Genomic DNA, 243658 nt, shown 5'->3' with positions numbered 1-243658 from the left:
TTTCTAGCGGTCTCTCCTATTTGTATTCTACTTTGTCCAATCTTTTTTTCAATTTATTTTACCTTTATTTCCTACATGTATTGACCTTATTGCTGTATGTGTGTTATCCAGTAAATTATTAAACCATTAGTTTTTAAATATCGTATATGATAGAATGCCATATATTCATTGGGGCACAATTCAAAAATTGTACCCAAGATTCTTGGTATTATGGTCAAATATTTGGCACTGGAAAGGCACAGCAGGTCAGGCAGCATCTGAGAAGCAACAGAGTCGATGTTTTGAGTATAAGCTCTTCATCAGGGATATGGAGGGAGCCCAAGGGAGCGGAGAGATAAATGGGAGGAGGGTTGTGCTGGTGATAAGGTGGCTAGGAATGCGATATGTAGATGGGAAGGGTGATGGTGATAGGTTGGAGCGGAAGATGGAGCAGATAGGTGTGAAGGAAGATGGACAGGGAGGTCAGTTCTAGGGGGTGGTGCTGAATTGGAGAGTTGGATCTGGGATAAGGTGAGGCGGGGGGAGATGAGGAAACTGGTGAAATCAATATTGACTCCATGAGGTCCCAAGGCAGAAGATGAGGTGTACGTCCTCCGGTCATCAGGTGGCTGGGATTTGGAGGTGGAGGCAACCCAGGACTTGCATGTCCTTGCGGAGTGAGAGGAGGAGTTGAAGTGGTCAGTCACAGGATGGTAGGGTGGTTTAATGCGTGTGTTCCAGAAATGTCCTCTGAAATGTTCCGCAAGTTGGCATCCTGTCTCCTGAATGTAAAGCAGACCTGACCAGATTCTTGATATTATTCTGACTCATTTCAAGTGATCACTAAAATTTATTTGCATAATCACAAATCTTTCTTGAATTGCACCTCACTGGATCAGTGTGGTCAGCTGAGGAGGGGAATGTCAATATGAGTGCAAGATGCAAAATGAAAATAAAAGGCCCCCTGAAGTTTGGGATCATGTTTTTAGACAGCACAGAGGTGTTCTGCAAATGACTCAGTCTGTGTTTTGTCTCCCCAGTGCAGTTTAGGCCACGTTACTACATTGATAATAGTATAATTGTTTCTGCTTCACCTAGAAGGTGCATTTTGGGTCTTGGTCAGCAAAAAGGTAAAAAGCAAGAATTAAATCTCTTACATTTGCATGGAAAATGGGAAAGGGGTGTTGGAAGTAATAGAGGAGTAAACCAGTGTGAGAGGGGAGACAACAGGCAGATGTATTTGGTGGTCGGATTATGCTGGAGGTGTGGGAGATGCTGGAAAATGTCCCATTAAATATGGAGCTTTGTGGGATGGAAGGTGAGAAACAGAAAACCTGATCATGATTGTGGGAGAAAAAGGAAGGGATGGCTGTAGTAATATGGGAAATGTAGCAGACACAGTTACAATGTGACAGAGGCTGCATTGGGATAATGCAGAATCCTCATTTGACATAAATAGATGCAATAGAAACAGTGGAAATGAAAATGTGGAATGAATGCCTTCAAGGATATAGGGCATCAGCAAGTGTAGGCAAGGTAGCTACGGGAGTCAGCAGGTTATAGCTATTGCTAGCTGATGGCTACTGGCTAAGTGTATCCTGCTTGTTTGGACACATGACGGTCATTACATGACAAGTTTTATGGTTTCTAAAAGGTTTTCCATAAGAGATTATGAATAGCAGTCTAGTTTTGGATATCAACTTTTCTTAGTATATTTTACACACACCCTTCGTCTGTGAAGGCTTCAGCCACAAAGCAGTGAGCCATCCCTGGACTCTGAGTGCTTAGCAGCCAAAGGTAAACCCTCCAACTCTTGGGAGATAAGCAGCCTCACAGCGAATGAGGGACAAGGAGACCCTTGTGACAAGTGATCTCACACCAGGGCAAGGTCAGTGGCCAGAGCTCTGGAATCAATCCCAAATGAGTCTAAATGAAGCAGAGAGTCATACTCATTTGATCTACCATGCCCTCCCTTCCCGCCCTGAGCTACTTGAGGCTGCTTGCCTTTGCAAAGTTATCACGCTTCCTGTCCCTATCCCTGCAATCCAATGATAAAAGCCTGTTTCTGGAACATGCATACATCTCTTCTTTCTCTGACTTTTCTCATCATGGCACTATTGTTACAAAGATACCAGTTCTAATAATCAACCACTTCCTGATTTCCATCTGAACACTTAACAGTTTATTTTTTGTCTTTCCACATATTAGTGGTTTTGCTCCTGCTCCTTGGTCCTTAAAAGCAGTTAATCTGGAATATCCTCATGTTGTGAAGAAAGCCAGCTAATGCTTACAATTGTAGTTGTCTTTTCTTTATAACTGGCAGCAGACTTGCTGATTGTTTCTAGTATTTTCTATTCATGTTTGTTGTTCCAGGATTGTCAATATTCTGTTTTATCTGTTATCAGGATGACACAGGCTGGTGGGAAACAGTTGGAATTCCTACTCTAAAGAGATTTCCTAGTCATCCGATGGGGTGGAATCAGCTGTTAGGTGGTCCCAGACAGTGGTCATTAAAGTAAGACAATGGCGACTGTATAGCAGGGTATCCCAAAGTAGGAATTGGGACCCCCATGAGAACCCCCTGATACTCTGGAGCCACAAACTCTGAGCCAGCAATGGCTACCAAGGAACTATAACTAATTTCTAATAGCTTGCTCCTTTGCCAACAGGCACCTGTACTCAGTGTCCTTTCCCACACCCTCCCATCCTGCCCCCTCAGTTTCATATTTAGAGTCATAGAGAAGATATATAGCACAGAAACAGACCTTTCAATCCAACTTGTTAATGCCAACCAGATATCTTAAATTAATCTAGTTCCATTTGCCAGCATTTGGTCCCTATCCCTCTAAAACCTTTCTATTCATATACTCATTAGATGCCTTTTCAATGTTGTAACTGTGCCGGCCTCTACCACTTCTTCTGACAGTTCATTCCATGCACGCATTACCCTCTGCGTGAAAATGTCCCTTAAGTCCTTTTAAACCTTTCTCCTCTCACTTTCAACTTATTTCTGTGAGGGGTCATGACAAGTTTCAAAGTGGAAATGGGGTCACAGTGGGAGAAGGTTGGGAAGCACTGCTGTAAAGCTTTAGGTAGCATGGAGGCAGATGAGGTGGCTGGGGCATTGGTGAGAGGGAAGTGATGGGGAGAATGGGACAGAAGTCAAAGAATAGAAATGTGAACTAAGTGCAATTATCTTGCCTGATTAACAGTATAAATCCTCAATTCCTCTTATTCCTGGCTATTCTGTTTGAGCTGAAGCCATAACTATTGGTGGAGAGAAAAATCACAATTTCTGACAGACTTACAAATTCCACTCCACCGTTCTTTTCCTTCAAAAAGATTATCTCCATTGATGAGCAAAATACTCTGGATGCTGGAAATTTGAAACAAATGCAAAAAGCTGAGAATTTTGGAAACATTCAGCCTGACAAACCCATGAAGATAGAAAGAGTTCATGTTCCAATTGTGAACTTCCATCAGAAGTGGAAAATATTAAACAGTTGGTTAGCTTTAAGCTGGTACAATGGCAGGTAAAGAGGCAATGGTCATGTGGTAAGCAGGAGGGATTAAATGATACTGCCACCTTGGAATATCATATCATGATTTAACAATCATGAATGTAGCTTTGTTCCTAAATTGCTGACATTTTTTGTATTACTTCATTATGTTTAAAATATCTACAGACTGTAAATAAACAGAAAATTGCAGAAGGTTACATCAGTTAAGCATTATTTAAAACTATTCAAATATTCCACTGTATCCACCACCACATAACTATCTATGCCCTTTCAATTCTGTGGTATCTTGAGCAGCTCTTATTTTAATCGCTCAATGTCTGATTCTGGAATTGCGTCCTTAAACCTCTTGTTCTCTTTTAAGCTGGTCCTTAAAACCTACGTTTTCGATGGAGCTGTCCATCATCTGTCCTAATTTCTCCTTATATGGCACTGTTTTGTTTAACAGCATTCCTGTCATGTTGTCCTCGTCGTGGATCTGCTTTCTTTGAGACCAGGAGCCTTGAAATGGACTTTGTTGAACTTTGTCTTGTATTTGCTTGATTTTGTAGCTTGTGATATTATCATGACTTCTGTCATTATAGGTGCCATGGTAGAGCGACTTAGAACGCTTTTCATTGTATTTTTATTGTAAAAATACATATGACAATAAATAAATTCTAATTCTTTTCAAGGGCATTGGAATGCTTTTCTATACTAAAAATGCCATATAAATGCAAGTTGCTGTTAGCAATTCTTCAATGCGAAAGAACACGGTGGCACGGGCGGCACAGTGGTTAGCACTGCTGCCTCACAGCGCCTGTAGACCCGGGTTCAATTCCCGACTCAGGCGACTGACTGTGTGGAGTTTGCACGTTCTCCCCGTGTCTGCGTGGGTTTCCTCCGGGTGCTCCGGTTTCCTCCCACAGTCACAAAGATGTGCGGGTCAGGTGAATTGGCCGAGCTAAATTGCCCATAGTGTTAGGTAAGGGGTAAATGTAGGGGTATGGGTGGGTTGCGCTTCGGCGGGTCGGTGTGGACTTGTTGGGCCGAAGGGCCTGTTTCCACACTGTAAGTCTAATCTAATCTAAAAGTCTAATCTAATCTAACACTTACCAAGAGGATTCCTTAGACTTCTATCACCTCATTGTGTAATTTACTGTTTATGTTCACCTGATAGTTGCATACTGCTGGCAGAAAGACAGAGCTTTGAAATTTTCAGAAAACAGAATGAGGAATTTTTACTGTTTCATGTCTTAATTTCACAAAAAGTGCAGTAAACTGCATTTCAGATAAGTTTTATGATGATAGGGTGGGATACACTGAGAGAATTTCACAATGTTTTTAACGCAATAAGCAGGTCGGCTGGTGAAGTCTGGCAATACAAAGATAGACAGTGGAGGCGTGCAGTTGCATGCAATACCATGCAGTGTATTTCTCTCCTTGGCTGCTATATCAGCAGAGAATGCCCAGTCAATCTGGGAGTGTTGGCAATTTTAATTGAAATGCCACCAGAAGCCAGGACTAAAAAGGAACCATTTTGTAGATTTTGGACAACGTCCAATTGGCCTTTCATAGAGAGTTACTGCAAAAGTAAAAGTTAAGTTGCATTGAGTGTACAAAATTAAATATAATTGCTCGGATATCATCTAATAAGCAATTGTCATGTGTAAAGGAATACGTCAAAATAAAAAAAATTATGTTGGCTAATCACAAAAATCTTTGTATTTTGGTTAGTCACAGGGCAGACCATCAACGATAGTTTGTTCCTTTCCTTTGTTGGATGATGAACTGGCAACAAACACAACACAATCCAACAATGTAATCCCTTGTAAATGTTCAATTAGTTTTAGATCAATGATTTGGTGATGTCCATGAGATTTAACTTGCAGTTTCATAGTCACCTTTACAAAGCACATTATGTGTTTTTGGTTACAAGTAAAGAGTCCTTTTGGAAGAGAAGGTTGTACAATACATTGAATACCTCATTCTCTTTCAGCATTATGATGTCTACATTTTACCATTTAATAAATGCTAAGTATTAAATTTGTATTGTTATATATGTAATCATTACTGTAAATACAAGGCAAAACTTGGTGCCTGTGTGTTCCTGGTTACAGTGTATTTTCTACTATTTTTACAGTTAAGTAATAACACTTAGTCTGTGATAGTGTTTGAAAATTATTTACCAGTGGCAGATGGAATTTAGTTTAGATAAATGCGAGGTGCTATATTTTGGAAAAGTAAATCAGGGCGGGACTTATACAGTTAATCGTAAGGTCCTGAGGAATGTTGCTGAACAAAGAGATCTTGGAGTGCAGGTTCATAGTTCCTTGAAAGTGGACATGCATGCAGATAGGATCATGAAGACGGCGTTTGATATGTTTGCCTTTATTAGTCAGTGCACTGAGTTTAGGAGTTGGGAGGTCATGTTTCGACTGTACAGTACGTTAGCAAGTTTTGAGAAGATTTGTCTTTCACTGGTTCGGCCACATTTGGAATACTGTGTGCAATTCTGGTCTCCTTGCTACAGAAAGGATGTTGTGAAACTTGAATGAGTTTTAGAAAAGATTTACAAGGATGTTGCCAGGGTTAGTGAGTTTGCGCTATACGGAGAGACTGAATAGGCCAATTTCCCTGGAGTGTCGGAGGCTGAGGTTTATAAAATCATGAGGGGCATGGATAGGTTAAATAGACAAGCTCTTTTCACTGGAGTGGGAAAGTCCAAAACTAGGCAGCATAGGTTTAAGGTGAGAGGGGAAAGATTTAGAGGGGACCTAAGGGGTAACTTTTTCACGCAGGGGTTCGTACATGTATGGAATGAGCTGTCAGAGGACATGGTGGAGGCAGGTACAATTACAACATTTAAACAACATCTGAATGATTATGATTAGAAAGGGTTTAGAGTGATATGAGCCAAATGCTAGCAAAGGAACTAGATTAATTTATGGAATCTGGTTGGTCTGGACTATTTCTGTGCTGTATATCTCTATGGCTCTTAAGTATTTTTCAATGCTCTGCAGATGCATTGTGAACTTGCTTAATGTTAACCAAGCAAAGTGAGAAATTCAACAGAGTTAGAGATCGTGCTAAAACCTCTGTATCCTATGGAACCTATTACCTTCTTTTATGATAAATTTTAAGCTATTGGATTTTATATCGGAGTTAACCTGTACACAGTGAAGCTGTTGTTCTTGGTGAAGAAAATATAGATCTTGTTGACAACTGTGCTCCATGGTTGGCCATTTTTCTTTATAAGAACAACTCAAAATATTCAATCTACCAGAGATAGTGTAATTTTAAAAATATTACTTCCACCATTGAGTGGAACTCAAACTTTACTATGTTATCTATTATGGAGCAGATGTGCAATTTTCACATATGCTTGCTGTTAACTACTGAAGCTTTAATGGGGTCTTTGACTAAGCTTTTGATCACCCTTTCCTTGTGTGAAATTTTCATTGATAATATTTTTAAAATATAAACCTTTAAAATATAATACTACCTCAAAGGTGCTAATAAAAGTCAAGTTTTTTTTTGTTACACTTCGTAGAAACAGTGAAATAGCACACTCAAAGGCTTTGGCTCACTCATCACAAATGTGACGATGTTAGTAAGATGTTTCTCCAGTGTGATGAAGAAGCCGACATGCATGTTGTGTACTGGGATTGACTTTGGTGGTGATGATGTGTTATTCATTAGTTGTTGGTAGCTGTGAATTGCTTTAAATGGAGAGCTGATTAGCATTGTAACACCTGCCAGAGTTCAGGTTTTCTTTGTCTCTTGATTGTGATGATAATCACTATTCAAAGCAGCATTGTAATCGTTAAATTCATTTACCACAGTTGTCCTTTAATATATATCCCAGTGCCTGGGATTATCACGCTCATTGAATTGCTGTACATGCAGCTAGTATTATTAATAGTAAGGAAGCGGATAGTTATTAGATTTGTATTCAGCAGCTAGTGGTTGATGGGACTGAGGTTTACAAAGCAAATTTCTAACATGTTGTTCTGGCAAATTATATTCAGAACAATTGTGTTTCTCATTTGACTATGTGGCCAACCTGATTAACAACTTAACAATATGGTTAAGATTTCTGACATTTATTCATCTTGAATTTACTTTTACATAAGTTATTCTACATTCAAGAGAACAAATTTAAATATACACAGAAGCAGAAGAATGTGGGACAGACTTCTAACAAAAGGAGTTGATGATTTGTCCTGTTGGTTAATACATGTAATAAAAAAATGGAGTGTTGATTCACTAAAGAATTAGTTTCAAAGCTATAAAAAGTGGACATTATAATTAAATGATGTAAATAGCATCAATCCTAGGCTGCTGAGATGATGATCCCAGCAATTAGTTATGTCTCAGGTGTAAATGTTAAAGGTATGGAGACTATTTTACTACGTCTCTGCTTCTTTTCCATCAATGTTTAATTTCTGTGGTTTGAGGAGTGTGTTGGAGTTAGGCAGATAATGGAATTGCGATTGCAGTAGATGCAACTTCCTTGTTGTTTTGTTAATGGTTGAAGACATTCATAACTCCTCAACTCATTGCCCTTTTTGGATGGAGGATTGAAAGTCCATAACAGCATTTTTATTTATTGCTTCCAGACCTCCAGGTGATAGGAGGGATTATAGGCAGCATCTGGAAAGTGTGTTTTTGTTAACTTTTACTCCAGAAGGTCCTGTTTATAGAGACCTGCAAACCTCTCATATCTCTAACAGTATTTAAAACACCCCCACTATCGTTTTACTCTCCCTATATACTGCTAGAAGGTAGGATGCATCCATATCACAGTAACAGACCTGGACAGGAAATCCCAATACTCCTGGATCTGTACCACACTGTTTCTATTTTACATTCTTTGGGGAAAGAATATCAGTTTTCACACATCCAAGAAAATAGACAACATTTTTACTGGAATGACATAGGGTGAAAGGCTAGATGAATTGTCAAGTTTTATTTTGAATTTGTAGTATGGTGCTGGGGGGAATGGACTACACAGTTGACTGTGTCTTCAAGATAGAGCATTCTACATGCTCTGCAGAAATGGTGGTCCCCAGCAATGTAAATGCAGTATAGAGTATGCTGATCCATGCTGCCAAGCAATTGAGCTCTAAGGCTCAGGTGGAATTAATTAGGCTGAACGAAGGTACCTGAGAGAGGCCTAAAAAAAACATAAGATGGAAAATGATACAGAAAAGCTAAATCTGGTGGAACAGGTGCTGCATTCACTTTTAATTTCTGGGACCTGGGAAAATCCAACCCAGATTGATAGGATTAAAATCTTCTTACTATTGATTCATAGAGTCATAGAGATGTACAGCATGGAAACAGACCCATGCCGACCAGATATCCCAACCCAATCTACTCCCACCTACCAGCACCCAGCCCATATCCCTACAAACCCTTCCTATTCATATACCCATCCAAATGCCTCTTAAATATTGCAATTGTACCAGCTTCCACCTCATCCTCTGGCAGCTCATTCCATACACGTACCACCCTCTGCGTGAAAATGTTGCCCCTTAGGTCTCTTTTATATCTTTCTCCTCTCACCTATGCCCACTAGTTCTGGACTCACTGACCCCAGGGAAAAGACTGTCTATTTATCCTATCCATGCCCCTCATAATTTTATAAACCTCTATAAGGTCACCCCTCAGCCTCCAACGCTCCAGGGAAAACAGCCCCAGCCTATCAGCCTCTCCCTGTAGCTCAAATCCTCCAACCCTGGCAACATCCTTGTAAATCTTTTCTGAACCCTTTCAAGTTTCACAACATCTTTCTGATAGGAAGGAGACCAGAATTGCATGCAATACTCCAACAGTGGCCTAACCAATGTCCTGTACAGCCGCAACATGACCTTCCAACTCCTGTACTCAATACTCTAATTAAGGAAAGCATACCAAACGCCTTCTTCACTATCGTATCTACCTGTGACTCCACTTTCGAGGAGCTATGAACCTGCACTCCAAGGTCTCTTTGTTCAGCAACACTCCCTCAGACCTTATCACTAAGTGTATAAGTCCTGCTAAGATTTGCTTTCCCAAAACGCAGCACCTCGCATTTATCTGAATTAAACTCCATCTGCCACTTCTCAGCCCATTGGCCCATCTGGCCCAGATCCTGTTGTAATCTGAGGTAACCCTCTTCGCTGTCCACTACACCTCCAATTTTGGTGTCATCTGCAAACTTACTAACTGTACCTCTTATGCTCGCATCCAAATCATTTATGTAAATGACAAAAAGTAGAGGACCCAGTATCGATCCTTGTGGCACTCCACTGGTCACAGACCTCCAGTCTGAAAAACAACCCTCCACCATCACCCTCTGTCTTCTCCCTTTGAGGCAGTTCTGTATCCAAGTGGCTAGTTCTCTGTATTCCATGAGATCTAACCTTGCTAATCAGTGTCCCATGGGGAATCTTGTCGAACGCCTTACTGAAGTCCATATAGATCACATCTACTGCTCTGCCCTCATCAATCTTCTTTGTTACTTCTTCAAAAAATTCAATCAAGTTTGTGAGACATGATTTCCCACGTCCAAAGCAATGTTGACTATCCCTAATCAGTCCTTGCCTTTCCAAATACATGCACATCCTGTCCCTCAGGAATACCTCCATCAACTCGCCCATCACTGAAGTCAGGCTCACTGGCCTATAGTTTAATGATATAATTTAGGGTAGTCTCGGCAGTTATTAATTAAGCTGGACATTAAAAAAAATGCTAAAGAGTGTGGTACTGGAAAAGCACAGCCAGTCAGGCAGCATCTGAGCAGCAGGAGAGTCGATATTTTGAGCATAAGCTCTTCATTAGGAATGAGAGGGTGGTCCAAGGGAGCTGAGAGATAAATGAGAGGGGGCTGGGGCCATGGGGAAGGTAGCTGGGAATGTGATGGTTAGATGAAGGTAGGGGTGAAGATGATGGGTTGAAGAGAAGGGTCGAGTAGATAGATGGGAAGGAAGATGGACAGGTAGGACAGTTTAAGAGGGCGGTGTCTGTTAGAGGGTTGGATCTGGGATAAGGTGGGGGAGGGGAGATGACACTGGTAAATTCCACTTTGATTCCATGTGGTTGGAGTTTCCCAAGGTGGAAGATGAGGTGTTCTTCCTCCAAGCATCAGATGGTTAGGGTTTGGTGGTGCAGGAGGCCCAGGACTTGCATGTCCTTGGTGAAGTGGGAAGGGGAGTTAAGGTATTCAGCCACAGGGCGGTGAGGTTGTTTAGTGCTCGTGTCCCAGAGATGTTCTCTGAAATGTTCCGCAAGTTGGTGTCCTGTCTTCCCAGTGTAGAGGAGACCATATCAGGAGCAACGGACACAGTAGATAATGTATGTGGAAGTGCAGGTGAATCTCTGTCAGATATGGAAGGATCCTTTGGGGCCTTGGATGAAGGTGAGGGGGGAGTTTTGGGTACATGTTTTGCAGTCTTTGCAATGGCAGGGGAAAGTGCTGGGAGTGGAGGGTGGGTTGATGGGGGGCGTGGGCCTAACAAGGAAGGGAATAGTCTCTCTGGAATGCAGGTAGAGGTGTGGGGGGAAATAGATCCCTGATCTGTTTGTAAGTGGTAGGAATGGCGGAGAATGATGCAGTTTATCCTGAGGTTGGTAGAGTGGAAGGTGAGGACTGGTTGGGGGGTCGGGCACTTCTCTCCTTGTTGCGATTGGAGGGGTGGGGTTCAAGACGGAGGAGGAGGAAGTGGATGAGATGCACTGGAGGGCATTGTCGACCACGTGGAAGGGGATTATGCAATCTTTGAAGAAGGTGGTCGCCTGGGATGTTCTATAGTGGAACTGGTCCTCCTGGGCACAGATGTAGTGGGAATAATGGATAGCATTTTTACAGAAGGCAGGTTGGGAGGAAGTGCAGTCCAGGTAGCTGTGGAGTCGGTAGGTTTGTAGTAAATGTCTGTGTCTAGTTGGTCACTGGAGATGGAGAGGTCCAGGAAGGGGAGGGAGGTGTCCGAGATGGTCCATGTGAATTGGAGGTCAGGGTGGAAGGTATTCGTGAAGTTGATAAACTGTGCAGCCTCCTCTTGGGAGCACGAGGTGACACTGATACAGTCATCGAAGTAGTGGAGGAAAAGTATAGAATGGTGCTGATGTAGCTGCGGAAAATCGACTGTTCCACAAATCTGATGAAGAGGCAGGCATAGCTAGGAACCATGAAAGTGCCCATGGCTGCCCCTTTGGTCTGGAGGAAGTGGGAGGATTTGAAGGAAACATTGTTGAGTGTGAATTCCAGTTCAGCCAATCGGATGAGTGGTCATTGGAAGGGTACTGGTTGGGTCAGCAGGAGAGGAAGAAATGGAGGGCTTGGAGACCTTCATCATTGCGGACGGGCGTGTAGAGTGGCTGGATGTCCATGGTGAAGATGATGCATTGGGGACCGGGGAAACAAAAGTCATGGAGGAGATAGAGGGCATGGGTGGTGTCCCGAATGTATGTTTCTGGACCAAGGGGGACAGGACGGTGTCACGATATGCAGAGATCAGTTCGGTGGGCCAGGAAGAGGCTGAGACGATGGGTTGACTGAGGCAGTCAGGTTTGTGGATTTGGGTAGGATGTAGAACTGGGTGGTACAGGGTTCCCAGACTATGAGATTGGAGGCTATTGGTGGGAGCTCCGCTGAGGTGATGAGGTTGTGGATGGTCTGGGAGATGATGGTTTGGTGATGGCAGGTGAGGTCGTAGTTGAGGGGACAGTAGGAGGTGGTGTCCGCGAGTTGGCACCTGACTTCAGTGGTGTAGAGATCGGTGCACCAAACTACCACTGCACCCCCCCCCCCCCCCCCCCTTGTCTGCTGGTTTGGTGAGGTTGGTGTTGGAGTGGAGGGAATAGAGGGCTGTACATTGCAAGGGAGAGAGGTTGGACAGGTTGAGGTGGTCACTGTCATGGTGGCAGTTGGAAATAAAGAGATCAAGGGCAGGTAACAGACCAGCACGAAATGTCCAGGTGGATGAGTGTGTTGGGGGTGGGAGAAGGGGTCCTCAGAGGGTGGGCAGGGGTCTTGGTGGGAAAATAAAGCATGGAGGAGGAAGCTGCTGAAGAAAAATTTGATGTCACTGCTTCTTAGTCAGGTACGTGGAATAGTCCATTTTCCGCAGCTACACCGGTACTATTCCCCCACCTTTTCCTCCACTATATTGATGACTGTATTGGTGCCATTTTGTGCTCCAATGAGGAGGTTGAGCAGTTCATCAACTTCATGAGCACCTTCCCCCTGACCTCAAATTCACCTGGGCCATCTCAGTCACCTCCCTCCCCTTCCTGGACCTCTCTATCTCCATTTTTGGCAACTGACTCAACAGGGACATTCACTGCAAACCCACCAACTCCCACAGCTACCTGGACTACACCTCTTCCAACCCTTTCTCCTGTTAAAAATGCCATCCCTTATTCCCAATTCCTCCACTTCCATTACATCTGCTCCCAGGAAGACCAATTCCACCAGTGAACATCGCAGATGGCCTCCTTCTTCAAAGACCACAATTTTCCTTCCCATATGGTTAATGATGCCCTCCAGCACATCTCATCCACTTCCCATATCTCTGCCCTTGAACCCCACCTACCCAATTACAACAAGGACAGAACACCCTGGTCCTCACCATCCACTCCACCAACCTCTTGATAAATTGCATCACCTCTGAATGGTGCAAATGGCAATCAGACCCCACCACCAGGGATATATTTCCCTCCCCACCCTTATATGCATTCTGGAGACACCATTCCCTCCGTAACTCCCTTGTTAGGCCCACAACCCCACCCCCACCAACCCATCCTCCACTCCTGGCACCATCCCCTGCCACCACAAGAAGTGCAAAACCTGCACCAACACTCCCTACCTCACCTTCATCCAAGGCCCCAAAGAAGCCTTCCACATATGACAGAGATTTACCACTACTGCCACACGTCATCTCCTGTGTCCATTGCTTTTGATTTGGTCTCCACTACATCGGAGAGAATGGAAGCCAACTTGTGGAATATTTCAGAGAACATCTTTGGGACACATGCACTAAACAACCTCACCACCCTGTGGATGAATACTTTAACTCCCCTTCCCAAACCGCCAAGGGCATGCATGTCCTGGGCCTCCTCCACCACCAAATCCTAACCATCTTACGCCTGGAGAAAGAATGCCTCATCTTCCATCTCTGGTCCCTTCAACTGCACCGAATCAATGTGGATTTCACCAGTTTCCTCATCTCCCCTCCCCCCACCTTTTCCAACTTCCAACTCAGCACTGTCCTCCCTGTCCATCTTCCTTCCCACTTATCCGCTCGACCCTCCTCTGCGACCTATGACCTTCACCCTCACCTGCATTTATCTATCACATTCCCACCTACCTTCCACCCACCCCACCCCTCTCCCATTTATGTCTCAGCCCTCTTGGACCACCCCCTCATTCCTGACAAACAACTTATGTTTGAAACATTAACTCTTCCGCTCCTCGAATGCTACCTGACCGGCAGTGCTTTCCCAGCACCACACTTTTTGCAATGTCAGTTAAGGATCTAGTGATAGTTGGGGGATGTAAAAGGAAAAAAGTTACATTGCAAGGGGAGAGTGCTATTTTAAGGACTGGATTTGAAGCCTGGTGTTGCCTTTACTCTGTATCATATATGAGGAGTATTGAACCTGTTGAAGTATTTGAAGTTCACAAACCAGTTGCAACTTTATAGAGCATTTATTCCACAGGCATTTATTTTCATGAGCTACATAATTAATATCCATCCTTTGACAACCAAAGTGACAAAAAAAGTCATTGGATGAGAGAAGCAAACTAACTTGAATTAAGTTTTTTTAAAAAAAGTTGTGAGTTTGCAATTGTGGTAGCAATTCCTGCAAGGCATCAAAATTTACCCTGCTTCATTTTACTGACCTCGGAAAAGAATGCACTGTTCAGAAAAGCAGCCACAGAATTTCAATATATTTAGAATGGTCATAGCCTACCTGAATTACTCCCAATGCCCATTGCTCAGTTGTGCAAGTCATACTGTAGGTTTAATCAGATTGGAGAACATTTTAGCACTTAGAATGAAACAGATGTGTAATAATTGTCTTATTCGTGAGTCGTGTCAATGCTTACTGTATTCAAACTTCTAAATGGTTGAACATAACATTTTACTTTGCAGCTTTCAAACTGCATATACATTTTCTGTTTGGACTTTCTGCAACTTATTATTAATACAGAGTCACTGTATGTTTGTCAATTCTTTCAGTAAAATCTTGTTTGAGGTTTATTTTGGTACATAGTGTTACAATAGTCAGCAGCAGTGTTACCCCTTCGAATACAGTAGCATTTGTACCTTATGTTAAATACTGTATAAGATTATAATTTTCCATTTACTTACATTTTATATAAAAAAAACTTCCATTCTTGTTCTATGTTCAGTAACATCCTGTATTACATTTCACAGATCATTTAGAAACTGTGTGATAGTAACTTCATACTGAAAGCTGTTTTATCATATGAGTTTAAAGATGTGATCTAAAAACTGTTACAACAAAACCACTATAACTTATAAATGCACAAAGGCCCACATAGTCTCATTTTAAATCTGACTCTTTGTATTATTGTAGTCTTATTTCTTTGAAATATTTCTACTGCAGTCAATTTATATCAGGTCCCACTTTGCAATACTATACTTTGCAAATGACAATAGATTTTCTAGTTACATTTGTTAATATTGATTTAGGGTATCTATTAAAGCTGCTATCCAATCTTAATGTACAAACAATATAATATCTAGCAACATCCATCTTGAGGTGTTTAAATTTTAGCATTGGTTATATCACATTCAAGAACATTTAGAATTTTAACGGATCTGTTGAAATTCAGCTTCACTAAAATTTTAAATATCTTTTTGAATGCGAGTGATTACACCTGAGGAAGAACTGCCCATTTCCTAACAGGATATTGGTCTTGTAAGCCTGGCTTCGTTATGTTCAGAAAAGTAATTATGTGGTCCTGAAAACCAATACCTGTAGTGTTACACTGATCAAAATTTACAAAGTTGTCATATCACATGCTTCGTCATTCTTTTTAAGACTTTTTGAAATGTTTTTATGGATAAGTTTCCAACGATAGGCACTTCTGTTTTTCCTCGGATGGGTTACATTTTCTTTCTCCTCATTTTCAGACTTCTTCCTTGCCTTTTGATAGTCACTTCTCTCTTCAACTCTTTAAAATAAAATTGAATAATCTACATTAAGGTACAGATTATGAAAGAGAAATGTATGATGCAGCTTTATTATTACTAAAATATCCAAAGTGTTTCTGATCCTTTCCATTTGAAAGTCAGCACTTCAGAATGTGTGAGATGGCTTAAGCTTTTTTTTAATTAGAATGCTTTTGTCTCAAATAGCTTTTTCATTCATAACAAATATTGAGTATTTAAGACCTGGTTGAGAAAATTATTTGAATAGACATGTGACACTTGAGGAAAAGATGATAATTTCCTCAATGTTATCTCCAATTGAAGTGCAAAACAGTCTGACACATTGTACAGCCTGTTAAGCTTGCTGCACCACTTACCACACTTATTGTTGATCTATGGATTCAACTTCACCTTCCCACCCTCTTGTCTGGTAAATCCCCATATTCTTTGATTCTTTGAGAGACGAAAGATGTGTATCATAGGCTTAACTATATTTATTGCGTATTCACATCTCCTTACAGTAGAGAATTCAAACAATTTACAATCTTTTCAGTGCAGGAATTTCTCCTGATCTAAGTCCTAAATGTTAGGGCTCTTAGTTGTCATATGTTCCTTTTGTATTTATGAAGTTTACCATTTTAAGACATTAAGGGTATTATTTTGATGTGATTATGGTCCAATGGTGTTAGCTCAAATTTACAGCAAAATGTGCAATACCCTGAAACAGACCAGAAACTGAAACTTGAACCCTTAGATTAGTCAGGAACATATCAGATCTGCAGTGAACTTTTCCTTTGATTGAGTGTAATGTGGGAGGCATGAGGAGCTGATCCTTTCTTTCTCGATAGTTTTTAGCCTTGTGTGGTTGGCTCTTAATATAGTATGGGATAAAAAGTTAATTGTTGATAAGTTATTCTACCGTTTGTATTATTAAAAAATGTTTAAAGTCAGGCAGGTAGTACAAGACTCCCCTGATTCTATCTTACTTGCTAGGCCTTAAAGCTTTTTTGAATAGATGGCTGCTGTGGGGGCTGGGGTGATTCATTTCCTCCTTCCAACATTTGCCGGATTTAGTACTCTCTTAGTTTCTCCCTTTTAGTTTTTTTTGTTTTGGATATTGTTTTACGGGCAGTTTTCACTGTTTGTTTCTTCTAATTAAAAAAAATGCCAAGCTGTTCCCCAAAAGGGTTTGGCTTCTGGACAAGAAAAGAATCCAGAAGGGAAAGGTGGAAACTGATGTTTGTACTATACTGTAAATTTACAACGAATGCCTTGGAATCTCAGATTCTTTTGCCGCCTAATTAAACATATGGATATCAATGTGTGAAACTTGGATTGAATTCAAACTAAAAGTAACTAGGTGAATTTCTGAGTGCAAAAACGATAAGGCAATCATAGTTAGGAATGTCTCCTGTCCAAATATCAACCGGGATACAAACAGCGTGAAGGGCACAGAAGCACTGGTTCTTGAGCCACATTCAGGAGAACATTTTTTTTAAACCAGCATGTAATAAGCCCAGTGAGTGAGGGAGCAACTCTGGAGATAGTGTTGGGTAATGAGGCTGGGCAGGTGGATGAAGTCAAAGTCAATCACCATTTTGAGATAATGATCATAACAAAGTTATGTTTAGCCTTATTGTGAAAAGGAACAGAGATAGAACAGAAGTAAAGGTTTTAAATTGTGGGAAGGTAAACTTTGCAAAGCTGAGAGATGATCTGACAAAGATGGACTGGTTGCAGTTACCTGAATGAAAGTCAGTGGGAGACCGTCAAAAGTGAGATTCTAAGAGATTGTGTAAACATGTCCTCACAAGGAGTAAAAGTGGTACTGCCAAATCTCAAAACGGGGAAGCGTTGTTACTTTTAAGATTTATGGAGTGATACAAAAAAGAGCAATTGGAATGGATAGCTATTCATTCAGCTACCCCAGACATAATGAGCCACACATCTTCATTCTCTGCTGTAGCACTTCTCTGGCTGTATGGTTTCATACCACAAAACTACGAATGACCTTTTCTCCCTGCTGCTAACACCCTGGAAACTTGAGACATTCCTTTCTACAGCAAAACACAGTGATAACTATACTGTCAAGCCATTGTGTTAAAAACAACATTATGGTAAATAAATGCTTAGTTCACAACTACTTCAGGATAACTCAATAAATGTTCTCATTTCCCCCATTTCCATCTTTTCTTTCTTACCATCTTCTTTTCCTTTTCCCTTTCTACATGTTTCTCACAACCTCCCATAATATTGTCTTACTCCATTTCTCTCACATTCATTTCTCACTCTCCTTTCATCTATCCATCTCTCATTTCATCTGCCCTCTTCTTTCATTGACTCTCACGTTGATGCTGTCCCACATGATTTATTTCTTCTTACATCAGTTATCCTTTCTTCTCCTTTATCATTCATTTCCTTTTCCCCTATTTTTCTTACTGTCTCTCTGTCCTTTTCTCAATCTCTCTCCTCCTCCATCATATTTCATTTCTAGTCACACCCCTCGATCACTCAGACTGTTACCAGCAGGAGTTCTTTATTTCTCAACATCCAAACAATGCTTATATCCCTTGTAGCTTATTTTCTGCTCCGAAAACAACAACATGCTAAAAGTCTGTATTTGTGGTAGTAACAATGTTGCTCTGGCCTCATTTTCTTCATTACCATTTTTCTAGTGTGGACAACTATTTAAGAGTCAAGTCTGTGAATCATGTTCAGTGCTGAATATTACTGTGCGCATTGGCTGAATTTAGAAGAATTGATATGATTCCGCAAACTATTATATGCATGTTGGCATACAAAAAGGGGCCAACAGGCTCATTGTGATAGGTTATCCATCACATAAGCAAATAGTTCAACTCATACTTATCTGCATCATTCCCATATCCTAATGAGTCTCTCCCGATCACACACCTTTCTTGCCTAATCTTAAACATTTAAGATAATTCTGCCTTAGACACCAACTCAAAGTAAATTCCACAGCTTGACAACTTCATTTCTCCTGCCCTCTATTCTAAATCAAGTATTCAAGCCTTTGTTTTCATCATAATGAAGATTTCCAACATAATCAAAATAGCATCAGTGGCATGAATGTGGAAGTGTCATTCCCAACCCACTCTTGTTAAGAGAAGGCGTAAATGTGTGTACGAAGTGGATATACTCTTTGGAACTGTCAAGTTGTAAAAGCATCTGACAATCTGCCAAGCGATCCATCAGTTTATCAAGGCATCTGTCAAACTTTCATAGCGTTTCATGTTTTGAAAGAGCTGTTTGCAGCCTATAAAAGCGATTTGTTTGCTACTTCACCCTGACTATTGACAGAAGTCTCAGGGCTATTGTTAAATGACTTTTACTGCATGACTAAGACACAACCTATCCTTATTTTTATAGAGTGCATGTCTGCTCACTGTTTAATAACCACCAATCACTTGTTTTGGCTTTCAAGTAGGTCTGTGAAGTCAGGTGTTTGATTTGTAAGGGATCAAGTTGTGGGAGTACATAAATTGAAGTGAATGCACTTTTAAATCAAGGAACATACTTTTAACTGGTAAATTCCTCAATAGACATTTAGAACCTCATAGTATTTCATCTCAGCATGCGTTCTGAGGTCTTCTCTCAGGTGGATGAGTTAGTATTCAGGTGTAAGGGCAAAAGATTTGTCCCTGGGATACATTGCCAGAACACCAAGATGTCTTCTCCCACAGCCTGCCTCTGCAGTCAACAGCCCCTCTGTCACTATGATATTCTCCTTAGCATTGTATCCTATTGTATCCTGGCTGATTTATAGTCTCAAAGAATCTGTCCACTTTCACATCGACACCTTGGGGTTTAAACTTTCACTTTTGGGAGAGACAGAGACCTGGTCAGCTACATGTGCACACCCTTTCTGATTCTCTTTCCTACTGTCTCTTAGTTAGACATTCAAACGATACAGTTAATCCAGATCATTTTAAATTGGAACAAGGTATCGAAAGCTGTACAAAAAAGATCAAAACAAATTTCCTTATATAGTTTATGATTAAGCTCTGATGCCAATATAGAGATGTTATTTGTATTTTTGATTATACAGTGAAATTTCTGAAAATTAATAGCAGGAATGAAGCATTACAAAGTTAGCCTACAGAACTAATTTAGTAGACTGGGTAGTGAAGAAGGTGTTTGGTACTTGCCTTTATGGTCAGTGCATTGAGTATCGGAGTTGGGATATCAAGTTGCAGTTGTATTGGATTGGTTAAGTCACTTTTGAAATACTGCATTCAATTCTGGTCTCCTTTCTGTCGGAAAATGTTGTTAAACTTGAAATGGTTTAGAAAAGACTTAAAAAGATGTTGCCAGAGGGTTTGAACTTTAGGGAGAGGCTGAATAGGCTGGGGCTATTTTCCCTGGAATGTCAGAGACTGAGGGGTGACATTTTAGAGGTTTATAAAATAATGAAGGGCATGGATAGGGTGAACAGTTAAGGTCTTTTCCCCAGGGTAAGCAAGTCCAAAACTAGAGAGCATAATTTTAAGGTGAAAGGAGAAAGATTTAAAAGGGACCTAAGGGGTAACTTTTTCAAGCAGAGGATGGTGCATGTATGGAAAGAATTGACATGTTAAATGGTGGAATCTGGAACAAGTACAATGGGTAGATGAGTAGGAAGGGTATCGTGAGGTCTGGGTCAAATGCTGGCAAGTGAGACCAGATTGATTTAGGATATCTGTTTGACACAATGAGTTGGACTGAACGGTCTGTTTCTGTGCTATACAGCTCCATGATTCTATGACTATAATTAGTTTTCTACTCATCATAATAACTTGTCATAGATTATTGTGTTTCAGAATATTACAAAGTAAATTAAAATTCATAGAATCCCTAGTCAGGAAACAGGCCATTAGGCCCAACAAGTCCACACCGAACCTCCAAAGAGTGACCCACCCAGGCCCATTCGCCTACCCTATTACTCTACATATATTCCTGACTAATGCACCTAACATAAACATCCCTGAACACTATGAACAATCTAGCATGGCCAATTCACCTAACCTGCACATCTTTGGATTGTGGGAGGAAACTGGGGTGCCCAGAAGAAACCCATGCAGACAGGGGGAGAATGTGCAAACTCCACTTAGTCACCCACAGCTGAGATTGAACTTGGGTCTCTGGTGCTGTGAGGGCAGCAGAGCTAACCACTGCAACAAATTCAACCTGTAAAGCAAGCGAGCAATTGGAAATAGTATTTTTTTTCAGCAAATATATAACTCAATTACTTCCCCAGGAAAGATTTTGGAATGTGAAAGAAATAAATAGAAAGATATGAAAATGTAGAAGGAATAAATGGAAACATCAAATCATGAGCTCAACGAATAGTTAGAAATTGAAAGCCAAGACTGGGTAGGTTAATGAATCCATTTTAAGCATTTGCAGCTAAGTCTAATTGCAAATACCTGAGTATCTACAGCCACAACTGACAGACAGTTGAGGTTAAAGGTCAGTTAGTGTTCATGAATATTCTTCTCTCTCCAGAGTTTTATTCAAGCTTTACATATCATGAAGCTCCTATGTCCTGATGATGTGTTCTCCATATTTCTCCATATACCCGATTATTCTTTAATTACAACATAACCATCCCCGTACCCTCGATCCATTTGGCCTCAGGTATTCCTGTCAGACCCTACTAGGTAATAACAAGGAAAGTTTAAATTGCCAGTCACAAACTATTGCTGCCTTTTAATAAATGTGACTAACCTGCCCTCCAAATTTGCACTGTGGTAAGTTTTTACTAGCACTATAAACTATGAAGTGTTTCTGGGCATTACGCACTACCTGAAAGTTTCTTTATGCAAGCAATAGCAATAAAAGTAAATTTAAAAATAATGTAGTTAAGTAAATGATAAAATACCATTTAATTTATAGTAATTTGTATTTTCTTAATTTAATAATGATGCATTACAAATTCTGAAATTCCTTTGCCAAAATATAACCAGAACCTGTATTAGTTTGTTTAAAAATCCTTTGTTTAAATATCTCAAGATATCAAATGAGTTACACCTATTGACACAACTGCATTATATTGTTTAATGGTGGCAAAACTATTTGCCATAAAAGAGGCACGTTCATGATTAGTAACTGCTGGTTTAATATGTCAAATTGTTAAACGTTGGGCAGAAAAATGATAATAAAAAAGAGCTTCCCAAAGCATACTGTAACATGTGAAGGCTGATCCATTTATTGCAAATTTTAAGAATTTAAACGAATAATTCTTCACAAGCAGCAAATATCTGGAAGTCATTTCTTCACACAGCTGTACATTTTTACCTTAAATACCACTTTTCTACGTTTAGACCCAACAGATCTCCTGGTATTCCTGCTCTGGGCCAGAGCCAGGCTGGTAGTCTCCGCTCAAGTAGAAGTGTTGTTGCAGCAATCTGAAAAATATTAATCTTTTCAGTACTGTAATTACATTAGTTTGAATTTAAATCTGATAATACATGAGAAAGAGAATTCAAATTATTTCAATAATAATCCAAATCACTCACAACACCAACCCTGCCTTGAAACAAGCATCAACTAATCCAAATATTCTTTTGTGCTTCAGTTCTTGTGTAATACAAAAGGCAAGGTGCAGGAAGAATGATCAGAAGTATTTAATACAATGAAATGGTCGACAATTTCCTGGTGGATGAGAACAGGAGTAGTAGGGAACTTTATTCCTGATTACGAGAGTTATGAGATCCTGACCTAATAACTATTCACCCAAAAAGGATGTTCAACTGATCAACATAGCTTCATGACAACTCTATGATCGGTGTCTTAAGAACATTCTGCAACAGGACAACCAAGGTTCTTGTCTATTGCTTTCATGAATCTGGAAAACATAGAGGATTGTCTCCGTATCAGATATTAGAAGAACATGTGGGATAATTAAGCTGAAATCAGGGTCTCTCACTGTGTAATGGAACAGGACCTACCTGTTTCTCTTGGGAATATATAAACGCTGCATTGTTGGCAATTGCAGAGAAAGAAGACACCATTTTGGGTATTAGTTATCAACTGTCATTGAAGGCCATGAGGAAGTGATAATAGCTGTCAGGCTATCCATCTCATTTAACAGTGGACAACCAAACCATAAAGCCAAGTGAAATGTTTTGATCTGTTGTTTGACAAGTAGTATCAGTGCTGAAGCTTTCTGCACTAATGCACAGAAATTCTTCACCTTCAGATTCTTTCCCAACAGAGCCACTAAAATCTGTAGAGTGTCAATGTTAGAACCGGTGCTTGCGGGAGACTGATGAAGTGATTGTGCTTCTTTATAGGGACATTGTGTTCTGCTGGCTGAGGGGTGGGGACAATCTTGGCAGGTAAAATGAAAGAAAAGGTCTAGGATTGCTTGTGGTGTGAGAGAACGTAGGGAAAGGAGATGCTGCCAAAATCATCTGCAGCTTTTCATGTGATGGAGAACTAGATGAAAATGATTATGTATAAAGAATTCACACATGATATCTCCTCCAGTGTCGCCAGTGGCCATGAACTCTGGTCTGCTGCTTCCAGGACCAGATTGCACCCATCTGTTAGGAAAAGAGTGAGTAAATTAGCTTGTTGCCTTGAATTGTGCATGACTTCCTTCTGGAAGGAAGAGGGAGCTAGTGAGGTTGTTGTGAGGTGTTTGGAGAATACAGCTGCCACAGTGGAATTGCTGTCCCTATGTCTGTGTGTTTGCACACATGTGCATGTAGTAATGTGTAAGTGTGGGTAGCAATAATAGTAGGAGTGTAAGTTCTCCCCACAGGGTTTAAAACCAGCTATTGTGATCAAATGCGGGGGGGGCAAGGGGATGGGGGATGAAATTAGAAGACCACAGTTTGTGGAAAAGAGCCATTCAACTGTGAGTTTCTCCAAATTGTCACATTAATGACCAGGGGGTAGGTTTCGCACTCTTAAGTATGGATGGGATGAAGCTAGGGGGTGTTAGGAGACTCTCCAGCTCAGAAGCAGCAGGATGCCATTCAACTAAGAGAGATGCTGGCCCAAGAAGAAAGTACCTTCTTTTCAAATTTCTTACCTTAAATTTAAAGATTTCTGTGCAAGTTCAGCCAACAGAACCCCACTGCAGACTGGCCTGTAGCTGCAGCCACAGCCTCCAGAAATTCTACCTCCAGATTTGGGGACCTATAGGCCTCCTGGAAAATTCCAGAATGCAGGTCTTTAAGGGGCATTAACAGGCTGAATTGGCTGCCTGCTGTCTACCCACACACTGCCTCCATGGAAATGACTCAGGGATGAGACAGGCACACTGGCTGGCATTGCAAATTCATGTACTAATTGTACTCTCCTCCACTAAGGTGTCGACATTCAGTATATGGAAAATGATGCTCAGTGAGATGTGGTGCAGTGAATCCAAGATAACGTAGAATTGTGTGTGGAGTTGGGGGGGCAGGAGGATGCAGTGTCTCAAGTTTTGTCATTTCATAAGGCAGCGAGTGACACTGGACAGATCAGTTAATATTTTATCAGATTCTAGTTTAGCAACTCAAATTAACACTTGTTTCTTTCTTGCTGTACTGCAGCCTTTTTCTTGGGCAAAGCTTCTATAACATCTACCTAGTTCTCCCCAATAGAAATCTGAAGAGATTCCTAATCAATGGAGGAAGAAGGATGTCTTCATGCTCTCCACTGCTTGCTCCAGTATGTCCAGAGCAACATCACAGAAAAACTTGCTGCTTATTCTTTCTGATCCTCAAGTTGTTGAATAATTTTTTTTGCATCTCTGCAGCCAGAATGCTCCCACACATTTAAGAGACATTGAACCCGACATTAATAGCATGGATCCACAAACAAATCTTTCTATGGAGCAGGCAACACAAATAGCGTATGAGTAATCATTGCTGTGGTGATCAGTGCCTTGAATGTCTGATTCAGGAAAATGCTGAAGGCAGCTGTTTCATATCTTTTCATGAACGCTTCGCTTTTGCTCCACACATTTCAACAGAAATGAAACAATGAAGCAAATGAATATTTGTTTGCAGTTATCATAGGAATTTGGAACTGAAGTGACCATATCAATAATAAAAGAATCTTGTTATTTGTGCTACAGCTTGGAAACTTCAATAAGAAGTAATACACTAACGCATAAGGTCCAGCCATTATTTCACGAAGTATTAGAAAATGTTATTAAAGGCAGAGCTATAACCCCACCAGTGTATTTGCAGAGAGGGGTCCATAACCTTTTCTGGGTGGCCTTTCCACTTCCCTCCCACCTGCCTCTGAATTGCCCAAAATATTATTTGGGAGGCAATGTCGAGGGTGCCCTGACATTCAATCATCCATTAACTCATTGCATGTGCATATCGCTGTCTAGTCTAACATTTATTGCCTATTTCTAAATACCTTTAAGGGAATGGTGGTGAGCTGCCTTCTTTAATCACTGCAGTTCTTGGGTTTAGGGCTACCATAGTGCTGTTAGTAAGCAAATTCAAATATTTTGACCTAGTGACAAAGTAGTAATGACAATAAAATTCCACGTCAGAATGCTCTTTCACTCTTAGGGGAACTAATATGTGGTGATGTGTCCATGCATCTGCTACCCTTGTCTTTCTAGGCAGTTGAGGCTGAAAGTTTAGAAGTTGCTATCCAAGAAGTTTTGGTAAATTACTACACTGCATCTTGTAGATTGCTGCTATTGTGTGTTGGTGGTGAAGGAAGTGAATGTGGAAGGTGGGGATAGGGTGCCAATCAAGCAGGTTACTTAATTCTGGATGGCCTCCTAGCCATTGTTGCCACAGGTTGATGGGACAATAGAACTGCCAACCAATCTGTTTGGTCAGCGAGTTTTTCATCCAAGTGATGGGACAGAATAGGAGCAGAGAACGGGAGGTGATGGCCGGTAGTATTATTGTTGAGCTGTTAATCCAGAGACTAAAGTAATGTTCTGGGGATCCATGTTCGAATTCCACCATGGCAGAGTGAATTCAATAAATGTCTGGAATTAAGAGTCTAATGACGATCATGATTGTCAGGAAAAACCCATCTAGTTCACTACTGTCCTTTCAGAAAGGAAACTGCCATATCTACCTAGTCTGGCCTAATATAACCCCTGACCCACAGCAATGTCGTGAACTCTTAACTGTTCTCTGAGCAATTTGGGATGGTTAATAAATACTGCCTAACCAGCAATGCCCTCATTTCTTGAATGAATATAAAAACAAAGTAGGTCATACATCCCCTGGAACCTAGTCCACCATTCAGTAAGATCATGGTTGATCTATTTGCTTTTCAATTCCACATTCTCATTTGCCCCTGACACCCTTTGATTCACACATCTAACAAGAACATATCCACCTTGTCCAGTTAATTAAATTAAACATCTTTGAGACTAATATAATTCCATTGATTCTTAGGAGGCATGGCAAGGGGTAGACAGAACATCCCACCATCTGAACAATCTTGCCTGGAGAGGCAATGTATTCATTCGACATGAGTGTGGTTGTAATTCTATCTTAATAGGGAGGCTTGATGAATTTCTGATTGTAATTTATATGAAACCTTTAACGATTTTTTGAAATGTACTTGTCAAATGTTTAGGTAATTGGATTGATAAGCTCATATAATAATAATGGTGAGCATCCATTCAGCAGATCCAAGTTTTACTTCTCCCAATGCTGCATCCAGTTCTTTCTTGAAAGATAGAAGATTGATCCCCAACTTGCTTGTAGTCTATTCCATATATTAATCATTCATTTTGAGAAGGAGAATTTTCCATCAGTAATCCTAAACTTATTTGCCATTGTTAATCCTATTCTCAATGGATGTGATTACAAACATAATTTTTCAATCTGCTTTACGAAAAACTAACAGAAAAATAACATAATTTACAAAAGATAATGAAAGTATTCACTACCTGAGCTTTCCACAGTGACTTTCGTTCACTGACGACTCGATAATGAGTATCTCCCATTAAAGCAATGAAAAGATTCAGGAGAAGAACAAAGCCAAAACACATGTACACCATATAAAGGACAATGATAATGTCAGGGATCTTGATGTCAGGTGGACCTGGGAGTTCAGTGAGACCCATCATCAGCTGAAACAATGTGAAAATAGTGATGGTAAAATCCCTGAAGTACAAATAAGTATTTGGATCCAAGGCTTGAAAGTGAACATCGAAACCTGTGATATTTCAAAAATAAACAAATCATTAAGATATTGTAAAAACAATAGAATTAATGAAATAAATACAGAAAATGCTAGAAATACACAGTGGGGCAGAAAATCCACGAATCTGTCACTGAGTGCTGTGATATGCCTATTGGGGAGTTTTGCTGCTGGACTTGCCAAGTTAAGGGAAGAGATTTCCTCATGTACTTTTATAGCAGGTACTGATTTGACCCAATGGTCAGAACACTTCTGGCTGAAAGCCACTTTGACGGTTGCTAGAAAACCATTTTCTTGGCCTTCTAACCAAGGAGACTTCAGGAGCTTTTTCAGGTGGTTTCACCACCCACGGGTTATGGGAGGCAAATTGTGCTTGCGTTTCCAATTACTACCATTTTTACTGCCATTAATCTTGCTTGGAGCCACACCTTTCTAGGTTAAATTATTTCTAGTAGCTACATAGTATACTCCATTGTTTTTTTTTCAAACTGTTAGTGTGTTTTGTCTGACCGACTTCAGACTTTACGTGTATGCATAAAAGATTTTCAACTGATCCAAAATGATACCAAAACCCATTATCAGAGGTCATCCTCCTCAAACTTGTTACACACCATTTTCACTGGGGTGTAAATAGCAGTAGGTTGAAGGTTCATGGAAGCCACACCTCCATATTAATGAGTGCAGTTGCCTTAAGAACAACTTTTGGTTCCCCTGTGTGAATATACAAAAGCAAATAATTTGAATCTTCAAGCCTACTCTGCCACTAATAATATTATAGCTGATCTCATCGTGTTTTGAATTCCACCATCCCATCCACTCCCAATAACATTTGGCTTCCCCACCTAACAAAAACTTTTACATCTCTGTCTTAAAAATATTCAATGTCCTAAGTTCCAAGGTCGCACATCCCTTAGGCTGCCATAATGGTTTGAGTGGGTTGTGGGGGGCTAAGTGGAGGGCGTGTGATGTGTTGGCATGGATGGGATTAGGGACTGTGTGGAATGAGGGCTATAGGGAATTGTGTTGATTTTCTGTTGTTACAAGTCCGAAGTTGAGATTAATCTTTCACACAGTCTACCTGTGTAAGCTACAGCTCATGCCTGCCTCTATACTGTACTGGGGACAGTGAGTTTGACTCCCATTAATGTCTAAGCACTTAGACAAAAATTTTAAGAAAAAGGAGAGGAAGTGAATTGAATAGCTCATCTTGTCAATCGGGGGTGGGGGGGGTCAAACATAGTGACATGAATTGTGAAAATGACTTACAAGGAATAGATTGCAGAGTGGAGAGGAAATAAAGTGGAGACAATTCAGATCGCCAACAAATTAATTATTGTCTGACTTTTTAATCTGTCTTTTTCTTGCCTCACTAAAATGATCATTCTGTCGACATTAGTTTTCAGCGTTATAATAAAACATATTCAATCCAAGATTTCTCTCCCCCCATTCTGGTTTTATTTTGATAGGCATTATTTCTCATTGTCAATTTTTGAGAAACATTGGCTTCCAAAATGTTACTATAATTTTTCTCTTTTTAACCATTGCTGAGCCTGCTGTATATTCCCAGCATTTCCTTTTCATTACAATTTGCCATGTTCTATTTCTATCATTGTATGTTTTACCTACCTGCACCAAATCCTATAATGACAATTATCAGAACGTAACAAAACCTCATAAGATCACCAAAAATCATCTGATAAAGAGAAAAGGAAAAATAATTTATTAGTTACATAACAGACAATTGGATTATGATAACACTGAGCTGACTATCGTAAGTAGTACAAAATTTAAATCAATTCTACTGCAAAGAAGCTCTGAGAAAATCAACTCCATTTTTTTGTTTAAGGAAAGACTGATCTTACCATAGATTTTACTATTTTAGTGATTTTGACTCCATTTTACTTATATCAACTATTTGCCATTTGCATTTAAAGTATCATGCATTGTTAAACCTACTGGACTGTCCCTCATATTCTGCAGGGCTGTTATCTACAAACTCCACAACTTGAGTTTGTGTTCAAAAACTAGGTGAAACCAGTCAAATTCATTTCATGCAGGAACCTTAGGCCCAACAGAGAGAAATTTTCATTTCATCAGGTGAGTCTTTGTTGAGCTTAGCTCCTAATGGATCCCCAGCTTTTGCTTTAGAATACACATTTCCTTCATGCAGCATTATTTTAAGGAGGTAGAGGAATAAAGATGAAAGTAGGAGTGTTTTAGTATAAAAATGTTTAGATCAAAACATTAGTTTTTGGCCCTATGGAAAGCTTCCCCAGCCCCCAAACCCCGCCACCCCTAATAATATTGGTGTCCAGTGTAAATTTATAAAAACAGATTATGAAATCACTAGATTGCTGGAAAAAAGTTAAGAAAATTGGGCACAGATAACAAATGTCAAAGCCAAAAAACTAACTTGTAAATGAGTAAGTCAGTGTTTCCTTCTGGAGTGACAGATGATCAACCACACGAATATTCATGCAATCTTCAAATAAAAAGAAACACAGGACCCTTAAAAAGGGACACCATGCTTATAATTAGAATCTTCAAGGTGATTTTTTGGCTGAATGACATATTAAAAAAATAAACTACCAACCTTTTGTATCATGATACAGAGGGGACCAAGCAACTTGAATCCACGTGCAAAGTAAAGGACATTACACCAGGCACTTATCAAAGCATACGCCATTATAACGGTTTCCCATTCATGGTTCAAAACTCTTAGTATCATGGTGATTAGAACAAAGCAAGCATAAACAATCCTAAAAATCAAAATTAGAAAAAAAGTTTCTTAGGTTAGGAGGTAGAGAAACAGTCCTATGTTGTGAAGTTGTTGATACTTGAAGGAACATTTTGCTAATTTTTTTTAAAACCAGACATACCAACTCAAGTAAGGTGGATGTGCAGCGGATTGACTGCATAAAACAAAATTTCCATGATCTGCTCACTTAAAATAAAGACCTGGCTTGTGCTTTGGGTTTGAACAGAGAGCAGAAAATGCCTGATTGGAGTTACTGAAAATGTGGCAGCAATTGTAAATTAACATTATGTTGATACTTCAAGGCAAGGACAAGTACTGCCTCTACTTTTACGAAGGTTCAAAATTAATTTTACAATTTTATCAGACTTTTAAAAGTCAGGGTAGGGGAGAAATGTTAAGTATTCGTTGAGTGAATTGAATGTCAACAGGTAGGCAGCAAAAAGGTTATTTGCAGAAGTGATAGAGCATACAGCCCCCGATGTTCTTGTTTGTTGGCTAGAAAAAAATAACTTAGAGCTATATGAAGTGGTCGTCCTGCTTTTCTTCAGAATAACCTTCCTCAGAAGACAATACATTTTTAATTTATATGATGAACAGCCTCAGCTCTGGGAGCATTACATGTAGGGTATGTAAAAAGACACACCAGACATCAATAGATTTGAATAAAATTTCATAAGGGAAGTCTACCCAGTCATTACATATAGTGGGGATAAAATATGCCACAAATTATTTTCAGTAAACATTTTTATTGCCATTATAAACATATGTCATGCAGTTTTAAATTCAATAATATGTCTTCACCTCACACAGATACAATACAAAGCCTCAACAATCATGTCTTTCAAGGGCACCACATCCCCTTATTTTGGAGAGAAAATGGCATAGTGGTAATGTCAGAAACAAAAACAGTAATTGCTGGAATAGCTCAGCAGGTCTGGCAGCAACTGTGGAGAGAAAGCAGAGTTAACTTTTCAGGTCGAGTGACCCTTTCTCAGAACTGATAGGATAGTGGTGATGTCACTGGGCTAGACTAAAACCCCAGGTTCTCTCTTGGAGATATGCATATAACCCCATCATGGCAGACCGTGAAATTTGAAATCAATGAACACTTGGAATAATGAAACTAGCTTACTAGCAACCACTGTCAACGGTACATTTAAAAAACCCAACTGGTTCACAAATACTCTTTAGGAAAGGAAACCTGCCTTCTTTACCTAGTCTGGCCTGTATGTGACTTCAGACCCACAGCAATTTTAAATGTTCTCTTGGCAACTATGATTGGGTAATAAATGCCGGCCTAGAAAGCAATCCCATGTTACAGGTTGCACCTAAACTGGAGGGGTACCAATATCCTTGTAGGAATGATGACCAGTATCATAGGGGAGGTTTTAAACTGATGTGGCAGAGGGTGGGAAGCAGAACACCAGGTTAATATGTGGAGTGATTGAGGAAAAGATCAATGTTAAGTCAAGTAAGTCAAATAGGAGGAACAGGCAAGGCCAGGTTAATAAACATGGCAGTCTGAAATGTATTTACTTTAACGCGAGGAATATAACAAGTAAAGAGATGAGCTTAGAGCCTGGACTAGTATATGAAACTACAATGTGGCAGCCATTACAAAACTTAGTTGAGAGAAGGACAAGACTGGCAGAAATGTTCCAGAGTTTAGATGTTTCAGATGTGATAGATAGGGATGTAAAAGGGGTGGGGGAGTTGCATTACTGATTAAGGAGAAAGTCTGTACTGAGAGAGGACATCTTGGAGGACTCATCCAGCAAGCCCATATGGATACAGCTTCAGAATAAAAAAGATGCAATCACAATGATGGGGTTTTAAATGGCTCATTAATTAACACGATCACAGTAGTGAGCAGATATTTTGCATCCAGACCCTTCCTGCCCGTCACTAAATATGGGCGGTTTTCATACCATCTGGAGCCATTTGGAGATCTCTTGCATGGGTTTTCTGCATTGCCTCTGCTGTCTCCAGTTGACATTACTAAATTCTGCCAGGCATATCTCTGCAAATGACATCAGATAGAAGCAGACTATCTTCTAGTTTTTCTTTTTCTGTGCATTTCTCTTTATCTTTCAGCTTTCCAAGAGAAATTACCATCGGAATAGCCATCCCATTCAACATTGATTTTTGTCAGAGACCAATTCCCTTAAATGGTAGGAAAGTGGAGAAAAATGCAAACGAATTTGTGGCCATTTGCAAAATACCAAAAAAAATACGTAGAAAAGGCTAGGGGGTTGGAAGTTCATCTGTTCTCAACAGGTCACACAACAAGGACAGTACACTATGTGTGCAGCTATTTGAAAAATGCAATGTATGGAACAACCTATATCCTTTTCAGAATATTAATGAGCATCTGCACTCCAGAAGCACATATCTGAGAGCCCAGCTCTGCCCTCTCAATGAATTTGCACTCCTGACACACATTCTCTCTGCATCAAACCTTCCATATCTCAAAGGCCTAGGCATACCTGAGCTGCTGGCCGCATCAGAGCAAAACATCTCCCCTCATCTTTCTTATTACATGGTGTTATATAGTAAAGAGAAAGTGCATATAGCCTAATTGAGAGATTTTAGGAAACCTTGTTCAGAAGACAAGCAATGGGAAATTCTTTCTCTTTTGGAATTCAGCTCTTTAAGCACAAACACATTGATATAATTATGACTATACTATTGTAGCCTTTATTCTGTAAACATCAATACCACCCTTCAAAACATTATGTAACATGTATATTATGTATCAACTGTATCAGCAGTGAACATCATACCATCATAGCATTATATATTAGCCAATATAATGCTTAAAGGATATAATGGAGTATTACAATTGCAAATTTAAAAACTGCAGTTTTATTGCTATTTTCCAATCTGATCATTTTAAAACCTCTCAGATCTCACACACACACAATTTGGGGGAGAGAAAGGAACATACAGATTAATATAATATCTGGATTAATTCCCTCCCATCCTTTATCAAATGCCCTTTACGGTCAGTTTATTTCTTTTTACTGGAGCTGACTGCTTACCCTCGCACAGTTCATCCTGTAATGACACAACGAACAATAGACTACAAGTTTAGGATTTTTGTTGCTAAATCCACGAAATCCTGAACTTTCAACAGATTCAAGGAAGCTGTAAATTCTAAGCCATCCTGTAGGAATGTATCACAGTCATTCAATATGAAGAACCCCTTCACCAGTCATTGTCAAATAGAATACCACCTCATTCTGGGATTTTTTTGGTGCTATTTGCCAATTGAATAATGTTGACTAGAACACTTTCATTTCTTTAAAGGAATCTTTAATGGTTATGTGAATCCGGAGTATAATCAGTTGAGAAGTTGATTCCATAAATAATTAAACAAGTGGTCCCTCCAAATAGTGCAGAACTCCTTCAATATTACACTATGCAGTCAACCTAGGTTATAAAGTCCACATGAATAATTTAGCCCATACTGATTCAACTTCGCCCATAGGAATTCAACTTTCCCTTCCTCCAATACTAGAAAGAAACTCAGAATTCCTGAAAAATACTTTGGGCTGCATCTTCCTGTCCTGACACAAGCCCATTCTGGCGGACTCTTAAAAAAGATGAATTATATTCTAGGATTTCAGTGTCCAATTCCATCATTAGCAAATTTCAACATTGTGGGATAAACATGCTGATCCAGTGCACACATCCAACTGTCCCACATTACCAGCTGAGGTAAGTCTTGCAGGCACCCCACAATTTTCATGGAGTCAGGCTGGCTTTTGAAAGCAATGTGGTTCACACTAGCTCAGAGATCTCGTAAACCATACGTTTCTTTGTTTTGGTGTCAAGAATATTTTGACAGCAGGTTTAAAAGCTATTGTCAGCTTCACACATCATATTTAAATACTAATCATTTAAATTTGCCTTTAAGGCAATTATTTTATTAAATATTATTTGTTCTTAAAGAGGAAATTTATCATTAAATTGAAGAGTGACAATGGCAAGTATTTGACTATATAGACCAGTAATGAAATTCAGATTGGCCTATGTCAATTTTTTTCTCTCTGAGTAAGAGGTCAGACATCTTCAGCTAAACTTCAAAGCTTGAACAATTTGCTGAGTTCTTTGAATGTCCTTGAAGGTTTTAATGACATAGTGGGCAATGGAATCTCATTATCAATGCTTGACTGAAGCCCAAACTCCACTGCTTCAGCTATACATGGGCTGTTGCCACAATTGAGAAAGAGACTGAAATTTGTTTATCTTAACTGTTCGCTGAGCCTGCAAGTGGATTTGAATTGTTGATTGTATCGATAGATTTTAATTAGCATAATGATTTTAAAAATTATTTTCCTTATTTAACAATTTCCAAAGTCTTCCCATTGTTGTTCCTGTGCTTATGAGTTCTACACCTCGTGGATACTGGCTGAATGGGCATGGGGGTTGAGGAGGCAAGGGAGTGGGGTATATGGGAGGGTAGGTGATGAGAGCATGGGATTATGGGTGGGAAGTAAGAATCAAAGTCCTCACAATCACTGACAAACTGAGCCAATGCCCTAATAAATGGAAACTCACTGCCACAACATTCAATCTGTTTCGGATCTGCTTCTGGGAATAGCAGGCCTGACTTCAGTTAACTCCATTGTGAAAGTAGCATGGGATAAGCATTGTTGGAAAGGAAGCAAGATTATGATATCAGGAAATTCTCTGGACTTCTCATTCTCACCTCAAAGGGGAAAATCTTTTGTTTTCCCTTGAAAACTTAAAAAAAACGATAAACAATTCATTACCAAGTGGACTATTCTCTATGCATGCTACAACCATTACGAATTTCAATTATTGCTAAATTAAAATTCCCATGTTTTCTATGTTGATCAGATGCAATTGACAACAATAGAATTTGTTCAGTCTCAAGTAAATTGATACATATTAAGTCTTCTATTTGAGAACATAATTTGATTTTTTTAAAGTAAATCAATATTTTCTACCTTTTTAAATACAACTTAATTAACAATAAAAGATTCAACTTTTTTTTAGTCTATGCAGGTCTGGCTCCACTTTAAGATAACATGAAAACAGACATTTGCAATCACTTTCTTCCTTGAGGAAGTACTGTGAATAGGAATTTCTTAATTGAATTAGAGCAGATTTTGATTAGCGCAAACAAAGTATTCTCAGATGTAGGACTGCTTTCTTGTATAAAATTCTTAACAAGTTGCTGTTAAATTATAGAATAAATTATTATAATAGCATAGTAATCAGAATGCAATACAAAATTTGTACATTGAATCAGAAAGGACGTAAATAAATATGAAATTTAATTGTCTTACATTGTAATATGAAATGGACCTCCAGTTACGGTGTTCCCAAAATATTTTGCAGGCCCTATGTGAATCAATCGTGGTATCTGAAAAGATAATGAGTTGATATATCTTAATAAATTTTGTGAACCACCTTTACGTATTTACTTGCACTTTAGACAATGCAGGGTAAATAGTATGGATGACTTATTTTTGTATGGAACAAAACCTTAATTGCAAGGAAGTGAATTTTATGTTAGTTTCTCCCAAAGTCTACGTATCCATCTAAGATATATTCAATAAGTCCAACATGTGGTGCACATAGTCTGTTTGACAGTTTTGTTACCACAATTTCTAATCAGCTCAAAGTAAAATGGTTGAAATCAGAACTGACTGGTTGTTAAGGTATGTATCAAAATCAATAAAAATGGCTAAAAATGACAAAAAGAAATTCCTAAAATCTGAAGACCACTCAGAAGAAACTATGATTAAAGAGGAGCCAACATCAAAACAGGCACATTGAATAGGGGGGGGGGAAAAAAATTGTCCCACGTGTTTGCACTGACAAATTTTATAAATCCAAAATAGAGTTCAAAACTAAAAGAGAGAAATCATACATACTTCACAGTAATATAGTTATAATTACTCTTATCTGTGATGTTTTAGTTAAAGGGCTCAACTTTTCTCCAAAGCAGGAGCTTCACCTTGATATTTTTCTTCCATGTTGTGAATTTGAATATACCCTTAAGCACATTCTGTAGATGTGATCTAAGCTGATATCATCTTTGCCTGTTAAGGTGAATTGGAACCCTCCCATTATACTACTTCAACGCAAAAGTGATTTCTCTGCTTTTGGGGTTGGGGGGGGGGGGGGGAGGTGGCGGCGGTGCAAAGGTCTGGGATTGAGGGAGACAGAGTGGGGGAGAAAGTTGGGAGGATGGAGGGCTTTCAGCATCCTCTCTCACTGCCTAGTCCAGTTCCTTACCCATGCACAAACAAATTAATTGATCATTAATTAATCTTTTAGGGGCCTTCATTTGTGACTGGACAGGAAGGTGGAGCTTGGACCTTCCTATCTGGAAGTAAATTCAGGTGGAAATGGGACAGTGTCAGAGTTGCCCCTTCATCAATATGTTACCATCCCATCTCTACATTCACCAAGTCTGGGACAGGGTCATTGTGCCAAAATGTTAAAGGTTTGTCCTAAATAATGGACCTGAAAAAAGATTGCTGTGTTTAAATTATTTAATCAGCAACAAGAAAGGTTTGGAAATTAAAGCAGGAAATTGTGGAAATATTCAGCATGTCTGGATGTACCTGTGGAAAGAGAAACAGAGTTAATGCATTGGATTTTCCTAGGGTAATCGGGGCTTTGATGTCAAGGCTATAAAAGAACCCTGAATCTGCCCATGTTACCAATGTGCCCACCAGCAGCACTTTTCTGCAGGCAGCCTGTTAACTTGCCACTGCCATACTGGCATCCTATTAAGGATGGTGGGTGGACGTCCAAGGCTGCCATGCCCATGCAGATAGCAAGACTGGCAACTTCACCAGAATACAGCCTCCATGTCTGAGAGCATGTCATCTGAGTAGAATCCTTGAAATCATGACAAAGTCCTTCAGCATGAGGCATGTCACTCATTCATTCTGACAAACCTAGAGTTTTTGAGGATATAATTGGGAGAACAGATGAGGGAGAACTAGTGGATGAGTTATTGTTGGTTTTTCAGAAATCTTTTGATACACTCCCACATAAGAGGTCAGTATGCAAAATTAAAACACATGGGACTGTGGTTAATATAGAGTCAGAGTCATTGAGATGTACAGCATGGAAACTTCGGACTAACTCGTCCATACCGATCAGATGTCCTAATCTAATCCAGTCCCATTTGCCAGCATTTGCCTCTACCCCTCCAGATGCCTTTTAAATACTGCAATTGTACCAGTCTCTACCCTTCCTCTGGCAGCTCATTCCATACATGCACCATCCTCTGTGTGAAAAGGTTGCCCCTCAGGTCCCTTTTAAATCTTTCCCCTCTTACCCTAAACCTATGTCCTCTAGTTCTGGATTCCCCACCACAGAGAAAACTCTATCTATTTACTCTATCCTTGCCCCTCTTGATTTTACAAACCTCTATATGGTCACCTTTCAGCCCCTATGCTCCAAGGAAAACAGCCTCAGCCTCAGCCTCTCCCTATAGCTCAAACCCTCCAACCCTGGCAACATCCTTGTAAATTTATTCTGAACCTTTTCAAGTTTCACAACAACCTTCTGATAGGAAGGAGACCAGAATTGCATGCAATACTCTAAAAGTGGCCTAACCAATGTCCTGTACAGCCACAACATGACCTCCCAACTCCTATACTCAATGCTCTGACCAATAAAGGAAAGCATATCAAATGCCTTCTTCAGTATCCTATCTACCTGCAATGCTGATATGGAGTGAGAATTGATTAGCAGACAGAAAGAGAGAAGCCAAGTTGGATTGAAAGGCACTGACTAGTGGGGTACTGAAGCGATCAGTGCTTTAGCTCCAGCTATTCACAAATGCATCAATGATTTGGATGACAGAATCAAATGTTATATTTCCATGTTCGCTGATGACACATGATGGGATTGTAAGTTATACATAGAATTTAAAGAAACTTCAAGGCAATTTAGATAAGTTAAGTAGGCAAATGCATAGTAGTATTAATTAAATGGAGATAAGTTGATTTACAAGGGGTCCTGGATGTCCTTGTACACCAGTCATTGAAAGCAGCCACATAGTTAGGAAGCACAAAGCAAGTAATTAGGAAGGCAAACAGTACATTGACCTCAATTACAAGAGGATTTGAGTACAGTGAGACTCTACAGTGCTTTGCTAAGGCCACACCCGAGTCCCGTTTTGGTTCCTTACCTAACAACAGATATATGTGCCATAGACGCAGTACAGAGAAGGTTCACCAGAGTAATTCCTGGAAAAGCAGAGTTGTCATATGTGGAAAGGTTGAGCGAACTAGATCTGTATTCAATGAGGTTTAGAAGAATGTGGGAAAATCTCAGTGAACCAGATCAAATTCTGACAGAGCTTGATGCAGGGACTGTCAGGTACATTTAGAACAAATAGCCATTGTCTCAAAATATAGGATCAGCCTTTAGGACTGAGATGAGTCGAGACTCCTGCGGTCAGATGGTGGTGAACCGTTGGAGTTCTCCACCACAGATGGTGATGGATGTCAAGTCATGGAATATATTTAAGAAAGAAATAGATAAATTTCCAGACAACAAAAACAACATCCGATCTGCAAAGAGAGCTAGAGTGTGGCATTGAGATGGAGAGTCAGCCATGATCATGTTTAATTTCTTCACGCTCCTGACTCCATATTTAGCTATGCAAGGTTAAGGGACACTTTCAGATGGAATGCAGAACTCCAAAACTTCAATACTGGCATCAAATTGGCATTACATACTGATTGTTATCACTGTCTGTCCACGCTGCGTACTCTACAGACATTGTGTGCCCATACTAACACTCTAATCAGGATGTTTTCAATAAAGCTCTCACCAGAAATGTATGAATCCGAAGTGGCAACTATTGTGCCACAAGTATGGGTGCTACAGAACCAATTTTTGCAGCCTTAATTTTTTGGGGGGGAAGAGAAGGCAAATGAGAACATCCAGCAGTCTGCGTAGTACACATAGTTATATAACACACATTTCATCAGCATGAATTGGCTATAACATGATTAGTAAATTGTGGACATTGTTTGCATGACATAAACTTTCTGCTGAATGGGTATATTGAGTTTTCCATACCGCTAGCTTCTACAGCACAATTTCTATAGCAGTTCGAACAATTTTATATAGCGCAAGGTTGCAGATGAACACCACTGTCATGTTATAACAGAATGACCTGTATAATCCTTAAGGTTATCCAGAAGAGAGACAGCACAAAGCCAAGTCCAAAAAACTTACTAAACTGCAAGTCTATATTCAATAGACGAATAGGTATGATTTTTTAAAAAATGACCCTAGAATCTTATATTTGTAGTTTGCTTAAATCAGGAGAAACATTGTTGACAAAGAAAAATAGCAAGGTATGAGTTAGAAGATTATCTAAAAATTACTCCACAGTGGTTCAAGTCAGTTATAAAAATTTGTGCTCAGCTTCCACTTGAGATGCTAATACAGAAATTTAGAATGAAAATAAGATAATACAAAAATGTAACAATAGCAGATTCATGTTTATAACTAGCACACGGAGTCAATGTAAGATTTTTTAAAATATGACATGAGACAGCTCCTATGGTATTGCACAGGAGTTCAAATTTAGAGTTCAAATAATGTGTGGTTAGAGATAGATAGCTCAGTGTCAGACTGCAGCTTTTTTATTAGTATATCTGTGTAACAGTCAAAATTCAACATTGTGGTTGACAATCCATTAAAAAGCTTCAGCTGATGGAATGCAAGTGTTCTGATTTTACCAGTAATGGGTTCAGTAGCAAGGTTTCAGTATATGGGCAATAGTCTGACATGGATGACCACAGTCACAATTTGAGCTGTTCCTCATGTCCCAAGACCACATCTTCTCATGACCTGTGTTTAAACAGTTGAGGCCAATCCAGACTTTCCATAGGGAATGTTAAAACTTGGGCATGCACCACTCACCACTCAGAATCCACCACTTAGCAGTTTGTGGTTGGTAATGGTGCAATTAACCCAGAAGCATGCCATCAAAAGGTAATGCTATTGTCAGTTTCTACGGTTTGGAGTATTTTTTTAATCATTCATACTACGTGGGTGTTGCTAGCTAGGCATCATTTTTACCCAAATGTAGTTATCCAAGAGAAACTGGCTTCAACTGGCAACAAGGCGAACTGGCTTCTTGAATTGCTGCAGCACATTTGGTATAGGTAGATCCACAATGATGTTGGGGAGGGAGCTCCAGGATTTTGACCCAGCAACACTGAATGAACAGCAATATATTTCCAAGTTTGATTGGTGAGTGGCTTGAAGGGAGACCTGCAGATGGTGTTCCCATGTATCTTAAATCCCTGTCCTTCCAGTTAGTAGTGGTCATGAATTTGGAAGGTGCCACATATGAAGCTTTAGTGAATTTCTGCAGTGCACCTTGTAGATGGTACATACTGGTGCCGCTGGGTGTTGGTGCTGGAGAGAGTGAATGTTTATGGACTTGGTGCAATCAAGCGGGCTGCTGTGTCCTGGATTGTGCCAAGCTTACTGAGTGATGTTGGAGCTGCACTCATCCAGGTAAGTGGGGAGTAATCCATCATACCCGTGACTTGTGTTTTGGAGATAGTGGGCAGGCTTTGGGAGTTAGGAGATAAGTTATTCACTGCAGGATTCCTAGCTTCCAATCTGCTCTTACAGCCATGCATTTTTGTGGCTCATCCAGTGTGTTATAGTTGGGTCCATGGATTTCAGGCAGTGTATGGAGTTTTGTTTAATTTCCTGTCTTAATGGGTGGTGATTCATTACCCTCAAGGACGCTCCTGTCTAACAGCTAATGTATGTCCATATGGTTCAATATGATGCTAGCACAGAAAGCCACTTGAGCCATATTTGTCTCAACTTCCCAGAAATAACCCTCATGACTTCCCAGTAGTTTAGATTACTTACAGTGTGGAAACAGGCCCTTCGGCCCAACAAGTCCACACTGACCCGCCGAAGCGCAACCCACCCATACCCCTACATTTACCCCTTACCTAACACTACGGGCAATTTAGCATGACCAATTCACCTGACCCGCACATCTTTGGACTGTGGGAGGAAACCGGAGCACCCGGAGGAAACCCATGCAGACACGTGGAGAACGTGCAAACTCCACACAGTCAGTCGCCTGACCACTAGTAAGGGAGACAGCAACCTTCATGCAGTCCTGCATTTTAAGTAATTTTCCTAATCTGAAAACTTGTGATCTAATCCTGTGAAGAAGACAACTGAATCCCAGCCAGCGAGCCCTCAGTCTGAGCAAAAAAATCACTGATAATTCCGCAATAAGTACATCAGGTTCATCCCCTCTGCACTACATTGCTGTAGAATTTAAACACAAAAAAATGAAGCATGGGGATAATCATCAAACTATGTCTGGAAGCCAGCACAGTCATTTACATACCTCAGTAACTAGGATCAGAACAGCACCCACAACGGTCAGAATTTCTCCTGCTAATCGAGCAAAGTCTTCAGCAGAAGCATAGGCTTCCTGCAATAATAAGAGTTCACAGTCAGAATTATAATCTTTAATGCTTCACCAGAAGTAATTGTTCATTTTTTATTTAGTTAAGTAATATTCAAAGTAAGAGTTGTCCTTCTTCCATTTTTGCTTTTTCTAGCCCATGTTTACAAGTTTCCACATAGAAATTTCAAAGCAATTAATTAAACTGAAAACCAAAAGCAGAAGGAAGAACAATGATAGTTAAACGTAACATTTTAAATGTAGCAAATTCCATACTTATGAGATCAAAAAATAATAGCATCTATAGACTTTTCCCATAAAATTTATTTCTGTAGTGCTTGACGTAATGGTGATGGGAATGCAGGGGTGGGGAGTTAACTTATTGATCTTTGATAATTTTGGTTAAAAACATTGATTTTTAGTTGGAGTTAAATTTGTGAATTCCTAACTGTAATTCTATCAAACCCATCTCCTCCACTCAAAATTGATTAATGACATTATCAACATGTCAGGAGAGAGGCCATTTTGGTCTGTTAAGATCATTAATGAACAGCTTGCCGTAGATAATAGAAAAATGAGCAGATAATTGAAGTCAATGAAAATTAGTGAGCTTATTGAGGGAACGATAGTCATAATAATAAGTAATAGACAGTACAGTGTATATTATGCTTGACAGCTAGTATTAGCTGTCAATGTGAGAATCTCGTAATGAAACAGGAGAGGATAGTACTAAAGTACGGGAAGGCATTTCAGGAAGTATTAACCAGACAGTGGCTTCACTGCAGCATGCTAGTAAAGCAGAGAACAAGATGACCAGGCATGGACAGGTGAGAGTATAATCCTCTGAAAGACTTACCTTTGATGTCCTGCTCCTTCCACCAATCGTCAATTTTAACTGGTTATTCTGAGCATACGGCAAAAACATCCAGAATCTACTGAAGTCCTTCTTTAAATATGTAGATTAGCCAAACCTGCAATGTTATTCTGTTTCTCACCCCACAGATGCTGTCTAACCTTCTGAGTTTCTCCACTATTTTCTGTTTGTACTTCAGATTTGTACTGCAGTATTTGGCCTCAGGTTGAGTGTGTTAGCTGTCCACTGAAATTGCCTTGTAATTCACTGAGCTATTTTCGAGAAGGCAACTCATCACTACTTTCTCATGGATTAAGCTGGATAAGAAATGCTGGCTTACTGGGGACATGGACATCCCATGAAGAAAGAAAATGACAGCAGGGGTTTCAAAGTAGAGCTACAAGTTCAGAATACATTATAAAAGTTGTGGCGCTGTAGTAGTGTCCCCACCTCTGTACTGGGAAAGCCAGATTCGAACCCAACCTACTCCAGAGGTGTGTAATAACATCTCTGAACAAGTTGATGTGAAAATAAGTAATAATAAAAATTAAAAGTTCAATGATTGCATGCAAAGTTTAATACCATTATAGACCCCTTGGGGTGGGGCAGTCCAGAACAAGAGGGCATAGGTTTAGGGTGAGAGGGGAAAGATATAGGAGACCTAAGGGGCAACATTTTCACGCAGAGGGTTGTACATCTATGGAATGAGCTATCAGAGGAATTACAACATTTAAAAGGCATTTGGATGGGTATATGAATAGGAAGGGTTTGAAGGGATATGGGCTGGGTTCTGGAAGGTGGGACTAGATTGGGTTGGGATATCTGGTCGGCATGGACGGGTTGGACCGAAGGGTTTGTTTTCGTGCTATACATCTCTATGACTCTATGGTGCATTTACACTCTGAGGCATAAAATAACATCATGCTGGAGGAGATTACCAAATTCTGCCACCTCAGTGCCACAACATCAGACAACCTTTCCTTGATACAGAACTTAACACACTGACAAAGATCAACAATCACCTTTGACCAGCTCAAGAACATCAAACTGACCCTTAGGATGGAACTGCTTCTCTATCAGACCTGTGTTCTCAGCAAAAAAAACTGTGGATTTTGTAAATCAGGAACCAAAACAGAAATTTCTTGAAAAAGCTCAGCAGGACTGGTATCCGAAATCAGAGATAACATTTCAGATAGTGACACCTCCACAAGATCCTTCTGAAGAAGGGCCACTCGACCCGAAACATTAATTCTTATTTCTCTCCACAGATGCTGCCCGACCTGCTGAGCTTTTCCAGCAATTTCTGTTTTGGTTTCTGTGTTTTCGGGGCCTTGTTATCAGGTTGTGAAACACAGACAAGCCTCAATTGTCAAAGGAAGAAACTCAAGAGTTTCCATCTTTGTTGTTAATCCAGCAGGACAAAATGGTAAAATTGGCAGTTATGCCAAAGGCAGGGCTCCAAAATTTATGACCAATCATCAAACAGACAAGGCTTTATTAGCTTGGACACATCCACAGAATGCAAGAGGTTACACACATAAGATTTCCACTATAGCAAAGAAGCCAGAGTCACATAACCAGTGGGTTGCCCGAATCTCTGTTTTAAGGATTCTTGCATATATGACACAAGGCCCTAAATATTGTTTAGGGAACCTGCAAGTCAATGGCTGATGAGAAAGGTGAAAAGTGAAAGGCCACTGCTTTGGCAACAGATACAAGCACCATCTCACAGTGGCATTTGGAAACTTTATGTGTAGCATGGGCTTGCTCCTCAAAGATTAACATCAGCCATCAGCAACTGTGTGCAACATGAAGACTCCCGTCTGAAATGGATTATTTGCTGCATGCCCATCAACATCCCTTGATGGAACATCACCAGATTTATAGGCCAGTGCAGCAGAATTCCAGTAAATATTTTCAGCTGAAGATGCAGACCCAAATAGCTGATTGTGGTGAAACACAGTTAACACAACTTAGAGGGATACATTATAACAATGAGGAATGAAATGTTATAAACAAGACAGAAAGGCAAATACAGCACAAAAACGTCAACTGAGAAGAAGAGCCCTGAGAAAAAGAAATCTAACGTCATGATTAAAAATAGAAATAAATGTTATCAAATGAGCAAAGAAAAACAGGACCAAGAAGCAAAAGGACAGATGGAGGATCGTGAATAAAATTGGCAACTGCAAATCAGCAGCTTTTTTAATATCTTCCCTGATCTCTGTTTCAGAAGAGATATAAAACAAATGATCAGTATACTACCATCTGTTTTCCCCATTGCACAGTTAAAATCTACAAAATCTACATCAAGACAGACAGACAATAAGAAATTAGGAAATTCAAAAGGAGACAGAAAGGAGAGGTATTTTTGACAGGCATAATCTCTGACTGGCTAATCATGACTCCAGAGCAGAAATGCTAGAGAAATGTTTCTAGATAGATATAATTACAGAAGAAAACACAAAATGGAACACATCAGTTGGGAACCTGTAATGAGTAATATCTACACAAGTTATTTTAGGAGCTTTGTCACAAATGAAGACTCAATACCTTCTATTCCCTGAATGAAATATCCTAACAGTAATCTTATAAAACCGTGTCCACAGAAAAAAACAGTTAGAACCACAATTTTGTGAAATTAACCAACTTGCCATCTAAATTTTACAAGATCTTCAATGAATCTAAGAGGGATACCTCAGATTGCAACAGGATCTGGAACAGATGGACCAATGAGCTAAGAAGTGGCAGATGGAGTTTAATTCAGATAAATGCGAGATGCTGCATTTTGGGAAAGCAAATCTTAGCAGAACTTATACACTTAATGGTGAGGTCCAAGGGAATGTTGCGGAACAAAGAGACCTTGGAGTGCAGGTTCATAGCTCCTTGAAAGTGGAGTCACAGGTAGATAAGATAGTGAAGAAGGCGTTTGGTATGCTTTCCTTTATTGGTCAGAGTATTGAGTGCAGGAGTTGGGAGGTCATGTTGTGGCTGTACTGGACATTGGTTAGGCCACTGTTGGAATATTGCATGCAATTCTGGTCTCCTTCCTATCGGAAAGATATTGTGAAACTTGAAAGGGTTCAAAAAAGATTTACAAGGATATTGCCAGTGTTGGAGGATTTGAGCTACAGGGAGAGGCTGAACAGGCTGGGGCTGTTTTCCCTGGAGCATTGGAGACTGAGGGGTGACCTTATAGTGGTTTACAAAATTATGAGGAGCATGGATAGGATAAATAGGCAAAGTCTTTTCCCTGGAGTCGGGGAGTCCAGAATGAGAGGACATAGGTTTAGGGTGAGAGGGGAAAGATATAAAAGAGACCTAAGGGGCAACATTTTCACACAGAGGGTGGTACGTGTATGGAATGAGCTGCCGGAGGAAGTGGTGGAGGCTGGTACAATTGCAACATTTAAGAGGCATTTGGATGGGTATATGAATAGGAAGGGTTTGGAGAGATATGGGCTGGGTGCTGGCAGGTGGGACTAGATTGGGTTGGGATATCTGGTCAGCATGGACAAGTTGGACCGAAGGGTCTGTTTACATGCTATACACCTCTATGATTCTGTGACTCTATAACAATACAAATGTTTAATTACTTTGACATCTCCAATTTCTGAATTGTACGATATTTAATTTAACTTTGTTAATGTAGTTCATGACAACTGTTCTAACAGTATCAACAGTTGACCTGTTTAATTTTATTAATTTTGGAAGTTAAAAAATGTCATTTACACATGAATTCTAATATTTGTGCTTACATTTAGTGGTTTTGGAATCATGATAGTGATGTTGTCCCCATCAGGGCCAGCTGGTGTAAGAGGACGGTACACACAGCAAACCGTAAAAATGATTGTGTATAAAAAGTAAAGTGCAGTCCACAGCAAGAAATACTTGAAGCCATAATTAGTCCACTTATGATGAAGCACTTCTTTCACTGGAGTAATCTTTAATAGTTTCCGAGCCTACAATAACAAAAAAAATGTTACTATTACCATTTGCAACTTTGCAAGGAACATTACACCAAACACTGGTTGGTTTCATATTGAACACCTGAAATATCAAAACACCCAATAACAATTTTGCTATTGTATATGACTTAGAATGTAGCAAAACATTCTACTGTGTTTCTCAAAGCAGAAAAATAAGTACTGAAGTAGACGGGTTTGGAGAGGGATGGAATGTCAACTATTAGGTCATAGAACTCCTCTGGGGCTAAGCAACTGAATGTATAAATGATAAAAACATTATTGAAGTTGGCATCTTGAGGATGAGGAGCCAGTGTTCACCAGCAGGGATTGAAGTAGGGCAGGTAGAATAAATAGGATATTGACAGCAAATTTCAAATGGTTTGAAATTTGTAGGAGGAGGAGCTTGGTATACCAGCAAGAAGAACATTCGAAAATCAAGTCTACAAGAGATAAGGAAATGTGATTTGATGTTGGTAAGAGTGAGTGAAGTGGGAGGAGGGAATGACTCCATGTTGTGGAAATGAAAGTAATAGTCGTGTAATTGTGGTGCTTATTAACATACATATTTGGAACTCAGCATGAATGCACAAGTGAGAATTTACTTTATTGGCGCCCTGCTGTGTTCCACTCCGAATTTTACAAGTCAGATCTTAAAAAGGGCATTTTACACTGCAAGTATTTGCACAAGAGAAAGATGCAGTGGGATAACTGGAAGCACATGGATATCACATTAGTAATTGCCTTTGAAGGTACAAATTTATTATTTTCTAACAAAGAAGACAACGTTGCAGGAATAAAAGCTTTCACCAGCAGCATATGTTATGCAAAACTTGACAAGCTGCATTGCTTTCATTAGCTACACATCTCTGCTTCACATTAAAAGTTCATCGTTGTTCTGGCAGCTGTGTAATTTCAGGAAGTGGGCCATTGTAAGTCCCAGATCAGAGATTGACACCACATGTGCATTGTAGGAGTGGTTCACCAAATAAAATCACCCAAAAGTAAATGTGTAGGTGAAGGAAAGGGGATGCAATGTTGCAAATGTCAGCTTACTGGAGAGGGGATATCACATATTAACACTGCTGTAATGAATTAACATTCATAAATTAAAGGTCCGGGCCACCAAAGAAGGTTGTTAAACCTTAGTTACATTAGACCTGTTAGTTACATGGAGCAGAAAGTATGTGCTCAATGTGTTAGAATATGGAGTAATCCATTCTTCTTCAGCCAGGACTTGAGACTATTCTGACCAGTGTGGAACAAGTATTCCATCACATAAACAGGACTTTGGCACTGACCAGTATGAAGCTTCTGTTGACAGTTTCCTTCAAAACACACATTATTATGGAAGTGAGGGAGTGGAAGGACTGGAGGATGGTAGGGAATAGCACTGACAGGAGTTTTCAGATTGTCACCAATTTTGGCATATTGCACTCTTACACAGCCATTGAAATGTAACTTTTCAGATTGACTACGCTGGAGAAACCAATGGCTCTCAGGTAACTACATAGCACCACATATCACTACATCATGTTAGACAGGCTTTGGATCCAGGAAGACAAAATTCCACTCTGGTTCGATAGGTTGTGAGAAGGCTGATAGGTCCAATCCAATTTGCAATTCCTGCCACTTGTGGGGCAGGTTTGAATGGATGAGGTGTTTGGAGATTTGTACATTCTCTGACACCTTAAACTCATCTCTGTATGATTTCAATAAAGCATCTCAATGTGTTCTGTGCCTTCCCAAATAAATTATTTCTATTTTGGTTTATCACAAGCCAGAATCTTCCATGAGTTGGCAGAGATGTTTGATCTCTTCAGAGAGTTTTGATGACATTCCTAAAGTGCTTCCATTGTCTTCTTAGGAGTTTCCTGTGCTGACTGGGTTCCATGTATGAGTGTTTTTCCTTCTGGAATCTGGTGTCATGCATATGAATGACATGATTAGTTAGTGCTTTTGTGCTGGGTAACTTAGCTTGACAGAGGATACTGCTATTGACAAACTTTCATGCAGCTGGATTTGGAAGATCTTGCAAAGGTACCAGTAGTGGTATTTCTCCGGTGCTTTGAGGTGCCTACCTATCTTTGCTGCTGGATTCCTGAATACATTTGTAACAGAACACCTCTTCCAGGAATCTCCAGCACAGAAGCCTGCTAAAGGTGAATGGGTAATTTTTAATCTGAAAATTTAGAAATGTTGTTTCCTGGTCAAAATATCTGACCCATGACTTATTAATGTTCAACCCACCTGAAAGGCTGCCTGCTATTGCTCACTTTACTGTCTCATGGACCCTTTGTATGATACCCTTGCTGAAACCTAAGTGTATCAATTCTAAAATTCAGGTGCCTGGGAGAATCATCCATTCATTTCTAATGTTAAAGGCTATATATTTTTCATACCAATCCTGTCATGGGCAGGAGTTGAATAAACAATATGGAGCTGAGGTCACCTTAGCCTCAGTGCAGAGGTCTGATGGTTTTCCAATCCACCTCAGACCCCCTGTCCCAGTGCTACCAGTGGTCAAAATCTCTCCAATAGCTCATTGGCAGATTGAATTGTGAGATGAAAGTTCACTGTCCCATGTACCTCATCTGAAATTTCTGGATTATACTTTTCACAAAATGTCCATTGTCAGTAGGTCTGTTTTGTCGTTGAAGAGCTTAGTAAATTTGTTAGGTAAGACCTTTCAATAAATGCTGCATAAATCCATGTTAACTCACTCTCACTATCAACATGTTTTATCAATGCATTTCACTCAATTGCCTGAATAAAACTACTGGTGACTCTGCTTCCAACACCATTTCAGATCGTAACAATTTGCTCTGTAAAAATATTTATCCTAATTTCTTTTGCCCACCACCAGAAATCTGAATCCACTGTTCAACAACCTGCCTGCTATTAGAAAAAAATGCTCCTTATTAAAACTTCATTATTTCCTGCTTCCTTGGGTTATGCTTCCTGGGTTTTAAGTGATTTCTTTTAAAAAAAAGACTTAAATTGCTTAAAATGCTCAGCCAGTGTTCTGATTTATAGTTTCAAGTACTCGGTTCCATGAAATTGAATTGAGACTTACTCTTGAGCAAGTTGCAATGCTTGGCTGCCTGTTCCTTTACAATCATCTGAGCTAAAGGGACTCTCTATACACATAAAAGGCAATATTCCCTCAAGATTTCTATTTGTGGTTCGGCTGTGTTCTTAAGTGCAGGCCTTTCAGATTTTTTTAGTATGGTAACTTAAAGTGGCGGCACACAGCTTAGAGGGAATATTATTGACAAGCATCCCTGCATGTGAACACCACCAAAATAAAAATATGGTGGGAGGCCTGCTGAAATCACTCCTGGGTTCTGGACAAAAAAGTCAACACACCTTTGGGGAAACCTGGAATTCATGAGCATTGCTCTGAGCAGCTTTTTTATGATGATCAGTTTTTGACCTTTCTTTCTTTCTGCTTAAGATCGCAATATTTCCACATCCAAAGTGTGGGCATCAGCCCTCATGGCCTCCCGCTTCTCGAAAGTCATAATGTACACACAGAAGTTAGAGAGATCCGTTTCTCCTATAATCTGGAGGGGTTTTTTTTGTTTACTTCATTATGCTTCTGTATATATTATTATAGTTGACATATTTACTTGTTGTATCAGTGTTAACATTTGAACCATAAACCACCAATCATTGTTCTATAACATGATACCAAGTTTCTGTACTTTAAAAAAAGCAACTGTCAATCACATTTTATTTTCTCTCTTTTTGGTACTGCTCATGTTGTTTCATCCTCCTTTCTAATTCATTTCTTCTTACCTATTACAATATCTTCTGTCTCTAAAAACACATTGTTATCTAGTTGATTCATGTGATGCCAATTCTTTCTATTTAGCTGTGTTGTATATATTGCTATTTCTACCAGCAAGTTAGTATTTCGAAATAACTGACCTCCTTCTTCTTGCTAGAGCATAAAATGTCAAGGACGGAGAGTTCATCACCCCACGTATCAATTCCTGTCAGATCATACAAGGTGGATGATACAGGTCCAAAGGCCCAATAAATCTGTTTTCTCTTCTTCATGAAATGACTGAACATCTGCAACAAAAGCACACAAAATGTATCTTGAGTCAGGTAAATATAAAATGTGCTACAGTTCTAATGCACAAAGAGAAAGAAAAACAAAGGAATTCTTCAACTTGGAACAAATTACTAATTCAAATTGACATGAACAGACAAATTAGCATTTTCTTTTAATTACTAAACATTCCTAATTTGAAAATTGATGTCAATTTTAACCAGGAGTTTGTTTTGAGTAGGTAGAAAAGTGGAGTCGGCATTAAAGATCCCATATACTTTAATTTGATGCAAAGTTTTATGGATATTTACTAAGTTCTCAAGATTGAGAAGAAATTATGCTTGGGGCAGCAAAGGCTCAGACTTTTCAACTCCTCCTAGCCCTACAAGGGTCAGTTTTAAACTTATGTTTCAGGGAGTCTGCTTCTTTCTTGGCAGGTCTGGTGGTGTGGGCCAGCTTTTGCTTGTTGCATCCTGCTTAAGCCAATGGTTACTAGGTCTATGGAATGCCAGTGACAACATGGAAGCCTGACTTACATTAATTAGCTGGACTCAGGTCCCTTAAAAGTAACAGTGTTTACAGACCATTTTAAATGCATGGCCAGCCTATTTATTCTAGTCCAGGTGAGTAAACGCAGACTCCTATAAAGTGAACTAGAGTTCAAAATTAATCTTAAAATTCAAATAGAATGTTAATCATAGAATGTTATGGAGCAAGAGTATGACTGTCAGTTCGTTGTCCTTGCAGCAGCTCATCGAATGAGCATCATTACCTTTTGCCAATCTCCTGCTTTCTCCCCATAACCTTTGTACAATATTTTTATCCAACTAATCATCCATTACTCTCCTGATTGCCTCAATTTGTCGAAATAAAAGTGTCAAGGTACAGGAATCTGTAACTCAGCAGCATCCTTGAAATTCAGTCAACAATCAACATAACCTTCTCTTCTATAGCAGATAGATTGCTATTGTATCCATATAAAAATAGGACATTTATTGTACAATGAAGGGGATCAAGATTTGTTGTGAAGTACTTAATTGATCAATACTACCTGCAATGAAACAAAATTTAAAACACTGTAGATGCTGTAAATTTGAAAGAAGATCAGAAGATGCAAGAAACATTCACCAGAGTGATAACATCTCTAGAAAGAGAGAGAAGCAGTATTATTGTTTCATGTTGATAACCTTTCACCAGAACATCTGATCAAATGCCATCAACCTGAAACTTCAACTTGCTTTTTCTCTCTACAGGTCTCATCTCACTCACTGAAGTCAATCTGTAATACAGAAGTTAACATCATTCTGACTCCAAGGTATACTTCCTAAATTCTGTAAGCATAACTCAAAACTTATGAGGGTGCAATTCAATCTGACAGGTTTCCACTACAAAATAGGTTGAGTATCCAGCCTCAAACCTGACATAGCTTGGCAGTCATGTCCCTGGGCAAATATTACCAGCTCTGATGCTGAGATGGCCAAAAACAGGATTGGAGTGGCAGGGGGCAAAGTAAAGGGAGCTGAGCACAGGCTGGTGAATGCTTATCGTATTTTGATATAGCCAGGAAGATGAAGATCTGGAATAACTCAAAACTATGTGTTGTACAAGTTCCATCTATTTGCTGATCAATTACAATCATGGTCCTATAACTCTAATTTGGCAGGCATTACATATACAGGGAACATCAGGGGTAGAAATTCTCCACCTGTCCCTAGAACAATGACAATTTACACCAAAAATAAATCAGTGCACCAAGTGTTCAATTTCTCTCCATACAACTGGACTACAACACAACAAAACCTATAATTTATATATCAGTACATGTACACCCAGTTCCTATCACACTGGTACAGGAAAGACATATTTGTCTCAGTTAATCAAGGCAAATACATTTCTTTCAAGATATTGGCTCACATACAAATATTTGTTTGAATAATCTTTAAAAGAGGAAATTCCACTATTCTGAAATGTACTGGCAAACACTTCATAAATATTAAATACCTTATTAACAGCAGAATCAAAATTTTAATAGCCTAGGAATCAAAAGTAATGTTAACAATCTCATTTTAAAAAACACAATTAAGTATTAATTGATTAGTTTCTGTTCACTTAACCACAATTGGATTTTGAAACCTTAAAGAGATGCAATCACTATCTTAACCTCAAAATATATTTACTTTAAAAATCTGCATCCTTCATGGCATTTCTAGCTTATCTGCTGGCTATTTTGCAGACAGAGCTGAAAACAAATCCGGATCTGGATCTGCCAATTTCTGACAGATTCACTTTGAGATCAAACCAGTGCACACCACAAATAATGACCAGTTAAACCAGGGAATGTTTATTTACACTAAGATCCTTCTCTTCCCCAGTTTGCTTATGCTAGTTTATAGCCATGATTAACTAAGGGTGTTACACTGAAGGGCATAAGTGTCACTCAGCTTTCAGGCTACAAAACCTGTAGACCAGTCCTCTTGTAGAGAGAGCCAGTGAGGGCAAATCTTAGTCATAGAGTCATAGAGATGTACAGCATGGAAACAGACCCTTCAGTCCAACCTGTCCATGCCGACTAGATATCCCAACCCAATCTAGTCCTACCTGCCAGCACCCAGTCCATATCCCTCCAAACCATTCCTATTCACATACCCATCCAAATGCCTCTTAAATGGTGCAATTGTACCAGCCTCCACCACATCCTCTGGCAGCTCATTTTATACATGTACCACCCACTGCGTGAAAAGGTTGCCCCTTAGGTCTCTTTTATATCTTTCCCCTCTCACCTTAAACATATGCCCTCTAGTCCTGGACTCCCTGACCCCAGGAAAAAGACTTTGTCTATTTATCCTATCCATGCCCCTCATAATTTTGTAAACCTCTATAAGGTCACCCCTCAGCCTCCAACGCTGTAGAGAAAACAGCCCCAGTCTGTTCAGCTTTTCCCTGTAGCTCAAATCCTCCAACCCTGGCAACATCCTTGTAAATCTTTTCTGAACCCATAGGACTAATAACAGTTGGACAAGGTCAAATTTTCTGTTTCATATTGCTATTACTTGCTGTTTCAGATGTGTTCATAATTTCTTATTTTCTTATAACTAGATGACACATCCCTGGCAGTTTGGGAGGGTCTTAAGAAGATTGGTACATGTAATTCAGTATTTACAGTTGTGCATAATCCCAGAGATCTTTGAAGCTATTTTGAGTAACTACAATAGTATTGTCTTCAAAAAGGAGACTATCAACCTAATCAATTGAACAATGCCATAAAAGATACAGCAATGTACATTGCATCTAACACTCTTCTGTCCATCAGGTTGCACTTCTGTTCATCAGACTTCAGCATCACTCCTGTTGAGATGCAACTTTCTTGCAGCTAATTAGCTCAGACTTCATAGAAAGGAGCAAGAAATCACAACTAATGAATTATTGAACATATTTATCAAACTTATGTAATCTAGCTAGAAAATAATAATGAAGTTTTAACAACAAAATATAAATGCAATGAAAGAATGATACTCCTTTCATAAAACAAAAACAAGTTGTCCAAATTTCTATGCCATTATAGAAATATTTGTTGAAAGCAAGTTTCTAATAAAAGTAATACATTAAAATGATACTTTCCACAATACTTCAGCTAAATGGATTTGGGAATTTTTTTTGTAACTCTGAAACTTATTTATATTTTTGAAGAAAAAGTCTATTTATTTCAATTCATTGCATCAATTTTCTTGTTTGAGTTTTTGTTTTTGTATACATGACACAATCATATATGCACAGGCCATACAAGAGCAGTCAGGTATGATTTGGTTAATGATTGAAATTAGTCTTTGTGCAGGTATTTTGAGAATGATACATAATCATTTTCTTTTCCAACCTTTTGCAAACATTCATGTTGTATATGCATGTTTGGTATTCGTTTGCAGCCTAATGTGACCAAGACATTGCTTCCCATTCAAGATTACACAAATTTATTTGAGGATCTTTTCATATAAAAGCTTTGTAAATTAGATTGGTACTATAGATCTTGAGTATTGCTGAAAACAGGCACATTTTGTCAAACATTCATTAAAACTATTCACAAGAAATATGACTGTAAAGGGAAAACAATATTTTATGCTGTTTGAGAAGAGAGTGCTGATTGCTTGAAAGGTTGACTTGGATATGTAGAGGCATTGCCAGGGAGAACGCACCAGTTAGGTGATCACTGACAGTCAACTGTCAAGTTTGTTTAAATTTTAAGTGTTTGACTTGAACTAGTCCTGATGAATACAAGGCAATAAAGTTTCAAAACATTGTGTCTTTTTTCAGAAACATGAAGACTTTTTAGTTTACTGGAATGGTTTTCATTTTTGTGTTTTTTTTCCCTAGTGGTTGAAGACTGATTAATCTTTATGCAGCAAGTCATTACACATCCAAAGATCAGTGACCCTGATGTGTGTGCTTTACCAAAATTATGGGCTTGAACTGGGCAAGAGTGGAGTTGCAGAAGACAATCATATTGTGGAACAACCCATTTTAAAGCTTATATTTCACCAGAGTCAAAAAACCCTCCAATGGCCATGAAAATGGAAAAGATTTTGCCTGTTTTAGATATTATAGATTTTCCAGGCTCACCACTGAGGGACAGTCATTTTATTATACTATGCAATCGAGGAAAAAAAAGCTGCTGCAACACCACCTCATCTCTGTTCCCAGCACTCACCCCCACCTACTCCATGTACTTCACTTTCCCGAATATCACTGTAAATATTAATAACATGGGTTTTCCCCACACTCTCCCAGCCCCATGATAAGCACACTATATGTCAGGACTTCTAGTGTTGCTATATTTCAATATACATTTATGTCCCTATTCTCAATTATCTGGAATACCATGACTTTCTCACCCCTAGCTGTAGCCCCTACAACAGCTTCTGTTTTTCTCCAAACTGTTTCCAACTGCTTATACTAAGAAGCTACCCAGTTTCCTTTTCCAGCACTGCAGGACTCCTTTGTTCATTAGATTACACGTCCACTTGTCATACTTTAACATCTCTCCTGTTGAGATGGATGGAGACACATAGTGACAGGTCTTAGACAGATGGAGAAAGATAACAATCGAGCTGCCTAAAAATGTACATATAGCATTCTACTCCAAGCTTTCATGTTGCACATACCGAGAAGAGCTACGTCAGGCTCATTTACAATTAACTGCATTGTAAACTAAACAACTTACTCCTGCCCCTATGCTCCTAGCTTCCCTTCCTAGTGTGCTTAGATCATTGGACACCAACACAGACAGCTTTTAAATTGAACATTTAATCGCAGCAGCCACTTGGAAATATGACAGATTATGGTTTCCTCACTGGCATTCAAACACTCATACATGGCCAAGTACAGCACCAAGCTGACCAACCTCAAAAGAATGTGGGCGATTGGAAATCAGAGATACAGGCAAGGGATGTCCATCTCCAAATAGTTTTTCATACCATTTAACTAAATTTGCCATAAATCATTGATGGATTTATTTAATGGCGGCCAATTTATTTAATTGGCGGATTTATTTAATGGAATTCAATTGTTTTTAAAAAAAGAAATAATGTTATCTACATTGTACAGTAACACAAATTGTCAGATCAAAACTTAAGTATGCATTTTACAGTCCTCCTCAAAACATATCAACTTCGATTTTTCATGTGTTGAATAGATTCAAGATCTGTCTCAACTCTGTGTTCGAAATTCAGAAATATTCATTTTAAATCTTTCACACACTACTATCTCTTTCCAGCTGCATTGTGCACCTGATATATGAAGTATTGCATGGAGTGATTGAAGTGGAATTTTTCATGTGATGTGGGATGGTTGACAATTGGGCAGCTAACTGAGATGCAGAATTGCCTGACAACTAATGTGGTGTGAACAGTATTACTTATTTATGACACGATCTACAGCTACTTCCCATTTTGTAACATAACCTGTACACAAGCATGAATTGACTTCCTTGGTTTAAACTTAAATATAATAGCATAAAATGAACAGAATTCAACAAGGAATAAATATTTTAAAGGAAGTTGACAGCCACTTTTGTGTTGAGATTCCTGGTTTTTGGAATGACTACTATTGCTCCAGTTACAATATCTAAAGGTCGACAGTTCTGGAAAAACTGAGTCTGAGATTCATAGATGGGTTGAACCTTGCATAGTCTATGGCTCCATGGGTGATGGAAGTGAAAATCGGCTACTGTTACATCTTGACTTATTTGTGGTCAGTGCCAGTGGTCCAAGAGCGCTTCAGTGGGTCCCATAAACAATATCTGGCCTACTGACATGTTGGACCCCTCCCTCCACAATCACAATGTTACCCCATCCACAACCTACCTTGCTGGCAGCAACTCCGGCTCAATTTTCAGACTTCAATCTGGTGGGTTGCGTCCAAATCCAGAACAAAAGGACTCAATCTTAAACATAGAGCTAGTCCATTCAGGCGTGAAATGAGGAAGCATGTTTTCACGCAAAGGGTAGTGGAAATCTGGAACTTGCTCCTCCAATAGGCTGTGGATTCTGAGTCAATTGAAATTTTCAAGATTTAGATTGATAAATTTGTTTTTCTTTACTAAGGGTATCAAGGGATATGGAACAAAGGCGGATAAATGGAGTTGACATACAGATCGAACGTGATCTGGTTGTACTGTAGAACAGACTCAAGAGGCTGAATGGCCCACTCTTGTTCCTATGTTCTTGCATTCTGTTTGCTCAACAGAAACTTGTTTTTGTTGCCTTAAAAAGACGTAGATCCACTTTAGCAGTAAAAATACATTATCACATAAAATGCATAATGTTTCTGCCTTTCTCAATTAGCCCAAACAGTGTTGCCTCTGATGTACTGAGAGGAAACTGAAGGATTGCATTACCTATCAAATATTGAGCTTCAGAATAATTCATTTGATACTGAATTAGCTAATAACGTATGGAATATGCAATTCACCAACTAAAACTAAATCTAAACTCGGCGGATATGGAACATGTCAAATTTGGGCACCAACTGGACTGTCCTTTGCTCTATGTATAAAGTTGAAGAAAAATAATTTTACTCGATGAATGATGTTTATAGACATAAGATAATGCATTTTCTTTAACTCTAACACAGGAGAAACATCCAAGCTGGTTACATACATGTGGACAGTATTGTACAAGGTAGAAGAGATGTATTGGAATATTATTTGTATTTTTCCTATATTACTGAATGATTACCATTTCAAAAATGGTTTCTACCTGCTATGAAGCTTTATGAGGACTAGTTGCCAATCTAAATGATAAGGTCTATTATTTTTGCAATATCTTCTGTATAAAAATCATGACAAAAGCTTACATTTTATGGCATCTGTAATTACTCTAAATATTATGTCAAAAAACTATCACCGTCTGAAACTAAATGAAGTAGAGTTGTGTTATCTTACTGCTACATCTCCTTCAAATGCTGACAGTTTCATGGGAGTGAGTCCATCTTTGTTGGTGATATTCTCCAAATACTCAATCTTTTCCTTGGATATAAGCGATGAAATAAAATTGTACATTCTGCAGGCCATGCTCTTATTTGGATGCAGCACAAGCATGTGGAAAACGGTGTTACCTGTAAAACAAAATGTTAAACAGATTTAGATTTAAAACACCTATTGAATCACCATGTATATCTACAGGTCCAATATTGTAGGAATATTTGATATACATTCAGGGCCAATGCTGTACGGAACATAACAGTATTTTACTGGAAGGATCATGTTCGTTTCATGACTACCTCCTGCTCTTCAATTTTGTATTATATTTATTTCAACAATTATGACTTATGAAATAAGTTTTCAAAATATTTTGTTCATTTACCAACAATTTTAGGTACACTCAGCAACCAGCTGTGGAGGATTATGATTCCATTATAGAGCTGGAACTGGGAAGGCAACACTACAGAGCATAGAGAAATCAGGATTTTGTGTCTGGGATTTTTTTTTGTATCAAATCGTATCATTTTTGTTGGGCTGTTTTTCAAGACATTTAGGTCTTAGAAGAGAGTTTAATGTACTGAATATTTTGCTACCTTTAAGTAGTTCACACCTTGGTCTGTCGTCATTGGATATTCTGGTTTTAAGGTTATGGTTGCCTCCAGAACAACCAACTTAACATTCAGGGTAGACACACGCAATTGAAGGAGTGACATCGTTCAATGATTTTGTGCTGCTTCTATAGCAACTAAATTTTGTTTCTTTTGATTTGTGACAGTTTCTGTTCAGTTGCATGTTCATGCTCATTTTATTTTGTCCTTATGTTCTTCCATATGCAACACTATAATTTCATGATATCTTGCATATCTAAGTATAACATGGCATTAAGCCACATTCGGCCACACAGTTTCAGGTACTAACCAAGATGTCAATAATATATAAACATGTAAAATATGGCAGTTTTAATTGAATAGGATGAAGATATCTGCCATCTTGAAGTTAATCAGTGCAATCATCAATCTTTAGCAACATAAAAGATGGCTATCAAATTAAATGTAAAAATGTTCTAACCCAGATTAGAAGTCTCAGCATTATAGTTTAAGTATTGCAAAAGGTACATTTCAGGAATATTGTACTAAACTTTGTGTACCAGCATCATGCTGGAGGGTTTGAATCACAAAGATAGACTGGGACTTTTTCCCAGAACATTTGATGTAGAGAGGTGACCTTATAGAGGTTTATAAAATCATGAGTGGCATAGATAAGATGAATAGCAAAGGTCTTTTCTCTATAATGGATGAATTCAAAATTAGGGGGCATGTTTTTAAGCTGAGAGGAGAAAGATTTAAAAGGGACCTGAGAGGCAACCTTTTCACATGGAGATAGTTCGTATTTGGAATGAACTGCCGGAGGAAGTGGTAGATGCAGATACAGTTATAACATTTACAATACGTTTTACTAGGTACATGAATAGGAAAGGTTTAGAGGGATCTGTGCAAAACACAGGAAAATGGGATTTATTTAGTTTGGGAACATGGTCAGCATGGACTGGTTGAACCGAAGGTCTGTCTTTGTGCTGTATGACTCTATGACTCTATGACTAAATTGCTTTTGGAAGCTTAAGATCAGATTGCAGTACAAAATAGCAGATGCCTATGTGCTCATTCTAGCTGGTGTGCCAAGTATACACACCTTATTGAGACAGTTACAACTGAACTGAGCTGGTCATGCAGCCAGAAAGTCTAACATTCACTTACCAAAGTGAATCTGCTATGGAGAGCTTGAGTCTGAGGTGCACTCTCATGGTAGTCAATGTAAGCACCACAAGGGCATACTGAAGGCTTCACCTAGGAATTGTGAAATCGACTTCGGTCCTGGAACAATCTCACCCAGGATCAGCGCCTAGCGCAACCAAATAAAAAACAGTGCGGCCTCCTTTGAAAGCAAGCAAATATCAGAGGCAGAGAGAAAACCCCGAGCCAGCAACTCATCTAAAACTCAACCCAGTTCTGCCCTATAGAGCATTTGCAGTACTGAAACCCAGCCAAATACCCCAGATGATGATCTCAGCTACCTTCACTTTGAAGGATGAACACAATGACTATACCTCCATACCTCATCTAAATGTCATTGCCAGAAGGTAATACTATTTGCTTTAATTTCATATTATATAATTGACACACCATGAAGATGACTTAGGTAAAGACCACAGAAGTGGTAAGAGCTGATTCTGGTATGGTTAGGAAAATTCTCATGAGCTCACAGAAAGTTCCGTTTTCCAACAATGTGTTGAGTGGTGAAATATTCTCACTAATGAACTGACAAGAGACCTATTTGTACATATTAACATGCATTAACATCCTCATTATGATGCCATTTTGCCTCAATGATATGCAGTTTCCTTTGCTACCACCCACTGGATAGAAACTAGATGGCAACAATTTCCAGCATGGAAGTCAGAGCTGGCAGCTCTAATCACCAACATGTCAGAGCCTGCTCCATGGCTTCTAAGGAAGTAGAAACTAAATAAATGCATTTTGGTATACTTTAAAACAACAAACAACTATGAATTTTAATTTTCTTCATTCAGAAAGAGGAAGGCTAAGTACAAAATGAAATTAAAGAACCTAACTATACTATTTAGAGTCATAAAGGTGTACAGCACAGAAGAAGGCCCTTTAACCCGTTGGATCATTACTGGTCAAAAACAAACACCTAGCTATTCTAAACCCATTTTCCAGCACTTGACCTTTTACGTCTTGGCGTCACAAGTGTACATCTAAATACTTCTTAAATGTTATGAGGGTTTCTGCCTCTACCACCCTTACAGGCAGAGAGTTCCAGATTTCCACCCCACTCTGAATTAAAAAAAAATCTTTTCTCCTATCCCTTTCTCAGAATGGATGACAGAGTGGCTTAGTGGTTAGCACTGCTATCTCACCGCACCAGGGACCTGACGTTGATTGCACCCTTGGGGATTATCTGTGTGGGGTTTGCATGTTCTACCTGTGTCTACGTGGGTTTCTGCAGGTGCACGTTTCCTCGTTTCCTCCCACAGTCCAAGCATGTGCAAGTTAGGTGGATTGGTCATGCTAAATTGTCCATAGTATCCAGGGATGTTTAGGCTAGGTGGATTAGCCATGGTAAATGTGAGGTTATGGGGGTAGGGTGGAGTTGGGCTGGGTCAGGGTGGGATGCTCTTTGGAGGGCTGGTACACATTTGATGGGCTAAATGGTCTCTTTCCACACTGTAGGGATTCTATGATTCGATACCCTCTCAGCAGCCTGTCCCTTACCTTAAATCTATGCCACCGGTAATTGATTCCTTCAGCAAGCGGAAAGATTCTTTTCTGTCTATCCTATCTATGTCCCCTCAATTTTATACATCTTAATCATATCCCTCCTTAATCTCCTCTATTCCAAAGAAAACAATTCCAGGCTATCCAATCTCTCTTCTGGACTAAGACTCACCAGCCCAGGCAACATCCCAGAAAACCTTCTCTGCATCCTCTCTAGTATGATCACATCCATCCCACAACTTGGATTTCAGAACTGAGCACAATACTCTAGCTTTGGCGTAACCAAAATTTTATACAGTTCCAGCATAACCTCATTCCCATTAAATTCAATGCCTTCTTAGCCATTTTATCTACCTGTCCCACTATCTCAAGAGACCAGTAAACATGCACACCAAAGTCCTTCTGATCCTTGGTGCTTCCCATGGTCCTATCATTCATCACGTATTCATCCTTGACTTGTTTGACCTGCTCAATTCCATCACCTCACACGTATCCAGATTGAATTTTATTTACCACTGATAGCCCATCTGACCAACCTGTCTCCATCTCCCTGAAATTTAAGGCTATCCTCCTTATTAGTTACCAGTCCACCAATTTACAAATCATTCACAAAATTACAGTTGAATCCTCTTACATTCAAGTCCAAACTGTTTATATACGCCACAAACATTGATGCCAGTGGAACCTACTGGACAAAGACATTCAGCTGCAAAACACTTTCAACCATCACTCTCTACATCTTGCCACTAAGCGAATTCTGTATCCAATTAAACAAACTTCCTTGGATTCCAAATTAATTCTGTTCCTCAGAATTGTGTCTAATAGTTACCCTGCTGCTGAAGGTAGACTGACTGGCCTGATTTATTCCCTGCTTTTCTTGAATAATGATGCCCACATTGGTTGTTCTCCAGTCCCTCTGGCACTTCTCCTGTGGCTAGAGAGGAATTGACAATTATTGCCAGCACACCTGCTATTTCCTCTTTTGCCTCACTCAACAATCTGGGATATGTTTCATCCAGCCCTGGAGATTTATCTACTTTAAGCCTGCAGACCAACCAATCTCCTTCTCTTGCTATGCAAATTTCTTTAAGTATATCACAGAGGCCTTCTCTCTGATTTCTATCTTCACATTGTCCCTCAAATTAATGAACACCAAAGTATTCATTTCAAACTCTATCTATATTCCCTGGCTTCAGACACGAACTATCCCTGTGTAACTTAATGGGCCCTACGTTTTCCTTAGTTATCCTTTTAACTTTAATGTACTTGTAAAATGGTTGAGGATTTTTCTTTACTTTATCTGCCATTATTCTTTTGTGGCCCTTCTTTGCTCTCCAAACTTCCATTTTAAGTTTCCCCTTGCACATTTTGTCCTTTAGGACTTCTGCTGTTTTGATCGATGGGTATTTGCCATAAACCTTGCTTTTTCTCTGTTATTTTTGTTGTGTTAGGAAAGTTTGCAATTGCATTTAAGATAAGATGTTTACTTGTAATATGCAAAAATAATGAATGACATAAAACAGGAAAACAGCTTGAACAAGATAATGAAATAATTTTTAAAAATCCTACCTTGTTTATCTTGTGCATTTAAAGGTGCCCCATGTGCCACAATCATTTTAACTATTTGTTCATTTCCTATGCAGGCTGCAAAGGATAAAACATATTCCCCTGACATATAAAAAGAAACAAAAACAAGTACTAGTTATCACAGTTTTGAAGAAAGAATGGAAGCGATTTTTCAAAAACCTCCAGTTTTGCAGAAAAATACCATAGATTATTATTCTTCAAGACTGCCCATTGTAGAATGCAAAAATAACAAAAATATACAAATCATAAACTGTATGGAATTTGTAGTTTCACACATTAAATGTGGCATAAGGTGAGATTATAACAATTAAACGCAAATTCAAAGACAGGTATATGTACGCAATTGAAGCTGTCTGTTACCATCAGTATTGTGGAATCCACCATTTCATTGCCCTAAAATGTACATACAGCAAGATATGACCGGTTCTGAAACCAGGTGAACAGCCTGTTTTCTGTGTGTTCATATAAACAGCTTTTGTTTGTACTGCAAATGCATTCTTTATTCAATCCAAACGTAGAAGAATTGACAAAGGAGTTGGTTATAGTGAACACAATACTAATATTCACCAAAAACTTGCTCTGTTGATCAGAAGGAGCTTCCACCAACTCACGGTGCTTCTTATTCAATTATTAAAATATAACATTACAAATCCAAAACAAATTTGAACTAAAGGTGGTTGTGAATTGTGTAGCAATTGAGTAGTTATATTGTAATAGTTTTCTGAACAGCTGACATATTGGACATTGCAGAACATTTGCACTGTAGCATGTGATAATTGCTATAGTGATGCAAGCGTTTGATAGAGTAATCAGACTCTGAATGGTCTTTGATTTTATCTAAATATGAAATATTAATTAGAACTCTTATTTTTTAAGAGAATCCATACAGTGTGGAAACAGGTCCTTCGGCCCAACAAGTCCACACCAATTCTCCAAAGAGTAACCCATCCCCCATATTTACTCCTGATTAATGCACCTAACCTAGGCATCCCTGAACACTATGGGCAATTTAGCATGGCCAATTCATCTAACCTGCACACCTTTGGATTGTGGGAGGAAACCGAAGCATCCAGAGGAAACTCACGCAGACACAGGGAGAATGTGCAATTCCAGACAGATAGTCACCCAAGGGCGGAATCTAACCCAGGTCCCTGGCACTGTGAAGCAGCAGTGCTAACCACTGAGCCACCATGCCTTATTGTATCCTGCCATCTGAATTTGATGATTCACTTTGCAAAAGGAATGGGACATCCAGACATTAATGTCCATCTAGAAAGTAATGATACAGTCAGCCAAGGTTGAAGTCCTGGTTTGTTTCAGGAGCTACGAAGGAAATGAACAAGCAGGATCTCAAATGCAGTAATCTCTACTTGCTAATGAATGTAGAAGCAGAAGACATGTGATTGAAAGCCAGACTTTTCTCAAGCAAAGGGAAGAAATAGGCATTCTTAACAATGCTTCCAGGAAAGATAGAGATGGAAAAATAAAGAGGGGGTTTTGTTTTAAGTTACTGTTACATCACAGGAAAGGAATGATGTATTTGAGGGTTTAAAGACAGATTTGGAATTGAGAAACATTAGAAGGAACTATTAAGCGGCAACTTGCCACCCACCACTAGGGATATCTTTCCCTCCCCACCCCTATCGGCATTCTGGAGAAACCACTCCTTACATGACTCCCTTGTCAGATCCATGCCTCCACCAACCCACCCCCAACCCCAAGCACCTTCGTCTACCACCACAGTAATTGCAAAACCTGCGACCACCCTCCCCGCTCACCTCCATCCAAGGCCCCAAAGGATCTTTCCACATCCTACAGAAGTTTACCTGTACTTCACACATGATATATACTGCATCCATTGCACCCAATGTGGTCTCCTCTACACCAGGGAGACGGGATGCCAGTTTGCAGATCGTTTCAGAGAACATCTCTGGGATACCCACACCAACGAACCCCATTGTCCCACGGCTGAACTCTTTAAACCTCCCTCTCACTCCACCAAGGACATGCAGGTCCTGGGCCTCCTCCATCATCAAATCCTAACCATCCAATGCCTGGAAGAAGAACGCCTCATCTTCCACCTTGGGACCCTGCAACCACACGGAATTAATGTGCATTTCACCAGTTTCCTCATTTCCCTTCCCCCAACCTTATTCGAGTCCCAAGTCTCCAACTTGGCACTGCCCCTTTGACCAGTCCTACCCGTCCATCTTCCTTCCCACCTATCTGCTCCACCCTCCCCTCTGATCTCTCACTTCCACCCCACCTTCATCTACTTATCACATTCCCAGCTACCTTTCCCCCAGCTCCACCCTCCTCCCATTTATCTTTCATGCCCACGGCCCAAATGCTTCATTCCTGATAAATAGCTTATACCCGAAATGTTGACTCTCCTGCTCCCTAGATGCTCCCTGACCTGCTGTGCTTTTCCAGCACCAGAGTCTCGGCTCCTGTAGTCAAAGGATTGAGTAATAAAGGCAAGCATGCAAAACACCTTCTTAACCACCCTGTCTACATGTGACACAATTTTCAAAGGCCTCTGTACCTGAACCCTTGGGCTCTTTGTTCTACAACACTCAAAGGGCCCTACTATTAATTCCATAAGTCTAACCCTTGTTTGCTTTACCAAAATGCGATGCCTTATATTTATCCAAATTAAACTCTATCTGCCACTCCTCGGCCCAATGACCCAATTATTCAAGATCTCTTCGTAATCTTAGATAACCTTCTTCACTGTCCACTATTCCACCAATTCTGGTGTCATTTGCAATCTTACTAACCATGTCTCCTGTCTTCTCATCAAAATTGTTTATATAAATGCCAGACAAAAGTGGATCCAGCACTGATCCCTGTGGAACACTGCTGGTCATGGGCCTCCAGTCCAAAAAAACAACCTGCCACCGCCATCCTCTGTCTTGCATTGTCAAGCCAATTTTGTATCCAAATCGCAAGCTCATCCTGAATCTCATGTGATCTAACTTTACTAACTAGTCTATCGTGCAGAACCTTGACAACGGCTTTACTGAAGTCCGTGTAAACAACGCCTATGGTTCTGCCCTCATCAGTCTTCTTGGTTGCTTCCTCAAAAAACTCAGACAAGTTTGTGAGACACGATTTCCCTCACACAAAACCATGCTGACTATCCCTAGTCATTCTTTGCCACTTCAAATGCATATAAGTCCTATCTTTCAGAATCACCAACAACTTACCCACCACTGATGTCAGACTCACCAATCTATTGTTTCCAAACTTCTCCTTACAGCCTTTCTTAAGTAAGGACAGAACGTTAGCCATCCTCCAATCCCCTGGCACCTCACCTATAGTTATGAATGATATAAATACTTCTGCTAGGGGCTCCACAATTTCTTTCCTAACTTTCCACAAAGCCCTGGGATACAGTTAATCAGGTCCTGAAGATTTATCCATCTTTATGTTTTCTAAGACCTCCGGCACTTCCTCTTCTGTAATGTGAGCTGTTTTCAAAACATCAGTAAACATTAGATGCATTCTCACAAATGTAAGAAGGACATTCAATGCTCAAGCTTCTTGGATAACTAAAGATATAGAGATGAAAATGAAACAGGAATAGGATGCTAATGGTAACTAGGAGAAAGTGAGGCCTGGAGATGCTGGAGGTCAGAGTCGAAGAGTGTGGTGCTGGAAAAGCACAGCCAGTCAGGCAGCATCCGAGGAGCAGGAGAGCTGACGTTTCGAGCATACGCTCTTCAACAACCTGATGAAGAGCTTATGCTCGAAATGTCGACTCTCCAGCTCCTTGGATGCTGCCTGACTGGCTGTGCTTTTCCAGCACCAATTCTTGGACTGCTAATGGTAACTGTTGAGTTCATAATTTGGTGGTGAACAAAGCTGGATACAAAAATTACAAAGGAGAACTGCAGAAGAACAGAAGGGACAAAGACAGCATGGGAATAGATTAGCAGGGAAATATAAAATGGAACCCAAAAATGTTATATGAACACATAAATAGCAAAAAGGCAATCAAAACAAGGGATAATTGATTATGAACCAAAAAAGGCCTTGCTGTAAAAGTAGAGGCACTAATTCAGTTCTCTGCATCTTCAAATAATGTAGAAGAGGATGCCATTGATGTCACAGTAAAGAAGGAAACAGATAATACAACTTTAAGAGGCTGCGGAAACCTGGAGATGCATGTGCGTTTTCTTTAAAAGTGGTGGGACAAGCTGAAGAAGCATCCAGAATCCTTGGTTTTATAAACAGAGGCGTAGAATGCAAAAACAAAAGTTATGCCTAACCTTTGTAAAATATATGTTGGATGCATTGATAGAGTAAAGAAGGAAAAGTTATTGTTAACCAAAGGGAAAAAAAAGGTAATTAGTAAATGAACCAGAGGGGAGAAAGAATATTTTATGCAACAAATTGTCTTAGGTTGTAAAATACAGTCTGTGGAGTTGAGGGAAGTAGATCAAATAATACATTTCAAAAATAAATCAGCTAACATTAAAAAGGAAAAAAAAAGATTCAAGCTTGTGAAGAAATAGTAGGGAATTGTGACTAATTGTATAGCTGTTTCAAAGATCAGGCACAGGCTTGATAGACCCAATGATCCTGTTCTGCCCCATTTCATTCCAAGATTGTTAGGTTCAAAATAAAGACTCCGCTAATGGTTTCATTGGAATTCCATGATTTGTTGGTCATACTGCAAATTAAACAACCTGTTTTTGTTTCCATTTGAATGTACCAAAACCATCCAAAATTGATTGGAAAAGGTTATTGGGAACAGGGGTGACAAAACAGGATATCAAAAGACCTGCTGTAAGACTTAAAGGAAAGTTCCTTTACAAATCTGTAAAAAAAGAAAGTGAATTTCATGGTTAAAGCAGGAACACATCGAATTTATAGAAGATCACATTTTATAGTTAAGGTAATCCTGCAGTAATACTTCACGTCAAACCAGTCAATGTGATAAGTAAATATGAATTAAGGTTATTTAAATATGAATTTATAATCATTTTTAAAAAAATTACTCCTCAATAAACAGAATAAGTTAATTAAGTGTACACCTCTAACAAACATTGAAAAAAGTATTTTACTCCTCAATAAACGGAATAGTATGACAATTTGTAAAAATAAAAACATCAAGTTTATTCAAATCCAATCCAATGCTGTACTGAGAACATTATGACACTATACAGTTGAATTCCAATGGTCCTTCTTATTCTTGAATTTATTTTTCTAGTATATAATCTCCAAAATAGGGATAACAATAAGTATTTCCACATAAAGACACTACAGCTAAGACAATGGTGCAGATTTCAACTGTGCCGCTAAGTCACCCACCATCATTATTTGGAACTAAATCACCTTCCTGCTGTTGATGGTACAAAATCCTAGAACTTCCTTCCTTGCAGCCTTAGAACACTACCCCACATAATCTACAAGTTCAAGTAGTTCACCACCACCTACTCAAAGATAGATAGGACTGAACAATTTATGAGCAAACATTCTAAAAAACGATTGATTTCAAATCAGAAATCTTTACACCTCACTCATTATTTGCATCGAAGTCAATGGAAATAAAAATATAGAAAAGTTGACGTCATCACTTCCACATTAAATCACACAAAGTCAAAAGTAACGATGGAGGCAAAAAAAATTTCCATGAAGAAAAGATGATGGCCAATGCTAGGTGGGAAAGACAACTTTTTGTTCTTCCCCCTCACTCCCAGTCTTCTTTGCTGCTATCCTGAATGCAGTGCCATTACATTACACATTGTTTATAAATACCTGCATTCCTTTAATCTCACACCGATGTGACAACTATTCAGTTCTGAAGTTGACCTGCTACAATCCATTTGTTTTCTGATCATGAGGGATAGAATAGGCAAGCTGAATCATGTTTTCATTTCCTCCATTTCTAGTAGGAATCAGTGCGCATAAATTAATATCCTGTTGTTCTATTGCCCCCCTTAAACTGGGAATATTAAGATTAATCGCAGCACCCACCAACATCACCTTCAGTCAAATCAAATCTGAAACATTACCGCATCAATTAAAAGTGCTAATAAACATAATCCAAAACAGCTAACTCATTTCTGAATACTGTTTTACTGTAAATACAGTTGAGAAATCTTACCGTACCATAATAACATCGGCAATCTTTTCCTGGAGTGAAAAAAGTTCCTACAGCACGAGAATGTTTGATATCTGCATTAAGAGCCAGCAGCTCCTTAATGAGGTCAATATTCTGATTCACCACCGCAATATGCAGAGCTGTTTCACCTGAAGATAGATAATTTATTCCAGTTATTGCAAACTAAAGCTTGCCATATAGTAACAAGTGCAGAGTGTATTCTTCTACTATTGAGAGGGCTAGAGATATACAACATCAGGGATGGACTGCTTATGCTGTATAAGGCTCAGGTCAGATACATTTGGACTATTGTCAGCAGTTTTGGGCCCTGTATCTAAGGAAGGATGTGCTGGCATTGGAGGGGGCCCAGAGGAGGTTTTCAAGAATGATCCCAGGTATGAAAGGCTTGTCATATGAGGAGTGGTTGAGGACTCTGGGTCTTTAGTCAATGAAGTTTAGAACAATGAAGGGATATTTGACTGAAACTTGCAGCACACTGAGAAGCCAGGATAGAGCGGATGTAGAGAAGATGTTTTCACTAGTATGAGAGGGAACACTGCTCATCTCAGGCTTAAATGGGTGACATCTTACTTCAATATTATACCTTCTTGTCCTAGACTCTTCCCACCAAGGGAAACAACCTTTCTGTATTTATCATGTCAAGTTCCCAAATAATGTTTTATGTTTCAAACATTGTTGATTGTAATTCAAATCCAGCTGATTTACCAATGTCCTTTGGAGAAGGAAATCTGCCTACCTTACTTGGTGTGGCCCACACATGACCCCAGCCCTATAAAATGTGGTTGATTCTTAACTGCCCCGGACAATTTAATGGGCAGAGGTGATGATGCCTGTATCCCACAAAATAATAGAAACCTGACCTTCTCCCATGGAGTATTATGTATAGTTCTGGTCATCACATTATAGGAAGGATCTGCAAGCTCTGGAAAGAGTTCAGAGAAGATTTACTAGGATGTTGCCTGGAGGGAGGTCTTATGAGGAAAGGCTGAGAGACTTGAGGCTGTTTTAATTGGAGAGAAGAAGGCTGAGGGGCAACTTAATTGAGACATATAAGATAAACAGAGGATTAGATAGATTGGCCAGCGAGAGCCTTTTTTCTCTGATTGTAATGGCTAGCACGAGGGGGCATGGCTTTAAACTGAGGGGTGATAGATATAGGACAGATGTCAGAGGTAGTTTCTTTACTCAGAGAGTAGTCAGGGTGTGGAACGCCCTGCCTGCAACATTAGTAGACTTGCCAACTTTAAGGGAATTTAAATGGTCATTAGATTAACATATGGATGAAATGTAATCGTGTATGTAAGATGGGCTTCAGATTGGTTTCACAGGTCGGCGTAACATCAAGGGCCAAAAGGCCTGTACTGCACTGTCATGTTCTATGTTCTACGAGGTCAAACTTTGAGGGTCCACTACCTAATCCTGACTGTCACTCCCACAACAAGTTAATGGTTTCTGCCCCCTCCCCAGTCCTTACTGTCCTTTCCTGAAGTCAGATTCCTAAAATTCAATATTCTGCCTCTCCTCCCTCGACTCTGAGACTGTTTACCTCTTTTAAAATGTGATTTTTTTTTTAGACAGTTTTTTTTAACAAATTGCTTAACCCATTAATTCTTCTTCTGTCTTAGTGGATGACAGTTCTTGTATCATTACCATAGCACTTCCTTCTCAAGCTTCAGTCCTGATGCAGGCTGCAAAAATATAATGTGTGCATTTGTGGAACAGGTAAACTAGATGGCAATATCAATAGGGTGAGGACACGAGGGATAGCCTCAGAGTGAAGGAATGACCCTTTAAAACTGAGGAGGAGGAGGGTGGTGTATCATTGCTGCAGAGGGCTGAAGATGCTAAGTCATTGAGTTGTGAGGCCAATGTGTACTATGTACAGTTCCTGTTACCCTGCATCAAGAAGGGTAGTATTAAATTGGAAAAGGTGCAGAAGAGACTTGCAAGCATGTTATCAGAACTAGAAAGTTTGAATTACAGAGGAGAAATTGGATAGATTGGGACTTTTTTCACTGGAGCATAGGAGGTTGATTGGTGACCTTATAGAGGTTCATAAAATCATGAGGGGCATAGAAAAGGTGAACACCAGAGTTCTTTTCCCTTGAGTTGAAGAGTTCAAAACTAGAGGCCACAATTTTAAGGAGAAAGGAGAAAAATTTAAAAGAATGATTTAAGGGGACCTGACATACAATTTTTTTCCCACAGGTAGGGTGGTTCCTATGTGGAATGAACTGCCAGAGGAAGTGGAGATGCAGGTGCAATTACAACATTTAAAAGACATTTGGATAGTTACATGAATAGGAAAGGTTTAGAGGGGTGTAGGCCACAAGCAGTCAAATGAAACTAGTTTAGTTTGGGAAACATGGTTGGCATGGATGAGTTGGACCAAAGGGTCTGTTTCCATACTGTATAACTTTATGACTTGATCCATCATTTTCACTACACGAATGAATAATTTGCAAAAAAAACAATCAAATAATGTGAATGCCTTTCTGCTATAGAAAGTTATTTGAGCTAATATTATGGGCTGAATTTGCAATGGCCTATGAATACAGGACTCCAGATGGGTCAAGGCTGAAAATATGTTGCTGGAAAAGCGCAGCAGGTCAGGCAGCATCCAAGGAACAGGAAATTCGACGTTTCAGGCATAAGCCCTTCTTCAGGGCTTCTACCTGAAACGTCGAATTTCCTGTTCCTTGGATGCTGCCTGACCTGCTGCGCTTTTCCAGCAACACATTTTCAGCTCTAATCTCCAGCATCTGCAGACCTCACTTTCTCCTACAGATGGGTCAAGGGTGGAGAAGCCCAAAAAAGACAGAAAGACACCCTTTTCGCCCAACACCATGACATCTTCCTGCCTCCAAGATTTTATAAAGGAGTTTGAATAATGGGGGAAAATGCTTCGCATCCCCTAGACCAGTAACAAGTTAGACCCGCCGGTGCTTATTTGAGGGCACTCTGTTAACTGCATTTCCATTGGTACCTATCACATTTGCTCTTCTAAGAAGCACTGACACCCTCCCAGCAGCAGATCAGGTAGTATTAGAGGCAGAAACTTTATCCAATGTGAAAAACTTCAGTCTTAACCTAACTTTTCTTTTCCTTTCATGGCATGAAGGTATCTCTGGCAATGCCAGCAATCATGCCTATCCTAATCACCTTTGAAGTAATTGGCTTGCAAAACCATTTCAGAGGACGGTTAAGATTCATCCATATTGCTGTGTTTCTGGAACCTCATGTCGGCCAGACCTTGTTAGGACAGCAGTTTTGCTTATTTAAATGATATCAATGAACCAGATGGACTTTACAACGATTGATGGTCAATATTAGCAAGACCAGCTTTTAATTCAGGATTTATTCATTGAATTTAAATTCCATCAGCTGCAGTGGTTGGATTTGAACCCGATTTTGCCGAGGGCGGCACGGTGGCACAGTGGTTAGCACTGCTGCCTCACAGCGCCAGGGACCTGGGTTCAATTCCCGCCTCAGGCGACTGACTGTGTGGAGTTTGCACGTTCTCCCCGTGTCTGCGTGGGTTTCCTCCGGGTGCTCCGGTTTCCTCCCACAGTCCAAAGATGTGCGGGTTAGGTGAATTGGCCATGCTAAATTGCCCATAGTGTTAGGTAAGGGGTATATGTAGGGGTATGGGTGGGTTGCGCTTCGGCGGGTCGGTGTGGACTTGTTGGGCCGAAGGGCCTGTTTCCACACTGTAAGTAATCTAATCTAATCATTAGTCTAAGCCCATGGATTTACTCATCTAGTGACATTACTATGATGCCACCTCCTTCCCATTTGTAACTGTCTGCAATACTGTAGTAGATTATCCCCCTCATGTCCAACCTCTTCCACTCTTCACCATTTACCTCTTTTATGATCAGCAAACAGTAATAGAGGTGTATTTGTACTCGCCTTCATAATTTAGCAACATCATATCTGATGGTGGGGTTGGTAATCTTTCACCGTTGAACACCCCCTGACTGACCCTCCAGACTTTGTAGCCTTCCCTACATCAACACTGGACAGGACTCCCAAAGGTAACTACATAACTGATCACATCCTCCAAAAATTTCTCTGTTGCTCGCATTTCAGTTCCCTGACCTGTATTTCATCCTGAAGGAAGAATCAAAACCCAGAAATGACAATCTTACCCTATATCAACAAGCACTTCTGTGTATTCACTGTAACAAGAACTTTGAACTAGTAATGCAAAGTTGGAACTCTTCATGGCACAGATTTAAAAACTTGTGAAAATGCACACATCAATTTGGTTTCAAAATATTAATGGTTTTAATTACTGATAACTCATTACTCATAATTCAGATGTCAAAATAAATATATACAGCCCAATAAAATGTCTTGAAAAGTCCTTTATTTACTGAACATCCAAATATCTTTAGAGAAACAACCAAAGAAATACAAATCTTTTATTCAAGTTTGGCCTTAAGATGGGCTCTTATTTTACAGCAATTTTCTTGCTCATGAACAATTACTCTATCTAAGGCCACATTATCACGATATAATTTCTGAAAAAACCTGGATGATACTTCACAGTGCGTTTCTCTAGGGTTAAACTTAACTCCAACTGATAGGGAATTGGTTATTATTCACTCTTAAGGTCTTCATAAAATGAATTGAATAGAGCACCCAGTACCTGATAGTACTAGTTACACAGTATAAAGCTGCCCCAGTTGTAACTGAATTGGCAATGTCAGTCAGAAATGTCACAAGGATTATTGCGATTGGAATTTGAAATATCCTATACTCCTCTCATCTTCTATACTTGGGAACAAAGTTTAGGAAATATCACCCTCCTGATTGCTGGGCTATACCTGATCTTGGTGTTCTTGAAGTTTATGTAAGAAATCATTCACTTTCCTATTCCTAATAAAATTAAAGTTATTTTAGTACATAAAACTGTCTCAAAGTATTTCATGGTTTAGGACCCAAGCAAGACATGGAGGAAACTACAGGAGATGACTGAGGCAAATTTGAAAGAGTAGACTTTAAGGAGCTTTGGAAGATGAGGATGAATGAAATCAAATAAAGGGAATTCAAACAGAGTGGTGGAGGGTCATGACACAGCTGACAGATCAGTAAGGGAAAAACATGGTCAATCAGAAATAAATGGACAATGAATAAATGGAAGGATATATGATATATGCAGGGAGGTTCAAAGCCATGGAGGGATTTGGAGATGAAGATGAAGATTTTGAAATCAGTACACATAGTGATGGGGAACCTGTTTAAGCTGGGAATGATAGGGATGACAGATGAATAGGACATTATTTTGGATCGAGCAAAGATGGTAGTATTCCAGTTACATTGGAAACTATGGTGTGGTAGTGGGTGTTGGTTGTGGACAGTGGGGTTGGGAGGGCAATCAAGAGGAGATTTGAGAAGTTAACATATCCAAATGAGTGAAGTTACAATATCACTCTTTTGGATATGGAATTTGAAGCTTAACTGGAGATTAAACAGGACATCAAAGATTCCTGTTAGAGATTGAACAGTCACCCAGGAAGAAGGCAAGAATCAAATGCTAAGGTGACAAAGTTAAAAGGAGAAACAAGAGTGGATTGACTGGTAATGTCAATGACACAGAGATGAAGAAAACAAAATACAGTCACAAATCAACTGACCATCATTGAAAATTAGTATTCCATTGTCCTAATGCTGTAACCAAATATAAATCATGGGATATTCTGTTTGGCCCCCACAGCCACTTAATGCTTGTCAGACAGTTAACTCAATTAAACTGACTTTCCGGCCCGACTGGGGAAGAAGTCCTTTCTCTGGCAACTGTTGACCATTTAACTCACCAGCGCCACCTGGAGTGATGCTGAGGAAAGCAACCTGTAATGGATCCAGACTTCAAGGTACATCCAGAGTTTTGGTGGAACCTCTGAGGAAAGCAAGTTAGGTGAAGGTCTGGGATGGATAGGGCAAAGAGTGAAGGACACAAAGTTGGGTAATAATGACCTATTACAGAAACTTACAAAAGAACAGGAAGTCAGAGTGGTTGACAAAGACAGAGGAAGAAGGAAGAAAGTGACCTTTGTTTGTAAAAGTAACATTTTCCTCCTAGACCATTATCACTAAAACTTCATTCAGAATCTGATGCTGTGCGCATTTGGCTTTTCCCACTTGACAACATTGATACAATATGGTCACTGTTACTTTTCTGCACCATATAGTAGATGAGTATACACTGACTAAGCTGAACTTCTAATAAAGAAAAGTATTTGAAGCTAAATAAAACCACAGTGTCCATTTTACAAATGACTTTCTGATAAATGCGTATATCTTGTTCTGATATTTTAATCAAAGATTACAGCCACTTACCCTTGTACATCTCGCAGTCAATTGGTTCATCAATTAAGAATGGAAAGGCATTGAGCAATATAATTGCAGCTTCCTTACTGTTATATAATGCTGCAACATGTAACACAGTTTCTCCAACAGCACCTATAATATAACAAGGTAAGATTTAAAAGCATAGATATACATCCATCACAGTGTAAAACAGGAAAGATAACTAGCACAGTCTTTGGAAAAGTCTGATTTTGCTTTCCTATTGCCTGAATAAAACTATTTATTCCTGTTAGTCCTCTCTTCTGTAAGTACTGGGAACAATAACAAATTTACATGGCTCCTCCATTATATATGAACATATAAAATTGTTAAGAAAATTTGTGTCATCGGTCTGTTCCTAGTGTTCTATCAAGTTTGCATGGGCATGGATAATTGGGTTTTTAAATCACTAAAGCTTACAATACAGAAGGAGGGCATTCAACTCATTGTACCTGTGCTCATTTTTAATGACAATGATCGAAACCAAATATCAGTGTCTTGCTCTCTCACTATAGCTTGGAATCTTCCTCTACTTCAATAGTGTAAATATTTTAGAAGTTGCAATAATTGCCACTTTAATCACTCAAATTATATTGCCCTTGACTATGGAGTTATTTATGTGCTTTCATATTTAAAGGGAATAGTGCACCTAAACTTTTAGGTCTGTCTGGCCATCCATATAATGATAGGGAGGTGCCGGTGTTGGAATGGGGTTGACAAAGTTAAAAATCACAGAACACCAGCTATGGTCCAACAGGTTTATTTAGAAGTATTAGCTTTCAGAGCACTGTTCCTAGCTCATTCAGCTCCCTGATGAAACAGCAGCACTCTGAAAGCTAGTACTTTCAAATAAACCTGTTGGACTACAACTTGGCGTTGTGTGACTTTTAACTTCATCCATACAATGTTATTCTATTTAGCCAAATTTCCATTTCATGCTTTTGCCTCCCACAAAATATATGACAACATTTTATGTATATAAAGCACTGTGATTCCATTCCACTAATCCACTTAATGCCAAATCCTCCACCTTTGTGTTGTCAGCAAACGTCAAGATTGCCATCTTCACATCCAAGTTTATTTTCAACTTCAACTATGAGCAACAGCTACTTAATTCCAAATCTATCTTTCTTATCTTTCAACCAGTTTTCTATTTATTCCATTATATTCCAACCAATAACATACACCTATATTTTTATAACAAGTTTATAAACCACCTACTTATTCTGAAAATCCATTCACACTAGATATTTCATTTGATTTGCTAATCTATAACTTCCTCAAAATGCTCCAATGTTGTGAAGCATTAACTGTAAAAATCAATGCAAAATCAGATTTTTTAACATTCACAAATAGACTTTCACTTTGTCCTACCCTCTTCCAACTCTTTACATTTTATCTGCTTATAAGAGTTCTATTGTCTTTAGATCATCTGCTTTATCAGTTTGTCTTTCTCCTATTTTCTTTCAAACTTTCCAACTTTCTTCTTTCCTTCCCCATGTTTGATATATTCCAAAAATTATTTGATATTTTAAATTCTGTTTAATTTTAATCAATTCATCCATGGAATTCTAAATCTTGATGCAATCTCCTTTCGCCTTCTAGAGACATATTATACTCTGTCTCATATTTTAAAAAATATTTGCTGCTTATTTGTCAGTTTGCTAAGGTTTTTCTTAAGTTAAATTGGGAGATTTGTTTGTTTCTGTCACAGGACCATATACTTCTCCATTTCAACAATGTTTCCTTTCAATCTTCATCAGCCTTTTCTAGCCTTGCATCAAGCCTCTTTAATCCTTGCCCTTCCTTTCTCATTTTTTTTCAATACTATATTTCAGGAAATTAATTACATTGCTTGTTGGACTAGAGTTATACTGATCTGTGAAGAAGTCATGGGTGCATTTACAATAAAAACTTTCCTCACTGTAGCTATTCCTTCTTTTTTGGCTAGTTAAGTTCACATGTAAGAAATACAGGGCAATAATATACATGTCACTTGCCTGCAAATTCATCCTTCAGTGGAAATTAAACAATCTAGTGAAGTGTACTTGCCAGCATAGCAAAAATTGCAGATTTTCCCTTTTAATTTCTCATCTTCATCCACATGGACAATGAATAAACATCCGAATTCTGAGCAATAGCAGCCCACTTGAGCCAGCTCCTCCCTTCAATAAGATCATGGCTGACCTGATTGCTCCACACTTCCACCAATCACTGATGAACTTTTATCTCATTGCCTGTCAGGAATCTACCCAGCTCTGCCTTAAAAATATTCAAAGAATCTGCTTCCATATCTTCTGAGGAACATAGTTCCAAAGTTTCTCAGTACTCAATGAGAAACACTTCTCAGCTATCTTAAACAGGTGACTCTTTATTTTTTTAAACTGTGACCTTTGTGTGGAAACATCCCAGAAACATAGGATGCAGGAGCAGGAATAGGCCAGTCAGCCCTTTGAACCTACTCCACTATTCAATATGATCATGGCTGATCATCCAACTCAGTGCCTTATTCCCACTTTCTCCTCATACTCTTTGATCCCTCTAGCATGACGAGCTACATCTAATCCCTTCTTCAATAATTTTCTGTGGCAGAGAATTCCACACTCCTATCCACATCCAACTTGTCAACACTCCTCAGGATCCTATTTGCTTCAATTAAGTTGCTTTTGTTGTTCTGAACTCCTGTGGATGCAAGCCTAGTACATCCAACCTTCCTTACAATAGCACACCCTTTCACAGTATTGGTCTAGTATATGTTCTCTGAATTGCATCCAATCCAGTGACATCCTCACTCAAAAAATAGATGAACACTGTAACAGCACTCCAGATGTGGTTTCATTGACATCCTGAGTGACTGAAGCATAATCTCCTTGCTTTTGTATTTGAACCCCCTTGCAATAAACAATAACATTCTATTAGCTTTCCAAATAACTTATCTGTATTCACTGGCAGCTTCCTTATATCAAATACATACATTATTTTCCTATTCATCCTTTTGTCAGCAGCACATTTTGCAACTATCACTTTGGTTTCTTACTTTTTGTCATTTACATAAATGATTTAGATGCAAGCATAAGAGGTACAGTTAATAAGTTTGCAGATGACACTAAAATTGGAGGTATAGTGGACAGCGAAGAGGGTTACCTCAGATTACAACAGGATCTGGAACAGATGGACCAATGGGCTGAGAAGTGGCAGATGAAGTTTAATTCAGATAAATGCAAGGTGCTGCATTTTGGGAAAGCAAATCTTAGCAGGACTTATGTACTTAATGGTAAGGTCCTAGGGAGTGTTGCTGAACAAAGAGACCTTGGAGTGCACGTTCATAGCTCTTTGAAAGTGGAGTCACAGGTAGATAGGATAGTGAAGAAGGCGTTTGGTATGCTTTCTTTTATTGGTCAGAGTATTGAGTATGGGAGTTGGGAGGTCATGTTGCGGCTGTACAGGACATTGGTTAGGCCACTGTTGGAATATTGTGTGCAATTCTGGTCTCCTTCCTATCGGAAAGATGTTGTGAAACTTGAAAGGTTTCAGAAAAGATTTACAGGATGTTGCCAGGTTTGGAGGATCTGAGCTACAGGGAAAGGCTGAACAGGCTGGGGCTGTTTTCCCTGGAGCATCGAAGGCTGAGGGGTGACCTTATAGAGGTTTACAAAATTATGAGGGGCATTGATAGGATAAATAGACAAAGTCTTTTCCCTGGGGTCGGGGAGTCCAGAACTAGAGGGGATAGGTTTAGGATGAGAGGGGAAAGATATAAAAGAAACCTAAGGAGCAACCTTTTCATGCAGAGTGTGATACTTGTATGGAATGAGCTGCCAGAGGATGTGGTGGAGGCTGGTACAATTGCAACATTTAAGAGGCATTTGGATGGGTATTTGAATAGGAAGGGTTTGGGATATGGGCTGGGTGCTGGCAGGTGGGACTAGATTGGGTTGGGATATCTGGGCGGCATGGACGGGTTGGACCGAAGAGTCTGTTTCCATGCTGTACATCTCTATGACTCTGAGTCTATATAAATTGTAAATCATTGAAGCCCCAGCACTGACCCATGACACACCACTCATTAGATCTTGCCAACTAGAAAATGGCCTATGTATGCCTATTCTGTTTCCTTTAACTACCCACTTTTCGATCCTTGTCAATAGATTACCCCCATACATTTGGGGCTTTTACTTTTCTTGATGTGGCACTTTATCAAATGCCTTCTGGAAATCTAAGTACAGAACATCCAGCAGTTTCCCTTCATTCACAGTGTATTACTTCTACAAAGACCTCCAATAAGTTGGTGAAATAGGATTTCCCTTCTGCTGAACAACATGCCTGATGACCTTGAAGTATTTTTTTGAAGTGTCCTGCTTTAACATATTATGAATAGCTTCTAACATCTTCATTATGGTAGATATTAAGCTAACTATCCTGTTACTACCTGCTTTTTACTCTCATAATTTTTGAATAAAGGAATTGCACCTGTGATTATCCAGTCCAATGCAACCTTCCTATGGAATCTATGGAACATCAGAAAATAGAAAGCTCTTCATAAGCTACTAGCTATGTTGATTAAGATCTTCAGATAAAGTCCACCAAGGCCAGGGCCTTATCATTCTATACCTCCAACAATTTGCTCAGTACTTCATAATTGTAATTTTCTAGAGTCCCAGCTGATTTACAGAAATTTCTGGGATTTACTCAAATCATCTATAGTGATAACTTCATCGTGCAGACCATTGCAGAATATCTCTTCAATTCATCTGCTATCTCCTTACTTTCCAATATTAATTCCCCAGACTTACTTTATGTTGATCAACACTCACATTGTTAACACTTGTTCTTAATTAAGATCTATAGAAACTCTTACTATTTGCTTTTATATTTCCAGCTAGCTTTCTCTTATACTCTAAAACATGCTATTCTAGAAACTCTACAATGAATCATAGAACACTAGAATTTTAAAAGACAGAAGGGGGACTTTTGACCCATCATGTCTATACCGGCTCCCGAGAAAGCTACCTATCTAGTCCCATTCTCTAGCCCTATCTCACTTTCAAATATATATTCAGGTCTCTTTTGAAACTTCATTTGGAATTGCCTCCACTACTTTCCCTGGCAGTAGATTCCAAATTCTAAATATACTTTGAGTAAAGAAGTTCCTCCTCATCTCATTCCTAGCTCAGTTGCTGGAAATCTTGTAATTGTGACCCCTCGTTACTGACATAGCCAGTGGAAGTAGAATACCCTTATTTATCTTGTTAAAATTATTCATAATTTTAAACACCTTAATAAGGTCACCTTTTAATCTTCTCTGCACCAATGATAATAAGCCAAATTTCTCTAATCTTTACTTGTATCTAAAATCTCTCATTCCAGTAAATCTCCTTTGCCCTCTCTCTAGGGCTTTAATATCCTTTCTTGAACAAAGTGCCAAAAATTGAACACAATACTCCAAATGTGGTCTGACCAATGATTTGTAGAGGTGTGCATCACTTGCTTGCTTTTATACTCTATGCCTCTACTTTTAAACCCAAGGATCCTGTAAGTCTTTTGATCTTTTCAGGTCTTACAATCTTTTCAACTTGCCTGATCACTTAGAGAATCATGCACGTGAACCGAGGTCCCTCTGCTCCGGTACGCCCCTCAACTTTGTACCATAGAGTCCATATTATCTCTCCATATTTCTTCGACAAAAATGAATTACATTGCACTGCATTGGAATTCAGCTGCCAGGCATCTGCCCATTTGGCCAACTTGTCAATCTCCCTTTGAAGTCCTCAGGACCATTCACACAATTCACTATTCTCCATAGCCAAGTATTATCTGAGATTTAGAGATTCCCCTCAACATCCATTTCTAAAGCATTTATATAAATGAGTGAAAGCAAGGGTCTCAACTCAGATCCCTTGGGAACATTACATTCAACTAGTCTCCAATCTCAGAAATGTCCAACTCTGCTTCCTGGGTTTTTTTAGCCAACTTCTAATTCATGCTGTCAAGGATCCATCAATCTCAATCATTTCTAATTTGCGAATCAGCCTGCTGTGTGGCACTGTGACAAATGCTTTTGGCAAGTCCAAATATACAACATGCCCCAGCACTACCTATCTCAACAATCTAGGATGCATCTCATGCAGACCTGCTAGCTTCTCAACACGGAGTGCTCAACACCTACATTTTCAACTCAGCCACTATGGTCATTTTTAATTTGGTAAATCCAGAAGCAAAGCACTCACATTTAGTAATGCTACCATACCCTTTGCTTCAAAGAGCAGCTTATCCTGCTTGTTTCTGAGGAAGGGTCACTCGACCAGAAATGTTAACTCTGATTTCTCTCCACAGATGCTGCAAGACATGCTGAGCTTTTCCAGCAATTTGTTTTTGTTCCTGCTTGTTCTTGATGGGTCACACAATATCATTCACTAATCTTTTACTATTAATATTATTATTCATACTTAAATGATTATTAGACTATCCAGAAATATTCTATGAGCTCCTTATCTAGACTATTTTTACCCATCTGACTTTCTAATCTTCTGAAAGAATAAAATGAAATATATTTGTGCATCTTTCTGACTCACCCCTATCAATTCTTCTTTTATGCTCCATCCTACCATGTGATTACTGTTAGGAGTTTAAAAATCACTCATGCAGGAGATTTCTTGCTTTTATAATTTCTCATCTTGACACAAAGTCCTTCAACATTTTGGTTTCCCAGATTTGGGTCATCCCTCTCTCTTGTGCTTATTTATTTAATTAACAGCAATCCTCCATCTTTTCTTAGCTTTCTGTTCTTCCTAAATGTCATAAAACTTTCAATATTTCAGTGGTAATCTGAAACCATATTTCTCCAATAGCTGTCACATCATACTAATGGATCAGATCATAGCAACTTAAGAGTATCAAATCCACCATTGCCCTTCCTGAGTAGGCTATGATTATACTCATTGGAATTTAGAATGAGGGAGATCTTGTAGAAACATATACAATTTTGAAGGGAATAGATAAATGTAGAGAGGATGTTTCCACTTGCAGATGAAATTAGAACAAGAGGGTATAGCCTCAAAATTAGGGGAAGCAGTCTAAGGTCTGAATTGAGGAGGAACTTCTTCATCCAGAGAATTGTGAATCTGTGGAATTTCCTGCCCAGTGAAGTAGTTGACGTGCTACTTCAGTAAAGATTTTAAAGCTAAGACAGATATTCTTTTAAACAATGAAGGGATTAAGGGATACAGTAAGAGAGAGGGCAAATGGAACTGAGGCCATGAATCTTCTTGAATGGTGGAGTAGGCTCAAAGGGCCAGATGCCCTACTCCTGCTCCTAGTTATTATGTTCTTCTGTTCTATCTCTCTGGAAAATATTATGAATACTACAGCTATTAGATTTTTTCTTCCATTATTATGATTGATTCTAGTGCTACAAATTTGTTTTGAAGCCTCTTATCACACAATTATTACATAACTATGCAACAGTACTCATATTCACATTTTTCTCACATTATATGCTTCTTCAATTCCAATATTGTTACTGTTTAATTCTTTGTAAACCATTTCTTTTTTTTCTTTTTGCTTGAATAGGACTCCAACTAAATCTTCTCCTCTTAATTCACTAACTTTTTTTCTTTCCTTCTTGGGGCCAACTTTTAATCAGGGCATGAAACTGCATTTCAGTGTATAAATGGCTACATTTGGCTATATGTTTTGGAGGAAATCAGTCCTTCCTCCATATTCCTAGCCTGACACCATTTTTCTCTGGTCTCTTTTGCAGAAACTCCTTCAGTGAAGAGGCCCCTTCAGTGAGGTTGTGTCACCCATTTAAAATATTTCCTCCCAAATATGCTTTTCACCTGATGGCATGGGATTTTGAAAGGCTATTAAAAACTTGCCAGATTTACATAAAGTAAACGTAAAGTCTACTGAGGAGTCTTGAATATTCTGACATCCAAATGTTTGCATATTTCAAATGTCATTGTTAAGTGATGTATCGTAATGTAAATGAGTTTTTATTATAATGGTTCATCATAGAAATTTGGCCTTTAAAGATAAGTTGCTCATTACATTGATCAGCCTTGTGTATGTTTTCTGTGCATTACAATGCAATGAAAAATGTTACAACGTGGCCTGTCAACCTTTGCTATCCTCTTTTCTGCTGTGATGTAAACATCTCTGGTTGATTTTTTAAAAAATGGCTTTGACACTTAAAACATGCACCATCAAAACAGGCTCAGTTTTCCTTAAACAGGTGATTGATAGATATTCTGCTTTAAATTCAAATTAGTACTCCATGACCTTGTCTCGCTGAAAATAAGTCCATCATTTGGACAGCTGTGGCCATTACTAATGCTTGGCTGAGTGTCAAGGGTCTATTTAGCTTTCAGCAAAGTAGTTATCTCATTCCTTTGAGAATAAATGACCATTTCAAGATATTGTGATAACAGAGTGTCCCTTTGTTATTGATTTGGTTTGTTCCAACCTAATAGCATTTCAAGTATTAGGTTTTTCACATGGAAGAATAATTTCTCTTTCTCTCAGCATCAGTGGTATGGAGTCTTCCATAGATGAAATGAGGTTTATTTTCCTCTAAGGAATTTGTAGCATTTTTCATTGATATTGCATGTAATGTTTATATAGTGCAATATTGGGTGAGTGGCTATGGAGGGTATATGGGGGAACGATAGTCAGAAAGGGTGACATGGATGATCTCAGGAGGCATGAGATGTAGGTAAGTTTGAAGAATATGAAGAAGGTGGTATAGGGATACCTTGCTAGAGAACAAGTCTTTTAACGGTCTTGTCTCCATGTCTGCAATCCTCAATCGTTCCAGCAGATCTTGCAAAATGGACTGCAAAGCCAACACCAGTGAGAAAAAGCAAAAAATGCATGTGAAGCCACATACATGTTGATGCGTGTTTTTAAACCTGTAAACGTACACATTGGTTTTTTTTCCTGTCTCAGAAGAAGATTTGGCCTTACTCTCAAATCTAAACATTTTCCATATTCCCTTTCAAAATGCTCCCCAATGTTTCATTTCTAAAAACTGTTGCTACTGCTTCAGTTCAGGCAAAGTTTATACCTTTCATATGACCTCTTCCTGTTGCATAATAACATCAACATCTCAAAAATATTGCAGGTTCTTTTATTCATATTCAGACGTAACTAACAAGTGAATTATCATGATTCCCAAGTATAGATATGTGAGATCCTATGACTATCTGCTTCTAGGGAACGTGAAGGTGAACAGAAATGATTGCTTGCTGGTTCTCGTGCTGCTGATAGCAGCTTATCCCCATAGTGATCCATTAGATAAGCAGTGATATGAATACATCTTCAAGTTTGGCATCATCGTTCAACTCCCAGGGCCACTACTGTTTAGATGATATCTAAACAATCTTCAAGCTTCAGCTACAACCCTTTCAGTTTCACTTCAACAGATAAAGGTTTTCAAAGAGTAAAAGAAGAGTCAGAAAAGAGAAGTATGGGAGAGTGGAACAAAAAAGGAAAATAGGAAGAAATAATAAGTAAGAGAGAAGAGAGATTACGAGAATTACAATTTGAAATGCTTGAAATAAGAGTGGAACATCCCCATGAACTCAGTGAAGATTGTAAGAAGCATCTGCATCCACCTCGGGGCCAAAAATGGAGCTGTCTGAATTTCCCCATGTAGTTTCAAAATGTGAAGATGACAATGCAGAGGCAATTACATTTGAAAAGAAGAACTGCAAAAGAATGTAAATTGTTCACAGAAAGCTGAATTCTGTTAATGTGAAGCAGACAAGCAGGTAAAACTCATGAAGTTTGTACACTATGCTTTCTCAGGAGAAATCCAGATTATGCAAATGGCATAAAAGATTATCCTCAGTGCTTGCATTTTGGTAACTGAAGCATATAGGGATAAATTTCAAATTCTCCAGAAGCCGTATATACAGACTTTGAAAGGATAAGACAATTTACCTCTGACTGTGCGATGTGGGAACATAAAGTAGACACCACATACAAAAGCTTCATGCAGGTATTTCTCTTTGGAGAGTGTCTTCAAATTCATTCCCTACCTCTATAAGGGCACGAAGAGAAGCAAAGGATTTCAAAAGCTAGATACAGAAGCTAAGATAGTTGGTGATTATGAGCTCAAGCAGAAGTCCGTACCCGAAAATAAACCATTTTTCCAACACACTCATCAACCAGAGAAGGATAAAAGATGAATGGGTGAAAGGAAGGCAACAAGCCAGGGACAAGAGGAGCAAGCTGGAAATACAAAATGTTCCCTGCCCCTGACCAGAATGGAAGGTTCTGAAAGTGGGAGTGATCCCCAAAAGTCAGTGCTTCCACTGTAACAGAATAGGATACATTTACACTGATTGTTAGAAGTGTAATGGTAGAACAGTGATAATGGTACAAGCAACTCCATCAGAAATGACTAAAACTGGGAATTCAGCTCTGGACAGTCAAGTGTATTCTTCCATGAATATTATCAAAATGATTAATGTTACTGGAGCTTATTGATGTTTTATCTCTAAAAGAGAAGTATTCTCTTACTTGTACAATAAAACAAGTTATTATTTTTAGATATACCAGGATAACTCAGATGGTTTATTAGGTAGAAAAAAAGTATTACAGTAAGCCCTTATTTAAAGTTATGGTAACACTCCTGAGAATCCCAAATGTAAATGAAACAACTTTAAGTGAATCATAGGATCCGATTGGAATCAATGTTAACATCAGTATTAGGTTCCTTCAGACATTTCTCATTTAGAGAAAGCAATGCACAAGGTGAAACACTACCATACATGTGTAGCACTGTGCATTAATAGGTAAAGTAACTTGTCAAATAAATACATCAATACAGCTTAAAGGAATAGGTATACAATGGAAGAGAAAATAACTCACTATATAGTACTGGACTTTTAGATTGGCAAGACACCACCCTATAGCAGGAGTTGATTGGTGCAGGTATTAGGTGAAATGCTGGGATGACCTGCACTGACCAATACTTGTCATTAAATGGAGCACAGGACTTCAGTCTGAGTTTAGAAATGTAGCCAGCAGCCGAAGAGGGAATGGAGCTGCTAGTGAGTTTGGAAGGATTGAGAGCCAGGGTAAAATTGCTATTAAGAATCACATGAGACTGAAATCCACAGAAGGAGAACTCCACTGTAAAGAATGCTACAGTTAAAACAGACAATGTTAAGTAGATACAATGGCACTATTGTGCCAATGATGGTTAAAGCCAAACGATATACAGTGGGGAGACTTTAAATGAGGACTTAATGTAATGGGTATATTCATGGAATTTATGGACCTGTCCCTTGTACAGAATTAAAGTATGAAGTAATTTAGCAAGGGAAGGTATTACAACAGGAATTGTTCCTCATTTACCTCTTGAAGGGGTTGTTTTATTTGGGGTAATGGTCTGGCCAGCATTTGGCAATAACTATGATGCAACTTTTATCTTGCTGATCTAGGTAAACTACTATAAGCTGTTATGGCCAAACATGAAAAGTTTAATTATTGCCAATGATGAGCAATTGAGGGGAAAACTGATCAATGTAGACGAGAATTAAGAATACTTTGCTAATGAAAAGTATGAACAAGTGACAACACTTGAGCATTGGTCACAAGAAGTAAAACATTTGAATGAAGACTTGATGCATCTGAATGATAAACTTGTAGAAGCAAATTCAACAAAGATAGATCTTCAATTAAACCTTGATGAACTTCCAATTATCAATAGTCTTTAAGAAGTATCATGAAAACACCTTGGACAGAAAAAGGAATCACTGAGTGCTCAGAACAGTTGGTCGAACATCGAATTAAAATATAAGACTGATGAACCAGTAGAACTTCATCATGAAAAAGACAATGAAAACTGTAAACTTCAATACTGTGAAAATAACAAGAAAGAATAGGTTCAAACTTCAAAACGAGCAAAGGAAAATCTTAAAGAACAATCAGTAAGTATGGAAGAAAAGTTCCAAAGTGAATGTAATGCCCAAGTGAAGCTTTCAAGCTTACATAAGAGTTCCTTAGATGACTTTAAAACAAAGGCAACTGAACTGACCAGAGCAATTGCCAAGCTGAATGAAAAAAACTACAAATGTGAACATGAAACAGAAAATAAGAGAGACAACAGCACACGTTTAAATTAAATGGTGAAATTGTGAGTGCCACCTTTCGAGCTTCAGTGGGAAGAAAATGCAAGTGTGGAGAAGGCTGCCATGTATTCCTCAGATAAACTAGATGATAAGCAAATAAAGCAGAACTTTCTTGGTACATCTTCATCTGTTGTGAATCAATACAGTGTAGTGACACAAGCGGATTATCAATCAAATATGCAGGGTGTCTGTAGCAAACATGTTTTCATCAGCAGAGGAGAATAGTAAGAAAAAAAAGATGATCAAAAGGATGTAATTTGTGAATTGCATTGGAGTCTAAATATGTTGGAAATGAAAATAAAAGTTCCAAGGAAGCTATGACATCACACAAAAAATTAAATAAAGCATATTTGGAATGGGACTAGGAGAAAGTAAAAGATCTCAAGAAGGTCAAATCCAGCAGAAGTACGCATGCCTCTGTTTCAAAAGTATTCCATTAACATGCTTAAGAAACCAAAGTAATTTTGACCTGAAGTTAGATGAATTGTTAGTACACAGGGAAATTATTTTGCTTATTGTCTCTAAATTTGAATATACCATGCTAAGGTTCAGAAAATGAACTAAAAGATGGAATTGTGCCTAAAGCTATAAAGATGAATGCCAATTGGGTTGTGGACTTTACTGAAATATTCTTTGCATAATGAAAAAGAATATGTCCTGAATTATGTAAATGCTATAATGTTTAAATCCTGTGGATCCTACTTGTTATGTATACTCAATTTTGTTTTTGAGTGAGCTTTATCAGCTTTATTGAAGAATGTACGCAAATGTATAAATGAAGGGTTCTCGTTACCATTTGTAATACGCAGGTTGTTAGAAACTTGTGATGATAGCTTTGAAAATATAACCAAGTTATTATAAAAAAGAACCATCACTGTGGTGAAGCCTTCTTTCTTTCAATGAAATAGGTGTGACTTTTTTTTAATGTATCTATTTTTGCAGGATGTGTTCTTGGCTGACAGCTATGGAGAGGAGGTAAGCTGGACCATTCAAGGAACATGGTATTGCAATGGTTGCTGCATTCAAACCCATCTAGGGATAAGGGCTTGTAGGAAATTTGCAATAGGCCACCCCTATCTAATAAAGGGTCAAATGTTTTGCAGAAGCAGTTCTGGACTCAATTCTATTTCTCTCGCCACAGATGGTGCCAGACATGCTGCGTTTCTCCAGCAATTTCTGTTTTTGTTTCAAGGGCCAGTCAACTGTAGTTTAAGGGTTACTGAGTCTACTCAGTTCTAATCAGCTATTTTAAGGCTATGTGGGCTGCTTGTTAGTCAGCCATGGAGAAGTGTTTCTATCTTAAATCAAATGCTGCTGTTGCAAGTTCCAATCATTCAAGACCTAGAATCCTCATTCCTGATGAAGCGTTTTTGCCCAAAACGTCGATTTTCCTGTTTCTTGGATGCTGCGTGACATGCTGTGCTTTTCCAGCACCACTCTAATCTTGACTTGGGAGTCAATATGTGCATCTAGATATTGGGGGTTAGGGCTCAAAACAAAGTTCTAAGAGCTCAGAAGATGTCTGTGAACTATCAGTAATACAGCACAGTTGAGTGTGGTGAAGAAGAAATCCCACATATAGCATTTGCTAAGTGCATCTGAGGAAGGTTGGAGCTGGGAGAAAACCAAGAGCAATGTTAGCTTAGTGAAGTTAGCTGTCTACAAACAAAAAAAGTAAGAAATTTTCTTGGGATTAATTGCTCGAGTGTAATATCCAGAATCCAGGGGAACACAGTCGCAGGTGATGAGGGTGAACAACAAGGTCAGGAGCAGCCATTGAGGCTGATGCGTTCCAAACCTCAGACTTTGAAAGTGCAGATTGAAAGTTTTTGTGAGGTTTGATGCCCCACTAACAGCTTGGGGGCTGCTGAGAAATTCATGGGATCAGACTTAATCACATTCGCTTTTTGATTTGCTCTCTCAGTTGTTGATCCACCATCTGTTTGTCGCATATATTTACTTCATGTTAATTTTGGTTGCTATAGAGTATAAATTGTATGTATATATAAGATTATTTCAGTGTTTTAACTTTGTGTATTCAAGTTTATTGTGGTTTATTTAAAACTGTGGGATATTTTAGCTTTATTTTCGTTGTAGGTAACCTAAGTCTCAAACTTTTCCTACATTTAGAAAAATTATTCTGGCAACTAACTAGACCATAACACAAATATGGCAGTCTCTGGATTCAACTGACTTGTTATTTTGCATTGATAAAGATAAGGTTTAAATAAATGGAATAAAATAAACATCTTTCACATTGATATCTTTCTATGCACTCTGAAAGGCCTTGGTTGTGCCCAAATATAAAGCCACTACAATAATAGTTTTTACTTGGTCCAAGTTAGACATATGAATTTCATAAAAATAGACAAAATCTCCAAATTAGCACTAGCCATTCATTTTTAGAACACTAAACTGATAAAACTTCCTAATTATAATGAATCTTTTTAACGCTGTTATGGTATATTTCTACACTGGACCACAATCCTCTAGCTTCAATGTTTATCCTGAAATTTTTGTAGCCACTATTTTACTTTTTAAGTTGTAAAATATCTGCTGTTCAGTACTCATTCAAATCTCATTTTTTTTAAATGCAGGATCACCAAGTAGTTTTGTCTGCTGTCAGATATGGTATAAACTTTCCTGCCCTACTTATCACAACAATAACTGTTAGGGGTCTTGCTTCTCAAAAACCTTGCATTGACAAATCAACCCCTACTTCTAAGAATTTATGGTCATCTTTCACGACCTTCAATTGTCGGAAACATTAAAGGTCCACTTTTAAAGGTTCATTATATTCTGATTGGATCTCCTCATATTGCAAGATTTCACTTTTGATAGGATGCCTTCCAACATTTCTAACATCAAAAGCTGAAAATAAGATAATGTTTTGGAAATCTTGAACAGTAGTGCCCTTAAGCTGAACCATCCAACATGATGAATATCATTGGTATAGTTGTCAGCCTTGAAACTTGTACTTGCCAAATTTCTGTACTAGCATCCTATTTCCAACCATTTCAGCTTCTCCTAATTGTCATGATGTCTGGCTTGTTGATGCTGGTGCATTTAGCTCATTCAAATTTCTCAGATTAAGAAGTAATAAGAAACTCAAGTAACATATAAGTCAATGGATGGTTCCACCTGAGAAATCACACCTTTCAATTCTACCTTGGTAATTCTTTCTTGCTCAGCATGACTGAAATACAGATAGGCAAGAGAACAGCAATGGAAACAAAGATTTGTATTAGGCTTCCCTTTGATGTGGTTTTCTGGAAAAGTTGCTCCGATGACGATGAAGAGTTTCTCTTCTTATTATTTTTTCATCATTTCAAGGGAACATATAGTACACTAGTTTCTTTTGGCAATTTTCAAATTATGATTCTTTTTCCTCTACTACACCTACCTTTCACTGAAGTATTTTTTCAACAATGTTTACTGTAGAATATCAGGGAATGATTAAACATTCAAGACTTCGGTCAACCCTTATTGTGACAAAGCAACTACCAGTTTCTCTCAGGACTGACCATCATGTCCACTCCTTTTCAAAACCAATGGAGGTCTTATTATGGAGTAATCAAATTGTCCAGAGGCTTCTGTTTTATGTTACTCTGTGATACGTAATGACATTGGTTTCCTTGTACAATTTGTGATTTTTTGTGCATTGCGTGGAAACATTTCTTCCTTGAACATACACGCGTCTAGCAAAAATTCGCACTTGTTACGAGCATTTGAAAGTTTCTTCCTCCACTTGTTGTTGTTGTTAAATTTTAGCTGGAATACTTGTTGACTGCTGAGATTTGCTCTGTATTTGATTTTCCATCTGGGTGGCTACAAATTGTGTTTAATAGTTCCTCTTATCTTAAATGCTTTATTTGTCTCCGAAATGTAAAGTTAGGCTTGAGTTTAGGATTTTTTGCGAGTTTTCTATCTCACAGGCCAAGAACAATTCAGTCACAAGAAATCTGATCATGTGGTTGAGTACATTTACAATGCAATAAATAGAATTGTATTAAAACGTTCCTCAGTTAAATTACAATTTACACACCATAAAAGACCTTTCGCTTCTTCCCACAATAGTCTAACCAGTTTATCAGACTAATTTTTGACAATATAAATGAGAATAAAATATTTCTACGGATTTGCAAATCTACAAACATCAATAGGCAAATTAGAATTTCTTCAATCTTCTTCGAAAACAGGAAGCATTTCCCCTTCATTCAATACTTTGAATCAAACTAATGCATCTATTAGCTTTCTGCAATTAAATTTTTCCAGTTGAGTCATTTAAAAAAATTGCTACTTCCTGCACTCAGTTTTTGCAAGTTATTCTATGGAATTCTTAAGTAGAATGCCTGAAAACTTGTTTGTCATAACTGTAGTACACATTCCTGAAAACAAACTTGCACCTTAGTGCAAATCAATTTCAACAAAAATAGACTTACTGCCACTTTTTAAAAATTCTTGATAGTTTTATTCGAATAAAGTTGCAGATAGTTTTCTGATTAATGTATCCATGATGTATTCTGACTAATAACATTCCAAACTTTGGGACTATGTGTTATGTACAAGCTACACTCTCCCCTTCCTTACGTCAATGCAACTAACATCACAAGAACAACTAAGAGCAAATCAGATAAAATTAAATGAGATGAGCAATTCAAAACCATCAGAAGTAGGTCAACATAGCTTCAAGATGTATTAAAAGTGGAACCGACGAGGAAAGAAAATTATCGATTTGAAAGAAGAGTTATATTCATATCCAATCAATGATCCCAGAGATAATTTTGTCTTGTCAACAAAATGACCATTACTATTATTCAGCATTCTCTTACCAACACAAATGAAACTTGATTAAACCTGTCATTGTTTGTCACTGTCTCATTCTATCTTTGGAACAGCCAATTTATATCATCCTGTTAGGTGTCCATTCTATTGATTAAGTATGCATGAGTCTATATCTACTGTCCAGTCACCCCAAATTTTGAATATTAAAAAATGAATTAATTCAATAGTCTTTCCCAGGGTTCTGGGTAAAAGGCTGCAAATACTTCCTAGATGGAGAAAGGTTGCACTCAGTGACTATGGATTGTGAAGCCTGAGATCATAACCAGAACCAGACTTTTACTACAGACTCAAGAGTGTGGTGCTGGAAAAGCACAGCAGCTCAGGCAGCATCTGAGGAGCAGGAGAATCGACACTTTGAGCACAAGTTCTTCATCAGAAATTTTGCTACAAACTGCAATCTTTCCATTTTGCTATTCCTGCACCTTTCCTTTGTTCCACCATATCTGTGAATGAATGAGGAAAATAGAAAATGGAAACAATTCTAATTCTAAATTGTAAAGTGATACTAAATTAGTATTTCAAGATCTGCAATGGGTCTAGAATATTGAGTCTTGGTGATTTGTTCTTATGTTGTTACATTACTGTGTAAATTTGTCGTGGGCAGGTAAGCAGATGTATGGGTCAATTATTCTGCCTGCAATGTATCAGTTTTAAAACTGCACCTTATCAATGGCTATGATTTGTTTCCGGGGCCTCTCTCTATCTCCATGAATACATACACACTCATATAGAAATGCATAATAGACATTCTCTCCTGTGTCTTTACAGATACAGGAAACTGTAATCATGACCCATTTAAATGTTTGAGTGTTTCCTACAATTTTGCAGTGATTCCATCATTCTGTCTCAATCGTAACCTGAAAGGAGCATGGAGACAAATTAAAATTTGCAGAAGTATTTTGTGGTGAATACCAGATCGTTATCAGGCTTTTTACACACAGGGTAGTTATAAACCCTGAATAGAATACCAAATCAGTCATAATAATGCTGTCTTTTAGCCCCTTTTCAGATTTTGCAGTTTGTTACAGTGAAAAATGTTTGCCAGTTTTGAGGCATGCAGTATTTTATGCAATATATTGCTACCTGCTGCTACATTTTACTTACCTCTCTCATAAGGATCTACATTTTTTTCCTGTATTAAATTCTTCAAGGTTTCAACATCATTTTGTCTTGCAGCTTTGAATAAAGGACTTTCTGTTCTGCAAAGTGAAATCATTTCTTTTTGTAATCCATCAGTTAAAAGTTTAAGTTGAATTTTAATGTCAATTTAAAATAGAAATACAACATATAGTTAGATTGCTACTATTAGACTGACAACTTGTAACTGATTCTAGATAGGATGGTGAAATTAGTTTCACCATTGCTAGCAATATAAGAACACATGGAATGAAAATACATCCTTTGGCCCATCAAGCACTTTCCTTCTACAAACCAGAGATAATTCATTGTCATTGATTTTACCAGTTTATCTCCTGAAAAGTGATGTAACAAGATTCTCCCGCTTCTGCCTCAAGAATCATATTGAGAAGAATTCAATAATATCTAAACTTACATCCTATTTATTCATGTTTGTTCTGTTGTCATCCTTGGTCTGATCCACGAACCACATGGTTCCACAAAACATACAACCTTCTCTTTTGATACTCATCATCATGACCCTTTGCACCATTCTAAAAGAAGAATTTTACCCAATTTATTTTTAATGCCAATGATAGACATCATATTAACTACTTTTTTTATGGAGTTAACTTAAGACTCTATTGAGATGGAGTTCCTTAATATCTTGTATTACCAGAGGTAAGTTGATACATAAGTCCTCTAGTTCTGTATTCACAAACAGGAAAACACATATCTCTACACCATCTATTCATCTCAGCATTTAAAAAACCCAAATCATGTTTTTTTCTCAATCCCTTTTTCTTTATTAATCACACAAGTAGAACTTTGCCGCATTATATCTCAAAATTAGAATGTATCTTGTTTATTAATCCATTCATCTTCATGAATAATTCCAGTAGATTAAATGCTAATTGCTCTTAAATCCACACTGACTTTTTCCTGATATCCATTTTTAACCACAATTTTAATGCCTTTTGAAAACACCCTGAAACTGTTGAAAATTCAATCTCAATAAGACAAGTGGGAATGGATTTTGGTTTCAAAAGAATACATTGTTCACCAGTTAAAGATTTGACCAGAACAAAAAAACTCAGGAAAAAAAATGTTGACCATTTCCTCTGGTAAAAAAAATTCATTAAAGTGCTACAAACGATTACCGTATCTAGATTTCAGCAAAGGCTAGAAAAGATGTCAGCACAGTTTGTGTACAAAGATACTAATGGACTGTGAGAAATGTATTTACAAAGTCACATGGAGCAGATATGTAAACTAGTTAATGAAATTAATGAAAAAATCCCAGCTCAAGAATCAGAATAAGATGAGGGGGAATGTCATTTAGTAAAAAGTTTCTGTTTATACAGTTAGGCTTGCTATTAGATATGCTTAATGGATGTAAGTTTCTGAGAAGAATGAAGCAAAATGGGAGCAGAAATTTTAAAAAACATGAAACAGCATTTTGTTCTTCTCTGTTGTAAGATAATATGACCTTTGAGGTCAAGTTGAAAGCTTAACAGTTATATGAACACACTGGCAAATATATGTAGTATTCATAATTCCCACTTGGCTCAATTGTAAAGGTATTTTTCTTTTAACCAATTTGCTCACACATCTCACAGACTATCCTTCAACACAAAAATTGGAAATAAAGTTTGCCCTTGAACCCTATCATCATTATCTTGCACTGTAGCAAGGAAGTGTAAGGTGTCGACAAAGAATTTGCCTGCTTATACTTCTCACCCTCCAGTGGAGAAAATAGCTCATTTTTAAATCCTCTCCACTCAATATTACGTTGAAGGTCAGGAACTTGTCATAAAAAGAAATCATTGAGTGCAATCTTTATCCTACTCATCCATACCACAGTGCATTTGAACACTGCAGCATTGCCTTTTACAGTTTAGAGTGAAACATTTTCTTAAGATCATTAATCTATGATGAACCGCTGTTCGATCCAAAAATATAAACAAGCATTTAGTAACTTAGCTACACAGAATTTAAGTATTTGATGGCACAGAGTTTAAGTATTCCTGCAGAAAGATTTTGTCAGAGACTTTCATCTTGCACTTACCAGGATGATTCACAGAGAATACCAGGTTAACTTTAAATTTAAAACCAGACATGTTGACTCTGATTAGTCAGAGTATTGCCCTGAGAAATGAACCAACAAAGCCATTAGTTGAAAATGCCTGGCAGTTCTCTATCAATCAGCATTAATCTGTGTAATCTCCATGGTAATGCCTCTAGCCAGCAGAGTCCATTTGGCAACCAATCAGCATTCTCTTCTCATATAGTATAAATTTTGTTATCCTCTTAAACTGGCATTCTTGTGAATTGTCCTGACGTATGAAAAATGAAAAGCTTTGATAAAATGTCTTTTCTTACCATATATAAATAAACATTTACCATACATACAGAGACCCTTTAATTCTAAAAGATCAAGTTAACATCGTGCCAAAGTGGTTATTAAGAAATCCATTTATTTCTATAAGTAGGGGTATAAAAAATGAAGATCCAAGTCAAAATACAGATAAGTATTACCTTCTTGATGCTAAAATGCAAGCCAAGTAATCAATATTATTTCACTGTGAGCAACTAATAACTCAAGAAATCATTCTCAATAAGAAAAATCCCATCCTAAAGTCAATTCACAGTAACATAGGCACTATTTCACTTAATGAGGATTTGATATCTTTATTTCAACTTGTACAGACTAGTAAAACAGAGATTCAGCATTTTTCTTGAACTTGAGAATCTGAGTTCCCTTTTGTGGTTACGACAAAATGCTATCTATGATCAGTATCAAAAATAAGGCAGCATGCTAGTCTTCAATCCAAACAGTGAGAGCTGGTTGCAGACAGATCAATTCTCCAAAAGAAAAAATGTATTGTGGTTCTAGAAATGTAGAACCTTGCCTGGTAGCTAAGGGAAATTGCAAATAATTGATGTTAGACCTTGCAATTTGATGTTAATTTGTGGCTGTATACAGTCCAATTTGCATCTCTTTTGCTATCATTACCATCAATCCCAGTGTCACATGATTGGTAGAGGAAGAACCAAGTAATGTGATAGACTGCCACAAAAGAATGGTGTCCAATAGTGGGCTGGTCTGACCTCAAAACCTTGCTTTTCCTAATGTTTGATCTAGTTCAAGGTCGTAAATAGATGAATTGTCACTTCAAACATTTAACAATACAGCAAATATTTCAGTGTAGCACACACTTGCTTCCTCTAGCACTACAAGACTCCTTCTTGCTTACAGGAATTCTGATGGGAGAGAACACTGCATACTCAACCCAGGAAAATGAGTCAGTATCATAGCAGAGTTAAGATAGCAGGCCTGTCTTGATCCTTCTTCACACCAAATTTGACCTGAGAGGAATCATTTTGTGCAACAACTAAACAAGGAACAGATGAGACATTAAAAGGATGTGTTACTGGATTGAGAATAAATTTCAATATCTTTTAGCAAATTCTTGAGTTCGAAACATGCAGTAAATTGAGATGGTTAAGATTTTACCTTCAACAATTAGAAAGCAATCGTGCTAATTTGCCTCAGCCAATCTTCTGCCAAAACCCTTATCCATACCTTTGACATTGCTGGAACTGATTATTCCAAAACACTCTTTACTGACCTTCCACTATTTCCTATACTCTATAAACCGGAGGTATTCTAAGATGCTGCTGCCCTTGTTCTAATTCTCAAAGTTCCATTCAACATCCTCCATTACCAGTTAAGTAACACAGTTATAACTCAGTTATAAATTTCTCATAGTTGGTTTCTATATCCTACCTTGAACTCAACCTTCCACATCTCTGTAACTTCCTCTAGCCTCACAACGCTTCAAGGACTCGGTGTTCCTCCAATTCTGATCTCTTCAGCATCTCAAAACTTCATTATTCAGCTTTTAGAGAGCCTTGCCTTCAGCTGCCAATATCCTAAGCCTGGGATTCCAGTATTAGACCTTGCCAACTTTTTCCCAACTTTGCTCATTAACAGTACTCCTCAAACTAACCTACTGGACCAAAGATTTAATCATATACTCCAACATATCCTTAAACTTTGTTTCAAAATGTTCAGTGAAGTGCCTTAGGATGTTCTACTACATAAAGGTATTGCAAATACAAATTGTTGCTGTTATTATTAGAAGTAACTCCTCTTTCTTTTGCAATTAAAATTTTGAGTTTTAGCTGTCTATCACAGAAACAAATGCATGAAATTTGGTACCACATTGATTGTTCAAGTGGCGACTGCCACAGGCAAATTAAAGGACATACCATATCAGTATGTGAGAAAACAGGCATATTCTTCAGGCAGTGTCATGGGGATATGAAACTATACCTATACACCAGTCTATGTTTTCAATGAGTGCAAGAAAATGTGAAATAACTTTTATCCTTCAACAATGACACCTTCTCATTGTGTTGCATGCAGCATCAGTTCCAAGCTCTGATATGGTCTTGAGCAGTAAAATCTTCTCATGCCATAAGGAGTAAACTATACTGCTCATAAATTCAACTTGAATCTGTTAACAATTGAGCTTGGATCTGCAAAATTTAATATCTTATATAAAAACAAAAGCAAGTTGTGTGTTTTTGGCTTCTTCATTTCTAAGTGTTCACGTGTGATTTGAATTATAGATTAATCAACCAAAAATAATATGTGAAATCATTTACCAATGTAACATTTATCTAAATCGCAAAATCTTCATGGTTTATTAGTCCTTTATAGTAATTACTGATAAAATAACAAGTAAATAAAAAGATATGTGGTTTCATAATGATAAGGCAACTATTTGAAATGTTATTAAGCACACTTCCAAGGTGACAAGTTTAATGTAATATTTTCAATAAATACATGTTCATTGTTTGGGTTGCTGTAGAGTACACCAAACACCATTCTATTTCTGCATAAACTCAAGATGCTGTTGATCATTTTGTTGCTGCATTCAAAGTTTGAGATTCACAATTAACAATACGATTAGTGGATAGAATTTTATTGTCTCCCTGAGGTAGGGCTATAATCAGGGTTTGTGTTATGAAATGAAAACATTATCTGTGATACTGATGCAATAAAAGTAAAAGCATAAGAGAAGGAGTGAGTAGAAACCACGACATGAACAGCTTTCCCATTCAGGAGCTGTTTATTACCTTTAGTTGTCCACTTACAAGAAAGGTTACCGGTGGTATTCAAACAGAAGTGGGTAGGGCAAATCATATGGCCATTTCTTGAGGCCAGATTTCAGAAAGGCAAGCAGCAGAATCCCTTCTATTTGGGCCACTTATAGTCAATGGAAAAACCTGCTGGAGGCACAGGCCCCAGCTACATGAATACTAACACCCCCAACCCCACCCCCCTTTAAATATTAAACCTTTTCTCCCATTGCCAAGGCTTTCCTATTTGGCCTCAGAAGACCTGGCCTCTATTTTACCTTATTCCAGTCTCACTGTCGAAGTAGCAATACACTGGTTGGAGGCAGTGCAGAATGGCCTCGGCAGGCTTGCTATCGACTCTGTAGACAGTAGACATGCCCATCCCTCTCAGTATTAATTTCCACCCAATGTTTACTGGTTGCAGTCCTTAAGAAATTTATGAGGCCATCTTCTTCTCATTTAAGTTTTATTTATTTTCTTTAAGTTTTGCATCTTAATTTCAACACAGAAACAAAAGAAAACTGAATGAATGACTTAAGATTCTTCAGTTAACAGTTGTTCAAAAATCCTCATTTTATCATCTTGCTATCTCCAGCTGTCATAAAAGGAATAGACAGGCATTGCTGAAGTTTATAGAATGAATGTGTTATATTAATGCTCCACTCGTCAGAACCAGCAAATAATGTTTCATAACTTTCAGGTGCATTTCCAATTTGAAACCTAAAATCCAGTAACAGAATCACAGAATCCTTACACCGCAGAAAGAAGCCATTCAGCCCATTGAGTCTGCATCACCCCTCTGAAGAGCTCCCCACCCTCTTCTTGTAACCTCATACTGACCATGGCTAATCCACCTAATTTACATATCTTGTTCGGGGAGACAAGGTGACTGAAACCTAGTTCCTCAAATTACTGGAATCTTATGGTACATAGCAAATATTATAATAAGTGAAATGTTGAGTGCAAAAAGTTATGTTCAATGGACAAACAAGAACAGCATCTGAAGTAAGACACCAACAATGGGTGGCACGGTGGCTCAGTAGTTAGCAGTGCTGTCTCACAGCACCAGGGAGTCGGGTTCAATTCCAGCCTCGAGCTACTGACTGTGTGGAGTTTGCACATTCTCCCAATGTCTGTGTGGGTTTCCTCTGGGTTGCTCCAGTTTCTTCCTACAATCCAAAGATGTGCAGGTTCGGTGGATTGGCTATGCTAAATTTCCCATAGTGTTCAGGGATGTGTAGGCTAGGAGCATTAGTCGGGGGTAAATACAGGATGATGTGGTAGGGGAATGGGTCTGGGTGGGTTATTCTTCGGAGAGTCGGTTTGGACTTGTTGAGTTGAAGGGCCTGTTTCTACAATAAAGGGATTCTATGAACAACGGTTGCCAATAAAAGAGGAGGAATAGATCAGGGACCTGGAAAACTTGTTGATGGTTAAAGAAGCTGATATGAGAGTTTCCCTTGTCAGTTTTACTATGTCTTTGACTAATTTTGTTCTCAGATATATATTGGGATTTAAAATTTGTTTGATTGTATACAGCCACTTTCTTTCCAAATATACTATTTCAATAAACATGAGTTACATATCATACTTGTTTTAAAGGGATGGCAACTGAGAAATAACAAATGGGGATATTGATAAATCAGGATCTCTGTTCGGGCAGCTCCATCCATAGATGCAAAGAATAGCCCTCTTCTTAGAGCATATAACATTAGGCAGCATCATTCCCTGCTTCCTGTATAATGGTTGATACATGTGTTATAATGGCAGGATCTTGTTGGGCTGACAAGACACTGATCCACCAGTCTGAGAACCGGGAGAGAACCACCAGTGGGCATAGCCTTGTTAGGCAAGGGAATTAAAGGTTATTGAGGGTGGATGGTAACGTGCAATTTGAAACACAAACAGATCAGATGTGATCACACTGAATGGTAGAGTAGGCTCAAAAGTCTGAATAGTCTACTTCTACTCCTATGCCTTATCTTTGTAATTTCATACTGTTTCCATTTAATCCCTGAACAACTGCTAAATTGGAAGGAGCTCAGGGATACTGAAGATCATGTGGCTCAGCGATGAGCCCAATTCACATCTCACCCCCTGTGGCTATGAATTCCACAACAGCTCCACTCCTCTGATATAATTGAGGGAGGTTTTCCCACTGCATAAGACTGATGTGTGGCATTCCAACAATTAAACAGGCACAATGGTTCCTGCTGCAATGGGCTACATAAAGTCTAGATTGTCTTTGATGCTCAGACATGACAAATGTCCCCATCCTCAATGACGCAGGAGCCCAGTACCTCATTGCAAAAGACAATACTAAAGCATTTGCAATCATTTTCAGACAGATGTTCTCTGTGGATGATCCATATTGACTTCCTCCTGATGCCAGCCTTTAGCCAAGTCAATTCACGAAGTGACTAAATACAATGGACACTATAATGTCTATGGGCCTTGACAACATTCTCGCAATAGTTCTGAAGACAAACAAGACCCATGCCTGGCCAAGCTTCTCCAGTAAAACTAAAACACTGATATTCACCCAGCAACATGGTAAGTTGCTGAGTTATGCTCTGAAAAGCAGGACAAATTGAACTGGTCATTAACAGCACTCTTAGTCTGTTCTCGCACATCAGTAAAGTGATGGGAGAGATTATTAACAATAAATCAACAATAACTTGCGCACTAAATCTTAATTCAATTTTCATCAGGGCCACTTCGCTCCTGATCTAGTTACAGCCTTGACCCAGCCATGGACATAACAGCTGAACATAAGAATGGAGGTGGGAATAACATCCCTTCACATCAAGGCTGTATTTCAGTGTATGTGGCACAAATGAGCCTTTGTACAACTGAGATTAGCGGGAATCAGGGTGAACAATCTCCAACAGTGCAGTTATAACCAGCACAAAGAAAGATTATTGTGATTGTGGAAGGTCAATCAGCTCAGTCCTAGGACATCACTACAGGAGTTCTTCAGGGTAATGTCCCTTGGCACAACCATTTTCAGCTGTTTCCTCAATGATCTACCCTCTAATATCAGGTCACAAGTGGGGATGTCAGACCAATGATTGTACAATGTTCAACAACGGGTTTGAGAATTCTCAGATATCGAAATAGTCCATGTCTATAAGCAGCAAGACCTGTTAATAATCAGGTTTGGGATGGTAAATGGCAAACTACATTTTTACTACCACACTACCAGACAATGACCTTCTCCCTGTGACATTCAATGGGCAGTATCATCACAGAATCTTGGGGTCACCATTGTCCAGAAGTTGAACTCGATCAGATATACTTTGTATAAATACTGTAGCTATAATAACAGATCAGAGATTGGAAACTCTGCAGGTGGCTAACCCCCTGATTCCCCAGAGCTCGACTACCATCTATAGGCACAAGTCAGGAGTGGGATGGAATACTCTCTACTTGCGTGGATATTGCAGCTTTAACAAAACTCAAGAAGCTCAACGTCATCTAAGACAAAGCAGCCCAATCATTTGGCACCCCACACAGCACCACAGAAATTCATTCCCTCCATCACTGATTTGCAGGGACAGCAGTGTGTACCATCTACAAGACGCAAATCAGCGACTCGACAAGGCTCCTTTAACAGCACCTCCAAAACCACAGGTGCTACTACCTAGAAGAACATAAATAGGAGATGCATGAGAACACTACCAATTGCAAGTTTCTCTCCAAGCCACACTCCAATCTGACCTGGAACTACAAATCACTATATTCTTACACTGTTGCAGAGTCAAAACCCTGAAACTCCCTTCCCACATAGACTAGAACAGCGAATACAGCTCAATATCACCTTGTCAAAGGTGGAATAAATACTGACCTAGCCAGTTACACCCACATCACACAAATGAATTGAAAAATAAACATGAACCTCAAAATACTTTCTCTTCATGATTATCATGAAGTTATGAATGATCTTGAAGTAACATTAATAGCATGCATCCTTTTTTTTTCACTTGAGTGAACTGGCCATCCATTGAAGGCTGCATGTCTTTTGCAATTGATACTTGCTCCATGCAAAAAGAATTGCCCTTATAAATAGTGTTTGCCTTTTCTTATAAACCAGCATGAAGAATGTAGCACATGTTTCCAGGAGTGGTTTAGAAGAATGCAGTAACATATAAATTTCTTCTGCAGTAACCTACATTTCTATACCAAAGCTACATACACTTGTTGACTCATATAGGACAGATGTTTTGAAGGAGAGGCTGAAAAGATAAAGGCTGCACTCCTCTGATATGCTCAGGTACATATCCTGGGATGAAGAGGCAAGTCACCAAAGTACTTGAACAGTCATCACATTTCCACCTTTCATGAAAAGCTTCTCTTCATCTCAACTATGCAGTACATTGGAATACCTCAAAGGGAATCTTTGGCAAGTGTGACTTCAGAACCAACAGTGTTCCATGATAATTGAGTATTGAAAAAGCAAGAAATTCATATGAATAAAAAAAAAATCTGTCCAACAATAATCCATCACACATGCAAAAATAAAACAATTATTACACATAAATGATTAACAACAAATACTATCCCCATAAGGAGTTATTTTGCTTCAGCAATTAAGATTTGGAGGTTTTTGTTTTGTATTCTGCCCAGCTCTGTACTAAGCTTTAATTGAATTTCTAAAATTTGTCATTGAAAGACAACAATGAATTTTAATGGTGATATGAAGCTGCACACACTGACACCATAGCCCCATTCCAAACTGTACCTTGAAGAATTGGGTCTGCAATAAGCTGCCCACACAACTGAATAGCAAAGACCAAAGCCCTACTAGTAACTCAGATTTTCACAAATTTTAGTCTATAAATTTATATATAGACAATATATTCAACAAGAAATACACATGTAACTTATTCCTCAAATAATGTTGCAGATATTCTAGTTTAGAAAAAAAAATGTACCTTTCTATGGTCAACAAATTCAGAGATTACCCATCCAACAGTATTAGTCACACATATCAAGACCATCAATTTCACAGGCACCTAATGAGGAACTGGGCACCTGCACTAAACACAGATAGGAAAAACCCCTGTTTATTAGGGGTGGTGGTGGTCATGGAGTGATGTCACTGGACTAATAATGCAGAGGAAAAAGTGAAGACAGCAGGTGCTGGAGATCAGAGCCGAGAATGATTAGATTAGATTCCCTTCAGTGTGGAAACAGGCCCTTCGGCCCAACAAATCCACATCAACCCTCCGAAGAGTAACCCATCTGGACCCACTTCCCTCTGACTAATGCACCTAACACTACAGGCGATTTAGCACGGCCAATTCACCTGACCTGCACATCTTTGAACTGTGGGAGGAAACCAGAGCACCCAGAGGAAACCCACACAGACACAGGGAGAATGTGCAAACTCCACACAGTCACCCGAGGCTGGAATCGAACCTGGGACCCTGGTGCTGTGAAGCAGCAGTGTTAATCACTGAGCCACCATGCCGGAAAAGCACAATGGGTCAGGCCACATCCAAGGAGCAGGAGAATCAACGTTTTGGGCAAAAGTCCTTTATCAGGAGTCACAAGCCAGTGCTGTGGGGACACGTAGCAGGTGCTGAAATTCAAATTCAATTAATAAACCTGTTTTAATGGTAATTTGAAGCCATTATGGATTGTTAATGCTAAGCAATAACCATTTCCAGTAAGAGATTTATCAAAATGTAACCACTACACTGATATTCAATGGTGTTACCATCACTGAATCTCCCACTATCAACATCTCAGGAGTTATCATTGAGCAGAAACTCCTCTGGACTTGGCACATGAACACGGTGGCTATGAGGGCAGGCTAGGAGAACACTGCAGGGGAGTGACTCACCTCCTGACTCCCTGAAGCCTGTCCACAATCTATGAGATGCAAGTCAGGAGTATGATGGAATACTCTCCATTTGTTTGGATGGGTGCAGCAACAACAACACTGAAGAAGCTCAGCACCATCCAGGACGAAGAAATCCACTTGATTGACATTACTTGCACAAGCATCCACTCCCTTCATCACTGACACTCAGTGGCAGCAGTCTGTATACTGTCTACAAGATGCGCTGCAGAATTTCACCAAAGATCCTCAGACAGCATCTTCCAAACCCATGACCATTTGCATCTAGAAGGACAAGGGCAGCAGATACATGGGAACATCACCACCTGCAAGTTTCCCTCAAAGCCACTGACTATCCTGACTTGGCAATATATTGCCATTCCTTCACTGTCTGTGTCAAAATCCTGGAATTCCCTCCTTAATGATGCTGTGGGTCATTCCACAGCAGATGGATTGCAGCAGTTCAAGAAAGTAGCTCAGCCCCACCTTCTCAAGGGCAACTAGGGATAGACAATAAATGTTGTCCAGCCAGTGATGCCCACATCCCATGAGTGAACAAAATAAAAACTCCCCTCTTTTCACTGTCTATCATTCACATATTCCCTCCAGGTGAAACAACAATTTTACTTGCTGTTCTTTCAGTTTATAGACAGTGTCACATATTTGCTGCTCACAATGCTCCATCCTTGTATTGAGAGATAGGGTGATTGCTTTGTGAATCACCTGTGTTCATTCCATAAGTATGCCCCTCAGTTTCGAATTGCCAATCATTTTAATTATTTTTTCTACCCCCTATTCTGATTTGTCTGTCTTTACCCTCCTACTGTTTGAGTGAAGACTAATGGAAGTGTAAGGAGCAGCGCCTGTTCATTCAATTAGCCTTATGTATTTAACATTTGAGTTCTACACTTTCAGTACCACTGCACACATTTTCTTTTTGAGCAACAACTATTGGTAATTTAGCTATACCCGTTTACATATCTAGAATCAACATTTATTTCTTCACATGTCTGATCACCATCACTATTTCCTATACACCCTCATCCCTACTAAATTGTACTGAGCATTGTATAATCATCAACAAGCATTCCCACTTCTGAACTCGTGACGGGAGAAACATCATTGATAAAGCATCTGAAGATGTTTGGGCCTCAGACTCTACCCTGAGGAATTCTTGCAGTCGTGTCCTGGGTCTGAGATTGACATTCAACAACCTCAACAGTCATCTTTTGTGCTAGGCATAACCCTAACCAGCAGAGAGTTTTCCTCCCATTGAGTTCAGATTTGCTCACTCAAATGCTGCCCTCATGTCAATGGCAATCACACTCGCCTTATCTCTTAGTTGTGCTCTATTTAAATGTTTGCACCAAGGCTTTAATGAGGTCAGAAGCCGAGTAACCCTGACAGAACCTAAATTGTCATCATTATGGCTTTGAGCAAGAGCTGCTTCTTATTGCTGTCGACAACTTCTTCCATCACTTTGATGATTGAGAGTAGACAGGTGACGTGATAACTGACCAGGTTATATTTGTCCTGTAGGACATCTCTGGGCAATTTTCCACATTGTTAGGTAGAATCCGGTATTACACCTACACTGGAACAGCTTGACTAAGGCTGTGGTTGGATCTGGCACAAGTCTTCAGTAATTTGCTAGAATGTTGTCAGAAAATAACCAGTGACTTCAACTGTTTCTTAATATTATGCAGATAAATCCATTTGGCTGAAGACTGGCACTTGTGATGTTGGCAACCTCAAGATGAGGCTGAGGTGGATCACCTACTTGTTCCTTGTGATGGAAGATTGTTGCAATTGTTTCACCTTCTCTTTGTCACTGATATACTGGGCTTCTCCATCATTAATGATGGGGATTTTTGTGAACCCCCATCTACCTGTTAGTTTAATTGCCATTACCACTCATGATTTCAAATGGCAGACTTGCAGAGCTTAGATCTGAATCGATTAGTATTTGAATCATTAAAGTCTTGTCTGTCACAACTGCTGCTGCTGTTTGGCATTCAAATAGTTTTATGTTATGGCTTCACCAGGTTGACACCTCATTTTTAGATATCCCTGGTACTGCTCCTGGCATGCCTCACTGTGCTCTTCATTGAGCTGTGATTGATCATCTGGCTTATTGGTAATGCTGGGGAAGGGGATATACCAGGCCATTAGGTTGCAGATTGTGGGTAAGCAAAATCTGTTACTGCTGATGGCCCACAGTTTCTCTTGGATGGTTGGTTTTGAATGGAAGTGCCACACACATGACTGAGAGTATCCTGAACGTGAAGATAGAACTTTGTCTCCACAAGTAGTGAGCCAGGGTCATTCCTGTCAACAAATACTGCCATTGACAGAAGCATTTATGACAGGCAGATTGATGAAGACAATGTCAATTACATATTTTTTCCCCCTTGTTGGTTCCTTTGCCACTTGCACCAGTGGCAAATACATCCTTTAGGATTCAGAAGGTCAGTCATTAGCGATGCTACAGAACTACTTTTGATGATGGACATTTGAGCTCCTCCACCTGGAGTACATTCTTTGTTTTTGCGATCCTCTGTGTTTGCTCTATGTTGGAATTATAATTCATTGGCTGAGAGGGGATGATAGACTGTAATCCACATGAGTTTTCTTTGCCCATGTTTGATCTCATTGACACAAGCTTCCAAATTAGTGGGAAAGATTTTGTGTGTTTTAAAGAGCCGAGTTTCCTCTTTTTCTTCCACTGCCTTGGTCAATGCTGGTTTTCCTTTCGGTTTCGTTCATTTTCTTACACTTTGTAGCAGTTAGATGCTGTCAAATGGTTCATAGCGTTTCAAAGGGCATTTAAAAGTTAACCAGATTCCAGACTCACCGCAAAAACATAAGTAGGCCAGACCAGATATAAATGACAGATTTCATTCCCTGAAAGACATCATGAGCCAGTTGAGTTTTTATGACAATCCATGTGGTGCAAATGCTACTTGCCACTGGTCAGCCCAAGCTCAATATTGTCTATGTCTTGTTGCATTTGAACATGGGCTGCTTCACTACCTGAGGAGTCATGAATGGTGCTGAACATTGGGCAGTCAGCAGCAAACAATCCCACTTCTGACCTTATGATGGAGGGAAGGTGAAGCAACTAAAGATGGTTGAGCCTAGGACACTACCCCAAGGAACTTCTGCAGCGACATCCTGGAGCTGAGATAATGGACATCCAGCAGCAATATCTATCTATGTGCCCAATGTGACTGCAGCCAGCAGAGAATTTGCTCCTTGATACCCTTTGATTCCAGTTCTGCTGGGGGTCCTTGGTGCTACACTCAGTCAAATGCGGCTTTGATGTCACTCTCACCTCACTTCTGGAATTTAGCTCTTTTGTCCATGTTTAATCAAGACTGTAATGAGGACAGGAGCTGAGTGGCCCTCGCACAACCCAAAATGGGCATCAGTGAGCAGTTTATTGCTGAACTGCTTAATAGCACTGTTAATATCACCTTCTATAACTAATGATAGAGCATAGACTGTTGAGGCAGTAATTGGCTGAGTTGGATTCATCTTGCTTTATGTATACAGGACATAATTGGGTAGAAGCCAGTGTTGTTACTGTACTGAAACAGCTTGGCTATTACAGAATGTCACCTTCCATAATACCAGCCTCCACATTAAACAATGACAGATATTCTCTGTCATTTATAATAACTCCAGTTTGATATCACAATGAAACACCCTCGTCTCCATATGAAGCATTCCAGAAAAATCATTTGTCCATAACAGTGCAGTCCACTCTTCAACCACCCCATCATCCCAAGATAGCATCCCATGCAAACACAAGAAATAAAACACTGCAGATTTATTGTATCCCTTCCTACAATGCCCAAACACAGCTTCCAGATGAAACATTGATTTACTTGCACTTCTTTCAGTATAACATACAAAATCTACTGCTCATGATGCAACCTAAACTGTGGATACCAAAGGCAGATGGTAAACATTTGCAGAACACTTCCATTCTGTCCAAAGGTATGAGCCTCATTTTCCAGCTGCATGTTTGACTATTTGCAGATCATAACCATCCCATATTTACCCCCTCACACAACAGCTTTTGATAATAAATCTGCTGTTTCTATTTACACCTTCTCGACATGGATCTTTTGGGCTTGTACTTGCAACATCCATCCTTGACATTTAGCCCCTACTCCTTCCACCTCATCGAAGACTTTCTGTTGTTCTGTCTCCATTTCCCCTTGCCCTGCCTCTTAATTTGTTTACAATCTACTATATCTGGAGTCTAACAAAAGGTCATCAACTTGAACATTAACTTTGCTTCTTTATTCACAAATACTACCAGACCTGACAGAATATTTCTAACATCCATTGTATTTTACTTTTGTATTATGTTAATAACCATGGTAAACAGATATAAATTTCAGATCTGCATTTTGGGTCTCAGTTCAAACAGATATCTTCCTAAACTTTTAATTATATAGAGTCCTGTAAGTCAACAATTTGAGAAATACCACCTATATCAAGGTCAACTTTGCATCAGTCTTTACTGTGGAAAAGGATATGGAAGATATAGAATGCAGGGAAATAGATGGTGACATCTTGCAAAATGTCCATATTACAGAAGAGAAAGTGCTGGATGTCTTGAAATGCATAAAAGGTGGATAAATCCCCAGGACCTGATCAGGTGTACCCTAGAACTCTGTGGGAAGCTAGAGAAGTGATTGCTGGGCCTCTTGCTGAGATATTTGTATCATCAATAGTCACAGGTGAGGTGCCGGAAGACTGGAGGTTGGCAAACGTGGTGCCACTGTTTAAGAAGGTGGTAAGGACAAGCCAGGGAACTATAGACCAGTGAGCCTGACATCGGTGGTGGATAAGTTGTTGGAGGGAATCCTGAGGGACAGGATGTACATGTATTTGGAAAGGGATAGTCAACATGGCTTTGTGCGTGGAAAATCATGCCTCACAAACTTGATTGAGTTTATTGAAGAAGTAACATAGAGGGTTGATGAGGGCAGAATGGTGGATGTAATCTATATAGACTACAGTAAGGCGTTCGACAAGGTTCCCCCGGAAGACTGGTTAGCAAGGTTAGATCTCATGGAATACCGGGAGAACTAGCCAATTGGATACAGAATGGGCTCAAAGGTAGAAAACAGAGGGTGGTTGTTTTTCAGACTGGAGGCCTGTGACCAGTGGAGTGCCACAAGGATCGGTGCTGGGTCCTCTACTTTTATGTCATTTACATAAATGATTTGGATGCGAGCATAAGAAGCACAGTTAGTAAGTTTACAGATAACTCCAAAATTGGAGGGGTAGTGGACATCGGAGAATGTTAACTCAGATTACAACAGGATCTTGACCAGATGGGCCAATGGGCTGAGAAGAGGCAGATGGATTTTAATTCAGATAAATGTGAGGTCCTGCATTTTTGGAAAGCAAATCTTAGCAGGACTTATGTACTTAATGGTAAGGTCCTAGGGAGTGTTGCTGAACAAAGAGACCTTAGCGTGCAGGTTCATAGCTCCTTGAAAGTGGAGTAGCAAGTAGATAGGATGGTGAAGAAGACATTTGATATGCTTTGTTTTATTGGTCAGAGTATTGAGTACATGAGTTGGGAGGTCATGTTGTGGCTGTACAGGACATTGGTTAGGCCATTGTTGGAATATTGTGTGCAATTCTGGCCTCCTTCCTATCGGAAAGATGTTGTGAAACTTGAAAGGGTTCAGAAAAGGTTTACAAGGATGTTGCCAGGATTGGAGGATTTGAACTATAAGGAGAGATTGAATAGGCTGGGGCTGTTTTCCCTCGAGCGTCAGAGGTTGAGGGGTGGCCTTATAGAGTTTTACAAAATTATGAGGAGCATGGATAGGATAAATAGACAAAGTCTTTTCCCTGGGGTGGGGGAGTCCAGAACTAGAGGGCATAGGTTTAGGGTGAGAGAGTGGAAAGATATAAAAGAAACCTAAAGGGCAACATTTTCACACAGAGGGTGGTAAATGTATGGAATGCACTGTCAGAGGAAGTGGTGGAGGCTAGTACAATTGCAACATTTGAAAGGCATTTGGATGGGTACATAAATAAGAAGGGTTTGGAGGGATATGGGCCGGGTGCTGGCAGGTGGGACTTGATTGGGTTGGGATATCTGGTTGGACCGCAGGGTCTGTTTCTATGCTGTACATCTCTATGCCTCTATGACTCCATGATAACTGCTGATTTCTCTCTGTCCTTGCACTGCAATTGTACATCCCCAACTGGTTGCAATTCTCATAATGTGCTAATTGTATACATGTGTATTACAAGAGATTCCATTAATGAGATGATCATTCCAAGTCATATGGGATAAAAGAACAAAAATGCCCACAATACAATTTTTAAAATGGCAGTGTGTCACATTCAAACCATCGGTAGCATGGTGCCTATGTGGTTTGCACTGCTGCCTCACAGCGCCAGAGACCCAGGTTCAATTCCTGCCTCAGGTGACTGACTGTGTGGAGTTTGCACATTCTCCCCGTGTCTGCGTGGGTTTCCTCCGGGTGCTCCGGTTTCCTCCCACAGTCCAAAGATGTGTGGGTCAGGTGAATTGGCCATGCTAAATTGCCCGTAGTGTTAGGTAAGGGATAAATGTAGGTGTATGGGTGGGTTGCGTTTCGGTGGGTCGGTGTGGACTTGTTGGGCTGAAGGGCCCGTTTCCACACTGTAAGTAATCTAATCTAATAATCTCAACCTTGGGTGACTGTCTATGTGAAATTTGCATAACCTTCCTATGTATGTGTGAGTTTCTCCCAGATGCTCTGGTCTCTTCCCGTAGTTCAAAGATGAGCAGGTTCGGTGGGATTAGCCACCAGAGATAAGCAGACTAAGTAGAGCAGCCATGGGAAATGCATAGGAACTGGGTTTGGATGAGATAATCTTTTTGGGGCGGGAGGGGGAGGAGTCAGCACAGACTTGACTGGCCAAATGACCTTTCTCTACACTATTGGGATTCAAAGAGTTAATAACCCTTATGTGTCCAATTTTTATATAAAAATCTGAGCAAGACAGACTTTAACCAGGTCTTCAAAATAGCACAAAGCAATCCACCATATATTTCTGATTTAGTTAATAATTAACTATATGGATTCTTTTAAATTGGACATCTATGAAAGCTGCAAAATAGGTAAAAAGAACAATTAGAATACCAACCAATAAAATGAAATTTCTTGTAAATGTGAAACTTCATATTAGGCTAATTTCTTAAATATTCGCTTTTATTGAAGGTGAAATGGAGTAATGAATAGTTTCATGTGATCTGTCAATGATTCTGCCAAACAGTAAGCTTGTATGGTTGACAGAAACAGAACTGGGAGTTGGAAATAGAGAACCCACATCAGATGTTATTGAAATGCACATGCCAGGTTTAATATCTGAAAACAAACACAGAAGCAGATGTCCTTGTTATTGCAGACTGCTTGTCTCAGATACTTTGCCAGCAAAGAAACAGAAATTGCATATGGTCTGCAAAGGGAATCATGGCATTGTTACAATGCAGGAGTCCATTTGGCCCATTATGACTGAATCAATTCTACTACCTAATACAATCCCCTCACATTGTTTCCATCAAATGGCCAAACAATACCCTCTTAAATGCTTCAACAGAAGCTGTCTCCACCACATTTCCAGGCAGCATATTCCACACCTTAACAACTCGCTCTGTGAAAAAGTTTTTCCTCACATGACCCTTGCTTCGTTTACATCACTTTAAATTTCTGCCCTTTCATTCTTTTTTTCTTTTATGAGTGGCAACAACTTCTGCCTATCTACTGTGTCCAGACCACTCATGATTTTTGAAATTACGACAAAATGTCTTCACAGCTTGCTTGTCTTTAAGCAGAACAGTTCCAACTTCTTCAAGCTATCCCAATAAGTGAAGCTTCTCATATCTGGAACCATTCATGTCACTGACTTCTGCACTGTCTCCAATGCATTCACATCTTCCAGATAAGATGGCATCCACATCAAACCGAATATTTCAGTTGAGGTGTAACATGTCTTTTATAGTTCAATATCACCTCCCTGCTCTTGTACTCTATACTGCTATTAATAAAGCTGAGGATACTGTATGCTTTATTAACTACTTTCACCACATCACCTTCAATTATTTCTGCACATATATATCCCGGTCTTTCTGCTACTGCATCCCCTTTCAGAATTGTATCCTCTAATTTAGATTGGCTGGAAGAACATTGAAAGCCAAAGTACATCACTTCACACTTTAAAAACATTTTCCAATTATCCTCCCAGACCTCAAACTTGTCTGTATCCTTTTGGAGTTCCTCACTGTCCTCTTCACAGTTTACAATTCTTCTATGTTTCGTGTCAAATGCAATCTTTGCAATTGTTCACTACACACTAAGATGCAGATAATTAACATATATCAGGGAAAACTGGGGACCTATTGCTGACCCCTGGGGAACTATACAGCAGACCTTACTCCAGTCTGAAAAATATCAATTAACTATTAGTCTCTGTTTCCTATCACACAGCTAATTTTCTATCCATGTTGTCACTGTCCCTTTTGACCTAAAGTTTTCCTCAAGTCTGTTGTGTAGCACTGTACTAAACATCTTCTGGAAATCCAAGTACACCACATCAACAGCATTACCCTCATTAAGCCTTTCTGTTACATTGTCAAAAAAACTCCAGCACGTTAGTTAGACAACTTTCTCTTTTATAAATCTGTGCTGACTCTTCCTAACCAACCTGCCTTTACCAAGTGATTACTAATTCTATTACAAAGAATTGTTTTTAGAAGACTCCCCACCATCGAAGCTAAACTGAATGGTCAGTAATTGCTGGGATTACCTTTACAACCTTTCTTGAACAACTCCATATTGTTTGAAGTTCTTCAGTTTTCTGACAGGTCTGCCAAGTCCAGAGATGATTAAAAGATTGTGGCCAGTGTCCCTACAATTTCTACTCATCGATACCCCCTGCCTCCATGTGTAAATCCATTTTTTGGTCTCTGATCACCCTTCTCATCCTTTAACCATTCTCTTACAGTTTAAATGTCTGAAGCCAACTTGGGAATTTCCCTTTATATTAGCTGCTAGTCTTTTCTCATTGTTCATCTTTGTTTCTTCAGGTCCCTCCTAAACCATTGATATTCACACGGTATTCTCATTGATTCTCAATTGTTTTTTCTGCCTTACATCTTCATAAAAACATTTTTTCTTTCCATTAAATTCTACCTCCTTTTTCATTCAGGGAATTCTGGATTTGCTTGTCCTACATTTTCCATTATAGGGAATATCTTGATTGTACCCAAACAATCTGTTCAGTCACTGATTTTCCCACTAACCTCTTCTTCCTTTCAACCTTCTCAGCTCTGTTCCTGCCCCATTAAAGTCAGTTCTCAGCCAATTCATTTTTCTTACCTTAGTTTGTTGTTTGTCATTCTCTAAAACCATCCTGAACTCTATGACACGATGATCACTGTATATTAAATGATCCCCTACTGATACTTGATCCAATTGGCCTTACTAATTTCCAAGGACTAGGTCCAATAATGAATCATTCTTTGTTGGATTAGACACATATTATTGTCAGAAACTCTCCCAAACACAACCTAGGAACAGTTATCTCTCACAGCCCTTTACAATACCAATAACCCAGTGTATAATGGGAACTGCTTTGGAACATTAGGACCACCCTATATGTTGGCATTTCTTTATAACTTCCCTGCAGATTTGTTCCTCTGTATCCTTTCCATTAGTTGGCAGTCTACAGACTACACTGGGCAATAGAATTGCACCTGCATTATTCCATACACTAGCCAAATTGACTCTATCCTTGAACCCTCTGAGACATCTTCCTTCTCTATCACTGCAATGCCCTCCCTAAACAATCTCCTTTCTTTTCTTTCCTCAACACTCTAAAGGCAAGAATATTTCACCAGAATTGCCCTTCTTTGAACCAGGTCTCCATCACTATCAATAACATCATAATTCCAAATTGCAATCTATGTCTAAACTACAAACTTTACTTACTATATTCCATGTATTTACAGACATGCCCATCCCTCTATTTTGTTGCTTTCTTTCTCCCCACTTCAAGTTCTATCAACTCTATGTTAGTGCCAGCTCTATAAAAGTCGTTAAACATGAAATCTTTTCAGGCAATACAATCTTTTCATTCAAACAATTTTTCACAATTTAACGGTTTTTGCTCAGATTTTAACACATTCACTAACCTTATGGTGCCATTCAAATGTTTCAACACAAAACATTTGAATGGCACCATAAAGTTTGCTATGTTGATGTCTTGGTACCTGATTCAAGTAAATAAATAATAAAGTACCAAACATTTCGCGCTCTGTGTTCTCTTTCATGCTGTTGCCCAATTATCTCTCGTACCTAGTTTGAAAACTGCAGCCATTTTAGCTCATTTGTTTAGGAGAATTTTACATTATTAGCCCTGCTGAAGTCTGCAAAATATTTTTATTACATCTTCTAGAGATTAGTATATCTGAACTTTATTGATGGCAAGACCCATGAATTCCATTGTATAAATGTTAAAGATTTTCACCAAGTTACATTTGAAATTGATGAATCAACATCAACAGGATAACTGGCAAAATATTTGAAGCAAATTCAACTCAGTAGTTAGGAGCACCTTCAGAATAACATTTCATTATTGATAGCTCTTCTATTGCAGAATTACAAAATATTTATGCTGTAATAATGTATGATAATTTTATATTGTTGTCCCACATTCTTCCTACCAAAATGACTAATCTTTTATCTGTTTGTTTCTAACATTATCTGTCATTTGTCTGCCCATTCCATCAGTTTGTCTGTCATTTTAAAGTTCAATACTATCTTCCTCACAGCTTCCAAGTTTTATATCATCTGCAAATTTTGAAATTATGTTTGATTCACCAGGTTCTATGGAAAGTAATGATTCACATGCTAACCCTTGAGAGACACCGTAATGTTCCTCCAGCCGAAAGAACAACTAGTAATCACTACTCTCTGCTTCCTAGCCATTGGCTCCATTCTGCAGAATGCCTGAGGCTGAACATCCCCACTTGACTCTGCAATAAGCTTCTGGTAATATAGCTGATCTGACACACTAGCAAGCACTGCCATCATGTTATTCATCTCTCCTGCATTAGTAAATCTATTAATTCAAGCCTCATCCATATTTTTATGTACTCTAGACTAAATTACATTGATGTTCTTCTACTTGGACTTCAACTATCTTAAACTTGAACTCAGCCAAAATTATGCTGTCTGCAATTTAACTGGAACCAAGTTGCATATTTATTCACTATCACAGCACTCACAGAAAAAAAAAGCATCGTCACAGAATAGACTCCTTCAGATGTCAAAAGCGCTGAAAAGACAGCGGAACGTGAATATGGTTGCGAGATGGTGACGAGACAGAAAACAGAGTCTTGATGAATGTTTAAAATCAACTAAGAGAAAGTGAGGACTGCAGATGCTGGAGATCAGAGTCGAGAGTGTGGTGCTGGAAAAGCACAGCAGGTCAGGCAGCATCAGTGGAGCAGGAGAATCGACATTTCCTGATGAAGGGCTCCTGCCCGAAATATCGATTCTCCTGTTCCTTGGATGCTGCCTGACCAGCTGTGCTTTTCCAGCAACACACTCTTGACTCATGCTGAATGGTTGTTTTTCAGACTGGAGCAAAGTAAACAAGGGGGCTTCCTGGGAGATCGTACAAGTATCACTGTTCATCATGTCTAGTTATGCCTTACTCTTGGGGATTCAGGCCTCAATTTCAAAATGTACAAATGAAACAACACCTGGAAGTGTAGTGAACAATGAAAAGGATGGCTGTTGACTCCAAGAGTACAGACAAGTTGGCAGCAGAGATAAACATGTGGCAGATGAAATATATCAGAGAATTGTCCTGGGTTAGATTTTGAAAGGAAAAGGAAAGGTAATTTATATCAAAAGCCTAACATTGAAGGAGTTAGAGAAACACAGATACCTGGAGATATATGTGCACAAATTCTTGATGGTTTTATTGATAAAGTGGTCAATAAATAATGAAAGATCATGGGCTTTATAAATACATATATAGAGTTTAAAAGATTATGATAAATCTTAACTAAACACTGGGTCAGCTATAATTGAAACATGAATGATTTGTAGGCCTTAGACAAAGCATAGAAAAGATTTACTGGAATGATTCCTGAGATGTAGGACTTCACTTACGTGGATAACATTAAAAAATCTAAGGTTGTTGTCCTTACAGAAGAGATGATGTTGTCGCCATTTCAGAGACATGGGTAGAGCACGGACAGGAATGGTTATTGCAGGTTCTGGGATTTAGAGCAGAGAAGATGGCAAAAGAGAGGGAGGTGTGACTTTGTTAGTCAAGGATAGTATTATGGTGGCAGAAAATACATTTGAGGATTCATCTACTGAGGTAGTATGGGCTGAGGTTAGAAACAGGAAAGGAGAGGTCACCTTGTTGGGAGTTTCTGTAGGCCTCTGAATAGTTTCAGAGATGTAGAGGAAAGGTTAGCAAAGATGATTCTGGATAGGAGCGAGAGTAATAGGGTAGTTGTTATGGGGGGGGGCTTTAACTTCCACATATTGACTGGAAATACTATAGTTCAAGTACTTTAGATGGATTGTTTTTTGTCTAATGTGTAAGGAGAGTTTCCTGACACAGTATGTAAACAGACTAACGAGGGGTGAGGCCACATTGGATTTGGTAGTGGATAATGAACCTGGCCAGGTGTTAGTTTTAGAGGTCGGTGAACACTTTGGTGAGCATGACCACAATTCGGTTATGTTTACTTTAGTGATGGAAATGAATAGGTATATGTCCCAGGGCAAAAGTTATAAAGTTGGGGGAAAGGCAATTATGATGTAATTAGGCAAGATTTAGGATGCACAAGATGGGAAAGAAACTGCAGGGCATGGCACAATAGAAAAATGGAGCTTATTCAAGAAAAAGCTACTGCATGTCCTTGACGAGGCAGAAAAGAAGTTGTCGAGTGAGGGAGCGGTGATTTACAAAAAACGTTGAATCGCTTGTCAAGAGGAAGAAGGCGGCTTTTGTTAGGATGAGACATGAAGGCTCAGTTAGGACTCTTGAGAGTTACAAGTTTGCCAGGAAAGACCTAAAGAGACAGCTAAGAAGAACCAGGAGGAAACATGAGAAGTCATTGATGGATAGGATCAAGGAAAACCCTCAAGCTTTCTATAGATATATCAGGAATAAAATTAGGGCCAATCAAGGACACTAGTGGGAACGTTTGTGAGGCATGACCTACCCTTCACAAAACCATGTTGACTATCTCTAATCAACTAATTCCTTTCTAGATTATTATAAATCTTATCTCTTGTAACCTTTTCCAACACTTTATCCACAACTGAAGTAAGGCTCACTGGTCTATAATTACCAGGGTTATCTCTACTTCAGTTCTTGAACAACATTTGCTATCCTCCAGTCTTCTGGCACTATTCCTGTAGGTAATGATGACATAAAGATCAAAGCCAAAGGCTCTGCCATCTCCTCATGGGCTTCCCAGAGAATCCTAGGATAAATCCTATCCAACCCAGGGGACTTATGGATTTTCACACTTTCCAGAATTGCTAACACCTCCTCCTTGTGAACCTCAAACCCATCTAGTCTAACAGTCTGTACTTCAGTATTCTCCTCGACAACATTATCTTTTTCCAGTGTGAATACTAATGAAAAGTATTCATTTAGCACTTCTCCTATCTCCTCTGCCTCACAAACCTTATTGAGTTCTTTGAGAAGATGACCTAACAGATGGATGAGGGTAAAGCAGTTGATGTGGTGTATATGGATTTCAGTAAGATATTTGATTAATTTCCCCATGGTAGTCTATTGCACAAAATACGGAGGCATGGGATTGAGGGTGATTTAGCCATTTGGATCAGAAATTGACTAGCTGAAAGACAGAGGGTGGTGGTTGATGGGAAATGTTCATCCTCGAATTCAGTTACTCGTGGTGTACTGCAAGGATCTGTTTTGGGGCTACTGCTGTTTGTCATTTTCATAAATGACTTTGATGAGGGCGTAGAAAGATGGGTTAGTAAATTTGCGGATGAGACTAAGGTTGGTGGAGTTGTGGATGGCACTGAAGGATGTTGCAGGTTATAAAGGGGCATAGATTAGCTGCAGTGCTGGGGTGAGAGGTGGCAAATAGAGTTTAATACAGAAAAGTGTGAGATGATTCACTTTGGAAGGAGCAACAGGAATAAAGTTTACTGGGCTAATGGTAAGATTCTTGGGAGTGTAGATGAGCAGAGAGATCTCGGTGTCCATGTACATAGATCCCTGAAAATTGCCACTTAGGTTGCTAGGGCTGTTAGGAAGGCAGAAGGTGTGTTAGCTTTTATTGGTAGAGGGATTGAGTTCCGGAGCCACGAGATCATGCTGCAGCTGTACAAAACTCTGTTCTGGTTTAGTGGTGCTGGAAGAGCACAGCAGTTCAGGCAACATCCAAACTGCAGCGAAATCGACGTTTTTGGCAAAAGCCCTTCATCAGGAATAAGGGCTTTTGCCTGAAACGTCGATTTCGCTGCAGTTTGGATGCTGCCTGAACCGCTGTGCTCTTCCAGCACCACTAATCCAGAATCTGGTTTCCAGCATCTGCAGTCATTGTTTTTACCTGTACAAAACTCTGGTCTGGCCACACTTGGAATATTGCATGCAGTTCTGGTCGCCGCACTATAGGAAGGATGTGGAAGCTTTGGAAAGGGTTCAGAGGAGATTTATTAGGATGTTGCCTGGTATGGAGGAAAGGTCTTACGAAGAAAGGCTGAGGGACTGGAGGCTGTTTCCATTAGAGAGAAAAAGGTTGAGAAGTGACTTCATTGAGACATATAAGATAATCAGAGGGTTAAATAGGATGGACAGTGACAGCCTTCTTCCTTGGATGGGGCAATGGCTAGCACGAGGGGACATAGCTTTAAATTGAGGGGTGATAGATATAGAACAGATGTCAGAGGCAGTTTCTCTACTCAGAGAGTAATAGGGGTATGGAACGCCCTGCCTGCAACAGTAGTATACTTGCCAACTTTAAGGGCATTTAAATGGTCATTGGATAAACAAATGGATGAAAATTGAATAGTGGAGGTTAGGTGGGCTTCAAATTGATTCCACAGGTCGGTGCAACATCGAGGGCCAAAGAGCCTGTACTGCGCTGTAATATTTTATGTTCTAAGATGATTGATTGAATAAATGCATTCAAAATTCTGTGGTATCTAGACAGAGGAAATAGAGAGAAACTTTTTCTACCATTCTAGGAAGACACAGACTAAAAGTGACTGGCCAAAAAGCTAAAGGTAAAATCACAAGGGTCTTTTGCAAACAGAAACAATTTGGAACTGACTACCTGAAATGTGGGTAGATTTAAACATAGCTTTAAAAAGGGAATTGAAAAAGTATTTGAAAGGAAAAATATTTGCCAGGATACAGGGAGAAAGTGGTGGAATGGGATGAGCTAGATTATTTTGGTAGAGTCAGCTCAAAATCAACAAGGTGAATAGCTTAATTTGTGCTGTAACCATTCTATACTCCTGTGATATCAAACCATCATTTTGAATTGTAAATATATTACTATCTCTTCATTTTCATTGGGTCAAAGCCCTGGAACTTGCTACACATCGGAACTGTTAAAATTCCTTCATTATATAGATTGCAGTGCTCAATCTGATGTTTCACCACCACCTTCCTAATTGAAATTTCTCATGGATGTTTAATGTTGTCCTTGCCAGCAATGCCCATTTTATGACAATGAATAAATAAATCCCTTCCGGATTGTGGGTATGAACTGCATACTATCAAGTCAGGTGATAACAATAGGTGTCTTCGTTCCGGAGTAATGGGAGTCAGGGAATGTTCTGAAATGTGTCAATCTATTGCTAAATATTCAGCCGTCTAACCCCACCTTTCACAGACCCCCAAACCTTCCCAACAATCCTTATGCCACCTCATGCCACAATGCTGACTCTTGCCAATCCTTTCCCACACCATTCCCTGACAACCACTTACACACTTCAAGCCAAAAGACCCCACAGACCCTTGTAGCCCCAAAGATGTTAATGCTAATCTAAGACACCTATTACCCACACGGCCTCATGGTTCCAATGCCATCTTAATGCCAATTCATGCCATGTTAACACAAGCACCACCTTTTGCCTTACACCTTCCATGAGAATTCACCTAGTATTCACCATGGAATGACCTCAAAAGCCACACTGAGATCAAACAAAACAAAATTCTAACAATCAATTATCGACTTCACTATAAAACAAAATCATTCATGAAAGTCTATTTAAAACATCTTAATCTGCTCAAGCACTTAATTCCATATCAAAAACATAGTTGTCTTCATAAATCCTGTATCAGAGACAACCAATCCTTCGATAATCTCTTTAAGCAATCAATCAAAATGAATTTACAACCTCCTGCTGTGTCAATGATGGGTTATGAAAAACACCCAGCTTCCTCTGACCTGCTATTGTAACTGCTGGAACTTTTTTATTGCTCTCAATGATTCAGACAATCTTCTGTAAAAAAAAGTTGCATTTAAATATAGGGAGCCAAGCTTCCTGTTGCCTTTTTCGCACTGGTTTGCTGTTATGTTATTGGAGTCTTGAATTTCATTGGGTGTCACAAGATTTGTTTTAACATCATCAACTGGGTAAGTACTATAGTAAACAACTTTGGTGTAACCTTGCTCTCTCTGATTTGAGGCCACTTCCAATGCCAACCACTACAAGTAGTAGCCAGTATTATTGTATCACTGCCCAAAGTCTGCACCAAGGAGCTCAAACACTACTGGCCCCAGACCACTCACTTGAGCCAATGTCATATGGTCTCAGCTCTACAGGAGGAACCACTTGGAAATGGTGAAGCTGCCCCTCCTTCCTAGCCATATTATTTCTCCCCACACCCCCTCCTTTCCCCACTACCAAAACAGCGATGACTATGCCTGACAACACCCACATCTGCCTCCTGAGGTGACAGTAGGAAAACAGGAACAGGAGTAGGCCATTCTGTCTATCAAGCCTGTCTTGCTATTCTAGTCCATGACTGATCATCTCTGCAATGTCACTTTCTCACACTTTCTCCATATCCCTCAATATCACTAGAGTCTAGAAACCTATTGATATCTTTCATGTATATGCTATACAACTGAGCTTTCAAAGCCACCCAGAGTAGGGAATTCCAAAGATTCTGGGTGGTCTTCCAAAGAAAGATATTCCTGCTCATCTCACTCTTAAAATGGCCTGCTTTTTATTCTGAGACTGTCACCAGCCTCGACAATCACCATATCAATATCTACTGTGTCATGCCCTGTGTAACTTTCTAACTCTCAACTGGATCATCTCTCATTCTTCAAAACTCTAGAGAATACAGATGCAAATCACTCAATTTTTCCTCATAAAACAATTCAGCCATTCCAGGGATTAATCTAATGAGCCTCCACTGTACTCCCTCTGTGGTAAGTTTATTGTCCTCAGATAAAGAGACCAAAATTGTACTCAATATCCAGGTACAACAGCACAAAGTCATTTTTACTTCTGTGCTCAAATAGCATTAAACGATTGCCAATATACCATTGCCTTTCTCCTTGCTTGCTGCACCTGTATGTTGGCTTTTCGTAACATAGGGCAAGGGCAGTCAGATTCCTTTAGACAACCACTCGTAACATCTCACTATTTGAGAAATGTTCTGTATTTCTGCCTTTTCTATTTAAGTTCATCAGCCATGTGTAGTTCAACCATGTTGCCTGTCCAAGTTGTCTTGAAGTCTCCTTGCATCTTACTTGCAAATTTGGAAATATTACAATTGATGCCTATCCAAATTATTTATAGATTATGAAAAATTGTGAACCTAGTTCTGACCCTTGTGATAGCCTATTAGAGCTATGCTGAGAATGCTTTATTTAGATTAGATCCCTTACAGTGTGGAAACAGGCCCTTCTGCCCAACCCTCTGAAGATTAACCCACCCAGACCCATTTCCCTCTGACTAATGCACCTAACACTACAGGCAAATTAGAATGGCCAATTCACCTGACTTGCACATCTTTGGACTGTGGAAGGAAACTGGAGCACCCAGAGGAAACCCACACAGACAAGGGGAGAAAGTGCAAACTCCATACAGACAGTCGCCCAAGGCTGGAATCGAACCTGGGTCCCTGGCACTGTGAGGCAGCAGTGCTAACCACTGAGTCACTGTGCTGCCCTACTCTTTCCTGTGTGTCTATTAACCAGTTCTCTCCAATCTCATATGCCCTGACTTTATTTACCAACTTCACATGTGGGACTTTGTTAAAAGCCTTCTGAAAATCTACACACACAATATCCATGGTTCTCCTTTGTCTATGTTATGAGTAACATCCTTAATAACTCTAAACATTTGTTGAACATGATTTCCCTTTCTGCCCAATTTTGCCATTCTGTTCTAAAATGATCAGTTGTCAGAACCTTTATAATACATTCTAACATTTTCCTACTATAGTCGTTAAGTTAACAAATCTATAATTCTCACCTTCCCCTCTCCTCCCATCTTAAATTATGGGGTGATATTACTAGCTTCCAGTCAGCAGAAACCTTTCACAATGCATCCATCAGCTCTCCAGCCTCTTCAACACCATGGGATGAAGTTCACTTGAGGGGGCATGGTGGCTCAATGGTTAGCACTACTTTCTCCCATCGCCAAGGATCTGGGTTCAATTCCAACCTCCTGCGACCATCTGTGTGTACACATTCTCCCAGCCACACCCTCCGCCCACACCATGCCTGCTTGGGATTCCTTAGTTTGCTACCACAGTCCAAAGACATGAAGGTTAGGTAGATTGGTCATGCCGAAGTGTCCGAGGATGTGTGGGTTAAGTGTATTAACCATGGAAATGCAAGGATGGGGAAGGTAGGTCTAAGTGGGATGCTCTGCAGAGGGTCAGTGTAGACTCGATGGGCTGAATGGCCTGTTTTCATACATTCTATTGTTGAGGAGATTAACAAACTTCAATTCTGTTAATCTCTGAATACTACCTCCTTACTTATACTAATTTATTTGAGCTCTTTGCACAAGATTGTTGGTTGCTGAATATTTCTGGGAGAATTTTTAATCACTGACTGTGAAGACAAATACAAGTAATTGTTTAGCTTCTCTGCCATTCCATGTTTTTTGCAGTAAATTCAGGCAAGGCAGTGACGTAACGGTAATGTCAGTAGACAAATAATCCAGAGCCTCCAGCTCTGATGACATGGATTCAAATCCATCCAATGGGAAATAATGAAATTTGAATTCAATAAAATCTAAAATTAAAATTTAGTCTAACAGTGACGACGTAATGATTGTCAGAGAAAAAAAAGGGTGATGACTGTCCTTTCAGTTAAGGAAATCTGCCATCCTAACCGAGCCTTTCGTCCATTTGACTGACAGAACCACAGCAATCTCTGAAGTGAGTTAAACACCTCATCAATTCAAAGGGCAGTTCAATCAATGATGGGAAACAAATGCCAGCCTTGTCATTGACACTCACGTCCATTCAATAACGAAGAAAATCATTCCCTTGTCCCCACCTGTCACAGGGCTATATTTATTCTTGCTATAGTTTTTCCTTTCACATGTTAATAGGTTTTTACCGTCCATAGTTATGGTCCTCAGTAGCTTAACATTCATATTCTTTTTTACCTTGCCTTAACATTTTTTGGCCCTTCTTAGCTGAGTTGTAATCCTCAGATTTATCACTACTGCTGGTATTCTTATAAACCACTTCATTTGATCTGAAGCAATCTTTAACATTTGTTTAGTCAACCACGGTTGCTTCCTTTTCTTTTCTGGGTGTTCCTGCCTTTGAGGAATGTATAACTTGTTGCAGTTCTTTCAGTACTCACCATTGTCTTTCCACTGTCAAATCTTTCAGTGAATTTTTCCAGCGTACCCAAGTAAAAATTTACTTTGTTCGGATTTGAGACCCTGGTTTCAGAATGAATTGTGTTACTTTAAAACCTCAAGTAAAAGGGAACTTGGGGTCCCTACAGCACATTGAGGCAACAGAACAACACGGGGTTGCCACTGAAGCCCAAAGAGAGAGAGAGGGCAAGAGAGCAAGGGACAGAGAGGGCGAGGATCAGGAAGGAATAGCCAGCACATCTAAGCAAATGCCAGTGGCGGCAGCAACAGCCATCAAGCAGGGGAGCTGTGGATCTCCAAGATGACATTCTGGTGGAACAGCCAAGATGAGGTCATGAGGAAATGACAGCTACAGCAGGTGACCTGGAGCCCAGTGGACAAAGGGCTTGGCACAGACTCCAGGCGGCAGCAGCATCCAAAGCTCCACTCTCAGAAGGTCCATTACGAGACATTCTGTAAGTGCTACAAAATGTTACATTCTTCATTCATATTTTAAGTTATATTTTAATAATTATATAACTTACAAATGTAGAATTTAACCACCTAAAGAGATGCATTTTAACTCAGAGGATATAGCTACAAGGGTTTAGGTTTTTTTTTCTGCTGAGGAAATCCCTATGGATTGTTTGGGATTGCAGCCAATGGAGACTTGACTGAGGGTATTGGTTGGGCCAAGTTGATCAGCCCCGGCAAGTACAATGTAGGGGGATGGACCTGAGGAACCAGTTGAGAAACTGGGGTAGAGGGTTAAAAGGCCAGATTAGATCCTTCGAGGTGGCACCTCCATAGGAGATTGCCCCCCTCCTCTTCCCAGACACCAGCTCACCCAGAAAAGCTGCTTGTCATGGCCAAAGCATTAGCAGGCTGCCCATCACTTCCACCATCAAGTCGTAAAATGCAAGACAGATTGGGTATGGGAGGGAAGGTGACAGGCAAGCCACACATTGCATTTTATGGAGTCCCACCTTTAAACTTATCAGTATTAGACATAAATTACAACTCAATGATTTACCTCTCTTTTTTCCCATTGTTGCAGCCATTCCAGTGTTATACCCATTCTTTTCCAATCCCAATAACTCTGGCTGCCCACTATTCTCCTTTTCTTTTCCATTTGGTCTCTCCATGTCCACGTCACAGAGTTTATTTTGTCAATGTCTCTGTACTCCTATTTCCAACTCTCTCTCTTCTCTCCCTTTTTGCCTCTCTCTGCTTTTGCTTTCTTCTCCATTTCCATTTTATGTATGTCATCTGTTTGTCTGAGTTTCTACTTTATTTTTACTGATTAATTTGCATTTTTCAGCTCTTCCAACCATTTGGTGAAGTCAGCCAATGACTGTAATGTGCTGAGGTCTGAATGTTCAAATGGGCAGAAAGAAGTGAGAAGTAGCTTGTCTCAACTGCTCAGATTCCTCAGTTTGGTTTAGGCCAATAAAGAATGATGCTTTACATGAACAAATCAGTTACCCATGTTTTTCATTAAGTCCAATAAATCATACTTCTTCGCACGATGAGCAACATTACTGAACAAGCTGAAAAAGAAGGAACAAAAACAGAAGTTTCTGGAAAAGCTCAGCAGGTCTGGCAGCATCAATGAAGAGAAATCTGAGTTAACGTTTCGGGTCTGGTGACCCTTCCTCAGAACTCATCACCCAACTCGAAACAATAACTCTGACTTCTCTTCATTGATGCTGCCAGATCTGCAGAGCTTTTCCAGCAACTTCTATTTTTGTTTCTGATTTACAGCATCCACAGTTCTTTGTTTTTTAAAGAAGGAACAAAGTTTGGTCTTGTCAGCAAATTCTGTAACATTGACAATGACCTGCATTTGTAAAGTGTCTTTATTGTAATAAAAACTTTCCAGTCACTTCACAGCAACATTAGCAGGCAATTTGACAACAGGCTACACTATGGCATATTTAGACAAAACACTTGTTCAAAGAGATGGGTTTTATGAAGAAACTTTCAATTAGATGAATTTGGAAACCAAAAAGGTTTAAGGAAGAGAATGTAAAACATTGGCAGTTGAAAGCATGGCCACAAACCATGGGGTAAAAGAAACCAGGGATGCCCAGGGGCCCAGAATTGGTTGAGTGAAGTAATCTTAGAGGCTGATAGGGTAGGAGGGGATTAGAATGATAGGGTTCTGCCATTGCCTTTTCCCAGAGTAAATTAATTGTTATCCAACCTCCAGGTTCCCCATTCACCTAAGAAGTGCCATGTAATAAAACATTTGTAATTTGAAGGGACCACAGCACTGTTGCAAAACCTCACCAATATGTAGATTTTGTGGCTGGAGTAACCACAGGGATGGAGAGAAGACCTGATTAGGGTACCTCTCCTGAATGTCCTGCTGAAGGACCTGAGGAGCTGCAGTGAAAGCAGCTCCCCCTAAGTAATGGATGAAGAGAACGGTGTCTTTAACCAGGCAGATGTGAATACTTGTGGCCATTGAAATCAGCAGCATCAGTCTCCATCCTAAAGATAGGACCTGTTGGGAGACCAGGACCACCCAAAAAGATACAATAGGCAAGGAACACTTTTTGGCATTCTGCCCCATGTCTCTCCTCTCACTGTTCTAAGCAGATACTCAGGCCAGTACCCCTTCTAGTTCCACTCATTTCCACTCTCTCCAATAACCTTACACCACCATTAGAACAGCCAATATTCATACTCACTTTTAGCTTATTACCCTCTTTACAAACGGTGATCTTTCCTCAACTGCAATCAAACCACTGGAAACATACACACACCGCTCTGCTTTAATCAAGAAGAAATCAAACCAGATGGCAAAAGGTAGAGACCCAGGCAACACAGTGAGGTTGAATAGAAGAAGTGGAAAGGTGACCCTCCAGTGTCAGGCACCTTAGGAGGCACTGGAGAAACAAGAAAGCCTTCTTCATTGGGAAACAGATCTGGTACCAAAAAGCTGCAGATCTCATCTATAACCAGTTATGCCAGCCTGATGCTCCTAACACACTGATATGTTAGGTATGCTGATCTTCTGGCTGTAAATCCTGCAATTGGGAATCTCACCAGCTTCCAGCTATTCTCAGTGTCTTCCTATCTTCACTACGGAGGAGTATGGAGTTGAGAAGAAGAAAACTCTTGCTGCTTCAGTCACTACTGTTAATAATGGAGTGACCCTCAGCAACAATGGAAGACAGAGCTGCATGTATCGTTATGATGGATAGCAATAGGGAAAGGCAGGTGGAGTGGGATGAAATGCTAGTGAGGTGAAGTGCCTTTCAAATAGTTCCAAACACTTGTCAAACAGTAAGAAGACCCTGAGAAAAGCTTCTCAATGTCCATGCCTGGAACACGACTGTGAAATGTCATTGTGTATTCAATATGAGCTTGTTCAGTTTGTCAGGGGACTGAAGAAACTCTCTTGTGTGCACCAATCTCACTGATTCCAGTGAGTTGCCTGAAAGATCTGGAAACAAGTCCAAAAGAGTCATACTCGTCTCAAAATGTTAATGGCGTTTGCATCTCTAAAGATGCTGCCAAGCTGCTGAGTATTTCCAGCACTTCCTGTCCTTAGGTCAGTTTCTCAGCATCCACCATATTTTAGTTAGTGTCACACAGATCTACAGCACAGGAAAAGGCCCTTCAGCCCATTACGTGTATACTGGTCAAAAACAATCACTTAACTTTTCCCTTTTACATTTTGTTTTTATTTGAGTAAGCTCTTGGCAGGAAAATCCAGAATTCATTGTTAAAACATGTCTTAATTACATTCTTAACAACCTCAATCACTTTCTAATTACTTACGTGACCTACCCAAGGGGTTTATTTGGAAGCACAAGCTTTTGCATTAGTGTGCTCTTTCATCAGGTGGTTGACCGGATGCTAGTGCTTCCAAACAAACCTGTTGAACTATCACCTGGTGTCGTGAGAGTTTTAAATTTGAACAGCCCAGCACAACACCAGAATCTCCAAATCATATCCAAGGGGGTTTCCTAATTGCCATCAAGTCAGTCTTAGGAAAGGTGGAATACTGTGGTGCCAAGATCTTCACCTGACGTCAAATTTTGTCAATTGCCCACCACACACGAGAACCCACCTCTGTTTCCACTAAATGGCTTTGGTGTTCCAAATATTTAATTGGAGGAAATTTCTATTATCCGCAACTGGACAAGAAGCAAGACAAATCTGAGACGGGGAGCGCTCTAGAGTGTTGATGGTGAGGTGAGTAGAGCTGGTAAAACTGAACATTAATCTTTTCAGATTTTAAAATTCACCCATGGAATGGAGGTGTTGCTAGCTGGACCAACATTTATTGCCCATCTTTAGCTGCTGTCAAGAAGGTAGGGATGAGCTGCCTTCTTGAACGACTGCTATTCAGTTGGTATTGGTGAATCCATAATGTTGTTATGGAGGGAGTTGCAGGACTTTGACCCAGAGACAGTGGAAGAACAATGATACATTTCCAAGTCAGGATGGTGAGTGGTCGGGAGGAGAACTGTCCTTCTGGCTGGCAGTGTTCATGCATTTGGAAGGGAAGAAGAGGCAGCATGTAGACATGAAATTGAAAGGACCCGAAAATATAACCCATGCGATTCCAGGGGTAAGCATGCAGAGAGTGGGAAGAGAAGCTAAATCAGCCGAGTATCTAGCTGCAACTTGACATACAGGAATGGAACCAGGCAGAGCAATTCCACTCAGCTGGCCAACAAAGTATCTTGGCAAAAGTGAGGACTGCCGATGCTGGAAATCAGAGTCTAGATTAGAATGGCGCTGGAAAAGCACAGCAGATCAGGCATCATCCAAGGAACAGGAAAATCAACATTTCAGGCAAAAAGCCATTAATTCCTAATGAAGGGCTTTTGCCTGAAACGTCAATTTTCCTGCTCCTCGAATGCTGCCTGACCTGCTGTGCTTTTCCAGCACCACTCTAACCTAGACTCAACAAAGTATCTTGCCTATACCATTTACGAATAATTAGAACCATAAAGAAGTGTAGAACAAACTTAAGTTCATACCACTTTAATGTCATTGTACTGAGAGAAACTTCTCCCACTAACTCATCAACTTCTGTTGGCTTCACAGCCAGTTAAGTATATTTTAAATTCTTAGCTTAAGAGGGGAAAGATTTAAAAGGCAACTTTTTCATGCAGAGGGTAGGGCATGTATGGAGTGAGCTGCCAGATGAAGTGGTGGAGGCTGGTACAATTTAAAAGGCATCTGGATGGGTATATGAGTAGGAAGAGTTTAGAAGGATATGGGCCAAATACTGAAAATGGGACTACATTAGATTAGGATATCTGGTTGGCATGGATGAGATGGACCAAAGAGGCTGTTTCTGTGCTGTACACCTCTATGACTCTATGTTACAGCCAATCTGGCAATCACTTTAAGGACAACAAGTAAGGCCATAAATTATTCTGGTTTTCCTTAGCACAACCAGTGACAGCTGCTTCAAGAGAAAACTATAGCAGCAGAGATTTATATCGAAGTTTGATTACTTATTTTTTTTCCGCAATGATCTAACACCTGTTTCAGCTGTTTGGCAGATGACACATATTGAACTTGTGATCAGTCTGTGCTTCCAGCTGTCACATGGGATACTTGTCAGGCCCCGCTCTGGATGTGAAATGTGTGTTAAAGGTGGAATATCATGGGCCTATTCTCTCTGATATGGAGATGCTGGTATTGGACTGGGATGGACAAGGTCAGAAGTCACACAACACCAGGTTATAGTCCAACAAGTTTATTTGAAATTACAAACTTTCAGAAAGCTAGTGATTTTAAATAATGAAGTGTCAGCATTCAACACACCAACTGGCAATATATTCTGGAGGCTCACTATTCCCTGCGAAAAGAATCACCCACTTCCTGTCTACGTTCCTCTTACATACATGGTCTCTATTTGGATAATTCCAAGTTAATATTGCTTTAACATAAACAGAAACATTTGAGGTGTTTGGTCTAAACAGCTAAAGCATTTACTCTCAGAATGTTTTTTAAGCCTCTGCAAAACCACTATGTCTCAGACATTATGTGGAGAGTCCCAAACAATTCAATTACAGTAACAGAATCAGTCCGACCAGTGTCTTGTACAATGAAGAAACTGGTATCCTTTGTTTTTTTTTCTAAACTGACTGCTTCTACTAATACAATTCACTACTCTTTTAAATTTAATTCAAATTCTTGAGATTGGTTATAAAGCTTCAGAGGTCTGTGTATCATAAAAGCTATAACATTTGCTTTCTCAATAAACCTCAATATTGCTCCCCACAATTGATGTGTTTTCTGTTCATCCTAAATACATGAAATTTAATGAAGTCAAAAAGCTATTTCCCCATTGTGTCACCCACTCCACACCTAGCACATTAAAACATTTTATGTTTAATTGTAATTCTCTACTGATTTACCTTGGCACAGACATTGGTGTGTTCTTCAAAGTTACTGACTGCATCTCTGACATCTTGCTCATATCATTAAAAAAGACAATGAATAGTAGTTTAACAGTAGGCCTAAAACTGATCGCTGGAAACAAGATTAGTACCACTGCCTCCAGGCTGAACCATATTCATTAACCATACTTCTTGGCTGTAGGTTTGTTTCTAAGTCCTAATCCAGTCTATAAAAGAGGTACTAGAGGACCGGAGGATTGCTCGTATTGTCCCAGTCAGTCTAGCTTGAACAGTGAGAAAGTTATTGGAAAGAATTTTGAGGGACAGAATATATTTGCATTTAGAGATACACAGATTCATTAGGGTTAGTCAGCTTGAAATATTAAGGAAAATTTATGTTTAGTGAATTTGATCAACTGTTTTCAGGATTAATGATGAAGACATTTGATATTGTCTACATGAACTTTTCAAGGCCTCTGACAAAAGGTCACACATGACAGACTAGTCAAGATAGTAAGAACCCATGGGGTCCAAGGCAAAGTAGTACATTGGATCCAAAATTTGGAGGCAGGAAATGAAGGATGATAATAGAGGGATATTTCTGAGACAAGAAGTCTAGATTTTTCACTTGTCAGACAGTTGTTATTCCAGTATACTGTAGACGGGAGTTATGCACTGGATCCTATAGTATGCTCATTGTAGCACATTCTGAAGGAATTTCCCAGGAAACTAAAGATTCCACTGGGCAAGTCCCCAATGCCCAAAACACTCCAGAAGTTTCCATTTAAATAAAATTTGGAGGATTCCAGTGAAATTAAGTAAAATAGTTAGACTAGTAAATCCTGAGTAACTATTAAACTGATCCTACACTTAACCTCCTAATTACAATTCCCCAGAGCCCCTACATCCTCAAGAGTAAGAGCCTGAAATGAACCATCCTCACTGCTACTGGACAAACCCCTGGCCCCCTACATCCCACCAAACCCAATCCTCCACTTCACCCACCAGAGGCCCCAGCTCCCCAGTCTTCCCCCAAATCTCTGTCACCCCAACCCACCCTACTCACCTCGGCAAGACCCCTGCAGAACCCAATTTCTCCCACCCTCCCTGACCTAGCCTAAACAATACATCATTTACCTTCCACCTGGCACCCCTACTGCACCTTCCTCACCTGGCATCCTATCCAGCCAACATCCTACACAACTGATTTCCTACTTTCCTAGTATCCTAACTCCTATTCATCGGGCACTCCTACCCTAGTACCCTATTGCTCTCTAGCTGGCACTCCTACCCTCTACCTATCTGGCATCCTATCATGGTAGCCCATCCCCTTCTCAGTTGGCATCCTACTTAACTGGTAGATTACACAGCTAGTAGCTATATAAAGGTTTGTCTTTCACTCAGCCATGAGCGGAACCTTCTCTCAGAAATGCAGAGCTCCCTTCTTTTGTTAAGAAGGGACAGAGTCGCAGTCTGTATGAGATTACAGTGGGCGGCACGGTGGCACAGTGGTTAGCACTGCTGCCTCACAGCGCCTGTAGACCCGGGTTCAATTACCCACTCAGGCGACTGACTGTGTGGAGTTTGCACGTTCTCCCTGTGTCTGCGTGGGTTTTCTCCCACAGTCACAAAGATGTGCGGGTCAGGTGAATTGGCCAAGCTAAATTGCCCGTAGTGTTAGGTAAGGGGTAAATGTAGGGGTATGGGTGGGTTGCGCTTCGGCGGGTCGGTGTGGACTTGTTGGGCCGAAGGGCCTGTTTCCACACTGTAAGTCTAATCTGATCTAATTACCACTCCTTCGAAAATCTTTCCCAACTTCTTAGCATCTCAAAGATAACTTAGGTATTAGTTTGAATCAAAACAGCAATATGCTTTACTGGCCCTGAACAGCTTTGAATTATTACTGACTTTCAAAGAATTAAAAAAGTATTTTCTATTATTGTAATAATTGCATTTAATTTTATTTTCTAGAGATTTCTTGTCGACTTTTATAGCTGTTTCAATCTCCTTCATTTCTTTGAGATTTTTGCCTCTGTTTTCCTGCAACTTAAATCCCTTAAATATATAGAATAACATCCTTTTCAAACTAATTTGTCTCTGCTTATTTATTGTTTACTATGATTTATTCTAATTAGTGGAAGATTACAATTCAAACAGAATAAAGTCATTTGATAGAATATAAAACCTTTATCATCAGTAGTAGGTTTCCTGTCTAGTCAGGTTGCCCAGGCAAACTTGCCATATTTTCTGCGCACTTTGTAAAGTCAGCCCTCTTAAAACATGAGATTGCCTTAGAATGCTTAATAATATTAAACCCAGCTGTCCCCCACTCTGATACTGGATACAATTTTTTAAATTATTATTCACACACAGGATGTGGGCATCATTGGCTGGGCAACATTTATTGTTCACCCCTAGTTGTCTTTGACAAGCTGCCTTCTTGAACTGCTGCAGTCCACGTGCTGTAGGTTGACCCACAATTCCCTTAGGGAGGGACTTTCAGGATTTTGACCCAGTGACAGTGAAGGAACAGCAATATATTTCCAAGTCAGAATGGCGAATGGTTTGGATGGGAATTTGCAGGTGGTGGTGTTCCCATGTAGCTGCTGCCCTTGTCCTGCTAGATGAAAATGGTCATGGTTTTGGAAAGTGCTGTCTAAGGATCATTGGTGAATTTCTGCAATGAATCTTGTTGATAGTAAACACTGCTGCTATTAGGTGTCAGCGGTGGAGGCAGTGGATGCTTGTGGTGCCAATGAAGTTGGGTGCTTTGTCCTGGATAGTGCTCAGCCAGTGTTGTTGGGGCTGCACTTATCCAGGCAAGTTGGGAATCTTCTATCACACTCCTGAATTGTGCCATGCAGATGGTGGGCTGTCTTGGGGGAGCTAGGAAGTGAGTTATTTGCTGCAGTATTCCTAGCCTCTGACCTGCTCTTGTAGCCACTATTTTTATGTGGTGAGTCCAATCATATTTCTGGTCAATGGTAACCTCCAGGATGTTGATAGTGGAGGAGTAAGTGAATGGTAACACCAATTAATGTCAAGGGCTGGTGATTAGATCATCTCTTATTGTAGATGATCATTGTTTAGCGTTTGTGTGGCACGAATGTTACTTATCATTTGTCAGCCCAAGCGTGGATATTGTCCAGGTCTTAGAGCATTTGAACATGGACTGTTTATTGTTTGTCTATTGTTCTGTTATTTCTGTCAAAACCCATTCTAGTTACTCCAAATTTATCAGTCAAGAATCATTTTGCTTTGGTTCTTTTAATATCTTTTTAAATTAATTTTATCTTTGGCACAACGTGTGCCAAACTTCTTATTGAACCACTATGCTCTAAATGTTGATATTTTTCCATTCTTATTCAAGATTCACTTTTTCTTATCCATGAAGTGCTTTTGGAGAAATTCCACTTCTCTGTCTAAGTGTTACTTTCATTTTAGCTTTCTATTTAAATGTTTCTCAGAATATGCCTTCTAACTTTCAAGGATACAAAATATTTCACATTCACATTGCTTGATTTTATATCATCAAATAATAACACTTCTAAAACGTGCTTCGATGTTTTAAAAGCACAGTGAGATTTCTTGAGGTTGTAAGAGGAACCATACAAATGGAAGTCAGTCAGTCTTCCAAATTTAACCATAGAAAAGTCACCTTTCCAAAATGCTCCTCCAAGCATCAAGTTAAATGATACACATGTATGATTCTCTGTCTTCTCTAGTTAGGTACAGAATATTTAAGTACACATATGTCATATCCTACTTATTCCTAATGCTGGCAATCCACTGACGGAGATTACTTGGTTGAAGCATTTGCAATGGTGGCACACTGGTACTGTCACTGGACCACCAATCTAGAGGCCAAGGTCAATGTTCAAATCTCACCATGGCAGCTGGTGGAATTTAAACTCACTTAATAAATCTATAACGAAAAGCAACGATGAGTATTAAAGCATAGTTTCCTTTAGGGAAGGAAATCTGCTGTCTTTACACAGTCTGGCTTGCATGTGACATCAGACTTATAGTAATTGGCTCTGAAATAGCCTAAAAACATTCACTTCAAGGACAGTTAGGGATAGGTAAAAAAAATCTCAGGAAGGAATAAAGGAAAATAATATTACAAAAATGGTAAATCATTAATGCAATAGGACTGTTTTTGGATAGCACTTTGTAAGAGCTACATTGGCTTAATGGCTAGCTGCTGTGCTAAAAAATTATATAGCACTGCCAGTTTATATCTAGAATACAATGATATTAATCTTGAATTGGTTTCAAGCCATTTATGATAATCAATTTAAGCAAATTACAATGATACTCATAAACCTTACAAAACTAGATCAAATCAGTTCTGCAATTTTCAGTTATGGTCATTTAATTGTTGCATTTTGGAGACAGTCTTTGGAAAAGATCAGGTTTTTTTCATCGCTTCCTACTTATTGTAACTGATTTGACAATACAAACATATTGTTCAGGTTGAAGAGTCTAGGTTGGGTAGACCATATGGATGTAATCCACTGACCTTGTTGAGTTATGAACTGTCTTGTGGCCAGGAATAAGAGTTCCTTATTTTACAATCTGGAAAATTGGGTAACACGAATCCATTGCTAAATTAATAGAAACTTTAGAAAACATGGAAGTCCACATTTCGTTGTCAATGTCTCATAATCCATTTCTTGTTTTGGTTAGGATAATAATGAAAATGACCCATCAATTGCTTCTTTTCCCTGACTAAATCCCATTAAATTGATTCAGCTGCAACTTAGTTGGGCTGGTGTAGGAAACAAATCACGTTTGATGATTTCCAGCAGATCTTTGATTCAGATGAAAATCACAGCAACACAGAGAACACTTGACTAAGAGAGTCCTGAACGAGGACACCAATACAAGAACTATAAATAAGTGTACACCATCTGAGAAAGTTGCTTCTTGTGTCCAACAGTTCACTGGGCTGATTTAAGGTCTTAAGTGAGGCTTGATTTGCATGACAAGAAGTCAAAAGTTCGGCTTCCTGCAGATTTAATTTCCAAATAATTTAGCTGGGGCCATGAAGTGGGTAGCCCAGCTTCCTGTTGGAAATAGTTAAGAGCCTTACGAGCTCACTACGTGACATAAAAAGATCGGCCAGACCATCTGAAATACTAATGGGTAACTGCTACTTGATTTTGAGTTGCCAAAACAGTAATCCTTAAACCACAAGTTCCACAGAAAAAGAGGAAAATAAATCATTATTATTTTTAATGGATCCAAGGCAAGCAAAAACTATGTCCCTTTCCCCAAATCATCCAGTCCACCCCATCTAGCTTTTGATTCTCCCTGAACTTGATTGGACTAGCTCTGGGGTCTAACGTGCAGCCACCAAATTTTCATCCTCTTTTGATATCCAATCGAGTGAGTGATATAATGAAAATGAAGGCCTAACATGAAAGTTGGTGAGGCTTTGGATCACGTCCATCAGATGGACAAAAAGCTCACTCAACTTGATTCCCACCCAGTGGAAGCATTCACACATTAATTTGTCCAAATGCTTTAGTTACACAGTACACATCCCATCCAAATAAGAGTGGTATTATTCCACAGCCTTAGTTTAATGAGCACCCTCATTATAGCCTTAGTTTAATGAATGTCCTTACTGCAGACTGGTTTTAAAAAAAAATTGTTTTGATACCTGGAGAAATCAGGTAACCATTCGGCATATGGAAAATAGGTGCTAAATTTACATGGATTGGCCTCTCAACTGTGCCCTGTAACCTCAATAAAGACAATACAGAAATCCTTGAAAAATAAAGCAAAATGTCATTTACATTATTTTTCCAGGATTTTCAAGATTCTTTCGTCAATTATGGTGGTCAATTGAACCCTCAGTAGAAGCTCACCACTTCATTATCAATACTGAAACTAACCATGAAAAACAGTTCAGTTTTGTGTAAAATTAGTCCCTAACTTAAGGTTACCAAGCACATTGCAAGGCTGGTGGATGATGGATCATTGTATTCCCAGCAGCAAAAGCAGCTTTATGGTCACTTGCTTCAGAGAAAGATAGGATCACAAGGGAATGTTTATGGAATGACATATTTGCTGAAAAGCAATCAAGGTTTCAAGATCAAAATTTTAAACCCAGCTCAAGTCGAATTGTTTATTCTGCTGAATTAAGGTCTGAATCAAAAACATGAAGCATTTTCACTAAAAATTAGCCTTATCGGTGTTTGAGCTTTTGAAATTATGCTGGAGGAACAACTTGATCCCAACTAATTATTTAAATCAGTGTTCTACTGCTTTTCCATCCAAATAAATTTCATGAGATTAAAAGTCTGGTCACTGCATCCTGTATCTGTGCATAATTAAGATGATGGCATGGCGATAGAAATACCCATGAATATTAATACCTAATACATCAAAATATGTTGTAAAATTAAATGATAAAACTGAGTTTTCAGCACCTCATAGATGAAAATGCCTCTCACACTCTGGGTTCTGCTCATTTGATTCCAGATAAGATAACTCAGTTTTTCAGTTTGCTGATGCTATTATAACAATGATCACTGGAAGAAGTGCAGTCTACTGGAGGAGATTTCTTTCTCGGACTGAAGTACACTTAAGCATGCAAGTGGGGTTTATGTAATTTAACCAAAAATGCTATGCTGGGGGTATGATATTTCTGTATTTTGTGGGCCTCCTGATGGGTTTCATGCACCTTTCTGTTGTGGTCACATGGTGATATTATCTCAAAACCACCATTCAATGTAGCCAAAATAAATGTGGAGTATAATGTGCAAACATCTTTATCTCCTGATGCATACTTTGGCAATTTATAATTTTAAGTTCCTTGTACAATTTACAGCACAATACAGATCCATATCTGAGTAGTCAGTCATACAGCAGTGTTCTGTTTTAACATTAAGCAAATATAATGCATTAAATGAAGTCTTCCACTCATCCAATATACTGTACTAATTAATTTGCACAACAATCTGAGTTTTATAATTGTGGTTTCCTTGTAATATGAGGAAAGAGAGTCTCGAAATTCACCAAGTTAATTCAAATCACACAATGTGTAAGAATCTGGAATGCAGCAACTGCAAACAGAACTTATTTGGTGTATGACAATACCATTAAGACTTTTATGATGAAGGTAAATCCAGTGATCATTGATCTAATGTACCAAGCAATTTTTCATTCATTACTATTGTGTCGTATTTAAGAAAAAAATCCTCTTCCAAGCAGTTTGCCATAAAGCCCAATTGCATATCAGGTTCTGTATAAACTGGAGGTATAAATGTTTCTAAAAATCTTCACTTGGTGAATTCTCATCTCATCTAATCCATTCAAGAAGTACAATGCAGAGATGAATAGAGGCTTCACCAAATGCACTAAAGAAAACCCCGTGCACCTTAGGAATCACTGGAGAGGGAAAACTGAAGAGTGATGACTAGTTTTTAGTAGTTGTCTGCTTACCAGTTGATTATTGAACAAACATAATATACAGGCCCTGGTCCAGATTATTTTCTTAGCATTCAACTTGTGACTGGAGTATCTGTCATAAATTACTGCGAAGAAATCCCCATCCTTGCATAAAACCATTTCGAATTGCCATTTTAAATGGTCAGTAACAGTAACACTTCTGACAATTTTTCCCTCAAATGGCAAGTCTTGCTGTAAATATTTAATTTCAAATTATGAATTAGAGGTGAGATTAGCTGGACCACTGTTTCGTAACAGAACTAAAACTAATAAAGATACAAATTGTTCCTTAAGGGACAAAGGTGTGGCAAATACCAGATTGTACAAAGTTTCTGCTTTTGTTTGCAATATGAAGAATACGTGGTCTTTTACACATCCTACAAAAAAATTAAATTGTTGCCTTTTCTTTCCATCCTGTCAGATTTATAATCCTTGTTTTCCATATTTTACCATGGAAGAGTTAGTATGAAAGCTTTTATACAAAATGTCAAAAACTTACATAACTTAAAAAAAACATTGTTAATACTACACTCAGACTAGCAGAAATATTAGGTTATATCTAAACAGTACAGCAATTTGTTCCCAAGAGAATTTGTTTATAGGGCATGATATTGACTGTGATAGTGAAAGTGGAATAAAACATTAAGAGAAAGAAATAACAGGGGGACAAAATCAAACTAACGTACAAATTAAATGTATAATTGCCAGGGCCATGCAATTTCATGGTTTTGAAATCTTTTTCAAAATATTATTGAAACCAAATGGCTATGATGGCTTTACATCGGTAAAAGTGCATTCATTTCAAAGCAAGCAGTTTTGCTCTACAAGTCTTTCACTCCACCTCGCACTTACCCTCTATTTTTCACTTCGAACACGTTATTAAAATTCTTCTGCCGGCCTCCCAATCCAACTTTGTCAGATGCGCTGTCCTTGGAAGCTGACTGAGTGGGTGAAACTGGATTTTTCAATCTGCCGAGGAAACAGTCAATCGCTTTTCTGAATGCAGCCATCTTAATCAGTTTGTTTCAATATTCATTATCGCGTATTCTCTGCAACGCCATCCCACAGGTTTCTTAGTGAAATCTGGAAACACCTAAACATCCAGAGTCCCATTGCCATAATCATTCAGGTCTCCCCTCTTCCATCACAGCGCCTCTCGCCACTGACTCTCAGAGGTTGTATTATAGACTTCGAGCCTGACGTCAGGTTTCTATCTGCCAGCTCAAGACAGGTGAAGACAACGCTGGGGGTGAGTGTCAAAACTGCGGGACTTTTACTTTCACTTAACACACACAATTTGCCCAGAGTGATGTTACCTGCATAAAGTTACTGCTGAAGGTGCTTTCGTTTTAACTAAAATTGGGGGAAATTCCATTTGCCCCCGATTTTGCTGATCTGATAGAAATAACAAAAATGTTGCATATACACCTAATTGGAAATAACAGAAAAGGAGCTGTTGAGCCTCTGGTATGAATTAACATTTTGTAGTGAAGCCAGACAGAAATATGACCAAAGCTACTAATTATACTTTTAAAATTTGCAGAATTCTGAGATAGCAAACACACCACACAACAGTGCTGGACCTGAAGTTACTGCTCCACTGTAAAGATGTAGTATGATGTATGCCATGGTAATAATAAGGTCCACTGTCAGATGCCTTGCATTCTGGCTTCATGGCAAGTAACCCCGCTCTCCCATTTGCCTCAACAAGGCACTTAAATATCCATTCTCAGCCTCAGCCCTTCACTGTAGGGGAGGGAAGCAGCTGGCATGTAGGATTGAGATGGGGATGTCTGGTCAGTGCAGAGAAGTTGGACGGAAGGGTCTGTTTCCATGCTGTATATAACTCTATGACTCTTGTGTTTAGTGGTGACATCACACTGGGCATGTAGGAAATGGCAGAGGATTGTCCATTCAGTATGGAGACCGATGGAGTGTAATTTGGTGACAAATTTATTTTTATTTGTTCATGAGATTTGGGGTAACTGGCTCAGACAGCTTTATCATTCAGCCCTAATTGCCCTGGAGAAGATAGCGATGAGCTGCCTTCTAGAATTGCTAAAGTCCTTGAGGTGTAGGTGTACCCTCAATGCTGTAAGGATAGAGTTCCAGGATTTTACAACAATGACAGTGAAGGAACGGTGATACATTTCTGAGTCAACATAATGTACAATTTAGAGAGGAACTTGCAGGGTGTGATATTCCCATATATCTGTTGCCCTTGTCCTTCTACATTGAGGCGCAGTCAAAGGAGCATAATGTAAATGTACACACTGCTGCCACTGTTTGTCAATGGTGATGTGAGTAAATGTTGAAGGTGGTGGATAGCATTCTAATGAAGTGTACTGCTTTGTCCTGGATGGTGTCAAGCTTATTAAGTGTTGTTGGAGCTGCACACATCCACATTCCTGAATTTTGCCTTAAGTAGTAGGCAGGCATTTGTGAGTCAGAATTACTGCAGAATTCCTTGCCTTTGACCTGCTCTTGTATTTACAATATTATATTAATGGTGCAGTGCAGTTTCTGATTAATGCTCACCTTTAGAATCTGTGAGGAATTCAGTGAGCATAATGTCATTGAATGGTAAGCAATAATGGTTAGATTCTTTCTTGTTTGCAGTGGTAATTGCCTGACACTTGTGTGGTGTGAATATTACTTTGCATTTATCAGCCCAAGCCTGGATATAATCCATGTCTTGCTATGAAAATGGATGTGATTGCTTCAGCATCTGAGGATTCATCAGTGGTGCTAAGCATTGTGCAATAATCAATTAACTTATCCCCATCCTACGATCAGAAGTGGGTAAGTTCATTGATGAAGCAGCTGAACTGAAACTGATTGTGGATCTGGAAGCTCGACTGAGCAAGGCTGAGAATAGAAGTGTAGGAAATGGGATGGAGCCAATCAAGGATCCTGTGAAACATCACAATAGAGAACCCTCAGTGGGGAAACAGGAACCTATAGGAAGCAGTTATAGGGAAGACTGTTTCATCAGAATAGGTGACAGAGACTGAGAAACTGGGAGGGTTAGAATTGGATCCTTACCGAACTTGGGTTGTGAGTTCTCTGCGGCAAAGAGTTCCAAAGACAGATAACCCTCTAAGAGAAGAAATTCTTCCTCATCTCGGTCTTAAATTAGCACCCCATTACTCTGAGACTGATGCCCTCCATATCTCCCCAGAAACTAAAGTAGAAGTGTTGAGGAAAGGAAGGAGGGCAAATGAAGGCAAAAGATCAAAATATACAAAATATTTCACTTTGAAGTAAGAACAAGAAGTTGCACTGACTCAACGTACTAGACGCAGAGGTGAGGAAGGGGACCTGAGTCTCTTGTTATTTCATGTGTTGTGGACATCACTAGCAAGCCCTATGTTTTACGCCCAATACCCCTAAACCAAGTGTCTTAAAAGGCCATCTCAGAGGACAGTTAAGAACCAGCCACATTTCTGTGGGTCTGCTTATACATGTAGGCAGACAAAATAAGCATGGCAGTTTTCCTTCCCTGATGGATATGAATGAAGCAGATGGATTTTTATAACAGTCAATGAGAGTTCTCATAGTTAATGACTGGCTTTATATTTATTGATTACATTTTCATTAGATTTCATTAGCGGCTATAGTGAGCTTTGAGCCTGTGGAATATGAGTTTAGTGATATATGTCTCTGCCACCTCCCCAAGATATGACTGTAACAGAGAATACTTCACATTTCTCATGATAAGTTAAGCAGAGTAGAGGCGCATACAGGTTCCCATAACATATTTTATTTAGAAGAAGTAAGTGGAGTTCAGAGAGAAGTTGTGAGAACAAGTTCACCAGCTGGATGCGGGTGGAGGTGAATGGAGTATGGTTTGGCCTCCATTCAGTGAAGAAGCTATGAGCCCTCAGACCATCCTGATACAGGTGTGAATGGGCAGAATACTCATGGGGAAATACTAAATAAAAACCAAAAGAACTGCGGATGCTGTAAATCAGAAACAAACGTAGAAGTTGCTGGAAGAGCTCAGCATCTGTGGAGAGAAATCAGAGTTAACGATTCAGGTCGAGTGATCCAAGTTCTGAGGTAGGGTCACTTCATGGTGAAAAAGTGAACCAGGAAACTGATCATTGACAAAGTGCCACAGGAAGCTTCACAGACAGCGGTGGGAACAAACAGGACAAGGCAAGAAAAATAGAAATAAATTGTTGTTGTTCCGCCTCCAATAAAATGATTTAACTGCATGTAAGCAAGTTTTCATGCCGCTGCTACTTAGACATACTAAGTGGCCTGCTGATGTATGATTTATTGCTCCAAGGTTGGTTGTAAACTTGATTGTTGATGCGAGGACTCAACAATTAGGGGATTTGATCATTAGCATCCTGCACCAGGGATTTTCAATTTAAATAGTCTTACACTGTGTGCAAAATTTCTGATGGCCAGTCGGGGTGGGATTCCAGGTGAGCAGGCTGGCATTTCATGCTGCCACCTGGCATACCTTTTCGGGCAAAATCTAGTCCCAAAACCATTGTCAAAAAGGCTGGCCCTATTCACTCACAGATTGGGATCTTCCAGTTGGCAGACAAGCTGTGTCTGGGATTGACGTGTAACTAGTTAAATGAGGTGGTTCAAATGGCCTGCCCACCATTCTTAAGTAAGACCAGCTCTCTCACTGATTGGCTATTTTTGCAAAAATCATTGCCCAGTGACTGTACCAAGCCTACCGCAGGTTTGGGGTCCTTTATCAGGATATTGGGGTATCAAGACTTCACTCAGAATGGGAAATGGAGCCCCATTTTTCAGGAACCAACTTAACCTGAAAATGAAAGACTCGATTTTCCCAAAGTGATGATCCGTACTGAGGCAAATATGAAGTATTGTCTATTCCTTATTTTAGGGGACATGATGCTCTAGTGGTATTATTGCTGGACTATTAATCAAAAGACCCAGATCTGGGGACCTGGATTTGAATCCTGCCATGGCAGGTGATGGAATTTGAATTCTATAAAATCAAGAGTTCAGAGTCTAATGATGACCAAGAATCCCTTGACAATTGTCAGAAAAGCCTCTCTGGTTCACTAACCCCCTTTAGGGAAGGAATCTGCCATCCTTACCTGGGCTGGCCTACCTGTGGCTTCAGACCAATAGCAATGTTGTTAATTCCTAACTGCCCTCTGGGCAATTAGAGATGAGCAATAAATGCTGACTTAACCAGTGACAACCTCACCCTTGAATGAATGGAAAAAGAACACAACAGACACCTTTCTTAGTATTCCACATTTTATCATTTTTGAATAACTTTTGGCTGTTTCAATCAGTCATAGCTAAATTACTGTTTATTCACCTCAAAAGCATTTCAAGATTTTCAGAGGAATGTCAGCACATTGCTCTGTCATTTTTTGCTGTTTGCAACAACCTTCAGTTTCATGTAAAATCAAAACCTTTCAATTAGTTCTTTTCTTAAGGTTAGCTTGTTCAGTTAATTTTATGTACTTAGAAGTAATAAAAATAAGTTAACAGTATTTTATTCCTAGATCATTTAAAATCTATAATAACTTGTAGCAGACCGAATTCATACATCACATAGCATGGAAACTGCCAAACATCTTAAGACTTTGAAAGGAAACCACTGATTTAAGTTTATCTAATAAGGTACTAAACCATTCTCCTTTTCTGTAAATAGTAAATATGTAATTATTTCAGCTATTAGATTGGGGGTGAATGCTAAATTTGGATTTAACTGCAGCAGACTTTAATGGGATGAGGCAGAGACTGTCATCAATAAACTGGGAAGCTTAACTAATAGGTATATCAATCCATGAATAGTAGAGCATGTTCATAGAAACATTTAATACTGTTGAGAAGCAGTTTGTACTCTTGAAATGAAAATGCTCGATGCCCTGAACATAATTTGTCAGAGTTCCGTGGATTCAGGATTTGGCCCCCTGGATTGGAAGTTTACTGATATCACTCCACTCCTCAAGAAGGGTGACAGACAGAAACCAGGGAATTATAGACCAGTGAGGCTGACATCGCTGGCGGGGAAATTATTTGTGTCATAATCAAGCTTAGGCTAACTGATCACTTTGAGTTTTTTCAGTTAGTCAGGAAGAGTCAACATGGATCATGAAGGGTAGGTCATGCCTGATAAATCTCATTAATCTTTTTGAAGATGTGACAAAGATGGTGACAGAGGTAAGTGGATGGATGCTGTTTACATGGACTTCCAGAAGGCTCTTGATAAAGTCCCACATAAGAAGCTGTTAGCTAAGGTGGAAGCTCAGGGAACTGAGGGCCAATTACTAACATGGCTAGGAAGTTGGTTGAGCAGCAGGAAATAGAGTGTATAAAGTGCTCAAAATGGCAGGATGTCACAAGTGATGACAAGCAGAGACTTGTGTCACGGCATCAATTATTTATAATATTCATTAACAACTTAGATAACTGCATAAAATGTCAAATATCCAAATTTGCTGACAACATAAAATTGGGCAGCACTGTAGACAGTTTGGATGACAGCATAACATTAAAACAAGATATTGATAGATTAGGTGAATAGGCAAAGAAAATGTGATTTTATTCATTTCAGACTGAAAAAGGATCGATCAGAGTTTTTTTTTAAAAGGAACAAAGTTAAATACAGTTGATGTCCAGTCTGTTTTGCAGGTCTAACTGCATAAGTCTTTAAAATGCCACAAACAAGTGCAGAAAATAACAGGAAGGCAAATGGAATACTGGCCTTTATATCTATATAGCTGGAGTGTAGGGGTGCCAACATTATACTGCGGTTATACAAAACCCTGGTTAAAGCACACTTATGGTTCTGTGAGCAGATCTGGGCACCACGCCTTAGGCAGGATGTTTTGGCCCTGAGGGAAGTTCAATTCAGATTCACCTGGATGATACCTGGACTTCAGGTATTAAATTATGAAGAGAGCTTAGACAAATTAGGTATTTATTTTCTAGAGTTTAGAAGTTTAATTGGTAATCTATTAACAGGGAGAGATAAGGTTGATATAGATAATTTACTTCCGCTGGTTGAAGGTTCTAGAACCAGAGTGCATCATCTAAGAATTAGGGCCAGTCATTCAGAAGAGAAGTTAGAAAGCACTTCTACATGCAAAGAGTAGTGGAGATTTGGAAATCTTTTCCTCAAATAGTGATCAATGCCAATACAATTAAATTTAAATCTGAGACAAATTTTTATAAAAGAAAAATACCAAGGGATACAGACCAAGACCAGCATGGCCTCAAATTAGCCATGGGCTTATTGAATCTTATTGAGTGGCTGAATGGCCTATTACTGTTCCTATGTTCCTATCTGACAAGTTGCACTGCAGTAATTCACCAAGTCTCTTTTGTCAGTATCTGCCAAACCTGAGACCTTTATAACCTGGAAGGACAAGGAAAACAGTTTTATCAAAGTACTACAACCTGCAAGTACCATTCCTAGTCAACACCATTCTAACTTGGAAGTGTATCACGTCTGCTTCATTGTTGCTGTGTGAAAATACAGGAACTGCTCTGTAACAGCACTGTGGTGACTCTACAGCCCAAGGACTTCAGTAGCTGTAGAAGTCAGCTAACCACTGTTTTCTCAAGGGCAGTTAAGGCTGGCTTAGCCTATGACACTTGCTTCCAATGGATAAATTTGTTAAAAAAAAACTGTATGTAGTTGATAATCCCTTTAAATAGCATTGGTAGAATATTCTTCCTGCTGCTGAACACCTGTTCAATGGTATAAGGATAAGCGAGGGCATTCTCTGACAGATTTAGCTGCAAAATGGTACAGTTGGCATTAAATAGGCATTAAGTTCACCCCCACTAAGTCCTTTAATAAGATGTGAGTAGCGTTAAAAGCTAGCTGCATAATGACATGTAACTACTGTCAATTCTTGGAAAAACTCATGCAATAAGGCATTAGTTAACTGCAGTGACTTTATAAAAGTCAATCTCACAAGCAAATGGTATTTCCAACATTTCATCATAAATGTTGATTCTTAGTGGATAAATATTAAAGAGTTTGGTTTCCAATTAGTGAGGAAAAATTTATAAGCAATTGCAATATCTATAATCTAAATTCATGTTCACACAAACATATCTAGCTAATGATGGGAAAAATATTTTGAAAAAGTAGTTGCTTATATTGTTTTCTCTAATAGAGTCATATGAACCTTCAGTGGAACATTATAGGAGTCTGAAGGACGTGGACGATGGGGTAAGATGTGTCACAGAGAAATCATTTCATTCTCTATGCTTTCGATAAGCAGCATTGCGAGTTTCTCACCAGACAGTGGTGAAATGCCAAGTGATGAGATTAATACTTGTTAATCACCTTGGTAATGGCACAATTTACCTCTTATTCAGGCTCCCATCTTGCCAAACTCACTAAGTAAGGTCAACATTGGGACAACCTACAAAAGAAATCAGAGCAAGTACCTGGCAGATTTTCCTTACTGTTTACTCCAAATTATATCCGTATAACCTGTGACTAGATTACAGCGCAGGCCATGATCAAGCAGCTCCAGGCAGTCCTCATGCATGGACATTGGCATCTGCCAACTCATCACAACCATCCTGGCATTTCTCCATTGTGTTGGCTCTGTGCTCAGGAAGCATTGACTTGCATTGCAGAGTGGACCAGAAACTAATCTTGAAAAGCTGCAGTGGGCACCCAGCTCACAGAAAGGACCAGGCTGCATCTCAGGGATACTCATGTGCTCTCTTAGTGCTTGTTCACTTAGCAACTAGCTGCAAGCAAATGTTAAGAGAGTAGCCCTCAGTAAACTCCATGGAGGCAGCTCTCAGTCAGGGCGTTCCAACCAAGAGCAGCCTCCCACACCAACCTGGAGAATTGACCTCGGTCAGGCATCTGGTCAGAGTTTTTTCAGTTAGGGAGTCTGTCTCTCTGCAATGCAGGGAGTGGGTCACAGTCAGTATGTTGGCTCTGTAGTGATAGGTCTGGTGTGAGGGCTAACATAGTGGGGAGATACAGACACCAGTCAGGGTCTAGCCTTGTCTTGCCCAAGGCAGTCCTGTAATGTCAGTCCATATGGTCCATCCACAGAAGCTAAGGCAAGGAGAGGACAAGTACAGCTGTTGCTGTGGAACTGAACATTAGCTGAGGATGCCAGATTAGTTTTTAGCACTGGGCCTTCAGGCTGTGGGAGGAAATGCAGTTCTGCTGTGAATGAGACAGCAGGATTTACAGGGGGTGCAAGTACGGTGGTATGGCTGGTAAGAGCATAATGTGAGAGGGGGACTTGTCCACAGTCAGGAGCACCCTGACCAGTATCAAAGTGAATAGGTAAATGACCACACTTGGCATGGTCACCACATATTGCCAGGGGCTGGGTGGGATAGGTAGGCAGGTTGAGGTGTATATGAATGTGTTGGATGGGAATTTGGGGAATTGTGAAGTCTATGGGGTTAACAAGATGGGTGGCCATTAAGAAAGGGATGTAGGTGTTTGGAAGCTCTCTGTTACTGAGGCTGAAATTGGGAGCTATCGGAGGAGGAGCACACACTGTCACTTGAAAGTGATTGATGGGGAAGAAAGTGTTTGTGACCACATTCAGAAAGGGCACAGTAAGTGATATGAGTTCTGAAGGACTGCAGCACACACAGATCATTAGACTTTTAAAGGGAAAGAACATTAGTCTGAGGTCCATGTAATGTCCAGCACACAGGCATGCAAATTCCCTATTCCCTGGTCATCTGACAACATTGGTATTTTGCATCTCCCTAAGCGCAGCCACTAAAAGACAACTATTTGATAGTTACACATTTGTGCACAGAAGGAGCCAAATGTTTGGGTTTTTGAACAAGGAGGAACAAAGATTCACCATGACCCAAAGCCAGGTGTATGCATTGCTCCTCCTGTATCCAAATGGTGCAGTAGATTCACAGCACAGAGCAAGGTTGCATGGGACCATAAAGTGCTGCCAGATGGTGTGAGCATGTATTTAATGTCTACACAGAGAGTGTCACGACCAGATGACAGTTAACAGCAGGAATATATATGCATCAACTGAGAATGCGTTCAAACTGTTTTCATCCACGTCACCAAAGTGCCCTCAATAAGTTTCCTCTTGCTCTCTCTCCCATTATGTCTCAGTGGAGTCCCTGGTTCCGAAGCTGTGGTGGAAGAAACCTGTTGGGTGGCTTGGCTCGTTGACTGTGGATGGGTGACACTGGGTCTTCTAACCCTCCTCAGCTGGAATGTCCAAAAGTGGAACAGTGGAGCTCTTGGACACCTCTGCAGTGTCCTGACTGGGAAGCGCACTGTGTGTGGTTCCACCTTCAGCTGGGTGTCTTCTGAAACCGTGCTGTCTCCTGGTGAGGGTTGGTGGCCTTGGACTGTGATCCCTGCCTCACCCTGTCACTATACCTTCAGTCCTGAGGACTAAATCATGGGGTCATAAACTACAGCTCTCTGTAACTCTCCAACAGCCCCATAAATTCCTAGGGCTAGTTCTCCACAGCAGCCACCAATCTGCCCAAGGAGCCAGACAGTTGAACGTATGACTCTCAGCTCTGATGAAACTCCTGGACAATGAACACCATTGCATTCTGTGTCCCTGTCACCTGCTGTTGTTCCTCCCTGTGAATGTGGATGTTGACCTTGACTGCCAACACTGCCTGAGGCAGAACAGGTTCCTGGTCTCCAGCAGACCTTCCTTAGCCAGCTGTGGAGCGGTTGCAGTGAAGTCCTCACTAGATTGTGTCCCCCATTCTCTTTGCCTACAGATCCCCACCTCACCTCCCAGGTGTCAGCATCTGACTAGATAAGAGAAGTGTTCAGGGAACAGCCTTGCTAATGCATCCTCAAAGGTCCAGGAGGAACTTCTGGGAGAGTCGGAAATTTTTCCACAGAGATTATGGGGAGGCTGCCAGAGCCTGCAATACTGTACATAAAAACATAGAAAATAACAGCATCCCCTGGGGGCTGCTCTACCATTTATTATGATCATAGGTCATCATCCAACTCAATAGTCTGTTCCCACTTTTCCCTCATCCTTTCATTCCTTTAGTGAATTCCACAGGTTCAGCATTCTCTAGGTGAAGCAATGTATCTTCATCCCAAACCTAAATGGTTTACCCCATATCCTTAGACTGTGATCCCCTGATTCTGGACACCCCTGTCATTGGGAACATCCTTCTTGCATTTACACTGTCTAGTCTTGTTAGAACTTTACAGGTTTCTATGAGAGGTTCACCTCATTCTTCTGAACTCCAGTGAATATAATTTTAACAGATTCAATCTCTCCTCTACCTCAGTCCCACCATCTCAGGAATTGCTCCAATAAACTTTCATCGCACTTCCTCTATAGGAGGAGTATTGTTCTCCACATAAAAAGACCAAAACTGCACACATTATTCCACCTGTGTTTCACCAGGGCCCTGTATAATTGCAGCAAGACCTCCCTGCTCCTGTATTCAAATTCTCTCACCATGAAGCCTGACATAGTCTTTGCCTTTTTTTACTGCTTGCTGCTCCTGCATGCTTACCTTCTGTGACTGGTGTATGAGGACACCCAGGCCTCATTAGCAATAAATTGAGGAATGGGAGTGTGTATTCAGATAATAATCCACTTCTTGTTTTTGCTCCCAAAATGAATAACCTCACATATGCTGCATCTGCCATGCTTTTGTTTACTCACTCAACTTGCCTAAATCACACTTAAACACCAATGCATCCTTCTCATAGCTCACCCTCCCACTCAGTGTTTGTCATTTACAAATCTGGAGATGCTACATTTAATTCTCACATCCAAATAATTAATACATATTTTGAACAGCTTGGATCCTAGCACTGATCCTACTGATAACCTGCTAGTCACTGCTTGCTATTTAGAAAAATACCCACTTACTAAAACCTTCTAAAAGTCCAAATCAATCAATTCATTGGCCCCCCCCTCATCAAATGCCTTGCATCCTTGAAGAATTCCAGTAGATATGGCCAACATAATTTCCCTTTTGTAAATTCATGCTGACTCTGTCCAATCCAGTCACTGTTTTCTAAATGCTCAGCGAAGATAAAAGAGAGCGAAGACATCATGGCTAGTGGTTAAAAGTGGTATGCAGTGATTGAGACTGATGGTGTATTAATGTGAGGATCAGAGTTGAAAAGTGTGGCACTGGAAAAGCACAGCAGCTCAGGCAGCATCTGAGGAGCAGGAGAGTCAACGTTTCGGACATAAACCCTTCATTATGCCTGACCTGTTGTGCTTTTTCAATGCCACACTTTTTCACTCTGACTCTCCAACATCTGCAGTCCTCACTTCCTCTCTATTAATGTGAGAAGTGCTGTGGAATGCAGAGTAATACTTAATCAGGTGGCAGGACATGGAGTTTTCAATATTCCTACAGGAGAGGTCCCAGTCTTCCCCAGTCTTCAGGATTCTCTTCTTATAGGGGATGAAGATACAGATTGTTTGCCTCCTCCATCTCTCTATTAAAAGAATAGTGGGAAATGAGTGAGATGACAGTGTGTGCCCCAGATGCTAGCACGGTGCTTATGAGGGAAAGATGGTGAGAGATACTGAAGGCTGAGGAGGCAGCACAGAGTGCATGTAAGGTGAGTCGTGTGAGTTGTTCTAGCAGGAGGTAGAGGAGAGAACAAACGAGGGAGGATGTTGCAATGAGAGTGAGATTGGCCTTTGTGGGAGATGAGTGCAATGGCAGAGAAGGAGAGAGTATGAGGTGGCAGAGAAAAGAGTGAAACTCCCCCTGGCAGAGTGAAAAAGGTCATTGATCTTGTTTCTGTATTTCTGGCAGTTCCTTTACACCCTGGAGATACAACTGACCCAAGTTGTGATCTCAGACTGAGCTGGCAGGGTTTGGTTGTGAGACTTCCACTCTAGGTCCTCCAGGAAGAGGATATCTCTCCACTGGGCCACAACATTTGGACTTTCAGGTTCCTGTTGGAGAACCATAGTGTCATTTTCCTTTCTTCCAACATGTTCATACTCTGTCCTTAACTGACCAGTACAGTTTCAGATTACCATTTCTTGTCTGGTAGCTTTGGTGTGCTGAGTGGTGCAGCCCGGCTCCCCCATCCTCTGCCTCTTCTCCCTGGCCTGTCTGCTCAGTTACTGCACGCTGCTCTATGTCCAGGAGAATATGATTTTAAAGATAGTGCACGTGTAAGGACAATGTTTTTCTTTGCATGTCCGCTGAGTGGCATGCTGTTCTGTGAATTTACTGGGCCTCACAGTGACAAATCCTCCAAAATCCTGAACACAATTCAAAATAAGACAAAAGAATGAAAGATTCATCCCTCAGTTTTTTTTTGTTACTGAAAGAGATACATGGGCTGCTTTACAGTCATCATATTAATGAAAGAAATGTATATCTAAATCTATAATAATTTGGGGTTTTTTTAAAAAAAAGCACCTTTTTTTGTGCATTTAAGTAACCATGACCACGGAGTTTTATTTTCCAGCAACAGGCATAGAGGTTAGGTTTGAGAGCTTTTTTCTAAATAATCCACCATTCAAATGATTTATTTTAAGCTTCTTTTCAGTCATTCTGCTTTTCATGTTCATATAACAATTCTTGGTTGCTATTTTCACGCAATGATCTATGACAGATATAGAGTAAATGGAACTGAAAGCAGAATTAAGAGCCACAGCAGGATTTTGGATGAGCTAAAGCTTAGAGAAGGTCCAGTTTGGGACATTGACCAGAATAACATTGGAATCAGTAAGTCTAAAGTATCTATTGAAGGATTATAAATGTGAACCTGGAATGAGAGTGTGGCTTCTAAAATTTACCAAGTATGTCTCATTTGAAGTTTCTTTAACATCATCAAAATCTGATAGAATTTCTTCCTGAATAGGTAAATGTAAATTGCTTTTCTCTATTTTGATCAACACTGCACTTGCACATTTATTTTGTACTCAATCATTGGGTTAGAGAGTTCATTAGCTTTTGTAACCATACCAAATAATGCTGTGCATTTCAGTTTTGAACGGAGTTTGTCTTTCAGAGCACTTGTTCAATTGCTGTATGTGAGCATTCTCCTATCAAATTAAAAGACCATAAAGCAAATTATGAAAACTGAAGTTAAGGCTTCTATGCCTTCCTTTTCTCAACACGAATGAAAACTTATTCCACCAACTACTTAGTTTTGATTTGGAACCATTTTTAACTCTTAGTCTGAAACCAATGGGATTGGATGACATTCCCACTCGAGTTTGAGTTGGAAGTGCAGTTAATTTTAACCACTTGAACTTGTGAATGCTGCTGGTCAGACTCTCTGTCATTTCATGGCGGTGGAGGATGAAGTCCAGGCAGTTCAATGTCAGTAGAAGGCTGCTGGCAACAAGATTAATCTGAGGTTGGGAGTGAGGTAGGTAGGGATAAGAAGAGCATGGGTGTCAAATGAAACCTGGGGGCGCAGAACACCAGATACTCCTTATAGGGACGAAAGGTAAATACTTGACCCTTGCAAGGAAAATCTTCAAAGCTTCAGCGGACTAATGGTGCCTTGACAATTTGATCTGGAAAAGTCATCCAGTGCAACTCAAGCTGCTGCTGCATTTTGGGAGAGCAAATCTTAGCAGGACTTATACACTTAATGGTAAGGTCCTAGGGAGTGTTGCTGAACAAAGAGACCTTGGAGTGCAGATTCATAGCTCCTTGAAAGTGGAGTCGCAGGTAGATAGGATAGTGAGGAATGTGTTTGGTATGCTTTCCTTTATTGGTCAGAGTATTGAGTACAGGAGTTGGGAGGTTGTGTTGCGGCTGTACAGGACATTGGTTAGGCCACTGTTGGAATATTGTGTGCAATTCTGGTCTCCTTCCTATTGGAAAGATGTTGTGAAACTTGAAAAGGTTCAGAAAAGACTTACAAGGATGTTGCCAGGGTTAGAGGATTTGAGCTATAGGGAGAGGCTGAACAGGCTGGGGCTGTTTTCCCTTGAGCGTCGGAGGCTGAGGGGTGGCCTTATAGAGGTTTACAAAATCATCAGGGGCTTGGATAAGATAAATAGACAAAGTCTTTTCCCTGATGTCGGGGAGTCCAGAACCAGAGGGCATAGGTTTAGGGTGAGAGGGGAAAGATATAAAAGAGACCTAAGGGGCAACTTTTTCATGCAGAGGGTGGTACATGTATGGAATGAGCTGCCAGAGGAAGTGGTGGAGGCTGGTCAATTGCAACATTTAAGAGGCATTTAGATGGGCATATGAATAGGAAGGGTTTGGAGGGATATGGGCTGGGTGCTGGCAGGTGGGACTAGATTGGGTTGGGATATCTGGTCGGCATGGATGGGTGGGACTGAAGAGTGTGTTTCTCTGCTGTACATCTCTATGACTCTATGACTCTATGTCAACCCAAGCTTACATTTATTGTTGAGGCTTTTCCTGGAATCTGGTGGGAAGATCACCCACTGCCAGAACCAATGGTTTCAGCATTGTCAGTCAACAGAAAATGCAGCCAGTACCTTTAATTATTTCTTCACTCTTTTCCTGCTAACTGGAAATAGATAAAATTATCCTTTCTATGTCCTGGTGTAGTTTGAATAGTGACAGGAATAAAAATAAGGATTGCACTGTCTTGGAAATCACCATTTTTTGTAGGTTGTGTGAATGGCTTCCTCCTGTTTTGTCATTGCCAGAGGGCACCAAGTACTTAGTTTTGTCAATTTCCTCCGATCTATTCTATAGTTTCTTGAACATGACCAGACTATTTTTCTTCCTCCTTTGCTGTAGTGATCCATATTCAAAACGTTTGATCAAGCATGTGATATTGGTATTTTGCCCATATTGTCTGTTTATAGAGCCAGTACACAATGAGCATGTGCAATAAATGTTAAACAAGTCAAACACATCCCATAGACAGTTTAATGGAAATAGCAGCAGCAGTGAATGAAGACCTCAAGACTGGCCAGTGTTGATAGGACTGGGCATTGTGCAAGGGTGTGCTGACAGAATAAACAAGATGGACTCAGTGTGTTAATTGTTGGACACAGGGCCATGAGAAAAAGCATTGTTGAAGTGAAAGGGGAGGAAATGTGCAGTGCAACCACCATCAGGTCCCAGACCAGGAGAACTGGATGGGTTTGACTCATCATCAAATCTAGAGATTAACAAGATGGTCACCAGGGAAGATAAATAGGTAACATCTACCACTGGCCCACCTGAGTAATCCCCTTCAACCAAATAGGTTCAGGGGTAAGGCATGACAGAAGGATTAAAACTGCTTTCCCAGATCATTATTAAGACAACTGACTCACAATTTAAAGAGAGGAAGTGTGACATGTTTGTTGGGAAATTTTGGGTAATTTCAGCTCAATATTGATGATTTAAGATTTGGAACTGTATCCGGGCGTATCCATCATGTCGTGAAAAGGTTATGTCCTATATCTTTACTCAAAGAAAGAAAAGGCCTAATAGCTCCACGTCCCAGAGGAGGGAAAGTGGAGGTTACAGTTAAATTCCTGAAGATTGTGCCACAAGACCATGCCAATGAAAGTTATTCAGCAGAATTTAAATTGAATCCCTGAGAATGGAGCATTATAGGTTGATGGATCCTCAGGTTACTGAGCTCCACGTAGGAATGGCACTGTTTGATATCAACATGAGAATATTGCACTGAATCAATACATTATGTCATACACTCCTCAGATACCCTGAAACTCAATAGTAATATTTCTGCTACAATGGTATTAGTTGCTCCTCTTGAAAAGACCTAGAAAACAGTCCTAATTTCTTCCTAACAGAGGATCTTATTGATTGACTGAATGAGGTTCTACTATAGAGGATTTGAGTATGATAACAACCATTCCTTCTGCAAACAGATCATCAAGTGCTTTACTGAGGGGGACTTTCATCTTACAGCAGCACCCTCATTATTTACATATTCAGCCCAAGGTGGAATTATTTATTAAATATTGACACTTTCCCTGCAGGAATGGCCTGCAAAAGGCCCGAGCCATCATCAAGAGGTTTATCAAATGAAACTGTCAATCAATCATGAAAGATAGATCACAAAGGAACCAAGCTGAGGTCTGGCTAAAGTCTTGGAAGACTTGATTGCTAATTGAACCAAGGTGGCAAGAATGTAATGTAACAGTGAGAAGTAAGGATGGAGGCAACAGCTGCTGCACCCATTGCTGTTCTGTTGGTCAGTCCGTGTAGCAAAGCCTGATCATATCCCAAGCGTTGCAGAGGGTTATGCTAACATTGAAAGGTTACATTCAGATATCCACCATTGCCAAGGTCGAGGAATATGAAATTTGGAACATTTATGAAGATTTTGCTTTCTAAGGAACTGACAGTCCTGGGTCCATTCTAGGTCATTAGGTCTTCAGTGGAGCTGTAAGAGAACAGTCAATGAGAAAATCCAAGACACACCAATCTCTGGTGACCCCTGACCAGGGTTCCAGAAGAAACACTAATGAGGGGGTTAAAATTAAAGTCTGGGATAGTCTTGAAATCAGTCATGTAGTTATGCCCAATTTCTTCATAACAACCTGGTGGCACAGTGGTTAGCACTGCTGCCTCACAGCGCCAGGGACCTGGGTTCAATTCCTGCCTCAGGCGACTGACTGTGTGGAGTTTGCACATTCTCCCCGTGTCTGCGTGGGTTTCCTCCGGGTGCTCCGGTTTCCTCCCACAGTCCAAAGATGTGCGGGTCAGGTGAATTGGCCATGCTAAATTGCCCGTAGTGTAAGGTAAGGGGTATGTGTAGGGGTATGGGTGGGTTGCGCTTCGGCGGGTCAGTGTGGACTTGTTGGGCCGAAGGGCCTGTTTCCACACTGTAAGTAATCTAAAAAAAAACCTGTTTAGGCATAGCATCAATTGTTACACAGAGAACAATGAGATAAAGTGAATTGAGAATCTAGACAACATGGTTGCGTTATCATGGCAACACGCTGACCAAAAGCTGAATGTGAGATAACAAAGGATTGTATGAAGTTGATAATTATAAATGTGTTCTGAAAACTGTGTTTCTGAGAAGTTTTTTTTTAAAATAGGTATCCAAGATGACCTTCTACCTTGCACATAATTGAATAAAATCTTTGCTTCCTGGACTTGCGCAACTTGAGGGTTCACAAACGTTTGATTTTCACTGTGACAGGCAAACTGGTGTGTCATGTGCTTAACAAAATGGCTGAAGAAGTAGCAAACCCCACTTCTGTGACCTGTGGCTTGTATCTGTGGTCTGTGGTCAGTATCTCCAGTGAGTCTGTGGTTCAAAATGCCATAGCTCTTGTCTCTCTTAGTCTCTTGTTAGCTTACTAATGTATCTTTTACCATCTCATTTCTGATTTCTACTTTTTTTTTAGTTTTATTTATTGTCTCTAACACTTGGTTAAAATCAGCTACATTCCAATTTCCAGACACAATTGTAAATGTTGTGCATTTTGTATTTTTTGTTAATTCATTCTCAAGGCTGACATTTTTTGGAAAGTTGGCATTTGTTTCTCGGTCTGAATTTGTTGAATAATGGGTTAACATTTTTTTAAAAAAAGAAAGCTCTGCCAGTACTGATGTAATTGATCACATGATGGAGAAACTTTGAAGGAAGTAGTAACTCGTAGACTTTGTTCTAAATTAAAATGTCCATTATTGTTAAAATGTGAATTAACAGTTACCTTGAAGAACCTCCAGCAACGTTTCTTAACAATGTAGGGCACCCAACTTGCTGTAGGTGTAACCTCCACAAAAGCAGATAGTTGATCTGAAAAAGTGACAATGGACTTTCTTGAACTAGTACAGCAGTTTGATACAACGATATGATGGCTTGGCTACTTTGGAGAACAACAAAGATTCAGTGACATTGATGTGGAACTGGAATCGCATATAGACCAATCTGGTTAAGGATGATACGTTTCTCTCCTCCATGGATGTTAATCACCTAGTTTCGATTTTACAACAAACTGATAGCTTCTTGGCTACCAAAGCTAGCTTTTCATATCCAGCTTTTTCAAATTCAATATTAATTGCCAGACTGCCAATTAATATTGGGACTAGTAACCAAAGTATTGTGGAGGCAATAATAAGAGTGAGGGGAATGGTCAACACAATTGATTAGAGTGTGCACGTAGTAATGCTAACAGTGTAGGTTCAATTCCTATACTGGTTGACTGGTAGATTTTTGGGGCCTGTGTCTTTAATAATATAGCATCATGGAATCATGATTAGCAATGAGGATTCAGTGTCATGGGCAGCACGGTGGCACAGTGGTTAGCACTGCTGCCTCACAGTGCATGAGACCTGGGTTCAATTTCTGCCTCAGGCGACTGACTGTGTGGAGTTTGCATATTCTCCCTGTGTCTGTGTGGGTTTCCTCCGGGTGCTCTGGTTTCCTCCAATAGTCCAAAAATGTGCAGGCCAGGTGAATTGTAGTCATTGTTCTAATGTGTAATGTCAGTCAATTACTCTCAGCAAATGTTTACAAATGCCACTGGGACAATGAACAGCTTTTATTTTGTGATGTTGATTGATGGATGAATATTGGCCAAGGCGTCAAAGATAATACCCCTGTTCTTCATCAGACTTGTGCTATAGGAATATTTACACCAACCTAAGAAGGAAGTACTTCATTGAACATCTCATTCAAAGGACAATACCTCCAAGAGTGCAAAACACCCTCATTACCTATTTTATATACTCAGGTACGAGTGTGGAATCTTGTTGGGGATGATGCATGGTCAGTGACAAGAGAGGAGGTGTTTGTTAAAGAGATCAAAGGGTATGGGAGAAAGCAGGAGCATGACACAGTCAGTTCTGCTATAACATGGTAGTTCTGTTCTCATGCAATCCCGTGTTACAAGAAAATCATGTAATAGCAGCACCATTTAAACTAATGGGGCCAGAATCGGATTATAAACAATACATGATTTGAAAGTTCATACTTTAGAAACAGTGCCCCCATTTTTTCAGTTGCATTATAGCTAATTTGCATTAATGAAATGTGCATTATAGCAGAACAACCTGTACTGAATATATTGAATAGTCGAGGGGGCTTTAAGGGCTGAATGGCCTACTCCTCCTACTTTCTATGTTTCTATATTTCTAAACTAACACATTAAAATCCGTGGTTAGACCTTAGCTGGCAGATTGGATCCAATTCTGGGCACCATTTTGAAAAGATGTTAATATCTTGGAGTGAATGCAGATGAAATTTACCAGAATAGTGCCAAGGATGAGGACCTCCAGTTCTGGGGAGAGAATAGGGACATTTAGATTGTTCTCCTTAAAGCAGTGAACTTAAAATGAGGTATAGAGTCATAGAGTCATGGAGATGTACAGCACGGAAACAGACCCTTCGGTCCAACTCATCCATGCCGAACAGATATCCCAATCTAATATAATCCCACCTGGCAGCACCCAGACCATATCCATCCAAACCCTTCCTATTCATATATCCATACAGATACCTTTTAAATGTTACAATTGTACCAGCTTCCACCACTTCCTCTGGCAGCTCAGTACATTCATGTATCACCCTCTGCATGAAAAGGTTGGCTCTAATGTCTCTTTTTTTTATCTTTCTCCTCCCACCCTAAAGCTATGCCCTCTAGTTCTGGATTCCCCCACCCCAGGGAGAAGACTTTGTCAATTTCTCCTATCCAAGCCCCTGATGATTTTGTAAACCTCTATAAGGTTACTCCTCAGCCTCCGACACTCCAGGGAAAAAAGCCCCAGCCTATTCAACCTCTCCCTATAGCTCAAATCCTTCAACCCTGGCAGCATCCTTGTAAATCTTTTCTGAACCCCTCCAAATTTCACAACGTCCTTCTGATAGGAAGGAGACCAGAATTGCATGCGGTTTTCCAAAAGTGGCCCAACCAATGTCCTTACAGTCACAACATCACCTCCCAACTCCTATACCCAATACTCTGACCAATAAAGAAAAGCATACCAAAAGCCACCTTCACTATCCTATCTACCTGTGACTCTACTTTCAAGGAACTATGAACCTGGACTCCAAGGTTTCTTTGTTCAGCAACACTCCCTCGTACCTTACCATCAAGTGTATAAGTCCTGCTAAGATTTGCTTTCCCAAAACGCAGTGCCTCACATTTATCTAAATTAAACTCCAATTCATTGAGTGTTTTTGATGGAATAGATTAGAGAATAAAACTTTGAGTGACAGGACAATTGACAACTAGAGGGTACAAAAGTGCTTGGCAACAAAAATCGAAAGAGGACAGGAGTTTTTTTTAATAGATGCAGTGTCTATCATCTTCCTCTTCACTACCTTAGGGTACAGGGGAATGACAGATGTGATCATGAGTTTATTCTGTGACCTAGAAGGTGTTTCCTGAAAAGGTGTGGTAGCAGATTCAACAATAACATTCAAAACTGCATTGCTCACATATTTGAAGAGGAAAATAAAAGTGTAATGGATAGATGGTAAGGGAGTAGAAATAAATGGGTAAGGGTAGCTTTTTCGAAAACCTTGGCTCAGTGGGTCAAAATGGCTGCCTTCTGTCCTGTATGATTCCATACTTAATTCAATTGTTCAGACCTTTGTATTACAAACAGAATAACATTATCACTTTAAATCAAAGCATTGTGGGGCAAAAGCAGGAAAGAGGACGCGAGCAACGTACGATCAGCCATCATCCTGTTAAATGACAAAGCAGGCTTTGAGGAGCTAAACAGCCACCTCTTGTTTCAAGTTATTATGGTCTACCATACTCTGATATTCAAGATTTTATCATCATGTGTTGGACTTCTATCATTTCTCAAAAGTTTACTCAATATTTTTTAAAAGTAGTGCTTATTAGTTACAAGCAGAGTATTTGAGTGAGCATTTTGAATCTGGTAAGTGGACTGTGCCATATCCTACTCATGTACATTCTGATCCAGGACCAATGGCTAAATGATGCACTTACGGGCATAATAAATTCACTGTCGCATTTATTGGCTTGCCCTGAGATGAGGTAGAAGGGGGCACATTTTCTGAACAAGGGGTACTTTCCCTAATTAATAAAATTCTGCTGTAATAGTTTTAAAAGCATAATTCACTGTGACCTTATTTACCTATTTCTCTTCTCATGTTGCTGGTTTCGTATGTATGTATCATCACCAAATACAACTTTGTTTCTGAAAGCAGATTTTAAACTTCAGCAGATGGTCTGTTTCCAAAATAAAGACTGTGAGTCTTTAATGGAAAAAGTCATTTGAACGGTAATATTTTCCATATATCACAGTAATAGCTCTGCTTTGTAGTAGAGTTATTGAATAGAACAGAAAACTCCATTAAAAACCATATTACCTTAAAAATGGGTCATACATTTTCAGCATTGTTTAAAACTTGTGAATATGTACTAATGGTTAATATGTACTTTTGGTGAATATGTACTTGTGAATATGTAGTATTTTGGTTTTCTTTGTCATTGTTTATGAGCAATTCAGGGTTGGGATTGTAGTTTCTGATGTTTACCCTGACTACCTTAGCAAAGTTCAGTATCTATACATCACATTTCTTGCAGCAATACCAGATAACTGATTCAAGGTAAATATATTTCACATTATCCATAATAAATAACACAGGTCTCAGTATTATAATATTTGAAATACTTTTTCAAACTTAAGATACAAGTAACTATTTTTCTTTAATTCCTGCCTTAAATAACTTGGGGCCAAAGGTTTATGATTATTTCAGTCATCAATATGATGGAAGGCCAGAAATTAGTTGAGGGACCAGTGTAATTTGGGCTTATCCTTATTTCAGTTAGCCTTGATAAGAAGTGCACAGTCCGCATTTTCCAAGGTTATTTCTAAGGGGTTCAAACCAAGGGTGAGATCTACTATATGTTAGTCTTGTGTTTGCATCACCACAGGAATTGAACATATCATTAGTAGTGGTTTTGCTCCTGTGCCTAACTAAAGCTAAAGCATCATTGCAGTCTCCCTCTGACCCTTCACAGCATTGAATCCACCTTTTAACACTTAGGGTCCTATCAAAGATTACTCTGGTCGAAGCATCCCTTTAGTGCAACTTTTATGGAGTCATTGCCCATGGTAACAAGGTTATGTCCTGTCAGCCATTATTTTACTTGCCTGCCAGTTTGCAAGTGAGTGATAGGAAGCAGTCTCAGAAGGGTTCAGATGTGGAAAGGAGTGTCAGAAGGGTCTTGGAATTGGGAAGGAGTGGTGAATAATAACACTTACCTTGGAGAACTTCTTATGTTGTGAAGTGTTGCAGTCCCTCTTCAGCTTTGGTGTCTCCAGTCAGGCTCCTACTAAACTATGGCCAGGTCGTTTGGACACAATATGATTCCAAGTTTTATATGGGCATTTCAACCAGCTGCAGAACCTTGTAACTGGCATTTTCAAGATAGGGTTGAATCCTGAACAGCTAACTCACCTTCTAAATTTTAACTGCCAATTTATCTGTTTTCAAACAGGAAGGTGGTGATGGGATCAACCCTGGAGTCTTGAGATACGCTATCCCCAGTATAATTTGAAATGTTTGTTAATAGTGGATTGTCTTGTTAATTTTAGAATACTTTTTAATACATGATTTATGCATGTTGCTGACTGAAAATGAAAGAAAAAAAATTAAAAGTTGGATTTGTCTCAATTTAACATAACATTTCTCCAGAAACAATCTGAATACTTAAATTCTTCTTTAACAGAGTTTTCTCACATTGCCATCCTAACACAGTTATTTGAATCCACTGCTTTACTCATGAAATCAACTCACTAATGTGCATGAGAATTCTCAATGTGACAAAGCTTGCACAGGAATTCCCACCTACAGTGAAGCAATAATCCATTGCAGATATGATGTTGGCTTCTATGAGAGGGCATAGCTGCGAATTGAGGGGTGATAGATTTAAGACAGATGCCAGAGGCAGGTTCTTTATTCGGAGAGTGGTAAGGGCATGGAATGCCCTGTCTGCCAATGTACTTAATTCAGCCACATTTGGGGCATTTAAACAGTCCTTAGGTAAGGATATGGACGATGATGGAATAGTATAGGGAGATGGGCTTAGATTAGTTCACAAGTCGACGCAACATCAATGGCTGAAGGGCCTGTTCTGCACTGTATTGTTCTATGTTCTAGATATAAAGCAACAGAACCATGCATGAACGTGAGAAAATCTGATGGGATTGAAAATTAGTTGCATTAGCTCAAAACTTGAAGTATAACAGTAGATTTTGCTTTTGGAAAAAATTAATGGGGAGGCCTTGGCGCAGTGGTAATGTAGTAATCCAGAGACCCAAGCTAATGTGTGAGGGACAGGGGTCCGAATCCCATCATGGTGAATGGTGAAATTTGAATTTAATAAAAATCAGGAAGAAAAACACTAGACTATTCTCAGTTTCCATTAAAAACCCATCTGATTCTCTAAAGTCCTTTAGAGAAGGAAATCTGTCATCTTTGACAGATCTCTAGTTGTGATTTCAGAACCACAGCATTTTGGTGGACTTTAAATTGCCTTCTCAAATGTCTCAGCAAGCCATATATTTTCATCAAAGCCTCTGACCCATTACCAAGGCAACTAGGGATGGACAATAAATGTCGACCTTGCCAGCAACACCCACACCCCCAAAACAATTTTTTTAAAAATCCTGTTTTTTGTAAGCATTCATGTCCTTATTTCTCATAACGAAGATTTCACTCATGAGTTCTTTTCAGGCTTTTCAAAACCTGGATTCTATTTTTAAAGATAGGCTAATACTATGAGTCTCAGACCATAGCTGCAGTTGGAGTCCCATTTGATCAATTCCTGTTTACATTACTTGGTGTCCATCTGACTTGGTGTCCGATTGTTCTCATTAATGTATTCTCTGCATTAGTGGGTACACTTGCACAGAGATCTCACCAATTTTAGTGACTAGAATGAGTGTTTGTTTGATGCCATGCTAAATTGTATTTTGTGAATATTTCTGAGCTATATCTATGTCAGTTGTACAGTTGGGAGCAGGAATCACCACTGCTATCGGACTTAAAAATTCCCAATGTATACATGTCTTTGTCACAAAGTAAAGACAGAAGATTGGATTTCTTTGGACTTTTTGATTCAGCAACTCTGGAAATCTAATGGAAATCCTGTTCACACATGTAAGAACATTGTTCCACTAAATTGTGTACATTTCTGTTGGAGCAATGGGGGAAAAAAATCAATCCAAGAAAATTCAGGACCACGGTTTTGATGAAATTTTAAAGATATCAATGAGCACTTATGTAAAAGGCAGCATGTTTCAGATTTGGCGTGGAACATTGAGATTTTTATTGAACCAAGTGGTGAGGATGAGTGATAAAATTATAATTTTATTTCTTTCTCATGGGTAAAGATAGGGGGAGAGGTGGTGTTGTTAATAGAGCTCTATGAATCTGATCTTACAGGTTTTACCCTTACTGTTACAACATGATGGCGCAAGTCATAGAAACACCAGTGATGCTCATCTGTTACCAAGCCCAGGGCTATGCTCTCCTTTTCCTTGAACACACTTTAAGATTATACTGACACATCAGATCATATGGGATTTGGTAACCCTGATTCTTTATTCCAGATTCAAGCATATCAGTTCCTTAATAACATATTTATAAAGTTGACTGAGATTTGAACTATTTTGCTCCACAGCCTTTCTTGCCAATTTAACAACCTTTTTTTTTAAGATTCCGTACAGTGTGGAAACAGACTATTTGGCCCAACAAGTCCACACTGGCCCTCCAAAGAGGAACCCACCCACACCCATTTTCCTCTGACTACGCACCTCACACTATGGACAATTTAGCATGGCCAATTCACCTGGCCAGCACATCTTTGGATTGTGGGAGGAAACCAGACCACCCAGAGGAAGCCCACACAAACTCAGGGAGAACATGCAAACTCCACACTGACAGTTGCCTGAGGCTAGAATTGAACCTAGGTTGCTGGTGCTGTGCGGTTGCAGTACTAACCACTGAACCACTGTACCAAACCTTCTGGCAGTAATACTTTTCGTTGCCTAAATAAACGCATCCAAGAAAGAAACATAACATTAATTCTTGGTTTATTTTAAAATTAAGTATATTGTAACTGATGCACACGACTTATGGAGTAGACTGCCACCTAGCACAATGAATGGGACTTAATTTGGATCTGTCAAAAAGACTTGGAAGATACCTGTATCAACAAAATAAGGGCTTGGTAGCAGTAAAGAGGGAGTTGAAACTGACTTCAGCAGGTCTTGCATAGAGCAAATACAAACAACAAAGTGACCTTGAGATACTTTTGATTTTTGCTATTAGATCCTGACTGCCTGGCTCATAGGGATCTCAACGATTTATTCACGAGCATCTGCACAAGGTGCTTTTTCAAGATTACAACATTTAAATTAGATAGAGCCTTCAGAAACAGGTTCCATTGACTATCCTGGGCTTGTAGGAACAACCCCAGATCTTCCAATAGGGAAATCTTTGAAAATACTAGTGCAATGATGGACTTGCACCCTTTTCCCCTGAATTTTGGAACAGGGCAATAAACATCTTTTATACACTAATTTGTGTAAAATTGGCCATAAAATCTATTGTTTCTCTAGCATAATTAATTTTAAGAAACCTTACATATATTTCAACTAACTTGCAAAGTAAGAAATCTTGAAAAAGATAAAATAAAATTCAGAGCCCCAAACAATTTTTTAAAAAAGTATTTGATGTTATCTCATCACTGAAAAGTCGACAGCAAATATACCTGCCACAGAATATTTAAGTAAAATTAAAGAGATGAAGGTAAGTCAGACAGTTTATTCTTTACAGAAAGCAATACAAAGCAGTTAACAGAAGGCAGGAACTCAAGTGACTTCACCTGCAGAAATATCTGTCTGGTCTAATTTTCACTGTCAACAGATGGTGCTGTAAATACTGCAGTGTTTTATTCTCCTGACTTTCTATTATGACACAAATATAGGAGTTGTGCAGTATTTGCCATAACTGTTCTGTTGAAGCATTTATTTCTGTCCAAAATGATTGTGTTAATGATCAAAATCAAGTATGAATTCTGCTCTGAATTTAATTAACACATGCATTAAATTGAATACTGTCAGGGAATTTACAAACAGGTACTAAATGCAGGATTCAAAAAAGGCTCTGGGATTAAGAAGATTATTTAGCATCAAATGCAATAAAGGCTAATTATTTTTGTAGTTGGGAAGGCATATTGGGATTTTGTTATGATAGGAGAAAGGCTACTAATGTTAGCTATTACAATCAAAACATTGATAAGTGACACAACAGTTGAATGCTAAAACCACGTGCATGCGAGGAGTTTCATATGTAATATTACATGGACCAGTGGTAAGTGGGCCATGAGTTCTGCTCACCTGATATGATAAGTATGAGACCATGCTATTTTGGTACTAAATGAATTTACCTGGAATTAGTCAGGTGCTGATAGTTTGTTAATTGATTGGAAGAATGGAAAACCCTAACCTGATGGGTGTTACATAAAGATGTTCTTTAGCATCTTAAAGGGGAAGTGGGTCTTTCACTGGTGGACTATAAACTACCATGTTCTGGAGCAGGAGGCTGAGTGACCTCAACCAGTTGCAGTGGTGGTGTGAAAGACCAAAGTCAGTAGTAGGAAAGAGATATTTTCCCTTCCTATGGGAAATGAGTTGACAGACAAATTTCCTGCATTGTTAGTTGACATGAAGCAATGTTTGTTTTCAAACAGATGCAGTTCAATTCAGCTGATTGTCCTAAAAACCTGCTTCACTATATCCTTAGGGGAGGAGAACTGCCATCCTTATCTGGTCTGACCTACATATGACTCCAGACCCACAGCAATGGGTTGACTTTTAACTGGAGTCTAAACAAATGGGGTGATAAATAAATGCTGTCTTTACCAGAGATACTCACATCACATGAATAAATAGAAAAAAATAATTTCCTGAGAGTGGAAGGACTGAGAGATTTTGGACATGATTGTTGACAGAGGTAGCAGGGATTCTTAAGCTGAGGTGCTCTTGCATGAATAATTAATGCAAGCCTCAAGATGGAGACAAGCACTGGAACCCTCCCACTTTGTTGTCATAATCTTTAGCTTCATAACATTTCTTTCATCATGTATAAAGTAGAGATCTCCAGCTGGCAGCAAATTGGTCATATCAGACAATCTTCGCAGGTTTTATTGCAAGGACCTCTGTAGCCTGTGCAGGAATTAGATTGATTGCTTGAGGATTCCAGTGGTTTGATCTAACAGGGTTCCATTTAAAATATAGATCTGATTATAATGCAGTTAAGACACCAGACATAGAAAACTGAGAAAAGTCATGAGTCACGTGCAAGAGATGTTTCTTGTTCTAAAGCAGATAACATCCCGCCATCAGTACTGCACCAAAGAATGTGGTCATGTGGAGAATTGAGAGCAGTCAAACACCACTGGATCTGGATGATAATTTCAATCTCTGCAAATCTCAGATATTTATGTTGCTGCATCCCAATATTCATGGAAAAGATTATGAAAGTGTTTTAGCAATTATATTACCTTTTCAAGATGTTTTCTCATATGAAGTGAATAGATAAGGGTATATTTCATGACCTTGCACTCCCAGCATTAACATTGCAGACTGAAAATCAATGCATTTCAAAGTATTCAAACATTAAACATTTTAGAATAGAATAGTAATTTATTGTCACATGTATTTTTATAAAAAAACGTATGCTGCACCAGAGGTCAGATCAGTTTTCCTTTGTGTGAATCCAAGGAAAGCGATGGGACCAGATAGAGTACCAGGCGTGCACTCAGACCATGTGCAGATCAACTGCAAGGTCTTCTCAGACATTTTCAACCTCTCCCTGCAGCAGGTCACTGTCCCTGCCTGTTTCAAGAGGCCAATATCATCCCTGTGCCTAAGAATGCTCATGCAGTATGTCTCAATGACTACCACCCAGTAGCCCTAACTTCGGTGGTCATCAAGTGATTTGAAAGGCTGGTCATGGCATTAATCAACTCCAGCCTCCCACTACTCTTGACCCACTCTAATTTGCCTATCGGACCAACAGATCCAAGTCAGATGCCATATCACTTGCCTTTCACTCCTCCCTAGAACATCTTGACACCAAGAATAGCTACATAAGAATCCTACTCATTGACTACAGCTCAGCCGCCAATACTATTATTCCCTCAAGACTGATTACTAAACTTTGTGATCTTGGACTAAGCCCCACTCTCTGCAACTGAATCTTCAGTTTCCTGACCCACAGGTCACAACCAGTGAAGACTGGGGACAATATTTCATCTTCACTAACACTCAATGCTGGAGCCCCCCAGGAGAGCATACTCAGCCCCTTACTGTATTCACTATATATCCATGACTGCGTCACCAAATACTAGACTAATGCCATTTACAAGTTTGCTGATGACACCACCGTAGTCGTTTGAATCTCAGATGGTGACAAAGCAGACTATAGATGGGAGGTGGAAGACCTGGAAAAATGGTGCACTGAGAACAACTGAGCTGTCAATGCCAGCAAAACCAAAAAACTCATTATTGACTTTCAGCGGGATGTTACTCATGCCCCCCTGCACATTAACAGAGCAGAGGTGGAACGAGTGGAGAGTGTCAAACTCCTGGGAGTGGTCATCCACAACAAGCTTTCTTGAACTCTTCATGTGAATGCACTGGTTACAAAGGCCCAACAACATATTTTCTTCCTCAGGCAGATGAGGAAATTTGGCATGATGGTGAATACCCTTGCCAATATCTATAGGTATGCCATTGAGAGCATTCTGTCTGGATGTATCAATACCTGGTATGGCAACTGTACCATTCAAGATCAGAAACGGTTACAGAGAGTGGTGAACTCGGCCCGGACAATCACAAAGGCCAACCTCCCATCTATAAAATCCATCTACCAGGCCTACTGTCAAGGAAAGACTGCCAGCATTCTCAAAGTTCCATTCCACCCTGGCAACATTTTTCTACAACCCTTGACCAACGGGAGAAGGTACAGAAGCCTGAGCACATGGACCAGCCGGTGTCGTAGCAGTTTCTGTCCGACTGTTGTTAGAATACTGAATGGACTCTCAAACTATTAACATTTGCCTGTACCTGTGTTTTTAGTTTTCCTGCTGTTTACCTATAATTTACTATCTGTGCTACTTAACTCTGCGATCTGCCTGTATTGCTTGCAAGACAAAGCTTTTCACTGTGCCACGGTACAGGTGACAATAAATTCAATTCAATTCAATTCAGTGAAAAGTTTTAATAGTCACCATACCATGAGACCTAAATTAATAACAGAAGTCATAAGTAAGGAAGAAAAAGTAGAAGTTCACAACAGCTCAATTAACAATTCCACACCAGGACTAGTTCTCCATGCTGGGCCATTGGAAAACCCATAAGTCACCTCCGAAATAAGCATGAGACCTTCATACCAAGACGACACCTTCATGCTGGGGTTTCCAGAATACCCGGAAGCCGCTGAAGAAGACCTCCAGGCCAAGACCACCACACCAGGAGAGTGTCCCTCCTGGATGAGACTGTCAGACCGGGAGCTGCCCCATCATGCGGTAGGTCTATACCTCCATTCAGGTAAAAACAAGGAGTGCAGATGCTGGAAACCAGAGCCTAGATTAGAGTGGTGCTGGAAAAGCACAGCATTCGAGGAGCAGGAAAATCGACGTTTTGGGCAAAAGCCCTTCATCAGGAATAGAGACAGAGTGCCTGCAGGGTGGAGAGCTAAATGAAGTGGGGGAGGGGGGGGGGGGGATGGGGAGAAAGTAGCATAGAGTACAATAGGTGAATGATGGTGGGGTTGGAGGTGATAGGTCGAGAGGAGCTATCTTCCACCACCCTCCTCTCTGTCGATTTTCCTGTTCCTCAGATGCTGCCCGACCTGCTATCCTTTTCCAGCACCATTCTAATCTAGACTGTACCTCCGTTCAGGCTCATTTAAAGTTACCTCTTTGCTGGGCCTGGACCAGGAGAAGACAACTTTTGCCGAGTTCATTAAAAGAACGTAAGGTACCTTAACAAATTGAAATGTTTTTTACAAAACATAGAATGGGGGGAGAAAAGGAAAGCGGACAGAGGAGACAAGCCCCAGGCACCTTGAAGAGAAGCCCACCTGTTGCGATATTATTCCATCGCCATCTTGAAACAAAAATCAAACATGATGTTAAAGAGAACAATCAATCACAGCATTTCTAATTGTGTGGTATGTTTTCTTAATGTAACATTTCAGAAGTTGCATTGTGTATGCTTATGGATGAATTTTACTTTCATTTGAGTTTCATTGTATTTATTCTTTTGTTGCTTCTGGCTATGTGTTCTTCTGTTTTAGTTTTGCGACTTAATTAAAGGCACCTTTGACAGCAGCATTTCACTGGAGTATTAGCTCAGATCAGATAGCTAAGTTTAAGGAGTGAGCCTTGAGCTCAGTATCTGGAGTTAAAAATGCTGCCTCTGAGTCATGCTGACAGATTTAGCCAATCATATAATCATAAAATGTTCTGTAATCACATAAAAATGACAAATACACAATGAGAACACTGCTATGTAATTACACTCGATGACAAATGACTAGTTCTTTAATGGCTCCCTCAAATGCACATGCTCAAGCACCTAGAAGGACAAGGGCAGTAAACAGGAATACTATGGTCTTCAAGTTCCCCTTCATTGTTAATGGGCAAAAATCCTGTAATGCTCTCTTTAAGACTGTACCTATACCATGGATTGCTGAGATTCAAACAGACTACCACCTGTTCAAGGACAATTGGAGACAGGCAACAAATCTGACCTTACCAGGTATGTTCACACCGCATGAATGAATTTTAGCAATTTCTAGAATGATTATTGAGCATAAAATTGTACACTATGAACAGCCTAGCTCTCAATGCCGGCAAAACCAAGGAACTCATTATTGACTTTCGGTGGGATATTACTCATACCCCCCTACACATTAACAGCACAGAAATGGAATGAGTGGAGACTGTCAAGCTCCTGGGAGTGTCATCCACAACAAGCTTTCTTGGACTCCTCATGTGGATACACTGATTACAAAGGCCCAACAACATCTCTTCTTCCTCAGGCAGCTGAGGAAATTTGGCATGACAGCAGATACTCTTGCCAACATTTATACATGTGCCATTGAGAGCATTTTGTCTGGATGTATCACTACCCGGTACAGCAACTGTACCATTCAAGATCGGAGATGGTTACAGAGAGTGGTGAACTTGGCCTGGTCAATCACAAAGGCCAACCTCCCATCTATAGAATCCATCTACCAGGCCTGCTGTCAAGGAAAGGCCACCAGCATTCTCCAAGATCCATTCCACCCTGGCAATGTTTTTCTGCAGCCTCTACCATCAGGGAGAAGGTACAGAAGCCTGAACACATGGACCAGCCAGTTTCAAAACAGTTTCGACCCTACTGTTCTTAGAATACTGAATGGACTCACAAACTCTTAACATTTGCCTGTACCTGTGTTTTTGACAAAATAGCACTTTGCATGAAATTGCATGAAACTCATACCAGCAAATGGTAAATAAATCTACCACACAGCTGCAGTAATCAGTTTAATATCTTTTACTCTTATATTACAATTTCTAACTTATTTAGAACATAGGCCTAGTATTTTTTACTAACATTTGCTAATTTAAAAGCCGAAAGAAACGACATCTCTTGATTATGCAAGCAAACTGGACAGATACCCTTAATCCTATCAGAAGCAATAGCCAGCACTTAGCACATGTTTTAACCCATTTCCTGTTTCCCAGGACAGAAGCCCTTCAAACCCTTGTGTACTATGCATAAAAATGAGATTTTAATATATGTAAGAATTGTGTATAAAGGGGCTTTTGTAAGAACTGTATTTCGGAATTCCATTGTCGCCTCGAAGTTGAGCTGTGATTGATGAAAAAAAGAGACTGTTTTCACCACTTGCTGATTTTGGACGTTATTTGAATGCAACCCTACACCTAGATCTCCCAATAGTCTAAGTGACAGTGTCTTTTGCTGCTTAACTTGTATCGGATTGCTATCATGCAACATCATGTTTAAGACAGGATACTCTTGTTAGAATTTTTAGTTGTTTATATCTGTTAATTTTATATATGTCTGCTACATCAAATCAGAAAAGGGAATAGTAGCAACAGTCTTATTCCATTGCATGTTGGCAGTGTAAGGTATCTCATGCTTATACAGCATGGTGACAGGGATTGGAAATTGACTTAGCTGCAAAGAACAGATTCTATTGAAACCAGAAAAAATTCGAATTGGACCTTTAAGAACGACTTGGACAGACAGTCAGTTGTACAAGATACTGAACAAATCAAAATACCCGAAACAGTCAAACTGTGACAAGATTCTACAGGGGAGAGTCTGCACTGACATTAGAAGAAAGCACTTCCAATGCAGTAAGAGAAGAACAGCAGGAAGTATGAGCTAGAAGCTATGTTGAGCTAGTACACTAATCACATCTGGTAGTTACAGACTGCATCCTGTACTATGAAATGTAGGAGCACTCCCTGTTAGAGGTCGGCAACAGAGAGTGAATACAGCAATGGTTGCAAAGTGAAAACTGTAATAAATTAAAAGACACAGTTACAGGTTGCAAAAGTAAGAAATAGAAAATGAGTACTTAACAGCTCAAAATGAACATTGCTGTCACAATGAGTAAAGCATGGCCACAGTAAGGAATATCAAGGGCCATAGAAGTAATTTAATCCAAGATTACAGTATTGGGAATATTGTAAAGCCAGAATTAAAGCAATAACGGGCAATTTATAAATCTAATCAAACAGAATCTACCATAGAATATAATGAGACTATCGAGGCTGCAGAGTAGGAGATCTATTACTGAGGCTGTAGTTAAGATGGGAAGGAACTGGGAAACATGCAATGAAGCTAGTAAAACAAAGAGGTGATCTTGATTAAATTTCAAAATCACTCAACACCAGGTTATAGTTCAACAGGTTTATTTGGAAGCACTAGCTTTCGGAGCAACGCTCCTTCGTCAGGTAGGTGTGGAACAGGACCTTAAGACACAGAATTTATAACAAAAGATTACAGTGTCATGCAACTGAAATGATATGTTGACCAATCTAAACCTAGATGGCTGTTAACTCTTTCATCATTTAGAATGGCTTGTAGATTTCGGTTCATTAGTATGCAAATCCTAGAACTTTTTTAAAATCACTTTTCTGAGATAACTTAAGGCTCTACAACAAAAGGTGACATGTCTGCTCAGACAATGTATTAAACGTGTGAGGTTAGAGTCTGCCTGTATTCCGATCTTGAGTCAGACTGGTTTTATTTCCAAAGTGGAATTTATAAAATATTACATGAATTGATTGTTTTCATTGACTGCCTGCAGGTTGGGCACATTTTGAGCAAAATAGAATGTATCTGCAGATATAATTCTGCAAATGCAAATTTACCCCACAGACGTATATGCGTGTGCATGAGAGAGAGAGAGAGAGAGAGAGTGCATGTGCGTGTGATTGCTGATGAGTGTGTGTGAGAGTGTAATGGAATATAAGCCTGTGAGAGAGTGTGTGCTTGAGTGTATGAGAGAGACCATGTGTATGAGAGAGGGTCTGCATGAGTGCATGAGTATTTAAAAGTATGTGTGAATGTGAGGGAGAAGGAGAGAGAGAGAGAGAGAATGGGCCACCTGTAGTGTGACATGAACCCAAGGTCATGGTTGAGGCCATTACCTTGGGTTCCAAGTGTGGCTATCAGCCTCTGCTTGGCCACTCTGCATTGTTGCCTATCCTGAAGTCCATTTTGGAGGATGGTCACCTGACGATCTGCGGCCGTATGTCCCTGACCACTGAAATATTCCCCCACTGGGAGGGAACATCCCTGTCTGGCAATTGCTGCTTGGTGTCCATTCATCCATTGTCATAGTGTCTGTTTGGTCTCACCAATCTACCATGCTTCAGGGCATCCTTGCCTGCAGCGTATGAGATAGACAATGTTGGCCGAGTTATGTGAGTACCTGCTGCGTACGTGGTGGGTGGTGTACCCACATGTAATGGTGGTATCCATGTTGACACTCTGACATGTTTACAGTGGTTGGCGTGACAGGGTTGTACGGTATTGTGGTCAATGCTGTCCTGAAGGCTGGACAGTTTGCTGCGAACAATCATCTGTTTAAGATTTGGCAGTTATTTAAAGGAGGAAAGTGGAGGTGTAGGGAAGAAGTTGGTGAGGTGCTCATCATCGTCGATAAAGTGTTGCAGGCTGTGAAGAATATGGTGTAATTTCTCTGCTCATAGGAATACTGGACAGTGAAGGGTACCCTATCGGTTGCATCCCATGACTGTCTCCTGAGGAGATCATTATGGTTTCTTATGTGGCATGTCAGAACTGGCAATCGATGTGTTGAGCATCGCATCCTGTTCTTATGAGGGCATCCTTGAGCACCTTCAGGTGTCTGTCACATTCCTCCTCATCTGAACAGATCCTGTGTCTGTGAAGGGCTCGTCCGTAGGGGATGGCTGTTTTAATATGTTAAGGGTGGAAACTAGAGAAGTGCAGCGTTGTGAGATTATCCATGGGTTTGCAATTGAGTAAGGTACTGAGGTGCCTGTCCTTGATGGAAATGCGTGTGTCCAAGAATAAGACAGATACTAAAGAGTAGTCCATGGTAAGTCTGATGGTGGGATGAAACTTGTTGATATCACTGTGCAGTTATTTCAGTGACTTCTTGCCATGAGCCCAGAAGAAGAAAATGTCATCAACATATCTGATGTATAGTGCTGGTTGGAGGTCCTGTGGAGCAAAGAAATCTTGTTCAAACTTATGCGTGAAAATGTTGGCACATTGGGGTGCAAATTTGGTCCCCATAACTGTTCCGTATGTCTGGATTAGGAACTGGTTGTCAAAGTGAAGATATTGTGGTCAAGGATGAAGCTGATGAGTTGCAGGATGGTGCTCGGAAATTGGCAGTTGTTGGTGTTGAGTATTGAGGCTGTTGCAGCAATGCCATCTTCATGGGGAACGCTGGTGAAGAGTGCCAACGCGTTCATTGTCTCCGGTTCGACTAGTCTATTGGGTGCTGAGTTTCTGTAAGACATCTGTGGTGTTGCAACAGAAGCTGGGGATTCCCCTGTACACTGGGTTTCAAGATGCCCTCAACATAGCCAGAGAGGTTCTTAAACAGGGTCCCATTGCCTGATATGGTAGGACATCCAGGTGTGTTGGCTGAGTGTATTTTCAGAAGGCAGTAGAAGTCCCATACATGAGAAGTATGTGGGATGAGGCTGCGTAGGGAACTCTGAAGGACTGGATCCAAAGTCCTGATCAATGTGTTTAGTTCATGGGTGTGCTCTTTGGTTGAATCAGCTAGTAGTTGTCTGTAGTGTTCCTAGTTGTTCAGTTGTCGGTACACTTCCTTGCAGTAGTCCATTCTGTTCTGAATGACGATGGCTCCTCCTTTATCTGCTGGTTTGATGACAATGTTGCGATTGGTTTTGAGAACACGGATGGCATTATGTTGTGATCGGGTGATGTTTTGCTCTACCTTGTGGGTGCAGCTGATGAATCTGACATTTGCACATTTCCTGGTTGCTTGAGTATACATGTTAAGCCCAGGACAGCAGCCCTCCGGAGGGGTCCAAGTTGACTCCTTCTTTGGTGGCTCCATTATGGAACCCTCTGATGTCTGTTTCAGTTCATCGGTTGGTTCATTGGGATCACTGCTGACTTCCTGGAAGAATTCCAGGAGTCTCATTCATCTAATGAATTCCTCTGTGCCTGCCAGAAGACCAGTAGGGTCCATTTTGGTGGTGGGGCAGAAATTAAACCCTCAGCTGAGAACTTCACTCTCTTCCAGTTGAAGGGTGTGGTCCGATAAGTTGATAATCGATTTCCCCATGGCAATAACACTTTCAACTGTGGTGCCAGGGAAGGCTTGGCTACTGTTAGTAGTAATGCCAAGTTTCTCCAGTTACTTGTTCTTGGTGTGCATGTACATGGTGTGGTTCCGTCGCCTTGTCTGCTTGGCAAGGCAGCAAACTGCCCAGCCTTCAGGACAACATCGTCTTCAACACTGTACAACCCTGTCAGGGCAATCACTGACATGTCAAAGTGTCGACACCGGTAACACCATTACACGTGGGGACACCATCCACCATGTACGCGGCACGTACTCATGTGACTCGGCCAACGTTGTCTATCTCATATGCTGCAGGCAAGGATGTCCTGAGGCATGGTGCATTGGCGAGACAAAGCAGAGGCTATAGCAACAGATGAATAGACGCCACGCAACAATCGCCAGACAGGGATGTTCCTTCCCAGTTGGTGAACACTCGGTCAGGGACATTTGGCCTTGGATCTTCGGGTGGCCGTCCTCCAAGGTGGACGTCCTCCAAGGTGGACTTCAGGATACACAACAATGCAGAGTCGTTAAGCTGACGCTGATAGCCAAGTTTAGCTCTCATGAGGATGGCCTCAACCAGGGCTTTGGGCTCATGTTGTACTACCGGTAACCCCACTACACTATGCACTCGCTCATGCACATACTCTTACATACTCACACACTCATGCAGACCCTCTCTCATAGGCACATATACCCCCCACACTCTCACTCACACACATTCCCTCTCATAGGCTTTTAACTCTGTCACATTCACAAGCACACTTTACCACGCATCAAACACTCAACCACATGCTAACGCTCACTCTCTCATGCATGCACACACACACGCACGCATATAAGTCTATGGGGTGAATTTGCATTTGCAGAAGTATATTTGCTGATGTATTCTATTTTGCTCAAAAAGTGCACAATGTAAACAGCCAATCCATGTAATATTTTATGAGTTCCACTTTGGAAACAGAACCAGTCTGACTCAAGATTGGGATACAGACAGACTCTAACCTCACACTGTTAATGTATTGTCTGAGCTGTAGATTAGATTAGATTCCCTATAGATTAGATTCCCTATAGAAACAGGCCAATTGGTCCAACAAGTCCACACCAACTCTCTGAAGATCAACCCACCCAGACCCATTTCCCTACCCTATATTAACCCCTAGCTAATGCACCTAACACTATGGGCAATTTAGCATGGCCAATTCACCTAACCTGCACATCTGCAGATTGTGGGAAGAAACCAGAGCACTCAGAGGAAACCCATGCAGACATGGGGAGAAAGTGCGATACCACACAGACAGTGTGGGAGGTGGGGATCGAACCCGGGTCTCTGGCGCTGTGAGGCAGCAGTGCTATCCATGAGCTGTCACTTTTTTTTTAATCTAAAGTCTTAAGTTATCTCGAGAATGTGACTTGAAAGAAGTTCTGGGATTTACACATTAATGAACCAAAACCTGCAACCCATTGTAAAAGATGAAAGATTTAACAGCAATCGAGGTTTGTTCAATATATAATTTCACTTACATGACACTGTAATCTTTTGCTATAAATTCTTTGTCTTATGATCCTGCCCCACAATCACCTGATGAAGGAGCCATAATTTGGAGATGCCGGTATTGGACTGGGGTATACAAAATTAAAAATCACACAACGCCAGGTTATAGTCCAACAGGTTTAGTTGAAAGCCCACTAGCTTTCAGAGCATCGGTCCTTCATCAGGTGACAGTGGAGTCCACTATCACCTGATGAAGGAGCGATGCTCTGAAAGCTAGTGTGCTTTCAACTAAACCTGTTGGACTATAACCTGGCGTTGTGTGATTTTTAATTTTGTATACTCCAGTCCATTACCAGCACCTCCACATTTTTATTAAAATTGTAAAACAATGCATGTAATTAGGAGCACCATGGACAATGAGTTGTCCAAGGGAAGGTGTTAAGCAAATGGGATTCACCTTTAATGCCACAGGCAGAAAGGTTTATTTGGTAATGTTAGAGAAAGGGATGGGAATTATTCATTAGGCCATAGGAGGTGGGAAATCATCTATTTTTCTCTTGAACAATAATGAGAAACCTCTATTTATCTTCAGAAGGGTAACCACAGATTTGGCCACGAAAATACAAGAAAACCCTCCAATAAGCAATACAGTGAACAGCAAGCTATCCACTATAATCTATATGTCTATGTACATACTTGATATACTTGAGCCAGGGTAATAGGTTCGATATGGAACTATAACAGGATAGATATGGTCATTTGAAGTCAGTAGACTAGCAGCAATCATATATTGTTGATACAGTTGTTATGAGACTTGTACAAAAGAAATGCAGGAACCTCTTCTCATTGCAAATCGATCGTCCATCAATAACTGATTGGGATCATTAAACTCAATTGGGAACTTCTTGACTGCAATGACTTACAGACTGCAAGTATTCAAAAACAAATCCCATGGTCCTCGAGCCAAACAGAGCACATTCTGAAAAAATTGTGAAAACTCCAGATGACCTGAATATGTGATTTTTCAGATACTTGAGGGGGAGATGTGCTAGTGGTAAGTGTATTTACATACATGAATGTAGAAATATTTATAGTGGGAGTAAAACCTGGGAGGAGATGTTGCATAAAATAATGTTGAAGACTGCATTAAATGACACCCAGTCTGGTGATATTAGAAGGACTTGGGAGGGGAAAGGCAGAACAGCTTACGATCTCAAAGGCAGCGGTCCTACTATCCTAGGTGTCCCATATTTATCTACATTATTCTTTAGCTGCTATGCATTTTCCCACACACAACCTGACCAGATCACACTGAACCATCCCGTATCCTCCTCATAGCTCACCCAGCTTTATTTCATGTTCTTCAAGAAAGGAAGAAACCAACATTGCAATGGATTAAATGAAGTTAATAGACTTGTCTCTTTATCTCTGTTTTGTAATCTGGCTGAAATGATAGGATAAAAACACATCTGTTAACTGTAGAAATTCCACATAAAAGAAATTTGGTTCATCTCAATCCTACTTCTAGTGGATATTTATCACCACCTGATTTGATATTAATTGCCATCTAATTTGATATCATTCACAGAGAAACCACAGATAGTTCCTCCAGAAAATCAAAACTGATTTTTGATTGATAAAGTGTGATAAGATATATTTTTCTTGGGTTACCAAACAAGGAAAAATAAAAGAAATGTAACTTTGCACCAAACTTTGATGTGATTGGTCTGTGAACCTTTACAACAATGCAAAATTCTCAAAATGGAAAATATTCCAATATCTGGAAGATTGCATGGAACTCCAATATCCTTCCTATCGGAAAGATGTTGTGAAACTTGAAAGGGTTCAGAAAAGACATACAAGGATGTTGCCAGGGTTGGAGGATTTGAGCTGTAGGGAGAGGTTGAATAGGCTAAGGTTGTTTTCCCTGAGCATCGGAGGCTGAGGGGTGACCTCAAAGAAGTTTATAAAATCATGAGGGGCATGGATAAGATAAATAGACAAAGTCTTTTCCCTGGGGTCAAGGAGTCATAGAGGACATAGGTTTAGGGTGAGAGGGGAAAAATATAAAAGAGACCTAAAAGGCAACTTTTTCACGCAGAGGGTGGTACATGTGTGCCAGAGGAAGTGGTGAAGGCGAGTACAATCGCAACATTTAAAAGGCATCTGGATGAGTATATGAATAGGAAGGGTTTGGAGGGATATGGCCGGGTGCTGGCAGGTGGGACTGTACTGGGTTGGGATATCTGGTTGGCATGGACAAGTTGGACTGAAGAGTCTGTTTCCATGCTATACATCTCCATGACTCTACCTTTCACTTTGAGGTCACCCATCATAAATACAATCAGCATTTGAAATTTCTAGAAAATATATTTGACAGAGTAATATGCTACCAAATAGTATCCATTTAAAGGAAGTTTAGAATTGAAGGATTTAAATTAAAAACAGATCAATTTGTAAGATTATTTAATGTTAAACTTTATTCCATGATATAAGTATACTGATCCCCAAATTCTAAGAATACCAAATTTAACAGCACATTTTTTTCCCTAAACAAACATCTCTTACTTTATAACATTAATTTTTATAAAATACAGTCAAAACAAATATTTTGCTCTTAACAGTAAAAGATAACACAATTGTTGATTTTAGAAGGAGATGCAGTAATTACCACAGTTTATTTGAATGAGGCTACGGCATGGGCATCCGTTTGACAATGTAGAATATTGTCCAGATATATATATTAAAAAGAAACTAAACTGGGAGATACCACATTATCAGGCTCCTCCCAAGTGTAAAACTGTTAGATTCTCAGCCATTTCTCATCTCTCCTGTTTTAATGGCTGCCACTTTGCTACCTTCACTTTATACTGCCAACGCATTTTATACTTGCACCCACTTTACACTGTCACACAAAGTCAAAAATAGCCCTGAGTGGGTTTGTCTTGATTAGAGTCGGTAGCTAATTTTGATTTTACATTTACTTTTGAGAACTTAGAGGCAATTTGATCTTCTGGTTGTTCAACTATCACTAACAATATGCAGGACAAATATAAGGAAATTCTCTGTATACAAATCAAATATCCTTACTTTCATTTTTACTGAAACTCTAAGCAAAAACAAATAATTACTTAAATGGACTACAGCAAGGCTACAAATTAGTGCAATGACACATGGATCTTCATAACTCCTCACAAGCTTTAAACTGGGGGAAAGAAATCCTACTTAGATGTGAGCTGAACTTCTGTTTGTAGCGGCAATTGCATAGACAATCTATACTTTGAATCTATTTTTGAACAGTAGGCTAACGTCAAAAGTAGACTTCTGGCCCGAATAGCACCCCTCCACTACCCTCATCTGTGTGATTCCAAATGTACCTTCTGTGTTGTAACCTCCACACTTTTGTATTAACAGATACCTTTCCCTCCTTTTAGAAGATTTGTCTGGATTCAAATGAAGTCTTTGTGTTTCTCAGGGGTTCCACTAAAGTTAGGATGGGAGATTAGGTACATCGTTACTGAAATGTTGTCATTTGTGTTCAAAAATAATTTCTGATTGTTTAAATGGTTATTGGTTTGAAATAAACCTGCAACTACTCAATGGAATGTAGAACGTTCCCAAATAATTCATTACAATGTACTAAACCTGATATAAGAAAAAGCAATGAGCAGGTTATAATCTGAAATCTATTTTTTTATTGGATGATTTTATGAATGGTTTAGCTTCCAGCACCATTAATCCAATGTTTGAATCAAAGTCCCCTTTCGCTTATTTTAACAAAGGTATTTAAAGCAAATCAACTCTGTTAAGTGACTGAAAGAAGAATTTAAAATTAGCATGTCAAGTACTAGTCTAACCACACACAATAAAGTGTGATTTTTGTATGTTATCCTTTGAATAGTATTGCACAATAGAAATTACAAAACAGAGAAAAATATATTTTGGAGTTATGAATGGTGATCATTATGAAGTGTTCCTTAAAAAGAGGTAGACTCGGAAGACTCTCTCATGCTTATGATTTTTGCAAGATTTTTTCGAATTGCATCCCAACCTAGATGGTGTGAGTACTTCTGTGCGTTCAGTGCTGGAACTTGCACTTTTGTTCCTACTGTCTCAGTAAGAATTTCTTCAACCCTGTAATAAAATAGAAGTTAATATAAATAAGTGAAATTTGTATTTGAAATGAAACATGAATAATTAAAATCCTGAAATGTCATTTTCAGATTACCCAATATACCACTTGTCATCATCAAAGCCCAGAGACCTTCCTGGAACTCCTGAGCGGATTTTCAGAAATACTGGCACTCGTCGCTCTAGAAGCAGTATGGTGGCGGCAATCTGAAAAAGATGACTTGGCAATTTAATTTCTAATTCATGGGCTGCTACTATTATCATTTTAGGTTCTAATAGAAAGCAAATCTTAAACTAGAGAACGTGTCATAAATTTTGGTCCTCCTTCTCATATCCACACCCACACACACATCTTTCCTCAGTAGTCAATCATTTTAAAGGTAATATGATGCTACATTCATAACAGAAATAACTGAATCTGTCAAAATTCACTGTTGTCAAAATGTAATTTGCACAGCAACTGCTGCCATCCAAACATGCCAACTAAACAGTGGATTCAGGAAGTTTATAGCTGAATTATCCTACTCAGATAAGAGTTTCATTACAACAGCATTTTGTTGAAAGATATTGAGTAAAAAAAAAATTTAAAGCTGTAGTATTTACTCAGTCGATGCCAGCAAATGTACCAGATAACATCAGAGCTGTTGCATTCTGTTGTAAGTAACTTTTTAACACCTTCACTTTGGAAGGTCGAATTTGAATGCAGAATGCAGGGATAAAAGTAGTATTCTTGGCAGTGTGGAGGAACAGAGGGATTTTGGGGTCCACGTCCATAAATCCCTCAAAGTTGCGACCCAAGTTGTTAGGGTTGTCAAGAAGGCATATGGTGTGTTGGCTTCTATTAGCAGGGGGATTGAGTTTATGAACCATGAGATTATGCTGCAGCTATATAGAGCCCTGGTTAGACCACACTTGAAATGTTGTGTTCAGTTATGGCCGCCTCATTATAGGAAACACGTGGAAGCTTTAGAGAGGATGCAGATGTGATTTACCAGGTTGCTGCCTGGACTGGAGGACATGTGTTATGCAGGAAGGTTGAGGGAACTATGGCTTTTCTCACTGGAGTGTTGAAGGATGAGAGCTGACTTGATAGAGGTTTACAAGATGTTGAGAGGCGTAGATAGAGTGGATAGCCAGAGACCTTTTTCCCTGGTGGAAATGTCTGTCATGAGAGGGCATAATTTTAAGGTAATTGGAGGAAGGTTTAGGGGAAATGTCAGAGGTAGGTTCTCTACGCAGAGTAGTGGGTGCGTGGAACACACTGCCAACAGTGGTAATAGAGTCCAATACTTTAGGGACATTTAAGCGACTCTTGGATAGGCACATGGAAGATAACACAATGAAGGGTATGTAGGTTAGTCTGATCTTAGAGTAGGATAAAAGGCTGGCACAATATCGAGGGCCAAAGGGCCCATATTGTGCTGTACTGTTCTATGTTCACTAAATCTTAATATCTGCCAAACAACTTCTTTGATACTATAAGTTAAATTTTCAGAAGTATCAAAACTCATTATTTCTGATTTAGATTGCTGTTCAAGGTAAAAATGATTTTTAAAAACTTAAGTGTTCAAATAATTATTTACTCTTTTTGTTTGCTTTATTTCTTTCTTCACCTCTAATTCACTTCCTGGAGAAGAGATTATGTTGTATTCAATATTCTAACTTGCACTTTCTGATTTAGACTTTTTAACTTTGATTTTGACTAGGATTTGGGAAGCTAGGAGGGCATGCAGGGGTTTGGTCAACCTGCAATTTTGGGCTTCTGATTCCATAGCATGTTTTTGTTTTACTTGCAGGATTCTCATCAAGAAGTCAGCCTGAATGACAAATTGGCTCCAGTCAAGGAAGGAGAATTCAGGCTGTAGAATCAGGTAAATAGTTGGCAACTCCTACCAGGAGGAAGAGTGAATATCTGTATGGGAGGAGAGTAATTTTGTATAGTGCTGAGGGAAAATTTTCTGTCTCGTATTAGCCATACAAAATAAGCCATATGGGAGCTCACCTTCTTTATGAATTTGCGTCCAATTCCTTTCAGCTACTGTTTTGTTTCCTTTGAAGGCAGAGAAACCTGAGCAGCTAGGGTTGAAGCTATAAAATAGCTCAATCAGAGACTGCAAGTCTGTGTTACATCCTTAAAAAGCTAACCTGCCTCCAGGGAATTGGTCGCCCACTCATTATCCTGCCCCAGTTCAAACTGGAACCTGGCTGATTCAAGGCAGATTATGGTAAGACTTGAGACTTTTAGAATTTCAACGCCTCATCTGATCCTAACCATAGGTTTCAAGGTTAAATTTCATTCCAGCATGCCTTAATAAGGATTCTTCAATCTGATTTATTAAGGAAGGAAATAATTGCTTGTTTGGGTTCCGACTTCTCAGTGGAAGGCATCGTAACGGTTCTGCCTTTTGCACAACTGCAAGTCCCAGTGCTGCCAAAGTATGCAATGTCTGAGGATAAGTGCAAATGCGATGAAGAGCTTGTGCCTTTCATTTCCTGCTGGCTATAAAACCTACACCAATATATATCTACAGAGAGGTTAAAAAACACAGGAACACACCCATATATCATAAATTGAAGCAACTTGGTTAAAGTTTTCTGCATTCTTAGAATGGCAGTACAGCTTGTAAACAATAATAGTATGTATCCAGTGAACATTATTGCCTAAAATGGTTAAAACAGGATTTTAGACAGTTTCCCTTCACAAACACGATTAAGTAACTCAGCTGATTTTTCATACTAACAAGTATGAGTGGGGTCCATACTTCATATGCAGGCTGACATATTGTAACAATGGTTGAATGATGGCAAATTAGATGATTTACCAGGCCTTGGAACCATATGCTAAATCCAATTGTAGAACCTGCTTCCATTCTAGCTGTGATCATCTATATTGGTATACATTAATAATTAAACACACCAGCTTCCTGATTGCTGCAAATTAGCACTGCAACTTAGAGTGCATTGGAAGAGAATTGATTAAGACTATGCCACAATTTTGTCTGTTAGCTCAGCACTATTTACCAAGTAATTATGGTTATTTTATAACTGAGCACTGCACAATATTATTTATTTAGTTGGATAAGAATTAAATTGGTACTCGGGGCTTTTACAGTCCAGTGGTAGTGTCCCTACCGAAGAGGCCAGAGATCAAATCCCTCTTGCTCCAGAGATGGGCCATGACATTTCTGAACAGGTTAATTACAAATATTTAGGCATGGAGAACAAATGTGCTTTTTCAAAATATATAAATAATATTTTTTAAATTATAATTATAATTTTACCAAACTAGACTATTCCAGATATACTTATTTTCTCTGCAATATGGCAACCTATCTCATCTCTGTAGCTGGATAGTGGTAAATCAGGCATTGAATTTAGCAATTTCAATAGGCGTTAATTGCAGATGAGAAATTCTCTCATGGGAGAAGACTGAAAAAAACTTCTTTTAAGTTCTGACAGGACGTTCATCATACTGACTGAAATTTTATCAAAATTGTTTCATGACAATGTATGCTTTCTCAGATAAATTAAATATCATAGTACTGATATTTAACTTGGAGAATTCATCAATTAGTACCTGTAGAAAACTGATTCCAATACTACACTTTACATCCATCTCTGTATTATTAGAAATAGTCCAATGAATTTGATTACTTCCCACACAGCTGCTTCTCATAAACTTCATGAACTGGATTCATGAAACATAGCTTACCTGCACTTTCCAAAGTTCCTCTCTTTCATATGCAATTCTCCAATATGTGTCATCCATCATTGCGATCAACAAATTTAACAGCAGAAGATACACAAAAATCATGTATAGAACATATGCAACATATAGGATACTAGGAGTTGGCTTATCATATGGAACGGGAAGATCAATTAAGCCCATCATTAGCTCAACCGTGGTGTACATTGTCATTGGAAAATCACGGAAATATGGATAATTTCTCAAATCGAGAGTCTGAAACATGACATAGAAAGCTGGAGGATAAAGACAAAAGACATCATTATGTGAGATTTGTTTTCAATTGAAGTGTCAACAATGAATACTGCAGCGTAATAAATTTTAAAATGTTCTGTTAGATGAAAGAAAAGGGAAAAATTATACATAAAGTTGTGATCAAGCTGAGGCCTATTATGTTGTAAATCTGTTCATCGACAATGGAATATAACCAACTTCATATTATAGCATCCAATGGAACTCGAAACTATTCATAATGTTTTTCATTATAGAGAATATGATTGCATATTAACTAATTTCATACCCAGGAATTCAATCATTCCACACTGATATATCATGGTCATTCTTTATTCCCTAGGCCCCTTTTGAATGAAATCACGCTACAGAAGATTACTATGGGGGTAAGAAACCTCTTTTACTTACATCACATAGATGTTCGGTTTAAAGCTTCCTGTTTTACTTATTTTTACACCTTAATGTTATTTTGTTAAATGAAGCACATACCAGATGTAAATCCAGTGATGCAAATGAGTACCAGGCAGCACCATTGCATAAAATCACCAAAAATTATCTGTAAGGAAATAAAAATCCACAAATGTCATATTTAGGAAGTCACGCCAGTTTAAGTGTTTTTTATTTTTAAATCGTGACTAAGTAATGAAAACCCGAAACAGAATTTTGAAAAAGATGTACATTGGAACTTAGTTGACTTTTTACTTCAATTTTTCAAGGTAAATGAAATGTTGTCCAGGGTTTTGTTATACATTATTTCTTTCTCTTCTTGCTGTCTCTCACTCTACACACTTCACATAAAAGCCGTAAATATTTTCACCAACTGTTTAGTCAGTTCCGCAAAGATATTGAGAAAGTTTCCCACAATTGAAACTCTGCTGACAAATCTGATAACATGAACGCTTGGCTCATATCCTATTCCTTAGCTATAGTTACTCTGATGACATTATCCAAAAACCTTTGTGTCAGATTCCACACATGTGGCACCTAGCTCTGCGCCTCCATTCTTTATATTAATTACTTCACTGCTTCTTTGTACCTCTGATTTTCTGATGTCCACTTCTGTCTGGAACAGATGGCCTCTGTTTAAACACCGAGAACATGAAAGCCACCACCACAAACTCTGTTCACAGGCTATTACTTCCGTTCCCCTTCTGGCCATGGTCTCATGTTGAAGACATTGTTCACAAACTCAATATTCTATTTAATCCTGAGTTCAACTTTCAGCCTAATTCCTGATCATCTCAAAGTCTACTCATTTGCTCCTCTGAAACATTTGCCAATTTGTGGCTTTGCCATGCTGCTGAAATTTTCATCCACACCTTTGTCACTTCCAGTTCAACTGTTCCAATACATCCCTGTCTAATCTCCCATCTTCCATGCTCCAGAGACCTCAGTTCATCTAAAACTACATCCTAACTTTCGATAACTATCACTCACTCATTATAGCTGTATTTATTGATCTACTCTGAGGCATTGTTTTCTGTACTGAAGATGGTATATAATTGCAAGTTATTGTTATTTAAAATTTTTGGAAATTGTATTTACTGTTAAAGCTCCTCAAACTGTCAGTAGTAATTGAGAAAGCAAAAAATCATGCCATAACTCAATAGGATCATAGCAAGATATTCGAATTTGATAACAATATCTCTGGTGGGGGAGAGATCTAATTGAAAATGAGATGGGAGTGAAATATTCAGGGCGACCCATCAGTGGAAACAATGAAAATACAAGCTTTGACAAGCTTTGACAAAGGGTCAGTTAGACTCGAAACATCAGCTCTTTGCTCTCCTTACAGATGCTGCCCGACCTGCTGAGATTTTCCAGCATTTTCTCTTTTGGTTTTAGATTCCAGCATCTGCAGTAATTTGCTTTTATGAAAATACAACTTGTTGGTAACCAGGGACAATATAAATGTGTTCAACATGTGCTAAAATGTTTCCATCCTGGATAAATAATTTTAAATGGCTTTCCCACCTTTTGGATCATAATGGAAAACTGTCCAAGCATTTTAAAACCTCTTGCAAAATAGATGGTGTTGCACCAACCAATGATCAGAGCCAATGAAATTGGAACTGCTTCTTCAACATTACCGAGGATTCTCATGATAACTGCCACAGCAATCAAGAGGGAGTAACAAACCCTGGAAAAATGGGAAACTCATGATTTATAAAATTTGAACCTGACTGCAAGAGAGTAGTTTAATAGTTTTATATAATTATACATACAATGGTTTTGCACCATTTACTGTCAATAAATGTAATATTTAAGTCTGACTGTCTGCATTTGGCAAAAAATAAGGGCTATTCTTTGCTATGGTGACCTACACTGGAAAGATAAAGTACTCCCCTCACAGAATTCCATAAGAGAAGCTGGTCTTTTTTATTTAAACATAGTCATGTTTAGAAGTTGAAGATCTCCAAGATCCAAAACTACAGCTGAAATGTTGTCATCATGACGGGGATGGGAGGCAATATTTTACCCAATTTACAATTCCATCACTGCTTCAGAGTACCCACTCACCCAATTTTATTTCTGCTAAGAATGTGAGTTTATGATGGAGATGGTGCTGCCAGCTCTGAAGGTACTGACAACAGACTCTGAAGCAGCCAGAAGTGGGCTGAGATACTGAAACTTGGAAAGCTCTGTATGTGAAAGCCTACCACCTCTGATGCAACCATTCAATGGTGGGACTAATGAAATCCAGTGGACCCAGCACCGTGAAGTCAATTCTGACCCTTTTCATATGAACAGTGAACTTTTCTGTGATTTGTTTGTGATGGCCAGTTGATTTTCAACTGTGCTAAAGTCAATCCAGTGTGAATTAATTTGACATGAACTGCAAATTTCTTGCTGTCTGCTTCTGTTTTTCAGGAGACTACCGCACACCATACCGACTCAGTGCAGGCATTGTACACAAGTGTCTTTAGCAATTGTGACCATTGCTGTAGAGTAGGGTTTGTTCTCTACATGTGGCACTCAGTCATAAGATCTCTAAATCCTAGACACTTTGTGAAGGTGCAAAACAAATGTACAAATTGTCCTGACATACCAAGCTACCTGGCACTTCCCACCATTGCCTTGCTTCCAGGCACCTCTTGGTCTAACGGAATGCTTGGTCACAGGAGTAGGAGTGGGCCATTTGTAATTGCTGATCTCAATGTCAGTTTCCCATGCTATCCCCATATCACTTGGTGCCATTATTATCTAGAGACTGATTTGTTTCTGTCGATTATACATAATGACTAAACTTTCACAGTCCTTTGGGTAAAGAATTCAAAAGATTCACCACCATTTGAGTGAAGAAATTCTTCCTCACCTCTGTCTTCTCCTTATTTGACATTGTGTCCCTGGGCTCTAGCACAAGTGTATGAGTTCTTGCCTGGAGTGATTGGTTAAGCTGATTGGAACGCCACATATGGCAACACCAGGAATGCATGCATGAACAGTGTGAGATTCTGTACAAGTCGCACTCAGTAACCTGGACCAGTCTGCTCATAACAAAAGTACACAAAGAGCAACATCCCAAGCCAAGACTCTTGCAATGGTGGCACAATAGCTATAGAGGTTAGTAGCTGCTCCCTAGTAACTGATTCCTCTAGGCTGCCTGAAAACATACCCAGTGCTTGTGGTTGACAAGGATGACAAGATATTTGAGTAGCTTTCAGATTCCTCAACTTCCATGGCTTCAGTGGCCATTCTTTCAGAGCTGCATCTTTGGTATAGGTTGCAGTGGCCATCTTTGGCCCCGCAGAGATGGAGGGAACATAACCATTGACAGGACCCTATCCAGTAACCATGTTCCTCACATGATTTGTACAGCAAGAGAAGTAAACAATTTGCTCTTTCACTGAGGCAATGAGGGGAACATTTTGAAGAAGTGTATGCATTTACAATGGGGTCCTGTCATTGTGAACAGTTGACGTTCCTTGCAACTGTGATTTTTCAGAAATACGATAAATGTATGCACTATCACCTCTAATAGTTGATAGTACGTCTTCAGAAGCTAAATCATGCTTTTGCCAATTGAAGCAGTAGACAAGAGTCCATCTCTTCCTAATGGCAAGAACATGAAGAATAGTGGTGTGCTTGCAGTCTAACTAAAGGCTTAGACTTTGTACATGACCATGCATTTGTTGCAGTGTGAGCTTTTTGTGCTCTGTCAGTTGAATCACCACTTTATTAGGAGCCCTCTGGTGATAATGGCATGTGTTTGGATGTGGCACTTGGGCATGCCATCAGCCAGTCCTTCAGCATCTGTTTCTGATTCTCACCCTTTATTTTGGCTCCCTCTTCTTCCTCTTTGTCATCCTCCATCCTCCATAACCCCTCCTTGCCTGCCTCATGTAGGTACGTCCCATCTCATCCCTGTAACATATTATACAGGATATCCCCGACAACCAACTGTTTGGAGAATCCGGCTTCTGAATATTACAGGGCAATACAGAGTATTGCACTAAAAGTGTATCTTCAATATCCCAATTCCCTGTTCAGTGATGACCCACATCTGAAAGTAGCTCATATTATAAAGCTATTGGGTCAGTAGGGGCTATCAGAGGTGAGGAGCTGCCCCCTTAGATGATAAACATTATCACTACATAGCCAGCATGTACCTGGACAATGGAATGGAATAACTGAAGTGGATACAACTCTTGCAGACTAATTGCAACATGCTAACTGCTGGTGAATCGAGTGCACACATAGTGGAATATCGTCATATTGTCACACATGTGCTGAATGTTGGTAGAATGGAATGCTTCCTGATTTATTAATCTCTCCAACTGTAAGGAGTATCTGAATGGTCAGATGTGTGCAATTGATTGCTGTTTGCATCAGAGGGAATTTGTCTTTATTGGTCAGAGTATTGAGTACAGGAGTTGGGAGGTTATGTTGCGGCTATGCAAGACATTGGTTAGGCCACTGTTGGAATATTGCGTGCAATTCTGGTCTCCTCCCTATTGGAAAGATGTTGTGAAACTTGAAAGGGTTCAGAAAAGATTTACAAGGATGTTGCCAGGGCTGGAGGATTTGAGCTACAGGGAGAGGCTGAACAGACTGGGGCTGTTTTCCCTGGAGCGTCGGAGGCTGAGGGGTGACCTTATAGAGGTTTACAAAATTATGAGGGGCATGGATAAGGTAAATAGACAAAATCTTTTCCCTGGGGTTGGGGAGTCCAGAACTAGCGGGCATAGGTTTAGGCTGAGAGGGGAATGATATAAAAGAGACCTAAGGGGCAAATCTTTCACGCAGAGGATGGTACGTGTATGGAATAAGCTGCCAGAGGAAGTGGTGGAGGCTGGTACAATTGCAACATTTAAGAGGCATTTGGATGGGTATATGAATAGGAAGGGTTTGGAGGGATATGGGCCGGGTGCTAGCAGGTGGAACTAGATTGGGTCGGGATATCTGGTCAGCATGGACAGGTTGGACCAAAGGGTCTATTTCCATGCTGAACATCTCTATGGTTCTATGGTGAAATCTGTTGCCCTCTGCTCCTGGAAGTCTGCATCTATTTGAAATGTGGTGAAGTCTCCCATCTGTGCAAATGGCGTATCCATAGCTCTGGTTATACAGTCTATACCCCTGCTGCTGCACAACTCTGCCAGACCCAAAGGAAATTTAGAGGCTACATAACACAACCATAACATTGTTTGGAAGCGTGATGAATGTAGGGTCAATTGAGGCATTCAGAAGAGTATTGACTGATTATTTGGATAGAAATCATGTACAAGAGTAAGGGGAAAAAGCTGGGGCATGGTTGCCAGGGTGTCTAACGGCCGCAATATGCTCGACATGACTTTAAAGCCTTAGTGCAACCATTCTTCAAGTACAGGAAGTTTCACCAAATAATTCTAAAAATGCAACTTATGTGAGGTCTCAGTAAGGCAGAGGCTTTGTGTCATGGCTAAATGAATGATAAATGCTAGCATACGAATCAAGCAGATTGTCACATTATATATCTATAACTTGGTTAGCAATAGTAAACAGATAAAATCTGTTGAATAGCAGAGCAGGCTCGAAGGGCCGAATGGCCTACTCTTGTTTCTTGTTTGCAAATCCGTACCCCTTGCATCATTGAGAACTTTGTCTGAATTGTAAATTTAGTGTGGAATAAGATGTCATCATCTAATCTGATCATTTTTGTTGTGATTATTAACCTTTAGTAGCAATCACATTCTCTAATTAAATTCCAATATGCTGTCTAGATTCACTAAGAAAACAAAAGGGTAAAAGAACAAAACTATACTTACAACAGCAATGGAAATGGCCCTCCAATTGATGTATTTCCTAAATAATTTCTTGGACCAATCCTGTACAAGTAAGGAATCTGGAAAGGAAAATGAATATTGAGTCCATCATAGGCAATTGAATAGAAAAAGAATAGCTCTTGTGGAAAATGAATCTACCTCATGGGTATTTCAGCTTGTAATCATACTACTTTAATTTGTCTTGCTAATTCTTATTGACATGTATTCTTGGGCAGGTCCATTATGTTAGATGACTGGTTTGTGTTGTACTGTTGCAACAGCACAGGTTCACTTCCCACACTGGCTGCAGTTACTTGAAGGGCTTCCACTCTCAGTCTTACCCCTTGTCTGAGGCATGGGACCCTCAGGTTAAACCATCCCCAGTTAGCTATCTCTCTCTCTAAAATGAGAGAACAGCCTTATGGTGACTTTTCCATACCATTTACATCATCTAACTTGTTTAGATTTTACAAATCTGATTCTATCAAGCTGTAGAAACATCACTTGTGTTTTACTTCTCACAGATACATAGGACCATGGAAGCAGAAGTAATCTCCATTTAGCACCTGGAGATTACTACTCCAAATCAGCAACTTCAATCCATTATTTCCTGTGCTATTCCCATGCTACTTTAATTTTATAAAGAAATAGAAAGTTATCCATATCTCTTGAATTTACTTAATGACTGAGTTTCTACAGCCCTCTGGGATGTGGAACTCCAAAGATTAACTCTCCTATAAATGATGATGTTCCTCTTCTTTATGCTATTAACCTGCTGTCTGAGAATTTAGCAAAAGTCTTTTCAACAATACTGCCTTTAACTTTTCTTGTTAGCAATGGCTCTCTCAGTTATTCTGTTGGGTACTCTTGTCCAGAGGAATGTATATATTTTTGCAAACCAGGCATTTACCTTTAAATACTAACATTTGACCTCCCAAAATGTGTCACCTCACTTGTCTGGATTAAACTCCATCTGCCATTTCTCTGCCCAACTTTCCAACTGATCTATATCCAACTATATCCTTTGACAGCCTTCCTCATATTCACAACACTACCAATTTTTGTGTTGTCTCTAAACTTGCTAATCAGACCACCCACATTTTCATCTGAATCATTTACATGCACTACAACCATCGAAGGTCCCAGCACTAATCCATGTGGAAGCATGTGGTCACTGACCTCCAGTCAGCAAAACACTCCTCCACAACTACCCTGTCTTCTATGACCAAGCCAATTTTAAATTCAACTAACCAACACATCATGGATCCCATGTGGCTTAATCTTCCGAGTCAGCTTACCAGAAGGACCTTGTAATGTCTACATAGACAACATTCACTCCTCTTTCCACATCAATCATCTTTTCACTTCCTCAAAAAAATTCAATCAAATTTGTGAGACAAGACTTGCCCCAAAACAGAGCCAAACTGAATATCCCAAATAAGTCTATTTTGTTTCCAAATGTGAGTAAATCCTGTCGCTAAAATCTTCTCCAATAATTTCCATGCTACTGATGTAAGGCTCACTGGCCTATAATTTCCTAGGTTATCCCTATTGTCTTTCTTAAACAAGGAACAACATTGGCTATTCTCCAGTCTTCTGGTTTTGGAGGGAATACAAAGATTTCTGTCACGGTCCCAGAAATCTTCTCCTTGCCTCCCTCAGTGTACTGGGATTGATCCCATCAGACTTTGGGGACTGCAGCACCACCTCCTTCTTAACACTGACATGCCCTAGGATATCAACATTACCTTCCCTCATCTTACCATCATCCATATCCTTCTCCTTAGTGAATACTGATTTGAAGTATTCATTATGGACCTCATCCAGTTCCTCTGGCTCCACACAATCCCCTTCTTTATCCTTTAGTGGACCTACTCTTTCTGTAGTTGTCCTCTTGTTCCTAATATCTTTACAAAATACCTTGAGATTTTCCTTAATCCTACTTGCCCAGGGCTTTTCATAGTCTCCTTTAGCCCTCTTAATTCCTTGTTAAAATTCTTTCTTGAAAGCTTTATATTTCTCAATTTCAGTTTCCTAAACTTTACATATGCTTTCTTTTTATCTCTTTTTGTTTCTAATATACAGAGAGGTCTTGGGATACAAGTCCATAACTCCCTGGAAGTGGCAACACTGGTCAATAAGGTGGTAAAGAAGACATGCAGCATGGCTGCCTCCATTGGTCTGGGCACTGAGTATAAAAGTTGGCGAGTCATATTGCAGCTACATAAAACTTGACTTGGACCACTTTTGAAATATTGTGTGCAGTTCTGGTCACCATACTTCGGAAGGAGGTGGAGGGTGCAAATGAAATTTATCAAGATGTTGTCTGGATTGGAGTGTATAAGTTATAAGGAGAGGTTGGATAAACATGTTTTCACTAGAGCGGAATCTGAGGGGCAACCTCATAAAGGAGGAAAGTTTAACTTAGTTGTGCGAGGCAAGTTCTTTTTAAAGCAGAAGGTGATAAGTGTATGGAATTCTCTGCGTGGAGGTGGAAGAAGTAGATATAATAATAACATTTAAGGGGCATTTAGACAGAAACATAGTCAGACAGGGAATAGAGTATATGGACCATATACAGGCAGATGGGGTTAGTTTAAAATGACATCATGGTTGGCATAGACATGGTGAACAAATGCTTCTGCTTCTATGCTATACTGTTCTGTGTTCTGTGTTCCAACTGTTGCCTATCCATCATCAAATCTCTCAATGTGCTTTTCCAACCCAGCGTGCCAATCTTCTCCACATATCTTCAAAATGTCCCTATTAAAACCACAGTTTCAGGGTGAACTACATCTTTTTCAAATTCAATAAAAAGTTCTATCACGCAATGGTTACTATTCCCGAAATGTACTTTCACCGCAGGAATATTAATTAGCCTTCACAGTCATTCACGGTATTCCATGATCATTCTGTCTTTGCCTTAATAACTGTAGATACATGGGATCCACTATAAAAGTGCTCAGCTGATGTCTGGACAATGTACACAAGTGCTATTAGCCACCATTGTGGAAGGTAAGTTTCATTTTTAAACTTCCCTCAAAAAATTACTGTTTTGAAAGGTTCTAGTTTTTTGAAAAGAATGCTAGCATGTCAGACAGCCTTAAAATAAACACATCATGGCTGCTTCTCAGAAAGAAAAGGTTTACAAACATATTGAGATGGTGTGGCTGGTCATTAAAAGGAGTGAACAGTTACAGAATGGAATCCTTTGTTATCAATGTGCACGATTACCCAGATCTTGCAATCAACTGTGTTGATCATGGTTCCTTATGCCTTGAGAATCTTGCCACTCTGCAAAGGCATATTTTTCTCTCATACCATCAGCAGTTATTCTTGGGAAAGTGGCTGAAGTAGCTTTTTCAAATACCAATCTACATAATACTGACCAAAATGTTCTTGAGTTGAGCAAATTGGCTAATACTGTGCATGACCCCTGTTTAGCATGAAAGTATCAGGTCACATAGTTGTTGTGGATATCAGCAACTTTCACAGCTGATGACAATGTGATATCTGTAGTGGATTTGGACAACACTGCTTGTAATGTGAAAGTCAAAGATCATTTTAATTAGAAGCTGTAGTCATCACAAGAAACCAATAAAGTCCTGTTTTGATATGGAATAAAATGAGAACTCTTTAGTCAGTACATTTTCCTGTCGGAATATTGGTGGTTAGATGCATTATATCTCCCATAACTCAGCAGCTAACTAAATTATTTCTCATCATTATTATGCTTGGTACTGGATTCCCAGAATCCAAAACTCTCGCCAGTATTCAGATTAATGATTGTTAACCAGCTTTATCATAGTTTTGAGTTCTAGCACTTATGAAAAGATTCACAACTGTAAATCAACCTCCGGCCTTTATTGCATAGTGCATTGCAATTCCAAGTTGCTTCTTCACCAATGCTTAATAAATCTTATCTGTGGACAACTGAAATGTTGTTCCTCCAAATCTTGGAAGAAGCCACTTTTAGAAGGAGAATACTACATCCGACCGTAAGTCATGGCAACAACAGCTCCATTAGCTCTTCTGTAAATTACACCATTTTCTGGCTGAATAGCAACCTTGGTATTGAAGACTGAAATTGGATATCATCTTGAATTCTGCTGATTCGCCTTCTTAAAATTTATTCTTGCCAGATAACTGGCATGGATGAGTAGTCAAATAATTTCTTTCACCAACTGCAGCTGTCCAAGTGAACTGTAAGTGAACCATTTAGCTTATAAGGTGTACAGAAAAAAGGATTGTGACTTACCTCACTTATGAGTATTACCAAAGCTCCTATGATGGTTATTAATTCACCCACAAGTCTCAAATAGTCTTCCTTTGTTTGATAGGATTCCTAAAGTGAGTTTTGAAACATGACTGTCAATAAATGTAAAAGTATAGGTGTATAGCCTGTACCACTCTTATTCCTAAAATAAGTAATCTAGGATCACATATAAGAGCCAAAAATAGCTAAAGGGTTTGCAATGCATGATTAACTTGAATCCATTGACTGCAATGCAGACAGCTTGCCAACAATATTTTTATACTTGAATAAAAATTATACTTGATCTGACAAGCTCTTAAAAATGGTTACACAACATCAAATATAATCAAGAAACATTTGAGGTATTTTATTCTGGATTCTTCTTAACCAATGCTAATGCAGGGAGGGGTCAGATCCCATGATCCATTTTTCAGGACTAAGGTTCGTGTCTATACAGGGGTATGAGAGTGGAGTCAAGGGATCTTCACCACAATGAGGGATCTTCCTATTGACTATGGAAGAAAATGTAACTAGGATTGTGGTGAGGCCCCTTATGCAGCATCTGAAGATGATAAGATCATTTAAAGGAGAAGGAAGCACCCTGCAGTTCAGTTTTTCACTTGTTTCAGACTGGCCCAACGTTTCATCCATTATTGGTGAAGTTTGCAGTGTGTGTGGCTGTAGCCTGATGCTTCAGTCATGCTTCAGTTGTGCAAGGCCACATGGGGTTAGTTTAAAATGACATTATGATTGGCACAGACATGGTGAACAAATGCTTCTGTTCCTATGCTATACTGTTCCGTGTTCTGTGTACTAACTGTTGCCTATCCATCATCAAACCTCTCAATGTGTTTTTCCAACCCAACATTATGTGAGATCACACCTGGAGATTTGTGTACAGTATTGGTCTCCTATTTTGAGGAATTACATAAATGTGTAATGAAAGCAGTTCAGATTTCCTAGACTAAAGGTGAAACAGCTGAAATATGCAGTTTGCCTTGTGAAGAAAGGTTGGAAAGTCTAGACTGGCATCCATTGGAGTTTAGAAGAGTAAGAGGCAACTTGATTGAAACATCTAAGTTTCTTCATAAGGTGGATGTGGGAAGGTTGTTATTTCTTGTGGAGTATCCTAGAACTAGGAGTCCTTGTTTAAAAATGAGGGGTTATCCAGTTATCAGAGAGATGAGGAGAACTTTTTTGTCTCAGAGGACTGAGTCTTTAGAACTCTTCTCCAAAAGGTAATGGAAGCAGAGGCTTTGAATATTTTAATGCAGATGTAGATAGATTATTGATATGTATGGGAGTGGAAGATTGTTGGGGTGGGCAGGGTTGTGGGGTAATCCAATCAGCCAGCACAATGGTGAACTGGCTTGAGGAGCAGAGGAGCCTTCTTCTCTTCCTGCTTGCAGCTGCCCCACCCCTAATGTTGCCTAGCCTTGGTGGGTCAATGGTTGAAGGAAAGCACCTAAGTTCACAAGCCCTGCCTTCTTGCATTGCATGTGGTAGGATGATGAACTTGCCACTATTGAGTTGATATACTTGGATAGACGGAAGGCAGTTAGGACACAGAGCTGGTAACTCTTTCTTCTCTATCAAAATATCGCTTCATACTCATCAGCTGATTTGACACAGTAACAAAAGGGTTTGAGGCAAATGCACGCACAAGGTAATGATTTGGATGATAATCCTGTTTCTATTTTCTCTGTTTCTATCAGTGAAGGAAAATCCAACCATTAAGTAAAATATATTAATCAAAAATGTCTGCATTGAATTATTCATCAGTCTTACAAAAGGGAATGCTACAGCTATATTATCTAAGATATAAGAAGACAATCTGGTCAGATTTAGTATTTGCCTGTTAGAGATCGTCTTTAGAACTTTATCAGATTCTATAAAGTCATTTGAAGATTAGTTATGGAATTTTTCATCAGTGGTCAAATACTTTTTACATTTGGCACTGAATTAATGCTCCCTCTTTTACTGTGAGTTCAGAATAATTTGTGTGTTTGGCTTCTTTAAATTTATTTTGCTGCTGAACATTCTAGTGTAAAGGCTTTAGGATCCTTTAGCAACCTGATAAGGATGATTTGGAGTTATTCCCACATGGCACAAATAGCATAGTGTGGGTGTATTTAACTAGATTAAATAAAGAATTACAAATTGGTAGTAGTCTCTGAACAATAAATTCAGTACATGGTATATTTCAGATTACCAAGACAGTGGTGTAGAGAGCTAACATGTTGGCTCAAAGGGCTGAATGGCCTACTCTTGCTCCAATTTCTTTTTCAATAAATAGCATTCTACTATGCGGTGTTATAGTGTTAAATAAATAGTGTTATACTTCGGAGCATAAGATAAAAATTGTATTATCATTAACTTAAAAGGACTCAATGTGTGGCTTATAAGGGCCCTTTGTTCTTCTGCTTGACCCTGAAACTTATAGGGAAAATTGGGATGAATTATTTATTAAGGTTTGATTTACCACCTCATTTACCACCACCTTTTCACCCACATCTTTTCACTCTTTAAATGCCCTGCCCAAATCTGAACTATTGTACAACGTTCTTGGTGGTGTCAGTAGTATTTTATTACTTCAGCAGTAAAATGTTATGCTTCTGAAAGGTAAGGTATTGGACACCCCAGAAGAACTCGTTTTAAAGACTACTAACATAACTAATTGAGAAAGTCCCCATCAGAAAATGTGTACACTTACTGCCAGAGTCTTCTGTGTCCTAATGGTGAGGTTGTCAGATAATCCAGGTGGAATTGGTTTCAAGGGCCGATAAAGGCTAGAAACAGTGAATATAATAATGTACATAATATAGGAGAACATCCATATCAGGAAATACTTGTACCCAAAAGAATTCCACTTTTGATGTAATAACTCCTTCACTGGTTTAGCATCAACAAGTTTGCGAACCTACAAAAACAAGATCAATCGATGTCTGTTCAATTTTTGCTCAATGTTTTCTTCCTTCATTTTCACCTGACCTCCCACTTTCCAACAAGATAAGACCATAGATCGTAATATCTGCCATTAACAGTTCAGCAATACCGAACCTTAGGAAAATGTGTGCACAACAGGTTTTAAAAAGCATTAAAAACTGAAATGGAAGAAATCCTTTAAAAGCAAATCAGAACATCAAAGCTGGGATGAGCAACTTGTTGATCTACAAAATCTTATTTATAGATCTGAGGTGATAACAGCAAGTACATTTTTGGCATGGAGGCCTTTACGTTTATGGGTACTGCAGATATTTCATACCATTTCTTGAACCCCACAATGTAAGACTTCCAAACATGAGTACAGGTGGGAAGGTGCCACTTTAAACATGTAAATAGCCTTAACAGATACCCCCAAGGCTCCTTATGCAGCACTTTCCAAACCCATAACTATTACTTTCTAGAAAGACAAGGACAGCTGGTACGAGAACAACACCGCTTGTAGGTTTCCATTCAAATCACGCAGTAACCTGACTTTGAAATATATCATTGTTTTTCAAGTGTCGCTGGGTCAAAATCCTGGATCTCTCACCCTAATGGCATTGTGAATCTACCCTAACCAAATGGACTGCTGCACTTCAAGAAAGAAGCTCACCAGAACCTTCTCAAGGGTTAATAGGGATGGACAAAAATACTGACTCAGCCAACAGCACCCACATCCCATGAATGAAGAATAAAATAAAGATCCTTCAGAAATATTGAAATCCCCTGCCATAGTATGCTGCACGATATATCTCTCCATAAGTGTTTAAAATTATTTTAGTTTTGTTAAAAGTTTTATTGATAATCATTGTGAAGAAAATATATTCTTTTGATATTGAATATTGGATAATTTTAATAGCCTTGCTCTTGTTTACCTTTAAAAATGTGGCTCTAAGGAGCGGTGAGTCGTTCATAATTAACACTAAGGAGAGGCATAAAATGTTAGACTTTATTGTATGTAACAAAACTAGTTCATTTAGCTTTATGAATGGAAATTAAAATAATTAAGAAATAAGTCAAAGTTTGGACTTTGTGATTTGTGGATTTGAAGTTGTGATCCTGAGCTGCTATATGTAAGAGTTCAAAGCAGGAGTTGTTACCATTAAAGCCACAATGGTTACTAAGTTCCTTTCTCATTGAAAATTTAAACATATCTTTTCACAATAGAGAATTCAAACTCATGACATATGTCGAGCCATCTCATGGAGAGGCATTGTATAATGGACAATTACGACAAAGCACCTCATTCCTCATGGTTACCTCACTGTTCCTGCTTGTTGTTATGATATCCAGAACTGATTTTTGGTCACCCCATGTATCAATGTTGGTGAGATCATAGACACAGTAAGAAATTGTCCCCATTGTCCAATATATTTTCTTTTGTTTCTGCACCAAATAGTTGAACATCTACAGAAAGAAAAATAATGAATGTATTAATCAAATGTAAGTACATACTTAAAGACAATTTTATATTTTTCAAATTTAATTGAAAAGCACTTGAACCACTGAAAATTGCTATGAATATCCTAATGTTGTTCACTTTGTGATTACAAAGCTGAGTTTGAATCAATTCAGCATTTCAGCCCACTGTTTGTTTAAAAGCTAGGAGAAATCTCATTTCCCCAGAGGGAAAACAGACATTTAAAATCAATCTGAGATTGTTATTTCTTACTACAGCACTATCTGATTGTCTCCATGAATATAGAAACAAAGTGTTATTGAAATTGTTTACTTAACAATGAGTCAGATTTTGGAAAAAATATTAAACACAAAAGAAGTCCAGTCTTCAGTAAAAGTGACCATCTGTCTGTCTCAAAGGTGAAAGTCCTACCATTGAGCCAAAGTTTTATTTGTTCAAAACCCAGTTCAGAGTTTTGAGCACATAACTTCAGCCCATGCCTCTATACCACAAGTGCAGACTGGAGGATAGATGCTTAAAGTGAGACCCTTTCTGTGCTCTGATATGGGTGTACACTGGTGTTTTAGTGAGTTTGTTCAGATATTCTCAGGCCTGAGCTCAAACAGCATCTATCAACATTTTATACATTGTGAAGATATAGCCGATTACTCTGCCCTGCGTTCATCCAGTTCCATCATTCCAGCATCTCTCTCACTGATAATATTAAAGTCACAGTTCCGTTACATCATATCTCAGAGGTTGATTTGTATATTCATTAAACCTTATCTTTAAATTTGCTGCCATTGAAGATGAACAATGTTCTGGCCAAGATTTATCTCTGAATCAATGTTGCATAAAACAGATTAACTGATCCTTTATGTCATTTCAATGCAATGCACAATGTGCTGACCCATTTCTTAAAATGAAGCAGTAAAAGCATTTCAAAACTGTACTACTTTGGGACACTTTGAAGTCACAAAATACACTCTGGAAGTTGAAATTATGTATTTTCTCCCTAGTTGACTTACCTGTAGACTTAATTTTTTTTTAAAAAAACTTTTTTTGTACCTACTCTTTATTTTTCTACAGTGAAAGAAACACTGACTAAAACATTTTGAGAGCTCTCATCAAATTTATTACAGAGGTTAAAGGTAATTGTTTATTTTAATACTACATCCAAGCAACAAGAGCTGCACGCATCTTTTAATTCAAACAATGATAGGACTTATGGATATTATGGAAGTCAGCAGTGCAGGATGGGTGGATTTAGCGAATACATTTCTGAGGAAGGGTCACTGGATCTGAAAAGTTAACTCTGATTTCTCTTCACAGATGCTTCCAGATATGCTGAGCTTTTCCAGCAACTCTGTTTTTGATAGCCAATACATGTTAGGCTGGTTTGCACCATAGGACATCATGAATCATCCCAGGAGGAAGTTGTAAAGGGGATAGCATCAGTAGCTGAAAGGAGACAAATGACAAGCAAGAGAAAAAGAGCAGGCAGGTGAGCATACAGAAGAGCACAAACTGAGAGCGAGAAAGTGGGAATGAACACAAAGAGAGAAATCACAGGCATAGTTTTCTGGAGTCTTCAGGGTCCTGCTGTCTAGTTCAATAGTGGGTCAGAAACCCACACTGGGAAACAACTACTCACTTACGATTTTCCTCAAACTGGTCAATTAAAGGCCAGGGAGTTGGCTCATCATGCAAGGAGCGGGAAGGTTCTCGAAATTGGAGTGCCAAGATAAATCTTGGCCAGAACATTGTTCATCTTCAATAGCATCAAATTTAAAGGTAAAGTTGGAAAGCAGAAAAAGAATACTTGGCAGGTTGGTGAAGAATGCCATCTCATAAAATATTTGAAATGTGAAGTTTACAAAAAATGCTGTTGTAGCTAGCTTGCCACCCAAACAGGGGTCCTCTATACACGGCATCTTAAGGCTGTTGCTCAACTTAGGTAAGTGCTGAGGGACTCCGAGTATGGTTAGAGCACAAAGACTCAGACTGCTGCTGGGAGGCCACCTCCACAGAGCAATTGTCTTCCCTGCCACCTCTGGGGCCTTAATAGGCTCAGTTAGCTATCAGAAGCCTGTGGACTCAGTTTCTCCATTCTACCTCTGGGGATTTAGAACATGGGAGGTAGCATATCACCAGTGGTGTGCAATTATGCAGCCACCCACCTCCATGCCCATCCCCATTAGAGTCTACAAATGCAATTCTATGTAACAGACATAACCTGTCATTTTGCTTTTTCAGTTAAGAGACCAATCCATGAATGAAATATTCTGGTGCTAATTTTCAATTTTAATGCACATCAAACAATGAACAGAACAATCATATCAATAAAAGTTTAGACTTGTGTTGCCAGTCCATTAGTACCAGCAAGAGGACCGAACCATTTTCATGGGCTAAATTATATTGCAATCTGCTCCAGTTGAAAATCAAAACAATAGCCTCCTGCCCCAGGATTGCAAGTCAGATTAGTAACGGAAGATTTTGGAAAATATAAGAATTAATATAATCCAAATACTAATGAAATACAAATACTATAGATGTTTTTAACATAGTAAACTATAAATTTAGAGAATTTACAATTCAGTAGGAGATTAGGAGAAAATTGTGACAGATGCTGGAACCTGTACTGAAAATAACAAGTGCTAGAGATCACAACTCTAATGAAGAGTCATCTGGACTCGAAAAATTAGCTTTCTCTCTCTCCACAGTAAGGGTTTAATTCCATTCATTCTGTTTGTGTTGGCTGAAAAAGAGTTATAAGCGCAGTCCCCAAATCTTGGTGAAAAGACCAGGAGATAACAGCATCACATTGGATCTCCAAGTATTTATAAAATGCATGAGAGGTTTTCCCCACTGCTCACCTTTTGGTAGTAAGTTTCAAATCTCCACAATCCTCTGGAAGAAAAGCTTTTTCCTAATTGTTTCATTTTTTTTCCTGGTTATTAGTCTCTTTGTTAAGGGGAATGTTTCTTTCTTACACAATAGCACAATAATAATTGTGTGTAGCTCTTCTAAACCTCTTTGAAGGCCTTCTTTATTCCAAAGGAAACAATCTCAGCCTATACAAACGTCTCTCACAGCTAATATTCCTCAGTTCTGGTAATATTATTTGTCTCTCGAGTGTGATCATATTCCTCATGTAAAATGGTGACCAGAATTGTACACAATATTCTGTTAGTGTTCAAACCTGTGTTTCACACAGTTTCAACCTAACCTCCCTGATATTTTTAAAACTTTGTTCAAAGAAGGAAGGTTTATACTTAAAGTAATCTTTCAACCTAACTGATAGTTTGATTAAAGATTGCACACTATGGTCAGGGACTCATCTTGAATATGATGGGGCCATCCCACGATTGGAGCAGATGTCCAATCTCCTTCGTTGTTTGTAGCTGGGGCACCCTTTGTCCTGAATTTCTGAAACAGTGACCTGGAGACTGCTCATGATCCTTTTCTTTCAGCTGTCCAAAAATGTTTTATTATCACACAGGCACAGTACGTACATGTGGCTTCTTCTTGGTCTTGGCTCTAGAGCCCTGGCCACACTACAGACTCCGATTACTTGACTCACCCCTGACCAATTATCTTAATGATAAAGGCTGAATAATCAACCACTCATAAGGAATTTATTAACTTTTCAAATTAGTTTATTGAAAACAGTAAAACACATTACAAGTTATGAAGCAGACATTACAGCAAACCAAATGATTTCTATGCCCTGTAATTTGTAGATACACTGCAACATAACTGCCAGGCAGAGTCACAATGTTGCATACATTCGGCAAGGAACATAAATGGAAATATAGGAAGATAATAGTTAGGCAGACGGTGATAGAATGAGATGGATAGAGAAAGAGAGGAGTGAGGAATAATAACCCCCACTCCTCCCCCTGCACACAAGGTACTTACAGCACCTAATACCCTTACACACTCTTCTCAGCTGCCTCCTCTTCCCCCACTCCTAGGGTCTATCCAGCATCCAACTCCACCCCAAGGTTTCCATGACCAAACATCACACCCCTATCCCTATGTGGAAGTAACTGTTTGGCAGCCCCAAGAATTGGTCACCCTAATACTGTTGCATAGTTCTTCACACTTGCAGCAGCCAACTTATGCATAGCACAGTTCCTGAAAGGTAATGTGACAAGGCATAGACAATATGTTAGTAGCTATTGTTCAGTTCTTTGAAGTTGTGTCACAAAAACTTTGACATTGACCTCCAACAGAAAGCACAACTGGAGTTGACAGACAGCCAGTTACTCCCACTACTGCATTGTCATCTTTGATTTTGCGCTCAAGTCCTTGAAATGTGACTAATCCCCAAAATTTCTGACTGGTTGCTGCCAATGGAGGCATGACAAAACCAATCTATGGGGAAAAAGAAGAAGGACCTTTAACTCTTACTTTTATTTCCATACCAAGCTGGGATTCATATTATTGCAGAAAAGTAGCTTACTTACTACAAAGTCACCCTCAGCTGCTGCAAGCTTCAATGGAGTGTAGCCATCATTGTTCACAATATTCTCAACAAACTGGTGATGTTTCTCAGACACAAGTGAAGTAATGAGATCATACATGGAATATGCTTGCTCTTTTTCTGGTTGTAGAACTAGCACGTGAAGTACTGTATTACCTGCAGAAAATGGTGCAAATTATTAATCACTATCATAGCAGCTTGTCTTCTGAATAAAGGCAACATGCAGAAGTAATTGTTGGAGGATAATTTCAGTTGCCTTAGAGTGATTCTGATGGCTTAACTGGCTGATTAAGCAGTATGAATGTGCATTTTAAACATGTGTATGCATACCTGTGCTTAGAATGAGCTTGAGTCAAAAGGTGCGGTGCTGGAAAAGCACAGCAGGTCAAGCAGCTTTTGATGAACAGTAGAGTCAATGTGTTGGGCATAAGCCCTTCACCCTGACATTTCTGATGAAGTGCTTATACCCGAAACTTCGATTCCCCTGCTCCTCAGATGCTGCCTGACCTGCTGTGCTTTTCCAATGCCACACGTTTTGACTCTGACTTTCTAGCATCTGCAGTTCCTCACTTTCTCCTTACAGTGAGTTTGCCAATCCAACTAAAATCTTAAAAATAAATGAACTGGATAAATTCACGGGTGATTTGCATGTACAGTATTAGAATTAATTCTCACTTATGATTTCTTTTAATTAGTACAAGGAAGCCTTATGTTGTCACTACTTATGCAGAAAACAAAAATGGTAATTGTCATGGGTATTATTTTATGTGCAAGTTTTAGGTGATACTGACTATTATGACATGGACAGCCAAATGGTGGTTCCTTGTGGCTGCATCCTGGTGTGTCTTTTGACTACGCTGCTTCGGTGGCAGCTTTAAAGATGAGGTGGGTCTAGGCCTGATATTCTCTTATTTGGTGGCTGTTGTTGTTAGCATTGGTTTGACTCTCCTTGTGGCATTACAGCCCAGAGCTGTGAAATGGATTAAGATGGACTGAATCCTAATTTTTCTTTTTATATGTTTCTTATTTTTTAGTTATGTGTTTTGGGTTTCCTTGGGTTGGTGATGTCATTTCCATTTTTTTCTCAGAGGGATGGGAGATGGGGTCCAAATCAATGTGTTTGTTGATAGAGTTCCAGTTGGAATGCTTCTTGTGTGTGTCTCTGTTTGGTTTGTCCTATTTTATTATACTATCATGGAAGGACTATTACTCTGAACTTTTTATTTCTTTATTTTTCTAATTTATGTCTGATTTTGTACTTTTGAACATCTGTAATGCTAGATTTTTTATTTCTTTATTTTTCTATTTTTTTTTCTAAGAATTTGTATTCCAGAATTTGTGCCTACTTTACCTTTGTATCTAAGATGGCACTATAATTGCCAATTTGTAAACTCATCACAGTACTCATGTCAGTACGTTACAATAAAGCTAATTCTAATTCAAATTCAAGATTTAAAAAAGCGAAGAGTACATTTTGGAGAACGATATAGCAACAGTCTTTACTCTGAAGTAAACACAGAAGGTATTGAAAAAAAGGATTCAATGACTTTTTATCACAGCTGGAATGAATCAAAGATGCAAAAGCTTTTAAGCAAGTACAGAGACATGATGGAAGTAGTGATAAAAGATCAAAGGGCAAAACCTGTGATGGGGGTAAGGCAGGAGTAGTGAAACAAAAGGAATGTTGGTAGAAGGAAATAAAAAGTCACAATAGATAAACTTCAAGAATATGTAAATAACAATGGGAAAATTAGCATTAGTGCCAGTTGTCTGAAAATATAAGAAGTAAATTATTGAAATCCATGTTAAGTTCAGGAGAATTGTGTTTTGTAGAATCTCTCAAGCATGACCATGATCTATTTGCATATTTATAAAATGTATAGCCAGCAGGGGAATACTTAACAGAGAGAGTGACTTAAGTGGGTTGAAAAATGAGGGAATTGGCAGCATAGCCAAAACTGACAGTGTAACATCTTGACATTCTTAACTCAATGGAAAAGGTATAAACCATTTAGATATTTGAGCCCGCTCTGTTAATCGATTTGGTCCTGGCTGATCATCTTCTCAATGCTATTTTCCCACATTACCTCAAAATCGCTTAAAGAAAGTTGTCTCCAGGAACCTATTGATTTGTGTATTGAACATGGTCAATGACTGAGCTTCCACATCCCCCTGGGGTAAAGAATTATAAAGATACACCATCCGCTGTGTGAAGAAATACTGCCTCCTCTCAGTCCTAAATGGCCTCTCGTTATTCAGAAGTCTAAGGAGTACAGACTAAGTTTTCTCAATCTTGCCTTATAACACAATCCTGCCATTCCAAGGACTAATCTGTGTTGCATTCTCTTGATGAGAAATATATTCCTCCTGAGATGGAAGGACCAAAACTGTACATAGTACTCCAGGTGAGATCTTATAAAGGTTCTCTTTAACTGAGGGAAGATATCCCAACTCTTGTTCTCAAACCTCATTGAGATTAATGTCTTCATAATTGTTTGCTGGACCTGTATACTTAATGTTCAGTGAATCGTGAACAAAAACATCAAGGTCTTTTTGGACACCGACCTCTCAACCTCTCGCCATTTAGGAAACATCCTGCCTTTCTATTTTTCCAACTAAGATGATTAACCTCATACCTATGCCGATATTTTCCAACTGCAATGTTTGAGTTGATTCATGTAGGCCTGTCAAAGTTTGTTTGAAGCCTCCTTGCATCCTCCTTACAAGTTACACTCTCACCCATTTCAGTATCATTAGCAAATTTAGAAATATTGCAATATATGCTCACACTTGCACAAGTTGTGAACAGTTGTGGATCTAGAACTGGCCTTGTAGGACACCACTATGAATGGCTGAAAACCTGAGAACGATAAGATTATTTCTACTCTTTGTTTTATACTTACTAATCAATTCTCAATTCATATTTGCATGTTTCCCCAGTGATCACCTAGCTCAGTTGGCTGGACTATTGATTTGCAAGCAGTATGATGCCAACAGCATAATTCAACTCCCACACTGGCTGAGGTTACCATGAAGGATTCTCCTTCTCAACCTCTCCCCTTACATTAGGTGTAGTGACCCTCAGGTTAAACCACCACCAGTCATCTCCCTCTAATGAGAGAGTAGCCCTACGGGCTGGTGTGACTATGGTGACTTTATTTATTTCCTCCAACTTCATGTGCTCTAATTTTATTTTCTAACATTCTGTGAGAAACCTTACCAAAAGCTGTCCAAAAATCAACATTTATCAGATTCACTTATTCATCTTGATCAATCTACAAGCAATACAGTCACCCTAAGGCTTTCGATAGGTATATCAGGAATAAAAAAATAACTAGAGTAAGATTAGGGCCAATCAAGGATGCTAGTGGGAAGTTGTGTGTGGAGTCAGAGGAGATAGGGAAGTACTAAATGAATACTTTTCATCAGTATTCACACTAGAAAAAGACAATGTGGTTGAGGAGAATACTGCGATGCAGGCTATGAGACTAGATGGGGTTGAAGTGCATAATGAGGAGGTTTTAGCAATTCTGGAAAGTGTAAAAATAGATAAATACCCTGGAACTGATGGGACTTATCCTAGGATTCTCTGGGAAGCCGGGGAGGAGATTGCCGAGCCTGTATGTCTTTATGTCGTTATTGTCTACAGGAATAGTGTCAGAAGACTGGACAGCAAATATTGTTCCCTTTTTCAAAAAGGGGAGTAGAGACAACCCTGGAAATTATAGACCTGTGGGCCTTACTTCAGTTGTGGGTAAAATGTTAGAAAGGGTTATAAGAGATAAGATTTATAATATCTAGAAAGGAATAAGTTGATTAGGGATCGTCAACACGGTTTTGTGAAGGGTAGGTCGTGCCTCACAAAGCTTATTGAGTTCTTTGAGAAGGTGACCAAACAGGTGGATGAGGGTAAAATAGTTGATGTAGTGTATATAGATTTCAATAAGGCATTGATAAGGTTCCCCACGGTTGGCTATTACACAAATACAGAGGCAAGGGAATGAGGGTGATTTAGCAGTGTGGATCAGAAATTGGCTAGATGAAAGAAGACAGAGGGTGGTAGTTGATGGGAAATATTCATCTTGGAGTTCAGTTATTAGTGTGTACCACAAGGATCTGTTTTGCGTCCACTGTTGTTTGTCATTTTTATAAATGACCTGAATGAGAGCATAGAAGGATGGGTAAGTAAATTTGTGGATGATACTAAGGTCAGTAGAGTTGTGAATAGTGACGATGGATGTTGTAGCTTACAGAGAGACATAGATAAGCTGCAGAGCTGGGCTGAGTGGAAAAGTATGAGGTGATTCATTTTCAAAGGAGTAACAGGAGTGCTGAGTACTGGGCTAATGGTAAGATTCTTGGTAGTGTAGATGAGCAGAGAAATCTTGGTGTCCAGGTACATAGATACTTGAAAGTTGCCACCCAGGTTTATAGGATCGTTAAGAAGGTAAACGGTGTGTTAGTTTTTATTGTTAGAGGGATTGAGTTTCAGAACCAAGAGATCATGTTGCAGCTGTACAAAGTTCTGATGCAGCCACATTTAGAGTATTGCATACCGTTCTGGTCACCGTATTGTAGGAAGGATGGAAGCTTTGGAAAGGGTTTAGAGGAAACTTACTAGGATATTGCCTGGTATGAAGGGAAGGTCTTATGAGGAAAAGCTTACGAACTTGAGGTTATTTTCATTAGCGAGAAGGAGGTTGAGAGATTACTTATTTGAGACATATAAGATAATCAGAAGGTTAGACAGATTTCCTTGAATGGCAATGGGTAGCACAAGTGGACATAGCTTTAAATTAAGGGGTGATAGATACAGGACATATGTCAGAGGTAGGTTCTTTACTCCGAGAGAAGTAGGGGCATGGAACTCCCTGCCTGAAACAGTAGTAGTATCGCCAGCTTTAAGGGCATTTAAATGATCATTGGATAGGCATACAGATGAGAATGGAATAGTATAGGTAAGATGGGTTTCAGATTGGTTCCGCAGGTCGGCACAACATCGAAGGCCAAAAGGCAGTACTGCGCTGTAATGATCTATGTTCTAAACCTCCAACAAGTTTGCAAGCATGTTTTCGTTTTTATAAATCAATGGGACTCTGCCCAATATTACCATTATTTTCTAAATGTCCAGTTACCTTTTTCTTCATAATGGATTCTAAAATTTCCTCTTCTACTGATGTCAACCAAATAGGTCTGTATTTCAGATTCCCTTTCCTCACTTCTTAAAAAGCAAAGTTACATTTGTTACTTCATAGTCTGCAGGAAGCTCTCTGGAATCTATAGAATTTTGAAAGATAACCACTAATGCATCCATTATCACACTATCCATCTCCTCAATACCCTAGGATGCAGCATAACTTGTCTTATGGTTTATCAATCTTCAAACCAGTTAACCTTATACTTTTATATTTATTGATATTAATTTTTTTTAGTTTTTCAGTTTTGTAAGTGGTTCGGTTTCCAAATGTTTCTGGGAGCTTTTTTGTGAAGACAGATACCAACTAACTGTTTAGATTCTGCATCATGTCCTATCTCTGCTACAAATTCTCTTGTCCCTACCTTAAATGGGCCCACTTCTACCCCAGTAAAGCTTTTCCTTTTCACTCATGTAAAGAAGCTTTTATTGTCTGTCTTTACATTCCTCGACAGGTTGTATTTATATCCTCCTTTCCTCATCAGCTTCTTGGTTGTCCTTTGTTAGGATTTCAGTTGCTCCCAGTCTTCAGACTTACTTCTTTTTCTGGCACCTTTATAAGCCACTTCCTTTAATCTCATGAAATCTTTAACTTGTGTTAACTATGGTTGATTTATCTTTCCTTTTGAGTGTCTGTGCTTTAGAGGAATGTATATCTGTTGTGGACATAGGCAATGGCTAGGTTTTAATAGATATTACCTATTATCAAATCTTTTAGTGTTATTAGTATGATATTAAGGACACTCATGTGTCTTATTTAAAAATGATTGGAAAGTTTTCACTTGCTCCTAATTTAGTCACCTCCTGAGGCATAATTTCCAAGGCTTTATTAATAAAACTTTTAGAGGACTGTGCCTCTGGCAAAGTTCTCTGAAGCTATTCAGTAATTTTGCACCAAGAACAAGTTCACCATGATAAGTGTTCCACTATCCATCAGTAGCAAATGCATACAAATATCTTAACTACCAGGCAAAAAAAAATTTAAAAATTTGAATGCTGGAAAACAGAAATAAAAATAGAAACTAATGGAAAAAATGATGGGAAGAAACTCAGCATCTATGAAAAGAAAGCAGAGTTAATGCTTGGGACTATTTTTCAGAATGCCTGAAGACCTGCTAAGTTTTCTGTAATTTCTGTCTCAGTTTGTTCATGACCGGGATTGATTTTCCTAATGTTGTAAACTGATGTTATTGTTTTATTGATAGTGAAATATTTTTCTCTTGTTTAGGATTGCATATTAAACATATGAAAATTATAATTCCCAATCAGACTAGATAAAGACTAGCTAGAGACAGAGGCTGTTAATGCTACAAAGTTGGAAGTGAAACATTTCAGGGCTGCTAATAACACAAGTTGCAATGTTCAGTTCTTGGTTGAGCTACACTCAAATTCAGCCTAAACCATCAAACAGCGAAAGGAATGGATTTTCCTAAACGTGTGCAATTAGAGGTAAGCAAAAGTTATAAGGAAAAGCATGGGAATCATAGACCGGTGAGCCTTGTCTAGTAATGGGTAAGTTATTGGAAGTGATTCTGAGGGATAAGATTTACATTCATTTGGAAAGGCAAGGACTGATTAGGGATAGTCAATGCAGCTTTGTGTGTAGGAAATCATTTCTAACTAACTTGATTGAGTATTTTGAAGAGATGACAAAGAAGATTGCTGAAAGCAGTTTGGTAGACATTGTCAATGTGGACTTCAGCAAAGTGTTTCACAAGGTTCAGCATTGTAGACTGATTAGTAAGGTTGGATCACATGGGATCTGGGGGGACTAACCAATTGAATATAAAATTGGCTTGAGGGTGGTAGTAGAGGATTGCTTCTTGGACTGGAGGCTTGTGACCAGTGGTGTGCTGTAAGGATCGGTCCTGGGTCTACTGCTTTTCATCCCTTATATAAATAATTTGGAAGTATGGTTTGTAAATTTGCAGATGACACCAAAATTACACTGTAGAAGATTGCTATAGGAAATCGCTACACCCATTCAGCAGAAGGTTTGTGTTATTCAAACAGTGTCCACAATTTGTCAATCACAATTTTCTTATAGCCAAGTCACACAGATGAAATGCATGTTATACCAGAATGACCTGTAGGTGGTGTAGTGGACAGTGAAGAAGGTTATCTCAGAATACAATGGGACCTTGATCAGATGGCCAATTGTTCAAGGAGCGCCAGATGGAGTTTAATTTAAATAAATGCGAGATGTTGCATTTCGGTCAGACAAATTGGGAATTGGGATGTCATTTTGCTAGAGGAAGTGGTAGTGGCAGGTACAATTAAAACATTTAAAAGTCATCTGGATGGGTACATAAATAGAAAGGGTTTGGAGGGATATGGTCCAAATGCTGGCAAATGGGATTAAGCCAGATTGGGATGTATAGACAGCAGGACGTGATGAGCCAAAGTCTGTTTCCATGCTGTATAACTAATAAAATATACATTCCTTAGGTAATTTAGGCAAAATTCTTGAAGCAATTATGGAACACTTACCTAAGGAATCTTGTGCCTCTAATGGAGCACAGTGTTTAATAAGAGTTCTGACAATCTCTTCATTGCCAATGCATGCCGCAAATGACAACAAATATTCACCTGTGGATAAGACAATATGGTCAAAAATAGACTCTACAATGTGTAAAATTGAATTAAAACTATAAACAATATTAGTTCATCAGTTTACCATTGATAATTATTGTGATAGACAGTTTGAATAGATTACTGTTAAGGTTTGAAATTTAAAAATATGTGAAAAGATTATTCCCCACTTGATATTGTTTGAATGTTGAATGTCTACACTTAAGCAACATAGTGCTCGATTGCTGTGAAATCCCTCAGGCAAGGCCATATTTCAGATCAGAATTTCAAAGAGAAACACAAATCAGGAGTCAGAATGACAAGCAAGACAGTTTGTTCAGGTAATGTAATTGGTCACTTCCTGTCTACTTTAAGAACACAATATTATAATATAATGCATTCCCAATTTAATCCAACATAAAAATTTCAAAATATGTGGGGATTTTGCACAGAAATTCTGCTGTTCAGCTAACATATCTTCAATGAAAATCATCCAAGTACTCAATATAATCAATACGAAAGTTATGATTGTTGAGTATGTGAAATTCACTCCCATAATAAATATAGTTTATGTCCAGTTTCCTTAAGTGGGCATATATTACGGGGTATTTTATTTATTGTAGTCTGTGTTTTTTCTGATCTTATTATATCCATTCTGGGTTTATGCAGCCAAGCTCCAATTCCCCTAAAGATTAATTACTTTTGTTGTTGCCCTACTGCCTTCCTAATAAGCAACAACAGAGCACTTTATGGCTTTTCGGTGGTTGCTAGGGAAGGCTTGCACAATTTTATCTTCTATAGTAATTCTTGACATTGCAGCTGTTAAGAATCATTAAAAGTTTCGTGATAAACTGGCCACCTGTTTGAAATGGCAGAAAGCCATTTCCCTTTTATGAGTATTTCTAAAATAAGTTGTCGTCATGTATTTATTGGGTCAGAATTTGCTGCACCTAATGGCATTCATTGTCATTTATGCACAAATTCTACAACAATTTAAGGTGACAGATGCATGGTTAAGCCGTAAATATTCAAAACTTGTTATGTTCTCTCTTAGCTTTGCAAAAGTATCACCCTGCCATAGGAATTAATTGAATGATGTGAAGTTGCTTTATTTGTGTATTATCTGAATAAAGATAATACACAAATAAAGCAACTTCATATGAACAAAGAGACCTTGGAGTATAGGTTCATATCTCATTGAAAGTGGAGTCGCAGGTAGATAGGATAGTGAAGAAAGCGTTTGGTATGCTTTCCTTTATTAGTCAGAGTATTGAGTACAGGATTGGGAGGTCATGTTACGGCTGTACAGGACATTGGTTAGGCCACTGTTGGAATATTGTGTGGAATTCTGGTCTTCTTCCTATCAAAAGATATTATGAAACTTGAAAGGGTTCAATAAGATTTACAAGGATGTTGCCAGGGTTGGAAGATTTGAGCAATAGGGAGAGGTTGGGTAGGCTAGGGCTGTTTTCCCTGGACCATCGGAGGATGAGGGGTGACTTTAAAGAGGTTTATAAGATCATGAGGGGCAAGGATAGGATAAATAGAAAATGTCACCTGGGGTCGGGGAGTCCAACACTAGAGGTCATAGGTTTAGGATGAGAGGGGAAAGATATAAAAGAGATCCAAAGGGCAACTTTTTCATGCAGAAGGTGGTATGTATATTGAATGAGCTGCCAGAGGAAGTGGTGGAGGCTAGTACAATTGCAACATTTAAAAGGCATTTGGATGGATATATGAATAGGAAGGGTTTGGAGAGATATGGGCCGGGTGCTGGCAGATGGGACTAGATTGGGTTGTGATATCTGGTCGGCATGGAAGGGATTGACCGAAGGGTCTGTTTCCATGCAGTATGTCTCTATGACTGTATGACTCTCTCGAAAAAACAAACTCGCCACAGAAAGTAAAATCTTGTTCATTTCAGTCCAAATACTCCTTTAACCATGTAATATGTATGAAATACTGCTAGTCATCACTCTGACATTAAAAATGAATAACCAAAAGTATGAAATCTCAGTCTTTCAAGTTACAATTGTTGCAGATTTTAAAATGGGAAGATTTGGATTTGATTTTTTCTTTCCATGACTTTTTCCAAGTACATAAATAAGAAATGTTTGGAGGGATATGGGCCAAGCTCAGGCAGGTGGGACTATTTAATTTGGAAACATGGTTGGCATGGACTGGTTGGACGGAAAGGTCTGTTTCCGTGCTGTATGACCCTTTGACTCTTTTTTGGTGCAATCTTTCATTCCCTGGCTTCATTTTTCTTTCTGTACTTGTTTTGACATTAAATTTACAATCTTTTCTTAGTCCCTCCATTGTCAATTTCACAATTTTTCAGTCTTGATTTTGCAACAAGATGCACGATTGTTTGCCATGTTCACCCAAAACCCAGATGCCATGGGCCAGAATTTTCCCATGTTGTTAGTTTAGAAAGGATTGCCAACCAACAAAAGCAAAATGGGATGACATTCCAGAGCCTGACATCCTGACTCTGTGTCCAACTTCTGCCATGTTCTTGAATGTCAGGATTCAGCAGATCTTGGGACTGGTAGATTTTATTGAGAAGTACTTAAGCAGAAGATGGCCCTGAGAAATGTAGGCCTCTGCTCCACGATGAAGTTGCTTCCTCATACCAACCTTGGTCCTCCTTTCCCTTTCCTCATTGGTGCCAAGATGCCACCTTCCCTGTGCCATTTCTCTCACACACTCGCTTAGGACATCAGCTATCTTGGTGAGAGTCACATTGGGTATCTGAACCATTTGTGTCGCCCTTATCTTTCATTAAGCAAGAAAATATCTGTATCCCAGGAAACTTGATGACTCAGTCAGGTTCCCATTGGAGACAGGTTTAATCAAACACAAAATTAGCTCTTCCTCCTGTTTCCAGGCTGCAATGGGTAAGACAAGGAGTCCAATAGGATTTTGAGATTTATATGATAGTATGGAAACAGAAATGTTTAACTGACAAGTAGCAGACAGTTGCAATACTAATTTTCCAATAGTAGCCTGTTACGAATACAGTCCAACAATCCTCCTTTGGATACATCATGATAGGATATGTTTAAGCTGAAAATGTGTTGCTGGAAAAGCGCAGCAGGTCAGGCAGCCAAGGAACAGGAGATTCGACGTTTCGGGCATAAGCCCTTCTTCAGGAATGAGGAAAGTGTGTCCAGCAGGATATGTTTAAGATAAAGGTAGACAAACTTTTGGGCTCTCAGGGAATAGGGGATCTGAGAAGAGGTGGGAAAGTGGACGTGAAGACTAAGATCAGCCATAACACCGTAAGACCATAAGACACAAGAGTGGAAGTAAGGCCATTTGACCCATTCTGTCCACTCCACCATTCAATGTTGGCTGATTAGCATTTCAGTGCCACCTACTGCACTCTCCCCATAGCCCTTAATTCCTTGCAAGATTAAGAATTTATCAATCTCTGTCTTGAAGACATTTAAAGTCCCGGCCTCCACTGCGCTCCGTGGCAATGAATTCCATAGGCCCACCACTCTCTGGCTGAAGAAATATCTCCTCATTTCCATTCTAAATTGACCCCCTCTAGTTCTAAGGCTGTACCCATGGGTCCTAGTCTCCCCACTAATGGAAACAACTTTCCCAGCATCCACTCTTTCTAAACCATGCATTATCTTGTAAGTTTCTATTAGATCTCCCCTTAACCTTCTAAACTCGAACAAATACAATCCCAGGATCCTCAGCCTTTTATTGTATGCTAAGCGTACCATTGGACACGCTCCAGTGCCAGTACGTCCTTCCTAAGGTGTGGGGCCCAAAACTGGCCCAAAACTTCCAAAGTGCAAGACCTCACGTTTCCTCATGTTGAATTTCATCAGCCATTTCTTGGACCACTCTCCTAAACAGTCTAAATCTTTCTGCAGTTTTCCCATCTCCTCAGAACTACCTGCCTGTCCGCCTAACTTTGTAGCATTGGCAAACTTCACCAGAATTCCCCCAGTCCCTTGATCCAAATCATTTATATTATAAAGTGAACAGCTGCAGCCCCAACACCGAACCCTGCAGGGCACCACTTATCACTAGCTACCATTCCGTAAAAGATCCTTTTATCCCAATTCTCTGGCTTCTGTCAGACAGCCAATCCTCAATCCATGCCAGTAGCTCACCTTGAACACCATAGGGCCTCACATTACTCAGCAGCCTCCTATAAGGCACCTTATCAAAGGTCTTTTGGAAGTCTAGGTAGCTAACATCCACTGGGTTTCCCTGATCTAACCTACTTGTCACTTCTTCAAAGAATTCTAACAGGTTTGTCAGGCATGACTTCCCCTTACTAAATCCATGCTGACTTGTTCAAAGCCGACCCTGCACATCCAAGATTTTAGAAATCTCATCCTTAACGATGGACTCTAGAATTTTACCTACAACTGAGGTTAGGCTAATTGACCTATAATTTTCCACTTTTTGTATTGATCCTTTCCTGAACTAGAGAGTTACAACAGTGATTTCCCATTCATCCGGAACTTTCCTTGACTCCAGTGATTTTTGAAAGATCACAACAAACATCTCCGCTATTTCTTCAGCTAACTCCCTCAGAACTCTAGGATGTAACCCATCAGGGCCAGGAAATGTATCAATTTTTAGACATTTTAGCTTTTCAACACTTTCTCTTTTGTAATGGCTACCATACTCAACTCTGTCCCTTGACTCTCCTTAATTGTTAGGATATTAATCATAGAGTCATAGAGATGTACAGTATGGAAACAGACCCTTCGGTCCAACCTGTCTATGCCGACCAGATATCCCAACCCAATCTAGTCCCACCTGCCAGAACCTGGCCCATATCCCTCCGAACCCTTCCTATTCATACACCCATCCAAATGCCTCTTAAATGTTGCAATTGTAACAGCCTCCACCATTTCCTCTGGCAGCTTATTCCATACACGTACCACCCTCTGTGTGAAAACGTTGCCCCTTATGTCTCTTTTACATGTTTCTCCTCTCACCCTAAACCTATGCTCTCTAGTTCTGAACTCCCCGACCCCAGGGAAAAGACTTTGCCTATTTACCCTATCCATGCTCCTCATAATTTTGTAAACCTCTATAAGATCACCCCTCAGTCTCCAACACTCCAGGGAAAACAGTCCCAGTCTGTTCAGCCTCTCCCTATAGCTAAATCCTCCAACCCAGGCAACATCCTTGTAAATCTTTTCTGAACCCTTTCAAGTTTCACAACATCTTTCCAATAGGAAGGAGGCCAGAATTGCATGCAATATTCCAACAGTGGCCTAACCAATGTCCTGTACAGCCACAACATGACCTCCTATGGTATCAGCAATAACATTAGCAAATTTGCTGATGATACAAAGCTGGGTGGCAGGGTGAAATGTGATTAGGATGTTAGGAGATTACAGGGTGACCTGGACAAGTTAGGTGAGTGGGCAGATGCATGGCAGATGCAGTTTAATGTGGATAAATGTGTGGTTATCCACTTTGGTGGCAAGAACAGAAAGGCAGATTACTACCTCAATGGAATTAATTTAGGTAAAGGGGCAGTGCAGAGAGATCTGGGTGTTCTTGTACACCAGTCAATGAAGGCAAGCATGCAGGTACAGCAGGTCGTGAAGAAGGCTAATAGCATGCTGGCCTTCATAACAAGAGGGATTGAGTATAGAAGCAAAGAGGTGCTTCTACAGCTATACAGGGCCCTAGTGAGACCACACCTGGAGTACTGTGTGCAGTTCTGGTCGCCAAATTTGAGGAAAGACATTCTGGCTATTGAGGGAGTGCAGCGTAGGTTCACGAGGTCAATTCCTGGAATGGAGGGATTACCTTACACTGAAAGACTGAAGCGACTGGGCTTGTATACCCTTGAGTTTAGTAGACTGAGAGGGGATCTGATTGAGACGTATAAGATTATGAAAGGATTGGACACTCTGGCAGCAGGAAACATGTTTCCGCTGATGGGTGAGTGCCGAACCAGAGGACACAGCTTAAAAATACAGGGTAGACCATTTAGGACAGAGATGAGGAGAAACTTCTTCACCAAAAGAGTGGTGGCTGTGTGGAATGTTCTGTCCCAGAGGGCAGTGGAGGCCCAGTCTCTGGATTCATTTAAGAAAGAGTTGGATAGAGCTCTCAAAGATATTTTCTTATGGCCAATCACTAGCCTTCCTACATCAATTTGGAGCAGTCCAATTTCTACTTTTGCCTCTCGTTTGTTTCTTATGTATTGATCATACTCAATTGCAGAGCAGACTCTATGGACCATACAGTCTTTGCCTGCTCCTATTTCTTATGTTTTTAATTCGCCAGGCAATAAATCCAAAACCTAACTAATGATGGAATTTGTCGAGTGGCCTGCTATAGAAAATTATGACCAATTGTATTCTAGTTCAGATTACTTTGTGTTACTTCCTGTATATTTTTGAATGTACGTTTCTCTTAGTTGGCTCATTGTATTATTTATCCTTTGGCCGACATGAAATTATTGGGGTTCCATTAAATCCATAAACATTTTGGTATGTTAGTAAAACTTACCATTCAATGATAGCTTGTTTTAAATAACAAGAAAGTAATTCAGTGATTTTTCTGAGATTATTTGTAAGGGTTATGGAGATAAGGCAGTAAGCGGATACTGATTAGGAATGATCAGCCATGATCATATTGAATGGCGGTGCAGGCTCGAAGGGCTGCATGGCCTACTCCTGCACCTATTTTCTATTGTCTATTGTCTATTGTCCTAACTCCTGTACTCAATACTCTGACCAATAAAGGAACGCATCCCAAAAGCCTTCTTCACTATTCCACTTTCAAGGAGCTATGACCCTGCACTCCAAGGTCTCTTTGTTCAGCAACACTCCCTAGGACCTTACCATTAAGTGTATAAGTCCTGCTAAGATTTGCTTTCCCAAAATGCAGCACCTCACATTTATCTGAAGTAAAATCCATCTGCCACTTCTCAGCCCATTGGCCCATCTGATCAAGATCCTGTTGTAATCCGAGGTAATCCTCTTCGCTGTCCACTACATCTCCGATTTTGGTGCCATCTGCAACTTACTAACGGTACCTCTTATGCTCACATCCAAATCATTTATGTAAATGACAAAAAGTAGAGGACCCAGCACCAATCCTCGGGGCACTCCACTGGTCACAGGCCTCCAGTCTGAAAAACAAACCTCCACCACCACCCTCTGTCTTCTACCTTTGAGTCAGTTTTGTAACCAGGTAGCTAGTTCTCCCTGTATTCCATGAGATCTAACCTTGCTAATCAGTATGAAGACTGACACAAAGTATTTATTGAGTTCTTCGGCTATTTTCTTATGGCCAATCACTAGCCTTCCTACATCAATTTGGAGCAGTCCAATTTCTACTTTTGCCTCTCGTTTGTTTCTTATGTATTGATCATACTCAATTGCAGAGCAGACTCTATGGACCATACAGTCTTTGCCTGCTCCTATTTCTTATGTTTTTAACTCGCCAGGCAATAAATCCAAAACCTAACTAATGCTGGAATTTGTCAAGCGGCCTGCTATAGAAAATTATGACCAATTGTATTCTAGTTCAGATTACTTTGTGTTACTTCCTGTATATTTTTGAATGTACGTTTCTCTTAGTTGGCTCATTGTATTATTTATCCTTTGGCCGACATGAAATTATTGGGGTTCCATTAAATCCATAAACATTTTGGTATGTTAGTAAAACTTACCATTCAATGATAGCTTGTTTTAAATAACAAGAAAGTAATTCAGTGATTTTTCTGAGATTATTTGTAACAATTGTCCAATGTCATCTAAACGCTTTGGCAAAAACTACTCTGAACATTTCAGAGTTATGAATAGGTTAGAAGAAAATGAGTGAACAATTAATTTTAAAAAATCAAATATACCATTATACCAATGTCAATGTATCAAATGTACTATTATACCAAAATTAAGTGTTCCACAAATTTTGTTGATCAGCACAAGACTTGTCAAAGTGGACCAATCCACTCACTTCTCTGGTAATTAAATATTTATTCAACTAACTGTTTGGACTGCAAAAGGACCAGAAAAACTGAATGACAACCATTCCAATGTAAATCTAATTGGCAATTCCCTAACTTTTTTTGAGTTTGCTGTATCCATATCATTTGACTACCCTTCATACACGCATTTTCCATACTAATAAATGCCTTCAGTCGGCCAACTGAATCCCTTATATTTGGTCAGAGGTAACATCCGTTTTTCTTCTGGAAGAAAGTCCAAATCACAAAACTTATCTGATCCTCCAATGAGTAGGTTCTGTCCCTCACTCCTCTTGATCCACAGTCTGTGATTGTCCTGATGCTTCTATTTGAAAATCAGTATCTAAATGCCTACGTTAGATACTCCAGGTCTGTGATTGTTATTTGGGTGGTGCATGATGCTATGAGATTTTGCTTCATTTTTAACAGCTATAGAAATAGAAAAGGAATATATATTTCACTTCTGGCTCCAATATGCTTCAATCTACAAACATAGTAATTCACATTTTATGGTGTTTGAGTGCAGGCATAGAGGGAAGTGAGTTAACAAATAGAATGAGAAGAACAAAAATGAAAAGGATGGTAAATGCATTATGTAGCTAGATTTTTAAAATCTGTTTGAGATGAAGACCCTTAAAGGTATCAGTGCTGTAAATGTCATATATACATTTATGCATATATTATTGTACTCTGCTATAGAACAAAGTTATAAGGACGCATTCAAAGGGTTAGTAAAGTGTCTGAGACAGGAAGAAAAATTGATGGTGCATGTATTTTGCCAATCTCTTTGATACACAAGAGTACTCTTACCTCAGTATATTTGTAGCTAGATTTCTGCTTCACAAATACAACATTGAGATGGCCTACACTTTCTTCTCTTTGCTGTGAGAGCTCACCTGTTTGGATGATGGCTTCAATATCACATTGGAGAAACATCCTGTGCTGCATTTCTTTATAGAAGCACTTCCAACAATGCATTACAAATGTAATGGTTATATTTCTGTATTTGCGCTGTATGTCCTGCTGTCTCATTTCTCCCCCACTAAGGCACACTCCCAAACCTCATGTGGCATTTTCCCAGATGGTACCTTGGACATTTACCTTGGTATTTGCCACCTCTACCAAGATATGGTGCTACGCAAAGGTTGCTTGAGATAGTTTGCTGCCACCAATCTTGTTTGTCTTCAGGCTATCTAGTAATCAGTGATAGAGGATAATCCACCTATTAGTGTCTGTAGAAGAAGGATTGTGCTCAGATAACAAGAGGGTTTATTGCATGATAGCGACGAATACAACTCGGACATAATTACTAGGGTCTTAAGGGACTGGCACAGCTACAACTGCCCCTTTCAAAATTTTGAGTAGAATTCCTTGCCTTCATCCGTGCTGTGTTTGACATTATGTACAGCCAACGTAATCTGAATATTAGAATCATTTAAAATCATTACTTTATACACAACTGACACATTGTACATATTGTTAAACCTGACCAAGAAGGATACACAGTCAATAGGTATAAAGCTCACATGTACTCTGACCCTGCTCACTTTGTCAATTTAATAAAAAATAGACCAATTCTACTTTTGGAGAATAAATGAGAGATTACCATAGTAACACTGACATTCCTCCCCAGGGACAAAGCAGGAGCCAGTTGCACGAGCATTCATCACATCAGCACCTCGTTTCAACAGTTCCTTAACCATTTCCACATCTTGTTTCAGAACAGCAATGTGCATGGGGGTCTCACCTATTGGATGAAAAGAAACAGAAATGAAAATGGTGCAAGAGACAGCTCTTTTATCCAAACAGGATAAGAAATAGCATCACATTAAAGATGTGAGTAATATAGTTTTTTTTCAGTTAGCTGGAAGGTTTATTTTAGCTTGAGAATATCTGCTGCTGACATTGGCTAACTGAAATAAAAATATTTAATTGTAGATGACCAACATTCCTCAATTGGCTGATAATGGCAACCAAATCAGGAAAGAATGTTCAGATTTTGTTACTGAGTTTAAATGTTTTTGAATGTTACAAAGGAAAGATGACTTGGTGACTATTAAGTAATAGTTTTATCTCTGTATAGCTAGTCAGCAATGGTTTATCTTGTGCCTTGCATATTAGCTTAAGGAGCAGAATTTCAGATTTGATTGTGAAATTGTGCTCGTCATGTTACAGATTCAATTGCACTGAATTAATTTAAAGTTAATCATGAAAGCAAACTCTTCCATGAACCATGGATTCAAGCAGCACACTGGTATGTAATTGTTTGATTAGAATAGATTACTTACAGTGTGGAAATAGGCCTTTCGTACCAACAAGTCCACACCGACCCTCCGAAGAGCAACCCACCCAGACCCATTCCCCTACGTTTACCCCTTCACCAACACATTACAGGCAATTTAGCACAGCAAATTCACCTAACCTGCCCATTTTTGGACTGTGGGAGGAAACCGGAGCACCCAGACATAGGAAGAATGTGCAAACTCCACACAGACAGTTGCCTGAGGCAGGAATTGAACCCAGGTCTCTGGTGCTGTGAGGCAGCAGTCCTAACCATTGTGCCACCGTGCCACCACGTTTCTTTGGGTTGAATCTCCTGCTCTTGGTGGCAAGAAGGGCACTAGGTGATGGCATACCCAAACTCTGCCATCTCCCTACCTCTGCTGGAATTAAGCTCTCGATAGAAATTGGAACAGTCCAAACACTCTCACAAACTCCATTATAGGTAGAGGAGAATTTCCTCCCACTAGTCACCACTTGTTCTGATCCACATGTTAAAGGTGAAAGGCCAAAGTTTGATCAACTGCATGATTCAGTGTCACATATCTGACAGTTTTACCTCAGGCATCAATATTTAGACTTTGATTAAGGTTCAGAAACAATTAATATTAATGTACAAGACCATGTCTTTTAATTAAATAAAATCTGTTAGCTAATATTGCAAAACTTAATGATTAGTTAAATAGATCAAAATGAGCACTTATTTTGTTTTCCAAACATGTTCATTTTGGTAAACGCATATAAAGTAAATTCTTCTTTTAATGAATCTGAGATTAAAATTCTACAATAACAGATTGCTTTTGTACAGTGTCTTTAACATAGTCAAAACTGGCTCAATAAACGATGAGAACACTACTATTATTTTTTACCTCTGTACATATCAGATGTCATTGGTTCATTGATGAGAGATGGCATCATATCCAGAATAAATTCTGCAATTTCCTTATTGCCATTTAACAAGGCAGTGTGCAGGATTGTTTCTTCCAAATTCCCTTTAAATAATAATGTTGAATTTCAGTTTAGAACAAAATCAAAATGAAATATCAAAATGCTGGTGATATTATTTTATAAAAAATATTTTGTAATTTGAGCAAATAAGCTTATGAAACAAACTTATAACAACAAATGTTTCTTATTACTATATCTAACTTTCTGAAACTTGGTATCATTGTTCAGTCAACCAGTCTCTGCACTGACCAACACTCCTAGAGGCAGGATCTCAACTCCCAAGTGGCCTTTAAGACTCTGTCCTTTATTAGCTGCCGGATAGTCAAAAGATTGGACCAATGATCACATAACAGCTGACGCACAATTGTCCGAGTCATTCTTTCCCATCCTCAGGGTCATTGCTGTTATAATGAAATCTAACCCACCATTTACATGCCAATAATAGCATGGCACCATAAGTTTATGTCAGTTCCATGGTATTACTGGTACTAACCGGGCTTTTTAAAAAATATTTTAGGTAAATGAAGTGCCCGATAATTTTATTTTAAATATAAATTCTATGTCTGAGGTTAAATTCACAAGAGTTGAGGATTATTTCACATATATTCTACACCAAGCACTCTGTTTATAACTTCCTATGGTGTGGAGGTGCTAGTGTTGGACTGGCGTGGACAAAGTTAAAATCACACAGCACCAAGTTATAGTCCAACAGGTTTATTTGGAAGTACTAGCATCCAGAACACTACTCCTTAATCAGATAAATTTATAACAAAAGATCTCAGTGTCATGCAAGTGATACGATATATTGAACAAACTTAGATTGCTGCTAAATGTTTCATCTTTTAGAATGGACTGCAGGTATTAGTTCATTAATATGTAAATCCCAGAATTTCTTACCAGTCACATTCCTAAGATAATTTAAGGTTTATTAAAAAAAGGTGACAACTCAGCTCAGACAATGCATTAAAAGTGTGAAGTTAGAGTCTGTCTGTATTCCAATCCTGCCCGCATTAGTTACCTAATAAAGGAGCAGCACTCTGAAAGCTAGTAGTTCCAAATAAACCTGTTGGACTATAACCTGGTGTTGTGTGAAGGATAACTTTATAACTATCTATAATGAGATTAAGGGTTTAGTGATGTGACAAATGTGAGACTTTATAAGTGGCTATATTTTAAATTGTTTCTTTTAATTCAACTTAAAATAGAAAACCATTGAATGGAGGATGGGACTGTAGGGACCACAGCTAAAATTCATCATGTAGAGACAGAAGCCCAGGTCAAAACTATAAAAATGTCATAGATATTTAAAAGCCAGTTTTCACACCTTGACTCAAAAGACAGGCAGGTGGTATTGCTAGACACAAACTCTCAACTCAGGTAGATAGATAAAGCAGAAAGAGAGAGAAATGGCTGTTGTTGTGCCAAATAGAGGAAATAATTGTCCTTGTGGTATCCACGGAAGAGATTGCTGATGAGAACAAAATCCCTGTTCAAGGAGATGAAACTCAGGGATGAGAACGTTCCTTGCTGCTGGAAGTCAGTTCCATGATGCTCAGGAGGTTTAGTAGAGGAACTTTATGTGGACACTGAAAGACTCATTCTGGTTGGGAAGGAAGAGGAGTTGTTTGGAGCTTGGGAACTTCATCTATAAAATTACATATGTGTGAAAAGTGTGGCACAATGTGCAAACTGAGTGGAATTTCCACTGCATTAATTAATTCATGGTGAAATTGTCTTTTCAATAGTTTTCTGTACTAGTTGACTATGAAGTAATGTTAAGTTAATGTTGAATATAATTTGTTTGTTATAATAAAACAGTTAAAATGTGAAATCTTATCATATGATTCGGTCTGTCAGTCACTGGAAAATTATTTATTTTTTCACCACCTATTTATTTCTCTTTGTTGCTACTGGTTGATGCCATTGTCTGACTGTGGCAACAATCCCTGACTGTATACAATCTACCTTAATTGACCATGAACTAATCTCCTGGCATTTTCAGATGCAGCCATTAAATGGAAATATGTGCTATGTGTTTGTCACATAAGCTGCTGGCACACCTTGCAAGTGTGATGACATAGATGGTGCCATACAACAACATGTCCACCCCATTGACTGATTACTGCTGGCAACTACCTCAAGCTACTTGGCTTTGTGTCTGTGCTAAAAGGCAAGACAGAAGTAATTTGAGACTGTAAGTTCTGAATGATGTGGCAATGTACTAAAAGGCAAGCGTGGTATTGATGTTGGGAGCACGCAAGAATGTGAAAAGTCAGTGCATGCTGAGAGAGCAACCTAAGAACTCTGAGATTAGATTAGTTTAGATTAGATGTGAGCTCTGAGATACAAACTGCTCCAATGCATGTGATAGGTGTCTGTTTCTGCATTCAAAGAGGCAAAAGCATTGTAATGAAACATGTCAGTGAACTCCAAGTGCAGTATTAAAGTGGTGAACTTTCTTCCAAGTGAGTCAAAGATGTGCTCTGATCTGGTGAACCTGCTGCTTTGATGATGCCAATCTCTGTGGATGAAGGATGTAGAGATTGGTCCCCATGGAGTGTGCTGTAAAATGTTGGGTCTGTCAGCCAAGGTGGATGCCTTGAGGAGCAAGTGGCAAGCTGGAGTCACCAGATATCCACTCATGTCAGGAACTGTCACCACATAGTTTATTTCCTCTACCTGGAAAAATAGCTAACTACATATAAAAGATGTGCAATTAGGTAATGATGAGATGGTAATGCATGCAAATAGGCCCCTTGCTGCTTACTAGTGAGATTTTCATCGTGCTATTAAAATCTTGGCCAGTAAATCTGACTTCTTTCTTCATCATTGAGAACCTTGGCGAACAGCCAGAAATCGTGTTACATATTGGCACTAATGACATAGCCAGGGAAAGGATCGAGGATATAAAAAGTGATTTCAGGGAGTTAGGATGGAAGCTGCAAAGCAGGACGAACAGAGTAGTGTTCTCTAGTTTACTACCGGTGCCACGAGATAGCAAGGCAAGGAACAGGGAGTGGGCGCAGCTTAACACGTGGCTGCGCAGCTGGTGTAGGAGGGAGGGCTTCAGATTTGTAGATAATTGGGATGCCTTCTGGGGAAGGTGGGATGTTTACAAGAAGGATGGGTTGCATCTGAACTGGAAGGGACCAATGTCCTGGGTGGAAGGTTTGCTCGAGTAGTTCGAGAGGGTTTAAACTAGTATGGCCGGAGGGTGGGAACCTAAGCTGTATACCAGAGGTGTGAGTTGATGCAGATGAGGCAATAGCAAGAGGTAGACCAGCTAGTGGGAAGGATTTTCCTGGGAAGGAACCAAGGGATCAGTTAAAATGTGTTTGCTTTAAAGCAAGGAGTATCAGAAATAAAAGTGATGAACTTATAGCATAGATCATTACCTGGTGCTATGATGTTGTGGCCATAACAGAGACATGGGTTTCTCAGGGGCAGGAATGGTTGCTGGATGTTCCAGGGTTTAGAGCATTTAAAAAGGATAGGGTGAGGGGAAAAAGAGGAGGGGGTGTAGCACTACTAATCAGAGAGGGTATCACAGCTACAGGAGCTTCCATTGTCGAGGAAGATCTGCCTACCGAGTCAGTATGGGTGGAAATTAGGAACAGCAAGGGAGCAGTCACCTCGTCAGAGATTTACTACAGGCCCCCCAATAGCAGCAAGGAGATGGAAGAAAGCATAGGTCGGTAGATTTTGGAAAAGTGTGGACATAGTGGGGTTGTTGTAATTGGTGACTTTAACTTTCCCAACATTGATTGGAACCTCCTTCGAGCAGAAGATTTCAATGGAGCTGTTTTTGTAAGGTGTGTTCAGGAGGGGTTTCTTAACTCAGTACGTTGACAGGCCGATGAGGGGAGATTCCTGATGAAGGGCTTTTGCCCGAAATGTCGAATTTCCTGCTCCTTGGATGCTGCCTGACCTGCTGCGCTTTAACCAGCAACACATTTTCAGCTCTGATCTCCAGCATCTGCAGACCTCACTTTTTACTCGACGAGGGGAGAGGCCATTCTAAACTTGGTGCACGGAAACGAGCCGGGGCAAGTATCAGATCTTGAGGCGGGAGAGCATTTTGGTGATAGTGATCACAACTGCCTCACATTCTACATAGCTATGGAGATGAAACTCAGGGATGAGAACGTTCCTTGCTGCTGGAATTCAGTTCCATGATGCTCAGGAGGTTTAGTAGAGGAACTTTATGTGGACACTGAAAGACTCATTCTGGTTGGGAAGGAAGAGGAGTTGTTTGGAGCTTGGGAACTTCATCTATGGAGAAGGAGAAGATTAGGCAAAATGGGAGGATATTTAATTGGGGAAGAGGAAACTATGATGCGATTAGACATGAGTTAGGAAGCATGGATTGGGAGCAATTGTTCCATGGTAAAGGCACTATAGATATGTGGAGACTGTTTAAGGAACAGTTGTTGCAAGTGATGAATAAATATGTCCCTCTGAGATAGGCAAGAAGTGATAAGATAAAGGAACTTTGGATGACAAGAGCGGTGGAGCTTCTCGTCAAAAGAAAAAAGGTAGCTTACATAAGGTGGAGGAAGCTAGGGTCAAGCTCAGCTATAGAGGATTACAGGCAGGTGAGGAAGGAGCTCAAAATGGTCTGAGGAGAGCCAGGAGGGGGCACGAGAAAGGCTTGGCAGAACAGATTAGGGAGAACACAAAGGCATTTTACACTTATGTGAGGAATAAGAGAATGCTCAAAGAAAGAGTAGGGCTGATCAGGGATAGCATAGGGAACTTGTGTGTGGAGTCTGAGGAGGTAGGCGAAGCCCTAAATGAGTTTTTTGCTTCTGTCTTTATGAAAGAAACAAACTTTGTAGTGAATGAAACCTTTGAAGAGCAGGTGTGCATGCTGGAATGGATAGAGATAGAGGAAGTTGATGTTCTGAAAATTTTGTCAAACATTAAGATTGACAAGTCGTCAGGCCAGGACCAGATTTGTCCTCGACTGCTTTAGGAAACGAGAAATGCAATTGCTTCGCCACTTGCGAAGATTTTTGCATCCTCGCTCTCCACTGGAGTTGTACCTGAGGACTGGAGAGAGGCAAATGTAATTCCTCTCTTCAAGAAAGGAAATAGGGAAATCCCCGGCAATTACAGACCAGTAAGTCTCACGTCTGTCATCTGCAAGTTGTTAGAAAGGATTCTGAGGGATAGGATTTATGACCATCTGGAAGAACATGGCTTGATTAAATGCAGTCAACACGGCTTTGTGAGGGGCAGGTCATGCCTCACAAACCTTATCGAGTTCTTTGAGGATGTGATTAGAAACGTTGATGAGGGTCGAGCTGTGGACGTGGTGTATATGGACTTCATCAAGGCATTTGATAAGGTTCTCCAAGGTAGGCTTATTCAGAAGGTCAGGAGGAATGGGATACAGGGGAACTTAGCTGTCTGGATACAGAATTGGCTGGCCAATAGAAGACAGTGAGTGGTAGTAGAAGGAAAATATTCTGCCTGGAAGTCTGTGGTGAGTGGTGTTCCACAGGGCTGAGTCCTTGGGCCTCTACTGTTTGTAATTTTTATTAATGACTTGGATGAAGGGATTGAAGGATGGGTCAGCAAGTTTGCAGATGACACAAAGGTTGGAGGTGTCATTGACAGTATAGAGGGCTGTTGTAGGCTGCAGCGGGACATTGACAGGATGCAGAGATGGGCTGAGAGGTGGCAGATGAAGTTCAACCTGGATGAATGCGAGGTGGGATGCATTTTGGAAGGTCGAATTTGAAAGCTGAGTACAGGATTAAGGATAGGATTCTTGGCAGTGTGGAGGAACAGAGGGATCTTGGTGTGCAGGTACATAGATCCCTTAAAATGGCCACCCATATGGTGTTTTGGCTTTCATTAACAGGGGGATTGAGATCTTATTGTGAGATCTTGTTGCAGCTCTATAAAACTTTGGTTAGACCGCACTTGGAATACTGTGTTCTGGTTGCCCTATTATAGGAAAGATGTAAATGCTTTGGAGAGGGTTCAGAGGAGGTTTACCAGTATGCTGCCTGGACTGGAGGGCTTATCTTATGAAGACAGGTTGACTGAGCTCGGACTTTTTTCATTGGAGAAAAGGAGGAGGAGAGGGGACCTAATTGAGGTATACAAGATAATGAGTGGCATAGATGGAATTGATAGCCAGAGACTATTTCCTAGGGCAGAAATGACTAACACGAGGGGCCATAGTTTTAAGCTGGTTGGAGGAAAGTATAGAGGGGATGTCAGAGGCAGGTTCTTTACACAGAGAGTTGTGAGAGCATGGAATACGTTGCCAGCAGCAGTTGTGGAAGCAAGGTCATTGGGGACATTTAAGAGACTACTGGACATGCATATGGTCACAGAAATTTGAGGGTGCATACATGAGGATCAGTGGTCGGCACAACATCGTGGGCTGAAGGGCCTGTTCTGTGCTGTACTGTTCTATGTTCTATGTTCTATGTTCTAACCTTGTTTTCCCATATCTTTCCAATTGAATCATCATTGGTAGACATCTTTCAGGAACTGAGAAAATTGCTCTCTAAAGGACAGAATAGGACCAAGGTAAGTGTTTAAGTGAATGAAATGATAGAGGCAGGGTGGTTTAGGGGGAAATTCCAGAGTCTCATGCTGAGATTTTGAAGGACAACAAAAGGGAAGGACTGCTATTGATTCTGTTTTCTGTAGCAAGGTCTGCAGTAAACAGTGCATGTAGTTTTATGTGCAGCTGGTGACAATTTTATGACAATGTGATGCTTTATGGCTCAGTCAAAACAATTGACGGGTAGCTTGGTGGATTGTCGCTTGAACATGTTGTTGTTGTTCATCAAGCCATATGTGATACGAGTCAGTATCTTCCAGGAAATGGGGAGAAATCAGAAAAGAAGAAGGATTTTTAAAACATCAGCGTGGAATTAAATGTAAGAATTTTTTAAAAAAATATTTGACTTGAAATCACTGTTTCAGGAATTCAAAATGCTAAGTATTAAGCTACTTAAATGATAAACTAATTCCTGGTGTGCTTATGAATTATCTTGTTATTATGAATTATAATTTGGATCAGCTGTGAATCTCACGAATGACAGAACAGATTTGAATGACAAATACTTTTGTGTTTTATGCAACTTATGATTTGCAGTCTCTTATTCATGAGACATGTTTTGTATGCCAAAAATTTGTACCTAGAGTTCCCGACAATATGAATGTTAAGCTACATCGGTGGATCAACACTGAAGTGTTATGATATGTTTGTAAGTTGTAATTTGAAATTTTTCTCATGATATGCTATGTCTGATATTTTGGTTTCTAAATATTTTGTTACTAGGCTCTTATCAATAGATGACTATTAATGTCCTAAACTGACTTTCATATATTCAAGTGTTTGAGCTGCTTGCTATTAATGAAGAAGTCTTTGCAGTTGAAGGACATTAGATTTCAATAAATTACCTCTAAGAATAGAACTGATTAATGGATATAGCAAATTAACAGAGGCTTAAAACCCTCAGTCTCCATTTGGTAATATTCATGATTTCAGCAGGAGTTGACTGAAAGGTTCAAATCAGAGGCAGTTCAAGAAGGCAGATGGAAAATAAGGACAAATTAATCTAGATGCCTTTCACACTGGTGCATACATTCAATTATCAACTGCTTTTAGCAGAGGAAATTTCATTCCCACCTGATGATATACAGGGCAATTAAAATGGGTGAAGAAAAATTAGATTACAGATAATAATGACTAGAATTAATTAAGATATAATAAACACACCTCGAATGGCAGGATCAAAATCTTTACTTGTCAATAAGGACTTCATACTGACAGTGTCATTTATGTGAGCTGCTTTAAAAAACTCACTTCCATGCCTGAAAAAAAACACACTTTTGTCTTATTTATTTAAAGAATGAAAGATTAAAGTAATTCCAAATCTATTTGATATCAGATAATCTTAAGTAGTTATAAAAATGATCCATTTTCCTTTCTTTGATATGTAATGTATTTCAAGAATGAGACCCAGGATTTGTAAATTTCGGAGCTATAGTTTAGGTATTTTCTAATTAACCTGTTCAACAATGTCATTGCACATCTTTGCAGCAGATGGAATTTGAAAGACTGACCAAAAATAACAATAAAAGTGGTATCAAAATGGTAGCCAATAAGCAGAACTTTTATTTTACTCAATGTCCAAATTTGCTTAAAGATTTAAATGTGACTCCTTTCTCAGGTTTATCAGTGAGTGCTCCCATTTTGTCTTCTCCCTCCCCACCACAATAAAACAATAAAATCTCCAATAGTCAACATAATTGTTCCCATAAAACATAATGGCTTGGTTCAATTGATGAAGAAGGCTCATGCTGGAAGCTCAGATTTACAAAACCAGTCCCATTATTAAAAATAGCCCATAGGCATTAAATTTTAAATTATTTTTTCATATGTAGCTGGAATAACCAAAAATGTTAGTAAGGAAATTCATATTCTTTAAATTATTTCATTTGCTAGAGATTTCATTGTAATCGGCTGATTTCTTTGAGTCAAAAACTCCTCCCCTCTAATATGCTGTCCAAAATTCAAACTAATGCTTCTGCAGATTATTTTGTCCCTCAGTGTTGTTACATATTTCCTCTTAAGATGTTCTTTGTTCCTTACCTTGCCGTATCGTTCATGTTCACTGTGATATACATGTTTAAGTTACTTCTAGCAGCTAAACTCCTGATTGAATCCTTTAAAAAGAGAGGGGATTACATTTGATCAACATTGCTTCAAGAACAAATGTATATTATAATTGCTTTTCTGAATGTGGACTCCTACAGTAAGGACCTAACATTCGATTTAAAATTTCAACTTCAATACTGGAAATTACAGGTATAATCCTTACAAAATTAATAGCCAGCACATTGATTAAAACTAATAATTCCATAGAAGTATTAGTAGTGAGTGAGAGTCCACAATAGGAATACACATTTCAGCAATTTCATTCTAAAAGCCTTGTCCATTAATGTTTTTTACGTATTATTCTATACTTCACTAAATATATTCCAGATTTCTGTGAGATACTATGAGAGAAAAGTGATTGTGATATTCATTGCTGAATATTATATAGTAAAATTGTACAATCATTTAACATTATAATCCACATTGTCTTTAAATATATTGCAAAGATTATATTCCTGTCAACATTTTAAATTTTGAAATCTTCTCAGTCTCAGACAAATGACTTAAAAGAGAAGTGCAAAATATTCAAGCTGTGTTAAACAAATTTGACTTTACTTTTTTCAATGTTTCAATAAAATTTGCCAACTTGTAAGCTTGTGAAATTTATGCAAACTGCGTATCTTCAAAACTTCCTTCAAAAAAACTAACCATAACATTGCTATAATTTTACTTTTTAAACAATTAAAATCATGTTAAAATAATTATATGCAACTATTGTGCATCACCCATTGATTATAGTTTGCATTAGCTTCATCTACAAGTTATTTGACAGACTGTCTTTTACTATTTTATTCAATTAAAATTACAAGGAGTCACTTGTTTTATCCTTATAAATTGTACATACATAAATTTGAGCTATGCTAAGCCACCTTAAATTTAAAAAGTGGTACTATATTTGTTAATGTGTTAAGAATTTAAACATTGTTGCCGGAACAATGTGGCATAATAATTCAAATGTGCCCATTAGATTAATATAGAAAAATGTCTCCTTGAATCAAATATAATTACAGCGATGAGTGTTCAGTTTATCAATATCTGCCTCCATTTGAATCACTGAAAATTATAACCTGAGATTCTGAGTTTAATCATCATAGCATTTCTGACTAATCAAGCTGCAAACAAAGTTCCAATTTTACTTAAGTTATTTATTTGTCTATCCTCAGCGCAATTAAAAGCCAATATCTGAACTACAATATGAATCAAAACTTCCCGAGAATTATTTATTGTCAAATTAACATGAAAATAATATTCTGGATTGGGCACCACATCTTAAGCCATATATCTAAATCTTAAATATTATCTTAAGATGTTTATAGAACTTTTAACAAGAATTTCACTTGCTTTAATGCACAATTTCCTGAGAACTACCAAATTCAGAATATCTTTTCTTATAAAGAGCTTTTGTTTATGAATTTGGAAAAGGTTGTTTTAGTGTGTAATGGCAGATTTAATATTCTTACCTTGGATTTTCTTCTTAATCGTGCTTGTATAAAATCTTTCAGTGCAGTGTGACTACAGAAACAATCCTTAAAGGAGTGACTTTACCTGGCTAATTGTTTTGGAAATACACAGGCCAACTTCTTGACATGTTTTCATTGTATTTTGGAAGACTATTTTATTGTTTCAGTAACTAACAATAAACAGAAGGAATGATCTCCAGCAGGAATGCTTGAATAGATTTCTAATTATTCAGTTTACTTCCAATGAATATCTTAATCAAAAACATATTATGATTTAGAGGAAATGTGATAGAACTTGATGGCTATCAAAATGAGGACAGCGACCAAATACTATGTCTCTTTAAAAACAGATTTTTAATATAGTACAGCATTTGCATAATGTTACATAACTAAATCGTACAAAGTCCTGATGTAGAACTGTATCACCATTTTTCATTGTCACTCGTCTAGATTCTAGATTCTGGAACTCCCTCACTAACAGCACTGTGGGTGAACCTGCACTAATTTGACTGCAACAATTCAAGAGGATAACTTGCCACTATCTTCTGAAGAATAAATTATAGATGGGCAGGAAATGATAGTCTTGCCAATAATGCCTGTGTCCCATGAAAGGATAGAAATAATTAAGAAAAACTCTTTACTCTTGATAATTTTATTAAGCTAGATTTTTTTAAAAATGCAGTAGCTGGAGAAATTATGTTATTATTATGATGGGTTTAGCTGCAAAATAGAGACATAGAGTACAAGCCCAAGGAAGTTATGATTAATCTTCATGAAACACTGGCTCAGACTCAATTAATACATTGGTACAAATGAAGATGTTGAAGAGGTACTGAAAGTGTTCATGTTCCAGAAATTTCAGTTACAAGGATTGATAGGAAAAGCACAGGCTTTTCTCACTGGAGAAGAAAAGATTGAGGAGTTTTGATAGAGATGTTTCACAGAGTAGATAGGGAGAGACTCTTCCTGTTGGTTGAAGATCAAGAAGCAGCAGTTAAGATGATTAACAAAAAGAACAGGAACAATGTGACAAAAATATTATTTTGCAGTGATTTATTTTGACTTGGAATGCATTGCCTGAATGTGTGAAGACAGATTAAATTGTGTCTTTTGAAAGAAAATTGAATAATTATGTATAGGAAAAATGCAATGTTTTAGGAAAATGCAGAGGAGTGAGCTAGAAGTGCTACCATGGATACAATAAACCATATCCTCCTGTGCTATAACTATTTTATTATTCTATAATTTCTGATGTAGAGCATCTGGTTTATTGAATTCTAACTGAAGAACATTTGAAAATATTAGAATGTTTATTAAAATTAATCCAAGCCTTAAATACTTATGTTCCTGGAAATGCTTTCACTAACAAAGACTTAGAGAAACAGAACTACTAATTTTCCATTTTTCTTTAATCATGAGGAAATATTTTGCTCTGATTTGCATCTAATATGAACAATATGCTGCTAGTAAAATAGAAAGATAGATGAGGATCTGAATCAGGAAAGAGAAAGTTAATTAGAAAAGGCAGACAAAGGCAAGTCAGTGAACAAGGTCACTCTGAAGAATTAAACTGCATTCATTTCAATGCACGGCCTCTTACAGGTAAAGCAGATGAAGTCCCATCTTGATGGGATTGCATTGCAGGCCCTCCAATAGTTAATGGGAAAATGAGAACCAAATATGTGGAGCAATCTGAGACATAGGTAAGAATAATAGGGTTGTAGTAGTGGGGAATTTTAATTTTTCAAAACATTCACTGGAAGTGCCATAATGTTAAAGGTTTGAATGGTGAGGAATTCATTAAAAGTGTTCAAGAAAATTTTCTTTATCAATATGTAAATATACCCACCAGAGAAGAAGCAAAACTTGAGAAAATACGGAAAATCTCCTGTCTTGGGAAATAAGGCAGGGCAAGTGACTGAAGTGGTATAGAAGCAACACTTTGGGACTGGTGATCATAATTCTATTCTTTTTAAAATAGTTATGGAAAAACATAAACCTTTCATAAAAGTTAAAGTTCTTAATTGGAGTAAGGCAAATTTTAGTGGTATGAGAAACGAACTTTCAAAAGTTGATTGGAAAAGACTGTTCACAGGTAAAGGCACGACCGATAAGTGGGAGAATTTCAAAAGTGTGATAACAAGAGTTCAGAGCCATGATGTTCCTGTTCGAATGAAATACAAGGCTGGTAAGAGTAGGGAGGAATGGATGAGTAAAAAGTGAGGTCTGCAGATGCTGGAGATCAGAGCTGAAAATGTGTTGCTGGTTAAAGCGCAGCAGGTCAGGCAGCATCCAAGGAGCAGGAAATTCGATGTTTCGAGCACAAGCCCTTCATCAGGAATGGATGAATAAAGATTTTGAACTTCTAATCCTTATTAAATTTGGCCTATTAATTTTCAGCTGTCCTCTAAAATCAAGTCAAGCAGGCCACTCAATCCTATCAAGCTACTAGAATTAAATTAGAAAAGAATGGAATTGGATGGCTCTTCCACCACTGCCTTATGCACCAAATCCAACAAAGGCATACCTAGGTCAGACAACCCTGCGAAGTACATTCCATTAACTTTGTAAATACAGGGAGATCTGTTCCACAAACTGGTCAAGCAACAGCCTGATAAGTTCCACGCACAGAATCATTCCAAATTCCTCCAATGACATTCCTGGGTATGTCCTGTCAGCATAACAGATCCATGAAAAATGTTAGCACAGTAATGTTTATACACATTAGGGAAGGAATAACTCTAGTAGCTATCAAGATTGATGATGAGGTCTCTTGCATCAGATCATTGGCAGGAAAACCTTCTGCTGATTATCACCTACTATCTTGATGAATCAGAGTCTATTTTACATTTTGTTCTCTCAAACTCTTGAAGTACTGAGTGTGTTTGTTCATAGAGCTGGATGTTTCATCTTTAAATGGTGTCTTAACTTACTTGGTACCTTTGTAGTGTTTGCCAATTTCTCTCTGCAGATGAGGCATTCAGGAAAGGGACAAATAGCATCTCCTGTTCAAGGTAATCCAAAGGCCAGATTACTCTCATTATAGTGTCTCTGAGCAGTTCTTGCTTTTTATTCTTTGTTTCATCAACTCATATACTCATCTTAGAATCTAAGACTTAGATGAGTGGTTTAACTAAAAAAAAATTCAAAAATATTCATTTTAAGTCAATGTTAACGTGGAAACATGTCAACAGTCTCTTCAATGAGGCTGTGCTTGCACAGTTTCTTTTCATAAAGAATGTTTGGTCCTGCACATGTATTGCTTTTAGCAAGATGAAAACCTTTGTTGTCTGATACTGTTTCCATACTACACATTTGCTAGCTCAAACTGTTATGATGTCGGCTGTAGGCATCAGCGGCAGCTTGGACCCAATTTGATCCTGTATTTGAATGCACTTGTAGCCTCATGTAATAGTGTTTCCCTCAAGCTGCTATTAACACCAAGTCATGGGGCTATCCCTACTTCAATGTGGAGAGTTGGGGACTGCCAGGACTATCAACAGGCATCTCAAAAAGTGAAGGTAAAACACAAGACTATGTGAAGGCTAAACTTTGGAACTGACTTGTTACATACAGAGTTAAGTGATCGCTAAACAATAGATCAGATCTCAATTCTATAATCCTACCAAATCCTGTCATAAATAGCAGTGAACTATTGAATAACTAATGAGAGAACACACCAGTGAATATGACTTCTGAAGTTCTTGTGACTCTCTTCATTGAAATGTGCTGAGTGGGTAATACATCTTGGCTTCATTTTGGTTTGGATCTCAAGTTAAGTACTCCAAGGCCAACTCCACACAGATAGTCACCTGAGAGTGTGGCGTTTGCATATTCCCTCTGTGTCTGTCTAGGTTTTCTCTGGGTGCTCTGGTTTATTCCCACAGTCAAAAGATGTGCAGGTTAGGTGGATTGGCCAAGCTGCATTGCCATTGGGTCCAGAGAGGTGGTTAGGTGGGTTATCCATGGGAATACAGGATTACAGGGATAGAATGGGGGCAGGTCTGGTTTGGATGCTCTTCAGCCGGATGGTTTGTTGGGAAAGAAAATCTAATTTTGTTTGTTGTTTGTGGGCAAAGCATAACGAAAATCTGCGCCTAACCATGGTTTTAGCAAATTCCCTAAAGGAAGAGCAGTTGGCCTTTATTAAGAAGTATCCGAAACTGAATGCTTATTACTTGAGTCAGATAGACCTTTTGTTTGAAGAGCATTTAAACTCTCCTTTCTTGAATAGTCTTGCAAATGCACTTCTCATGTATTAAAATCCAAAGTAATCAAATATAAAGCAACTTGCCAAGAATTTCAGGTAGCTATACTCAATCTACAGGCTACTTCTCAGGGCATTTGGTTTACCCTCTTCAACAACAAGACCGATCCATCCAGTTCTTCCCTTGCACAGCATCAACGTGTGTTGCAATGTTGAAAAGAAAGGACAAAGTGGTACAAGTACATGATCAATGAGTGTACAGATAGTTATTCCAACCTCAACCAGGGCAAAATATTAAAGTCTGAACACATGGTTTGTGAAAAGATACCATGTGTGAAATTTTCACAATTTTTGAATAGCAAGGGCAATAGTGATACATTTGAAAATGCAGTGACAATGGAACAAATCTGATTCTCACCATCAAGGGATGAAAATTCTATTTGTGTCATTGTGGTTTAAATGGTTAGATCAGATGCATGATGTCATGAGACATGTGATGCTCTGGTATAAAGATCCTTGCTTTCAGTCCACCCCCTGATCAGTGCAATGGTGTCAGTATATCATGTTCAATCAGTTAGTTATTTATGTCATGTAATACTTATTAAGTACAGAATCCTGACTATTTGTAAATCTGAGGCATCATTTCACTATATGTGGTGTTGCTAAACTTAAGGGCATGCGTCTCAACAAGAACTCAACCCTTGTGGTACACATTAGATGAGCTAACATTTAAAGAAGTTCCCAGACCACCTCCATTTTGGCAATGGTGTTCCACCCAAGAAATTATGTAAATCCTTACAGTCGTTTTTGCCAGATGGTGAGGCATTCACAGATCGGGCCTGCACGAGTATGATCAGAGGAACACTGGGGTGCAGCACTCACACAGAGCTTGGCACATCCTGTAATAAGACAAGGTAGTGGAAATAAGTAAGAGACTTACATTACTTAATAAGATTTTTTTTCTCAATAGCAAAGATCCTGAGGTCCAGTCTTGATGGATACTCTGAGAAGTGGCATTATGTGTGAAAGTGTGAAGGATGATGAGTATCTGACATGGCTTGGCCTGATTTGGCATTAAGTCTTCATAGGGTGATAAAGGATTGGAAGAGAGTGCAGGAGCACAGAGGATGTGGGAGACATAAGGTTTGTACCTGGCTTCGGTTTGCATGGAAGTTGATCAAAAGCATGGAGTTGAGAACAGAGGCACGGCTTTGCATGGAGACTCTAATGAAGGTGATTGGTGGGTACTAGGGAATAGTTTGGCACATGGTGTATGGGTTCTAGGGGCAGTTATAAGGCATTGGGTTGACATGGATGGGCATGGAGAATGTGTGGTGTTGAGGATGGTGCTGGAGGATTTTTTATGTGATTGTCTTTTACTTTTAAGTTTAAAGCATGGTCACAAAGCCCAGAAGTAAGCTTTCTCACTAACCTACCTCTGTACCTGACATCCTCTTCATGTTTTCTCAGGTTGCTGACATCTGCTTGATTTCCAATCTAGGCTGGTGTTCTCATCCTGCACCAAATTTACAAGTGTGCACAATTATTTTTAATGGTCAGTTATATTGACTAGAGATCAATTAAAGGGAGTCAGGGGGCTGAGTTGAGTATGGTTGCCATTACAAAAGAGATAGTGCTAGAAAAGCTAAAAAGTCTTAAAATTGATATATCTCCTGGCCCCAATGGGATACATCATAGAATTCTGAGAGAGATGGCTGAGGAAATAGTGGAGGCATTGGTTGAGATCTTTCAAGAGTCACTGGAGTCAGGGAAAGTCCTGGAGGATTGACGATCGCTGTTGTAACCCCCTTGTTCAAGAAAGGATCAAGACAAAAGATGGAAAATTATAGGCCAATTAGCCTAACCTCGGTTTAGATTAGATTACTTACAGTGTGGAAACAGGCCCTTCGGCCCAACAAGTCCACATCGACCCGCCGAAGTGCAACCCACCCATACCCCTATATTTACCCATTACCTAACACTACGGGCAATTTAGCATGGCCAATTCATCTGACCCGCACATCTTTGTGATTGTGGGAGGAAACCGGAGCACCCGGAGGAAACCCACGCAGACACGGGGAGAACGTGCAAACTCCACACAGTCAGTCGCCTGAGTTGGGAATTGAACCCAGGTCTCTGGTGCTGTGAGGCAGCAGTGCTAACCACTGTGCCACCGTTGGTAAAATTCTAGAATCCATCATTAAGGATGAGGTTTCTAAATTCTTAGAAGAGCAGAGTCTGATTAGAACAAGTCAACATGGATTTAGTAAGGGGAGGTCATGTCTGACAAACCTGTTGAAATTCTTTGAAGAGATGACAAGTAGGTTAGACCAGGGAAACCCAGTGGATGTGGTCTATCTAGACTTCCAAAAGGCCTTTGATAAGGTGCCACATGGGAGGCTGCTGAGCAAGGTGAGGGCTCATGGTGTTCGAGGTGAGCTATTGGGATGGATTGAGGATTGGCTGTCTGACAGAAGGCAGAGAGTTGGGATAAAAAGTTCTTTTTCGGAATGACAGCCGGTGACGAGCGGAGTCCCGCAGGGTTCAGTGTTGGGGCCACAGATATTCACATTATATATTAATGATTTGGATGAAGGGACATTCTAGCGAAGTTTGCAGATGATACGAAGTTAGGTGGATAGGCAGGTAGTACTGAGGAAATGGGGAGGCTACAGAAGGATCTAGACAGTTTGGAACAGTGGTCCAGGAAATGGCTGATGGAATTCAACGTGAGCAACTACATGGTCTTGCACTTTGGCAAAAAGAATAAAAGCATAGACTACTTTCTAAACTGTGAGAAAATTCGTAAAGCCAAAGTACAAAGAGATCTGGGAGTGCTAGTCGAGGATTCTCTAAAGGTAAACATGCAGGTTGAGTCTGTGATTAAGAAAGCAAATGCAATGTTGTCACTTATTTCAAGAGGGTTGGAATATAAAAGCACCGTTGTGCTACTGAGACTTTATAAAGCTCTGGTTAGGCCCCATTTGGAGTACTGTGTCCAGTTTTGGTCTCCACACTTCAGGAAGGACATACTGGCACTGGAACGTGTCCAGGGGAGATTCACACAGATGATCCCTGGAATGGTTGGTCTAACATATGAGGAACGGTTGAGGATCCTGGGATTGTATTCATTGGAGTTTAGAAGATTAAGGGGAGACTTAATAGAGACGTACAAGATAATACATGGCTTGGAAAGGTTGGACGCTAGGAAATTGTTTCCGTTAGGCGAGGAGACTAGGACCCGTGGACACAGCCTTAAAGTTAGAGGGGGTCAATTCAGAACAGAAATGCGGAGTCGTTTCTTCAGCCAAAGAGTGGTGGGCCTGTACAATTCATTGCCGCAGAGTGCAGTGGAGGCCGGTACGCTAGATGTCTTCAAGGCAGAGATTGATAGATTCTTGTTGTCTCGAGGAATTAAGGGCTACGGGGAGAATGCGGGTAAGTGGAGTTGAAATGCCCGTCAGCCATGATTGAATGGTGGAGTGGACTCGATGGGCCGAATAGCCTTACTTCCACTCCTATGTCTTATGGTCTTATGATCTTAACTCAGCTGGACAATAAATACCATGTCTACATGAGCATGTCTATATTTTGTGGCAAGTAACTCACGTCCTGATTCCCCATAGTCTTTCCACTACCTACAAGGAACAGGAATGTGATGGAATACCCTCTACTTGCTTAAATGATACAGCTCCAACACCATTCGAGCATCCAAGATGAAGCAGCATTTTGACTGGTTGCTCATTTCTCTCCACCATCAACGAATAGTGGCAGCAAAGTCACCATCTGTAGATGCACTGCAGCAACTTGCCAAGTCTTCATCAATGGCACTTTTCTGACCTGTGAGTTCTGCCACCTAAAACAACAAGGACAGCAGGCACATAGGGATTCAACCATTATCCTATTCAGCCCCACGTCACACATAATTCTGATCTGGAACCATATCACCATTTCTCCATCTTCACTGGATCAAAATTCTGATACTCCCCAATTACACTTACAGTGTACATGCAGCAGTTCATGAAGGCAGTCCACTGTCACCTTCTCCAGGGCCATTACAGATAGGCAATAAATGTCAGCCTTATCAATAAGATCCACATCCCACCAGTGAAATAGCATTTGTAAATTGTCTCAAAATTGAATTGAAAATTTAAATGGCAGATTTGAATCATCAATGTTATAACTTGAAAGTTATTGGTGCTATTTTTGGGAAACTTAAGAAATTTGATCTTTTTTAATCAAACACAATCATAATCAATATATAAACTATTGATTTGTCTGAAAGAGCAACTTTTAGAAGGCATCTTCTACTTAGTTGCTTGGCATTTTAATCTACCTTGTGCACGATACACAATCACCTACACCATCCTACTTTGAATGTGGATTATCATTCTGGGGACCAGAAATCCTTCAGACTTGCCATTGATATCCATTCATTGAATTACAGGAACACATGAATTATGAATATCATTCACGTGAGTTTTTTCACAAGATTGAAAGTGTGCATATGTTTAAACTGATGCTCTCCTTAGCAATCTATTGTTATCAGTACTGGTTTTCTTCATTAGCAGTTTTTTTTAATACCACCCTCATCTGACATGCAACCTAACTCGCATCCTGATACTTATCTCACGTGTCTGTCATTTTAGCTTTGGGATGTTACCAGGAAACGGACCAGTTTGGCCCGTTCTCAAGCCCTTCGTCTTTCTCATGGATTCAGCTCAATTTAAAGATTTTGCTCAAGGTATTGAAGCACATGCAGCTAACAAGCAGACAGTAAGGCAGACACGATATGTCAGAAAGGTAAGAACTTTAAAATAGCTTGTTTAACAGACAACCTGCAGCCAGACCACATTGGGTTAGACAAAAATATCCTTCTAAAAAGCTGTCAAAAGTAAAATTAACACTTCACTTAATTTGTTAGTTGAAATAATTGTATGTTGTAAGTTTGTAGAAGTGTCAACTTGTATCCAGCTTGTAAGATATGTTTATAATGGCATTATGTTTCACAAATGTGAACTTGTTTCTCATTAAAGAAGCATGACTACTTCATGGCTCAATTACATCTGCTCACGTATCCGGTTACTAAGGTTGCCACTAGAGCAGAATTGAGGATTAACTGTAACCTTATCTTTAAAAAATAATATCCATGACTTTCTTCCTAAATACACTTTTCCAATTTTAAAGGACAAATATTTGTCAAGCAGAGTTGTTTTAAAGAAGGTTGACTGTATGTTTGTAGTAATGCTCTTTGAACGCAATGATGCTCACCAGTGATGATATATTACCCTTCACTAACACTTCTACTTTGCTAAATGTTCTTCCAACCTACAGTGCACAAACTACTGCCATGGTGGTGTCAGGAATATCATTTTAGATCATGTACCTACAATTTTGCCATTACTGCATCTATTTTATTCTTAAAGACGCACACTTGAATTGGTATTTTCAATTTTCAGTTGGAGGAATTTGAGTCTCCCAAAGAATAGAAACAGCAGAGACAATGGAAAGCAAAAACTAGCTTTAAAAAAGAGCAATAGAGCAGTGTGTAGAGACATCAAGAAGGACAAGAAAGAGTAGTGTATCATGACCTCATTAAAATACGGTATCATTTGTAGCTTTACTTAGGGCTTATTTCAGTGCTGTGGAAATTTCTTTTTGTCATGGCATTCAGAGAAAATATGTTAAAGAAGTTTTGTGAGGAAGAAAAGGAGGTTGGAGATGGGGTGATACTTTGTAACCAGAAAGGGAGGTATCAAGGATGGTTTCATTTCAAGAGGGAAATAATGGCAGAAATGTTTAAAGAATAGTGACAGTAGAAAAGGGAATGTTTACAGTATCTGCTACCATGCATACTGGGATGGGAGTTTACTGGGAGGGGAATGAGTCTTGTGGAAAAATAAGCTGAAAAGAGATGAGGGAAGAGAAACTAGAAGATGGGGTGGCATGGTGGCTCATTGGTTAGCACTGCTGCCTCACTGCGCCAACGACCCAGGTTCGATTCCAGCTTTGGTCTATGTGGAGTTTGCACATTCTCCCCGTGTCGGCACTGGTTTCCTTCAGGTGCTCTGGTTTCCTCTAAATTGCCCATAGTTTCAGGAATGTGTAGGTTAGGTGCATTCATCAGGGGTAAATGTAGAGTAATAGGGTAGGGGAATGGGTCTGAGTCGGATACTGTTCGGAGGGTCAGTGTGGACTTGTTGGACTGAAGAGCCTGTTTCAGCATTGTAGGGATCCTATATTAAAAATACAGAGGTAGTGCAGTGGCTTAATGGTTAGCACTAGGGACCCGGGATCGATTCCAGCCTCAGACGACTGTCTGTGTGGAGTCTGTACATTCACGTTGTGTCTGCATGGGTTTCCTCCGGGTGCTCCGGTTTCCTCCCACGATCCAAAGATGTACAAGTTAGGTGAACTGGCTATGCTAAATTTCCCATAGTGTTCAGGGATGTGTAGGTTGAGTGCATTAGTCAGGGGAAATGTAGGGGAATGGATCTGGGTGGATTACTCTTTGGAGAGTCATTGTGGACTTGTTGGGCCAAAGAGCCTGTTTCCATACTGTAGGGATTCTATGGCAGGGAGAATCCTCAGGGAAGGTTTGGCTCAGCGAACAAGGGAAATGTGTGGGATACAGCAGAACCAGCTGAATGACAATGAAATCCATGAGCTCCTCACATACACTGAAGATGGGGGATGGAGAGGCTGGGAAAGAGAGGTTGAAGATGCTGTGTGATATTTGCATTCCAAGATGGTTCAGAAATAATGAGCATTTTTAACAGAGATCATTGTTGTTTGAATTACAAAACAATGTCACTGCAATTGGGTCTTAAAGTGCAAAGCTTAAACTCCTGAACACTGGATCTATGAAATCTGCAAAATCATATTTAGTACAGTTAAATTGAACTAAATTGTGAACTTTTGTTGTATGAGTTTACAAAATACAACAATCACAATATCAAAACTCTTTGGATATTTAGGGCAAGATGTTAGTACAGTGAGTTCTCTTAACATTGACCTGAATGGATGAGACAGCTTAAAGTTTCGTT

General features: G+C 39.3%; 2 protein-coding genes and 1 long non-coding RNA gene across 5 annotated transcripts; 1 reads left to right on the top strand and 2 right to left on the bottom strand.

The window, feature by feature from the left end:
• Window positions 1-14688: 14688 nt before the first annotated feature.
• Window positions 14689-138718, bottom strand: LOC132821895 (transient receptor potential cation channel subfamily V member 6-like). 2 transcript variants are annotated; one of them, XM_060834822.1, is made up of 15 exons: window positions 138397-138718; window positions 92810-92904; window positions 74712-74834; window positions 68354-68494; window positions 62216-62314; window positions 57312-57484; window positions 49753-49899; window positions 45613-45816; window positions 40942-41028; window positions 34853-34929; window positions 29370-29535; window positions 28403-28469; window positions 26523-26791; window positions 21944-22053; window positions 14689-15669 (listed from the first exon to the last, which is right to left on the bottom strand). In XM_060834822.1, the coding sequence occupies exons 1-15, from the start codon at window positions 138552-138554 to the stop codon at window positions 15495-15497; spliced, it is 2091 nt and encodes a 696-aa protein (XP_060690805.1). In that variant the 5' UTR covers window positions 138555-138718; the 3' UTR covers window positions 14689-15494. The 2 variants fall into 2 exon arrangements, with proteins under 2 accessions (XP_060690805.1, XP_060690806.1); XM_060834823.1 differs by lacking the exon at window positions 92810-92904 and having other exon boundaries at window positions 138397-138484.
• Window positions 138451-198151, top strand: LOC132821897 (uncharacterized). 2 transcript variants are annotated; one of them, XR_009645366.1, is made up of 6 exons: window positions 138451-138793; window positions 145683-145738; window positions 181733-181807; window positions 184256-184298; window positions 193094-193172; window positions 197917-198151. It is a non-coding gene; the product is annotated as an uncharacterized LOC132821897 (long non-coding RNA). The 2 variants fall into 2 exon arrangements; XR_009645367.1 differs by lacking the exon at window positions 145683-145738.
• On the bottom strand, window positions 178351-232461 carry LOC132821896 (transient receptor potential cation channel subfamily V member 6-like). Its single transcript, XM_060834824.1, has 16 exons — window positions 232406-232461; window positions 230880-230953; window positions 230004-230098; window positions 222175-222297; window positions 220632-220772; window positions 210970-211068; window positions 203269-203441; window positions 198658-198804; window positions 197126-197332; window positions 194416-194502; window positions 190161-190237; window positions 185887-186052; window positions 184402-184468; window positions 183649-183917; window positions 180034-180143; window positions 178351-179939 (listed from the first exon to the last, which is right to left on the bottom strand). The coding sequence occupies exons 2-16, from the start codon at window positions 230912-230914 to the stop codon at window positions 179783-179785; spliced, it is 1953 nt and encodes a 650-aa protein (XP_060690807.1). The 5' UTR covers window positions 230915-230953; window positions 232406-232461; the 3' UTR covers window positions 178351-179782.
• Window positions 232462-243658: the final 11197 nt, after the last annotated feature.

This window comes from Hemiscyllium ocellatum, chromosome 13 (genome assembly GCF_020745735.1).
Source record: "Hemiscyllium ocellatum isolate sHemOce1 chromosome 13, sHemOce1.pat.X.cur, whole genome shotgun sequence".
In the NCBI taxonomy this organism is placed as follows: Eukaryota; Metazoa; Chordata; class Chondrichthyes; order Orectolobiformes; family Hemiscylliidae; genus Hemiscyllium; species Hemiscyllium ocellatum.
Note: the sequence above shows the minus strand (reverse complement) of the source record. Positions and strands in the feature narration are given on the sequence as shown.

Coding starts and splice junctions, on each gene's coding strand:
- LOC132821895 (XM_060834822.1), bottom strand. CDS start 138,554: ATGGCTGCATTCAGAAAAGCGATTGACTGTTTCCTCGGCAGATTGAAA. Junction 62,315..68,353: donor AGATTGCCGATGTTATTATG/GTACGGTAAGAT, acceptor TTTATATGTCAG/GGGAATATGTTTTATCCTTT. Junction 41,029..45,612: donor TGATTCCAAAACCACTAAAT/GTAAGCACAAAT, acceptor TTATTATTGCAG/GAAGCCTATGCTTCTGCTGA.
- LOC132821896 (XM_060834824.1), bottom strand. CDS start 230,914: ATGTATATCACAGTGAACATGAACGATACGGCAAG. Junction 220,773..222,174: donor GACATCTGATATGTACAGAG/GTAAAAAATAAT, acceptor TTCATCCAATAG/GTGAGACCCCCATGCACATT. Junction 179,940..180,033: donor GATGACAAGTGGTATATTGG/GTAATCTGAAAA, acceptor ATTTTATTACAG/GGTTGAAGAAATTCTTACTG.